At 45.8% G+C, this 243,793-nt stretch overlaps 2 protein-coding genes across 5 annotated transcripts; one reads left to right on the forward strand and one right to left on the reverse strand.

Annotated features, from left to right (window-relative positions):
- Positions 1–27,880: 27,880 nt before the first annotated feature.
- DNAJC5G (DnaJ heat shock protein family (Hsp40) member C5 gamma) lies at positions 27,881–119,068 on the reverse strand. Of its 2 annotated transcripts, XM_029596340.1 has the most exons (6): positions 118,775–119,067; positions 57,829–57,948; positions 56,655–56,868; positions 53,530–53,683; positions 40,730–40,810; positions 27,881–33,021 (listed from the first exon to the last, which is right to left on the reverse strand). In XM_029596340.1, exons 2-5 carry the CDS (start codon positions 57,939–57,941, stop codon positions 40,734–40,736), a joined length of 558 nt encoding a protein of 185 aa, XP_029452200.1. In that variant the 5' UTR covers positions 57,942–57,948; positions 118,775–119,067; the 3' UTR covers positions 27,881–33,021; positions 40,730–40,733. The 2 variants fall into 2 exon arrangements, with proteins under 2 accessions (XP_029452200.1, XP_029452199.1); XM_029596339.1 differs by lacking the exon at positions 40,730–40,810 and having other exon boundaries at positions 118,775–119,068.
- Positions 119,069–119,116: 48 nt separating this feature from the next.
- LOC115088247 (uridine-cytidine kinase-like 1) lies at positions 119,117–237,647 on the forward strand. 3 transcript variants are annotated; one of them, XM_029596336.1, is made up of 15 exons: positions 119,117–119,385; positions 133,922–134,115; positions 153,063–153,169; positions 155,535–155,705; positions 159,018–159,089; positions 172,708–172,897; positions 175,845–175,906; positions 181,446–181,465; positions 190,077–190,175; positions 211,996–212,089; positions 221,414–221,476; positions 222,282–222,404; positions 222,837–222,944; positions 227,757–227,913; positions 229,329–237,647. In XM_029596336.1, exons 1-15 carry the CDS (start codon positions 119,279–119,281, stop codon positions 229,406–229,408), a joined length of 1,647 nt encoding a protein of 548 aa, XP_029452196.1. In that variant the 5' UTR covers positions 119,117–119,278; the 3' UTR covers positions 229,409–237,647. The 3 variants fall into 3 exon arrangements, with proteins under 3 accessions (XP_029452196.1, XP_029452197.1, XP_029452198.1); XM_029596337.1 differs by lacking the exon at positions 181,446–181,465 and adding an exon at positions 178,419–178,435 and having other exon boundaries at positions 119,118–119,385; XM_029596338.1 differs by lacking the exon at positions 119,117–119,385 and adding an exon at positions 132,795–132,920.
- The last annotated feature ends 6,146 nt before the right edge of the window (positions 237,648–243,793 follow it).

A 243,793-nucleotide genomic window follows, 5' to 3' on the forward strand; every position in this document is an offset into this window, starting at 1 on the left:
GACCACCCATGCGGTTGAAAGACGGGACTCATTGTCCACTCCCACCAAGTAGGTGGCCCTGAGGTACATCGAATGGGAGAGAGCTTCCGCCCAAATCTGTGCAGCGTCCTGACACAGAAGGAAAGAGCCCGTGCCTCCCTGCTTGTTGATGTACCACATGGTCACCTGGTTGTCCGTTTGAATCAGGATGACTTGATTTGAGAGGCGATCCTGAAAAGCCCTGAGAGCATATCTGATTGCTCGAAGCTCCAGGAAATTTATTTGGTGTTTGGCTTCCTCTAGAGACCAAGATCCTTGTGTCTGCAGATCGGCCACGTGGGCTCCCCATCCGAGGTTGGAAGCGTTGGTGGTGAGAGTGATTTGAGGGTCTCGAGCCTGGAAGGGCAAGCCCTGGAGATTGATCTGATTTTTCCACCAGGCGAGAGACAGACGGAGTGAGTTGGTGACGTGGACAATGGTCAACAGGGGCTGAATGGATTGAGTCCATTGAGATCTTAGAGTCCAGTGCATGAGTCTCATGGCCAAGCGGGCCATTGGTGTGACATGGGCTGAGGACGCCATGTGTCCCAGGAGGACGAGAAATTGGCATGCAGTCGCAGAGTGCTGAGACTGCAGCTGGTGAGCAAGAGACACAAGAGTTAGTGCTCGTTGTCGAGGCAGGCAGGAAAGCCTTTGCCTGCAAGGTGTCCAACGAGAAATCCTAATGAAATTAGAGTATGTAAGGTTAGATTGAGGGACGACAGAGCAGCTTGCTGAGTGGGAGCCATGATTAAATAATCGTCCAGGTAGGGGTAGACGTGAACACCTTGGGTTCTGAGGAAGGCTGCGAGGACTACGAGGCATTTTGTAAAGACTTGTGGCGCAGACGCTAGGCCGAATGGAAGCACTCGATATTGATAGTGCTTGGGACCTACTAGAAACCTCAGGTATTTGCGATGAGATGGAGTTATCGCAATATGAGTATGCATCCTGGAGGTCCAGAGAGCAGAGCCAGTCTCCTCTTTGTAGAAGAGGTAGCCCAAGGTGACCATCTTGAACTTTTCTCGCTGGAGGTACTTGTTGAGGGCCCGTAGGTCCAGAATAGGACGATCGCCTCCCAATTTTTGGGGGATTAGAAAGTACTGGGAATAGAACCCTAGGCCGTGCTGAGAGTATGGTACGGGTTCTATTGCTTTGGACTGGAGAAGGAGGGAGACCTCTTGAGCCAGAAGAATGGAGTGATCGGATGTTCTCCACATCAGTAGAGGAGGGGAGTCCGGAGGCACGGAGAGAAAGTTCAGATGGTAACTCTGAGCAATTATTGCCAATACCCATTGGTCTGAGGTGATTGAGTGCCATATGTTGTGGAAGTGGCACAATCGACCTCCCGCTGGTATGAAGCAGTGGAATCTGGCTGCTGCTCTCTAGGTGGAAGTCAAAAGACTGAAGCAGGCCCTGGTTGAGGAGCTGCTTGTGGCTTTTGTTTATGTGTGTGACGAGACTGCGGTTTTTGATAAGGTCCCGCGGCACGGATCTGGTCGGTGGCGGGTAGGACTTCTTCGGGCGGAAGAAGGACTTCTTAGAGTCCTTCCTGAAGGGTTGTTTTGAAGAGAAGTCAGAAGGCATTAGAGAGAGCTGTCTTAGGGCCTCATGATGGAGCTTTAGTTCCGCCACCGTCCGTTGAATCTGTTCGCCAAACAGATTATCTCCGACACAAGGCAGGTCGGATAACCTGTCTTGTAATTCTGGGCAAAGGTCAGAAGACTTGAGCCAGGCCCACCTTCTCACCGAAATAGCGGCTGCAGATACTCTAGTAGAAGTATCAAAGATGTCATAAGATGTTTTGATCTCGTTTGCCTGCCTCAAATCCCTTGTTTACTAGGGTTTGTAATTGTTCTTGAAATTGCTGAGGCAGGGAGTACAAGAAATCCTGTATCTGCTTAAAAATGACCCTATTATATTGGGTCATATAAAGCTGATAGGCGGCAATCCTGGAGATGAGCATGGACCCTTGGAAGACTTGGCGACCGATGGCATCTAGGAACTTCTGTTCCTTGCCAGGTGGAACAGAAGAGAGAGGCTTCGACCTTTTTGCTCTCTTCTGTGCATACTCCACCACTACAGAGTGGTGATCTAACTGTGATTTCTGAAAGCCTGGAGCTGACTGCACCAAATAGGTAGGGTCAGCTTTCCTGTGGACTGGAGGAATGGAGCCAGGATGTTCCCAGTTCTTCTTCAGGAGATCCAGAAGAACCTGGTGGATAGGGATAGAGGTGATTACTTTAGGGGCATCCAGGAATTGGAGCAACTCCATCATCTGATGGAGTTGCAGTCTAATATCAAAACCCAACCTTATACCTATCAACTGTCTATCTAGCCTACATTAGGCACCGTAGCTTTTAATTATGTTATTAACCCCATATATCTTAATCCAAGTTATTTCAACCTGTTCATTGTAAGACATTTACTTGTCAATGTTATTGTTTAGAATGTGAACCGAATTGATCAGTAATTTTGTTTACTGGAAAGTCGGTATATAAAAATGCTAAATAAATAAATAAATAAATAAATAAATGCCTATCATCCTGTTCAGTCTGTAATTGGAAGGGAACCAATTCAGACATTTCCTTCACAAAATTTAGAAAGGAGAGGTCCTCTGGAGGAGAACGCTTCCTACTTTCAGTGGGTGAAGGTAAATCATCGTTGTCTGGAGAGGAATCATCAGTCCAGGTATCATAAGGATCAGCACCTGTCCCTCTAAGAACTAGAGGGGGACGGGATGGTGGGATACCTGAAGGTCCTGGTCTAGGCTCCGAAGGAATTATCGGAGGCACTGATGAAGGCATCGAAGGCACCAGCAAGGCATTGAGGGCATTGATGGATGGCTCCATGGCGCTGATGGATGTATCAGCACCGATGGTTGGATCGGTAGTGAGGGATGTATCAGCATCGATGGCTGAGGCAGAACTCCTGATGGAGGGATGCAGAACGGTGTTTCTCCTCCCGATGACACTGTAAGTGGGGAGGGCACCGGAGCCATTGGAGACCCAGGATCCATCGGTGGAAAAGCGGCCATGAGCGCTTCCATCCTGGAGAATCGGGTCAATGATCGGTTCCGCAATTGGTACCGGTGTCGGTGCCGGAGGAACCTGAAGTCGTTGCATCGCCTTGTCGATGGCCTTCTGAACCATCCGGTCCAGTTCTTCTCTGAGACCTGGAGCAAGCAGCCCCAGCTCCGGAACAGAAGAGGGAGGCAGAGTTATAGCTGGAGGGACCACCATTAAAGGTGGAGTCGAGGCTCGCGATCCCGTCAGGTGAGGGTTGCCTCGGTGACCCAGTCGCAGAAACGGTCGGTGCCTTTTCTGGACGGGGTTTCTTCGACAGATGGCGATGGCGAGGTCGATGATTTCGTTCCCTTGATGGTCCGAGACTTACGGTGTCGATAGCGATGTTTGTCCCTGCGATCCCCTCAGTCTTGAGGGGGAGTAGAGGGTATCGATGGCTGAGAAGTCATTGATGCCGGGCAGTCACCGGCCAGTGGTCGATGCTGGCACGAAGTTGACGGTGCCGGCTCTGACTACATTGATGCAATGGACAGAGTCAGGGTTTGAGCATCTTCTCCATTCTGGCCTTGCGACCTTTTGGTGTCATTAGGGCACATTTGGTGCAGGTCAAGACATCGTGCTCGCGTCCTAGACACATTACACAGACTTTATGGGGGTCTGTGATAGACATGGTGTAGGTACAGTCCGGGCACCGACGAAACCCCAACGCCATGGAAAAAAATCGAGCCGCGGTATGGTCGACGGCCAGTAGGCCACAAGGGTCAAACCTGATGGTAATCGACGGAAAACGGGTAAAAACTTACCGGAGTACCGCAGTCTGAAAAAAGTTAGAGGAGGGACCCCTGTGGGGCAAATTAACTTTTAGTAATTCCATGAGGAAAATTCCTGTCAGGAATCTCTGTTATTTATTTATTTTATTTAAACAGTTTTTATATACCGTTGATTAGACAAAGTCCATCTCTACGGTTCACAATTTCTACATTACATTAACATAGAAAGGAAAAATTACAATTTCTCATAAATATAAAATTCACTAAAAGACAGTAAATTAATTAAAACTTCTAAAATGCCATCTAAATATGAAATATAAAACCTAGGAGTATAAAATTATAACTTACAGATATAGTTAAGAGAGGCGGATCCAAGATGGCGCTGATGTGAGAGGAGTGGAGAAAGGAGCTCCTGATCCGTTTGCATTGTAAAATTATTTGTCGTCATTTTTGGGGTCTAGCAGAGTGCGATGCCCCATACGAAACGTAAAGGAAGGGTCAGAGAGGATACCCCGACCCCATCGCGACCCTCTCTTATTCAAACAACGATAGAGGGTTTCTATCCACAAGCAGAATGTCCAACCCTGGAGAGTCCCGCGAGAGCGCTAGGTGAGGAGCAAGCGCCAACGCTCATGGGAGAAGTCACGCTCAGTCCCAGGGCTCCAACTGTGCCTAAACCACCAAGCGCCGAAGAAGCCACTGATCCAGGCCGGTCCCAGCAACGGATGGCGTTGTCTGCGATAAGCCCGATCGGGGAGAGATCAGTGGAAGAGATTTCGGCGGTGAAAACAGCGCGAGGACTGTTAACTTCCTCGCCTTTGATGGAGGGCGAAATCGAGGACGCTCGAAACCGCAGCGGTGAAGAAATGGCCGCTTCGGGTGGGAAGAAAACACAGCCCCGAAAGACTCCAGACCTCCAGGCAGATTCTCCAGTGCAAACGGTAACCATATTACCTTATATTAAGTTTGAGAAACCAAAGGTTGTTACAATGGAGACACTGTGGCAAGCATATCTGCTCTACAAAATAATGTATTAAATCTAACTACATCTATAAAAGAATTACAAACAGCGTTTTATAATGTCAACCCTGTGATATCTCAACATACTGAGACCATAGAGACACTGGATAAAGAGATTAATCAAATTAAACAAGTGCAAGCTGCAATAATAAAAGGAGAAACACTTCTAAGCAAGAAGGTGGAAAACCTGGAAAATCTGCAGAGATATAATAACCTTAGAGTTATAAATTTTCCTAAGTGCAGGTTAGTTTCTCCAAGAGAACAATTGAAGAACTATTTCCAAGATGTATTACAATTATCTACAGAAGCATTACCTAAGATAACATCAGCTTATTTTGTTTCCTGGAAAAATGTTGGAGAAATGGAAAATCAACCAGCGGAAGGAGAATCATTGAATGTAACTGATTTGATTGAATCTTCTTATATATCTCAGATTGAAAGAAGAGGTACTTTATTAGTAAAATTTAAGTCACCCTCTGAGAGGGATGACTTGCTAAAATTGTATTTGCAAAATCGTACCTCCCTTTATCTGGGTCAAAGACTATGGATTTATCCGGACGTCTCTAGGGAAACCCAGATAAGACGTAAAAAATTTTTGGTTTTGGCAAATCAAGCCAGAACATTAGGGATACAAATTATGATCAGATTCCCTTGTAAGTGCGCTATGCACGTAGATGGTGTAAAATATTCTTATTTTGATCCAGAGCAACTGGAGAAATTCCTGGAAACCCGACGTAGTCAAGGAACTGTGCAAGCAACTATAACTTCCCAACAGTTGGTTTAATGTTGTGTTTCTGCTAAATCTCACTATATATATGGTGTATATCCTTATGGTAATAAGTGCTCCTTTGAAATTTTGGATCCCCTACAATTGTTTTGTACACAGGAATACTCTGGTAATTCTAAATATGTAAAGAGAAGTTATATTTTGATTATACTTGCTTTTTGGTTCTTATATTTTTCAGGATAACTAACTGAATGTAAAATTTAATAATTATGTATATCCTGTTTTTCTTTAAACATTATACTTGATAAATGTATTAATGGAAATTTGCAAAATAAAAAATTAAAAAAAAAAAAAAGATAATTAAAAGTAAAATTAAAAGTAGAATAAAATAAAATAAAGGTGCTACCCTTCAAGAGATTCTACTTGCTTTCGTGGGAACCCTGCCATTTATTCCGCATCAAATGCTCACTGGAATGACCATGTTTTCAGATCTTTCCTAAATTTCTTCTGGTCTTCTCCATTCTGGTCTTCTTATCTTCTCCATTCTTATCTTCTCCATCTTCTCCATTCTGGCCTTGCAACCTTTTGGTGTCATTAGGGCACATTTGGTGCAGGTCAAGACATTGTGCTCGCATCCTAGACACAGAGCAGAGCTCCTTTACTGCGAAGGCTACTGCTGCACAGAAAAAAGAAGACTGAAGGGGGACCCCTGCTGGCTGCAGGGTTAGAGCCATGCTGGGCATGCCCAATAGGGGCCAGTCAAAGTTCTGGAAACTTTGACAGAAGTTTTCCATGATTCGGCTCCATCCTGTGATGTCACCCATATGTGAGGACTACCATCCTGCTTGTCCTGTGAGAACCTTTATTACACATTTGAAGGTGGAAGATCTTGGGAGTGTACTTTTTCAAGTGCCAGTAAATGTTCTAGTTCAGCTTGCCTGCAGGAAATTTGTTTTAAAATGCTGTTCGCTGGCATCTTACTCCAGATAAACTACATAGGAAAACTACATAGGAAAACTACATATGATTTTTCCTATGTAGTCTCCATCAGAGACCCCAGGGTCTCTGATGGAGACACTGGGGTCTGACCGGGACCATCTTCCACAGTTGGTGGCAATGTGTTAGAACTGTCCTTTTTTGGAAGTCAGTAACTGATTGGCTTTGTAACATTCTGGGTGTAACTTTCTCCCCTGCAGCTGAATTTGTTTTACTTAACTTACCTATCCCGGAGTTGAATAAGCATCAGCAAAAATTTTGTATATAGGTCTTTACTGCAACCCACAGTGTTGTTGTTACTAGTTGGAAACTTGCGAGCATGCCTTCTTTTTCAGGAGTCTTGGAAAGATTGCACTTTTATTATCACTTAGCCTCCTTAACAGCGGCCAAGAACAACCATCTGACTTCCTTTTATTCAGTATGGAAGCCCTTTCTAACTTACTGTTCATGAGGGGAGGGGACGGGACTGTGAAGCTGAGTCCTTTGTCCTACAGTGTAATTGTTGCAGGAGTTGCCGGATGTTCTTTTGGTGCTAGGGATATTGATAACTGATTACTGACCCGTTCTTATCTAATTTTGCATTGAAAGTGATGTAATGATCCACATTGGTTTGAGAACTCTGTGAAGGGGGGGCGGGGGGGATAGGTTGCAGTGCTTGTTACCTTATTTAGTCATTATATACTGTTAGACATTGTATTTATTGGATGGGGTCCTAGCACAGTGTTATGTACTTCTTGAAAAACACAATAAAATGCTATTTACAAAAAAAAAGTGCACTTTAGACACGGCGATTTTTTGCATCACAGGTAATAGCTAAAGCCCTAATCTACATGGCATTTACATGTGATGAGCACTATTAGCTACACCTTTGGACATGTGTTTTGGAGGCGCTGATCCTCTCGGGGGTTATAGACACATGTCCAAAGCATGCGTCCAACTGCTCGTTAACCTGTGTGCTAGGCTGGGTGCACTTTATTGCATCAGCCTGAAAATCTCTGCTGCATGTCCCTGCCTAACTAGCATTCACCATTATAACTCCAATATGGTTGGTGATGGATCAAGAAGGGGTTAGACATTGCTCTACACACCTTCAGTCCCACTCCCAGACCACTAATTCACTACTATCTTAAAGGCTTTCAACCAAAAATCAAACACAGGTCACCATGTTACCGCAGGTTTATGCGGTTTATTGCATAGGCCTGTAGTGTGCATTTTAGCGCACATATCTGCACAGATATTTTTCTTGGAGATTTTCTGCGTGTATCTCATTTGCATGCAGCCTCCTTCTTACATCCTGCAGACTTACCTGCTTTCGCTGCGTGCACACTAAAACAAATACGCACACAAGTGCCGATTTCACCACAGGTCTTATTACATCTGCTCCATAATTGTCAAAGTTCCATTTCACACAGAGTCCTGAGTGCAAACTCTGACAAATGTATTTAATGATATCAGAAGATTATGAAGAGCTATTGGAAGGTGGAAGAAGAATAGGAGGAAAAATAGAAGAGGAAGTAGGGAGAGCATAGGAACCAACTTTGATAATGCAAGCTGTGGTACTAAGTCATTTAGACAGCAGAGTTGCTTAACTGTAACAGGTGTTCTCCCAGGACAGCAGGATGTTAGTCCTCACATATGGGTGGCATCAGCAGATGGAGCCCTGTCACGGAACACTTTTGTCAAGGTTTCTAGGATTTTGACTGGCACACTGAGCATGCCCAGCATGCCACTAACCCTGTTGCCACCAGGGGTCCCCCTTCAGTCTCGTTTGTAGCAAAAGTACGAGCAAAAAATAAAATAAGAAAACGGTAAGGAAGCCAATTCCGTGCGGTGGAGGGCGGGTTTCGTGAGGAGAAAGCAGAATTGCTTACCTGTAACAGGTGTTCTCCCAGGACAAGCAGGATGGTAGTCATAAGAACATAAGAAATTGCCTTGATGGGTCAGACCAAGGGTCAATCAAGCCCAGCATCCTGTTTCCAACAGAGGCCAAACCAGGCCACAAGAATCTGGCAATTACCCAAACACCAAGAAGATCCCATGCTATTTATGCAATTAATAGCAGTGGCTATTCCCTAAGTAAACTTGATTAATAGCAGTTACTAGACTTCTCCTCCAAGAACTTATACACTAACTGCACTAACAACATCCTCTGGCAACACATTCCAGAGCTTAATAGTGCATTGAGTGAAAAAGAATCTTCTCTGATTAGTCTTAAATGTGCTACTTGCCAACTTCATGGAATGCCCCCTAGTCCTTCTATTATCCGAAAGTGTAAATAACCGATTCACATCTACTCGTTCAAAACCTCTCATGATCTTAAAGACCTCCATCATATCCCCCCTCAGCCATCTCTTCTCCAAGCTGAACAGCCCTAACCTCTTCAGCCTTTCCTCATAGGGGAGCTGTTCCATCCTCTATGTCATTTTGGTTGCCCTTCTCTGTACATTCTCCATCGCGACTATATCTTTTTTGAGATGTGGCGACCAGAACTGCAAACAATATTCAAGGTGCAGACTCACCATGGAGCGATAAAACGGAAAATGTCATTATGCCTCTGTATTAACCATTTCCTTCCTAATAAATCCTAACATTATGTTTGCTTTTTTGACTGCTGCAGCACACTGAGCCAAAGATTTTAAAGTATTATCCACTATGATGCCTAGATTTTTTGCTGGGTGGTAGCTCCTAATATAGAACCTAACATCGTGTAACTACAGCAAGGGTTATTTTTCCCTATATGCAACATCTTGCACTTGTCCACATTAAAATTTCATCTGCCATTTGGATATCCAATCTTCCAGTCTTGCAAGGTCCTCCTGTAATGTATCACAATCCACTTGTGATTTAACTACTCTGAATAATTTTGTATCAACCGCAAATTTGATAACCTCATCCGTCGTAATCCTTTCCAGGTTATTTATAAATATATATTGAAAAGCACCGGTCCAAAGTACAGATCCCTGAGGCACACCACTGTTTACCCTTTTCCACTGAGAAAATTGACCATTCAATCCTACTCTCTGTTTCCTGTCTTTTAACCAGTTTGTAATCCACAAAAGGACATCGCCTCCTATCCCATGACTTATGTTCATTAACCCCTTCAAAAAAATGAAGATTTGTTAGGCAAGACTTCCCTTGGGTAAATCCATGTTGGCTGTGTTCCATTAAACCATGTCTTTCTATATGCTCTACAATTTTGATCTTTAGAATAGTTTACACTATTTTTCCCAGCACTGAAGTCAGGCTCACTGGTCTATAGTTACCTGGATCACCCCTGGAGCCCTTTTTAAATATTGGGGTAACATTGGCCACCCTCCAGTCTTCAGGTACAATGGATGATTTTAATGATATATTACAAATTTTAACTAATAGATCAGAAATTTCATTTTTTAGTTCCTTCAGTACCCTAGGATGCATACCATCCTGTCCAGGTGATTTGCTACTCTTTAGTTTGACAATCTGGTCTACTACATCTTCCAGGTTCACATTGATTTGGTTCAGTTCATCTGACTCATCACTCTTGAAAACCATCTCCGGAACTGGTATCTCCCCCACATCCTCATTAGTAAACACAGAAGCAAAGAATTCATTTAGGCTTTCTGCAATGGCCTTATCTTCCCAAAGAGCCCCCTTTAATCCCTTTGTCATCTAATGGTCCAACAGACTCCCTCACAAATTTCTTGCTTCAGATATATTTTTAAAAGTTTTTATTATGAGTTTTTGCCTCTATGGCCAACTTCATTTCAAATTCTCTCTTCACCTGTCTTTTCAATGTTTTACATTTAACTTGACAGTGCTTATGCTTTATCCTATTTTCTTCAGATAGATCCTTCTTCCAAAATTTGAAGGATTTTTTTGGCGAAAATATCCTCTTTCACCTCACCTTTTAACCATGATAATCATTTTGCCTTCCTTCCACCTTTCTTAATGCGTGGAACACATTTGGGCTGCGGATCCAGGATTGTATTTTTAAACAATGCCCATGGCTGTTCAACACTTTTAACCTTTGCAGCTGCACCTTTCAGTTTTTTTTCTATTTTCCTCATTTTATCAAAGTTTTCCTTTTGAAAGTTTAATGTTAGAACTGTAGATTTACTTATTGTCCCCCTTCCAGTTATTAGTTTAAATTTGACCATGATCACTATTGCCAGGTGGCCCCACCACAGTTACCTCTCTTACCAAATCCTGCATGCCACTAAGAATTAAATCGAAAATAGCTCCCTCGCTCATTGGTTCCTGAACCAATTGCTCTATGAAGCAGTCATTTATTACATCCAGTCCTCACATAAGGGTGAATAGCAAGCTACAGGTTGAGTCATACGTGTGAGGCCAAGCAGCACACAACATGTGTAACAGCACAACAACTGGGGTGCTGTTGGCAAGGATGAGGCAGCCTGAAATTCACAGTGGGTCAAGTTGGGTTCCTATACTGGGAACAAACTCCTTAGGACAGAATGGCCAAAGCCAGAATCCTGTCATCCAGCCTTGTCCAGGCAGTAGTGAGCCACGAAGGTGTGGATAGAGCTCCATGTCGCAGGCCTGCAGATGTCAGCAATCGGTACTGAACGGTAGTGTTCTATAGACGTTGCCATTGTTCTGATGGAGTGTGCCTTCACTCGTCCTTGCAGTGGAAGGCCTGCTTGCTGGTAGCAGAATGCAATGCAGTCTGCTAACCAGTTTGATAGTGTTTGCTTACCCACCGCATCCCCAAGTTTGTTTTTATCAAAAGATATAAAGAGTTGGATGGACTTTCTGTGGGCTGTAGTACAGTCTAAGTACAATGCAAGAGCATGCTTACAGTGCAAGGTGTGCAGAGCTCGCTCACCTGGGTGACCGTGAGGCCTTGGAAAGAAAGTGGGCAAGACTATGGCCTGATTTAAATGGAAATCAATCACTACCTCAGGAAGGAATTTAGGGTGAGTGCGAAAAACCACCCCATCATGGAGGAACCTTGTGTATGGTGAGTAGGTCACAAGGGCCTGTAACTCACTTACCCTGCAAACAGACATGATGGCTACTAGGAAAATTACTTTCCATGTAAGGTATTTGAGTTCGCAGGAGTTCAAGGGCTCAAAAAAGAGTGTGCATGAGCCATGCAAGTACCACATTGAGGTCCAATGCCACGACCGGTGGCCATAGAGGAGGCTTAAGCTACTGTAATAAGCCTCTCATGAAGTGACTCACTAGGGGGTTGAGCCGTTATCGGGGCATCCCCTATTCCTTGGTGGTAAGCAGAAATGGCACTATGGTGAACTCGGATAGATGACGTCTGGAGGCCAGATTCCGAGAGTGCCAGAGATAATCTAACAGACTCGATGTGGGGCAAGAAAAGGGGTCCAAACCCTTTTGTGTGCAGCACAAGGTAAATCTCTTCCATTTAGAGCGGTAGGATTTACATGTGGAAGGCTTCCGAGAAGCTACAAGGACTTGAGAAACGTCACTTGAAAGGTTGAGTGGTTGTAGTATCAACCTTTCAACATCCAGGCTGTCAGACGGGGGCCGGAGGTTTGGGTGGCATAACTTGCCGTGATTCTGTGTTATGGAGGTTGGGCGACATGCCCAGGGCAAATAGGATACTGAACAGAAAGGTCAAGGAGTATGGGAAACCAAATTTTGTGCGGCCAATACGGAGCTATGAGAATCATTAAGCCCCGGTCCTGTCATAGCTTCACGAGAGTCTTGCTTATTAGCGGAATCGGAGGACACGCATAAAGCAGGCCTGTGTTCCAGGGACGGGCAAAGGCATCCATGGTTGATGCTTGTCGGTCCCTGGGTAGGGAGCAGAAGCGTTTCACTTTGCAGTTCTGACTGGACGCAAAGAGGTTGATGGTCAGCTGACCCCACTGGTGGAAGATTCTGCTCGCAACTGAGGGATCTGAGATCACTCCTAGGGCTGGAAGTGTCGGCTGAGGTGGTCCGCCAGTGCATGCTGTGTGCCCGCTAGATAAGTGGCTCGCAGAAGTATGGAATGCGATAGGGCCCAGGCCCAGATCTGCGCCGCCTCTTGGCAGAGCAAGTAAGAGTCCATGCCCCCCTGTTTGCTCAGGTACCACATTGCAACTTGGTTGGAGAGGCAGTCTTGGAATGCATATAGGGTGTACCACATTGCCCGAAGCTCCAGAAAGTTGATTTGATGGGTCGCTTTAGCTGTTGTCCAAGTCCCTTGAGGTTGAAGGCCTTAGACATGGGCGCCCCAACCTAGGTTGGAGGCATCTGTAGTTAAGGTCACTTGAGGAACCAGTTGCTGGAAAGGAATACCCACTTGTAAGTTGGCTTTGTGTGTCCACCAGGCAAGGGACAGACGAAGCTGGCTGGTTGTGTACCGGGGCCGACAGCGGTTGAGTAGCCTGTCACCACTGAGATGTTAAAGTCCATTAGGTCACTCTCAGGGCAAGGCGTGCCATTGGGGTGACATAGACTGTTGATGCCATATGGCCGAGCAACCTGAGTAGCTGGCCAGCAGAGGCTCTTTTCCGATAGTGGATAAAGCTGGCAAGGTTGGACAGCGTAAGCGCACGGTCATTGGATAAGAATGCTCTGAACAGTGTCGTGTCTAGATCTGCTCCTATAAAGGAGATGAGACTGTGTCAACTGGGATTTGGAGTAATTGATTAGAAATCCCAATGAGTGCAGAAGCCTTATGGTGAGACCGAGAGAGTCTAGGGCTCCCTGTTTGGTCTGGCTTTTTATGAGCCAGTCATCCAGGTATGGAAATATGTATACACCTCTGCTGTGTAACTGTGCAGCCACGACTGCCAGCCATGTCATAAAGACTCAAAGCGCTGAGGCTAGGCTGAATGGTAGCACCTTGTATTGATAGTGACTGTGACCCACCACGAATCGCAGATTTTGCGAAGAGGCGGGAAAATCACAATATGGGCGTATGCGTCTTAAAGATCCAGAGAGCAGAGCAAATCCCTTTGTTGAGTAGAGGAAGCATGGGGCCCAGGGATACCATGCTGAACCGTTCCTGGAGAAGAAATGTATTCAAGGCACGGAGATCCAGAATAGGCTGGAGGCCGCCTGTCTTTTTTGGAATTAGGAAATATCTGGAGTAGAACCCCTTTCCTTGCTGATTCGGTGAAACCGGTTCCACAGCTCTGACCAGACAGAAGGATTAAGAGCTCTCACGAGTTTTCCTGTGTGGTCTTCCCAGCTCCAGGATGGATTGGGTGGGAAGTCTGGGGGTATTTTTGAAAAATTTAGACGGTAACCGTGGGCTACGATGGATAGTACCCACTGGTCCGTGGTAATTGGATGCCAATTTGTTGCAAAGTGGCAAAGGCGGCCCCACACTGGAATATGGCTGCTGTTCTCTGGAAGAGTCAAAATCCAGCCGCAGGGCCAGCTTGTGGAGCTGGCTGTGGTCTAGATGTTCGCGCTTGGCGCGCATGTCCCCTCTGAGGTGACCGAGCCGATCGTGTATGGGATGCAGAAGGGCAATATCTGCGTGGCCTGTAGAATTGTTTCTTGGGGTGCCGATGGATGACCCTGCGGGTTACAGAGGGAACAGCTAGGGAGATAGTTGACAACTGGCGCAGGGTCTCATGATGGTCCTTTAATTGGGCCACTGCGTCCTGGATCTTATCCCCGAACAGGTTGTTGCCGGTACAGGGTAGAGCTGCCAGTTTGTCCTGCACTGCTGGGCATAGGTCTGAGGCCTTAAGCCAGGCCAGGGTCTGGCACTGATGCCCGCTGCCATGACTGTGGCTGTTTCAAAAGAATCGTAGGCAACTCTGACTCCATGTGTGCCTGCTTCCATTCCTTTTTGTAGGATGGAGAACAAAGTCTCCTGTTGTTGTTGAGGCAACGTCTCTGCAAATTCCTGGACTTGTTTCCAGAGATTTCTGGTATATTGGGTCATGTATAATTGATATGCTGCAAGTGGCGATATCAACATGGAACCTTAGAAAACTCTTCGTCCCAACGCATCCAATACCTTCTGTTCCTTACCAGGAGGAGCAGAGGAATGTGGACACAATGTGTTAGCTTTTTTCTGAGCTGATTCCACAACTACAGAGTGGTGGAGCAGCTGACTTTTTTGAAAACCTGGGGCTTGTTGGAGCAGGTAGATAGCATCTGACTTTCTATTGACTGGAGGTACCGTAGCTGGATGTTCCCACAGGTGGTGCATGAGGTCTAAAAGAACTTCATGCATGGGTATTGCCATTATTTCTTTTAGAGCATCTACGAATTGTAAGGCCTCCACCATATTATGGTGAGCATCTTCCTCCATTACCAGTGAAAATGGTATAGTCTCAGACATCTCTTTGACAAAACTGGCAAAGGAGAGATCTTGAGATCTTCGCCTTTCTTCCGGTCGTGAAGGCTCTGAGAGCAAGTCCTCGAAGGTTCATGAAGAATCATCTAAGGATGCATCGTCCCATGGATTATAGGGACTTTCCCCTTCTCCTGGTGGATCTCCCACAGGAGGAAGTATGCCAAAGCCGAGAGGGCAGGAAGGCATCGATTGATGTGGCACTGGCATCGAGGGAACCGGGGCAGATGAGGTACATTTGGGTACCGGTATCCCCAATGGCCCTGGCATGGGCTCAGACATCAACAGTTTCCGTGGAGGGATGTGGCTGGGAATCGATTCTTCTTCCTCCGAAGAACCCGGTATTGGAATCGGGACCTAGAGGCCTCTATGGACGACTCGATGCCAGCGTGTCTGGTAGCAGAGGAGTCGATAAGGCACCGATGAGCGTACTGAGGTGCTCGAGGAGCAGTGCAAACATTGAGGGAGACGGTTCCGGGGGTGATTGGAAGCCTCTATGGAAACTCTGGTGATGCCTAGCCTGCCTACCACAGTAGCCATGCCACCCATGCCAGCTACCCGGAGTCCAATTCCTCTGGGAAGCCGGCATGGGTGGCACAGCTACTGTGGTAGGAGGCAGGCTAGGCGTCAGAGTTTCCATGGGGGCCAGTGGAGGCTTGGTGCCTGGCACCAGTATCGGTGGAGAACGCCTAGGGGTCCCAGATCCAGAGGAGGATGGGGGCTCCTCTCCCCAGGCCCTCTTTGCAGGCAGCTCGATGGAAGTCAATGCCGCTGCAGTATCTGTGCTGGCACCGGTTGGAGACATCCGTTGGTGCCAGTGTCAAATTTTCCCTCAGTGCTCGGTTTGGTCTTTCCCCAACACAGAGGATGCCGATGTCCTTGATTGAGTCCGTGACGGACGATCACTTGTCCATGATGCTCCTGGCGAATCGTCTCCGAAGTTGATGGACCCTCCATGGTCAGTGGCGCTTGAACTGGCATCAATGGAGCAGTGTGTTTTGAAAAAAAAAACTGCTCCATTTTGTCTAGGCAAGCGCGAGGGCCTTTGGAGTCATTTGTGCACAACTAGGGCATCGACAAACGTTGTTCGAGGGGCCTAAGCACAAAACACAGACTTCATGCAGGTCTGTTATGGACATTGTCCTCGGATACTCGAGGCATTTTCTAAACCCAGTCGCCATGTCAAAAATTGGTGGGCGCACGGTCAGTGACTGTCAGGCACCGAATTGGTAAGCCACCGGGAATCGACCACAAGTACCTGAAAAAACACTTACCAAGTGTCAGAGGGAATGGAGCGCAATGGGGGAACCCCAGAGAGGGATGTTTAAGAAGATAAAACTTCAAATATTTCCGTGAGTTGTGAGAAATTTCTCACAGAGCTCCTATACTGCGAGGCAACTGCTGCGCAGAAATAAAGAGACTGAAAGGAGACCCCTGGTGGCTACATGGTTAGTGGCATGCTCAGTGTGCCAAAGTTCTAGAAACTTTGACAAATGTGTTCTGTGACAGGGCTCCATTTGATGATGTTACCCATTTGTGAGGACTACGATCCTGCTTGTCCTGGGAGAATATGATGATGCAATTTATGAGGGTCTTATCTTTCTGTTACAGACAATTCAGAATCTGGCTGCTTGAACAGTGACCGGGCGCAATCATTGGGAAAGCATTGTACCATGGTTGGTCTCGTCAGATTGGGTGCTATTAGTCCTCATAACAAATTCTGCTTAATCTTTCATGCCATGATGCAGAGGGGCCCAACCTATTTGAGTGAAAAATCTAACATTCATGCTTTCTTTTTTTCCATTCTACTATGATGACATTTTATGGTGTCGTTTGTCTGTTGCCAGTGTTAAGCTTTCCAACATATAGAAGGTTGAAAAGAACTAGAGGAGAATCACTGCTGCCTGAAAGAGGCTTACCTGTGGGGGTGTTGAAAGGGTTTGAGGACTGTATTTTGACATCACTGCACTGAACCGAGCTTTACGCTGGTCGTAAAAGCCCATGCACACTCAGGCCTGAAACCCCACTCCCCCATATTGAATGCTGCTGCTGGACTCACCCATCTGTGACATCACCATCAGGACTTGAAATTTCTGAGAAGAGCTGTTGCTGGCTGAAAGAGCTTACCCATGGTGGTTTTGAGAGGGTTTAAGAGCTGCATTTTGCCATCGCTGGCCTGTGCTAAGCTTTACTCTGGTTGTGAGAGTCCATAAACACTCAGGCCTGAAATCCCACCCCCACACACTGGCTTGCAGCTGCTGGACCCATCCATCTGTGATATCACCATCAGGACTTGAAATTATTGAGCACCACTTCTGCGGCTCACCCAAGTTGTGAGCCAAAGACTATTGCCTCTTTGGGAGATCTAGGGAAATGGAGACCTTTGCTGTAGCTGAACCTCAGATAAGTATCCCAGTTATACTGGGTAGGGGAAAATATGCTTTAACTCCTAACTATAGAGATAGATCAGCTTATAGACATGTCTAGAAGGGAGGTGGGATGGCTGCTGTTACCTGAGAGATTATCTTATCCAGATAGTGGGAGTGAGTTTTGGGGGAAGGATGTTTAAAATGGGTGCTGATTAATGTGAGTTCTTCATCTAAGAATTGGTTAATGTGTATGATCTTATTGTTGATAGGAATATTGATTTGGTTCTCACAGAAACTTGGTTAAAATGTCTGTGCAAAGTCAAAAATAGCAATAAAGGGTTATTTCATGTATATGTGTAACAGGGCTAGAAAAAAAGGGTTGGGGGAGTAGCTATTTTTAGTTACTTTCTCCCTATGAAAAGGATATTTTAGAACAAGTTCGTACCTGTGAGAGTTTGTTAGGTATGTTAGACTATAGGGCCCAGATTTTTATTTCACTGTGGTATAATCACCCAGGATCTTCTCAAGTCCATCTTCTCAATTTTGGAGTCTATCCTGGAGCAGTCATTGCGATATCTTTTGGTCATGGGGGATTTTAAGTTGTAGGTAGATCAGGCTAATTTAACCCAAGTACATTTTGTCTTTACTTTAGCTACCCATAGTCTCCTTCAAATTGTGAAAGATGAAACAACTGTGAAGGGACATACATTGTAGCCTAGCCTTTTCTGCACCAAAAAGTAAATCCAAAGTGATTTAGTATTTGAAGGGGTAGAAAAGCTGACCTGGTCAGATTCCTCTCTTATTACCAATAGGTTTTGGGAGTTTGGGAAACAAAAACAACCTCTAGAAAATAAATTTCATGGTAAGCTAGGTTTTAAGAGGATAGATGCCACAAAATAGAGGTGGATCAGTGCACAGAAAACACACAATTGAAGGAAATTAAAAAAAATATATATATATACAGTAGTGTGCTAATAGTGGTTGTATACAAATGAAATCTAAAGATCTATGCTTAAGCCATTATTTGAAAATTTTTACATGTGTTATGGACTTTCACTCATTAAAAGGTTATGTGAACTGCTGATGAGCACACTACTGTATATATATTTTTTATATTATATATTTTTATATTATATATATATATATATATATTTTTATTTTTTTTTAAAGAGGATAGATCTATCTAAATTTGTGGAAGAGGTATTGAATCTAATAGGAGATGACTGGGACAAGCCCCTTGCAAATGCAGAGTCTTGGGAAGAGAGGGGAACAGCTTGCTGGAAAGGGGTATGGAGTTGGCAAGCCTCAGGGTCTAAGGAGATGGAAAATGCATGGTGTAAAATATCTACAGCACCTTGGTACTTTATGCAACATCAGAATTTAAAAAATTTGTAACAGTGGTGGAGAAAGACTGGGACAGCTGAGGATAAGAATGTGTGGAAGGAGACAGCTACTGTTACTGGTCTCTGCTAAAAAAAAAGACATTTTATGCAGCTATAATTGAGGCCACCAATAATTCAAGGGTAATTTTTAATTCAGTAGGCTCCATGTTGGGTAATGACAATATACAGCTTAGTTTTTGAGGATATCCATAATTGTGACTGTGTTTTCTTTGAAGAAAAGGTCCAGACTTTGAGGAAATCAGTTTCTGAAAGTTATTCAGATATAAATGGTGAGTTGCTGATGTCCCAGAAATTTAGGGTAGGGGTGATAGAAAGGTTACTTCCTACTGAATTGGAAAACGAAGCCAGATTTGATGAATTTGAATTTCATTTATTGAAATTAAGTCTATGGTAAAGGGGGCCAAAGAAGTCCAAATATAGTATGGACTGATGTCCATCCTTTTTAGTTGATTTGTTACCAGATGTGATTTTGAAGTGGCTTTTCAATATAGTTAATTCCTCACTTATAGAGAGCTTTGTAACAGAGACCTTGAAAAAAAAAAGCAGTTGTTACTCTGATTTTAAAAGGTGATAATGGGGGACCCAACGATCTGTTCTAATTATGGACAGATAGCTAAAAGAAAAGTATTCCTTACCTGCTAATTTTCGTTCCTGTAGTACCACAGATCAGTCCAGATGGTGGGTTATGTCCCCCATCCAGCAGATGGAGTCAGACAAGAAACTTCTGAGGGTGCTACCATATAAGACAGCATACCCACTATCCCTCTTCAGTAAATAGACTATCAAAGCCGTAGAGAAAGAGGAGGGATCAAGCCGAACATGTGTATATAACCGTAAACTGTAACTTGAACCAATTGCAAACTTGCAAAAAGAACTCTGAACAGCGCCAAAGGAGAGCCATAGCTAGGCAGCGAGGCAAAGACAAGAAAATCGAGCAGTAAAGACCCCCAAATGTAAATCTTCACGAGTCAGAGGGAGGGCATCTGGACTGATCCGTGGTACTACAGGAACAAAAATTAGCAGGTAAGGAATAATTCTCTTTTCCCTGTACGTAGCCAGATCAGTCCAGATCGTGAGATGTACCAAAGCTTCCTTACTGAGGGTGGGCCTTAGATAGCCCTGCTCGAATGACCCTGTCACCAAAAGAACCAAAAGTCAACGACTGGATAATGGCAAGCGAAAGTATGCAAGGACTTCCAGGTGGCCGCTCTACATATTTCCTGGGAGGATACGGAATGACTCTCCCCCCAGGATGCCGCTTCAGAGCGGAGAGAGTGGGCTCTGACGCCCATTGGTGGTTGTTTCCCTGCGCTAACATAGGCGGCCGCAATAGCCGCCTTGAGCCAGCAAGCAATCATCATCTTAGAAGCCTTGGACCCCTTTCTGGGACCGGACCAAAAATACAAACAGGTGGTCTGAGAGACGGAACTCATTAGTGACCTCCAGGTAACGTATCAAGCAGCACTTGGCATCGAGCTTACGGAGATCTTGAGAGTCAACAGATGAAAAGTAAGGGAGCTCCACCGTCTGGTTCAGGTGAAAGGCGGAGACCACCTTGGCCAGGAACGAGAGCACCATGCGCAAAGTAACCCCAGAGTTGGTGAATTGTAGATACAGTTCCCTGCAGGACAGCGCCTGCAATTCAGAGACACGGCGGGCCGAGCAAATGGCCACGAGGAAAACAGTCTTAAGAGTGAGGTCCTTGAGAGTAGCGTCACGTAGAGGCTCGAATGGGGGTCTGCCCAGGATCCGGAGTACCAAGTTGAGGCTTCAAGGAGGGCAAGGAGCCTGGTGGTTTCAAATGCTTTACACCCCGGAGGAAGAAGACGACATCCAGGTGAGATGAGAGAATTTCTTCCCCTCAGCGAAGCAAGGCCCCTAGGGCAGCCACCTGTACCCGCAGAGAATTGTAGGCTAAACCCTTCTCCAACCCTGTTTGCAGGAACGAGAGAATCTGAGACATGGAAACGTGCCGTGAATGTTGAGTGGTCTGTGCACCATGATTCAAAAACCTTCCACACCCGGACATAGGCGACAGAGGTGGACGTCTTCTGCGCTAGGAGGAGGGTTGAGATCATGGCCTCCAGGTAACCACGGCGTCTCAGTCTGCGCCTCTCAAAAGCCAGGCCGCAAGACAGAAGCGAACTGCCTCGTTGAGAAATATTGGTCCTTGGCGGAGGAGGTGCAGAAGATGCCCGAGGCTCAGTGGAGAGCTCAAATAGACTGGCTCTCTTCTCTATCTGGGTTTTTTTTTTTTAAATTAGGAAACTTGATCCCTCAGAAAAGAACACTCAAAAGAACAAAGTCAAAGATGAGAAAAAAGATACACTAAGACAGTGTACTGGGGAACCGGTGTTCCCCTGCTCCTATCTTCTGGAGTGGGAAAGATACTGAAGAGGGATATTGGGTATGCTGTCTTATATGGTAGCACCCTCAGAAATTTGTCTGACTCCATCTGCTGGACAGGGGACATAACCCACCATCTGGACTGATCCAGGTACGTACAGGGAACTTGCCTTTTGTAGCAAAGGTATGAGAAAGGGTTATATCATAGGTTTCTGGAGGATACAAAGAAACTGGATCCTGCTCAAGCTGGGTTCAAAAAGGGCTCTAGCACGGAGACCAGTATAGTTGATATGATGAACACGGTGCTACCACACTTGGATAAAAAAGAGACAGTTTTGATAGCTCTCGAACTTGTCAAATGCAGTTGAGTTGGTGGACTATGCAATTCTGGTATCACATTGTCAAACTCTAGGGCTAGAGGGACAAGTTTTTTGCACAATGTAGTGCATTTGATACAGTTTCAAGGGCGTCTCTCTCTCTCTCTCAGGAACGTAGAACAATCTCCAGCATTCCTCAGCAATCTGCACTGGCCCCCATACTATTCAATGAAGATCTGGCTCCTCTGGAGGTATTATCCGGTCTTTTGGTTTTTCCTCATATATACTGTTATCGAAAGCTGAAAAAAATTACAGGAGCAAGATCACCTAGTGCCCAACTCAGAAAAGTAAAATAAAAAGGGAAAGTAGCATAAAAATTATATATATATAAATCTAAAAGAAAACAAAACAAAGAAAAATGTGGAGATTACTTACCTGAATCTCGTTTTCCTTAGTGTAGACAGATGGACTCAGAACAAGTGGGTATAGTGTGCTCAGGCTAGCAGTTGGAGACGGATCTGACGTCAGCACGGGTACATATACCCCCACAGGAAGTGAAGCTCTTCAGTAATCTTCCTTGCAAAAGCTGTTATGGATATATGTGTACTGACGATCAAAGAAAAATAGTGAAAACAGGATTCCCCTGACCGATTGATAGTAGCTGGAGACCGCCAGCATTCCCAACCGGAAGGCGTCGACACCTGGCAGAGTGGACACACTCATGTAAGAAGTGATAAGGCTTACCTTGAATCGGTGAAACCAATGACTACAGGCAGCTGGGCGGGATGCTGAGTCCATCTGTCTACACTAAGGAAACCGAGATTATCAGGTAAGTAATCTCCACATTTCCTGTCGTGTAGCCAGATGGACTCAGAACAAGTGGGATGTACAAAAGCTTTACTCCCGGACTGGGCGGGAGGCTGCCTGAGGACCGTGTAAGACTGCCCTCGCAAATGCTGTGTCCTCCCTGGCCTGGACATCCAGACCGTAAAACCTGGAGAAGGTATGGAGGGAGGACCATGTCGCCGCTTTACATATTTCTGCAGGTGACAGCATCCTAGATTCCGCCCAAGATGCTGCTTGGGCTCTTGTAGAATGGGCTTTGACTTGTAGAGGCGGTGACTTCCCGGCCTCTACGTAGGCCGCTCTGATGACTTCTTTAATCCAGCGGGCGATGGTGGGCCGAGAGGCCGCTTCACCTTTTTTCTTCCCGCTGTGAAGGACGAACAGATGGTCAGTCTTTCGTACTGTTCCTGTCATGTCTAGATAGCTGGGCAGCAATCTGCCAATGTCGAGATGGCGCAGCAAACGCCCTTCTTCTGATTTCTTCAGGCCTGCCATAGTTGGCAAGGATATGGTCTGGTTAAGGTGAAATTGTGAGACTACCTTAGGCAAGAAGGACGGAACCGTGCGAAGATGGATAGCCTCAGGAGTGATTCTGAGAAATGGATCACGGCAGAACAGTGCTTGTAGCTCTGAGATGCAGCGTGCTGAACATACAGCCAGCAAGAACACCATCTTCAAAGTGAGAGAACGGAGACAGGCCCCAAAGGGGTCTGAAGGTGGATCCCGTGAGGAAATCCAAAACTATGTTGAGGTTCCACAAAGGCACTGGCCACTTCAGTGGCGGACGAATGTGCTTGACTCCTTTCAGGAAGCGAGAAACATCTGGATGCATGACAATGGTCTTGCCATCCCTCCTGGGACCATAGCAAGACAGCGCAGCCACCTGAACCTTGATGGAGCTGAGGGAGAGACCCTTCTGAAGTCCATCCTGCAGGAAATCCAAAACAATAGGGATAGTAGTCGCATGTGGATTGGTGCCATGAGTGTCGCACCAGGCTTCAAACACTCTCCAGATCCTTACGTAGGTGAGGGATGTGGAAAACTTGCGAGCTCGGATGAGTGTATCTATCACTGGCTCCAAGTAATCTCTTTTCTTCAGTCTAGCCCTCTCAATGGCCAGACCGTAAGAGAGAATTGAGCCGGATCCTCGTGAAGGATGGGACCTTGACGTAGCAGGTCCCTGAGAGGAGGCAGGGGAAGGGGCTCCCCTGCCAGTAGTCTTCTCATGTCCGCGTACCAGGGTCTTCTTGGCCAGTCTGGTGCCACTAGAAGAACTAGGCCCCGGTACTTCTGAATCTTGTGGATAAGTGTGCCCAGCAGGGGCCATGGAGGAAAGGCATATAGCAGGGCCCCTGGAGGCCATGGCTGAACCAGGGCCGTCAATCCCTTGAGAGAACGGATCTCACTTGCGGCTGAAGTATCTGGGTACTTGAGCATTGGACCTGTCCGCTAGTAGGTCCATGTCCGGAATCCCCCAGTGATCCACAATCATCTGGAAGGCTGTGGGAGACAGCTGCCATTCCCCCCGATTTAGACTCTCTCTGCTGAGGAAGTCTGCCGTGGTGTTGTCCCTTCCGGCAATGTGGACGGCGGAGATGTCCTGAAGATTCGCCTCTGCCCAAGCCATCAGCGGGGCTCTCTCGAGGGACACCTGTTGGCTTCTGGTTCCGCCCTGTCGGTTGATGTATGCCACAGTGGTGGCGTTGTCTGACATCACTCTGACTGCTCTGTTCCTCAGTCTGTGAGCAAATCGCAGGCAGGCTAACCGGACTGCCAGTGCCTCTAGTCGGTTGATGTTCCACCCCGACTCTTCCCTGCTCCACCGCCCTTGTGCGGTGAGTTCTTCGCAGTGTGCTCCCCATCCGCTCAGGCTGGCATCTGTGGTGAGCAAAGTCCACGTGGGGGAGGACATCCTTGACCCCCTGCTCGTGTGGTTGGACTGCAACCACCACCGTAGCTGAGTCCGCACTCTGGCCGGTAGAGGTAGATGCATGGAGTAATGCCGGAAGCGGGGGCTCCATCGAGAGAGCAGGGAGAGTTGTAGAGGTCTCATATGGGCCCTTGCCCAGGGTACCACTTCCAGGGTGGATGCCATGAGACCGAGAACCTGCAGGTAATCCCAAGCCGTGGGCCGACTGGCTCCCATCAAGGACCAAAGACGCGTCTGAAGTTTTAATCTTCTCTTGGTGGTGAGACTGACTGTGTCTGCCTGGGTGTCGAACTGGACTCCCAGATATTCCAGAGATTGGGAAGGCTGTAGGCAACTCTTGTTTAGGTTGACTACCCATCCCAGGCTTTCCAGAAGGGCGATCACTCTGTTGGATGCCCGATGGTTCTCCTCTCACGATTTCGCCCTGATCAGCCAATCGTCTAGGTAGGGATGGACAAGGATTCCTTCCCGTCTGAGCGCTGCTGCTACCACTACGATCACCTTGGTGAAGGTCCGCGGCGATGTGGCCAGCCCGAAGGGTAACGCCCGGAACCGGAAGTGGCGTCCCAGCACCTTGAAGCGTAGGTAGCGCTGATGGTCCGGGTGAATCGGGATATTCAGGTAGGCTTCTGATAAATCTAAGGTCGTGAGGAATTCTCCTGGCTGTACCGCGTTCTTGACTGAGCGCAGAGTTTCCATGCGAAACCTCGGGACCCGTAAGTATCGATTGACTGACTTGAGGTCCAATACGGGCCGGAAAGTGCCCTCTTTCTTTGGTACCATGAAATAAATGGAATAATGCCCAGAATTCATTTCCCGTGCAGGCACTGAGATTATGGCTTTCAAGGACAGGAGCCTCGCCAAGGTAGCTTCCAATGCTGCCTTCTTGTGGATTGGACACGAAGATTCCACAAACCTGTCCGGAGGTAGATGATGGAAGCCCAGAAAGTAACCCTCTTGGATGATGGTGAGGACCCACTGGTCCGACGTAATCTCGACCCATCTGGGGTAGAAGAGGGTTAACCTGCCCCCTATGGCCCCGTCCCCCAGATGGATCGGCTGAATCTCATTGGGAGGCGCGGCCGGGGCCTGAACCCGAGCCGGCTCCCCTCTTCTGCTGCTTGGGCCGAAAGGACTGGCTCCTGGCCTGAGGTCGGGGTGCCTGATAGCGACCCCTATAGGGAATGAAGCGTTGGTAGCTTCTGCCTCTGGAAGGCCTAGGAAAGGCGCGCTGGTTCCTATTGAACCTGTCTTCCGGCAGTTGAGGTATAGGAGAGGCACCCCATGTGCTGATCAGTTTATCAAGGTTGCTGCCGAACAGAAAAGAACCCCTAAAGGGCATTCTGGTGAGGCGTGTCTTCGAAGGAGCATCCGCTGCCCAATTCCGTATCCAGAGCTGCCTCCTGGCAGCCACAGAAGATGAGATCCCCTTGGCTGTTGTACGGACGAGGTCGGATGCAGCATCCGTGAGGAACGAGAGAGCGGACTCCATGTCTGCCGCCGGAACATTGTTCCTGACCTGTGACAAACAGGAATGCGTTACCACTGTGCAGCAGGTTGCAATTCACAAAGACAGGGCTGCCACCTCAAATGTCTGTTTCAGGATGGCGTCCAGTCACCGGTCGTGAGGTTCCTTGAGGGCCGCCCCCCCTCAACTGGAATGGTAGTGCGCTTGACCACCGCGCTAACCAAGGCGTCCACCTGAGGGCACGCCAGCATCTCCTTGGTAGCCGGATCCAGGGGGTACATGCCTATCAGGCCCCGCCCTCCTTTGAATGAGGCCGCTGGTGCAGCCCATTCCAGATCTATCAATTGCTGTGCGGCTTGCAAGAAGGGAAAATGGCGGGCTGTAGGATGAAGACCTTCCAGCAGAGGGTTCTGTGTAGATGGCACCGTGGTGCTGGGGCCTGTAATATCCAACTCCGCCAGGCACTGAGATACTAGGTCGGAGAGATCTTCCTTGGGAAAGAACCGCCTCATGGTTCGATATGGCTCCATTCCAGAGGGAAGTTCCCCCTCCTCGGAGGGTTCTGATTCAGACTCCGAGACATCAGGGTCCGCCTGAACCGGACTGCCCGGAGGCGGGTGTGCTTGCCCACGATAAGGGTGCGAAGGTCCAGGGGCAGGGTCCGCTGGAGCAGCAGGCACGGTAACAGCAGGGCCTGGACGGGAAGCTGATTGCATCTGTACAAAGGCATGGATCCCCTTAAAGAGATCCACCCAGGAAATGGAGGTGGTCTCAAGCCGTCGGGGTACCAGATGCCCCGGGATTCCAGGTTGTTCGAGACTGCCTGCGAGATCCGGGGTGGCCCCTGGGGAACTGTCAACAAACCTCGGTTGAGACTGGTCCTGGCCCGAGGCTCCCACTGCCTCCTCACATTGGGCACAAAGGGAGTCTGGCTCCTCGCTGTGTGTGGCTCTGAGCTGGCATGCTGAGCAGAGGCCGAGAGCTTTCACGCCGGAGTCAGGAGGCGGAGGCGCCGACGACACCGGGGCATTCGATTGTTCCATTGCGCTAAATAATATGCGGCAGCAATAGGCGCTTAATACAACAGGCGCTCAATATAATATGCGCTCAACAATATGCGCTCAATAATAAGCGACAGCTATATACGCTTAATACAATATGCGCTCAATAAGTAAGCAGCAGCTATATACGCTTAATACAATATGCGCTCAATAATATGCGGTCAGCAATATACGCTAAATACAATAAGCGCTCAATAATATGAGGTCAGAAATATACGCTAAACACAATATGCGCTCAATACGATACAGGCGCCTATCATGGGCGCTCAATACCTGAACAGGGCCAACAAAATGGCGACCTCCGCGGCATGCCGCATACAGGCAACGCCGCTGATCCTCGAACTTCGGAGACCAAAGTAAAAGTTGTGCGCCTTACCTGATCCTCGGCGCTTCCCGGCTGAAACCCGGGCGGTCTCCGGCTGCGGGGGGAGAGGGCAAATACCTTCACCGCCGCGAGGAATGCACCCGCTGCCTCCCAAGTCCATGCCGGGACAGAGACGCCTCTTAGCTCAACCCAAGCCTTTCCTGCTCGGGGGCTTGGTCCCTGCTGCGATTCGGCCATCGGACCGAGGCCCAAACCTCCGAGGGATCACGGAAATCACCTCGGGAAACTCAACTGGGGGAGGGACCGAATGGTATCACCGCAGGAGTGCGGAGCTCGATGTTCTGTAGAAGTTTAGTAAGTAGAAGTAGAAAATAGAAAGTAGATTGGAAACATGCTCAGCGAGCGTGCAGGCTCTCCAAACTGCTTTGGAGATGGAAATTACTGAAGAGCTTCACTTCCTGTGGGGGTATATGTACCCGTGCTGACGTCAGATCCATCTCCAACTGCTAGCACGAGCACACTATACCCACTTGTTCTGAGTCCATCTGGCTACACGCCAGGAAATAAAGTTTAAACAAGCAAAATTGCTACAGGTTAAAAACACAAAACAAAACCACTTTCTGATTGATACCTCAGTTTTCTAAATATAGTTCCACTCCTAGGTAACAGAGAAGCTTGAGTGATAGGAGCAAAGGAACCTGCTGGCAAGAGAGGGACATACAGGACTGGAGATGAGGTTAGAGAGGGGGCAGGAGGGAAAGCAGGTGTAGGAAAGCCTCCCTCCCCTTTGTCCATGTTGATCCAGATTCTGAAATCTTCTTCCCGTCTTCCTCAGATTCCAGAACCTCCACTCCACCCATGATCCTCTCCCATCTTTACATCCCTTTTCTCCTTCCTCCCCTTCTCCAGTCACATTCCTCTTTCACCTTCCTCCATTTCCAAGATTCCTTTTCTCCCCAAACAAAAATTATACAGACACAAAGGTGCAAAACTGTTTTATTATGATGTAACATTGAATATTCAAAGTATGCAAATTTTGGGTTTTAATAGCTTTCAGAAAATTGCTCACTGGCTGCTTGAGAGAAAAAAATTACAATGTGGCCCCTCCCACAAAAAGGTTAGATAACAGATGTAGAGGCTGTGTAAGATTGGTAACTATTCCATTTCACAAGCATCTCTCCCCTCTTCCTTCAAGCAGTCTGGCCTAGAGCCAGAAAGGAAAAATGGATATGTACTGTCAATCCTTTTACCTTGTGCAACACTCCTCAGCATACATTCCCCCACTCCCATAAACACAGATCTGAGATTTATTACTGTTCATGTCTGTATATGTATGCAAAGCCCACTCTTCCTTGCTTGCTTTCTAAAAGTCTAAATTTGCAAAGGATATTTTGTGGTAACTGGGCAAATTAGAATACTATTTCAGTTTTTCTCTGTGTCAAGGTGCTGAGGAGAGGGAGAGCTTTTGGAATGGCATGCTTGCCACCATTGTGCAGTCTCTAACTGCATAGACATAACAGTCCTAAGGGTACACAGACACAAACACACACATACACAACTGCACCGTTGAAGCTGCTTTTTCCCATCCCACTTCCAAAAAATAAATAAAACCATACTTCCGCTATAGTTACAACCAACGGAAAGATCATACTAAAGCACAGCATATACCCAATATAACAAATCGTAGAAAGCACTTTAATGTACTATCAAGCTGTGGAATTTGTTGGGAAAGGATGTGATCAAGGCAACTAGCATAACAAGGTTTAGAAGAGTTGGACCAAGTTCCTGAAGGAAAAGTCCATAACAGTATTAGCCAGGTAGATTAAGAAAGCCACTGCTATTCCTGGAAATAACAGGAATTAGATTTACTTTATGGGATCTGCCAGATACTTGCCACCTGGATTGGCAACAGGCAGACAGGATGCTGGGCTCGATGGACCTTGGTGGGACCCATCATAGCAATTCTTATGTAACGTAAAAACCCTATCACTCCGTTCCACAAATAAATGTTGGAAAAGATTCCCCACATCTTGGAGCTGCATGCTTTCTCCACTTGTTTCATTTTTTTCTTCACCGATTACAGAATAGAGCAAAAAACAGTAAAGACAAGTTTACACCACATTCCTCATTGACTCAAAAGTACAACTTCAAATTTACACACACACACCACACAGAGCCACAGTCCCACTCATACACAGACATACAGGCATAGTGTCCCTCACCGAAGAGCTGAATGATGCAGGACTGCTGCAATGTTTGCTGCTTCCCCCAACTATACCTCAGCTTCACAAGGCAACCTGTGATTTCTCTGTATATTCCAGCCACATTATCCTTTGCATCAACTGGATGATTTTGCTTTGATCCCATGAAGGGTGTATAGCTCTTGAAAGCTAGTCAGAAATATAACGTTAAGTCCACTAAAGTATTCATGTACAACCATTGTTGACATTTTTAACTAAGTCCAAAACTTCTCCAAACGTGGGGAGTACAGTGGATTTCACAAAGTGATTTCATTTCAGGCCCTTGAAAGAAGTTTCCTCAAAATGTTATGGGCAAAATATTTGGTCCTGCAACACTCTTCCAGCAGTTTATAGATAAAGCATGGGCAGAGAAAACTAAACATCTAGGACAGGCATGGCCAACTCTGGTCCTTAGCAGCCACAAGTCTGGTTTTTCAAACTGTCCAAAATAAATGTTTGAGATATCTGCATGCACAGCCTCCATTATAAGCAAATCCATGGCTCCTGAGGACCAGAGTTAGCCACCCCAGTCTAGGACAACCTTTTCAAGTTTGATTAATTGTGATTTGAACCTATCAGCCTAAAATGGACGTCAACAGAAAAACTATGCAGCATCCCCTCAATTGTTCAATTTTTATTTTTCCAAAATAAACATCTTGCCCCTTTGCCCACTCAATTCACAGTAAATTTAAACAATTACATTTCTGACAAACAAGTTTTTGCCCCTTGGAAAAAAAAAGTTAGATCAATAAAAGCAAACTTCCTCCTCCTCAAAAAAAAAAAAAAAAAAAAGTTTCCATATGATTTTAAAAACAAGTTTACAGACATTGTTTAGGAATTCTCCAAAGTGCATCAGGCTTTCTTTAGAAAATTAGATGTCTTCCTGTTTGCTAGTGGACAAAAAGCAGTCAGATTTCAAGGAGTTATTAGGACAGGATAGACAGCATTTTAACTGATGAACAGCAGCATGGCAGGAGATATGAAAATCAAAAGATTAAAAAAAAATGGAGGTGGTTCGCTTGGGAGCTCTGTGCAAGGAGTAGTAGGTAACCTGCGTCAAACACACCAGGACGTAATCAGCCAATCAGGATCTCTGTCCACTTGCCAGTATGCATTAATGGAGAGGCCACAATGGGCCTTTAATTTAAGGTTGAGAAGGAGAACTAATCCCAGACCACATTCTTTGCATTATAAAAGCCCACAGGATTTATAAAATAGCTAAATGTAAAACAGACAATTGTTTAGAATAAGTTAATACAGTGCTGAAAGCTATGTTCTTTGGCTGGTCAGGGAAGACCCCCAGCAGCTGCTCAGCGTCCCATCTTCCTGCTTTGTCACTATCACCTGACATCTCATGTGGCATAGAAGACAATATACTTGCAGCACATATTAACTTACAATTGTTTAAACAGCTTTTTTATGAAAACATGGTACAATGACCCCTCTATTGCACCCAAAGTCCACATGCTCTGCAGCTCTCAAAGAGAAAAGCTTGTGGAATTAACACAACTATCAAAAAGGGTTAAAGTGCAATGTCCCTCACTATAGCATCAAGCAGACATACTGACACACATGGGTCTAAAAATTGGGCATCCAAAGCCCATTATCCTAACAGCATGGAGAACATCGCTACTGAGAGTTCTGTAGCCAGCAGCGGCTATGGAGAGACCTGTCAGAGAAAAAGTACTGCTGGATTGTGGCATGAAATCTTAAATCTGAAGGCAGCAATATATATGGCAAATAAGAGAAGACGACAACAAATGGTTCTTAGATCAAGTAAACCATCTTGAGGCATTTCCAAGCCACATGAAGCTCTCTTCCTGGCACATGCCCTCTTCATCCTGAACTGCTCCACACACAGAATGGGCTATTACATTAGATTTGAGAAGAGGGAGAATTAACCCCAAACCTCAATCTGTGCATTACAAAAGTTCAGAGGATTTGTAAAACACCCAAACAGAAAACTGGAAGTGTTTTAGAACAAGTTAGTAAAATGCTGAAAGCTATGTTGTCTCTGGCTGGTCAGGAAAGATCCAGCTTTCAGCGATATGGCCTTCCTGCCTTGCACTATCAGCTGACATCTCATGTGGCATAGAAGACAATATACTTGCAGCACATATTAACTTACAATTTGTTTTCACAACATTTTGACACAAACATGGCACGATGACTATATAAAAAGACTTTTTTTTTATATGTGTAGTAGAATTCTATACATGATTTCAACTATCCAAACTGTACCCAATTCACAAGCTCAGTCCAAAGCATTAAAAATGATTCAGCGGTACAGAGGATGGTAATGCTCTAGAAATGGCCTCCTCTGAACATGCGTTGCCTTATTTATAGGTAACAGACTGCTGGTACCAAACAGTGCCTACTTCTCCAGTAAACCAGAAATTGGAAAGCTGTTCCCCCTAGCCACCCCAACCCAAAACAAATTAAAACCCAGTACAGAATACAAAAAAAAGAGCTATACTACCTGCCAACAGATAGGTCTAGCAGCTTGCACTGGAAGGATTAAATGCTATAATACAAGGGGAGGAAGGGGTACAATGATGCCAACTGCAGAGGCGTTAAGAAAAGAGAATCCAATCAACCTTAATCGGAAGACATATCTAACTCTCCTGGTTCCTGATTCAGATTTCAGAAAGCCTGTGTGTATACATCTAGATCCAACTGGCCAATTCCCACCAGGTAGAGAATGTGAGAGGCTGAGGAAGTCTGAATCAGGCTGCTTACATTTATTTCATATTTTATAAATTCTACCAAGGACCCAGAAGGCCTGCAATATAGGCTTGCAGTTAACTATTGTGACAAGGATTCTGCTGAATTGAAATGAGATATGTTTGGGAGAGAATGCCTATTCCAATGACGTTTAACCATCAAAACAAATATACAATATTTTACCTTTGCATTATTTTAGTGCAGTAATTTCTGGCATGCCATGGTTCATCAATTCATGTCCATGTCTACTTGAGGATTACACCAATTCCATTAATATTTCATGCAATGTGATCAGTTTTTTTTTTCACTTTGTGTGTTTAAATTTCACTTCTGACTGAATTCTTTTAAGCACGGTCTGATAATATTTTGGAAGCAGTACTGTGCAGTTAAATGTAGACACCAAACTAGAAACATTAAAAACAAGATGACCTACGCAGGGAACTCAATACAGTGATAGGCAGCATCATTTTATTCTAGGACTAAATCAGGAGGTGGTGGTGAGGTAGCAGATATGACCAGCTTCTGACCCCAAAATAAGGATTATAACCACAGTGGTAATATGCGGTCTCTGCTGGCTAATCTTCATTCTGCAGTCTCCCTAATGACTCTCTCCCTTACCTATACCACACTCCAGGCAAACAGGATCCAGTTACAGGCTTCCACTTTATAAAAAAAAAAATATATCTCAATCATCCAACTCTTCCCCTTCCCCCCAAACTCTACCTGAGATTCGGCATATTCAAGTTATCAGACAGATGATGGCAAGAATGGAATGCACTTGCTTCCTGCTCTCTATGCTGTACAGCACAGGGCAACAGCAGCTGAATGCTATTAATGCAGTCTGTGGTGCCAAGGCAGGGGTGAGGTGCTTGGGGTGTGACTCACTTTGGCTTTGACTGTTCCCCCTTGGACTATAGAAGGTGCCACATCGTAAACCTGGTGATCGCATTTACAAGAGAAAGCAAGTGATGGCTGCCACTACTGCTGGTGGCTTGGACTGCAAGTGAGTGAATCTGTCGGCACATGCTGGTCTCCTTCCTTTCTGCCCTCACTCGCTGGTCAGTCCAGTAGTCAGTCTTCTGGGTCCAAGGACAGCGGGGTGGAATCTGTTACAGCTGATACAGGCCCAAGCTGAACTACAGTTGGCACAGTGGTGTCTGCAAGAGAAATAGCAAAGCTGTGGGACACAAACTGCACATGTTTATTACTACAAAAGAAAAAAAATCTCTGAAACCAAAATGCCAGGGCCCTTCAAAAAATCCTGGTACAAGTGCATAAAACATTGACAGCATCCAAAGTAAAACCATTATAATGTACATGAAGCGCACAGCTACAGAAACTGCAAGAACTATGAAACTTAATAACTTTACTCTGATCTCTTAAAATTAGAAGCCTTGACACAGTCCTTGATTTACTAAACTTTCTCCCCCCAATCCTAAACACAGAAATTAGTAAAAAGCCTTTGGGGACTCACTATTCTGATAGAGCTTGGATACAGTTTTTATAAAGCTGAAAGTTTATTTCATTTTTTATATGTTAAAAAAAATGTATAGACTGCACTACCCTGTGGCCTAGGTGGCTTACATTTGCTATTTCTAATGTATTGTAAACTGCTTTGGATGAACTTTGGGGCCAATGCAATAAATTTGCATAGAAAGTGGGCGCTGAACAGTCAGCGCCCGCTTTCTGAACGTGCCCCAGGCACTCCCAAGGGAGGTACCATGCAATATTTAAATATATATATTAAATTCCTTGCTAACGAGAACCCGATCGGTTTTCATGATGGCTGTCCACCGGTCAGGAAAAGTGACGCCGAGGGTTCAGGAAGCGAACGCTTGTCAGTCGAGCATCCTTTTCCTGAACCAGACTTTTTTTTTTTTTACTTTTTTTGTTGCTTGAATTTTTCATCCTACTTAATATTTTCATCCTACTTAATATTAAGTAGGATGAAATATTAAAATATCACGATATTAATATCACGATATTAAATAGGCAGTACAGAAAAGCAGTTTTTTCTGCTTTTCTGTACTTGATTTAGGTGCGCTCAGCTATTAACGCCTGCTCCAGCAGGCAATAATAGATGACAGTTAAATGTGCATCCAAAGTGCACATTTTTTTCTTTTTGCATCAGGAATGAATGCCTAGTAGCCTCATTCACATGCATTTGCATGTGATGAGTGCTATTAGATTCACTCCGCGTTGAATATGCGCTAATCCCCTTCCCTGTACGTACCAGGATCAGTCCAGACTGCTGGGTTATGCCTCCCTTCCAGCAGATGGAGTCAGAGAGAAACTGAAAAGCACCTCCCACATAACCTGGGGTGCCACCTGCGATCCCTCAGTATCTTCTCTGACTCCAGCAGATTGAGAGGCATAACCTGCGGTCCTGACCTTAAAATTCTTGGGGCCTTGCCCCGCCAGGTCTGGTTTAATAAATAAATAAATAAATATATAGGAAGAATTAAATTGGTGGAGAACCTTTGACTGAATTTAAAAAAAAAAAAAGCAAAAAAATAAAAAAGGTGCAACAGGTCAATAATTTTGCACTGTTTTTTTCAGAGCAGCCAGGCAGTGGCAGAGCATTGCCCTATAGCCAATACCCGGAGACTTTTGCTGCCCTAGCCCGGGTGAGCAGAGGGGGAGGACTTACCGGTGGGCTGGTCACTCTCCCCCTCCCCTCAGAGAGGTATTCAGTCCTCTGAGCTTTTTTTCCCCCCAGCGCCATCCTCCTGTGGGCTGAGTTAAAAAAAACAAACCAAAAAAACGAAGACAGATTCTTTATTTTAACTTTTTCTTTCCTACCTCAGCCACACCAGCCGTTAGTCTCCCGGGCCTCCGGAGGGGGTGGCCTTCCACCCAGCTGCCAAAACATGCTAGGGGGATGGCTTGTCATTCGTGTGGAGAGCCGGGGCTCTGGCTCTCCCATGAAGGCCTCTGCTCCCGGTGCATTCCCAGGGGCGAGGGGGGGCCTTCGCGACGGTCCGATTCGGCACGGGGGGCGCCCTCTGCAAAATCAAGAAAATCGCGCGGCGCGCACGATGCTGAGGGAAAGAGGCCTTGGCCGCTCCCGATTCGCGCGGGAGCGGTGGCCATTTTGTCGGCATCGGAGTGGGATGCCGAAGATTCTGAGGAGGGAGAGGATCTCCCTCCTCCACTGTCCCCGCCACGTAAGCTGCGTGAATTGCCGGATGGCACAGCTCCTCCTCCACTTCCTCCCCCGGGGGGGGGCTCTTAAAGAGGCGGCAGCCCATTTCCTCGACGTTCATTTTATTAATGCATAAAGCTTTCCTGGAAGCAGAGACTGAGTGGGATAACCAGTCTCCTAGTCCCATTAAGATCCCTAGGGTTCCTAGAGGTCAAGAAGGGGTGGCTCCCAGTTTCCCTCCTTCATCCCCGGGGGAGGGGCTGCCTGACCCATTTGGCCTAGTTGACTGGTGGATCCAGGTTTGACTCCGGATATGGGTGACAAAGGAGACATTTCCACACAGTTGGAAGGGGATGACTCAAGTCCTCCGTATGTTCAGGCGAGAGGAACTGGATCCATTAATTTTGCACGTGCTCCAGGAACTTGAACTTCCGCTGACCCAGGAGTCGTCAGATTTATCTACGGGAGATTTGGCTTTAGCGGGATTACGCGCTCCGCCGCAGACTTTTCCTTTTTACCCAAAGCTTTCTCAGATTGTGTCCCGTGAGTGGGAGTCCCCGGAGGCCTCCTTGAGGGTTACTAGAGCCATGGAAAAATTATATCCTCTCCCTCTCGAGTCGCTTGATCTCCTTAAAGTCCCTAAGGTGGACTCGGCGGTCACGGCCATAGCCAAGCATACTACTATTCCGGTAACTGGCGGCACTGCTCTTAAGGACCTCCAGGATAGGAAACTGGAGGTCTTGCTCAAGCGCATTTTTTGAGGTATCCGCCTTAGGCATTCGGGCGGCAGTATGCAGTAGCATGATGCAGCGGGCCTTGCTGCGTTGGGTGTAACAGATGTTGACAGCCCAGGACCTTCCCTCTGGGGAGGCGGAACAGGCGGCCCGCATGGAATCAGCTGTCGCCTATACGGCAGATGCACTATGTGACCTTTTACGTACTTCAGCACGCACTATGTTCTCAGCAGAGTCCGCACGGCATCTGTTGTGGCTCCGGAACTGGTCTGCGGACGCCTTGAAGTCTCAACTGGGTTCCTTCCCTTTTCGGGGTAAGTTGTTGTTTGGAGATGAGCTGGAGCAGCTCATAAAGGCTTTAGGTGACAACAAGGTTTATAAGTTACCAGAGGATAAGCCTAGGACGGCCTGCTCGGGGCCGTTTTCGGCCTGGTCGGGGCGCGTTGAGCTATACTCATAGACAACCGGCTTCTAAAGCACAGGCCTGGTCTTATTCCTTTCTCGGCAGGCGGCCTCAGCGTGCCGGAACCCATGCATTCGCTCCCTGTGGCAAACCAGCTCAATGAAGGAACGCCGGCCCATCGGCTGTCCCAGTTTCTAGAGGAATGGGCCAAGATTACCTGGGACCAGTGGGTGCTAGACATTATAAGTCATGGTTACGTTTTGGATTTTGCTTGTCCCCTCCGGGATCTTTTTTTTTTTTTTTGGTGTCCCCTTGCGGACCACCCCAGAAGCAGCAGGTGGTTCTGCAGACTCTAGCATGTTTGAGGGCGTTGGGAGCAGTCGTGCCAGTTCCTCCGTCGGAATGTCGGACTGGTCGTTACTCTATATTTCATGGTGCCCAAGAAGGACGATTCCTCCTGGCCAATTTTGGATCTCAAGCAAGTCAACAAGGCCTTACGGATACCTCATTTTTGTATGGAAACGTTAAGATCGGTCATTGCGGTGGTCCACAAAGGAGAGTTTTTGGCTTCTTTGGATCTGACGGAAGCTTATCTTCACATCGGAATCCACGAGCACCACCAGCGTTTTCTGAGGTTCATGATTATGGGCCAACCACACCAGTTTTGTGCTCTTCCATTCGGGCTAGTGACTGCTCCCTGTGTGTTCACCAAGGTGCTGGTGGTGGTCGCAAATTTACGACGAGAGGGGATACTAGTTCATCCCCTCTTGGACGACTGGCTCATCCGGGCGAAGTCGGAAGAACTCTTCAAGGCGGCGGTTTGCACGGTTGTGTCTCGCCTTCATTCCTTGGGTTGGGTGGTCAATTATGCCAAGAGTCAATTGATCCCCTCCCAGGTGATAGAGTTTTTGGGGGCTCGGTTCGATACCTTGTTAGGCAAAGTTTCGCTACCAATCTCCCGCATGGACCGGTTGATGTGTCAAGTGCGGCGGCTGCTGTCGCTTCCCTCCCCGTTGGTGTGGGATTATTTGCAGGTTCTTGGATATATGGCATCCACCCTGGAACTAGTGCCATGGGCCTTCGCACATCTGAGACCTTTGCAGAGAGCATTGCTGTCCCGTTGGGATCCCAAGTTGGAAGAGTACCAGATTCCCTTGCCGCTGCTCGAGCCTGCCAGATCCAGTTTGGACTGGTGGCTCAATCCAATTCACTTGCTGCAGGGGGTGAATCTCGAGAGTCCCCAGTGGGTAGTTGTCACGACAGATGCCAGTCTCTCCGGCTGGGGGGCAGTGTGCCGATCAAGGTCGGCTCAAGGTATTTGGACACCATTACAAGCCAGGTTGTCTAACAATAGACTGGAGACCAGGGCAGTTCGCCTGGCCCTGCAGCGCTTCTTACCAATGTTACGCGGCACAGCGGTGCGGATTCTGTCCGACAATGCGACCATGGTGGCATACATAAACAGACAAGGAGGTACTCGAAGTCGTCTCGTGTCAGACAAGCTGATGCTCTGGGCGGAGCGCCACCTGGACAGGCTTGCAGCGTCTCACATAGCGGGGGTCGACAACGTTCAAGCGGACTTCCTCAGTCGTCAGCAATTGGATCCCGGGGAATGGGAACTGTCAGAGGAAGCGATGCGAATGATAGTGAGATGTTGGGGAGTCCCCCGCCTGGACCTGATGGCAACTCGTCTGAACACAAAGGCAGCTCGTTTCTTTAGTCACCGGCGAGAAAACTGATCCGAAGGGGTGGACGCTCTGGTTCTACCTTGGCCACTGCACATTCTTCTTTATGTGTTCCCTCCATGGCCACTTGTTGGGAAGATACGACGACGCATAGAGTCTCACCCGGGACCAGTGATTCTAGTGGCTCCCAAGTGGCCTCGAAGACCGTGGTTCACTGATCTGGTCAACCTAGCGGTGGACGGCCCGCTACGCTTCAGTCATCTATCCCACCTGCTTCGACAGGGTCCAGTATTTTTAGAGCAGGCCGGTCAATTCTGTCTAGCGGCCTGGCTTATGAAAGGCGACGGTTAAGAAGAAAGGGGTACTCTGAGGCAGTTATTTCTACCCTTCTGCATGCCCGAAAGACTTCTACTTCTCTTACCTACGTTCGGGTATGGAAGGCTTTTGATTCTTGGTGTAGCGAGGTAAACTTATCACCGCGCAGGGCTACTATTCTTCACATACTATCATTTTTGCAGGTCGGTCTACGAAAGGGCCTGTCTTACAGTTCGCTCAGGGTTCAGGTTTCGGCCTTGGGCAGCTTTCGTGGTAAGGTTGATGGTATTTCCATTGCAGCACACCCGGATGTGGTCCGATTTTTGAAAGGGGCCAAACACTTGAAGCCGCCAGTGGGCGCGGTCTGTCCGTCCTGGACTTTGAATTTAGTACTTCGTTGTCTTTGCGGGCCCCCTTCTGAGCCTCTGAAGTGAGCGACAATTAAGGACTTGACGCTCAAGGCTGTTTTTCTCGTGGCTCTCTGTTCAGTTAGGCGGGTTTCGGAACTATAAGCCATGTCATGTCGAGAGCCTTTTTTGCGTATTTCTGACTCGGGTATTTCGCTTCACACAGTTACCTCCTTTCTGCCCAAGGTAGCCTCGGCTTTTCATGTCAACCAGTCTGTCGAGTTGCCGGCCTTTTCAGTTGAGGATAAGGATCTGAAGAGGTTGGATGTATGTAGAGTACTCTTGCGATACTTGGGAGGTTACTAATCCGTTTCATTTGTCCGACCACCTCTTCGTTTTGTGGAGCGGTCCTAGGAAAGGGGCTAAAGCTTCTAAAACTACTATTGCCCGATGGTTAAAGGACGCTATTGCTTCCGCATACATTTGTCATGGTCGCCCAGTGCCGGATGGCCTTAAGACGCATTCTCTTCGATCTCAGGCGGCTTCATGGGCGGAAAGCCAGTGTGTCTCCCCGCAAGAGATTTGTCGGGCGGCCATGTGGAAGTCCTTGCACACGTTTGCTAAACACTACCGGTTGGACATACGGGATCCGAAGGTGGATTCTGTTAATTCGTTTGGCAGTAGTGTGCTTCACGCGGGACTCTCCAGTTCCTACCCCATTTAGGGCAGCTTGGGTACATCCCAGCAGTCTGGACTGATCCTGGTACGTACAGGGAAAGGAAAATTAGGTCTTACCTTCGATAATTTTCGTTCCTGTGGTACCAAGGATCAGTCCAGACACCCGCCCGTAAACAGGAGAGTCCAGTCAACTGTTTTTATATTCTCTTGACAGATTTTGACGTCAGTGTCTTTTTGCAGAGCTTTCTTAAGTACAATTGTTCCTCTTACACGTTTTACCTGGTTATCAGGTTCAGTTTTAACTTGGTCTAGTCATTGTTTGACACAGTGTGTGTTTGCGCATAGTTCAATACATGGAAATTGTAATAAGGACCATTCATTCTGCTTTGATATCAATGATACTGAGGGATCGCAGGTGGCACCCCGGGATATGTGGGAGGTGATTTTCAGTTTCTCTCTGACTCCATCTGCTGGAAGGGAGGCATAACCAGCAGTCTGGACTGATCCTTGGTACTACAGGAACGAAAATTATCGAAGGTAAGACCTAATTTTTCTTTATTGCATTAGGGAATTGATTAGCACCTATTCTACCCGTATCAGACTGTGGGTTAACAGTATGCTCGGCTGAGCACACTGTATTGCATCGGCCCCTTTGTATTTAAAAAGGCAGTATAAGAAATCAAAACAAACAAACAGTCTAATGGCCTGCTTCCTGCAGAAAAATTCTGAAGAGCTGAAGTGCTGGCTCTTTCATCTTATTCTCAACACACAAGCCCACACTGACCCCTTCCAGTCATGCACAGCTCATACTAACTCTCTGACACTTTGAACCAGTGTTCACCCTTCCTCCAGCATGCCATATGCTTTGGCACAACACTGCTCACTAGAAATCTTCAGCTATGCCTATCCGGGCAGAAACTGCTCCAAATTCAACAGAATAAAAAACACCACCTTACAAATAAGCAAAGGAGGAAAGCTAGGGAATGCGTAGCATCAAGGGATTAACAGTGGGGAAAAAAGCAGAGCAGTAAAGGACAAGAGATAAAATAAATGTACAGTGCATACTTTCCACAGTGATCTCAAAAGCCAGACTAGCTCAGTGGTTAAGGGGGCAAAAACAGCAGCTCAATAATATTTTTTGGTACAGCAGTTATTATATAGTGCAAGCAGGCAGGCAAGCTAGCTTGGTGATTAAGGGGCAAATGTAGCAGTTTAATGACCTAGTGCTTTGCAATACCAGAGAATATCAAAGCAAGGAGGGCAAGCTGCTAGCTCAGTACTTGGGGGCAGGCAGAACAAGGAAACAGTTGCTGGGAATCTGTTTTATACATGTCACAAATACAGAACATGTGTGGTAGGTGGAAGGAGAGTGGCTATTAAATCTTTTTTTTTCTATTTAACCATTGTCTCTTTATGAAATGCCCCAAGTCTCTTCTTCTGTATGTCTACCTTATTATTGAGCAGGGAGTGTCTTTTTTGTGTATTTGTACAGTGCTGTATACATCATGTAGTGCTACAGAAATGTTTAGTAGTAATAGAATTAGCCCCAAGTTCTTACAATGTTAGGACTGCTGCTGCTTTCCATCTGTAGTGTGCACAGAAGGACTAGAGGCAGGCTGTGTTCTTTTGGGTCCACCACCTAAAGGAGGAAAGAAAGGTGAGATGAGGAGAGATATGACAGAACACAAAGGAAAAAAAATAAAAATTCTCTTGGTCTATAGAAATCACCAGCAGTGTATTAGGGGAAGGAACCAAGACAGGTAGGCCTAAAAAAGGACAAATAGGAAATAGCAGCCATCACAGCAGTGCAGTGGAGTGGTAGAGGTACACAGAAGCAGGTGCCCCTTCAATATCTAGTCCCATTCCACAAATGTTCCAGTTTACTACACCCCTTGTTCGCCCACCGTTTAGCCGCTCGCTGAGAACAACCAGGAGGAAAATCTTTATTCATGAATACACTGCCAACTAACTCGGCTTTCCATTTGTCCCAGACTTTTAGCGTTAATGCTACCGGGGGAGGAATTGCCTTTTGAACACACCTAGTCTTAACAGGGAGCCATATCAGGGTATCTGGATAACAGTTGTTTAAGAGAGCTGTCTCCAGACTTTCCCATCGTTTCCTTTCACTTCTGCCGTGCCAATAAAAAATAAACTTCATTTCCGCTGTGGCATAGTACCAAGCTAGGCATGGGACTCCCAATCCTAGGTATAGGAAACGACGTCCAACACTCTGAGGTCTTTTTTTTCCAAATAAAGTGTAAAAATTTGCATTGCCATAGGGATATCTGAGTGTCCGGTATCTCAACTGGCAGGGACTGAAATAGGTATGACAATTTAGGGAGGACATTCATTTTATAGCTGCTATTCTGCCCTACAGCCTTTCCCATTGTTCCAAGTCTGCTCTATTTTTTTTTCTCCAAAGACCAGTATAATTAAGATCATAGAGCTTATCGAGATGTTCTGATTTGGACGCATTCAGCTTGTATCCTGAGACCTTACTGAAGTCAGAAATTTCTTGCATCAGAATTGGGAGAGATCTCTCTGGATATGCTACCATAACTAATATTTGCTAGATTGTGCTCAGAATGACCTTTTTGAGTGGGGATCATTGGAAATACACACACTATAATAATGAAGACCAACACAATCCAAAAGTAAGAAGTTGATATGTAAGACGCATAAAATTGTGACTACTAATAAGACTAGAATATGACTATCATACTAGGCTTCATCGTATAGTAGAATACTTTAAAACTCTGCCTTATGCATAAATCGGTCAAAAGTTCTATTTTTTAAAATATTTTCAAATTAATATGCCAAAGTGAATGTCCATCAACAATTTTATATATGATTCTATTTTTCAATAACCAGATGTAGCACTTATCTGATCTTAGTTATTAGTGTTGAAAATTCACACTTCAAGCCCGAATGTCCAAAGTTATTGAAAAACAGAATCTTATATAAAATTGTTGATGGACATTCACTTTGGCATATTAATTTGAAAATATTTAAAAAAGTAGAACTTTTGACCGATGATTATGCATAAGGCAGAGTTTTAAAGTATTCTACTATACGATGAAGCCTAGTACGATAGTCATATTCTAGTCTTATTAGTAGTCACAATTTATGCATCTTACATATCAACGTCTTACTGTTGGATTGTGTTGGTCTTCATTATTATAGTGACCATAAATAATATGTCATCCGCAAACATGGATAATTTATAATCCTGATTCTCTACTATAAATCCTTGAATTCCTGGATTTGCACGAATCCTGATAGCTAAAGGTTCAAGGTAAAGAGCGAAAAGCAGTGGTGATAAGGGACATCCCTAGCGGGTGCCGCAGCCTATCAAAAATACTTTTGAGTATAGTCCGTTTAACTTTTTTGCAGGCACTTGGATTGCTATACAATTTGCTAATCCAGATTGAGAAATTTCCCCGCATACCCATTTTCTCTAGTAGGGCGAACAGATATTCCCAGTGGACCATATTGAATATTTTTTCAGCATCGATCGTAAAAAGAGCCATCGGAACCTGAGTAGTTTGTACTCTCCAGATCAAGTCAAGAACTCGGCGGACTTTGTCTGCAGCTAACTTTCCTGGCATAAATCCGGCTTGATCTGGATGTATTAAAACATCCGCCACTCCTTTTAATCTGTTGGCTAGTATTTTTGCCAGTATTTTTAAATCTATGTTTATTAAAGAAATGGGTCTGTATGAACCACACAAGGTGGCATTCCTTCCCTGTTTTGGAAGAAGTTATCCCTGCCGTGTTTGTATCCTTAGCTATCTGGTTCAAGGCAGCAGACTGTAAAGCGGATGTCAAAGGCCACACAATCATCTCCCCGAGATGCTTGTAAAAGCCTGCCGAGAATCCATCGAGACCTGGCGCCTTCCCATATTTTAACTCTTTAATGGTTTGTGCGACCTGAAACTCTGAAATTTCTTTGTTCAAAATATCCTGTTGATTTTTGTTTAAGGATGGCAAGTAAATATTGTCGAGATATCCAATTACCTGATGATATAGCATATCTGACCGGTTAGCATAAAGCTCCTTATATAGAATTGAGAGAATCTGGACTGAATGGCTTCGGTGTCGGACAGCATTTCCCCATCTTTACTTTTAATTTTAAAGATTTGATTCCGAACATTTTAGCCTTTAATTTCCTGGCTAGTAATTTACTAGCCTTATTTCCTCCCTCAAAAAAGTCTCCTGTTTGACTTTGTCTAATTTATATGCTATTTCTTCCAGGTCTAGAGTTTTCAGTTCTGCTCTCAAGGATTCCAGTTGCCCTCCCAGGGTTTCATCAACATTCCTCTTGTGTTTAAGTTCTAGTTTGGCTAGTTTCTCCAATATATGTAAACGTTTCTCAGCTCTTGATTTCTTTAAATAGGATGCTCTGGCTATAAGTTTGCCCCTGGCTACTATTTTAAAGCATTCCAAGACACTGACCTCTGAGACCTCTCCATTTTCATTATCTGCCAGGTAGTCACCCATGTCTTTGCCTAAGCTCTTGCAGTATTCAGTATCATCCAATAGACTTTCATTTAATCTCCAAACTTTCTTGCCTGGATTGTCCCTCAAACCCTTCAAGGAAATCCAGATCACCGCATGATCTGACCACGTTATAGGATAAAGCCCAGAGTCACCCACTTTAACCACCAAAGCTTTGTCTACTAAAAAGAAATCTATCCTAGAATAAACCTTATGCGCTTTGGAGAAAAACATATAGAAACATAGAAACATAGAAGTGACGGCAGAAGAAGACCAACGGCCCATCCAGTCTGCCCAGCAAGCTACGCAGTTTATCCATTTCCCCCCCCCCCCCCCCTTTTTCTCCCTCCCACCCATCTCTATTGGCTTCCAGCACCCTCCGGCCCCAATTCCCTTCCACCCCTCCACCAATGCAGAGAGCAGCGCCATCCTAGTGAACATCCAGCTCAATCAGGTGTAGTTTCGTTCAGATGGATGGAAATTTCTCCAGACGTCTATTAAGTCCCATTCTGCCATTATTGCTTTAAGACCCCTCCTTTCAGCTTTAGACACTCCTCCCAAACCTCCGCTATTATCTAAGAATGGATAACCGGTAATATTAAAATTGCCCCCGATTACAATGTGCTCCTCTGCCCATTGCCGCAGTATCTTTGAAAGGTTTTCCAGAAACCTCCCCTGACCAACATTTGGGCCGTAGATGTTAGCTACAGTGTAGAGCTCGGAGCCCAATTTGAATTTTATGTTTAGATATCTACCCTCAACATCCCTCAAGACTGATAGTACATCTACCACCACTTTTTGGGAGATAAGAATACATACCCCACATATGGAATTTCTGAGGAAAATGTTTGGAGATAATTAAGCGTTCATATATTTTGTGTAAGTGGGTCTCTTGACAAAGATATCTACTTTCATGCGAACAGCATCTGATAATTTTTTCCTGTTTAGCATAGGTATTGAGACCCTTCATATTCCAAGAAAGAAATTTCAAGCCTTCCATAATCACTGGGACCAACTACCTCCGCCCCTATCAGAAAGACCCTACCATGGTTGCATAGGATACCCCTTAACAACATCAGATTTATCAGTATAGCCTTTCTCAAGTGCCATAGGAACACCATGAACAAAACCCAGAGCAAGGAATTCTTTATCAGACTATTTCATAAAACCCTTCCTTCCCCTCCCTCCCTCCAGCCAGCCCATCCCACCCGTCCCTCCCTTCGTGAACCTGTATTGCCTCCCAATATGAGGAACAGCGCCACTTCAATTTCTAGCGGCATACCTTACCACCCCGGCCCTTTGGTCGATTGAAAACTTCTAAACTTTTAAACAACCTCCCGATGTCAGAAACAGCAGTGAGAGAAAAATGCTAACATTCTATCCCTTTGTTGATCATTTCCAGCAAGTTAAATCTGAGTCCATGACACAATCTTGTGTATACCAAGGAGAACCCACATAGTGGTATTATACACAAAATTGTTAGAACCCGCCTCGAACTGCAGGTCAGGGAGCTAGATCTCACAGTGGAATAGAACCGCCAGAGAGGCGCCGCAACCTTTTTCCTCCATTCTGCACCCTCTGCCATCTTGCAGTAGGATCCTTCCCCGTCGTTGCTGCCGGAGGTCTCGATCTGGCTGCCACACCCAGAAGTAGCCTCACTGCCTGCATAATTTGTTGACCTTCTTCCACCGTTCACACTCACAATGACACTCCGTTTATGGTAAATTGCTGTCCGAATGGAAACAACCACTTGTAGCGATGACCCCCCGCTCGGAGGGTCTGGACTATTTCTCTGAACTCCCTTCTTTTCTTTATTGTCAGAGGAAAGAGGTCTTGGAAGACTTCTATTTTATGACCATGCCATAGAAAGTTTGTCATTTGTCTCGCTTTTGTCATCACTTGTTCTTTAATTGTGAATTTGTGAAAGCAGACCACAATATCCTGGGGGAGATTATTCTGGGCCTTAGTCAATGCTCAGTGGGCCCACGCTAGCTTAACAGACACCAGTTCAGCCTCACTTTCCATGGGGTTCAATATGGAATTACAAATATCCAGGATCACTTTCTGGCAGTCCAAATAAGCTGGCTCTTCAGGGACTCTTCTGAATCTGAAGTTGCTTCTCCTAGAGAGATTCTCCAGATTTTCCACCCACTCTTTCAGTTTTCCATTTTCTTATCTTAGGTCCCGTAATTTCTGCTAAACCTCCCCTGCTGCCATTTCCTACTCCACTGCTTCTAATCGATATCCCAGCTCAGTGCAGTCACTTCGTAGCTCAGCCATTATTGTATGCAGTTCCTGCTTCAGCAGCCTCATGTCTCCTCGCAACTCACCGAACCAGACCTTGAAATCTTCCCTGGAAGGGAGTTGCTCGGGCTGCGACAGTCTGTGGAGTTCCTCCTCCTCCTCCCCCCCCCCCCCCTGCAGTACTCCAGCTGACTCAGCGTCATTTTCCCGCGGGGGGCGACCTCTGAGCTGCTTCAGCGCGGCTTGCTCAAAAGAAAACTGCCTCAGATCAGGTGTTTTCTCTCTCACTGACATCCCGGATCTTTCTGCTGTCCTCGGGTAGATTTTTACTGGCCGCGCTGCCGAAATGAATGCGATTTGGAAGGGTTTATTATCTCTGGCACGGAGAGCTCTGTTTAAGCCATTTCTTGTGGTGACGTCAGTTCCTCCTCTTTTTACATTTTGTTATAGGATTTCCCAAACCTGTTCTGGTCACCATACGGCCACGGTTTTCAGGATATCCACAATGAGTGTGCACAAAATAAATCTGTATACACTGGAAACCATGTATGCAATTTTCTCTCATGGGTGCTCACTGTTGATAACCTTGAAAACCTGTGGGCTGCCCAGGACAGGGCTGGGAAGTGCTTTTCTAGCAGTTATCAATACAAACTCACTCTATGTGAGCAGGAAAATGTAGTGCCAATGCCTGCTGCTGCAGCAGCTTGGGACAGCACACTCCTGCCAAATGAGAAGCCCATGGGCCACTCCAAGGGACTGCGCCACTATGCCTGGTCCAGAGGTTGAAAAACCAACTTAGGTGGAGATAGGAGCATGCCTGGGGGTAGGAAGGAGGACTGGAAAGGAGAAAAGGACAGGGAAGGTTAGGGAGGGATGAGTTGAGGAGATAAGTTGAGAAGGAAAAAATAAAAAGCAAAAAACTTCACAGAAATAAAAAGAATACCCTCCCACCCCAAAAAGTAAATTTTAAGGAAAATCATTCTCTGGCTCCTAAACATTCTGGCTGGTGTTCAAATTCTTAAATAAATGTTTCCACCCCTGCCAATGACTGGCAGATATATGCAAGATGCATAGCAGCTGCCGTGACTCAGTAAATGAAAGAAATGCTGTTATGTAGTGCCAAAATATAGTGCTGTACTTCCAACAATGGAGGAGGACAAATTAAAAATGAGATGTTTTCTCTGCTACGATTTGGGGATTTAGTGCATTCATCTCACCAGCTGTACTACATCACTGTGTGTGTTTTTTGGGGCACTGCAAGGGTAAGTGGGAGTGGCAGCATACTTGGGATGAGGAGAGGCTGCCTACACAGCAGTGCTGGCACTTGTACGCAGTCACTACTGGGTTTTTAGTGGAATTTTTGAGGGTTGATAGTGATGTCTGAAAGCCCTGACCCTTCAGAAGGGACTGTATAAAGCTGCAATCAGTGCCACCATTTAGTTCTATTTTAGCCATGTGTAATTGTTCATTATCAATTGTATTTATACTAGACAATGGAGCCCACTGTTGTAGTAACTATTGACAGATAATTGTCTGAACTGGAATTTAAGTGTTCAGAGTACAGGGCAGCACCTAATGCAAAAAGCATTGTTCTGAAAAGTCCAAAGCAGGCTAACAATGTGATCAAAGCAAGCCTGAAATTATTTTTGTGTTTTTTGTTAAAGATTTTAGAAACAAACCTTTATAATCTGCAGCAGTCATGGCTGCAGATTTTATAAGGACACAATATTCTAGTCAAGGACAACTAGGATGGTGCAATGATCTGTGGTGGGATTTTTTTTTTTGTAATGACAAACACTAAAATCCTATTTGTTTGTAGAGGCTTTTTCACAATGGATTGTTAACTAAATTACCAGTATTTTTTAGATATTTTATTTGAATTTTATCGGTATTTGGTTATTTAAGATTTTTGTAGTTTTTATTACTAATTTTATTTGTACATCACTTTGTTAGCTTTGCCTATTTTATTTGTACATCGCTTTGTTTTCCACTTATAATTATTAAACAAACAAAGCTGATCACACCCCCTGCACACCCCATCCCGAAATGAAGCACATCAGAATCTCCACAAGTTTTGAAAGTATAGTTCCTGATATTGCTGCTATTTAACTTCTATATTTTCTTTTCAAAACTCTCACATTGTCCTCTGAACCCATGGGTCATCTAAGTTTCCTTTTATCACTATATTCTAGACTATGAAAACAGCTAGAGACTATTAGTTATGACATGGTGTGTACACGATCTTATGGGTGTGCTGAGAGTCAAGAGATTGAAGGTAGAGATATCTTAGCACCCAGAAGTGCATCAAAGCCCTTCAATGCACACCCTGGAATGTTACTATATTACCAGAATGGCTGTGATGTGAACTGTTCTTGGTGGGGAGAGTACATTCTTAGGGTGATAGAACCAGAAAACAAAAGTTGACAGGTTCAAACATTTCCTAGGCTGCAGCCAATAAGGGTGTCTCACGGGGTTCCATTAATATATTACAACCCAGAAGAGCCACACAGGAAAATGTATTCCCAATTTTGAGCATTTTCATGGCCAAGATAGATCTACATAAGCATATAGAGATTTGGATTTTAGATTTAAATTACTCTGTTTTCCAAACCTGAACTCACAAGTTACATTTCAGGGCTCACAATCTAAATTCGTACCCGAGGCAATGTAGGGTGAAGTGGCCTGCCCAGGGAAACAAGGGGCGGCAGTACGGAACTGGAGCTCCAGCTTTCCTGGCGCTCAGCCCCGCCGCTCTATCCAACAGCCAAGAAACTGAAGGCAGACATAGATATCTGTGATTTGTATCTAGAGATATTTCTATCTTTTAATTGTTTCTCAGACGTCAATGTCAGGTTTTCCATTTGATGTGCTCCTAATTTGTAAGGCTACTTCAGATGCTAGAAACTAAGTGACCCAATTGGTTTGGGCCCTATTTGAATTTAAACTATAAATTGTTCTTTCTGGCCAATACCATCTTTCTTTTGTCCAATATTCTGTGTCCTCCTGTTAGAAAATCAGTATAGATAGCCCACAGCAATGTTACCAACTGTCAGTAAATTTACTGACAGGGAAAAATGTAATGTGTCCGTAATTACAGTAAAAATGTCATGAGGATGGGGCATGTGTTCCCAGTGATGTGGACTCTGGTTCTGAGGTTGTACTATTAAGATACTGGGCGAGGTCTTTGTGCAAAAACAGGGGTGGAAATTGAATAGTAAGTTCAGTCATGTATAATATTGTGATAAAATATATCAGTAAAAATAAATAAAGGTGAGTAGGAAAACCTGGCTCCCATTCTAAAGCTACAGTCAGAGGGGCTTGTGCTGTTTCCAGCTGTGTCCAGGACCATTCTGTAAGAGTACCTGAAGCACTCTGCTTTACAGCTCTATTATAAGGAGCCAATGCTTCATTATTAGAACAGCTCAGGGGGCAGTCTTACATTCCAGAGGATCTTTGGCATAATCTAAATGGCTGAAGACATCCTGAAATCACAAGATTATCTGATGCCTTTGTAAAGCCCAGACATATGTAAGATTGAGTCTTAGGCCACAAAAGTGATTTATAGCAGCAGTTATGCCCGGAGATGCACAAACATGACAGAGCCAGGCTGCAGTGCTGGCAGCTGGGAAGACCAGAGAATCCAGTGCTTGGGGGGGGGGGGGGGCGGGGGGGGGTGTCGCACAATGTCCAGTTAACCCATTAGAGACCTATAAAAAAGTCAGAAACATTCTCATTTGTTTTGGGCGCTGTTCATCCAAGCTCTCTCTCTGGAACTCAGAGCTTCTTCATTTCAACTAGTTTTTCTGAAAGCACTTTGTCGGGCAGAAAATCAAATCTCTGAGCATTGCATTTCATGAAGGCTGTAACACCTTTTACAGGGCCCGCATAAGAATCAGCCAAAGAACATGTATATAAGCTTTCAATATCACACAGATTGCTTCGTCAGAGACCTATGTGGTCTTGAAAGCTTGTATACCATCATCTTTAAGTGATTTTTAGGCTGGCTCAATAAAAAAGTGATCAGTCTGTTTGCGCCAGGACCAATATTGCCACTAGTGCTCTACAGCTTTGACATTAAAAAGAGTTCGTTCCTAAGTGTTTTTGTAAGGACAGAATATTACTTTGCAGAGCTATCTGCATTTACTACATGTAAAGGACTGTACTAGTGTTGCTTAACAGAAGGTTCCTCCGAGCTGAGCAACATCTCAAACTTGAAAAGATAAGGGCTTCATCTCCCTCTGGTGGTCAATTCAGGATAGGTCATCACCAGCCAGGATGACAAACAGAACCAACCCATGTAAATTAACTGGATTCTTAGAGTAAATTAATGCAAATATAGCTCATGAATAATCATTGTGGATATTCTGATCATGACACCAAAACGTGCGACCCTCAAGAAACAGAGCTAATTACCCCTATTAAAAAGGGAAGGGAGAATTAGCCACAGTATGGTTCTCAGGGTAACCACAATATGCAAACTAATATGCTTAAAACAAATTATGCAAAAATGTCATTAATATTTATTGTGAATCTTTCACAACTGGACTGGTTCTTGGCCCCTGGGTTTACATATTCCTGTACTAGAACCAAATGACTTGTAGCTGAAGAGAGAAAACAAATGAGTATGTCCACTACTGCAACCTTTTATCTCCTTTGGCTTTCCTGATCCTAATAATGCTAATTATAATATTGTAAAATGTACTAAAAAGAATCTGGAAAATATGTAAATTGTATTACATACAAATATATAAACATATCAACAGTAGAGGATCACATGATAAAGTGACAGCAGACCTTTTGCTGTCCTCGGCATTTCTAGTTTTTTTATTCACTAGTTACAAGATAGATGCTTCAGCTGTAAATGGTGGGACAAGCACAAGTTTGTGAATCGAGGCAATTCCTCTATAATTAAGTTATTAAATTTGATTATCCACCTTATCAAGAAACCACAAAGCAGATTACAGGAAGTCCTCGGACAACTGGTTCCTGAAAAATGTCTTAAGTTGAAATGTTGTAAGTCGAAACCAATTGTCCCATAATAAAGTTAAAAATGGGGACTGGTTTAAGTATCAGAGCCCAATACTTTATTTCACCAAAATAAGCTGGAATTTGGTAAAGTGTAGTACTGTAAAAAGCACACATGTTGTAAAGCATTACTTCTTTTGTCTGATGAGGAAAGCACACCTATAGGACACTGCACTGACACTGTTTTGGGAAGAGGAAGCCCCTGATACTCTGCCTACTGACTTCACTTCACCAGGCCTGTTGGGAGACACTCATGTGTCTTAAAGTTGCGTTTTCAGTTGTATGATGGGTGTCAATTTAGAAATGCTGAAACTCTGGATCGTAACTCAAAACGCTTTGAGGACTTTCTGTACAATAAAAAGCTAAAACATTCAACAGGTATGCACATTAATCCAGAAAAAATGCTTCAAGTTTTTTTCTTTAAATAGGTGGTTAATCCTCCCTGCTTTGGCAATGATTGTACATTATCCCGTCCCCAATGCAGTCAAGTGGCAGGGCATAATCCTTCCACGTATTATACAGTTTCTCAACCTCAGTCAAGGCCCTTTTCAGCACATAGCCCAGGCCAATGCTCTAATTTTCCGTGTATGCACGAAAGTCCTTGTGTGCTACACAGTGTACAAATTTGGGCAGAGTGTTCTCTGCAATATTATTCTATTTTCCATTTCTTGTGCACACATTCACAGCTTACATGGATCAATGGCCCAAACACTTCACTTGGATCTTAGCCAAAAAAAAAAGGACAGATTGTACCTTTAGATGATTTCAGTGATGTCAGAGCACACCGCAATATCCATGCTGAACTAAAATCCCTGTATGACCTTTGAACTAGACACTGTAGTCTATTACATAGAAGCAGCAAGTTCAAAAGGTCAGACGGAAACCAGAGCAGTAAGGAATAAAAATTAATACAAAAGCCATGTAAGGGTACATGACACTACCATAAAAAAAGATTGGTCAAAAGCTTCATGGATTAGTGTGCCTTTATTCTTATGTCTGATAGTTATAAGTCCTCACTCAATACCTTTGACAGCTTCATATGGCACTGTGAACACTTATTCTTGGTAAAAAGTGGAATATCAAATGTCTATAAAATGACATACAGAAATTCTCTCTAATTTCCCCCCCCCCAAGAACCTATTTCACTTACAAAACCTTTCCAAATGTAATCCAAACATTGCCTAACTAGCACAGCTGATCATTCCTGCTGCTCAGTTTGGGAGACTAGACCATTCTAGTATGAAATGAGGACCAAAAACATTTTTTGTTAAGATTACTACAGTAAGTAAACACTAAACTAAGAGGTCGTGTTTTTGGAAATGTCAACTGATTAAAAGTCAGTTCTGTCCATTTGTTTTTATCATGGTTCTGCCATCAGTGGTTTCTGATCTCATGTGAGAATTTATATACATTAACATCTAAGCTCCACTACTGTACAATAAAAACAATATATTAAAAATGAAGGATTTGAAAACTGATGCTGTTTCCAAAATCATAGCTGCCTACAGTGTTCGATTACATTAATATACATAAAAAAGGTCTGTGGCAGTCCTCTAATCCTCAGCAGTGGTTACAGCTCAGGAGTCTGAGGGTTTGGTGCAGCGAGACCTGCAATCTGGATTTCATGAAATTATCTGCCTTTGGCCTGATCCCTTCCAGAACAAACATGTGCGCACACATGCACACACTATACACTGCAGTGGCATCCTAGTTCGCAGCAACCATGAATCAGCCAGGAAGGTGTCGCCACCTGCGTCACAGCTGCTCCTGCCTCCAAGGGGTGAGGACACTGTCCATGTGACACTCAAAACGTGCACAATGTGAACAATTTCTCTCTTGCTGTTTCAGGAGGCACACACAGATCCACTGGGTAAAACCTTTTAGCTTTATTAAGATCTAACATTTGCCTAGATCCTTTGATTCAGTCTGAGCAAAATCTGAAATATCACAGCCAGTACAAATCTGAATGTTGCAGGTAAGCAGCAGTTTGACTTTATTTTTAGCTGTGTGTAGTAAGGATTTCAGGGGATGTAGAATGCATCCCTCCTGAATTTATTCTCCCTGCAAAGGCCTTGCTAACTTATTCTTTCCCATTCAGCTCTCATCAGGGAATCAGTGTACATGCACTCAACTGAATTTTCCATGCTTTCTCCCTTAGGACCAACTACTATGCCTTCCCGTGGTCAATACATCTTGTTACATTAGCTATTACTGTACGAGTAGTACATTTCCTCCCCAGGAGCTGTAAGCACTATTTCTGCAATACTCCCAGTCCCAAATTAACTCGAGGAAAAGGAGACAGAGAAGGATGTTTGAACTGTTGAATACTTCTAAATAATAGTGACACACAAGGTTGTCTAGCAATTACTAGCATTCAGCCACCAACACACACACACACACACACACACACACTCCAGGCATTTTCTGGAGCGAACCAGAAGGTAGGACTGTTCCTCCCTGTGTTATCAGAAAAAAATCATGGGACCTTCAGACTTCTAGAGCCTAGAACAAGGGAAATACAAACAGTTCTTGAAATATAAATGGAGTTTTGGCTGGTCCTGTCACAACTCTTGAACCCAAGCCCTTATTTACCTTCATCTTCGGCTCGGATCTGCGCCTCCAAATCCTCAGGATCCACATATTTGTAGGAATCATCCTCATCGGGGTGTTTGCAGCGCCCACAACAGAAACAGCAGCAGCAGCAACAGCAGCAGCACGTGAGGAGGCTGCAGCAGATCACCAGGGCCTGGAACATAGCCACAACATAAATCTCTCAATCACCAAGTCAGAGCATTGAGAACAAAACAAAGGAGGGAAAAGAAAGCATGAGAAAAAAAGGCAGACGGTAAAGAGCGAGCAAGAGATGTTATTCACTGCCAGCAATGACTCTGCTGGCTGCTGACGGCTCAGGAGGAGGGCGAACAGGACGTGGGGGCTGGAGTTATTCGATTTTTACACACTGCTTTAATGTTTTAGAGCTAGATTATCATATACAACTCACTTAAAAGCCAACATCTTCCAAGATGCTTTGTGAGCTGGGGAGCATTCTTTACTCAGCTGTTTGAAAATCAGTATAAACCTAAATTAATGCAAGTGGCAGGGATTAACACTATGATATTCCATTAAAATAAAATAGGAATCTCTCTCATAAGGAGGTGCAATGTCCTGTCAGTATCAGAAGGCATCACTTCACAATCTGACAACTGTGAAGAGCTGTCAGTTTTAAATACAAATGAGTGGCTGATGTAACGTCCCAAAAAAAAAAAAAAAAAAGCTGTGCTCTCACTAACAGGCAGATGCAGAAAACTGCATTCAGCCAAACACACCTTTCTGCCTGCATCTGAACGTGCATGTTCTGTGCATAACTCCTTGCTGCATTGGCAGTAGGTTTTGTGCACGCAGAAAGTGTGTTCTCCTAAGCAGAACTGCTGCTTTTTCGCATGGAAATCAAATGAAAATGAGGACATTAAGCATTACTCCCCAATGCAGAGGTGTGTTAGCCTGGCCAGGATTTCCTTAGTGCTAGAAACTTAACTCCAGGGTCAGCTACTGCACTGGCACTTAAAACCAGTAAGAAACAGAAAAAAAACCCTGAAACACAGTTCACGGATAAAGACTAACTTATTCAGGTACATGCCAGCAGCAGCTGCGATATTCTTGCCCATGGTCAATGCAGTTTGACAGGCCGATGCACTAATCTGGCATTAAGAAACTACACTGGTTTTCAACGCACATTTTTAATGTCCAGATTAAATTTTGTATTTTTTTTTTAAACTCCAGTTGCAGTAAGTTAATGCTATGCTAATGCATCAGGAGATACACACAACTGTGAAAAATGTGCATTAGGCAGAAGCCAAACATTTTAACTCAGGAAAGGAGGGGAGCAGTCCCCGACAGGCAGATCGTGCCCTGGCAGCTGCCACCACTTACTCAGATAAGTAGAAACCTATTCAGCTATCTGGTGAGGTCTGCCACTTAGCCGGATAAATCAGTACTTATCCAGCTATCTGGCGCAGAGTTGTCGCTACTTATCAGGATACGTATGTAGGGTCTGACTTATCCGACTAAGTGGCAAACCTTGGGGCCAGATAGTTGGATAAATCAGTACTCATGTAAGCGGTGGTGGCTGCCACTGCACAATCTGTCTGCCAGGGACAGCCCCCTCTCCCTTGAGTTAGAATGTGCGTTCAGCCTATGCTGAACACGTATTTTACACATAACAATTGTTTATATTATATATATATATTTTTTTTTACTCCATAGCCTTAGCTTACTGCCATGGGAGTTAAAAATTAATATGGCATTAAAAACCTGCACTGAAAACCAATGCAGTTTCTTAATGCCCAGATTATTGCAGCAGCCTGCACTGGCTAGGGTCAAAAACATAGCAGTCCATCAGTCGGTGCTTTGTCAGACCCAGCTACTGTTTCTGGAGAGAGAAAGGTGTGTGTGTACATTAATATAGAACTGATTCTCAACTGGGATTACATATTCTCAGCAAGAGGCAGTGTTGGCCTTTGGGTATTCAAAGCAACAGGTCTTCTCCAGTTAGAAGTTTCCCTGGCAACATCAGGAGGGGGAAAAAGTCACTCCATTGTTTATGGAGAATGTATGAATCTCATGTGAAATATCTAGGGCAGAAGACATGCCAGCAATAAAGAGACATGTATAGTGCTGGCAGGTTAGTTAGTGTGTTAACATCTGCCGAGGGGCAGAAGAACATTAGCCAGAATAATCAATATCTTCCATGAATCTGGAAGAATGGCACACACGGGTACAAGTAATATTTGCTACCACACCGCAACACTATCTACTAACACCATGCTGAGTGGGGGGGGGGGGGGGGGGGGGGGGGGGGAGAAGGAGTTTGCAATGTACGATTCTACCTGTCACTGATTTTGGGGGACATACATCTACTTATGGAGCTGTTACAGTGGAAGGAAAAACTTAAAACCTGTGACCATTGTACACTTTAGAAACTTTTAAAATTAGATTAGTGGCAACTTTACCTTTAATTTAATTGGAGCTAATGTCCACTTAATGAATCTACTATTAAAATCTGAGAAAATAATTAAAGAAAATAAAGAGGCTAGAGTACATGTTGTAAAGATAACAGTCAACAAGGGAAAGATGTCTGAAAATCACAAGGAATATATGGAATCATTCAAAAAACCCAGTAGAGAAGAGAAAAACAAAGGAGAGGGAGCGAAATCTATCCAAGCAGAGAGTAGAAATCAATTCAATAACTCTGGTACAGAAACTGCTATGGCCATAGAGATGGGGAGATTCCAATACTGACCAATTCAGTCCAAACCAGAATAAGCTCTTTGCAAGCAGATTTTGATGAACCCATCAAAAAGCTTCAGATCTTAGACTATGCCTGCTGGTTGAAAAGTCCCACGTGAGAGGCATCTCCTCAGACAAGAGACATACCTAAGGTTTTTGTACAACTGTGCTAGTGAGGTTAAGGTAGATAGACTGAACTCTCACCAAAGGTGGTAACAAGCTACTTTTAGGATCTCCTTTTCACTACAAATATAGGACAAATCTGTGTCAGGAATGGCTACTATGAGGGAAGTGACCTGTACCAATACTGAATTGGTCATAACACTGGGGGCAGTATTATGGGACTGCCACTGCAGTGTGCAATGAATAGGCCTTATTTGGGGGAATCCAAATTTAGAGCCTGGAGGTGATATCCAACACTATATACACACCTTAAACCACCACTTGGACATCAGGAAGTAGTACTTGACACTATCCTCGCCAAACTGCTCAGCCACATACAGCCCCATAGAGCCGTACTCATCGTAAATCTTCCTCTTGTTCTCGTCGTTCAAGGTGGCATGGGCATTGTTGATTTCTTTAAACTTCTCAGCTGCCTCAGGATTGTCTGGGTTTTTGTCTGGGTGATATTTCAGTGCAAGTTTTCTATATATAGGAAATGTGAGCCAGTGGCAAGGGAAAAAAAGGTTTAACACACATAAGTGAGGACAGTTATCCAAAGAGGATCTTTGAAGATGTTCTATGTATCACACAAGTGTCATGAAGAGACTTCTTGACAGATTATAGGCTTAGCTAGATTTTTCTTTTTTTGGCAATTAAATCTTTTACAGAAGAGTCTCTTTCCTTACTTCTCCCATTAAAGCTCTTACTGATGCCACCAAGTAAAATCTCAATGCTCTCCTTAAATTTTGCACCCTCCTAGGTATAGAATGTGAATTGCTCTGACTCATGGCCAATAGCAAGATAGATTTCTTCACAGCCACATCCAGCAATGTTTGCGGATCAACCAGGAACCACCACCTAAGCAATACTTAACTCGGCCTTTCCACAGCTGGCCAGAGGAACACGAGCCTGAACTGAGAATCAAACCCCAGCTTTTTGCCTGCCTAGAGCATTAAAATAGCTCACTAGGGACTGGCTGTCCAGTTACATTTAAAATCATTTTTTTAACCATTTAAATTCATTGAAGAATAGTTAACTTACAATCATTAAAATGTTTTCAATATATGTTTAACTTTATTTTTAAGTTTCTGTATACTACTAAATGTCCCCTTTCAAATTTAAAATGTTTGCAACACATCTCTGTGACCTTCAGGCCATACTCTGTAAGGTCAGATCCTTTGCTAAATTACAACATGACGATCTGCTTATCTCATCAGAGAATAGCTAATGACTGCCTAAGCATATACTACTGGCAGGAGAAACTAAGCCAGAGTGGACACAATCATTTGTCAAAAATAGAAACAGCGATTCTAACATAACACTGATAAAGGGGATTTCAGGAACAACCAACAGTCCCCTTCCAGCATACCACTATGCTTGAAACCAGTCAACCTTCAAGTCCTAATAGTGTTATTTTTAAAGTTCAGGGGTATATGCCCCTACCTGTATGCTTTCTTGATATCATCCTGTGACGCCCCTTTCGCTAGCCCTAGCACTAGGTACAGACTTTCCCCGGTCCGGGACATTTTGCGCTGGGGTCTGTTGAATTCAGCCATCTTGTCTCTATAAAAGGAGGAACAAAAGGACTATTAAAAGGTACAGCTGTTCACAATAAAATTCAGTGCTCCAGAGCATTGTGCACCTCATGGGCTATTGGTTGCCACAAACACAAGGAAGCGAAAATCATGCATATACAGGAATTTTCCAGTGCTTTTCAATTGCATCCTATAGAAAATGGTCTCCATCTCATCAGGGTGAGGTCATTTTTAATAGGGTAAATTCCAGACAGATGACTGGGCTTCAGCCCAAATTTAATCCCGATTAGTCCACTCCAAGGTACATTTGTATCTCTGAGCAGATGGACAAATTCAATTGCATAAGTGCTTTTCTAACAAATTGAAAAGCAGTAAACACAGATGTCGTTGGTAGGAGGCGGCCACTTGATCTACTCAGTCTGCTGTCATAGATCCTCAGTAATCACTTATCTTCCCGCTCCCTGTCTTTTTCTTGTCACTATGTGATTATCTTTGTCTTGTCACTATTGTGATTATCATAAACACGACTGAATTAGATCACTGTTTCACTTGTATAAGCTCTGCTGGAAGTCCATTCTAGGTGTTCACTGGCCCTCTCAATGAAAAAAACACTCATTCCTTTTGGGTTTCACTTCCTTCACCCTCATATGACTCCTTATCCATGAACTTTTATTCTAAGGAAAGCACAATTGCTTACCTATAACAGGTGTCCTCCTAGGACAGCAGGATGTTGTCCTCACATGTGGGTGACATCTGATGGAGCCCAGCACGGAAAACTTTTGTCAAAGTTTCTAGAAGCTTTGACCAGCACACTGAGCATGACCAGCCTGCCACTATCCGCGTGTCCATAACGAGGTCCCCCTTCAGTCTCAAAACATAGAAAAAATACAAGCGAAAAAATAAAAACAAACCAGAAGGAGAACCCAACTCTATGGTTAGGCGGGCGGGATTCCTGAGGACTAACATCCTGCTGTCCTAGGAGAACACTTTAAGCAACTGTGCTTTCTCCTAGGACAAGCAAGATAGTAGTTCTCATATGTGGGTGAATACCAAGCTCCAGGCTGTCCCTGTTAGCAGGAGAGACCAGTTACCAAACAACTGGGGTGCTTGTTGGTCCTGCCTAATACCACAGGGGTATTAGGCAGGAAGTGTTGGGGTTCAGGTCTGGAACATAGTGCACAGGGTGGATTGACCAAAGGCTCTATCCTGATGCCCATCCTTGTTCAGGCAGGAGTGAGCTGCAAACTTTTAAAGAGAACTCCGCGTTGCAGCCCAGCAAATTTCGACGACGGGGACTGCCCTCAGATGAGCCACCAATGTCGCCATGGCCCGCACAGAGTAAGCTTTAACTCTGCCGGCCAGCGGAAGGCCTGCTTGTGCATAGCAGAAGGCGATACAATCCGCCAGCCAGTTGCATAAGGTCTGTTCACCCACTGCCACTCCCAGCCTATTTGTATCGAAGGACACAGAGCCGAGTGGATTGTCTGTGCAGTCTAAATAGAAAGCCAAGGCCCTCTTGCAGTCCAGAGTATGAAGACCCATTCCCCTGGGTGGGACTGAGACCTAGGAAAGAAGGTGGGTAAAACAATGGACTGATTAAGGTGGAAATCAGTCACAACTTTAGGCAGAAACTTAGGGTGCGTATGCAAGATCACACGAGCGTGAAAAAAACCTCGTGTACGGCGGGTACGTAATCAAGGCCACCGGTCACCGCAGGGGTAGGTGTCGGGAATCGACAGCTAGGAACAAAAAACAGCAATTTAACCTAGTATGCCGAGGAGCCACTGATCACGAAGTGGGAATGGACGATGGAAAAATGGGAAAAACAAGAAAAAAAAAAAGTGTGGAGCTCCACAAACCGCAAGGCAACTGCACCGCAGAAAAGAGACTGAAGGAAGAGCTCATGTGGATGCACTTTGACAAAAGTTTTCTGTGCCAGGCTCCATCGGATGATATCATCCACATATGAGGACTACCATCCTGCTTGTCCTAGGAGAACATGATATCCTCTAGTACTTTACTGAACTCGCTAAATATCTGAATGTTTGTATCATATTTCCTTTCCTTCTTCAGAGAGTGGGTGGTTTTCAAATTCCCATCCCCCTTGGAATCCAGTGGAAGACACACAGTTAATCCCCAAACAATATTTTCTGACTTGAAGTTCATAAAATAAAAATGAATGGTGAGCTATAACCGCTTCATAATAATAAAAAATCTTGAACCACCAATAACCAAGACGTTAACCAAAATTGTAAACCTTTCCCTTATGGAAGGAAACTACCCTGAATGCCTAAAATCTGCAATCATAAAACCCATTCTAAAAAAGAATAATCTAGATCCAGAAAACCCACTGAACTACCGACCCATTTCAAACCGCCCATTCATTGCCAAAATCATTGAGAAAGTAGTCCACACTCTGGTTCACCGATCATCTAGATGAAAACAACATCCTCCTACCTGCTCAATTTGGCTTCAGAAAGCAACTAAATACTGAAACCCTTCTTCTTGCAATGAATGACTTCGTACTCAAAGGTTTTGAAAAAGGCCAAAGTTTCCTTTTAATCCTGCTCGACCTATCAGCAGCCTTTGATATAGTAAACCACTCAATCTTGATTAACCTTCTATCTGAAATCGGAGCTAACAAATCAACTCTTCAATGGTTCTCCTCGTACCTATCACAAAGATCCTACCAAGTACTACTTAATGATTCCCTCTCAAAGAAAATCAACCTAAACACCGGAGTTCCCCAAGGATCCGCTCTATCAGCGACGCTCTTTAACATCTACCTGCTCCCATTATGCCACTTCCTTTCAAATATGAATCTAACACACTTCATCTATGCTGATGATATTCAAATACTAATCCCAATAAAAAAATCTCTAGAAGAAACATACAAATTAACATCCAATTACCTAAACAGAATAAAGGAAATACTAGCCAGCCTAAAAACGACAAGACTGAATTAATATTTCTAGGCAGAAAGAACTCCCCTCAAATACCTCCCCTTAACCTCATGAACCAAAACACAATTATTTCTCCAATCAATTCTGCCTGTAACCTCGGAGTAATTATTGACAAAGAACTCTCTTTCAAAAATATTTCAACTAAAATCAAAGATGGTTATCACAAACGACTTACACTCCGACATCTAAAACCTTTTTTGTCCAACAACGACTTCAGATCAGTACTTCAATTACTAATTTTCTCCAACAGACTACTGAAACTCTCTCCTACTCAACTTACCTCTAAACATCATTCACCCACTCCAGATCCTGCAGAACACAGCTGCAAGAATCCTCACAGGATCAAAAAAGCATGACCACATCACTCCAACATTTATTGCACTTCACTGGCTACCAATTAGATACAGGATTGAATAAAAAGTCCTATCCATTTTACATAAAATGATATACGAAAAACAAGAAAATTGGCTAAGTCCCTATATACAGCTACATACACCAAGAAGAAACCTTAGATCAGCAAATAAGGGACTCCTAAAAACACCAACGCACTCAAATCAACTCACCTCAACCCAAAACAGAGCAATCTCCCTTGGTAGCCCAAAACTTTGGAACTCACTACCAACTGAGCTTAGAACTCAAGAAAACCTAAAAACCTTCAAAAAAGATCTAAAAACTTGGTTGTTCAAAGCATACCAACTCACCCAATGAACAACAAAATTACTTCACATTCTAATCCTCCTTCAAGAAATGAAATTCATCACATCTATGTTTCTATAAATTTTCTTTAACATTACATGTTATCCCCTTTGCTTAATAACAGTTTGTATCTTGAAACCCTGTTTAACCCCCTCACCCCTGTAACCTTATTTTGTAAACCATTATGATGGCGTTATTTTGACAATTCCGAATGACGGTATATAAAACTAGTCAAATAAATGTTACAACTAAAATTAGGCACGAATGTTGCTTGTAAACCATATTAAACACAGCATACAAAAAATATGGTTAAAAAAACAAAACAAAAAACCTGTTTCCTTTATGCTGAATATGACAGGTGGGTTTATCTACCCTTGATCCCCTTCCAATTTGTCTCAAAAGATGAAAGTGCTACCCACATTTCAGCTCTGCAGCCATTTTTTTCACATTGCTCTCTCACTACCCCTTCCAGCCACCACTGCTCATTCTCTCAGAGGCACTGATTTTCCACTAGGCAGAGTAGGCAATTGTTCAGGTGCACCAGAATTGTACACAGGATTCAAGGTGCGGTCTCACCATAGAGCGATACAGAGGCATTATGACATTTTCCGTTTTATTCACCATTCCCTTTCTAATAATTTCCAACAATCTGCTTGCTTTTTTGAATGCTGCAGCAGACTGAACCGATTTCAATGTGTTATCCACTATGTCACCTAGATCTCTTTCTTGGGTAGTAGCACCTAATATGGGACCTAACATTGTGTAACTTTAGCATGGGTTATTTTTCCCTATATGCATCACCGTGCACTTATCCACATTAAATTTCATCTGCCATTTTGATGCCCAATTTTCCAGTCTCACAAGGTCTTCCTGCAATTTATCACAATCTGCTCTTGATTTAATTACTCTGAACAGTTTTGTATCATCCGCAAATTTGATTACCTCACTTGTCGACCCATCTCTCAAAGCTCAGTAAGGCTTTACTGAGCCTGTGCAGGAGTTCCTACATGCATGTCAAGGTTTAGTGAAGTAGTCTACTCTCCAGGGAGGCAGGCATTAAAAAATAGCTAATTCATCCTGCCAGCCACAGAGAACTCTGTGCTTTCTCCATTATAAGCATGCATGAATTAGCCATTATGTGTGGGGAGTCCCAAATTAAGGGTTGTACTTAAGACAATCCACCCCCCCAGATGGAACGTGTATTACTGGGATAAAAGGTTGTGCAGAACTGCTTGCCAAAATTACTCGGGACATAACACAAATGTCTTCAATGGAAGCAGCCTTGAGATGAGCCATTGAAGTCACCATAGCTTGCAGTTGATGAGCCTTGACAGTCTGTAATCTGTTGGCCAGCCAGTGCATAAAAAGCTACTGCCATTCTCAAACTATTAGGCTCAAAGGATATAAACAGTTGAAAAGCTTGATGAGGAGGTTGAGACTCAAATATGAGGGCTTTCTTCAAGGTATGAAGAGCTCTTTCTCCTCTGTACACATGCAATCTGAGGAAGAAAGCAGGAAACACAATAGCTTGGTTGATGTGTAATACAGACACCATTTTCAGAAGAAACTTATTGGTAAGTACACAGAAACACCCTGTTGTGAAAGACTGCAGATATGGAAATTAGAAGATGAGAGATTGTAATTCTCTCACTCACTGTTCAAGCAGAAGTGACTGTTATAAGGAATATCATTTTCCTGGTGAAAAGCTTCACGTCCACAAGGAGGTTTCATGAGTTGAACTAGTACTATAGTGAGGTCTCAAGGCACTGAAGGTTTATTGACCAGAGGTCTGGAATCCCACAATTCTTTCATGAATTTAGATACCAAAGGGTGGAGAGAGACTGGAACCCCTTCCACCTGCCAATGATATGCAGCAGTAGCACAGAGATGAATCTTGATTGAAGAGGTACTAAGATCCAAGGACGAATGGAAGAAAATATACTGAAGCAAATCCTTTGGGCCACAGGAGAAGGGATTCAGACAAATGGTCTTACACCAAGCCAAGAACCTCTTCTACTTGAAACTGTAGGCCCTCCTAACTGAAATCAGCACATCTATTTTCTTTGAAATAAGCAAGCAGATAATTTGCATTCAACATGCATGTTGTGAAGGCCAGGGATGTCAGAATCTGATTTTCCTCTTGCATGAGGGTCGGAGATATCCCCAATGGGACTAGAAACTGAACTAATGGATTGATGAGATACCGAAGAATTTTTTGGATTGTCTGTGATTAGCGGAATCAGAGGGTATGCATAAAATAGACGGATAGTATTCTTCGGTAGAGAAACGTCAGAAGCTGATCCTTACTTGCTCGGATGTATGGAGCAAAACCCATCAACCTTTCTGCTGTCTGGTGCAAAAAAATGTCAAACATTGGTGTTTCCCAGCAAATGAACAAATCATTTGAGACACTCTGATCCAAGGACCACTCATGGGGATGTAATACTCTGAGGTGGTCTGCCAGCATATTCTGAATTCCTGGCACATAAGTTGCCTGTAGATGGGTACTATGATGACCAGATTCGGATGGCCTCACCCCATGAATCAATATTTGGTAGGATAAAAGTTGATATCATTGATTTCAAAGGCCCGACTGAAGTTCTTGCAGGTTTAAACGATTTATAGGAATAGCATTGCACAACAGCAGCCATGTATCTGAGTAGATCAACCTTGCTGACTTTCTGTCCTGATAAAAGGAGAGACTTTCTAGACCCCTCAGTACTGTATTTTTTCCTTCCGGGAGTAATGCTTTTTCCTAAAGAGAGTGTATCCAGGCTCCTAGTAACTAAATCCACTGAACCGGAGCTAGGTTAGACTTGGCAAAGTTGACTTGGAACTCCAGGGACTGAAGAAGCTGAATGGTCCTAATGAGTATAAGCCAATCGTCCAGGTATGGGAATATGCAGACACCCTGCCACCACCACCAGGCATTTTGTGAACACCCTTGGGCCCACAGATTTTGTGAATACCCTTGGGCTCACAGGTAGGTGGCATGAACAGGGACGTGTACATAAATGTTTTTCAGATCCAGAGCTTTTATCCAATCCCCTGGTTGAATGAAAGGTTGGACTATCTGAAGTGAGTTCACCTCGAGCCTCTCCGAACCAGCAGTTTGTTCAGTCTTCAACAATCCAGGTCTCAATCCCCTTGACTTCTTGGGGATTAAAAACTACTAGGAACAGAATCCCTAGCCATATGCCTTGAAAGGGAAAGGTTTGACCGCCTTCTGAAGGGGGACTCCACCGTGAGCTGCAGTTAGATTGAGAAGGGTTGGAGTTGAAATCTGAAATCAACTGGGTCAGAGGAGGGTTAGAGAAGTGTAAGCAGTAGCCATACACCAAAATTTTCAAGACCTGGTTTATGGTTATCTAGAGTCATTCTAGAAAGAAGGCCTGGACCCCTTCCCTTCACCAGAGGAGGTGGGTCTCAGCTGTCAAAATCGGGCACTCAGTTTAGGCTGCATTCGTTGCTGAGCTTTGGGATGACACCTTTCCTTCTTGTGACCTTAAATGGGCAGCTGCTGCTGAAGAGTAGGAGTTCAATGACACTGAAAAGAAAAGAAGGGACACCACTGAAAAAACGGATGCTTGTAAGAGAAGTACTGATTCTGGGAAGGAGCTGGTTGGTCACTATTTGTAGCTGATAAATGATTGTATAGTGGATTTATGGAATCAGGGCCATCGTCTGTCACTAAACAAGTTATCCCTTGTACCGGGTCATCTGCAAGGTAATGATGCACATCCTCTCTGATGTCACGTGCCTGTAATCTCACAAGCCTTCAGGCCCCTACAGAAGCAGGCAAAGTCCTGGCCGCAGTATTAAAAGCACAGCAGAAGTCCTCCTTCTCTGCATCTAGTGATTCCATTAAGGGTTTCAGCTTCTGGACACATTTGTGCAAATCAGTGTAAAGCTGGTGATCCAAGCACTCTGCATGTAACCTTGGAAGATCATCTTCCCAAGCACATTCAACACCCCGGGAGTGTGTTAGAATGATTATGAGTACGCTTAGCATGCTTCAACGTCAATTGCAACATTGCAGAGTAGTGTGGAAATTAGGCCATCTCATGGAAGATATGACGTATGCATCAGCCACATCATCCTAGAGAAGGTTTTGAATTGGAATAGCTACAGAATCAGTGGAATGTTGGATGCACTTTAAGAGCCCAAAGACTTATTCTAGGATCCTTTACTTCCCTGATGCTGAGTCTTTGCCAGCTTATCCAAAAATTTGGAATAGCAGAGATCTTCCCGAAGAGGTATGCTGAACCAAGTCTGAAAGGGGTTGTGGTGGAATCCCCATGAACTCGTCCTTGTCCACTGGGAAATGCTGAGCCATGATCCCAATGATGAGGAGGCAAAGCCCTCTGAAGGTCCAGAGAAAAAACTTATAGGAGGAATTTAGAGCAGACAAAGCCCACTTCTTCACCCTTTGTAATGTGAAAGATCTCCCTTGGGGAAGCTCCTACTGTGAGGACCATACTGCTGTGAGACTAGGAGTGTTGTGGGCTATAAATAAACTCTAAATACCAACAGCTAGGACAGAAAAGTCTTTTTATTCAAAAAAGCAAAGTTAATAAGATATCTTATGGAGAGAGCAATATAACAATACACATTACAATGCAAAGATCCCTGAGCAGCACTCAAATTGTTTGCTGATACAAGGGGTTAAATATGTCACTACCTCCAATCTACACGCCAATGATCTAATTATTCAGTTAATAAAAACATGACTAAGCCAGTGATGGCTAACCTGACACGCCGAGACGTTTTTGCTGGCACGCGCAGCGTTTCGTGGACTATCGGGAAAGTTTGTTTGTTTTTTTTTTTTGTTTTTTTTTTTTAATCGGCTGCCCCGACCTTTTAAAATTAGTTTTTTAGTATCCCCCACCCTCCGGACCCCTCCACCCCCCCCCCCCCCAATCCCCCGGGCACAGGGAGGCTCATGCGGCGCAGCGACAGGCAGATAGGCAGGGCCGTGGTGAGGCTCATGTCACCACGGCCTGAAGAAAAAGATCGCATTTAAACGTGCTGATGCTCCTCCTCCTTCCTGCCTGTGCGGTCCCGGAAGTAAACGTTGCCAGAGCCGCGTGGGCAGGAAGGAGGAGAAGCATCAGCGCGTGCAGAAGAGAAGCAGCGCTTGCGGGCCGCCACGAATCCCAAGTCGCAGTGTCCCGAGAAGAGGAAGAGGCTCAGTAGCAGGGCCGCTGCGGCCCGAGAAGATTAGGGCCACTGCAGAGCCCATCCTGTGGCGACCCATGAAGAGGAGGCCCAGAGGTGAGAGAGAGGCTGAGGGTCTGTACAGGGTGTATGTGTGCGTGTATGAGATGAGTTGAGAGATTGTGTGTGAGAGTGAGGACTTGAATGTTTGCAGAGACAGCATGTGCTTGAGCAAGACAGCATGTGGGAGTAAGAGAGAGCCTGTGTGTGAGAGTCAGACAGCATGTGCCAGTGAGAGACTGTGTGTATGAATGGTTGTATGACAGCGAGCATGTGACAGTGAGAGCGTGTGTGTGTGTGTGTGTGAGAGAGAGAGAAATGCATGTGAGAATGAGAACCTGTGTTTGAGGGAAGAAGATGGAGAGAAAAGAAACAGAAAAAAAAGACAATATAAAAGGAATTGGCAAAAAAATAAGAAAGGGAAGGTGGAAAAAAAAAGGCCTGTGACCAACCAATTAGAAAACTAAGATCGGACAGCAAAGGTAAAAAAAAACAAAACACTTTTTAGTGATTAGCACATGTAATCTTTGGGAATGTGCAAGAATAGCAACTTCTTTATGCGTATTTCACAATGTACGAGATCAGCATGGAGAAAGTGGATGCACACGGGGCCTGCACAGAGGAGGCAGCAGAATAGGCTTCAGTGTCAGTAGCAGCAATTGGCACTTCCCCAATAGCCATGTGGCAGCAGTGACAGTGGCAGCAGAGGAATGAGAGAGGTTCCGAGGTTGCTGGCAAAAGAGAGGGGGGTCTGCCTTTAGTGTATGCATGTGTATGAATGGGACTCTGCCTGGGGGTCTGTGTGTGTGAGAATGAATTGATGCCTGCCTGGAGGTTGGAGCGGGAGTGGTGTGAAAATGAATGGGAGCGCGTGTGTGTGTGTGTGTGTGTGGGTGGGGGTGTGTGACTGGGAGCCTGTCTGGGTGTGTGTGTGTGTATGTGAGGGAGCCAGTGAGTGTGAGAGCATGAGTGTGTATGAGAAAATCCAGGGGAGTAAGAGTTTGTGGGGGGGTGGGTGGAGGGGCAGAGTATTTTAATTGAAGATTTAGCCAATGAAATTCAGCAACAAAAAAAAGTCACTAAGCAGGTAAGGTAAAGAATTATTTATTTTTGCTTTATTAATAAATACAGTGCATATTTTAAAATTATTACTTTATTAGAGCTACAAATATCACAAAATTATGGATTTTTCTAGAAGTGACACTACCCGAGTTATGCTCGGCTTTTTAATGAATTTTGACACACTGAGCTCAAAAGGTTGGCCATCACTGCTTTAAGCAATTACTACAGGTAAAACATTTAAGTGGTAGATGCAAATTCTCTTATCTTTAATATGCAAATGTTACCAACCTGAAAGATGAGCCTAGAACTAGAATGGAATGCAGGCATAGCTGCACCCCTGACCTTTTGTTACACTTCTGCATTCTTTTCAGTACTTTTCGCAGTAAGCTTCTAGTACTACAAGGTATACAAACAAAATGGAAGGAAAAACAACTCTCTCAAAATGCGAACTAAAAGCACCATTACTTAATTACTACAAAATGTTAATATAGTTCATAAGTGGATACTTCACATGGCAATCAGATCTTTAATATAGTTCATAAGCAAGAATACCTTTATAAAATATAAATATCAGTAATATTAGCTCTTCTTACTTAACTCACTAAAATCCCACATGAAAAACATGTATTACCACGTAATACAACACTGGGGAACAATTTTTAACATAATTCCTGTTGAGTTCGATTTTTCAGCTATTTTAGACTTAAATAGGCATGTTGATTTCAAAACTGCAGTTAGTTTTCTTCTATCACATCAAGTTTTTTCTCTACAGCCTCAGGCCTGGATTTATCAAAATGCACTAAATATCGCATGCGATAGGAATTACCGCAAACTGCGATAGGAATTACCACAAACTGCGATAACTTTTTTGCGCTTTGCGGTAAGTGCTAGAATTGTTGTAATTCCTACCTACGACCACTGGGGGGGGGGGGGGGGGGAAGATGTTTTCGCAAATAGCAGCTTAAAATACTGAAAACGCTAAGGGAGACAGAGCATAGCCTACCACCATGGGGGGGGGGAAGAGAGAGGGAGAGAGACTAGCTATAAGGCCCTCATACTAGGTAGATATTTATAGGAGGCCCACCTAGTTACTCAAGGTGAGGTTTAGGTATTAGTGTAGGGGTTAGGGGCCACTTTGAAATTCACAGTGTGACGTACAAACAGAACAGTGCACTCTTGTGAAGATTTGATGACCTTCGGAGTGAGGAAATTCACCCAAAGATGAGATTTGTGCAATGTTCTCTCAACCTAGCTTGATGTTACCCATATAGCACTTTGATAAATGACCCCCCTTAATGCTACCACTCTAGGCTGGTTCGAACCTAGATCTAGGGAAGCACTAGTGCTCTCCCATTGGCTGCGAGCAAACCTTCCTCGAGTGGGGAGGGATGGGGGACGACCTTTAGCCTAGACAAGTATGACAGGTTCATACTTGTCTAGGCTATTCAGTTACACATGAGACAGTGTGGTGAGAGGTTGTGTGAAACTCTATATAGTGAATCGTATTCCGAAGTGTAGTCCAAGTTCTTATCTGTATACAAGGAGTTAGAGTTTTGTATTTTGTTTTTTTATTTACATACGTACTTATTTCCTTCAGATCATTTCTGCCTCTGCTATTTCTCGTCGTAACTGCCTAAACAACCCTGATTCGTTTTACTATATCTGCAGCAGTTTCACCATTCCCAAAGGACAAACATCAGCGCATTTGTCAGGCAAGTCTATTTTGCATATTTTAAAGTAAAACTTGGTGATCAAGATAAGTCTTGGGCCCCTCACAAGTGTGCAAGCAGTGTGTTGACAGTATATGGATGTGGACGAAAGGAACACATGATAAATTGCCATTTGCTATACTATGGTTTGGCGAGAATCCAGAGATCATTCAAGTGACTGTTACTTTTGTAAAGTGAAAACGTCAGGATATAACAAGAAAAATAAATGTAAAATAGAGTATCCTAGTCTACCATCAGCTATACGCCCAGTGCCTCATTCAGCTGAAATCCCAATGCCAGTTTTCATTGAACTACCCTCTTTCAAAAAACAGGAGTATGGTGAAGACCTAAGTGACAGCAACGATGAAGATTTTGAAATTGAAGATGACTCAGTTCGTAAGAGATTTGATCAACATGATTTGAATGATTTGGCACGAGATTTGGGACTATCCAAAAAGGCTTCAGAACTCCTAGCATCAAGACTGCATGAGAAAAACTTGCTTGAAAACAGAGCGCAGGTATCCTACATTCGATCAAGAGAAAGTGCATTTCTGCAGTACTTTTGAAGTGACGGTGGCTTTGTCTATTGCCATAACATACATGGTTTAATGGAGGAATTAGGAATTCCAATCTATAATGCAAATGAATGGTGCCTGTTCATCGATAGCTCAAAGCGGAGCTTGAAATGTGTCCTCCTCCACAATGGCAATTTATTTGGTATTCAGTCTGTTTTCTTGAAGACTATGAAGACAAAGAGTCATTGATCTGTTGCAATATCACAAGCACAATTGGATCATCTGTGTTGACCCTAAAATGGTCTGCTTCCTTCTTGAGACACACAAATATAGGGAATCTTATAATAAGCATGAAACTTTAATATATCTCATTAATTCCCGCTTACATCATTTTTTTTAACACATTTACAAGGTACATAATATATTAATGTATGCACAAATACAGAATCACAAATACATATTGATAACATCAATGCAAAACATGTGCAAAATAGCATATTTTACTGCCCCACCATAGCATCAAATAATTAACAATTCAAATTCAAACACTCCCCACCCAATAAAATTAAAACATATCAAACTTCCACCCAAATCTAAAGGCTATACCCACCATTTAATTTATCACAGCATAATCATGCTTAATTCCACGCTGATTATATACCACCACCCCTTTTACTCTAAACCTTTTATGCAAAAAATCCTTTTGATTCTTGACATATATCCACTACATTTTATCATACAAAATCTTATCCTATGTCTATACAGTAACACTCCGCTACACCAAAAAATGTTTTTCATCTGTATTCATACAGGAACACTCTACTACGCCCCAACAAGGATCCTTGTTTCACCACAGCTTCTTCAGGGGACGATTCGATCCCGAATCAGATAGTAAATCAGCGTCTCCTTCCAACCACTTTTGCAAGGAATGGCTTAGAAGATAAGTCAACTCCTTTCCTCCCAAAGACTTCCTCCACAGATTCTAATAAGAGCAGCAGCTATTCACCAATTTGATGGTACCTCAACCTTTCATAAGCTTTTAACATGCTAAGAACATCTTAGCGTAATCACTCCACGTCTTCCTTTACACATTCCAGTTCACGTGTACCTTTTCAATTTTCAGAACCTTCACAAAGCCTCAAAATTACTCAATACAGCAGCACTGCCCACTCCAATGCAGCGAATCAGAACAACAAGGCGATGGTACCAATATGTATTTGTGATTCTGTATTTGTGCATAAATATATTATGTACCTTGCAAATGTGTTATTAAAAAAATGATGTACGCTGGAATTAGAGATATATTAAAGTTTTCATGCTTATTATATAAGATTCCCTATATATTTGTGTGTCTGGTAAAGGATTAGGTGGGTTTGTGCTCTCTCTTTTTGTGATTACCACATCAGGCTGCTTCCTTCTTGGTCAGCAACACGGATATACCAAGTATCCCTGTTTCCTGTGTATGTGGGACAGCAGAGCTCGTAAGCAGCATTGGGTGCAGTCGACTTGGCCTCCAAAATCTGACCTCAAACCTGGTGAGACAAACATTCTAATGAGCCACTTGTTGACAGAAAGAATATTATATTCCCACTTCTGCACATAAAACTGGGTCTCATGAAGCAATTTGTTAAAACTTTGCCAACCAAAGGAGACTGTTTCAAGTATCTCATTTTGGCATTTCCTAGCCTGTCATTTGAAAAGATAAAGGCCGGTGTGTTTGATGGTCCACAGATTCGGCAGCTCTTAAAGATGAACATTTCATTGGGACAATGTCAGAACTCCAAAAGAATGCTTGGTTGTCATTCAAAAACCTTGTCAAGGACTTTCTTGGAAATACATGAGCACAGAATTACGCCGAAATTGTCCAGAAACTCTTGGAGAGCTTCAAAATGCTTCGCTGCAACATGAGCATCAAGGTGCGTTTTCTGCATAGCCTTAAGAACATACCATACTGGGTCAGACCAAGGGTCCATCATGGCCAGCATCCTGTTTCCAACAGTGGCCAATCCAGGCCATAAGAACCTGGCAAGTACCCAAAAACTAAGTGTATTCCATGTTACCGTTGCTAGTAATAGCAGTGGTTATTTTTTAAGTCAACATAATTAATAGCAGGTAATGGACTTCTCCTCCAAGAACTTATCCAATCCTTTAAAACACAGCTATATTAACTGCACTAACCACATCCTCTGGCAACAAATTACAGAGTTTAATTGTGCTTTGAGTAAAAAAGAACTTTCTCTGTTTAGTTTTAAATGTGCCACATGCTAACTTCATGGAGTGCCCCCTAGTCTTTCTATTATCTGAAAGAGTAAATAACTGATTCACATCTACCCGTTCTAGACCTCTCATGATTTTAAACACCTCTATCATATCCCCCCTCAGTCGTCTCTTCTCCAAGCTGAAAAGTCCTAACCTCTTTAGTCTTTCCTCATAGGGGAGCTGTTCCATTCCCCTTATCATTTTGGTCGCCCTTCTCTGTACCTTCTCCATTGCAATTATATCTTTTTTGAGATGTGGCGACCAGAATTGTACACAGTATTCAAGGTGCGGTCTCACCATGGAGCGATACAGAGGCATTATGACATTTTCCGTTTTATTCACCATTCCCTTTCTAATAATTTCCAACATTGTTTGCTTTTTTGACTGCTGCAGCACACTGAACCGATGATTTCAATGTGTTATCCACTATGACGCCTAGATCTCTTTCTTGGGTTGTAGCACCTAATATGGAACCTAACATTGTGTAACTATAGCATGGGTTATTTTTACCTATATGCATCACCTTGCACTTATCCACATTAAATTTCATCTGCCATTTTGATGCCCAATTTTCCAGTCTTACAAGGTCTTCCTGCAATTTATCACAATCTGCTTGTGATTTAACTACTCTGAACAATTTTGTATCTGCAAATTTGATTATCTCACTCGTCTTATTTCTTTCCAGATCATTTATAAATATATTGAAAAGTAAGGGTCCCAATACAGATCCCTGAGGCACTCCACTGCCCACTCCCTTCCACTGAGAAAATTGTCCATTTAATCCTACTCTGTTTCCTGTCTTTTAGCCAGTTTGTAATCCACGAAAGGACATCGCCACCTATCCCATGACTTTTTACTTTTCCTAGAAGCCTCTCATGAGGAACTTTGTCAAACGCCTTCTGAAAATCCAAGTATACTACATCTACTGGTTCACCTTTATCCACATGTTTATTAACTCCTTCAAAAAAGTGAAGCAGATTTGTGAGGCAAGACTTGCCTTGGGTAAAGCCATGCTGACTTTGTTCCATTAACCAATGTCTTTCTATATGTTCTGTGATTCTGATGTTTAGAACACTTTCCACTAATTTTCCTGGCACTGAAGTCAGGCTAACCGGTATGTAGTTTCCCGGATCGCCCCTGGAGCCCTTTTTAAATATTGGGGTTATATTAGCTATCCTCCAGTCTTCAGGTATAATGGACGATTTTAATGATAGGTTACAAATTTTTACTAATAGGTCTGAAATTTCATTTTTTAGTTCCTTCAGAACTCTAGGGTGTATACCATCTGGTCCAGGTGATTTACTACTCCTCAGTTTGTCAATCAGGTCTACCACATCTTCTAGGTTCACCGTGATTTGATTCACTCCATCTGAATCATTGCCCATGAAAACCTTCTCCAGTACGGGTACCTCCCCAACATCCTCTTCAGTAAACACCGAAGCAAAGAAATCATTTAATCTTTTCGCGATGGCCTTATCTTCTCTAAGTGCCCCTTTAACCCCTCGATCATCTAACGGTCCAACTGCTTCCCTCACAGGCTTTCTGCTTCGGATATATTTAAAAATATTTTTACTGTAAGTTTTTGCCTCTATGGCCAACTTCTTTTCAAATTCTCTCTTAGCCTGTCTTATCAATGTCTTAACATTTAACTTGCCAACGTTTATGTATTATCCTATTTTCTTCTGTTGGATCCTTCTTCCAATTTTTGAATGAAGATCTTTTGGCTAAAATAGCTTCTTTCACCTCCCCTTTTAACCATGCTGATAATTGTTTTGCCTTCTTTCCACCTTTCTTAATGTGTGGAATACATCTGGACTGTGCTTCTAGAATGGTTTTTTTTTTTTTTTTTTAAACAATGACCACGCCTCTTGCACATTTTTTACTTTTGTAGCTGCTCCTTTCAGTTTTTTTCTAACAATTTTTCCTTTTTGAAAGTTTAGCACAAGAGCCGTGGATTTGCATACTGTTCCTCTTCCAGTCATTAATTCAAATTTGACCATATTATGATCACTATTGCCAAATGGCCCCACCACAGTTACTTCTCTCACCAAGTCCTGTGCTCCACTGAGAATTAGATCTAAAACTGCTCCCTCTCTCATCGGTTCCTGAACCAATTGCTCCATAAAGCTATCATTTATTCCATCCAGGAACGTTAACTCTCTAGCGTGTCCCGATGATACATTTACCCAGTCAATATTGTGGTAATTGAAGTCTCCCATTATTACCACACTACCAATTTGGTTAGCTTCCCTAATTTCTCTTAGCATTTCACTGTCCGTCTCACCTTCTTGACCAGGTGGACGGTAGTATACTCCTACCACTATAGTCTTCCCCCACACACAAGGGATTTCTACCCATAAAGATTCAATTTTGTATTTAGTCTCATGCAGGATGTTTATCCTGTTGGACTCTATGCTATCCTGGACATAAAGCGCCACACTGCCTCCCGGGTGCTCCTCTCTGTCACTGCGATATAATTTGTACCCCGGTATAGCACTGTCCCATTGGTTATCCTCCTTCCACCATGTCTCTGAGATGCCAATTAAGTCTGTGTCATCATTCACTGCTATACATTCTAATTCTCCCATCTTACTTCTTAGACTTCTGGCATTAGCATACAAACATTTCAAAGTTTTTTTGTTTGTATTTTCATTCTTCTTTTTAATTGATAGGGATAAGTTAGAATTTTTTAGCTCAGGTGAGTTTTTAGTTACAGTCACTTGGACTACTTTTATTATTATTGGAACCTCACTGTTGGGATGCCCTAATTCCAATGCATCATTAGTATCCTTTGAAGATACCTCTCTCCGAACGATGCGCTGCTGAGCGACTGTCTGCTTTCCCCTTTGTTCTAGTTTAAAAGCTGCTCTCTCTCCTTTTTAAAGGTTAGCGCCAGCAGTCTGGTTCCACCCTGGTTAAGGTGGAGCCCATCCCTTCGGAAGAGACTCCCCCCTTCTCCAAAAGGTTCCCCAGTTCCTAACAAAACTGAATCCCTCTTCCTTGCACCATCGTCTCATCCACGCATTGAGACTCCGGAGCTCTGCCTGCCTCTGGTGACCTGCACGTGGAACAGGGAGCATTTCAGAGAATGTTACCCTGGAGGCTCTGGATTTAAGCTTTCTACCTAAGAGCCTAAATTTGGCTTCCAGAACCTCCCTCCCACATTTTCCTATGTCGTTGGTGCCCACATGTACCATGACAGCACTATCTAAAATCCTATCTAGGTGACGCGTGAGGTCTGCCACCTTTGCACCAGGTAGGCATGTTACTAGGCGATCCTCACGTCCACCAGCCACCCAGCTATCTACATTCCTAATAATCGAACCACCAACTATGACGGCCGACCTAACCCTTTCCTCCTGGGCAGTAGGCCTTGGGGAGATATCCTCAGTGCGAAAGGACAATGCATCACCTGGAGAGCAGGTCCTTGCTACAGGATCCTTTCCTGCTGCACCTGGTTGATGCTCTCCAATCCTGAGACCTTCTTCCTCCAAGGCAGCACCAGGGCTGCCAGTCTGAAGTTGGGACTTGGCTACTATGTCCCTGAAGGTCTCATCTATATACCTCTCTGTCTGCCTCAGCTGCTCCAGGTCTGCCACTCTAGCCTCCAGAGATCGGACTCGTTCTCTGAGAGCCAGGAGCTCTTTGCATCGCATGCACATGTACAACTTCTCACCGGTGGGTAAAAAATCATACATGTGACACTCGATGCAAAAGACTGGGAAGCCCCCCTCTTGCTGCCGGACTGCTGCCTTCATCTCAATTTTGATTAGTTCCTAGTTAAGTTTTAGGTTGCTATGGGAGTAGGAGTGTGTCTAACGTCCTTCAAATGTATTAGTGAATTAACTATATGTCTGGTAGTGGCCTACTGGAGTCTGATCAAACTCTCATTAAAATGATTTATTTTTTTTTTGTGAAAGTGGCACCTGCCTATAAATTAAAGGATGAGCTAGGGGTGGGTGGGTTGGGAAATCCAAACAGTCTAACTTCAGTTAGTCAGCCAGAGTGACTCACTGCTCTCTTGAATAACAAATGTTGGTACCTATTCAAACCAAATCACACTACCTCAACACCTTTCCCAAGGTGAGTAACTGAGCTGAACTTTTCAACCTTTTTACTTAGGTATACACTGCTCCTAGCTTATTTCTAGCTTCTGGCTGACTTCCCGAATAACTTTGGTGCAGTGAGTGATGAGCAAGGTGAACGATTCTACCAAGATTTGAAGGTCATGGAGGCACGGTATCAGGGTAGATGGGATGTACATATGGCGGCTGACTATTGTTGGGGCATCAGGTGAGATTATCCACAGATTGAACACTGCCGGAAAAGCTGTAAGTATACATTTTTACCTTAATGTGTATGTTATTAAGGACTATTAAGGACTTAATCAACTGCTCCATCACTGCAGGCAGCGTCCCAGACCCTCTAAAACTGGCCATAGTCAAGCCCCTCCTTAAGAAACCCACCCTCGACCCCACAGACCCTGCCAACTACCGCCCGATTTCCAATCTCCCTTTCTTATCCAAAGTCCTAGAGAGGGTAATCAATAAACAACTGACTGACTTTTTAGAAGACCACAACGTCCTCCACCCGCTACAGTTCGGTTTCCGTAAAGCCCGTAGTACCGAAACCTTACTACTAGCCATGACAGACACCATACTTAAAGGTATGGACCATGGAAACTCGTACCTACTCGCCCTACTAGACATCTCAGCGGCCTATGATACTGTCAACCATCAAATACTAATGACCCGCCTAGCAGAAATAGGTATCGCCGGCACAGCCCTCTCATGGCTCTCCTCCTACCTAACACACAGAGAATACCTAGTAAAAATTGACAAGTACGAATCCTCACGCATACATATCACGCAAGGTGTCCCCCAAGGCTCATCACTATCCTCCACCCTCTTTAATATTTATCTCCTACCACTATGCCACCTCCTCTCAGACCTAGGCCTCAAATTCTTCCTATATGCAGATGACGTGCAGATCCTCATCCCGTTTCAAAGATCCATAAGCGAACCATTGCAACGCTGGGAATCCTGCCTTACCACCATAAGCGCCTTGCTATCTGAGCTCCACCTAGCTCTAAATACCTCAAACACAGAATTACTCGTTATCTCTAATCAGCCTGAACTTTTCACCCTCCCCACGGGACAAAACACTCCCCAGAATACCACCACAGCCCTCTCTCAGCCCCAGTCTGTAAGAGGCCTAGGCGTCTTCATAGATCAGCACCTAAGTTTTAAACCCCACATCAAAGCACTCCTAAAGGGAGGTTTCTATAAGCTAAACATCCTAAAAAAACTCAAACCCCTCCTCCACACACACGATTTCCGCACAGTCATACAGACCACTATGCTCACAAAACTAGATTATTGCAACTCCCTGCTGCTAGGACTCCCTGCCACCACCATCAAACCCCTTCAGATCCTACAAAATTCCATGGCGAGAATCATAACCGGTACGCGTAAAAGGGACCACATCACCCCCATACTAAAAGACCTACATTGGCTGCCCATTTCCTCCCGCTCACAATATAAAACCCTCACCATCCTTCACAACTCCCTACATAAATACAATCACACCTGGCTCGATGAAATGCCACGTTTCCGCACTTCTGACCGCCCTACAAGAACATCCCAGATAGGCACTCTCTACACCCCGTCCCTCAAATCAGCACATTCAACTTATACCAGAGGAAGAGCTTTCTCCGTCGCCGGCCCCACCCTCTGGAACTCCCTCCCCACCTTCCTACGCCAAGAGACATCCCTCCACATTTTCAAGAAAGGAGTCAAGACGTGGCTTTTCCGACAGGCCTACCCCGAATCTAACCAAACTTAATTTCTCCCCTAGATCCACCTGCCCGACCTTTTCTCCACCCGCTCCCACACCTCCCAGCCCCCCCCCTGCCCTGTCACTTACCCCTATCCCCCCTTAGCCCGACCCATCCCCACCCCCCTCCCTCCTCTTAGCCATCCCTTGATCCTTGGGCCTCCAGGCCGCTACCACCTCCCCGAGCACACATCTCTCGCCTTTGCACCTCCAGATTCCCTTTAAATAAACTATATCCTAGTGAATTACTGTCGCCTAATTAATATAGCTGGTATGTACCTGTACATACTTCAACTGTACATAGTCTCCCTCTTCTATTTTTTATTTCATTTTTGTTTCTGTTGTCGTATACTTCATCTAGATACACCTTTCCACCCGCTCCCCATCCCCTCTTTCCCATACCCCCCTCCCCCCACCGCTCCCTCCCCCCTTCCTCCCCCCGCCATCCTTGCCCCTTTTGGTTCTTTTTGTATTCTGATTTTTGTTTCTGTTATTAATGTTATATTGTTATATTGTTATATTGTTACTCTGTTTCATTGTATTTCCCGCCTGAGTTCTTTGTAAACTTTACAAACTGTAAAATTTACAAAGTTTGTAAACTGAGTTCTTTGTAAACCGGCATGATGTGCTTCACGAATGTCGGTAAATAAAAGTTAATAAATAAATAAATAAATAAATGTTTGGTAGCAGAACTTTACTATTTGTACACAATTTGACTTACAGTAATATATGGCCTTTGTATGAATAAAATAACTAAACAAACAGTATATTCAAGTAATTATTTCCTTTGTATGTACATTTTGTATGATTTTTGGGACAAAAGGAGGGAATCCTGTACCTTAAAAAGTTGATGTAACAGAGAAAAACTGTGGTCATTTTTGGATTCAGATGTCAGATCTAACTCAACGAAAATTGTGTTCCCCAGTGTAATATACTAACAGTGACGACGGCAGAAAAAGACCAAATAGTCCATCTAGTCTATCCAGCAATTTGCTCTTCCAGATTACCCTCATGAATTCTGATAAGGTTAGTAACTGCCACTCTGTGCAGGTTACCCCCATGCAGAAATGTTATACCATCCCTTTAAGTCTTTAGGGATCCGCAGTCATTAACCGTTCTTGTCTTTATCACCTCATATGGGAGGGCATTCCAGGCATCCACCACCCTCTCTGTGAAGAAATATTTCCTGAGATAGGTTCTCAGTCATCCCCCCTGGAGTTTCATATCGTGACACCTAGTTTTACCCTTTCCTTTCCAGTGAAAAAGGTTTGAAGTTGTGCATCGTTGATACCTGTCAAGTATCTGAAGGACTGTATCAAATCTCCCCTGCCCCTCCTCTCCACCAGGGTATACATATTTAGATCCATCGGCCTCTCCTCATAGGTTTTCTGAAGCAGATACCACACCATTTTGGTCATCTTTCTCTGGACAGTTTCCATCCTGTCTCAATCCTTTTTGAGATACGGTCTCCAGAACTGAACATAGTACTCCAGGGGAGGCCTCACTAAAGGATCTGTACAAGGGCATTATCACTTCCCTTTTCCTGCTAGTTATACCTCTCTCTATGCAGCCCAGCATCTTTCTGGCTTTAGCTACTGCCTTGCCACACTGCTTTGTAACCTTCAGATTGCCAAACAATCACCACAAGGTCCCTCCCCTGGACCATGCACAATAGTCTTTCACCCTCATCACATACAGCTCCTTTTGGATTTCTGCACTTCTTGGCATTGAATCACAGCTGCCAAATCTTTCAGCACTTTTCAATTTTTCTTAAATCACGTTTCATTCTCTCTACTCCTTCAGGCGCATCTACTGTGTTGCAGATCTTAGTATCATCTGCAAAAAGGCAAACTTTTCCTTCTAAGCCCACCGCAATGTCACTCATGAAGATATTGAACAGAACCGGTCCCAAAACTGAACCTTCAGGCACTCCACTTAACACTATTCTCTCAGAATGGATTCCATTTATCATTACACATTGCTTCCTAATCAACCAGTTAGTAATCCACTCCACCACCTTGGCACTTACACCCAAGCTTCTCATTTTATTCATGAGCCTCCTATGAGGGATATCAAAAACTTTGCTGAAATCCAAGTAAATCACATCGAGCGCTCTTTGTTGACCCATTTCTCTTGTCACCCAATCAAAAAGGTCAATCAGATCTGTCTGGCAGTACCATCCCCTGGGTGAATCCATGCTGCCTGGGGTCCAACAACCCACCAGATTTTAAATAGTTCACTATCCTTTCCTTAAGCAGAGTCTCCATTAATTTTCCTACCACAGAGGTGGCTAACTGGCCTGTAGTTTCCAGCCTCCTCTCTGTTACTACTCTTGTAAAGCAGGACCACCCCTTGCTCTTCTCCAATCACGCAGCACCACTCCTGTTTCCAGGGATCTTCTTGAACAGATCTTTCAGGGGACCCCACCAGCACATATGCAGTGCTGTATAAACAAACAAACAAACCAAAAAAAAGAGACAGTCCCTGCTCTACAGAGCTTACAATCTATGACAACAAACATACAGGATAAGAGACTTGGGGTATTTCATAAAGACAATGGTTATAAAAGAAAGAGAATAAAGTTAATGAGGCTACAAGCAGACAATTAGGCATAAGATTTAAAAGCAGCTTAAAAAATGCCATGATGTACCTACCTAGGCACTCATAAATCCACACATGCATACTCCACATCAACTAAAAACCTTGATAGTATATTATCCTAAAATATATGTGCATATATATTTTCTACAAGTATTTATCTCCTTCACATATGCATTTCCTCTTCTTGTATATCCGCTTCCTATGTCTTTTCACATAAATTTTGTTTGTAGTATATGAAAAGGCAGACAACAGATGGGGAATAAGCCACATTTTTTATATATTTTCTTTTTGCATGCACTACCTCCTGTGTATGCAAATATTTCTTATGCATATTCAGTAGGGATATCCTGAAAACCTGACTGGCTGGGGGGGGGGGGGGGGAAGAGGGGTGCCTTAAGGACTGGATTGAGCACCCCTGCACTACAGCAATAAGGAAACCTCACAGAGCTAATAACTCCAGTACCCAACTTTAGCTCAGTTTAATTAGCTTTGTTCCAACAGCAACCTGGTTAAGCTGTATTAGTTGCACCAAACAAACTTTCTTACTAACACTCACAACTAAACAGCAGTGTCAGTAATTATACCTTCTGTGTACCAGTGCTTAATTATCCAGCCGGGACCTAATCTTTGAAGCATTATTAGGGATTCTCCAGAATTTCTCTTGTATTCGTTTACGCTCTACTTTAAAGCAGAGCTTGGCTGCTGCACTGCTTCTGTAAAGAATTTCCATATACCAGTTTCTCACTTGCAGATCTATCCTTTATTAAAGTTACCAATGGGTAAGACTATATAAAGCCCCCTGTGTTGCTCACACCAGCTTAATTCCCCTGTTGATTTCCATACACATTCTTAAAAAGAAAAGCCAAAACAAAACCTTGCTTCAAAGTTCTGTGCACCATTTCTCAGCTTTCATTTTGCACACAGACTAATATTAATATCATTAACTCATAACACTTTTATAACACTACTCAACATGTTTTCTGTAGAACACTGCATATAACAGACTTTTCCGTAGAGCTTGCAATCTAAACAAGACAAACGAACAGGGCAAAACTGACCTGGGAAATTTCATTAAGATAATAGTTAAAAAATGAATTGGATTATAAGTGGGACAATAAGAGATTAAGATTTAAATGTAGCCTTTAAAGGGTGGGTTTTTAGAATGGATCTGGATAAGGCAAAGAGGGAGCATGAGATCGGCTCAGGAAGTCTATTCCAAGCACATGGTGCAGCCAGGTGGAAAGCAAATTGTAGAGAAGGGCATGGATAAAAGGCGACCTGCCTGATGAGCAGAGTGCACATGGAAAGGGGCAGAGAGAGTTAAGAAAGGAAAGATAGTGAGGAGGTGCAGAATAAAGGTGCTTGTAGACGAGTAAGAGGCACTTGAACTGTATGCAGGAATGGATAGGGAGCCAATGTAGTGACTTGAGAAGAGGGGGTTATATGAGTGCAGTGACTTTGGCAAAAGATAAGTTGCAAAGCTGAATTCTGGATAGACTGTAGTGGAGAGAGATGGCTCAGTGAGAGACCTGTGAGGAGAAGGTTACAATAATCTAAGTGAGAGGTGATTAAAGAAGAATAAAGGTGTGTTCAGAAAGGAGTTGATGAATTTTGGTGATGTTATGGTTAACCAAAGGCCTTTATATTCAGTCCTTATCCTCCTTGAACTATCTGCTGCTTTTGATGTTGTGGATCACCTACTTCTTAATAATCTGTCCTCACTTGGATTTCAGGATTCTGTCCTTTCTTGGTTCTCTTATCTCTCCCATTGCAGTTTTAGAGACCCAGATCGGCTGAGCTTCACTCAAGGCTGCAACAGTGGAATGTGATGTCATGTCATCCCTGGCTGCACAGCCTGTTGGTTCTGAGGTGTTCTATGCCAGCTGTTTCAGCAACTCCTGCCAACTAACTTCCTGTTCCAAAGATGATGCTGGATCCTTCCAAGCCACAGTAGGAACTTTAGGACTCAAACATCCATACTAAAGCTCTCTGCTCAAGTACCACCTTGGTCTACTGTGCCAATGGAATTTAAGGCCCCTTTGAGCTCCATGCCAACACACCAGATGCGAGGTCAATTAGGTGCGTAAATATAGAGGACTGCACCACGGATATCTAATGCATCACAAACGATGGCATCTGCACCTGGGAGGCAAAGTCTCACCTCAACATTGAAGAGGGTCCGTTCCAGCAGGGTTCTGCCCTAACAGCGCCAGCCTCTTCTAAAGCTCCAAGTGGGTGGCCTTGAAGGGGGACCCCCCATGCCACTTCAGTGCTTTCCTCAGCACTTCAGGTATCTATGCCATACTCAACCCCTGACCCGAGAAATATCTGGAGGCTGGTGCCATAGGGATTTGGGGGGGGGGGGGGGGGAAGAACCATCCCATATTTGTGTAATTGAGAGGGGGACACTTCCCACTCAACTTCTTGCATCAGATACCTGCAAATGTTTTGCTCCTCAATAGGGAGCGGCTCTACTACTCAGCCTCATGCTGAGGCTTAGGGTTTTTAACTCATAGATGCCTCCCCTCAGGCCCTCCATTTTCCAGACAGTTCTGCGGCACCCTGGGTGACAAGCAACCACATGTATAGCAGTTTGGATGGTCTCTGTTCCTTTGTTTGGTTTTGAAGCTTGTGAGACTGGACTGGTCCGGATAAACGGTCAGAGTTCATGGCCAATAACAGATAAGTGATGTATTATAATGGTGATCTCTTAGTAACAGTATATTTTCTATATGACAGATATATGAACAGAGATAAAATGAAACGGTGATTGAATTATAAGAAAAATTGTACCCTGATGAAGCAGAGTCCCTGCGAAACATCGGCCGTTTGTGGAGCTGAAAAGGTTTTGCATAACTAGAACATCACCGTGTGAAGAAATAATTATCATACTATTTAAAATTCCATCTCTTATGCTTGGGACCACAGATGATTGTAAGACTGGACGGCCTCCGTTTGAAAACCAGGTAGGTACGTTGTCAGGCTTGATGATGCGGCCATAAGAAAATACAAAAAATTGTGAATGGCTATTGGGAGAAATTGTTGCCTTGATTTCCTTTTTGGAAGTAGCAGTTTGAAGAGCCATGTATACCTGTGATGACTTTCACCCTTAACCTCCTGCAGGAAACTGGGAGAATTTATGTTGTGAGGAAATTCTAGGTCTTTATGACTTGAGTCACTTAAAAGCACAGCAATAATCACAAAATATGAGTTATCTTCGTGTTATGACATCTGCAAGAAATAAATCGAAGAGGTATAGCAAGAAAAATATTATATAGTCTGACAAGTAAATGTAGTTTGTAGTGTTTTATTTAAGGCTGCATGTAGTCTTCAGCTTTAAAGATAGGAATTAGGTGTACAATAGCTGCCAATTTGAGTAAATGGGATAAAAACTCCTGACCCAGACATGAGCTGTGTTTCTCAGCAGCGCTATGTCAAGAAAAGCAACTACTGGTAAAATGTACATCAAGCAAATACAAAGTGTTTTGGGTGTGCCATTGCAGAAAGACTAAATGAATTCTTTGCTTCCGTGTTTACTAATGAGGATGTTGGGGAGATTCCAGTTCAGAGATGGCTTTCAAGGGCGATGAATCAGATGAACTGAACCAAATCACTGTGAACCAGGAAGATGTAGTAGATTAGATTGACAAACTAAGGAGTAGCAAATCACCTGAACTGGATGATATGCACCCCTGGGTTCTGAAGGAACTCGAAAATGAAATTTCAGATCTATTAGTTTAAAATTTGTAAACTATCATTAAAATCATCCATTGTACCTGAAGACTAGAAGGTGGCCAATGTAACCCCAACAGTTAAAGGGCTTCAGGGGTGATTCGGGAAATTACAGAAAAAATAGTGAAAACTATTCTAACAATCAAAATCACAGAGCATATAGAAAGACATGGTTCAATGGAACTCAGTCAACATGGATTTACCCAACGGAAGTCTTGCCTCACAAAACTGCTTCATTTTTTTTTGAAGGGGTTAATAAACATGTGGATAAAGGTGAACCAATAGATGTAGTGTATTTGGATTTTCAGAAGGTGTTTGACGATGTACCTTATGAGAGTCTTCTAAGAAAACTAAAAAGTCATGGGATAGGAAGCAATGTCCTTTTGTGGATTACAAACTGGTTAAAAGACAGGAAACAGTAGGATTAAATGGTCAAGTTTTTCAGTGGAAAAGGGTACATAGTGGAGTGCCTCGGGGATCTGTACTTGAACCAGTGCTTTTCAAAGGATTTATAAATGATCTGGATCGGAATATGATGAGTGAGGTAATCAAATTTGCAGATGCTACAAAATTATTCAGAGCAGTTAAATCACAAGCGGATTGTGATAAGTTGCAGGAGGACCTTGTGAGACTGAAGACTGGGTATCCAAATGGCAGATGAAATTTAAAGCAGACAAGTGCAAGGTGGTATAGGGAAAAATAACCCATGCTGCAGTTACATGATGTTAGTTTCCATATTAGGAGCTACTACTCAGGGAAAAGATCTAGGCGTCATAGTGGATAATACTTTGAAATTGTTGGCTCAGTGTGCTGCAGCAGTTAAAGGAAACAATGTTAGGAATTATTAGGAAGGGAATGTGAATAAAATAGAAAATGCCATAATGTCTCTGTACTGCTCCATAGGAGACCATACCTTGAGTACTGTGTACAATTCTGGTCACCGCATCTCAAAATAGATATAGTTGCACTGGAGAAGGTACAGAGAAGGGCAACCAAAATAATAAAGGGGATAGAACGGCTCCCCTATGAGGAAAGGCTAAAGAGGTTAGGGCTGTTCAGCTTGGAGAAGAGACGGCTGAGGGAGGATATGATAGAGGTCTATAAATTCATGAGAGATCTGGAACAGGTAAATGTGAATTGGATATTTACTCTTTTGGATAATAGATGGACTAGAGGGCACTCCATGAAGTTAGCAAGTAGCTCATTTAAAACAAAAATCAGAGAAAATTCTTTTTTACTCAATGCAAAATTAAGCTCTGGAATTTGCCGCCAGAGGATGTGGTTAGGGCAATTAGTTTAGTGGATTTAAAAAGAGGTTTGGATAATTTCTTGTAGAGGTTTTAACTGCTATTAATCAAGCTGACTTAGGAAATAGCCACTGCTATTACTGGCATCAGTAGCATGGGATCTACTTAGTGTTTGGGTACTTGTAGCCTGGATTGGCCACTGTTGGAAACAGGAAGCTGGGCTTGATTGACCCTTGCTCTGACCCAGTATGGCAACTTCTTATATTCTTATGCTGCTAGCTCCTTTCCTTGTGCAGTTTGATGACATCAGCAATGCCACCAACATAATTCCAAAAGGGTCTTCTCCAAGTCAATTATTTACAATACAACTTCTTGTACTAACAGTTCACCCACTCTCCCTATCATGTATTCTCTGAGAGCTGTTAGATTTCATGGTAATCATGCTTGCCTATATAGAGTCTTCAGTGAAGTCGCGGTACCACTATCAACCAGTCAACGAGGTATGGGAAACAACTGGATTCTTTTCTTCCTGAGGTGGGCCACTGCTAAGCATTTGGTGAAGACTCTTGAGGCAGACGAGAGACCAAAGGGGAGTACCTTGTACTGAAAGTGATGTTTGTTGATCTGAAAACACAGGTAACGCCAGGAGGAAAGGTGCATAGGGATGTGAGAGTATGCATCTTTGAGGTCCAGCGAACATATCCAATCATTGGGCTGCAGAAAAGGAAGGATGGACTTGAGATGATATCTTCAACTTTTCCTTCTTCAGGAACTTGTTGAGAATTCTTAAGTCCAAGATTCGGCAGATTCCTCACAATTTCTTGGGGATGAGGAAGTAGTGGGAATAAAATCCTTGGTCCAGCTGAGAGCTGGAGACCTGCTGGATCGAACGCTGCTGGAGAATTTGGAGACCTCCTCCTGAAGCCAGCGACGATTCTCTAAGGTGAACGATGCAAGCTCACTCTGTGGAGATGTGGTGTGTTCCTGAAATGTAGACAATAGCCCTCTCTGACAATGTTGAGTACCCAACAATTGGAGGTGATCGCTTCCCCAGAGTGGTAGAAACGGGAAATTTTCCCTCCTACACATAGCGGCAAAAGTGGCCCAGGTGCTTCTAAAAACCCTGCTGGGCTTTTGTGCTGCTGTTATTCTGGGATAGGCGTGGTCTTTGAGCTCTGCCTGCCACGACTCTGCTGCACTTGCGATGGCTGAGACTGGGTTTGAGGGTAAGGCAGTGGACGGTACATGGAATACAGCCTATATGGTCATCTTTGGAAGTAGGCCTTCCTGTATGATAGGTAATATTTTTTAGTCGCGGATTGCTCCGTGGGGACGTCAGTGACAACATTGCTATGTTCTGTTCCTTTAACTGGGCCACAGTCTCACGGAGCTTGTCCCCAAAGAGGTTGTCCAGGAGACAGGGGAGGTTAGCCAATTTCTCATGACATCCTCTCAAATGGCGCTGGCCCTAAGCCACGTCATTCGTTGAGTGGCTATGGCGGGGTTTCATCCGGCGAAGCGGTAGCAAAGTGGGGCTTGACCGACTGAAGACATTCGTAAAGATATTGGGTGATATAAAATTGGTGTTGGATTTTCACATTCAGCATCCCCGCCTGGATTGCTCTTCTGCCAAACGTTGTCCAGGTATTTACAGTCGTGCCCTGGAGGGGTGTTTGAACATAGACGTGATTTTGTGATTTTTTTAGCCCTTTTCATGGCAGACTTGACCATTACGGATGCGTGAGGTAGCTAGACCACGCTGTAGAATGGAGATTGAGGCATCCAGAACTTGAGGTCCATCTTCCGAGGGGAATCCCCTTTCTCGGGGCAGGTGACCTAAGTTTTCGTCATGACCGCATCTAGCACCACATGTGAGGGCAAGGCGGTTGGCTCAGCCAGCGCTTCGAAGATCTTCAGAATCCCTAAAACTTCAGCGCAAGGGTCTGGTACCTTTCGAGTCTCAATGTTGAGTCTGGAGCCCACCTGCTCCACAAATTTTGAATAGGAGAGGTCCTCCGGAGAGGCAGCCAGCTCAGGTTGCTCCTCTGGCGAGTCAGATGGATACCCCATTGAGGAACGAGATGTAGGTGGTGAGAGAGAGTGTCCCGGACCTGGGCTGCTGGATCAGGGGTTGGGATTCATGTCTTCTCGCGGAGGCGAAGGTGGCTGCGCCGGGGGGAGTCCTCACATGGAATAGGGTGGGACTTGTTGCTCCTCTGATCCTTCACAGAGGAGAGGAAGTGGGTCAGAATCTTGGAGATTTATGAGCGCCTGTGAAGCCAATGTTCCGCACCCCGGACAATGTGGCGAGCCCTCTGCCGGGGGATTCCCTGGCAGCAGTGCTGCCAGCAGGATGTCTGAGTCAGGGCCTTGGGCCAAATCTTCACCTGTTCTGTTAAAGCCGATCTCGTGCCTTTTTCAAAGGGGCTCCAGCAAACACCCCGCTGCTCTCTGATGTCTGTATACTGACAACAAATCAGAATAAACACAGTCCGAGGAGTGCGAGGAGCCCGTGGACCCATAGTCAGGTGCTGGCTCAGAGAAAACAAGATCAGTTAAGTCAGGGATGATGGCTCCCTGCGGCTCCCCAGCTGGGGGTGGTTCTTCGGAGGTCTTCACCATCAAAAGGGGAGGATCCCGGTCACCTGGAGGTGCCTTGTGTTTAGGTGCGCAACGAAGCATAGGCCTGCATCTGTGTCCATGATGGGCTATCCCCTTGTCAATCCTGATGTTTTTCGGCAATGATGCATCTGTGCATTGTGCGCCGAATCTCCCGTGTTTTGATTTTGATGCATGCATTGACTGTGCATTGACATGGCGAGACGCATCGGATGGCTGCACTGGGGTTTCAGCTCCAGATGATGCAGATCACCTTGGTGGATGTATCTGTGATTCTCCCGACGCTCTCCATGCCTGGCTGGTCTGGGGGTACCAGGATACGGGGCGACTGGCCCACCTTGTCCCGAGATTTGTCTGGCGGTCCCACAGAGGAGGCCCTCAGACTTCTTAGGGCAATCCAGACCCTGGAGAGGAGTGGGCCAGCCAACGGGTGCTCCGAGCTGGAGGCATAAGACCCCCATGTTACCTCACACAACTGGGAAATTTTGGCGGCGCACTGGCGCTGGGCCTTGGGGGACATGCGGCTGCAGTCCTGGCATGCCACCTGGTCATGTTCCAATCCGAGGCACAAACAAACAATAGTTGTGCCCGTCGGTAGCCGACATTATCTTGCCGCACTGGCAGAATTTAAAGCAGACAGACAATCTCGGCGGCATGATTCCTCTTTTTTTTTTTGGTCAAAAACTGTGCTCTCTGAGGAGAGAGAGAAGAGCTCCATGTGCAGTCTGTAGCATGGAAAGAACAGACTGAGAAGATGGCGCCACATGGGAAAGAACATGCAGATGCACACAGAGCAAAGCTCTGTCAGCTTTGTCATGCTCCGCCTAGCCACCCCGGAGGGACATCCCAGACAGTATGGCTAACAGCCTGCTTATCTACAAGAAAATGCATATTAGAAGTACTCCGTGTTCTTTGATTGTATAGTGCTGTAGAATTATAGATGCATTATTTATAATTGCTTTGCTTGAAAGGATTGTGGTTTATTTATTTTCTGAAAAAGCTACAAATCTTGCTTGCCCCCCACCTATACCTTTCCTATCTTGGGCTCTAGTGACTAGTCGATGCAGCAGCATGACCACTAATACAGAATTGTTTTGGTTTTTCCTTTGATAACCACCTGGCACAGGTGCTGGGAGACTCTTCTATGGTTTCATAGATTTAATGAAACCATAGAAGAGTCTCTAGCTTTCTTTTCCCCTTTTGGATTAATTACTTTTCAAATCATTTAGTTTGCAATCTGACATTTTAGCCATACAGTGGCCGAATCCCTCTTAAACCCTTTATCTGCAGAGCCATTCTATGCAGTTTGGAAAAGCATCCTACCCTATGAAAAAAAATCTATTGCTTTCCAAAAAAATGTGACAGTCACACTGATATTTACTCGTTAGATTTTCTTAAAATGCATAATTTTCATGTACTAGAAATACATTTTACCAGAATAATGGATACTCCGACTGACAAGCTTAGAAACAAATTAAATATCAGAAAATGGGCTCTTTGAATTGGAGTCAAACCAAGATTAGATTTAAAAATGGCAGAGTTTGTTCTTTGAACCAATTCCAGCCTTTTCTTTTCCTTTAGATCTGCATTTTGGATTAATCTATATATGGCAAGCTCTTTCTGAACAATTTTTAAAATGTATTTTTGGACTTAGCAATTTTCACCTGCTCTTTCAGCCTTCCAATTCAGTTGAGATGTCACAAGCCCTTCATATACTCAACTATCTGAGTTTTTCCCCTTCTGCTTAATACTGCTACTTGAAATTTTGACTTTCTGGGAAGATGAGTGCAACAATTGAGCCCTGTGTGTTAATTCACATCAGGAAATTCTAGCAGCAGATTCTGGATCCTGAGCACCTGAGAAGCAGCTGCTCTGGAGTGGATAAACTGCTGCAAGCATATGCATTTCCCTCACAGGCATTTTGTACTTTCCTTTCAAATAGACTTACTTGTTCTCTATTGATAAGCAGCCATGAACTAGCCGCTGCTGACACAGACTCATTTCTCAGTGCTGAGTAAATATTTTACCAAGCATGCACAGGAGTTCCTGTGCTTACATGCTGTCTTGGGAACCACTTAATCTTTCTTTGTCTGAGCAACCGCACAGACATGTCCCAGTCTCTCTCCATATTTTTTCTTTTTGGGGTCCAGTGCCTTGTTTTGAATGTTTTTCTACTACTGCCTTAACAGTCTCTCAAACAGAGCTTTTAAGTTCTTTAAAAAAAAAAAAAAATTTAAACGATGTCAAATGATGCCTAAAGCCATGGTCAGGAGGTTCAAGGCTTGCATCTATTGGTGCCAGTTCTGTGGCAAAGTTCCTGAAATGATGTGGAAATTCAGCAGCACATTTACTTGTAAAAATATATATGTTTGTATTTATTACAAATAAATTTATTATAAAATATTCTGAATATTTTGTTCTTTTTTGGGGCAAAAGGAATCTTAGTGATAGGTGCTGGAAAAAGGAGATGTCGAGAGCAACAATAGAGCAGAGATCTTGGTGGGGTGGGGTTGCACAGGCGGAATTTGTGGCAGAGGATAATGAGGGGAGGAAAGTATGCAGCGGGAATAACCTAGATCAGGGAGTAAGAGAGATCAATTATCTCCCTCACTCACTCCCATAATTTCCCAATCCCTTCCCTCTATCCCTCTCAAACACACAGCACTCTGGCCCCATCGTGGAAAGATTAAATGATTTTTTTGCTTCGGTGTTTACTGAAGAGGATGTTGGGGAGGTAACCGTACCGGAGAAGGTTTTCAAGGATAATGATTCAGATGGACTGAACCAAATCACGGTGAACGTAGAAGATGTGGTAGGCCTGACTGACAAACTGAAGAGTAGTAAATCACCTGGACCGGATGGTATACCCCCCAGGGTTCTGAAGGAACTAAAAAATGAAATTTCAGACGTATTAGTAAAAATGTGTAACCTATCATTAAAATCATCCATTATACCTGAAGACTGGAGGGTGGCTAATGTAACCCCCATATTTAAAAAGGGCTCCAGGGGCAATTCGGGAAACTACATACCTGTTAGCCTGACTTCAGTGCCAGGAAAAATAGTGGAAAGTATTCTAAATATCAAAATCACAGAGCATATAGAAAGACATGGTTTAATGGAACAAAGTCAGCATGGCTTTACCCAAGGCAAGTCTTGTCTCACAAATCTGCTTCACTTTTTTGAAGGAGTTAATATACATGTGGATAAAGGTGAATCGGTATATGTAGGGTGCTTGGATTTTCAGAAGGCATTTGACAAAGTTCCTCATGAGAAGCTTCTAGGAAAAGTAAAAAGTCATGGGATAGGTGGCAATGTCCTTTTGTGGATTACAAACTTGCCCTCTCTCGCCCTCCTGCGCCCGGCAACGATCCGCTCTACCTCCCTCCTCCTCTGCTGGGGCTCGCGCGGCCCACTCGGGGCAAGAGCCCGCTCACCCCGATCGGTGAGCCGTGCAGAGGAGGCACCAGCGGCAACGAGAAACAAAAATTTAAAAAGCTCCTATATCGAATAGGAGAGGGCAGGAACAAGAAACCCTGACGCCACGCGGTGAGTGCAGCCGCGCCCCTGGAACGGCAATAGGCCTATCAGAGGGCAGCTAGAAGCCCTTTAAATCTAAAATCCTCCCGGCGGCGTCCCTCTCTCGCCCTCCTGCGCCCGGCAACGATCCGCTCTACCTCCCTCCTCCTCTGCTGGGGCTCGCGCAGCCCACTCGGGGCGTGAGCCGTGCAGAGGAGGCACCAGCGGCAACGAGAAACAAAAATTTAAAAAGCTCCTATATCGAATAGGAGAAGGCAGGAACAAGAAACCCTGACGCCACGCGGTGAGTGCAGCCGCGCCCCCGGAACGGCAATAGGCCTATCAGAGGGCAGCTAGAAGCCCTTTAAATCTAAAATCCTCCCGGCGGCGTCCCTCTCTCGCCCTCCTGCGCCCGGCAACGATCCGCTCTACCTCCCTCCTCCTCTGCTGGGGCTTGCGCGGCCCACTCGGGGCAAGAGCCCGCTCACCCCGATCGGTGAGCCGTGCAGAGGAGGCACCAGCGGCAACAAGAAACAAAAATTTAAAAAGCTCCTATATCGAATAGGAGAGGGCAGGAACAAGAAACCCTGACGCCACGCGGTGAGTGCAGCCGCGCCCCCGGAACGGCAATAGGCCTATCAGAGGGCAGCTAGAAGCCCTTTAAATCTAAAATCCTCCCGGCGGCGTCCCTCTCTCGCCCTCCTGCGCCCGGCAACGATCCGCTCTACCTCCCTCCTCCTCTGCTGGGGCTCGCGCGGCCCACTCGGGGCAAGAGCCCGCTCACCCCGATCGGTGAGCCGTGCAGAGGAGGCACCAGCGGCAACGAGAAACAAAAATTTAAAAAGCTCCTATATCGAATAGGAGAGGGCAGGAACAAGAAACCCTGACGCCACGCGGTGAGTGCAGCCGCGCCCCCGGACGGCAATAGGCCTATCAGAGGGCAGCTAGAAGCCCTTTAAATCTAAAATCCTCACGGCGGCGTCGCACGCCAGGCGTCGCGCGCACGAAGGAGCGCGACCTAAGGGGCCTGCCCCTTAGTGCGCCCCTTGGAGTGCCCCGAGGCCCAGGGCCTACGCATTCACAAGTGACACGACATAGAACCTTTATGCCCAACTGACCTCCGGCTCCCAACTGACCTCCGGCCTCTCACGCGACAATAACACCGAAGGACGACCTGCCGAGAGAAAGAGCCGCAGCCATCCCTAGGAAACGGGGTAAGACTCTCTCCAGAATTCTTTTACACTCTCCCAAACCCAAACCCTCTCCCAAACCCCGACGGACCACGTGGATCGCCCCTTCTACATCTCAAAATACCCACTCCACAACCAACGACGCAGACAATCACAAACCCAGCATCCACCCAACAACGCCCGACTCAGACAGCTTCTCAGACAACCCCACACGCAGACAACGTTTCAGGACTCCAGCATCCACTCAACAACGCCTGACACAGACAGCTTCTCAGACAACCCCACACGCAGACAACGTTTCAGGACTCCAGCATCCACTCAACAACGCCTGACACAGACAGCTTCTCAGACAACACCACACGCAGCCAACGTTTCAGGACTCCAGCATCCACTCAACAACGCCTGACACAGACAGCACCACACGCAGACGTTTCAGGACTCCAGCATCCACTCAACAACGCCTGACACAGACAGCTTCTCAGACAACCCCACACGCAGACAACGTTTCAGGACTCCAGCATCCACTCAACAACGCCTGACACAGACAGCACCACACGCAGACGTTTCAGGACTCCAGCATCCACTCAACAACGCCTGACACAGACAAACAAACTCCTCAGACAACTCCACCATCTTCGCAAATGATGCCAACATTCAATACAAATCAAGCTTCCAATATGCATCCTACCTTCCCAATCCCAATCCTATATCACTGCCTCTCTCAGAAAAGAACACCAACCAGTCAAACATACCATCGTAACCTAAAATCTCTCACACCAATCCTAATCACTCCGATAACCCAGCTCCTAGGACTTACTCTATTTACCCTATCACTATTCAATGCGCAATCCTTAACCAAAAAAATCACTAATCCTCAACGACTACCTCAATGACTCTAAGCCGGACATCTGTGCAATAACGGAAACCTGGCTGAAACCCTCAGACACCGCAATAATAAACCAACTTCCAACGCAAACGTACGACATATTCTCTCTTCTCAGACTGAAAAAGAGGGGAGGAGGAATCCTCCTTGCAACTAAAAAAGACCTCAGGTTCTCACACCATCCGGTCCACTCCGACACCAAGCTTGAAATCGGCTTCTTCACATCACACCAACTTCAAATCCTTCTCATCTATGCCCCCCCAGGACTATTAGAATCTGATGTCTCACCCTTCATCGAAATAACCACTACACTCATCAACCTAGACACTCCAGCAATAATATTAGGAGATTTCAATCTCCATATAGACAACCCTTCTCCCTCACCAAGCTGCCAAACACTGCTCCTAGCCCTCTCAGCGATGGGCTTCACCCAAACGGTCAACAGTCCTACACATAAAGCAGGTCATATGCTGGACCTGATCTTTATCAACAAAGGCATAAAATCGTCCTCCCCGCCAAAAAATCTGAAGGTACCTTGGTCAGATCATTCCATGATCTCCACATCATTTCAGCTGGAAAATTCGAGTGCCCCTAATACCCCATCACCTTCCTTTCTCTACAGGAAAGCTTGCCAATCTGATGAACTCACCAAACAATTAACCAATCACCTCACAGATATAGTCCTCTCAGATCCCAACACGGCCCTACGCTCCTGGAATGCAATCACAGAAAACATAGCCAACAAACTTTGCCCTCTAACAACTAAAAAATCACACCCAAACTCCTCCAAAAAACAACCATGGTTCACTAACGAACTCCGAAGGCTCAAACAAAATTTAAGACAAAAGGAATCCAACTGGAGAAAAACCCCAAACGCCAACACACTCTCAACTTACAAATTCACGCTTCATCAGTACAAGGCCTCCACATACAAATCAAAGAGACTTTTATGCTTCTAAAATCCACAACTTGGTCTTCGACGCCAAAGCCCTATTCAACTATGTATCCACCCTCACCCAAATACCCTCTCCAGAGTGCCCTAGTAACCAAGCTCAATCTAAAGCTGAAGAACTTGCACTATTTTTTCAAAATAAAATCACGAATCTTCTGACTCAACTTCCTTCCAAAATCGCCCCCCTTCCATCATCTCTACTGCCTCCCATCAAAAACAATCACCTCAAATTCTTTGAACCTACCACAGCTGCCGAAATCCAAACTATCCTTAGAAGAATGAAACCTTCTTCGCACCCAGCGGACCATATCCCTACCAAACTTCTTCTTTCAATCCCAGACACTATATCCAAAACACTGGCAGACATCATCAACTGTTCACTCTCTCAAGGTGCCTTCCCTGAAGACCTCAAACAGGCCTCTCTCAAACCACTCTTAAAAAAACCAAACTTGGAACCAAATGACCCTAACAATTACCGACCTATAGCCAATCTTCCTTTCATTGCCAAGATTATGGAAAGGCTGGTGAATTCCCAATTATCAGACTACATTGAAGATAAACTGCTATACGCCTCGCAATATGGATTCCGCAAGAATCTAGGCACAGAATCCCTCCTCACCTCCCTCACAGACCTCCTTACTCTTGGCATAGACAAAGGACAATCCTTCATATTGGTCCTTCTAGATCTTTCAGCAGCCTTTGATACCGTCAATCATTCTATTCTCTTAAACCAATTATCTACAATAGGAATTTCTGGATTGGCGCTCTCCTGGTTCAAATCGTTTCTCACTAACAGAGGTTATAAAGTTAAAATCCAAAATAAAGAATCATCACGTTTCGACTCGACCATTGGAGTCCCTCAAGGCTCCTCTTTATCCCCTACACTCTTTAATATTTACCTCATGCCTCTTTGTCAACTCCTCACCAACCTCAACTTAAATCACTTTCTTTATGCAGACGACATACAAATACTGATCCCCATCAAAGAATCTTACTCAAAAACACTTGATTTCTGGGAGTCCTGTCATCAAGAAATCAAAAACCTCCTCAACAGCCTAAATCTGGTACTTAACTCCAATAAAACAGAACTATTACTCATTTCTCCGGAGAACAACAATCCTTCAACTTGTCTTCCAACCAACCTACAAACTACTCAAGTAAGAGATCTAGGTGTTCTAATTGACAATAAACTAAACTTCAAAGCCCACATAAACAAAACAACCAAAGACTGCTTCTATAAGCTGCATGTTTTAAAAAGGATAAGACCCCTCTTCCACACCAAAGACTTCAGAACCATCCTCCAAGCTCTCATATTCTCCAAATTAGACTATTGTAACTCTACGTTACTTGGCCTCCCCTCCTCCTACACCAAACCGCTCCAAATGGTCCAAAATGCAGCAGCCAGACTACTAACTAACACCAGGAAGAGAGACCATATCTCCCCAGTCCTAAAAGACCTCCACTGGTTACCAATTCATTTCAGAGTAATTTACAAATCTATCACCTTAATATACAAAATCATTCACCATCACACTACAATTGACCTACAAATTCCTTTACGTCCACACATATCCACAAGACCGACCAGAGAAGCTTACAAAGGATGCCTCATTGTTCCACCTACCAAAACCACTAACCACAGTACCTTAAGACACCGAGCCTTCTCCACAGCAGGCCCACAATTATGGAACACTATCCCACCAGATCTCAGAAATGAGCCATGCCTCCTAACTTTTAGGAAAAGACTTAAGACATGGCTGTTTAGGCAAGCCTTCCCGAACTCCACTTAACACGCCAACCATTAAAGACTCCACTCAGCAACTATATATTTCGGATTATGTATATATACTGTACTATTGTATATAATTAACCTCCTCTTTCTCTCTCTATTTTTCCTCCTCCCAGTTTACAGCCCCTGTTAATTGTAACTGCATCTCTTCATCACGTTTAGTTATGTTCTTGGTTTGTTCTTCACACCCCTGTTTCATGTAAACCGGCATGATGTGAACGCTTTCATGAATGCCGGTATAGAAAAACCTTAAATAAATAAATAAATAAATAAATAATAAATAAAAGACAGGAAACAGAGAGTAGGATTAAGTGGCCAATTTTCTCAGTGGGAGTGGGCAGTGGAGTGCCTCAGGGATCTGTATTGTGACCTGTACTTTTCAATATATTTATAAATGATCTGGAAAGAAATATGACAAGTGAGGTAATCAAATTTGCAGATAATACAAAATTGTTCAGAGTAGTTAAATCACAAGCAGATTGTGATAAATTGCAGGAAGACCTTGTGAGGCTGGAAAATTGGGCATTGAATTGGCAGATAAAATTTAATGTGGATAAGTGCAAGGTGATGCATATAGGGAAAAATAACCCACGCTATAGTTACACAATGTTAGGTTCCATATTAGGAGCTATCACCTAAGAAAGAAATCTAGGTATCATAGTGGATAACACATTGAAATCATCAGTCCAGTGTACTGCAGCAGTCAAAAAAGCAAACAGAACGTTGGGAATTATTAGAAAGGGAATGGTGAATAAAACGGAAAGCGTCATAATGCCTCTGTATCGCTCTATGGTGAGACCGCACCTTGAATACTGTGTACAATTCTGGTCACCACATCTAAAAAAAAAAAAAAGATATAGTTGTGATGGAGAAGGTACAGAGAAGAACGACCAAAATGATAAAGGGAATAGAATAGCTCCCCTATGAGGAAAGACTAAAGAGGTTAGCACTTTTCAGCTTGGAGAAGAAACAGCTGAGGAAGGATATGATAGAAGTGTTTAAAATCATGAGAGGTCTAGAATGAGTAAATGTAAATCAATTATTTACTCTTTTGGATAATAGAAAGGTTAGGGGGCACTCCATGAAGTTAGCATATGGCACATTTAAAACTAATCGGAGAAAGTTCTTTCACGCAACGCACAATTAAACTCTGGAATTTGTTGCCAGAGGATGTGGTTAGTGCAATTAGTGTAGCTGAGTTTAAAAATGGATTGGATAAGTTCTTGGAGAAGTCCATTACCTGCTATTAAGTTGATTTAGAAAATAGCCACTGCTATTACTAGCAACAGTAACATGGAATAGAGTTAGTTTTTGGGTACCTGTCAGGTTCTTATGGCCTGGATTGGCCACTGTTGAAAACAGGATGCTGGGCTTGATGGACCCTTGGTCTGACCCAGTATGGCATTTTCTTATTTCTTAAGTTGCAGTCCATGCTGCTGCTACTGTACTCTCGACTTAAGCCTGGGTCGGCACGAGGAAGAGGAGCGAAGATGCGTGAACCGCCATTGCTCATACTTGACCCTACCAGTCTCCCATTGCAAAGCTGCAGAGAGAAAGGAATTCCATGAACAGGCTGGTTTTTGAAACCATTTCCTTTGCATCATGAAAGACCAAAGGCACAGCAAATAGTACATTTGAGACCTCTGTCCTGACATTTCTTTCATGTTCTATGTGAATAGAATACAGTTAGAGCTTGTGATTATAGTTTATTTGCCAGCTAACTAGGGGTTCTTTGAAGGTATTGAAGATTGGTGTTTTAATGGCATGGCACTATTTCTGGATGCCTTTTCTGATTAATTAAAATACTAACCTTGCAATGCTGTGATGTGACATTTTCTGTTATAATATATATAGCAGACTTCTATCTCCTTTCAAGCTTTGTAAATAAGGGATTGGTAAAGCATTCTCTGTGAATCTCTCTTTTAGAGTGAGCTGCGTGAGCTCAGAGACAGGAGGAGATGTCAGCACTTTCTGAAAGTGGCATCAATTCTTAGGCAGTGATGCTGCCACCAATCCACTTGCTACTATCCCCGCCCGCCCGATCTAGAGGAAAAAACACACGAGAGAGATATAAAGACACTAACACAAAAAGGGCACTACACAAAGTCACCCACTTTCTCCTCTCCTTCTTAATTTAGCTTTCGAACCCCGGGCTATTGCTATTCAGCAAAAGTCTCAAATCTCAGGGTTGCATTTTGATGGTTATGATTACAAGCATTTACGCTGATATTTTGCTTTAACTTTAATTTCCAGGAGAATATTCCTAATTAGAATTAATCAACCAGATTGCCAGTCTTTTCGGTTATAACAAACTGGACAGAGTCTGAAGTTATACCTCTAACGTCCATCATTGCTTAAAAAAAAAAAAAAAGTGTTCTTTTTCCTTTCAGTAGAACAATATGGACTTCAAAATATCCATGGGATATGATTTAGCTGTGATTTGAAGTCCTCTCTGGAGGACAATGCTTAATCTTTGTCTTACCTACGAGACACTGGCATTAAATGGTATCCATTGTTTGTGGAGGAGGTCTGAGTCCATCAAAATGTGCATCGTTCCTTTCATTCTATACATCTTAGGTTACCTGTATTTATTTCCTACTCAATTGTACAAAATACTTGAATAACATGGACAGAAATACCCTTCTTATATGGCATTACATAAAATGAAACTCCCTAAAATCTCTTGGGAGGAGCTGAGAGGGGGTACATTTTTCTGAGTGCTTTCTGGAGCATAATGCTTTTATTTTAAGGCAGGAATATCGACAGCTGCTACAGGATAATGAAACAAATCCAATCCCCTGGTTTATACTTGAAAAGTTGACTGCAGCAACTTTGAATCTACTGTATATTTCTGCAGCTCATTTCCCAAGAATATTGCGAGATAATTCGGAGAAAATTATTTTTCACTCAATGCACAATAAAGTTCTGGAATTTGTTGCCAGAGGATGTGGTTAGTGCAGTTAGTGTAGCTGGGTTCAAAAAAGGTTTGGATAGGTTCTTGGAGGAGAAGTCCATTAATGGCTATTAATCAAGTTTACTTAGGGAATAGCCACTGCTATTAATTGCATCAGTAGCATGGGATCTTCTTGGTGTTTGGGTAATTGCCAGGTTCTTGTGGCCTGGTTTGGCTCTGTTGGAAACAGGATGCTGGGCTTGATGGACCCTTGGTCTGACCCAGCATGGCAATTTCTTATAATCCTATTTTATACTTAGGGACCTTAGTTTTCAGTTTTTATTTTGCCTGGGAATTTCAATGTCCTAACTAAAAAAAATATATCAGCGGAAAAAATGACAAAATATTTATTATAACAAAGTCATTTTATTGTAGTACTGAAATTCCCAGGGAAAATAAAATAAAAATTGAAAATGTGGGTTCCTATTACTCTACTTATGCTTTTGACTTACTTGAGAAACATATGTTAATTAAGTGGGAACAGTTAAACTGTATTTCTCTGTGGAATAATCTCATGTTTAAGCTTGATCAGAAATGTCCGATGGCCTCTTTGTATGTCAAAAGGAATTTGGTCTCAAACACTTACTGCACGATGATAAACTTATGCCTTTCCAAGAGTTATACGTTGCATATAACCTCCCACTTTCTTGTTCTTTTCAGTAGTTACAGGTAAAACACTGCATTTTCTCTTGGAATAGATCTGATTTAGTGAAGGCTCCTAGTACTAGCAGCACTTCTGAAAAGGTTGTCTCTGCTGGGCATGTTGCATCTGTTTTCTATAAAATTGTGAAACAAGACCAGAATTTTAAAAAAATGTAGCTTTTGGGGAGGGGGGGGGGGGTGCGCAGAAAAGGCTGTTCCACTGACGTTTGGCTACAGTGAGTATTATTGGTCGAAAGTTGTATGTTTTCTTCACATTCTGCTTCCTTATTCAAATTTTTTGTTTGCCCATTGAGCATTGTGGTCTCCTGTTAGGGTGCATAAAATGTAATTTCTGTTTCAAATTTGGTTTTGCATGTCTGATGTTGGTACAATGAATCATGTTCTTTTCTTTTGCCCCAAAGTTTAGCTTTTTCGCAAGGTCTGTCAGGACTCAAAGACATAATTAATAGGTAAAAATATAATTGTACCTTCCTCTTCATCTTGCAAACCAGTCCAGACAAGTTAGATTACCCAAGCAGTACTTGGGTAATCTAACTTGGGGGTGGGAGTACTCCAAAGCTGCTTCTAGGACCCCTGTAGCAAATGTTGAATCCCTTATTTCCTGAATATTCATCCTGTAATGCTTCAAAATTAAAGCAGTGACACCTAAGTGGCTGCTCTACAGGTATCTGTGGGTGTTACTGCTTTGAACTTGCTATTGCTTCCTGAATCCAGCAAGCAATGCTGCTTTGGATGCCACTTCACCTTTGCGGGCTCCTGCAAACAATGCAAAAAGTCTGTCAGACTTTCTGCACTCATTGGTTACCTCTAAGTACCTAAGAGTATGTTTTGAACATCCAGTAATCTGAGCTCTCTTTTGCTGCCTATACCATCTTGTTTTCTGAAACCTGGTAAAGAAGCTACTTGATTTAGGTGGCAATCTATACTACTTTGTCAGAAAAAGGAGGGTACTGGTCTAATTATGGCCTTCTCTAGATATGGGCTGCTGCATGATAATGCTTACAGCTCTGAGATTCTTCTCGTTGAGATGACTGCTACCAAGAATGCTGTTTTCAGAGTATGTGCTTTAACTGAAGCCCTCGAGAGGTTCAAATAGTGCCTGTACCAGTACTCTTAGGACCAGGTTTAGGTCTCATGGTGGAACCTGCAGTCTAGGTGAAAGCATTTGTTTTGCCCTTCTTAGAAAATGGACTAACGCCCAGGTGTACCAACCAGGGGGAGCCCTTGACCTGCCCCCTCTAGCAGGCTATTGCTACTTTGACTCTTAGGGAGTTCACTGCTCAGCTTTTTTGTAATTCACCCTGTCGAAATTGCAAAAACATGGTCACATCTGCCTTATGTGATCTTATAGTCTGCTCGGTGCACCATCTTGAAAGATCTTCCAGATTCTTATGTAACTGAGTGGAGTGGAGTTTTTCCTGGCTTTTAACATTGTTGTAGTGACTTGTCTTGGATATCCTCTCTTACAGTTTCCTCCCCTCACGAGCCAGGCTATACAAGAATTGATTTGGATTCTCCCTTAGCAGGATCCACCGTTTAGCTTAACTTCAATAATTCCCCTACATTGAGCCCGACTAGGTTTGCATACCATGGGCATCTCAGCCAATCTGATGGAACTAGCACCATTTTTCCGGAATGATTTGTGAGCCTTCATTTGGCCAGGGCAGGAATCCACACAAAAGTGTCTCCTGAGGCCATACTTGCAAAAGTATTTCTCTTATGCTGGACCTTGCAACTTCCCTTCTGCTGAAGAACTGGTTTCTTTTGGTGTTTCTGTGCATCATCAGGTCCCACTAAGGGTAGCCCCCTTCTGGATATTTGATTGAAGGCCCTGTCTGCTAGCTCCCATCCTCTGGGGCAGCATTCGATGGCTTTTAAGATATCTGCTTATAGACTGTGCAAGTCTGCTCTATGCGCTGCGAAGATTCAGTAGATGTTTCTTCAGCCATTCCAGCAACAACTCCAATTCCTTTAGGATTTGTCTGCTCTTTATGTCCCCCTCCCCTGTCTGTGGCATTGACAGGATCCTTACTGGTTTCCCCTCCACTACTTGGTGGAATCTTATCAATGCCAGTCTGATTGCTCATTTCTCCAGAGCATTTATTGAGACTGACTTTTCTCTTTGGGACTAAAGGCACTGCACTGTTTGGAGGATCTCATTAATTTTTTCTAGATTGGTTCTGACCAACCCCAGCTCAAGCTGCATGTGATAAGGTATTCTGATATTCTTGATATTATAGGGACCATCTGGTCAAAAGATTTTCCTGTAAAAGGCATATATGGGCTATTGCCCAAGGAACCACTTCTGTGGTTGCTGCCATCAAGCTGAGGGGCTATAGATATGTTTAAGTTGCAGGAGTCTGTTCTCAATATCACTCTGACTTGCTATAAATATTTTACTCTGGGCTGTATTGAATCAGGCCTCTAGGTGTGTCAACACCTGAGCTGGATATAGACAATTTTTGACTGTTCACCACTCAGTCTAGTCATGCCAATATCTGCAAAAACACCTTCCTGAAAGGAACTGGTCCTGATAAGCCAGTCATCCAGATATGGATGGATTCAAATCTCTTCCTTTTGGAGGAAGGCTGCTGTCACTACTGTGACCTTCATAAAAAGGTACAGAGTGCCTTTGCCAGTTCCAAAGGGCATTTCTTTCAACTGGAAACTTTTTCCTGATGCAATAAAAAGTATTGATGCTCCTGTTTAATGGGGATGTGAAAATACACTTGAGAGATGCAGTGAGAATAGTAACTCTCCTTTCCTTAGTATTCAAGGATTTGTTTTTTTCCTTGAGGTCCAGCACAGGCTAGAATGCCCCTTTTTCATCAGGACTATGAAATCCATAGAACTGGTACTATCACTTCCATTTGGAGCATTCTGTCTACTGTCTCCTGTATGGTCACCCTTTTTTCTGTATTGAGTGGGGAGTTAATAATGGATTCGTTATTGGGAGTTTTCGTCTCCAAGGCAAATCCTAGTCAAATAACCTCTCTCGTGTAATATTGATCCATGCCTCGTACAGTCTCTGTAGTTGCCTACTTATTGGGACACTGAGGTGAAATAAATAGAAATAAAAGAAATAATAAAAAAATATAAAAAATTATTTCTATTTGTGGGTTGTTTGAAGATTTTGATATATAGGTTACCCCCACTTTTTGTGGATAGATAGTGTTAAGTTACTTATTGGCAGGAGCAAGGAGTGGCTCTTGAAATTGTCAATGGGATCCCTTGCTTGAGGTGAGTCCCTGGAAAACAAATCTCAGCTCCCCTTCTACTGCCTCAAAAAAGGCTGTGCCTTTCCTGGTGGTCCAGAACTCTGGCCACCTACCTGATCTATACTACCTCATCTCTTTTAAGCGTGATCTGAAGAGGCTCCCTGTGGCTGTGCTTCTGCCCCTATCTTCAGGCAATCAGAGGCTTTGATTCTCAAAGCTCCTTCTCTGACTTTGCTAATTCTTCCCCAAAAAGAGTTGTTCTCCTCTGAAAGGTAACCTGCTTAATTTTGTTTTAGAGGCCGAGTCTGCAGCCCAGTTCCTTTGCCATGGTATCTCGACATCACTGTTGTGGCTACTTGTTTGGATGAGACTTGAATCAAGTCATACAAGGTATTTGATAAGAATGACATCCTAATTCCAGGAGTGCCTTACTTATCTGGAACTTGCAGATCCTCTGGATCTGTGGTTGCTTGTCCCTATTGTATCCAGTGTATCATGACTCATGTTATATCTGCCGCAAATTGCTGCTTCGGTGATAGTTGCAAGGTGCCCAGCTTGCAATCTGTGGATCCCTTAGGTGTTGATCCACCTTCTCCTGGGATTGTCTTTATCTTTGTCACAGCTGCATCCACCTTAAGTATCTTAAACCATTTCTCATTTTGTTGTACAAGGTACAATCTTAGGGCTGCTGCTGGGAAGTCCCACTCAGCTGCAATCATATCCAAGATAGCGGAGTAAACAGGAAATGCCTTTGCTGGTTTATTTATGCCAAATCTCCCCTGGGCACTTCCTCTTTAGGCTTCCATCAGTTTTAATGACAGCGACTTTGGAAATGAAGGTTCTTAAGTCTTGCTGCCTGAACAATCTGACTGTGGAATTCTCTGCCTGCGAATGCAGATCACCTTACTCCATGCGAGTCTCCCAAGGAGGGGGGGGGGGGGGGGGAAGGAAGAAAGATCATCTTGCTCTGCTGGGGGAGGGGACTCATGGAATTTTTTTTTTTTTTTTAGAATGAGGGCTCCTCCCTCTGTTATTGCTCTAGGCCCTGGGATACCTCTCTGCCCTGTCCCTTCTCCTACCATGCCATGTGCATCAATGTATTCTACAGAGAACTCTGGGCTCTGCGATCCTTCTAGCCTTGGGGAATTATGGGCTTGCCAGTAAAGGCTCCAATGCTGAGGGGGAATGCTGCATGTAGGCTGCCACTGGCATCCCTGCCCTAAAGTGGGGCAAAATGACAACATGGTGAGGCTATGCTGTGAGATCTGCCTCCTCTTGCAGAAAGTGTACCAGCTTCTTTCCATCACCTGCTCTGCAAAGTTAGCCAGCCATACTCACTGCTTCTCTGGCCCCACATCACCCACATTTCCTCCCTCTCTCCATACCTGAGCTCCTCAGATTGGGGAAGATGTGGTCAGAGTCTGCTTCCAACTTGTCACCAGCTCCTGGGTCACACTGCTATTGCAACACTTGTCTTAGAGATTTTGCTGATTCTGAGACATGCTGGAGTCCCCCACTCCTGATTGTTCCAGAGAAGAAAAAGCAGTCCAGACCTGGCTGTCATCCTGCTGAAGCTACCCTAACTTGGCCCAAGCCTACACAGGGTTTAGCAGCCCACAGCTTGGCTTGTTATTCCTGTGGCCTTTCCTTCCTTCTTTCTGCTGGACCAGCCTTCCTACAGTCTGCTGGAAGCAAAGGACTACTGGCACCTTTTCCTGCTGCACAGGTTATATAAAAAGAGAGCTTCAGGACAGATAACTTGCCCTCTTCCTCCATCTGCTGGTAGGAGGGACAAAACTAACTTGCTTGGACTGGTGTGCAGGACAATGAGGAAATCACATTTTGTGTACCTCCAATCGGTGGTTGTGTTCAGCTTCAGGTTAGAAAGCTGTTTCTTTTGTAAGGGCTGAGATTTTTCTGCAAGCCACTGCTTGTGGCCACTTGGAAGCAGTTCACTTGAATATCCTTCTGCAAGGTACCCGTTTCCAAGCTTTTGGCATTTCGACTGATTTATTGGAACATAATTTGACTATTAACATCAGTGTCTTCTGGGCCTCTGTCCCTCCCGACGCAGCCCATGTGGTGAAACATGGCCCGTGTCGGGGGACCGAAACTTCGCTTTAAAGTATCCCTGAATAAAAGGTGGAAACGCATGCCTTAAGTTCTCAGGTTTTGATTAACTCACCCCAAGGATCCAAGATTCTCCAGCACTATACCATTTCTACTTATGGTTAATCACTACTAACATATACTGTTCGTCATCTCCGCTTCCTATTGGCTGTTTCTTGGTTCTAAACCAATAAAAAAAAAATCTGAACTTAAAAAAGATCCCTAGAGAGAGAGAGAGAGAGAGACAGAGACAGACAGGCTTTTGGTATGCAGTGTCATTACATGCTATCAGGCTATGCAGTAGTTTCTCAGCCTTTACAATTTTGCCTATGCAAACCCCCTGCTACAACTTCAACCCTGCACTCAATACCTCTGTAGCTCCTGCTGAGAAGAGTACATAAAAGTCAACAGAACAATTAAGACAGATGAGTGGGAGAGGTCCCAGCTGTAGGGAGAGCCTCAGTTTGAGATGTTTCCCACATGACATCAATGACAGAAATCCATTCCAAATAATGCCATCTCTCACTCTCAGATCTTAGAATATCTCACTTTCTGCAAACACTATTTAAAGAACAAGTTATTCAAGTGCAAATATCAGGACAACACTAATGGACCCATCTAGTGGCTTTTCAATAAATGAAGGCTACTTGCAAGCATCGATACCAAAGATCATTCAAATAGTGAAAGTTATACTACAATGTAAATCATTTTTGATAGGCTAAGCCAGTGGTTCTCAAGCGGTGTGTCGCCACACTTCCCGGTCCCCTGCTGACCCAGCTGCTCCCCCTACCTGAGTGAAATATGTCCTCCGCCCGGGCGGAACGTGACAGGACAGCTGGAATCAGCGGCATCGGCATGCTCTCTTCTTCCCGCTCCCCTCCCTCCCCCGCGGCCCGGAAGAGGAAGTGGTGATCAACGGGGTGTGCGTGGGAAGGAGAGACCATGTTAGTACGGGCAGCATCAGCTTTAAGAAGAGAGGCATGGCCTGAGGAACGAGCAGCGCGGCTCGGAGTAAAACAAGGAACAACGTCAACCCCCGTGGCTGATGGAACTCCTTTCTCCACGGGTCTGAAAGTGAAGGAGGTTGCTGCTGCCGCTAGTTTGGGGGAGGAGAGACTGAGTGAATGAGCAAGCATATGTGTTTGAGATCCTGTTTGTGTGTGTGAGTGAGACAGCATGTATGTGAATGAATGAGAGCCTGTATGTGTAAGTTTGTGATTGAAAACCTGTTTGTGTGAAAGTGTGTATGTGTGTGATTGAGATCCTTTGTGGGTGAGAGATCATGTGTATGTACGATTAAGAGCCTGTGTATCTGTGTGTGATTGAGAGCTGGTTTAGATGAGGAAGCTTGTGAATATGTGATTGAGAGCCTGTGTGTAAATAAGAGGGAGAGCATGTGAATGAGAGTCTGTGTGAGAGAAAAAGACAGACAGCATGTGTGTGATTGAAAGCCTATGTGTATAAGCGTGAAAAGACATACAGTATGTGTGTAAATGTGTAATTAAGAGCCTATATAAGTGAGAGAGAAAATGTATGTGTATATATGAGCAATTGAGAGCCAGTGTGAAAGAGAGAGGAGAAAGTTGCAAGCAAACAATCCCTCCTTCCTGCTATTTCAAAACAATCTCAGGGCACCTGGATATCAAAAACATTCCCAGGTATGCAGAGCAAAACTTTTTTTTGTATCCTTATTTTTCATTATTGGGCCTTTGTGGCTATTTTGAAATATTTTGTTGGTATCTAGACATTTTTTAAATGAGTTTTTATATAGGATGGATATTCCATTCATCAGCTGTTTAGAAATCTGTTCTTTTTGTTAGTACGGTTTTGCTGCTATTTATTTTATATTTGTTTGTTTTATAAGGATGGGTGATGTTTCTTTTTTTCCTTTGTTACACTGCATACAGAGACTCTAGCTGTTGCGGTTTCCAATTCAGTTTTTGTCTGCACGCTTCTAGTTATGCGTTTTGGTCTCTTTATTCTGTTAAGTGAGGGTCAGCACATGTGATTCAGGTGAGGTTTTCTGCTGGCGTGTAGTTTCTGTGTAGGGCTCTATAGTAGCCTGGCTTGTTCCATTTTCCTAATAGGAGGTGTATTGGTGAATTGATAATTCCCATTCTTCTGGATCCAGACTGTCTGCTGAGGAAGCCAGCTCTTACATTGCCTTTTCCTGCAATGTGTGAGGCTGAGATCTCCTGAAGTTGTACTTCTGCCCATTCCATGAGTTGGGCTGTTTCCTGTGACACTTGCTGGTGATTGATATAAGCCACTGTCGTTGCATTGTCTGTCATTATTTGAAAAACTCAATCCTTCAAGCGGTCGACAAACTGCAAGCATGCCAACCGAATGGCATGGGCTTCCAGCCGATTGTTGCTCCAGAGAGAGACTTCTGTGCTCCAGTGCCCCTGTGCTGTTACCTCTTGACAGTAAGCCCCCCAACCTTGGAGGCTCGCATCCATCGAAAGTACTAGCCAGTCTGGTTTTTGAAGGGGAACGCCCTTCCTTAGATTATCCACTTGCAATCACCACTGCAGCGGATGCTGATCTCCACATCGAATAGTCCTGACACTGTGGACTTCAACATGCAAGGAGTGTGCACTGAAGAGTATACATATGCGCCCTTGCTCATGGAACTACCTCTAGGGTGGCTGCCATCAACCTGAGCACCTATAAGTGAGACCATACCGATGGGTGCATTGTTTCTGTCAATAGCTGCACCCGTGTCATCAGTTTCTGAATGCAGCTCTCCGGTAGGAACATCCTGGCTTCCTTCATGTCTAAATGAACACATGAGATACTCCAGTGTCTGAGATGGCTGCAGATTGCTCTTGGCCAAGTTCACCACTTAACCTAGTTCCTTTAACAAGGAGATCACCTTGCGCGAGACCTGAAGGCTCCCTTTCCTACTTTTAGCCCTAATTAGCCAATCGTCTAAGTTCGGGTGGACCAGAATGCCATCCTCTCAACATTGTTGCTACAATCATCATCATATGCCTTGGAGAAGGTTCTGGGTGTGGTGACCAAGTCAAAGGGTAGCGCTCGAAACTGATGTCGCCTCAAAACTGCAAAACGCAGAAACCATTGATGCTCCAGTCAGATGGGAATATGCAGGTATGCCTCCGACAAATCCAGAGATGTAAGAAACTCCCCTGACTGTACTGCCATTATCACCAAGTGTGAGGTTTCTATGTGGAAACTCGCAAATGGCCATTGACTCCCTTGAGATCCAGATTGGGGCAAAAGGAGCCCTCTTTCTTGGGTACAACAAAATAAATGGAATACTGACCCAAATTTACTTGTGACATGGGCACTGGGATAACGGCACGTAGGCTGAGAAGCCTTGACAACATACACTCCACTGCCTGATTGTGTGGAGAGTTGCAGGGAGACACCATGAAAGTGTCCCGAGGAATGCCGAGAAACTCCAGAGCATAGCTGTCTCTTATCGCCTCCAGAACCAATTGGTCTGATGTGATCTCGACCCACCTCCGATAAAGAGAGAGGTGACCCCCTATCTCCTGTTCCCAAGGTGGGTTAGCACACCTTCACTGAGGGGGTCGGGAGGCACCACCGCTGGAGCCTGCACCCCATCTGGGCTGCCTGGGACAAAAGGACCGAGACCTACCCAAAGGTCGAGCCCTCTGAGAAGCCGCTCCTCTGTAGTTGAAAGCATTTGAAACCCCTAGCATGACCTGTTACGCCAAACGAGCACCTGTTTTTTATCCTCTGGTAGACGAGGAACCTGGGACTCACCCACTTATTGGCCATTTTTTCCAACTCATTCCCAAAACAAGAGTGATCCTTTGAAGGGCAATTTCTTAAGATTAGACTTTGAAATTGTAACGGCCGATGAATTCCTCAGCAATAGCTGACACCTTGCTGTTATCAAAGCCACCCCTCCTGCTGAAGTGCGGACCAGGTCACAGCCCGCATCTGTCAAAAAGGCAGCTGCCGGTTCCATCCCTGCCCTGGAATTTAAAACCAGATTCATCGACTTCCTGAGCGAGAAGCAGGGAAGTGTGAGCCACCAGGGGGCAGCAAGAGGCTATCTACAAATTCATTGCTTCAAAGATCTGCTTAAGGATAGCCTCAATTCTCCTATCCTGTGCATCCTTCAATGCCACTCCCCCTTCTACAGGGATGGTTGCCTGCTTGGTGATGGCACACATTAGCGCATTCACTTTCAGAAAGCACAACTCTCTCTCACCGCCAGATCCAGGAGGTACAGAGCTTCCAAGGCTAGTTTCCCCTTTAAAATTAGCATCTGGTCATCCCATTAAAGATCAATCAATTCTTGAATAGCATCCATAATGGGGAAGAAACAGGATGTTTTACGCAAAGAAATTAAAATGGGATTTTTCTTTGGCTCAAACATGGAATCAGCACCCTGCACCCCAAGCATCTTCAATGTCTAGACAGCAGAGCCGGTAACTCAGCTCTATGAAAGGAACAACTTTGTTCTATACAGCTCCAATCCCTGAGCAATTTTCCCATCCTCTAGGGCCCGGCGGGGGTCGAACGATCAAAACACAGGGGTCGCCTAAAGCCATCGGAAAATACATATTTCTGATGGCTTTAGCCGCTGAGAAGTCGCGCTACCGTCTGCAGCAGCGCTATTCAGCTGGAACGCACACCGTTATGGATGCGCGTTCCAAACTGAATGCCTGCGCGCATGCGCAGACGTGATTGCATCATCCGTCCGGGGCCTAAGGGGCGGGGGAAGCGGGGGGAACGCTCCACAGTCCATAGCAGCGCATTACATGTGTCCGGCGCTTGCTGACGTCATCAGTGGGCGGACGCAGCAAGCGCCGGAGGACAGAAGCCTAGGAGGCGGAGAGCCAAGAGAGCCTGCGAGACAGCCTGCTGGTGTAAAAAAGGTTAATAATGTAAAAACAGTACACACACCATACACACAATACTGTGTAAGTGTAAGGTGCTTTGTGTGTAATCATTTCTGAATTGGTAAGCAAGAAGCAACCACAACCATCTCACTGAATTTGGCAGCATACTGTTGCAAAATATTGCACTGTTTACTGTTATATTACTGTTGTTATATTTAAACCCATGCTATGCCATGGTGAAATGTTGTTATATTTAAACCCATGCTATGCCATGGTGAAATGTTATTTATTGGAATTAGTAATAAATATTTCTCAACATATAATTAATATTGTTTTTGTGATTAATCACTATGTTTAAATTATGTTTGATTTGTAGCAATGAGAATACATAATGCATATCAGGTATTTACATTCCAAATCATAACTGTAGCAAAATTACAGTTTTGAAGTAGCCACCAAAATTATTTTTTGGTTTGGGGTCACCGCAACATGAGGAACTGTATTGCGGGGTCACGGCATTAGAAAGGTTGAGAACCACTGCTCTAGGGAGTAAGGATCACCTTCATCATTAGTGTCATCTGGTTCCCTATCAGGGTGACCCACAGCAGGTCTAGACATACTCTGATGCTTGCCCGCGGCACCAGGCATATGGGAATCAAAAGCTTGCAATCGTGAAATTTTAGGTTTGGACGGGACTGCCGACTGCACCTGAAGAAAGGACTGCAGCCGTTGAAAAAAAAATTAAACTCAAGAAAAGGCAGAAGAATCCATATCAAAACCAAGGGGAGGGAGAGGGAGGGTGTTGGTCCTGCACCCACAGAGTTGCCTTCCCCTGCTGACAAATCAGTTAGGGAGCCCCAAAACAATGCGAAGCTTCTGGAATTTCCCCCCCTCTGGTCCTATTCCTGCATCATGCTGAGAAGGACCAGGATCAGCAAAATCAGTAGGAGACAACTTTCCCTGAGCCTCAAAGTAACGCTGACAAGTTAAAGGGGATGCCAGGCTGTGATGCCCGAATATGGAAAGCAGCACAAAGGCTAAGGCACTTAGGCATTTTTGCTACCAGCGCCATGGATAAAATACCCGCTAGCAGCATGCTCCCAAAAGCGTTTGACAATTGTGCCCACACAAACGAGCCTGGACAGAACGCTCAAAAAACAAGCTCTATTCAATAAGCACACACTACGGACACCCAAAACGTAGGGGCCCAATATGCGGTCCAGGCAAGTGCCCACCCAGATGCCCAAATGCGAACTGACGCCAAGCCTTGTTACACGGCAGACTTGTGCATAGAAAAGCGCACAAACGCTGCCATGGCCTACCACACAGCATCTAAGTGAAGCCTGAGAGTGGGACCTAGCCAAAAAGGCTTCTCAACCCAGCAAGCTGCCACGACTACCAGAGACAGAAATGGACGTCAGATCAGCGTGCTGAACTCTGAGACCAGAAGGTGAATGGAATCTCTAAAATGAACTCTCCATTTTATATATTTACTCTTTACCTGAGCTCAGCCTGTCCCAGCTGCGTATAGAGAGAGTGCAAAGTCCTTCATCACCGCCCTTGGCTTCCTGCACCCGCTAGCCTCTCAGTTGTTTGTCTCTCTACAGCCAAGTCCACACCAGAAACCCAGCTACTGAAGCAAGGCACTCTGAGGGAGGGATCTGCAGATATCACCTCAGGAAAACTCGACTGAGGAAGGGACCATAAGACCACAGGAGAGCGGAGCGAAATAGTTTTCTTCTTTCTAATTTTTTTTTTTTTTAAATAAGTAATCCCCAGTAGGGAGATGTACTCCATCATTTGTTGGAGACTGAGAATATTGGTGGGCTGTCAGTGTAGGGGTATACATACTGTGACGGGATTACCTGTCTGAATGCTAAGAAACAGGTTTGTAGGGGATGTAACTGCCTAGGGATAAGTATGATTATAAGGGGGGGAAAAAAAAAGTAACCAAGAATCTGAAATGAGGCTTAAACAAAATAGCAAGATTCTTTCATTGCCACAAATCCTGTAAAAAAAAAAAAAAAAAAAAATTAAAGTGTTTCCAGCCCTCCCCTTTTTAATCTAGCTCAACTTTTTAAAATTGCTACTTTTCGACAAGTCCAGCTAGACAAATCACGAGAAAGAATTTTTTTATGTCCCTGGACATAAAATATGGAATGGAAAATGTGGCTATGGAATTCGTTGCCAGAGGCTATGAGAAGTGAATCTAAGCTACTGAAGTTTTGTAAAAGTCTAAAACCATTTATTCCAACAAGCATATGCTTAATATTTTTCTGTCAGGAAAGCCTATTCATTCTTGCACTTAGTTGAGTATATAATGTAATTTATTTCATTAATTTTGAGATTAATTTTTTTTTATCATTGACTGTACTTGTCTGTTTATTATTTATACCTGATTTTATTACATTATGTATGTTAATCCGTGTACTGCCCAGAATTGTAGATGGGCGGGTTATATGTTTAAAAATAAATCACATCCCAAAACAAATGTTGCTCTACTGATATTTAAATTTCAAAGGAAACTCCTTGAGTTTGTGCCAGAATGCCCTGCCCTGGTTCAAGCATGAAGTGAGTGAACGTAATATGTACTCTTACCTTAGAAAGAATTTTGTATGGTTTTTTTTTTAAAGATAATTATGAACATATATGAAAGACATGCGAACTAGAACTGGGGTTAAAGCCTTAATGATTGATACTACTGCCTACAAGTTTCAAACTTGTGCCACATATCTAGAAACCTCACCCAAGAATTACATAAACTGGGTTTATCAGATCATGATAATCTAATCCAAGAAAACCAGAGGAAAAATAAGTCAGAATTGTGGCATCTTCCCCCCCAGTTTCCTTTGAGCATATTATTGCAATATGGGATTACAATCCCTCAAATTCCAATCTGTTTCACAATACCCAGATTTGGGGCAGAGGTTTGGATTGGAAACCAAAATTGTGTTTTCAGTCCAGTACCATTAAATATACAGAACATTATATACCAAACGCAAATATTAGAGGAGACCATGAACAATTGTCTCCTGTAATTTGTACAAGATATTCTTACAGTATGATGTATCTCTAGAATACATGTGAAATTATACAGCACTTACATATTTTATTTTAAAAAATGTTCCAAAGAGAAAAATATAAAAATTATGTTGGATTTTTGTAATTATAAGACAACTAAGACGACAATATTATTTTACTCAATGCATAGTTAAGCAACAACGTGGAGTCTTTCAGATTCAGGCACAGTTTCTCAGAAAGCAGCAAATCCTATTCAAAATTGTCAAATCACAAGATTGTGAGAAATTGCAAGAGGACATTGCAAAACTGGGAGACTGGGCATGCAAATGGCAAATTAAATTTAATGTGGACAAACATGAAGTGATGCACTTAGGGACGAATAACCCACATTATGGCTACACAATGGCAAGGTTCACATTAGGAAAAGGAGCTAGGTGTCATCGTTGAAAATACATTGAAATCTTCTGCTCAGTGTGCAGCAAAAGCCAAGAAAGCAAACAGAATGCTAAGGATTAAGAAAAATGGAGAATAAAACAGAATATCCTGTCTCTGTATCACTCCATGGTGTGACCTCATCTTAAATATTATGCGACATTCTAGTCACCACATCCCAAAAAAAGATACCAAAATGATAAATGGGATGGAACAATTCCCCTATGGGGAAAAGCTAAAGGACTCTTCAGCTTGGAGAAGAGAGGGCTGAGGGGAAATATGATAAGTCTATAAAAGAACGAGTGGAATGGAAAGAGTAACAATCAGTTTACTCTTTTGAAAAGTATAAAGACTAGGGGACACACAATGAAGTTACTAGGCAAAACTTTTAAAACTAATAAGACAATATTATTTTACTCAATGCATAGTTAAGCTCTGGAAGTCACTGCTGGAGGATGTGGTGAAAGCTACTAGTATAGCTGTGTTTAAATAAATGCTTGGACAAGTTCTTAGAGGAAAAGTCCATTAACCATTATTAAGATGGAGTTGAAGAAATCCACTGCGTATTCTTGGGATAAGCAGCTTTGCACTTCTCTACTCCTTGGGATCCTGCCAGGTACTTGTAACCTGGATTGTCCACTGCTGGAAACAATATTGGGCTTGATGGATCATTGGTCTAAGTGGTAGTATGGCAAGTGATCATTTGTCTACGTGGATATGGCAAGTGGTAGTATTAAATAAAATCAAAATGCATTCTCCTTACGAAGTAGCCATCCTAAAAACAAATCAACACAGGACTAGTATATTGCCCACCTGGCTAGCTTATCAAAGAAAGCTCATCAGTTACAGAACTGTTTGCCAAAGTGTTTCCCACATCTGAAACTACAATAATCTTAGGTGATTTCAATCTACAGGTGGACAAAACACCCAGGTCATCTGCTTGCGATATGTTCCTTGAAGCAATGAAAGCCTTAGGATGGACTCAACATGTCACTAAAGCAACCCACAAAGCAGGTAATACCCTTGATCTAATTTTTGCTAATGCAAATAACTGCCAATTTAAAACTGAACACAAGATACCACAATGGTCAGCTCACCAATTAATCAAAGCAGATCTAACAAGAAGCAAACTAAACAAAAATCTGATACCACCTTTTCATACAGAAAGAAAATTAAAAATGAGATTATCAAATGCACTAGAAAACAATATTAATGACCTTGATCTAACCAACTGCAACAAAGATTTCAACTCTTGGGAAAGAATAATCAATGAAACTGCAGAGGAATACAGTCCACTACAGATAAAAACAAACAAGGGACAAGTTGACAAGAAGAAACCCTGGTATAATGAAGACCTAAGAACAATGAAGAAAGCACCCAACAGATTAATCTACAAAAAGATACAAAGCTTACCTCTATCAATATCGCACCCTTACCAATAAAGCTAAGAAAGAATCCTATGCAAAACAAATCCACAGGGTTATATTCAATTCAAAACAGTGAAAAATCTAATTAGAGATACAAATTCAAGTAAGCCAAAGAAAACTAATCTATCCAAAGAATCATGCAACGAATATGCAGCCACCTTAAAAGAAAAAAACTGAAACAACTCGATACAAACTACCCACAGGACAACCAATGATACAATAAGTATTACAGAAGAAACACATTATAAAATTAAGTGGTAATCCTTTGAAATAGTTACAAAACTGGAGGCAAGTAGAATCATCAAATTAAAACCAATGCATCCAAATGACCCAATTCCAGCCAACTCCCTGAAACAAAAACCAAATTATTACACCAGCAATCACAAACCTAATCAATCTATCACTAACAGAAGGCCAGATACCTAAAGGATTAAAACAAGCAGTCAAAAAAACATTAAAAAAAATAAAGACAGGAGAATTGATGACTGGGATAACTAACAATTGATATCAAATCTGTCATTTCTAGCAAAAATACTAGAAAGAAAAAAAAAACAGTTCTCAGCCAACTAAAGGAGCCATCATGAAATCCTAAATTCAAATCAATTTGGTTTCAGAAAAAAACCTGTCAGAGATCCTTCTATTATAATTAACTGACCTGATACTCGGGCCGATACAGTAAAAATAACGGGAGAGTGGGCGAATGCCCGCACAGGCCACTCTCCTGTGCGCGCGATTCTGTATTCAAAGGAGGGCCCTCGGCAAAAAGAGGCGCTAGGGATACTAGCGTGTCCCTAGCGCCTCTTTTTGGACAGGAGCGGCGGCTGTCAGCGGGTTTGACAGCAGACGCTCAGTTTTGCCGGCGTCGGTTCTCAAACCGCTGACAGCCACGGGTTCGGAAACCAGACACCAACAAAATTGAGCGTCCGATTTTCAACCCGCGAGACGATTTCAAATTTTATTTATTTTTTTAAACTTTTTTTAAACTTTCGGGACCTCCAACTTAATATCGCCATGATATTAAGTCAGAGGGTGCACAGAAAAGCAGTTTTTACTGCTTTTCTGTGCACTTTCCCGGTGCCCGGAGAAATTAACGCCTACCTTTGGGTAGGCGCTAATTTCTGAAAGTAAAATGTGCGGCTTGGCTGCACATTTTGCTTTCTGAATCGCGCGGGAATACCTAATAGGGCCATCAACATGCATTTGCATGTTGCGGGCGCTATTAGGTTCGGGGGGGGGGGGGGGGGGGTTGGACGCTCGTTTGACGCACTATTACCCCTTACTGAATAAGGGGTAAAGCTAGTGCGTCGAAAACGTGTGTCCAATCGCGGGTTAACAGTGCGCTCTGCCGGAGCGCACTGTACTGTATCGGCCTGACTATGAGGATTTGACGCTAGCAAATCATACTGCCTAGTACTCATTGATCTTACAACAGCATTTGACACAGTAGACCATAAACTGCTATGCTGCCAAAATGAAAAACATTGGGATAAATGGAACGGCATTATAATGGTTCACATCCTTGAGAGAACGTACACAAAGTAAAATTCAATGACCAGCTTTCTGACACCTTCCAATGTAACACTGGAGTGCCACAGGGATCATCTCTATCGGTTTCACTATTTAACATCTACATACCACTATGCAAACTTCTCATTGACCTGGAACTAAACGTCTTCCTCTATGCAAATGACCTACAATTCTATATTCTTGACAAAAAATTGATAGAAAACACTGCATCCTTAATCGCAGAATATGGCAATGATAAACAAAAAGCTATCACAACTTAAACTCTCACTAAATACAAAACCCCCCAAAATCAATACCACCCACTATAGATTTGGGAACTTGCCAAATTAATCTATCGAGGCAAGTAAGAGACTTAGTACAACTCGAGGAAAACATATCAGTGAAAGGTCACATCAGTAAATTGATTAAAACCGGCTATAGCCGAGTGGCTTGAAACCTTGATTAATTACCACAGACTTCAGAACTGTTCGACAAACACTAATATTCTCAAATCTTGACTATTGCAATTCCTTGCTCCTTGGTCTTCTGGCTTGTCACATAAAACCGCTACAATGCCTGCAAAATGCAACAGCAAGACTTCTATCCGTCTCAAGAAAATACCATCACATCACTCCTACTTTAAAAGCACTACACTGGCTACCAATACAATCTAGAATACAATATAAAACATTAACGATCATTTTCTATAACAATAACCTATTTGGGTTATCATTAAACACAAACCACAACAAACTCTGAGATCACAAAATAAATATCTCCTCTCTATACCCCCAAAATCCTCTGCACCAGATTCAGTTATTGTATTTTCTGCACACCCTGTTTGAATGTAAACCGGCATGATGTGATTTTAACATGAATGCCGATATATAAAAAACCTAAATAAATAAAAATAAATAAATACCAACATTAGAAACCTCTGGCAGGTCCTGAACTATAGAACTCTCTGCCAGAACTAAGAACTACATTAGACAAAAAGAAATCAAACAAGACCTAAAAACTTGGCTGTTCCAAAATAACCCCCTTCAGAATGACCACCATGAAAACTATTAATCTGATAATTTGCAAAGCTTTTACCATCCCCTTCATTCCTAACCCGAGTACTACTCCTCTATGAACAAGCAATACATGTCTTTGTCTATCACTAATAATTGTGAATGATACTGCTGTAATCAATAGTTTGTGATACGTGGTATACAATTAATGATTGTCAACACTATAAACCGTGGTGACCTAGTGATTTTCACACGAACGACGGTATAAAACCTCTAAATAAAAATTAGAATATAATATTATTAAGTCATTCATTCAAAAACACAGAAAATATGGTAAGCCTCAAGGAAACACCTACAATCCGGGTGAATAAATTACAAGAACAAACCTGTTGAAAAATACATGGCTCAGGTATCTTCTCCAGTTATCAGCTCTCAGTCACCTTTGGTTCAAGCTCACAGGTGTGGTTTGTAGCCCAAGACGCATCTGCCAACTTCGAGAATATTCAGCCTAGGGGGCAAAGCGCTGCACCCCTGGCCCACGGGGCCCATTACCACTCTCTTTATCTAATCTCACCGCTTGCTGCCAGGGGCCTGGCTCCGTTCTGCACGGATTTGGGTTTCGTTTACACACTCTGCCTCTAATCTTGTACGGTGCTCCGTACACTTGTGGCAGGCCACGAACTTTAGGCGAGCTCTCCAAGGCCGCGACCGTCACGGGACGCGAGAAACCAGCAGCACCCCGGGGTATCCGGGATCCAAACCCCATCCTACAGAGCCCTTGGTACAGGCGGGCAGACGGGCGGGGACCGGCCCAAGGCTCCCGGCATGCAGCAAAATTAAGGAAGAAGCGAGGGAGATCCCGTTCCCCTGTGGCCCAGAGACTCACCAACCGCCGACTCCGCTCCACTGCCGGTCTGCCTCCAGCTTCCCCTTCACGACGGCTCAGGGACCGCTGCAGGTCCCAGCCTCCCGCTCTCCTCAGTTACCCAGGAATCAATCGCTCGGTGTTCAGGGCCGCCGCCAGCACAACACCGGTAGCCTGAGCTCAGAAAGTAAAACGACCTCCGCACATGCGCACATAGTCCGCCAGCTCGTCTCCAAGGGAGGGAGAGCACGGAAGAGCGGCTACGCCTCGCGCAGCCATCCTGACGCATGCGCAACGTTACCGCCAGGCTGGGCAATGAGGTGAGTGTGACTGCGTGTTTATTTCCCGCCCGCCGCTCTCAGTCTGCTGCAGCGTAAACACTTCTGGGACTTGTAGTTCTCAGTATTGTTCCCAGCGCACCCTCCTGCCTTGGAGGCCTGTGGCTGAGACTACGAGTCCTGGCGGGCATTGCGCGCCGTTACCGGTGGCGTGGGCAGAGAGAGCGGGAGTCGGGTAGACAGAGTGATGGCCGGGAGCGGAGAAGGAACGGCGGAGATGCGGCAGGAAGATGAAGGGGAAGCGGTGCCGATACAGGATGGAGCAGGGGACGGTTCCGTGTCTCGCTCGGACAGGTAGGCGCGGTGCTATGTGCTAGACCGGAAGTGCAGAGACCTGAGCCGGTGTCAAACCCGATCACCCCATAATGGACAGCGTGTCTCTTAGAAACCCCCAGAAACACCACGTTCAAAAGCTACTCATCCTGTACCCAGCGTCGTCAGAATCACCACGTTCAAAAGCTACGCATCCTGTACCCAGCATCGCCAGAAACACCACGTTCAAAGCTACTCATCCTTTACCCAGCACTGCCAGCGTGTAACACGGCTCGTGTCCAGCATCGCCAGCGTGTAATGCATACAGTCAACCAGAAACACCACCAGTTTGTAACATAACTATTATTAACATAAAATGCAACCAGCGTATAACACAACCAGTGATCAGCAAGGTTTTTTTTTTCTTATCCGCTGTTTCACTACAAATGATACTCCTGGGGGGGATTCTGCACAAAAAAAATTGAAAATTCTGCAACAAAAAAATTGAAAATCTGCGCACACATTTTCTGAATTCTGCAAAATTCTGCACATTTATTTTTCAAAATAACACAATTTTTTGCAAATTCTTCTGCATTTCAGTGCAATCCAGTCCCTGGCAACTTGACACTGCTGGCAGAAGAGCCAATTGCTGCTGCTGGCAGATGAGCCAAGCTGGCAAAGACTGCTGCTAACCTCTCCATCTGAGTTTCCATGCTCACTGTCTCTCTTACATGATATCAGAAATATGCTTTCTCTCGCATGCCATCTGTCACACACATGTTCTGTCTCCCCACATACAACTCACAAACACACACTCCCCTGCCCGCACATACAGACACCCAGGTAGACACCTACCCACTGGCTCACAACAAACACTCACAGGGCCAGGGCCTGGGTCTCTTCTCCATCGCAATTATATCTTTTTTGAGATTCGGTGACCAGAATTGTACACAGTATTCAAAGTGCGGTCTCACCATGGAGTGATACAGAGGCATTGTGACATTTTCCGTTTTATTCACCATTCCCTTTCTAATAATTCCCAACATTCTGTTTGCTTTGTTGACTGCCGCAGCACACTGAACCGACGATTTCAATGTGTTATCCACTATGACGCCTAGATCTCTTTCTTGGGTTGTAGCACCTAATATGGAACCTAACATTCAGATCGATACTCTAAGGCCGCGGTAGAAACAGTGCGGCAGTGCCGGGCGCACCCTCGTTCCCCGCACGCACAGTTCTCTTCACCTACCGCTCGATACTCTCTTCAAATTGCATGCAAATGCATGCCGCAGCTGCGAAGCATTAGGCAAGCGTTAGGTCCGCGCAACCCATTTTACTGTATAGGCGCCTATACAGTATCCTGGGTGCGCTGGTACCTGTCATTTCAAATGACATTTGAAATGACAGGCACCAGGAAGTGAATGGTTCCCCCCTCCCGAAGCAAGGCGCAGGGCGAAAATTAAAACGGGAATAAAGTGTAAAAAATGGGGGTAAAACCAAAGGGAGTAAAGTGTAAAAAACCATAACATTGCAGCGTAAGTTGTTTATATATATGTATAAATACCTGTCACTTTCCGAATCCCCCAGGTGTGCGGTCATCGAGGCGGCGGCGGGAGCCGGCGGGCGGATGGGCGCCCGTTCATCCAGGCGGCAGCGGCAGTGGGAGCGGGCGGGTGGGCGCGCGTTGGATCCAGGCGGGCAGGTGGGCGCCCGTTCATCCAGGCGACGGCGGCGGCGGGAGCCGGCGAGCGGGTGGGCGCGTGTTGGATCTACCAAAGCAAATCTTACTGATCCTCTTCAGCCGCGAGCAGAAGAACCACACTAGCGTGGTGCTGATGCACCCACGGGGTTACTAAAACCTACTCTCGCCCAGATGGAAGAAACAAACCATGGCAGTGACGAAGAATGTACCCAGTGGGCCAGAGGAGGTGAAGGGAGGCAGGCACTGACAATCCCTTCCCTTTTCCATCTCACTCACTCATCTCTCCTTTCCTTCCCTCCCTTGTCAGTGAGAAAAAAAGGGAAGAAACTAAAGGGGACCTGACTGAGGAAATGAGAGGGGAAGGAAGGGAGGAGGAGTGAGTGAAGGAAAGGGAAGGGGGATGAGTTGAGAGGAGAAGAAAATAAAGGAAAGGGAGGAGGAGTGAGTGAGTGAGAGGGGAGGAAGGTAAAGGGAAGGGGATTGAGAGGGGGAGCAGAGGGAATGAAAGAGGGGTAGATAAGTGAGAGGGAAGGAGCAGGAGCAGTGTTGGCCCATATGGCCAGAAGAAAGAAGTAGCATCAGCATACACACCAAGAGAAAAGAGTAGTGCTGTCAGCTGCGTGAGCTGAAGGAGGATGCTGCTGCAAATTGTATGTTCCTGAGGTGGAGAAGAATATGTGTGTTTTTGTATGAATATGTTAGAGAGTGTGAGCGTGTATGTACGAGAGAATGAACGTGTGTGTGTGTGTATTTGGGAGAGAGAGGGCACAATTTGTGTTCCCCCCCCCCCCCCCAACACTACTCCACCTGCATATCAAAAGTTGCCAGATATGGAGAGCAGGGAATTTCTTTTATCCTTATTAGTTTTAACTATTGGGTGTTATATGTGTCAGCTATATTGAAATATTTCATTGATTTTTGTTTGGAATTTTTAAAACATTTTATGTGTTTAATTATTGAATGTTCTATTTCCTAGCGTGTAGCAGATGGACTCAGGACCAATGGGTATAGTGTACTCCTGATAGCAGTTGGAGACGGATCAGATTTCAATCTGACGTCAGCCCCTAGTACATATACCCCTGCAGGAAGTGCAGCTCTCCAGTATTTTCCGTCTCCATAGCAGCTAGGGACTCTGCATGCTAGCATAGCATTAGAGTAAATTTACTTAAGAAAATCAAATTAAGAAGAAATCTTACCTCTACAGACAAGCCCCGCTCTCCTGCGGTGTCACCCGTTGGGTCCCTCCCCCAGTTGAGATTTCCCGAGGTGATTTCCGCGATCCCTTGGAGGTAAGCCTCAGACCGGCGGCCGACCCTCGGCAGGGACCTAGCCCCCGACATCGGGTGAGGCTGAGAGACAGCGGGTGCAACCTCAAGCGTGGCGGTGAAGGTATTTTCCCTCTTCCCCCCGCAGCCGGAGACCGCCCGGAACGAGACCGGGAAGCGCCAAGACAAGGTAAGGTAGAAATCTATTTAAAAGTCTCCGAAGCTCGAGGAGATGGACAGGTCGCCAGCCGGGACCAGTGCCGCCGTGTTGATCATAGCAGGGCTAGACCCCGGTCAGATCCGAGGGCCCTCCCACGTGGAGACCCTCCGAGGTGGTCGCCATATTTTCCGCGTGGTTGCCGTCACCATTTTGGCTCTGTTCGCCACCCTGTCCACCATTTCGATCCGTGCGCACAAATACCTTGTATGCACAATGTCGCACACACAAGTACCGAGTGCACAAGCGACGCGCATAGCCATGCGCTTACTGTGCTGGGCGCATAATTTCGACCTGTGCGCCCAAAAGCGCGCACATCTCCTTGCATGCGCGCACACAACTTCGACGCACACGGGAGCGCACAACTGTATTGTACGCACACACGCCATGGCACCACCTGAAAATAAAAAGCTCAGGGCCTTTGCCCAGCATGCCACATTAGAGCTGAACAGCATGAGGAGGCCACGGCCCTGTGTATACAGTGTGAAGAGGCCCTAGGGGACCCAAATCATGGCCCCCAGCCGATACTGGACCCCAGCCTCTCAAGCAGTACGCCAGACCTAGCATTACACAGCGGGACCCCCCCTCAAACGGGGCTCCCCAGGGACACAGCGCCCCCCTAGTCTAGACCCAGCATCTATCTCCTGAGTGGAATTCTTCAAAGGTCTGCATATCTTCGTCCACATGCAACCGGGGCCTCCTATAATGCGGCCACAGGCTCCACCAGAGGACCTCAGCATGGCGGGACCCTCTATGCCCAGGGAAGTGATCCCACCGCCCAGAAGCCCCACCTTCGGGGACACGGACATCTCAGATGAGGAGTCAGAACCCCTGGAGGAGGGGGAACTCCCTCCGGGGACAGAACCCCATCCAACCATGAGACGCTTCTTCACCAAAGACGAGTTTCCAGACCCGGTCACACACAGCTTAAAAGAGCTTGCCATCCCGGGCACAAGTGCCTCGGGGGAACCTAAGACGAACCCATTATCAGAGGGACTCCGTCAGACCTCCCACCATTTCCCACTATTACAAGCCGTCCAGCAACTAATTGACCTGGAATGGGATGCCCCAGAAACTACATTCAAAGGGGACCGGGCTCTGGCAGCCATGTACCCTCTGGACCCAGCCGCCAAAAATCTCCTGGCATGTCCGAAAGTGGATGCCATGGTTTGCGCGGTCTCGAAGCGCACTACTATCCCAGTGGAGGGAGGAGCAGCACTCAAGGATGCTCAAGACAGACGTCTGGAATCTATCCTCAAATAGTCCTTTGACGTCTCTGCTATCTCTTTACAGATCGTGGCCTGCTGTGGTGACACCAGGAGTGTTGTTCCTGGTCTGCTTAGCACAGACCAGGAACAATACTCTGGGGAGGCCCTGGAACCAGCTGTATCATTCCTCGCGGATGCCGCTTCGGATTTGGTATGCACAGCAGCTAGAGGAGTCTCATCTGCCGTGGCAGCCAGAAGACAAATCTGGCTCCGAAACTGGTCAGCCGACGCATCCTCCAAAATGAGACTCACAAGGATGCCTTTCAAGGGAACACTCCTGTTCGGAAGTGAACTAGAGAAACTAGCCAACAAATGGGGCGAGTGCCTACTGCCGCAGCTACCGGAGGACAGGAGTAAGAGAAACCAGCAATCCTTCCCACGGACTTCCAGGGGCAGAGGATCACAGCGCTTCAACCCATATAGAAGCTCATATCAAGCGGCCCGCCCCGCAGGCCGGAGCCAGTCCTTTTGGAACAAGCACAATAAAAGGGGAGCCAGCTTGGGCCCAGCCGCACCCCACAATGAAAATCAGCCGATCCATCCAAAGGAAGAAGCCATAGGGGGCAGACTTGCCCTATTCTACCAAAGATGGATCGAGATAACTTGGGACAAGTGGGTCCTATCCATCATTCGAGAGGGATATTACCTGGATTTCCATCACCTCCCTCCGGACAAGTTTGTGGAATCTCCCTGCCACGACCCTTCCAAAAGAATGGCAGTGGAAGCTACACTGACCAGAATACTAGCCTTAGAGACTATAACACCAGTGCCTTCACAACAAATAAATACTGGCCATTATTCCATCTATTTTATTGTCCCCAAGAAAGAAGGAACGTTCAGACCTATCCTGGACCTCAAGGTGGTCAACCGTTACCTGAAGATTCCTCGCTTCCGCATGGAAACCCTACGCTTGGTAATAAGGGCGATACAACCGGGAGAGTTTCTTACCTCCTTGGATCTGTCGGAAGCCTACCTACACATTCCGATCCATCAAGAGCATCAGCGTTTTCTACGCTTCTCGATCCTGGATCGTCACTACCAGTTCCAGGCACTACCTTTCGGGTCAGCCACTGCACCCCGGACGTTCACCAAGATCATAGTGGTGGTGGCAGCAACACTGAGGAAGGAAGGAATCCGCGTGCACCCTTATCTAGACGATTGGCTGATCAGAGCGAAATCCCCAGAAGAAAGCCACCAGGCAACCAACAGAGTCAAAACTCAACTGGAGAGCCTCGGGTGGGTGGTCAACATAAACAAGAGCTGCCTGCAGCCTTCCCAATCTCTAGAATACTTGGGAGTCCGGTTCAACACCAAACAAGACAAGGTCATCCTGACCCCGACAAGGAGATCAACACTGATGACCCAGTTACGAATCCTCTTGAGTGAACCTCGCCCCACAGCATGGGATTACCTACACGTTCTCAGCCTCATGGCATCCACAGTGGAAGTAGTCCCATGGGCACGAGCTCACATGAGACCCCCTACAACACTCACTACTATCACGATGGAATCCACTGTCCCAGAACTACACCATACGGCTTCAGCTCCCAGACAGAGTTCGGACCCAACTACGATGGTGGCTACAAGAAGCCCATCTAAGCCAGGGAACGAGACTATCCTCACCAACCTGGACCCTACTCACCATGGATGCCAGCCTACGAGGATGGGGAACACACTGCCAGGAGCTAACCGCCCAAGGGCAATGGAACGAAGAAGAGTCGGGATGGAACATCAATCGCCTGGAAGCCCAGGCAGTCAGACTAGCCTGCCTAAGGTTCGGTCACAGACTCCGAGACAAAGTGGTCAGAGTAATGTCGGACAACGCCACAACAGTGGCCTACATCAACCGTCAGGGAGGAACCAGAAGCCAACGGGTGTCTCTGGAAATAGACCTCCTAATGTCATGGGCAGAAGTGAATCTTCAAGAGATCTTGGCCGTCCACAGTGCCGGGAAAGACAACGTCTTGGCAGACTACCTCAGCAGAGAAAGTCTAGATCCAGGAGAATGGAAACTGTCGACCACAGCATTCCAATTGATAGTAAACCGTTGGGGAACACCAACCATGGACCTCCTGGCAAACCGGTCCAACACCCAAGTACCCAGCTTCTTCAGCCGCAGGCGGGAACCCCAGTCCCAGGGAATTGATTCCCTGTTACAGACGTGGCCACAGGAGACTCTGTTATACACCTTTCCTGGCCCCTCTTGGGCGGGATCATCCACAAGATAGAACACCACAGGGGCCCAGTATTTCTAGTGGCCCTGGACTGGCCAAGAAGACCGTGGTACGCAGACATGCGAAGACTGCTGACAGGGAACCCCCTGCCACTACCTCCACACAGAGATCTGCTCCAATAGAGACCAATCCTCCACGAGGATCCAGCTCGATTCTCTCTCACGTTCTGGCCATTGAGGAGGATACTCGGGGTCAGTAATTGACACCCTACTCTGAGCATGCAAGTTCTCCACATCCCTAACATACATAAGGATTTGGAGAGTATTCGAAGCCTGGTGCGAGGACCACGACATCATACCACGCTCAGTCAAAATTCCTGTGATTTTGGAATTCCTGCAGAACGGCCTACAGAAGGGATTGTCCCTCAACTCCATCAAGGTACAGGTGGCTGCATTGTCGTGCTAAGGAACCAAGAGTGAGAGCGGCAGCATAGCCTCTCACCCGGATATCTCCTGCTTCCTGAAAGGAGTCAAGCACATCCGACCACCCCTAAGGTGACCGGTGCCTCTTTGGAACCTCAACCTGGTCCTAGATTTCCTAGCAGGAACCTTCTTCAGACCTTTCCGCGGCCTGTCTCTCCGACTATTAACATTGAAGACAGCCTTCCTGCTGGCAGTCTGTCCTGCCCGTCGTATATCCGCGCTACAAGCACTGTCCTGTCGAGAGCCGTTCCTCAGACTCACCCTGGGAACCATCCAGTTACGCACAGTTCCATCATTCCTTCCCAAAGTGGTGTCTCACTTCCATCTCAACCAAACCATCTCGCTACCATCGCCAGATGAGCAAAAGAATTCAGAAGAGGCTCGAAGTCTACGCCATCTCAACGTCGGCAGACTCCTAGTCCGATACTTGGAAAGGTCGGAATCCATACGAAAGACGGACCATTTATTCGTCTTTCACAGCGGGAAGAAGCAAGGGGAAGCGGCCTCGTGAGCAACCATAGCCCTCTGATCAAAAAAGTCATCAAGGCGGCCTACGTAGAAGCAGGCAAGCCACCGCCTTTACAAGTCAAGGCCCATTCTACTAGAGCCCAGGCAGTGTCCAGGGCGGAAACCAAGATGCTGTCACCCGCCGAGATCTGCAGAGCGGCGACATGGTCCTCTATCCACACCTTCTCCAGGTTTTACCGCCTGGATGTTCAGGTTCGGGAGGGCACAGCATTTGCAAGTGCAGTACTAAGTGGGTCACGGGCAGCCTCCCACCCAGTTCAGGAGTAGCTTTTATACATCCCATTGGTTCTGAGTCCATCTGCTACACGCTAGGAAATGGAGAAATTACTTACCTGATAATTTCGTTTTCCTTAGTGTAGACAGATGTACTCAGCATTCCACCCACGGCTGCCGTTACTCATGGAATTCTCGGGGGACATCCCCGGGGAGCGAGTGATTCACGGGTAAGCCATGCTTTCCTTCATCTAGGACACCCATCCTACCGGGTGTCGACGTTTCTCGGTTGAGGGCACTGGCAATCTCCAGCTATAACCAATTCAACCAGTTCAAATTAATCAAGTTATTCAAATTATTCAGTCATGCATATATCCACAATGCTTTTCGAGGAGAATACTGAAGAACTGCTCTTCCTGCAGGGGTATATGTACTAGGGCTGACGTCAGATTGAAATCTGATCCGTCTCCAGCTGCTATCAGCAGTACACTATACCCATTGGTCCTGAGTCCATCTGTCTACACTAAGGAAAACGAAATTATCAGGTAAGTAATTTCTCCATTTGTCAGCTATTTTGAAATATTCAATTCTTAGTATGTTTTTACTGATATGATTGATGTTTTATATTTCTTAATTTTGTTGTTTAATGTTTTATGAGGCATGGTGATGTTATTCCATTGCTGCACTGCATACAGAGTTTGGCTTGTTGTGTTTTCCAGTTCACTTTTTGTCTGCACACTTCTGTTTATAATTTTAGCATCTTTATTCTGTATTTGGTGAGTGTCTGTCTCTGTTCTGTATGTGTGACCGAGGGAAGTTGTTCTGCAGCATATATTTTCTGTGTGGGGATCTGTAGCTTGTTCTGTTTTCTTAATAGAAGGTGTATTGGTGTTTTAGGTCCCTGATTAATATTTGCAGTGTTGCCCTTTCATAGGTAGGGTTGTTAGAATTTGAGAGTTGGCAGTTCGTGCTGTTTTAATATCGGAGTTTTACTGTATTGTAATTGAAATTGTTTTTCATGGCTTTCTGAGAGCCAAGCCAACACTCAACATGCAATAGAATAGATTTAATGCCATATTGGGTTCAAGTGTCCTTTTTTTGCTGTTTTTGCAGTACATGCAAATATAATGTACATGCTATGTTAAATGTGTGGTAAATTTAATTTAGAACAACGGCTCACTTCCTCAAATTCTTAGTAATCTAACAAAAAATTGTATAATACCTTTGAGGATAATTGCTAAAAAGCAATCGCTATAATTTTATATTTTAACAAACAAACTCTCAGGGGAAGATATCAGATAGAAGTGCTCACAGTCTCACAGGCTCTTGCCCTATACAGGGCTACAACCCTTCTCATGTAATGGCACTGTTAGATCACGTCATCTACCGTTTCCCCATGAGAATATTCACTTTTTTCTTTTTTGCTTTTCAAATGTAGAATATAACACCCAATAAAATTTATTCTTAAAAATTAACACCCGACCATTAAGTGAAATTGTGTATTAAATTACTTATCTCTTTGTTTGTGCTTTTACTGCTAATTTTCCCAATGCTTTTTATGCGCTCGCTTGCTTGCTGTCAGCTGTCTTCCCGCCCGACATTGACAATGTTTCGGCGCAACAATGTTTCGGCGCAGCATTGGGAAAATTAGCAGTAAAAGCACAAACAAAGAGATAAGTAATTTAATACACAATTTCACTTAATGGTCGGGTGTTAATTTTTAAGAATAAATTTTATTGGGTGTTATATTCTACATTTGAAAAGCAAAAAAGAAAAAAGTGAATATTCTCATGGGGAAACGGTAGATGACGTGATCTAACAGTGCCATTACATGAGAAGGGTTGTAGCCCTGTATAGGGCAAGAGCCTGTGAGACTGTGAGCACTTCTATCTGATACCTTCCCCTGAGAGTTTGTTTGTTAAAATATAAAATTATAGCGCTTGCTTTTTAGCAATTATCCTCAAAGGTATTATACAATTTTTTGTTAAATGTGTGGTAAATGCATAATTTTAATTGTATGTAAAGAGGGCCACTGGGGGGAGGGCGCATTGCTGTAAGGTTCGCCTAATACCCTTGCACTAGCCCTGGTCCGGGCACACATGGAGAGAAAGGGGAGACCTAGCAGCACCCGAAGCCACACACAGGCAGAGAGAGGAAACTTAGATAAAGGGCACTGGGAGGGAGGTCAGTGATAGATCCCCCAAATTGTTCACCACAGCAGAGTCTAATTGAGTTCACTGTCAGGTGACAAAATGCCATTTGTCTCCCATGGTACAGGGAGCAGCCCACAGAGAGCGCAAGAGACCGGGCATACCTTCTGAAAAAGCTCACTCTTTGGGACTGACTACCCCTGGCATCTGCGTACACTAGAGATCGACACTGTGTCAATGTATCACACGACCAGTAAATGGCTGCATGGCCATAGCCAGCATTGGCAGTGTGTAGCGGTAATCAGCACTGTCCACATCTCATAGAATCAAGCAAATAGCACTGTCAGTGTGCCTTACACTCCACACCAATTTGCACGGTATTAGCTGTGTAACACAAGTAGTCCAAACCAGTCCATTACTACTGGTGTGAAATACAAACCGTGCAGGACTACAGTGCTTAGTAATGATAATGTGTAACAGGTAGCTCAAGCAACCTCAGAGCCAATGAACAACACCCTTTATATGATGACCAGCAAGACACTAGTGACGGTGTAACAGCCAGCACTCTAAGGCTGTGTTTCCCAACCTTTTCAAGCCCAAGGCACACCTCCGTTAATAAAAATGTTGCATGGCATACCAGCCTTCATGGAGCAGGCAGTGCGGATATGGAGAGGACTCATATGGCAAAAAGAAGTGCAAGGAAGCTCTGAAACCCCCACTGGTGTCTCTCTGAAATTTGTAAGCAGAGGAAGATAAGGGACAAAGGCACACATGAATCCATCACGATGCACCTGCTCCCACAGGAGAAGGGAGAAGTTGCTGTGATGTGTGCAGCTGGCTCAGTTAATTACGTTGCCTGCTGCGTGTGGCTGCCAGAGCTCCTGCTGCACTCAGCACTCAAAGTGAATCACATCCAAAGCTCTCCCTGTCTCACTTAGCCTGGGGGTAAGACAGAAGCTTGAAGAACTCAGACAGGGAAGATGAGGAGGTGCTGTGTGCACTGCGTGTGCTGTACAAAGCAGGCCCCAGCTATCCGTGCTCTGCATACTGTGCATTAATTGCCATCCTCCATGCTGTGACTAGTAGAGGAGGCATGCATGAATGTACACGTTCTCAGAAAGGACTTTCTACAAGTTGAAAAGCCACCGCTGGTGTCTCTTGTGCTGCCGAGCCCAGGTGGTGGCGTGGATCTGAGCATCAGGCAGTGGTGACTTGTTTTCTACAGTGCACTGAGAGCACACCAGTGTGCCATGACACACCTGTTGGGGAAACTGCAGGATCGCTGCATTATAACTCATTTTTTTGTCAACGTGTTACAATGAACCTGCTTGTAACTCTTCTGGTGTGTAATGCAAGATGTTCAGTAGCCAGCCTGTAATGGCAGTATAACACAATGCAACAGTCTGCGACTTGCAGTGCAACACTGCAGTGGCAGTGTGAAACATGTCCGACAGCGCACTCCTGTGTAACTTAAGCAGCAGGAACACTTAATAGAGCCAGCACAGAACCCAGCAGTTCGAATCCACCCTTCTGCAGTTTCCCATTCCTACCTCTGCTGCTTTAGACCCAGTTAGGATATTTTTCTGTTAGGATACTATTTGCCTCAGCCTGTTTTCAGTGTGTGAAAATAACTTTTATTTTCAATCTTTCCATAGATAATATAGACATTTTTCTCTGTCCCCCCCTGGTAGTACATCGGGTTGCAAACCATATTCTAGCAAGCATTTTTCAGAGCAGTGGTTTATAAGTAAGATATAATAATAATTAAAAAAAAAAAAAAGTCATCAGTTACATCAGGTTATTCAAGAACAGTAACTTTCATTTGCTTTCCTGCCCATTTACTGGGAGTCTTCCTGGGGAAGGTTTCCCCTGGGTACAGGCATTAGCACTGAGAGGACACCCTGCATCAACATCCAGCATCCCTTCTGGCTCTTAAATCCAGGAGAGGCCCTCACTAGCTTCATATAAACCGCGAGGCTGACCGGATCTCCAGCATGGAGGATCCCTAGGAGGAATGGATGCTCCGTCGCGGTGCTGTACACCGCTGTGTGGAAAGTCCCCGATTGGAGTCCAGTCTTCGGTTCCCCAGGTGGGCTGGGGATGGGGATGCCACAGAGGAAGCATTCACAGACCCTGGCTGTTGTGGTCATTACTGAAGGGAGACCCTTGGCAGTCAGATGTAGGACCCATGAGTGCAGGGTTCTGCCCAGGACCGCTATTGCAAGAAACCAGAGGGAGGAGTCGCCTACAGTAGTAGATAAAGCAATGGGCTGAAAACCAGGGACCTCAGGGTTCAAATCCCTTTTCTCCCACTGATGCTCTTCCTGACTATTTTTATTTCCCCTTGACTCGGGTAGCTGGAAGCTGATTGGGGAAAGGCGGCTAACAATCCCAATTATTATTTTTGGGGATGGGGGAAAATAGAAAATAGGGGAAAGAGTTCCCTGGATAGTTGTGAATGAAGGCTCCAGGTGCTGGATCCCAGCCCTGGTTCCGGCAGTTGGCAGGACAAAGGAAACTGCTGGGTCAAAAAAAGAGAAAGGGGAGGGGGAAGCAAACTGAAAATGAAATAAAAATGAACGGCGCAGAAATCCTGACTGCGAACCTGCTGGATGTCTCGGTGAACGGGGATTGCCAGGCAGAGTGGCACCCCCCACCTCCCCCTCGCCTCTTGAGCTGGATGGCTCAGACTTAGCACAGGGTTTCTCTCCAGGACTAGATGGCTCGCTGAAGTCACCCTGGGACACAATGGCTGAGGCTAGATATATTTGAGGTTTGCCATGTCTCCAGTCTGAAGAAAGAACCCATGTGGTCTGTTCACATGCATCCTCACAGCCTGCCACGGATCCAGGGTTAGCCCAGGGGCCTTGGGGCAGAATGTGAAAAAATGGTCTCTTTCTGTGTTTCCAAATCCATAATACCCCCTCTCCCCCCCCCCCCCCCCCACGGTTAGCACTAGCCAGCTCCCCCCCCAGCTTGAAGCCTCAGCAGGGAGGCCAGGATTTGAGTTAACACAGGAGCCGAGCCACAGAGCTGACCCTTCAGAGCCCGCTGGAGGGGTTGGGAAGCTTCCTTGTTACTGACTAGACCTGGATTGACGCAGCAGGCTGGAGGGTCTGGTCTCCTTGCCTAGAAGTAAATTCTGAGACACGAGAAAATAGCCTGGCCCGGTCTTTGTTTCTTGGCAGCTCCCTTCATAGCCTGCCAGGGTAACAATAGCCACCTTTTCCTGCCAGCTCAGGTTCAGACAGAGCCTTTAGCCACACCGGGGCGTTCTCTTTCACTTCTAAATTTAACTCAGGACTAAGCTTGTGAAGTGGCAGCTCTGAATGTCCATGGCTATGTATGGAAGTCTCCCTCCCCCTGCCAGCTGTTCATACAGTCCGGTGAGTCTGGTGAGGGAAGGTGGGGCAGCCCCAGTCAGACGGTGTCTGGCTACTCCTGGAGGATTTTGTCCTTTCTGTGCTGTGTGGACAGACAGCAGAGCTCTTCAGCATGAAACGTAGGAGCCCTGAAGGGAGTGAGTGCTATTATGGAGCAGTGATCTTAGGATGTTCCAGTTTTAGCGCCTCTAGCAGGTAGGAAATAGCTCCAGCTCCTTGCCCCTACACGCACAGTGCTGGCACTGGTAGGCAGGAAAGAGATCCTGGCCCATCCTACCTGGGCACCTTAGAAATCCCAGGAGAAATATGGCTTCGTTTCTGGTGGAACCACCCAGAATGGCAATCTGCCACCTTTTTTTTTCCAGGACCTAAGGGGAACAGAGTAGAGCCAGTGGTAAATCCCTTCCGGCTCTCCCTCCCCCAGAAACGGAGCGGAGCTGGTGGTATAAATCAGTTCCAGCTCCCTGCGGAAATGAGTAAAGCTGCTGGTGTCTGGATCATGTCCGTCCTCTCCCCCACCCCTGGCTCCAGAGAAAGCAGATTAGATCTTTGGAGCCGCTTACCCCAAGATGATAGCCTGTTGGTTTTGAGCAGTGTCCTGGCAGAACCGAAAGGCAGGGTTTATGAGAAGATGAGGGAAAGGGTGGTGAATGCCTGCCATCCCCATTGCTTCTGCTGCTGGATGTGTTCACCTACTGTAGATGCGTGTGAGTGTGCAGGAGAGAGTTCCCCTCCCAACCTCAGCCCTGCTTCCTCCCACGTTGCCTCTTCTCTCCCCAGCTGCTTCACAGTTCCACTTCCTTTTTGTCTACAAATTAAGCCCTGGTCGTACGAGACCTAAAAGATTAGCGCCGCCATGTTGATGCCAAGAGAGGGAACCAAGGAACAGAAAAGATGCAGGTCAGGACTGAGATGCATTGAAAAAGCTGCCCGTAGGCTCTGTAGTGGAGCAATGGGTGTTGCAGGTCTAGATCGAGGCGCGTAGGTAGAATTGTGTGTGGGCTTTTTACTGGACTAGCGGGGATAACGGTGAAGGTGACACATTGGCAATGTTACAGTACACAACTGGCCAGAGTATTTATGTTGTGGAACCACACTGATCTGTTTAGGTGAGGAATAGATGGGTTTTCCTGGAATTGTACGTGCTCTTAACCTATTTTGCTTTTATCTCTTCATCTTACTCCCATCCTCACCAGTGACAGCGGAGAGGACTCCTTGGACACTTTGTTAACCCGCCTGCCACTGACTCCATCTCCCCGGAAACGGACCACTAGCCAGACCAAAACGGAACCTCCACTCCTCAGGACCAGCAAACGTACCATCTACACAGCGGGCCGACCCCCCTGGTACAACGAGTCGGGGACCCCCTTTAAAGAAGCATTCGTGATTGGTGTGTGCTCTCGTAGCTCTGCACGGCATGCTGGGAAGATGGGCATGGTTGCGCTTAGGACTTAAAAGGCTTCAGTGAGGCAGTAGTAAATGTTGCTTCATAGTTCCCTGGTTACATGATAACCACAGCTCCTAGTTTCATGCAGTACACTCTTCACGATTCTGCAGCAAGTGCTAGCAGATTCTGTGGCAGATTTTTCAAAATTCTGTGGTAAATTTTGCATAATTTTGTATGAAGATTCACATCTCTCACTATGCAAAAGTCAATTTTTTATTGAAACCTTTTACACTGGTTTTAAACAACTACATACAAATAGTAAAATTTACCAAGTACAAAAATCCACTATCAAGTAAAGACACATAGAGGTCTATATTCAGACACACTCCGGATAGCAAAATGGAGGAGGCATATTCAACAGTGCAGCCACACTATTGAATATAGCTGGCTATCTTAATTAGTTAGCCGGCTAACTTTAGGACAGCTCTTTGCCTCAACCAGACCTAGCTGGCTAACTCACTCCTCTCAGTTACGCTCCTGGACCGCTTCTAACTTGTCTGGCTAAATTCTAGCCTCCTAACTTATTAGCCAGCTAGAATTTAGCCAGATAAGGGCTGCATATAGCCAGGTAAGCCCTTTAGATAGATAACTATTATGTTATCTGTCTATATGGCTTTTGAATGTGGACCTCATAAGGTACAAACCTTTAACTGAAATATCACTTTTGTTTTGAATTTAAATACAGTGCACCCATCCTTATTTATATTTTCTTGAGAAAGTCCTTGTCTTCGAGTGTATGAGCTGAAATTGCCCTCAGAATCATGTTATGCTATTAATTACACAGAAGGTTACTGTACCTGTGCCTGTATTGGACACACGGTGACAGATACAAAAGGGGGATAAATTAGCACAAGTCGGAAACTTGTCAGCAGTACTACCTGTTCACCCAGCGTCTGCCAGCTGTTGGTCAGTTGCAGACTTCTAAAACACATCCAGGTCTTTGCAGCTGGTGCAATGTTGGCACATATGCAAGTGTAAAAGATGAAATCCTTTTTAAAGGACATCACTCCATCTGGCATTTACATCAATAACATCTTTGCTTGATTTAAGAGATCTTTGAGGGATCAAACATTTTGATTGCTTTTTATATCTACTCCAATGCATCCTTCCTCTCCTGTTCCCTTTGGGACAGGAGGAGGAAACAACAGAAGGGGAGGGGTTGGATTAGGAAGTAGATTGCCTCATCTTTGTCTGCTCCAGCCTCAGCCTCACCCCCCTCTTCTCATGTTCCCTGCAGACTGCTTGCCAGAGAGAGATCTGAGATTGAAGGCAGGCACTCTGTAGCTTTCTTCAGATGATTGATTAGGAAGTGGTGGAGTTTCAGGTTTGTTGATTGTGCAACAGGTTGCAAATTATGTGGCAACAGACTAATTATGCAGGTAGAATCATGGGAGCATGGGAATACAATAACTTATCAACCAAACCAGTTTAGCAATAATAAGCATGATAATTTGAATTTACACCCTGCCTTACTTCCAAAGATGACTTTAGTGCACTTTTTAGTTTAATATTGGGATTGGGTAGGCAGTTCCAGTACTAGCTTGCCACAAACAGGTCTGGTTTCAGGACATCCACCATGAATATGCATGAGATATATTTGCATACAATGGAGGCAGTGCATGCAAATATACGTCATGCTTTCTTAGCATGTAGACAGATGGACTCAGGACCAGTGGGTTATGCACCTTTGCCCTCAGATGGAGAAGGAGCAAACTGACGTCACATATATATATATATATATATACTCCAGCAGTGACATCAGCCTGCCAGTATTTCCGTCTCTAGTAGATGATGGACGTGCATAAGAACATAAGAAATTGCCATACTGGGTCAGACCAAGCATTCAGCATCCTGTTTCCAACAGTGGCCAATCCAGGCTACAAGTACCTGGCAAGTACCCAAAAACTAAGAATATCCCATGCTACTGATGCTGGTAATAAAAGTGGCTATTTTCTAAGTCAACTTGATTAATAGCAAGTAATGGACTTCTCCTCCAAGAACTCCAAATCTTTTTTTAAACCCAGCTACACTAACTGCACTAACCACATCCCCTGGCAACAAATTCCAGAGTTTAATTGTGCATTGAGTGAAAAAGAATTTTCTCTGATTAGTTTTAAATGTGCTACATGCTAACTTTATGGAGTACCCCTTAGTCCGTCTATTATCCGAAAGAGTAAACAACAGATTCATATTTACCCGATCTAGACCTCTTATGATTTTAAAGACCTCTATCATATCCCCCGTCAGCCGTCTCTTCTCCAAGCTGAACAGCCCTAACCTCTTTAGTCTTTCCTCATAGGGGAGCAGGTCCATCCCCTTTATCATTTTGGTCGCCCTTCTCCATCGCAACTGTATCTTTCTTGAGATGCAACGATCAGAATTGTACACAGTACTCAAGGTGCGGTCTCATCATGGAGTGAAATAGAGGCATTATGACATCCTCCATTTTATTCTCCATTCCCTTCCTAATAATTCCTAACATTCTGTTTGCTTTTTTGACTGCCATAGCATACTGAGCCAAAGATTTCAAAGTATTATCCACTATGTCATCTAGATCTCTTTCCTGGGCGGTAGCTCCTATTCCCAGCACGTACAGGATCAGTCCAGAGATGTGGGTTGTGTATCCCTACCAGCAAAGGGAGTCAGAGAACCAAAACTTTGGGCACTGCCATATATACCAGAGTGCCACCTGCAGTTAGCCAGTATTTTTCTGACTCCAGCAGAGGGTAGAGATACACTCCTGCAGTTTTTTGTAGTTAGGTTTTTTCAGTTAGTGTTTTTTTCTTGAACTTGCGGCACTTCCTTAAGTGTTAGGCACCTTCGTGGGCCATCCCTCAGTGGAAGCCGGGCATCCGGGGGATTGGTCCCCAAAAAGGAGGGCACGTTTCGCCCCATCCTCGACCTGCAGAAGGTGAACCGCTGCCTTCGCATACCGCGTTTCCGGATGGAAACCTTGCGCACAGTGATGGTGGCAGTTCGGAAGGGAGAATTTTGGCGTCCTTGGATCTCACAGAGGAGTATCTTCATATACCTATCCGATTGTGTCACCAGAGGTTCTTACGTTTCAAGGTGTTGGGACAACATTTTCAGTTTCGAGCTCTTCCCTTTGGTCTAGCCCCAGCCCTCCGAACGTTCACGAAAGTGATGGTGGTGGTAGTAGCATTCCTTCGGAAGGAAGGCATCTTGGTACATCCGTACCTGGTCGATTGGTTGATTTGCGCAAAGTCACGAGAGGAGTGCGAGAGGTCGGTCCACACGGTGATGACCACGTTGAGATCGTTAGGGTGGGTGGTCAACGACCAGAAAAGTCACTTGGAACCCATTCAGGAGCTGGTTTATCTGGGAGCTCGATTCAATACCTTACAAGGCAAAGTATTTCTATCGGCGGATCGAATAATGAAGTTACAAGACCAGGTCCACTCCCTGTTACGGAGATGGTCTCCCACAGTGTGGCATCATCTTCAGGTCCTGGGCTCCACGGCTTCCACCTTGGGATTGGTTCCCTGGGCATTTGCTCACTTGTGGCCGTTACAACGTGTATTGTTGGCTCGGTGAAGTCCAGTGTCGGAACAATTTCATCTACCAATGCCACTTTGGGAGTCCAGAATCAGTCTATCATGGTGGCTGTCGTGCAGAAATCTGGAGCAGGGGATGGACTTGGACACTCCGAATTGGCTGATCATCTCCACCGATGCTAGCCTCACCGGTTGGGGAGCGGTGTGCGGGAGGAAATCAGCTCAAGGTCTCTGGTCGCAGACGGAAAGTTCATGGTCCATCAATCGCCTCAAAACGAGGGCAGTGCGGCTGGCCTTACAAGCCTTCCTCCCCTGGATTCAGGGCATAATGGTGCGAGTTTTCTCCGACAATGCGACGACAGTGGCGTACATCAACCGACAAGGCGGCACACGCAGTCCCGCGGTGGCACTGGAGGCACGCCTGTTGTTCACCTGGGCGGAACGTCATCCCAAGGGCATCGCCGTGTCCCATGTCGCGGGGGTGGACAACGTTCAGGCGGATTTTCTCAGCAGCTCGACCCAGGGGAATGGGAGCTATCGGCCGACGCGTGGAACCATATTTGCGCCAGATGGGGAGTGCCTCAGTTGGATCTAATGGCGACACAGACAAATGCGAAGACAGAACGTCGTCGTCGAGAGCAGGGATCGGTGGGCATCGACACTCTCGTGTGTCCGTGGCCCATAGGAATCTTTCTGTATGTCTTTCACCCCTGATTTCTCATCGGTCGGCTTCTTTGTTAGATAGAACTGCACCCAGGATGGGTGATACTGGTGGCGCCAGAATGGCTGCGCAGGCCGTGGTTTGCGGATCTCGTGCGTTTAGCTCTCGAAGGACCATTACCGCTGGCCCATCTCCCGCGTCTTCTTCGACAAGGACCCATTTTGTCTCACAAGGTCCTCCTGCAGTTTATCACAATCTGCTTGTGATTTTACTACTCTGAATAATTTTGTATCATCTGCAATGATTACCTCACTCGTTGTATTCCTTTCCAGATCAATTATAAATATATTGAAAAGCATGGGTCCTAGTACAGATCCTTGAAGCACTCCACTGTATACTCTTTTCCATTAAGAAAATTGTCCATTTAATCCTACTCTCTGTTTCCTGTCTTTTAACCAGTTTGTAATCCACGAAAGGACATCGCCACCTATCCCATGACTTTTTACTTTTCTTAGAAGCCTCTCATGAGGAACTTTGTCAAATGCCTTCTGAGAATCCAAATACACTACATCTACCGGTTCTACTTTATCTATTTGTTTATTAACCCCTTCAAAAAAGTGAAGCAGATTTGTGAGGCAAGACTTGCCTTGGGTAAAGCTATGCTGACTTTGTTCCATTCAACCATGTCTTTCTATATGTTCTGTAATTTTGATCTTTAGAACACTTTCCACTATTTTTCCTGGCACTGAGGTCAGGCTAACCGGTCTGTAGTTTCCCCGGATCGCCCCTGGAGCCCTTTTTAAATATTGGGGTTACATTAGCCAGCCTCCAGACTTCAGGTACAATGGACGATTTTAATGATAGGTTACAAATTTTAAATAATAGATCTGAAATTTCATGTTTGTGTTCCTTCAGAACCCTGGGGATTGCTTCAGATTTTAGAAGGTCAATTTTATAAGTAAAAGCCTCGCTTTCCTGCGGAGATACCAAATAGTCCCTCCCCCAGTTGAGAATTCCTGAGGTGTTTTTCGTGGTCCCTCAGATGTGTGCCTTGGTCCGGTAGCTGGTTGTTCAGCCAGCATGGAGTTAACTGTTTGTACAGCTTAAAGGCTGCGGTTGCAGGAAGCCGAGCACAGCGATGACGGCATATACTCTCTACCCTCGTAGCTGGAGACCATCTCTGTACTCAGCTGGGAAGGGCTGAGCTCAGGTAAGTTTAAAAAAAAAAAAAAGGAAAGACAGAGTGGAGGGGTTGTGTAGGACTTCCTCCAGTCTCCGTGCTCACCGCGCCATTCCGACATTCGTTCCTGCTCCCGTTGTGGTTAAGGGAACTGGGCAGCCTGGCGGGTTGAATATCCCGGGTGGGCTAGGCCCCGTTGCTAGGCTTTTTTCTGTGCACCACTTGGTAGGCTGCGGCAGCATTTTCACGTACTTTTCTGCATGTTCATCTGCCCTCTAAAGAGCATCGGTGTGTGCAGTGCGTCCGGCTGTGAGACCAAATTGTGCACCCAGCGCTCCATGTGCACACATTATAACGTATTTGTAGTGAGTTCATGTTTGGCGCGTTGGTTCAGTGCGCTTAGTTTTGCGGGGCATAGACTTGGGGTGCCAAATTTTTTGTGTGCATAAATTTTGTGCACTTAAAAAAACAAATTTTCAGCATGAATTGGCTGAACTCACATCTTCAGTGCCTGTTTAAGCATACTGATGAACTAATGGCACCAGTGACCAAGAAACCTAAGTGCCTTTCTCTCTGTGTTGCCTGGCCTAATAGGGCATCTTAGCCTGGAATGCCCTCTAACATGTGTCAGTGCTGCTTAGAGGCCCAGGGAGAATTATCTTCCTCTGATTTTGCTAAACCTGGTTCTTCCCAGCCTGATGATGGCCTGGTTAAGGACTTGTCCAGAGGAACGCCTGACCTTGGAACTCACTTGACTGGTTCCTCTGCAGGGGATGCAGCTCAGCCCTGCACAAGTGCCTTCTGGTTTTGGCACGGATCCTTCTGCCTTGGGTAGAATTTTTTCAAGGATTGCAATCCTTTTTTCAGGCACAGTCCTCAGCTCTACCCAATCCTGTCAGGTTAGATCCTCAGGCGGTGACCCCTCCCTCTTCCGGTTTAGGTTTAAGCACTGAAGCACTCCTTGGTTAGCTGCGGGTATTCCCGATGGGAATCCGGATGGCTCTGATGTTGAGGTAGATCCTGACTCTCTGGAAGATGGGGAAATTCCTCCGGACTAGAACTGTATAAGACTATGTTATGGTTCTTTCATAGAGATGAGCTGCCGGCCCTGATTTCCCAGACTTTGAAAATGCTGGGAGTACCTGGGGCAGATTCCATGTCTGAGTCAAAGAAAACTATTTTGATTTCCTTGCGTAAAGCCTCTTGTTTTTTTGCTGTTATGGAAGCCATTCAAGAATTGACTGATCTTAAATGGGATGCTCTAGTGGCAAATTTCCCAAGGGGTCGGACATTGGAAGGCCTGTATCCCTTGGATCTGGTGGAGAGAGAGCGTCTGCAATTTCCGAAAGTGGATGCGCTTATCTGTGCCATCTCTAAGCGGATGACTATCCCCATGGAGGGAGGAGCAGCCTTGAAAGATGTGCATGATAGGAGTATTGAGGCCGTCCTTAAGCAAGCAGTGGCAATGTCATTGCAGATAGCTTTCTGTTGTGTCCTGGTGGCTTGCTCTTGTCTTCTTCTCTCTCAGGAAGTTGATGAATCTGGAGTGAGTTGCAGAGCAGTTAGGGATCCCGCCGCTGCCTTTTTAGCAGATGCGGGCTGCGATTTGGTCCGTAACTCGGCTAGAGGAGTGGCTTTGGTAATAGCGGCCAGGCATCAATTATGGCTGTAAAATTGGTCGGCCGACGCAACCTCCAAAGCTAATCTCACGAAATTGCCTTTTAAAGGCTCTCTTTTGTTTGGGAGCAAGTTGGAAAAACTGGCCAGTAAGTGGGTGCAAATCCCCGCTTTCTTGGTTGCCAGAGGATAAGAAGCAGTTGCAGCGCCCCTTTGGTATGAGGGGTCATCTCAGGGATTCCAAGTAGTTTTGTCCCTACAGAGGGTCAACCTTTCAGAGGATTCTGCCTTTCGTCCTAGACAGCCCAAGCGAGGCATGGGCTCAGGTAGTGGATCCTTCTGAGCCTCACAATGAAGGTTTGCTGACCCACCCTCGGGAACAAGAGATAGGGGGATGTCTCTCTTTTATCAGAGGTGGGTCAAGATTACATTGGATCAGTGGGTCCAGGAGGTGATACAAGAAGGATATGCGCTGGAATTTCGCAGAGTTCCTTGGAATGTGTTCATGATGTCTCCTTACCCCTCCCCACAGAAGAAGCAGGCAGTAGAATCTACGTTGTCAAGATGCCTCAGTCTGGTGGTTCCAGTGCCTACGTCTCAAATAAGTATGGGGCGATATTCCATTTATATTATTGTGCCCAAAAAAGAGGGCTCCATTCATCCCATCCTGGATCTCAAAGGAGTCAACCATCATTTGTGGGAGACTCATTGTCGCATGGAAACCTTGCGCTCAGTGATAATGGCCGTGCAGTCGTGGGAATTTTTGACCTCCCTGGATCTGTCTGAGGCCTAGTTCCATATTCCCATCCAGTTGGAGCTTTAAAGTTTTCTACATTTTGTGGTGTTGGGGCTCCATTATCAGTTTCGGACGCTGCCTTTTGGTCTAGCAACCGCTTCTAGAACTTTTGCCAAGGTTATGGTGGTTGTGGCGGCAGAGTTGAGAAAGGATGGGATTCTAGTACATCCGTATTTGGACGTCTGGCTGATTCGGGTCAGGTCTCTGGAAGAGAGCCGCCTGGTGATCCACAAGGTAATCTCCTTGTTGCAGGAGCTTGGCTGGGTAGTGAACCTAGCCAAGAGTCTTTGGAGTATCGGGGTGTTTGTTTCGACATGAGGCAGGGCAGAGTTTTCCTGTCAGAAGTTTGGATTCAGAAGTTGATGTCGCAAGTGCATCTTTTGGTGAACACTTATACGGCTGACAGTGTGGTCCTATCTACAGGTACTTGGCTTGATGGCAGCAACTCTGGAAGCGGTGCCATGGGCAAGAGCACATATGTGTCCTCTTCAGCGCTCTCTGCTGTCTCGTTGGAGCCCACAGCCTCAGGACTATTCGGTTTGACTCCACTTGCTGATGGAAATCTGCTCTCACCTACAGTGGTGGTTGCAGGAGGATCATCTGAGAAAGGTAGTTTCCCTGATTTTGCCGGATTGGTTGATACTCACGACAGATGCAAGTCTCCAGGGTTGGGGAGCTCACTGTCAGGAACTAATGGCACAAGGGTGCTGGAATTCAGAAGAGTCTCTCTGGAGCATCAATCGCCTGGAAGCCTGGGCGGAATGGTTTGCATGCTTGCAGTTCAGCGATAGATTGCAGGGTCAAGTGGTCCGAGTAACTTTGGACAACCCAATGACAGTGGCTTACATCAATCGGCAGGGAGGAACCAAAAGCCAGTAAGTGTCACAGGAAATAGACCAACATATTGAATGGGTGGAAGGGCATCTCTAGGTGATCTCAGCTTCTCACATTGCAGGAAAAGACAATGTGAGAGCAGACTTTCTCAGCAGGGAGAGTTTAGACCCAGGAGAATGGGTTTTGTCGGACCAGGCGTTTCAGCTGATAGTGGATTGCTGGGGCCTTCTGTTCCTAGATCTGCTGGCGACTTCTCGCAATGTGAAGGTTCCTCGATTCTTCAGTTCCAGGAGAGATCCGAGGTCCTTAGGTATCGATACTCTCGTGCAGGTCTGGCCGGAAGAGAAGCTGCTGTGTGCCTTTCCCCCGTGGCCCCTGTTGGGCAGAATAATTCGCAGGATCGAAGCCCACAGAGGAATTGTGCTCCTAGTGTCACTGGATTGGCCCAGGAGACCATGGTATGCAGATCTGCAAAGACTCCTGGTAGAGGAGTCCCCCCCCCCCTTCGTCTTCTGCTGCACAATAATCTGTTGCAGCAGGGTCCTGTCTTTCATGAAGATCCGACTTGGTTTTGGCTTATGGTATGGCCTTTGAGAGGGCTCGCTTGTTGAAGGGTGGATATTCTTCTGTGGTAATTGCCACCTAGCTACGGGCTCGAAAGATCTCCACTTCCTTAGCTTATGTGAGGGTTTGGCAAGTGTTAGGAGCGTGGCGTTTTTCCTTGTTCAGTTAAGATCCTGCTCATTTTGGAATTTTTGCAAAATAAGTTAAAGGGTTGGCCCTTAAGTCCTTCAAGGTACAGGTTGTGGCTCTTGCCTGTTTCAGGGGCCAGGTGAATAGTGGATCCTTATCGTCCCAACCTGTTGTGGGCCATTTCTTGAAGGGAGTAAAACATCTTCAGTCTCCTTTGTGGTTACTGGTTCCCTTGTGGAGTCTTATTCTGATGTTGGATATCTTGGTGGGCCCTACTTTTAAACCGCTGCATACCCTTTCCTTGTGGTTATTGACCTTGAAAGCAGTGTTTCTGGTGGCAATATGTTCTGCGTGTCAAATTTCCGAGTTGCAGGGCTTGTCGTGCCAGGAGCCGTTCCTTCGGGTGACTCCAGAGGTGATACAGCTGCGCACTGTTCCCTCTTTCTTGCCTAAAGTGGTCTCGGATTTTCACTTTAATCAGTTCATTTCCTTGCCATCTTTGGATAAGAGCAGAGATGCAGAAGTGTATCACCTGTTGCATCCCCTGGATGTCAAGAAACACGTGCGGTATCTAGAGGTTTCTCAACCTTTCCGAAAGATGGATCATCTGTTTGGCCTTCATAGGAAAGCAGGGTGAACCAGCTTCGTGGGCTACAATAGCTCGCTGGATTAAAGAGGTAGTCACGGCCACGTATGTGGATGCTGAAAAGTTGTTGCCTACTCAGATTAGGGCTCATTCCACTAGGGCTCAGGCAGTGACATGGGTGAAGGTTAGTTTATCTCCTGTCGACATTTGCCGAGCTGCGATGTGGTCCTCCTTACCCACTTTTTCCAGGTATTATTGTCTGGATGTGCAGGCCCGGGAGGACTCAGCCTTTGCATGTGCAGTGTTGACTGGACCGTGGGTAGCTTCCCACCATAATCAGGAGTAACCTGGGTATATTCCACTGTTCCTGAGTCCATCTGTCTACAAGCTAGCAAAGGAGAAATTACTTCTTATCTGATAATTTTGTTTTCCTTAGTGTAGGCAGTTGGACTCAGCTTCCCGCCCTTGGATGCCGAATGTTTGTGTAATGGTCTTCCTGTTGGGCTATGTGTTCCAAGGCATAACGGGTAAGTGTTCATCAAGTCTCTAGATTGGTGTACATACAATCATTGCATGAGTGTTTCCTGTTGGTTGAGTAGAGTAATGGTTGACTGTTTTTAATCAAGAATTTTGCTAGTCTGTCCATAGTTGCTTTTGAAGAGAATACTGGTAGGTTGATGTTACTGCAGGAGTATATATACTGTGATGTCAGTTTACTCCGTCTCCAACTGCTGGCAGAGGTGCATAACTCACTGGTCCTGAGTCCATCTGTATACACTAAGGAAACCAAAATTATCAGGTAAATAGTAATTTCTCCATATTCATTGTGGATATACTGAAAACCAGAACTGGTTATAGTACTCCAGGACTGACATTACTTACCCCTGGTTTAATACTTCAAGACCAAGCGCACAACTTTTGCTAAGGGCAGATTGGAATAAGGGGTCTTGTATAATTTCAGGCACATCCTGTTAGCAGTAATTTTTTAACCACAAAGTTTAATTTCTTGTTTTAGCAACAATTGTAACATTATCTTCCAAGTGAAGTTGGAGGGTAGAGGACTAACTCTGCCATTTTGTACTGCTTCCCTGTCTCAGCCAAAAGACCTAGAATGAATGGTCCTCAGCTTATTGCCCAGACCCTGCACTTGTATCTTAGCCAGAAGGTCAAGAAGTGATCAAAATCTTATGTTCTTAAGATACATCATAGGCTAGTTCTTTTCTTTATAAAGGAACCTCTTGAGCTTTTCCTGTCGATAAGCAGGCTGAATTAGCTATGATCTGTGGGTGACGTCATCCGGGGGCACTGAATAGATACTTTTCTCCAAGTTTATAGAGCTTTGAGCTCTACGGAACATGTGCAGGAGTTCCCGCAGAAGCTTCCTCGGTCATTTTTTGTCCAAGCACAGCCCAGACATGCACTCAGTCTGACCAGTCATTTTTTTCCAAAATCCGTTAAAATCTTTATTTCTTTTTGCTATGTTCTTCAGTTATCTTATTTTTAGTTGCCTTGTTCCATTGTAGCACCTACAACAGCACTTCTCCATGCTCTGAAGAAAGCCCCCAAATATCTTTTGCCACTTCATAAGGTCGGCAAGAAGGAACCTTAAGAACCTGTGGTGGGGTAATGTCCCTCACTGAATATTATCCTGGCTTTACTCTAGACTATGCCCAGGCAAAGTCTTATGCCTGTGGACAGATGTTCACCATTCTCAAGGGCACACTGCTTAGAGGCACTGCGTAAGTCTCTCAGAAGCTTCAGTCCGTCCTCTCACAGGGCAACATTGACTGCCTTGCTGGGAAATAATTGAGCAGGAGCTCCTCAAGAGCTTCCTCCATCAGCCCAAATTGAAGTCAGGAGATTAAGAAATACATGTCGCCCTGCATCGAACTGGAGCTTGCATCAAAGAAAATCTGTCATCGGCACACTGGACATTTCTGGAGACTACCGGATATAAACTGAATAGTCTGTCTACAGTGCAGCTACTAAAATGGTCAACAATCTTCATCATAAAGATTACGGTGACAGTCTGAAAGATCTAAATATATATATATCCTGAAAGAAAGGTAGGAAAAGGGAGATATGATAGAAACATTTAAATACCTCCAAGGAATACATAAATAGGACATATGGTATGCCAAAGCACTAGACGCATAGTGCATCGATGCACTCCATATATAGGATGCCATGAGATTCCTGCCATCCCTGGAGTGTCGACTATGCGATTAGTTAGCTTTGATAATAGACTTGAGGTTTCTATGGCAACGCCTACACAGGAACTCCTTTACATGCTTAGTAGAGCTCAAAAGCTCTACTAGCTTGGAGAGTTGAGTCCGTTCGGTGCTGCTGGATGACGTTACCCACAGATCATGTCTAATTCATCCTGCTGTGAACGCAAAACACCATTTGTGGTAAGCAAACTGCTTTATCTCTTTGTAACACTTTACCTCTGCTGCTTGTATAAGGTATACACCAATCACCAACTCAACCTCTGTTTCCCTCCACTATCAAACATCAACAACCCACCATCAGGGAAACTCCCCAATGCGTGGTAATGTGCGGTTGCTATCTATGAGGAAACAGGCGGCTTCGACCTCATAGAAGTGCAGGAGTTCGGTCGGAATTGAGAAGTATTCATAAAAGGGAGCGGGAACGCTGCACAAGGTCGAGCTGACCGCCAGGGGGAGGACACTTACTTAAAATTAAATGAAACACATGGTTCATTGATGAACAAGAAGTACATGGTAGAATTATAAAAATAATAACAAAAATAAGGAAAATAAAAATAAGATTTTGAAGAATAAAGACAGTAGCTATTAAAAGGGGATCACAGAGTGGTTTCCTCATAGATAGCAACCGCAGATTACCTTGCATTGGGGAGTTTCCCTGATGGTGGGTTGTTGATGCTTGTATAAGGTAGGCAAGAACTGAACTGGGTATATTGAAAAAAGGCATGAACTTTATTAAGTAAAGGGATTTTTGGGAGGGGTTGGGGGTTCCTAGGCACATAATAGAATAAAATTAGTTCCCTGTACGTACCTGGATCAGTCCAGACCGTGGGTTATGTCCCCAATCCAGCAGATGGAGTCAGCCAAAGCTTTGAGGGGGCATCACCATAAGTAGAACTACCCCCTCTGCAGGAGTTCAGTATTTTCTGACTCCAGCAGATGCGAGTAGGGAATTTGGAGTGCTCCCAATTCAGCATAAGCTCTTGCCTTTACCTTGGTCTTGTTTTGCTTGGGCTTCTGCCTATTTATTTTGAATCAAGTTTGTAAAAAAAAAAAAAAAAAAAAGGATTGATTAAGTTAATTAACTAATTAAGGGGTTCAACTTTGGGGAGGCGTGGCTTACCCTCTGTGTGTGTCCTCTCTTTTCCTATTCTACGGACGGGGTAAGTTTATGTGCCTTTTGCTTTTCAGCTCCCCAAAAACCTCTGGTACCTCGCGGATGCCGGCATCACCGGCCTCTCCGCCCTTGCCACACTGACAGCGGCCATCTTGAGCGCCTCGTGGGCGGCTCGAGAAGGCAGGCAGGCACCTTTTTTTTTTCGGCGGGTAGTGCGGCCAGGAGGGCCCCCCCGCGACTTCTTGCTCATCACATCGGCGGGCAGTGCAGGCCATCGGGCCCCCCCGCGGCGGCGGCGTTTCGGCTCGCGGGACCCCGAGGCTCACTTTTTGACTTTCTCTGTGGCGTTTCGTTTTTCGCGGTTTTTTTTCGGCGATCCGATGCCGCGGCCCACGCGCTGCGCGGCCTGTGGCGAACCGGGGTCCCGCATCTCCCATGAGGGCATCTGTGCCCGGTGCCTTCCCGGGGGGGAAGGCACCGGGCACAGCCCGTCGCCGATTTTTCTTTCCTCGCGCCTCTGCCCGGACGCCGTGGGCGGGCCCCTCCCCCAGTCCTGGCGGGAACGGCGGCCATCTTGAACACCCGGTGCCCTGAGGGACCTCAGGAGAGACCGAACGACAGGGAGTCGGAACCGGATTCGCCCCCGACCTTGCGGCCGGAGCAAGGCCCGCAGGGGCAGGACAGCGCGGATGTGCCCCCCTCCAGAGCCCCCGCGGCGAGACCGGGGTTTTCCCCGGAGTTTGTCCTGCTGATGCACACGGCATACCTGCAGGGTCTGGATGCGCCGGTGGACCCCCCCCCTGCCAAGCTATGCCGGACCTCGCCTTCGGCTCAGGCCCCCCCCGTTGCGGCGGGAGCGGGGGCCCCTCGTCTTCCCGCACGTGCCCGGGTTTCACCAGCGACAGGGGGAGCGACGCCGGACCCAGTGGACCTGGACCCGGACTTCACGGATCTGGGGCAAGGGGACGCCACGACGGAGGGGGACGACCCGCGTACGCTGCGCCTCTTCCAGAGGGAAGAGCTGGACGAGCTCATACCACGCATCATTCAGGAGCTGGATCTGGATCCGCCGCCGGACCCGCCCGCTCCAGTAGCGCCCGCGGTGGTCACATCCTCGAAGAAAGGAGATCCGGTCCTGGCGGCCCTGCGCCCGAGGGCGCAGGCTTTTCCCATTCACGAATCGTTCCTGCAGCTTCTCACGAGGGAATGGGATACCCCTGAAGCGTCTCTGAAGGTGGGTCGTGCCATGGAACGGCTGTACCCGCTACCGCAAGATTTCCTGGATCTCATCAAGGTTCCGAGAGTTGACTCCGCAGTCTTGGCGGTTACGAAGAGGACGACAATACCGGTGACAGGTGGCACGGCCTTGCGGGATACGCAAGATCGCAAATTGGAGATCTTCCTGAAGAGAGTCTTCGAGGTCTCCGAGCTGGGTATGAGAGCAGCGATGTGCAGTTCCCTCGCCCAGCGGGCAAGCCTCCTGTGGGTTCAACAACTTCTCACCTCCCAGGATCTGCCAGCGGCGGAGGCCGCCCAGGCGGATAGGTTAGAAGCTGCAGTGGCGTACGGGGCGGATGCCTCGTATGACCTGTTTCGCGTCCTGGCAAGGTCTATGGTCTCGGTGGTGGCGGCCAGACGGCTGCTGTGGCTTCGCAACTGGGCGGCAGATACGTCTTCCAAATCGAGTCTGGGCTCCCTGCCTTTCAGGGGTAAGTTCCTCTTTGGGGAGGATCTGGATCAGCTCATCAAGTCGCTGGGGGAAAATGCGGTTCACCGCCTCCCGGAGGATAGATATCGCCCTTCCCGGGCGTTCGCTGCGTCCCGGACTAGAGCCAGAGCGCAACGGCGTTACAGGAACTACAGGCCGGGGGGCTCCAGGCCGGCCGCTTCCCGGTCCCAGCCCTGGTCGCGCTCCTTTCGCGGCCGCAGGCCCGCGCGCCCCGCTCTCGGGACAGGTAACCCCTCCCCCAAGTCCTCGCAATGATGCCAGGCTCGCCCACTCCACCGTCCCCAGGATAGGGGGGCGGCTGAAGTTCTTCTACAGGGAGTGGGCGCGGATTACCTCAGACCAGTGGGTCTTGGACACCGTAAAGCAAGGTTACGCATTGGAATTTGTCCGACCACCGAAGAGTCGTTTCGTATTTTCCCCTTGTGGCTCGGCTCTCAAGCGGCAAGCGGTGCAGTCAACGCTGAACAGGCTTCAGGAGATAGGCGCTATTGCGCCCGTGCCCTTCGGAGAGGTGGGCTTGGGCCACTATTCCATCTACTTCGTTGTGCCAAAGAAGGACGGATCGTTTCGGCCCATTCTGGACCTCAAGGAGGTCAACAAGTCCCTCCGAGTGCTCCGCTTTCGCATGGAAACGCTGCGGTCGGTGATTGCAGCGGTGCATCGGGGGGAGTTCCTCGCCTCCTTGGACCTCACGGAGGCTTACTTACACATTCCCATCCGCCCGGATCATCATCGTCTCCTTCGATTCAAGATCCTGGACCAGCACTTCCAGTTCATAGCTCTCCCGTTCGGGTTGGCGACGGCACCACGCACCTTCACCAAGATCATGATAGTCGTGGCTGCGGCTCTCCGGAGGGAGGGTATCCTGGTTCATCCCTATCTAGACGATTGGCTCATTCGCGCGAAGTCGTTCACCCAAGGCCAGGCAGCCGTGTCCAGGGTGGTACAGTTCCTGCATTCCCTGGGATGGGTGGTGAACTTTTCCAAGAGCTCCCTCGTGCCCTCACAGCGCTTGGATTTCTTGGGGGCGACCTTCGACACCCGACTGGGCAAGGTCTTCCTGCGACAGGACAAAGCGTTCTCCTTGCGGGATCACATACGACGATTCTCTGCGTTACCGGAGCCCACCTCCTGGGACTACCTGCAACTCCTGGGGGTGATGGGGTCCACCATCGATATGGTCCCCTGGGCGTTTGCGCATTTCCGGCCCTTACAGTGGGCGCTCCTCTCCCGTTGGAAGCCGGTCTCGCAGGACTACCAGATGATTCTTCCACTCCCTCAGAAGGCCAGGGACAGTCTGGGCTGGTGGTTGGATCCGGTGAACCTAGCCCGAGGCGTGTCCCTCGACCTACCGGATTGGGTGGTGGTAACCACCGATGCCAGTCTAGCGGGCTGGGGCGCGGTCTGCGATCGCAGCGCCACGCAAGGAACGTGGTCGGCGGTGGAGGCGACATGGTCCATCAACCGTCTGGAGACCAGGGCGGTCAGACTCGCCCTGCGGCATTTTCTCCCGCTCCTCCGAAACCGGGAAGTCAGAGTGCTATCGGACAACGCGATCACCGTGGCCTACATCAATCGCCAAGGAGGCACGCGCAGCCCACAGGTCGCGCTGGAAGCAGCGCTGCTCATGCAATGGGCGGAGCGTCATCTCGTCCGGTTAGCAGCGTCACACATCGCCGGAGTGGACAATGTTCAAGCGGACTTCCTCAGTCGCCAACGGCTGGATCCCGGGGAGTGGTCTCTGTCCGACGAGGCGATGCAACTCCTCGTCCATCGGTGGGGGGCCCCCCACCTAGACCTGATGGCATCCGCTCTAAACGCCAAGGCTCCCCGCTTCTTCAGCCGGCGAAGAGAACGCGGGGCGGAGGGGGTGGACGCCCTGGCGCTCCCATGGCCGGCACATCTGCTGCTCTACGCATTTCCACCGTGGCCCCTAGTGGGACGGATGCTCCGCAGAATAGAAGGACATCGGGGGGCTGTGATCTTCGTCGCCCCGGAATGGCCCAGGCGACCCTGGTTCGCGGACCTGCTGCAGCTGGTGGTCGACGGCCCGATCAGGCTGGGGCACCTCCCCTTCCTCTTACACCAGGGCCCGGTATTTTTCGAGCAGGCAGAACTCTTCTGTCTTGCGGCCTGGCTTTTGAGAGGCGATGCCTCCGGCGCAGGGGGTACCCGGAGGCGGTAATATCCACGCTGCTGCGGGCGCGCAAGACGTCCACGTCGGTGGCCTACGTTCGAGTCTGGAAGGTGTTCGAGCTGTGGTGTGCCAGCCAGGACACCAGTCCCACAACGGCTTCGGTCCCTCAGATCCTTCAGTTCCTACAAGCCGGGGTGGACAAGGGACTAGCCTACAACTCGTTGAGGGTCCAAGTGGCCGCTCTTGGTTCGCTGTTGCGTGATGGGGGATCTCTCTTGCAGCACACGGACATTGCCCGTTTCCTCAAGGGTGTCAAGCATCTACGGCCTCCGCTACGGGATCCTTGTCCCTCCTGGAGTCTCAACCTGGTGCTTCGTGCCCTGTCGGGGCCTCCGTTCGAGCCTTTGCGCACCGCGACACTTAAGGATCTCACCCTCAAGGCGGTATTTTTGGTGGCAATCTGTTCCGCTCGGCGTATATCAGAGCTACAGGCTCTGTCGTGCAGGGAGCCCTACCTCCGTTTCTCCGACTCTGGAGTTTCGATCCGGACTGTCCCTTCTTTCCTACCGAAGGTGGTCTCTGCCTTTCATGTGAACCAGACGGTGGAGTTGCCGTCCTTTTCCGCCTCCGAGCCGAAGTCTCTTCGATTCTTGGATGTCCAACGCACGCTGCGTTTCTATCTGGAGGCTACCAACGAGTTCCGGACTTCCGATCATCTGTTTGTCCTTTGGTCCGGTCCGAAGAAAGGCTCCCAGGCCTCCAAGACAACAATTGCAAGATGGCTGAAGGCGGGTATTGCCGCTTCCTATGTTGGGGCGGGGCGGACGCCTCCGCCCGGCATTGTAGCGCATTCTTCAAGGTCTCAGGCGGCCTCCTGGGTGGAGGTTCGCTCGGTCTCACCCCAGGAGATCTGTCGGGCGGCTACCTGGAAGTCGTTGCATACGTTCGCGAGGCATTATCGCCTACACCTCGCCTCTTCAGCCACGGGACATTTTGGTGAACAGGTTCTCCGAGCAGGCCTCGCAGGACCCCACCCGATTTAGGGAAGCTTGGGTACATCCCACGGTCTGGACTGATCCAGGTACGTACAGGGAAAAGAAAATTATTACTTACCTGCTAATTTTCGTTCCTGTAGTACCATGGATCAGTCCAGACGCCCACCACTGTTGGGTTTTCTGATCCTGCTCCACCTTGCTCGTGGGAACGGTAAGGGTATCTGTACTTCACCACTTGTCAGTTTTTCACTGTTGTCCCAGCTCCTCACAAGTTGACTTGTTGTCTCTGCAGCCTCCTACACGTTGTAGGACGCTCACTGTTAGTTTGTTACTGCAGTTACATGGCTGGTTGTTGCCGATTTCTATAAACTTGATTCAATGAGGGGGTTCGGTTTTTCTACTCGGGCTTTGATATACTCGATACTGAACTCCTGCAGAGGGGGTAGTTCTACTTATGGTGACGCCCCCTCAAAGCTTTGGCTGACTCCATCTGCTGGATTGGGGACATAACCCACGGTCTGGACTGATCCATGGTACTACAGGAACGAAAATTAGCAGGTAAGTAATAATTTTCTTTTTTGAATAAGGCCCAATGGGCCTTCAAATTTCACATCTTTGACACTAACCTTTTTTGTTGCTGTTTTAAATGTATTTTTTGGAAGTGAGTCTTGCACCATATTTTATTGTAGAGATTTACAGTTTAGCATGACCACAACTTTCAGCAATCCAGACAAAACCTCTGCTCTCCATGTCAAAGTTTCGGTTGAGAATGCCCATAACATTGTTTGTTTGTTCTCCTTAGGACTCTGTGGGGGGAGTGCATCAGGGAAGACCACTGTAGCTAATAAAATCATTGAAGCTCTGGATGTTCCTTGGGTAGTGCTGCTGTCTATGGATTGCTTTTACAAGGTGATTCTACCATGTGATCCTTCCTTCCAGTCACCACCATCCTTCTCTTCCTCTCACTCATCTCTTCTGGGTCCCTCATTGTCCCTCTTCTGCTCCTCTCATAGAAGCTTAGAACATGATGGCAGATAAAGGCTATGTGGCCCATCCATATCTCACGCTCAGCTTTGTAGTCCCTTCCTCTTCCTTAAGAGATCCTCTGCTTTTCTCCCATGTTTTCTTGAATGATGATACTATCCTTGTTTCTTCCACCTCCACAAGGAGTTTATCCCCTTTTACCCTCATCTCATGACCTCTCATTCCAGAGCCTCCTTTCCATTGAAAAAGGCCCACCGCCTGTTCAGTTATTCCTTGGAGGTATTTAAATGTTTCTATCATAGCTCCTCTTTCCTGCCTTTCTTCCAGGACATACATGTTTAGATCTTGCAGACTGTCACCATATCCTGTATGATGAAGACTGTTGACCATTTAAGTAGCTGCCCTCTGGACAGCTGTTCGGTTTATATCCAGTACAATCTCCAGAACTGTACACAGTACTCCAAAGGAGGTCTCTTCAGAGAGTTTTATATAGAGGCAATACCAGCTCCTTTTTCCTGCTGGCTGTTCCTCTCCCTATACCCCAAAATATCTTCATGCTTTTGCTGCTTGTTTAGCCATGTTAAGATAATCAGATATGATCACCCCAAAATCCTGGTCTTGTTTTGTGCACAGAAGAACTTTACTGTGCTGCTCCATTAGGTTTTTGCAACCCAAATGCAAGATTCTCCCTTTTTTCCCTAATTTGTTCTTCCCAGGCCTATCACCACCAGATGTCGCATTCAGTGTGTCCCTCATTTGCTCCTCATTCTGATCCCCTCCTGGGGCAGGTCCAACAGCTATTCTTCTCATCCCTCCTTCCCCTGCCTCCCCAGCTTTGTTCACTCTGATCACTCTTGGATTTTTTTTTTTTTTTTTTTTTGCTCTGTTCATTTAAGGATATTGGAAAGGCACTTCTCTGCCAATGGCTTTTTCTTTCTGGTCTCTGAATGTTTGTTTCTTTGATCCTTTTTATGGTTCTTAAGGCCAAGCCTTAAACCTTTATAATGAGCTGTTTGTGTCTGTCCATCTGTGTGACACATCCTACCCTCGGTTGACAATGGGCAGCATATGGAAAAGCTGGGAACGGAGTAGAAGTGGTCTGTACTTTTCTCTTACCCTTCTATGACAGTTTTCTCCACTCCCCACAACATCCTAGTGCTGCTTTTCCTCCTTCCCTATCCCTGATGTCAGCATTCTTCCTACTCTTCTCCACCCACAGACTGAATCGGCTTTCTACCTTCCCCTTCTATGCTAACACTCTTCTTCCGCCTTCTCTGTCTTCTCTCAGAGATAGCACTCCTTCTCATTCCATCTTCCTCCTCATCTTTCTCCTTCCTACCCTCCTCCTGAGGTTCTTCCTTCTCCCCCTCCTAGTCATGGTACTCCTCCCACATCTTTCCCAGTCTCAGTACTTTTTTTAATCCTCTGCTCAGTTCCCAACATTCCTTTGCCCTTCATCCTTTTGATATGACTTTTCACCCCACCCCGGATGCCAAGGCTCTTTCTCTCTGCCGTCTTAGAGACCATCTGATTGCTCTTCTGTTTCCCTTTTTTCCTATGCAGAGATTCATCCTCCTCACTGCCCTGCCCCCTCCCAGAGCTGACATCTCTTCTGCCAACTTAGCAAAACGGACCCATCTCCTCTTCCTCTGCCACCTTCAAGCCCACACTCCTGAACTGTTTCCTCCTCCTTATAACAGCATTGCTGTTCCTTCACGGCTGTACCCCTCAACTGGTGTTGATGATCCTCTTTATTCCCTTTCTCCCTCCTGGCAGCAATGCTCCTGCTCCACAAACAAGTGTGTTACATTTTAGGGTTCTTAAGGTAGGAATGTAGTGGAGCTGGGGAAAGTGAGGGCCATTATCACTAGATGGTAGTAGAGGAGGAGTGTGTTGTGGGTGGAAGGAGGGAGCATCATCAGGGTTGAGGAACCAGGGAGCACAAGGGGAATGGGATAGGAGAGCCTTCAGTATAGGGAATGGGGGAAGAAGAGCATCCTGGGAGTGGTTGTGAGGATAAGTGTTTCCTTGGGTAAGGAGGAGGCTGAGAGAGAACACCTCCACCTTCAGAACCCTGAAATGTGCCACATCAGTGATGAGCATTTTTGCTACTTGTTCCTCTCATAATCTGTCCTTTTCTTTTTCACATTTTTTTTTTCACTATCTTTTTTTCATGTAACACTCCCTTGCTTTGTCTTCTTCTGTCCCTCTCTGTCCGCTCCACACTCACTGTATCTCTCTTGTTTCTACTCTGCTGCTAACTATTTCCACTCCCTCTTACTTTTTCTAGGTGCTGACTAAGGAAGATCAAGAACTGGCAGCAAAGAATGAGTACAATTTTGACCACCCTGATGCCTTTGACTTTGACTTGCTGGTTAATGTTTTACGAAAGCTAAAGACAGGAAAGAGTGTGAAAGTGCCTGTGTATGACTTTACCACACACAGCCGCAGAAAGGAATGGGTATGAGCATGCACCAGTCAGGGTTATGGCACAGTTGTAAGACGTAAAGTAGGAACAAATGTTTGCAGCATATGAACCATAGGAAGAAAGGTAGGGATGGGTATAGCCTATGAGGGATGTCTACAGCATTACTTTACCCAACCACTGGAAGGGGTAAGGGCGGCTAAACTGTGAGTGTCATACAGCAAAAGAATAGGTATGAACAGGTGCCCTCTCTGTTTGTGTGTATATATATATATCTGTGTACACTGAAATACTGAGATAATTAACATTAAAAAGCATGAGTGAATTACCTGGGGAGGATTCAGTTCTTGTAGAGGACTGGGTTCCCAAATTCAGTAGACAGACCATGTCTGTCCCAGTCTTTGCTGGCCTTCCTGTGCTCTGACTGCATTTTCTCTGTGAAATGCAAATGTCAGGTATGATACCTTTAGGAGCTGCCATTGTGACGCAGGAGGGTGGTCATTGTCCCATCATACCAGTTTGTTAAAAGCACCTTCTGGAGCTTCCTGATCCATTTGTGTTGCACAAAAACTGAATGTATACAAGGATGACGTGTTAACTAGTAAGATGAAGAGGTGTGACCTAGATGTCCTGGAGCTTCCATGTGGAGGCAGTCCCAGCTGCTTGATAGAAAGCACCCAAGAGTCACTGTAGATCTAGTGACATTGCAGGGAAGATACTGGCAGTTCTGATACTACAGTCCAGTTTCACTTCTGTTTCCTGTATCACGTCTTTCTTCAACTGTTTCCTGTGTTGGGAATAAATGCACATTGGACACAATTGTATAGAAAAACAGTGCAATAATACAGATCAACAAGAAATACTCGCCCCTATCCACCTTAAACTAATGAAGAAAGAGCAGAGAAATGGGAGAAAAAAATAAAGAGAGAGGAAGAGAGAAAAACTCCATTAGTGAGGGAATTGCATCTTCTCCAAGGACAAGAGGATGGTAGTCCTCACACATGGATGACATAATCAGATGGAGCCCAGCACGGAACTTTGATCTCAAAGAATCTAGAACTTTCAAACATGCCGTACTGAGCATGTGCAGCTGTAGTCATTAGCCTCCTCCTGAAGCAGAGTTCCTCAGTCTCATTTTTTTTACTGTGGATCCATGTGCTCATAGTATTCAGCTTTGCTTTCTTCTGCTACAGTCTTTGTAAGTGATTTCTTCTAGGGCTGCAGCTGTTTTCTTTCCTTTACCTTATGGTAGTTTCATGGCAGGCCTTATTCACTGTACAGTTGGCAGAGTCTATTTCTTTTTTTGGTTTTTATAAATATATTTCCTGAACATACCCCAGATCAGTCCAGACAAGTGGGTTTTGCATCCCTACCAGCAGATGGAGGCAGATAATAAAAACTTTTCAGGCACTGCTACTTAAATGAGAGTGCCACCTGCAGTCTCTCAGTATTTCTCTGTTTCCAGCAGATGGTGGAGGTGCAAACCTGCAGTCTTATCTTAGTTTAAAAAAAAGGGATATAGTTTTAGGATAGAATAGATTTAGAGAGGACAGTGCTCCCAGAAGTGTTAGGTTCTTTCGTGGGCCATTCCTCTGGTTGAGCAGGACACATGGGGGGTTGGAAATCCTTGGCTAGGCTCGACCCTTGATTCCAGGGGGAGGGAAAGCCAAATGTCCTGGTTCCCTTGCTCCCCCTGAGGCCCTCTCACTCAGTCTCACTACAGAACTCCTTAACCGAGTGGCTACTGCAGTTTTTTTCTGGGTTGCTCGGGTGGCTGTCCTTGTGGGTCGGTTGCCTCACAGGCAAAAGGGAGACGGGTAATGGTTCTGCAGTGTGCGGTTTCCTGCTTTGTCCTGCTTGGACAGCCTATAGCTAGGGATTCACCCGTGTGTGAGGAATACCATCCTGATTGTCCTCGGAGAAAGCAGAGTTTCTTACCTGTAACAGGTGTTCTCTGAGGACAGCAGGATGTTCCTCATGAACCCTGCCCACCTACCCTAGGAGTTGGTTTCTCTATGTATTAGCAATATCATGTACTGAGGAACTCTTTCTAGGGAGCAGGGTGATGACTACAGCTGCACATGCTCAGTAGGGCATGTTTGAAAGTTCTAGATTCTTTGAGATCAAAGTTCCATGGCAGGCTCCAACTGATGATGTAACCCATATATGAAGACTAACATCCTGCTGTCCTCGGAGAACACCTGTTACAGGTAAGCAACTCTGCATTCTGTAAAATATTAGGATAATATGCCCCAATCCCTTGACCAATATTAACAGGTCTCCAAACCCCAGAGATAGCAGGATAATTACCCCTCCCTTCCTGTGACAGTTTTTCTATGGGATATAAAAATCCAAAGAGGGCTTCATGGGATGATGGTGATCGATAACTGCATGGCTGCAAAAAGGAGCTGTTTTTTGTGGTATCAAGAATCTCTTTCCTTGAGTAAATCAAGACAGATTTCTAAGGGGTTGGCAGGAAATAGAATCCAGTTAATTATAAATCCGGAAAATAACCTCAGATCCAAAGATATTAGAGGACCCTGTCACCAAATACAGAAAAAGGTTCCTTTGCTACCATAGTTACACCAATAAGTGTCAAAATCTGTAATGCTCATTTTATATAAAATCTTTGGCACATACTACTATTTGGAACCATTCTCTTATGCATTTGCATTGACAGGCTTGGCATTCTGTAATCTGAAGATGTTTAAGCATTCCTTTTCTGAGAGCTGACAACTACATCTCTTTCCTGGGCAATTTCTCAAAATGATGTTTGAGGAGTTATTTTTCATAACATTTGGAAATTAATCTTTTACTATGCTTTCAAAGTTTGAAAGGTTTCTACCACAACCTGATCTAAAGGATTCCTTTGTTAATAGACTTTTCAGTTAAAAGAATTATAAATGCAAGAGTTGCATTCATACCAAACTTCTCTTTAATCTCTTGAATTCTAAGAAAGGCTGGGTTACAAAAAAACTGCCCTGCCATGACAGTTCTCACCTTATACCGGCGATCAGTGTATGACTCAGAAATAATCATAGGAAGCACAAGGTTACTGCAGAATGGAGCGAAGGGGACAAGAAAGTTAATGGCACTTTAAAACTCTGCTCCAGCAATTCTTCCAGCTTGCTTCTAGAGGTAGGGAGTAGATGGCAGGAAAAAAGTAAAGAGGAGGATAATCATGCTTTATAAACCTTGCCACATGACCTTCAGGTGAATTCAGAAGGAGATCATTTCATCACAGAGTTTTATGGCTTTGCATAAACCAGCTCTTGTTTATATAGTTAACAGATTCCTCTGTTATTTTCTTTTGTTTTTAACCTAACTTCTTCCTTTTTTTCCCCTCAGAAAACAATCTATGGAGCAAATGTTGTTATATTTGAGGGAATTTTGTCCTTTGCAAACAAAGAGCTACTAAAGGTATTTGGAGTGTGTGTGAGAGTGTATTTATAGATGAACATGTGATATTCCGCCATTTCCCAAAGTTAGTCTCAAGGCGGATTACAATAAATTTAAAGGATAGTATGAGTGACTGTAGCTGTGAGTGTATGATGATGTGTGGATAACTATGTTCTTGTGTGTGTCAAGGTGGGGAGATTGGTATAGCTATGAGGATATGAAGAGGTGGGAGTGACAGGTGTGCAACTGTGAGGGTATGATGGATTATGAGTTACTGAGGTTGTGAGTGACGGGGTGTATAGCTATGAGGTTGTGACGGTTTGTGAATAATTGATGGATGTGAAAGTGTATGCATACCTTTGAGTGTGTATTGTTATGATTGAGTGGTGAATATCAGGGTCAGTGTGATGAGATTTTTTGTAGTCTGTGAGATATGTGTGAGACTGGCTGTGACTATGTGTGAAGGCGTGATGAGTGTGAATATATGTGTGACTATAGATGTGAATCTGTATGAGAATACCTTTGTATGTTCACATAGGGATCAGATACGTATCAGGGTATGAGTATTTTGTCTGTATGTCTCTGAATTTTTCAAGTTCTGTTTGGACACATCCATGGTCTTACAGCACTGTTTGCTTTTTGAGTAATAAGCCTCATCTGAGTCCCACACTGCAACTTGGTCCTGACCTGTGGGATGCCCTGTTCTGGAGGTGAGAGGCTGAATTACTCTTACTCCGAGCACAAGCAGGATGGCAATCCTGCCATCGGATGGAGCCCGGCACGGAAAACTTATGTCAAAGTTTCTAGAACTTTGACTGAACCTCATTGAGCATGCTGATGCATACAATATACCATGCATCCATGGGGGGTCCCCTCAGTCTCTTCTTTTCCATGGAACCTCGTGTCTTGCGGTCAGGTGAGCCTAAAAAATTGTTTTAAAGTTGCAGCTTTAAAGTGCTTTTTTTCTCACGATTCCTTTTTTTGTTTCTCATGCAGTTGACATGGGGTTCCTCTCACCAGTTCTCCAGTTAGAGTCCTAGATAGGTTTCTTGGCATTTTTGGATAAGTTTATTTTCATTGTTAATCCCCTGGCGCGGTAGTGTGTGCAGTGTCTGCTGGCCATCGACGACCGTTACCATAGATTTCTATTTTGCATCCCTTTTGTTTCACGACAGCATGTCCACTTCTGATTTAAGTGATGCCCCAGGTGTACGAGGACTATGTCTATCACGGACAGACATGATAGGTGTGTCCTTTGTCTTGGGGCATCTCACAACATCCAGGGTTGCAGCAAATACGCCAAGATGACCACGAAAGGATGGAATATCCGGCTCGACAAGATGGAGTGCCTCTTTAGGCTGGAGAAGACCGATCCATCACCATCGGTATTGGAGGCATCGAGGGGCCTTGGAGCCACACTGATGGACACTGAGCCATTGACATCGACAGGGACATCAGTTCCATCGAGGTCGTCAGCTGAGAGGGACAACAGAGGCCAGCCATTGTTGGGTTCCTCCAGGTCGAGGATGTCAGATTCGTCGTCCTTGACCTCTGCCCCGGGGAAGGACAGGACCGATCCGAACATCGAGGGAAACCGAAGAAGCAATGGCATCGGTCCCTGATGATGAACAGTGCTGGGAACAGAGATGTACCAGCTTCTACTGCGATGCCCCCGAAACAACTCCATGGCAAGTAGAGCCAGTCCTCTGTCGATGATAGGGATACACCATGGTCTCCATCAGTTCTGATGCCCACCACCGTTCCTCCTCTTAGTTCTGAAGAGGATCTGGTTACACCTCCTGAGTCCCAGCCTATCCTAGCATCGGCAACATTCTAGGAGGAATTGAAGAGGCATGTGCATCTGACTGTGGAGAAAGTGATGCGAGGCTTTGGCATTGGAGTACCGATGGCACCGATACCAGCATTTTGCTCCTTGAATCGCTGCTTGAAACCCTACACGTGCTTATTGGTGTGTTATTGACCCAGTTCCCAGGGCAGCATTGGCACCCTGCAGGGCACCAGCATCGCCACCAGCCAATCCAGTTGTCGTCCCCAGTTCCTTGGAGAAGGAAGCCCCTCCCCCGATACTGGAGGTGGCACTGTGGCCCAGGCCAAAATAGCCAGCGAACTAGTGCCTACACCGCTGGCAGGGGGCCGAGTACCTAGGGCCCTGTCACTAGTCAATCACAGTAGAGACGAGGGCACCTATAACCCCTGGCAGAATGACTCCACCATGGCTTCCGATGACGTAGAACCTCCCAAGGAGACTGTTGCAGTCCCAGTACAGGAGATCCTTGTGGAGTAACTGATGAGGATGTGGGAACACCCCCTCGTAGTGCCTCCTGTGAATAGGAAGGCGGACGCAATTTATCTCATCCAAAAGGCTCTCTGATTCGACAAGTGTTAGCTGCCCTACCAATTGGTGGTCGTCTTATCTGCTCTCGAAGGCCAAGTGCTCTTGGACCCATTCTTTGGTGTCCCCGGGTAAGGACGAGAGAGCGATAGATGCTCTTAGAAACATAGAAACACAGAAAATGACAGCAGAAGAAGACCAATCGGCCCATCCAGTCTGCCCAGCAAGCTTCACACTTCTTTTTTCTCATACTTATCTGTTTCTCTTGGCTCTTAGTAACCTTAGGTTCTATTTCCCTTTCACCCCCACCATTAATGTAGAGAGCAGTGATGGACCTGCTTCCAAGTGAAATATTAAGTTTGATTAGTTGGTTAAGCGGCAGCATAGCTCTCTGCCGTTGAAGCAGAGATATGCGTGAAGTATTAGTTTTACTTCTCCCCTGCCGTTGAAGCAGAGAGCAATGCTGGATATGCATGAAGTATTAGTTTTTATTCTCCCCTGCCGTTGTAGCAGAGAGCTATGCTGGATATGCATTGAAAGTGAAGTATGCCTTGAAGGTCACATTAACTATCATCTAATATTGAAATGTCTAATAATTGGTAATTGAATAAGCCTAATAATTGGTAATACCTATAGCCCATGAACCCATCCCTGTTTTTTTGTTGATTTTTTTTCTTTTTTTAATTTGGAGATGGCAGCCCTCCATCCTTCCGCTTCGTGAAGGTGGAACACCAACCACTGGCCACTGGCATCCCGCTCCGTGAATGCCTCTGTGGCTACTTCCTCTTGGGAGGAAGGTGTTCCAGGGTGCTATGCTTATTGCCTACATGCCGGCCAACCAGCTCTATATGAGCCAGTACATGTGCGACATCCTGAAGCAGATGCAGGAGTTGATAAGCAACTGTCACAGCATCAGCAAGATACCATCCTGTTGCTGGTGCATAAGGGTCTGGAGTGCGAAAAACATGGGGTCTGTTCGACCCATAATTTTTTCGAAATGGCATCGAGGGTCTCTGCAGCGGGTATTGGCACGTACATGGCTGCAGGCCTCAGATTCAGACCAGAAGTGGCAGAAACAACTCTCTGACATGCCTTGTAAAGGAGAGAATCTCTTCGGAGATACAGTGAAGGATGTGGTGGCCCATATCCGGGACCACCATGCTACACTCCAGCAGCTCTCCACTGGCACTTGAGTCCTGTCCTCCTCATCCAGGAGGCCCTCAAAGTTTGGGCCAGGAAGTCCTTCTTCTGCCCAAAGAGGAACTGTCCTCCACCACCTTGCTCCTGTCAACAACACTAGGGCCCTTGTAGTCAACCCAAGCAACAGAGGACCTCAAAGCTCCAGCTGTCACCTCAGTCAACTTCAGGGACTGGGTTTTGACTGGATTGCAGGGAACTTAGCCAAGTCGTCCGTACGTGAAGTGATGGACCTGCTGGTTGGGGTAAGGCTTCGGTTCTTTGCAAACTGGTAGCCCAGTATAACCTCGGACCAGTGGGTTCTTTCCATTTGTTTGCAAGGGGTACAAATGAAACCTATTGGGTATCCTGCCAAATTGCCGCCCCCACCCGAGCCCATTCCAGAGGCCAGTAGTGCATCAGATGATACTAATAGCAGAGCTCTCCTCCCTCCTTATGGCCAGAATGGTCAAATCTGTTCCACCAGGACAAAGAGAGTAGGGATTTTACTCCCGGTACTTCCTGGACCCAAGGGCCTTGAACAAATTCATCAAAAGAGAAAAGTTCAAGATGGTTTCTCTAGGCACCTCTTCTTGCAAAAAGGGGACTAGCTATGTTCTCTGGATGTAAAAGATGCTTACACTCACATCGAGATCATCCCAGGTCACCAGATGTATCTCAGATTTGTGGTGAGAAAATAGCATTTCCAATATTGCGTTCTGTTGTTTGGGTTTGCATCAGCCCCAAGTGTTTTTACAAAATGCCTAGCCGAGGTGGCGGCACACCTCCAAAGACTGGGAGTTCACGTTTTCCTGTATTTGGTGATTGGCTGGTCAAGAGCACCTCTCAGGCGGAGGCAGACGAGTCCATGCTCCCAGCAATTGCGGGTACTGGAGATACTAGGGTTCGTTGTCAACTACCCCTTCTCAGCTCGTCACCACAATTGGAGTTTATTGGATCTCTGCTAGACACAGCTAAAACCAAGGCCTTCCTGCCCTGGCGACGGGCCATCAACTTGATGACCATCACGGCAGGATTCAACAGAACCAGCAGGCATCAGCGTGGCACATGTTGAGGCTATTGGGCCATATGACTGCAACATTACACGCCACTCCCTTAGCACATTTACATGTGCAAAAGTTCCAATGGATCTTGCGATTGCAGTGATGACAAGCCTCTTAGGATCTCCAGGATCACATCTGAGTCACTCCATCTCTCCAGAACTCTTTGACCTGGTGGCAGGAACTTTCAGATCTGCAAAGGCGGGTATTCTTCCAGTGTCCTCCCGCCCAAATTATCCTAACCATGGATGCATCCACCCTGGGCTAGGGAGCTTATGTATATGGACTCAGCACCCAGGGTTTGTGGTCCGCCCAGGAATGTCTTACTCAAATCAATTGCCTGGAGCTTGGGTGATCAGGTACGTGCTGTGGGCTTTCAGAAATTGACTGTCCAACAAAATTGTTCTGATGCAGACCAACAACCAAGTGGCGATGTGGTATGTTAACAAGCAGGGAGGTATGGGATCATATCTCCTGTGTCAGGAAGCGGTCCAAATCTGGTCTTTTGGCTTTTTCCCATGGGATGGGGCTCAGGGCCATGTACTTGGCTGGAACAGAGAATGAAATAGCGGACAGACTGAATCGTGCCTTCAGACCACATGAATGGTCTCTGGACCAAGGAGTCATGAATCGGATTTTCCGCATCTGGGGAAGCCCAGATATGGATCTTTTCCCAGCACCTTGGAACAGGAAGGTTCTTCAGATCTGCTCCCTGTAGAGGACACACGGCAAACTAGCCTCAGATGCCTTTGCTCGCCTTTGGGACGAGTGTCTCTTGTATGCAAATCCTTCAGGTCCACTGGCAGTGAAGACTCTCTGAAGCTTCGCAGGGACAAAGGGACTATGATCCTCATAGCCCCTCATTGGCCAAGACAGATCTGGTTTCCACTCCTCAGAGAGATGTCCATCTGGAAACTGATCAGGCTGGGGACTTCCCCAGATCTCATCACCCAAGATTGAGGCAGATTGCACCATTCCAACCTCCAGGCCCTGTTGCTCACAGCTTGGATGTTGAGAGGTTGATATTGCCACCACTTGATCTTTTGGAAGATGTGTCTCTGGTCCTCGTGACTTCCAGAAAGTCTTCCACTAGAAAGTCCCATAAACTGAGGTGGAGGATGTTTTCCGTGTGGTGTGAGCAGAAGGTATTAGATCCTTTCTCCTGCTCTTCACAAAAACTGCTTGACTACCTTCCATACCTGTTGTAAGCTGGTTTGAAGACTAATTCTGTTAGAGGTCATCTAAGTGCGATTGGCGCTTATCACCATTGTGTAGATGATGCGCCCATCTTTGTACAGCCTATAATTGTACGTTTCATGCGGGGCCTGCTTCAGTTGAAGCCTCCCCTAAGGGAGGTTGTAGATTTTTTTATTTCAGTATTGCATTGATATTTTATTTATCACAGAGTCCTGACATAAATCCTCTGATACAGTTTTGCTAAATAATTTATGTCCCCCTAGTTTTATGTATGTGAGATTGCCTTGGCCTGGTAGCAAAAGTGGAGGAGGCTTGTTAGTGATTTTTAAGTCTTTATTGATAGTTCATAATTTGGTTATGCAACCAGGAGAGTGCTTTGAGCGTTTGTTGGTACAAATTTCTAGTATTACATTCTGTCTTGTTTATATACCACCCAATTCAAAAACTTTGGAGTTTGAAGCTGCTATATCTATTTTTTCTACTCTTCAATTAGTCCATTGAAATGTAATTATATAGGTGATTTTAATATTAATTTTGAAAACAAGTAGTCATCGCATGTTTAGACCTCTTCACATATGGATATTTTGGGTTTCTCTCAATTAGTTTTTTCTTCTACTTATAACTCTGGTCATGTTTTTGATCAGATTTTTATTTGTGATCAGATGGAGCATGTAAGGTGAATTTAGTGAGGAATTTATATATTTCTTGGTCAGATCATCGTGCTTTAATTTTAATTGTGGAATCTGAGTTGGGTTTATGCTGTATTAATAAAGAGTGCAGAATTGTAGAAGGAAATTTGACCCTGAGTTATTTTGTGAGGCATGTAATGGTGTTGATCAGTCTTCGGATTTCACATCTGTGGATAAAGCTGTGGATTTTTGGTGAAATGGGAACTTAGCTAAGATTTATGAAGATTTAACTTGTCCAAAAGTAGTGGAGAAGCAGTTTAAAATTAAATCTGCTCCCTGGTATTCTGAGGCATTGTATGATTGTAAAATGATCCTTAGGAGAGCTGAGAGAAGATGGAGGAAGTTAAAAACCGATGAATCAGAGATATATTATAAAGAAGCCATTCCTGTCTGGACTGATCTGGGGTACGAACGAGTGGGTTTATGCATCCTACCAGCAGATGGAGGCAGAGAACAAAACTTTGAGGCACTGCTACATAACTGAGAGAGCCACCTGCAGTCTCTCAGTATTTCTCTGTCTCCAGCAGATGGTAGAGTTGCAAACCTGAAGTCTGGAATTGTTAGAAGAAAAAGATTTGGATAAGAAGAGGATTCGGCTCCCCGAGGTGTTAGGTTCCTTTGAGGACCATCCTTCGGGTGGAGCAGGGCGAGCAGGGGGTTGGTGATCCCTGTCCGAACTCGGCCCTTCTTGATGGGGGGAGGGAGGGGTAGGTAGCCAGGGGTCCTAGTTCCCTCTCCCCCTCTGGGCCCTTCTCTCCCTCGGTGGGCCTGGCTCCTCAGTGTCTGCTCTCCAGAAGCAGTGGAGTAGATCTTTCACCTTTTCTTGGTGGCCTGTCTCTTTAATTTAAAAAAAAAAAAAAAAAAAAAAACCCAAAAAACTAAGAAGAAAGAGTTGGAACAGGGAGAGCAACTGCAACAGCGGTTCTGTGCAGGGCTGAGGAGTGGGTAAGTGTTTGTTTCCTGCCAGGAGGCAGGCAGGAGGGAGCAGGCTCAATTGCCTGCTTTCGTCTGGACTGGGTGAGTGCTGAATTTCAGCACCAGACAGCGGTGGGAGCAATCGCGTTGGCACAGTTTATTTTTAGGGCTGACCGCGTGTGCAGGCCCGACCACCCCAACACGCTGGCTTCTGCGCAGAGTGACAAACATTGTTGTGGCTGCGGTTTGAGGCATGCTTGCCTTGATGCAGCCTCGTTTTGCCACGAATGTGCCTCGGGGGGGGCAGGACCCCTGGGGGCGTGAGAAGTTGCAGGTGGCTGGGACAGCTCTGGAGGCTGGCGGCCATTTTGACAGCGAATGCTGATGTGCAGGCTGCCATTTCTGAGCCCCGGGACTCTCCTCCCACACTTTTTCCGGTGGGAAAGGACCCTGCTGGTGGGGACTCGAGATGGAGCGGATCAGAACTCTTCCTCCTTGGACCCGGAGGTGTTTTCTATGAGTTTTGTACTTCACCTTCATAAGGCTTATTTAGCCAGGAAGGAGTTAGGGGCAAAGAGACCCTTGCCTAAGAAGTCCCAGACGGTCAAAAGGCTAGTGGAGTCAGGAGGGATCCTGCATAAGATGGAGGAAGCCCGAAGGAGATCGATTCATCATATGGTATGGATGATCCTGATCAGCCTCAGAGGGGTCTGGTGGGACCGGACAAGGACCATGTTGGTGCCCTTGGAGATCCGAAGCAGGATCCAGACTAGGATCCAGTGGACACTTTGGGGGATCAAATGCAGGATCCAGATGCTCAGGATCCAGATGTGGTTCCAATCGCGGAAGGAGATGACCTGTGAGTGGTCTGGCTGTTCCGGAAGGAGGAACTGGGTTTGTTGATTCCCCAGGTGCTGGAGGAGCTCAGGATTAAGGCCGCCCAGGAAGACTCTGACAAAGAAGGGGTGAACCCACACCTGGAGGGAGTGCGGGGAACCCTTACAGCTTTCCCGTTGCCGAAGCAGGTGAAGAAGTTCGTGGATCGGGAGTGGGAATCTCCCGAGGCAGGCCTGAAGGTCGCCATGGCTAAGAGGAAGCTATATTTCTTGCTGGAACAGACTTTGGAGGCATGGAGAATTCCCAAGGTGGATGCAGCCATGTTGGCGGTTACCAAAAAGATGACCATCCTGGGAGCGGTGGCCCTTAAGGTTGTCCAGGATAGGAAGCTGGAGATTCTACTCAAGCGGCTGTTTGAAGTTTCAGCTTTGACCCTTCATGCAGCAGTGTGTGGAAGTCTGTTGCAGAGAGCCTGTTTGTCCTGGGTGCAGAAGGCACATGACAAGCGGTCAGGAGTGACAGCTGAAGCAGAGCAGGTAGCCTTTTTAGAGGTGTGGGTAGCCTATGTGGCTCTGTATGACATGGTTCGGACTTCCGCCAGGAGCATGGTCTCGGCCATGGTGGCACGAAGGCTCCTGTGGCTGCGAAATTGGTCAGTGGACGTGGTCTAAAGCCCAGCTGTCAAACCTCCCCTTCAGGGGGAAGTTTCTCTTCGGGGAGGACTTGGAGCAGTTCGTGAAGCAGTTGGGAGTGTCGAAGGGTCCTAGGAAGTCTTTTCCTCCGCGAGCCCGTTTTAGAGAGGCTAGGAGATTTCGCGCGGGCAGGACCCCTGCGCCAGCATCGCAGAAACAGAGTTCAGGCAGACAGCGGCCCTTTCGGAATCAGCGCAGATTCCTGAGAGACAGTGGGACCCAAGGGGGAAGCAGAAACAAAATTGGGCAATGAAGGTGTGTTGGTCCGTTCTTCCCTGGATTCTATCAGAGGGAGGCTGTCTCTCTTTTATGAAGAGTGGACCAGAATCACGTCAGACCAGTGGGTCCTGGAGGTGATAAGAGATGGTTATGTCTTAGAATTTTCTCGGCTGCTCAGGGACGCCTTTGTAGTCTCTCACTACGTCTCTTGGTGCAAGCAGAAAGCCGTGTGGGAAAGAATACATCAGTTACAACTTCTGCGCGCCATTGTTACGGTGCCTTCGTAGGAGAGGAGGCAGGGCAGGTATTCCATGTCCTTTGTGGTACCAAAGAAAGAGGGGGACCTTTCAGCCCATTGTCGATCTGCAGAAGGTGAATTCTGCTCTCCGGGTGCCGTGTTTTCATACGGAGATGCCGTGCATGGTGATAGCGGCGGTTTCGCAAAGGGGAGTTTCTAGTGTCATTGGTCTTGTCAGAGGTCTATCTTCATATTCCCATTCGACCCAAACAACAGACGTTTCTGAGGTTCATGGTTCTGGGAGAACATTTCCAGTTTCAAGCTCTTCCGTTTGGGTTGGAGACGGCGCCACGCACATTCACAAAGGTGATGATGGTAGTGGCGGCGGCGGTACTCAGGAAGGAAGGTATACTGGTGCACCCGTACCTGGATGATTGGCTGATAACAGGCGAAGTCGGAGGTGGAGTGTGGTTGCTCAGTCCAGTGGGTACCTCTGGAGGAGTTGGGCTGGGTGACGAACCTCGCAAAGAGTCATCTGAGGCCTACCCAATCTTTGGAGTATCTGGGGGCACGCTTCGATACCCAGCTGGGGAAGGTGTTTCTGACTACGAAGAGAGTCCTCAGGCTGCAGAGTCAAGTTCTTTGGTTTTTGCGCCTGTCGCTGCCCAAGGTCTAGGATTACCTGAGGTCCTGTGTTCCATGGTTTCTATGCTGGACTTCATATCATGGGCTTTTGCTCACATGTGCCCTCTGCAGGGGACTCTGTTATCCCGTTGGAATCCACTGTCGGAAGAATTTCAGCTTCCTTTACTATTGCCAGAGGATGCCAGGTCCGGTCTTTCATGGTGGCTGTCTTGGCACAATCTGGAGAAGGGAATGGATCTGGAAATACTGAACTGGGTACTGGTGACCATGGATGCCATGCTCTCTGGATGGGGGGCGATTTGTCAAGGAAAATCAGCCAAAGGGAAGTGGTCACCAGAGGAGGTGGCTTGGTCGATCAATTGGCTGGAAACCAGAGCAGTGCGCAAGGCCTTGTTGGCGTTTCTTCTGCTTGTTCGGAACAAGTCGGACAATGAAACAACAGTGGCATACATCAATTGTCAGGGTGGTACGAAGAGTTGTGTAGTGGTGTTGGAGGCACAAGAGCTGTTCGTGTAGGCGAAGAAACATCTGAAAAGAATAGCTGCTTCTCATGTGGCTGGAGTGGACAATGTGCAGGCGGACTTCCTCAGCAGATAGCATTTGGACCCAGGGGAATGGGAGTTGTCAGCAGAAGCCTTCGCCTTGCTGCAGGCAAGGTGGGGCAGACCAGTGATAGACCTCATGGCGACTCCAGCAAATGCAGAGTTGGATCGGTTTTTCAGTCACAGACGGGAGGTCGGATAAGAGGGCATCGACGTTCTCATTCAGACGTGGCCGACACATCTGTTGCTGTATGTGTTTCCAACCGTGGCCTCTCACAGGTCAAGTGCTGCAGTGCATCGAGCTTCGTCCGGGCAGAGTGATTCTGGTGGCACCCGAGTGGCCATGTCGGCCGTGGTTTGCGAACCTCAGGAAATTCCCCAGCCATATCACTTGGCAAATAAAATTGCACATCATCAGCATAGACTCTATAAATTATAGACAATTCAGATAATTCTAAGACTAGTGGCTGCAAAAATATATTTAAAAGTACTGCTGAAAAGGCAGACCCTTGAGGGACTTAACAATTATTAGAATACCACCTACAATAATCAGTTTTAATATAAATCTGTTTGCCAAGTGATATGCTGGGGAATTTCCTGATGTTACTTTTAAAGATTGTATGGAATATGTAGGTTGTTGGTTCAGGGATAATAATTTGATCTTGAATGTTGCAACGACCACAGTTTTATGGTTGGGGTCTTTGCCTATGCCTCATGATTTAATTTTATCCTCTTCAGACAATAAGTTACAATTATGTGCCGAGGCTAGGAACTTAGGGGTGCAGTTGGATTCGAAGTTAACTTTAAAGGCACAAGTGAAGAAGGTGTTTCGGGTCACATCTTTTAAACTACGATTATTGCATCCCTTGAAGCAATGTCTTTCCTTATCTTAATTTAGATTAGTCAGTCAATTCATAGTTTGTTCCCAGTTGGATTTTTGTAATTCACTATATGGAAGATTACCCAAATTCCTTCTGCATATCTTATAGCGTACTTAGAATGCTGCAGTCAGATTAATTTTTGACTTAAAATATGGTTATAGTATTTCTCCTTATTTAGTAAAATTGCACTGACTTCCAATAAAGCAGAGAGTGAAGTTCAAGATTCTGTCTTTAAAAGCTTCTACTTGTTTTATGTTCAAATATTTATATACTTACCTTTGTTAAATGTATAACGCTTGTATAACCTTGTTAAATGTATAACGCTCCGGCGTAAGTTCTTGTTCACTGTACACTGACGTGATATCTTTGATGAGCGGCGGTATATAAAAAATTATAAATAAATTATAAATAAATAAATAAATCTCTGCATGCTGATTCCTTTTGTTTAAAAAAAAAAAAATTCTAATCCCTTATGTACCTGCTCACCCACTGCAGTCTGTTTTTCAGCATTTGTTAATAGTTCCGTCTTTTCTGACTTGGGTCCGGAAGTGTGGAATACTATTGTTCTCCGAAGCTTTAATTGATGTTTGTTATATTTTGTTTTATTTGACTGTATGTTTTATTGTGTATTTTGGTTGTACCCTGTATTGATGCTCTTCGAACTGCGGACTATAAATCTGTGAAATAAATAAGGCCTCCTGCTGTATCTTAGGACTTCAACCTGGTATTAGCTTAGCTGATGAAAACTCCCTTTGAGCTGCTGCGCTTCTGTGACCTGAAGTACCTGACCTGGAAGATCATATCTGCAGGGTCAGCAAGCTCCACACCTTAGTGATTTAGCCACTTATACTAAGATTTTTCACAACAGGGCGGTCTTTATGTACCCATCCTTAGTTCCTGCTTAAGGTGGTGTCAGACTTCCATCTTAACCAATCCATCATCCTGCCAATGTTTTTTTTCCCAAGCCCCATTTGCACCAAGGTGAACAAGACCTGCACAGTTTGGATTGCAAAAGAACCTTTACCTTTTATCTGGTGCAGACAGAGGTCCATAGACAGTCCACCCAACGTTTTGTTTGCTTTGATAGGAATAAGTTGGGTTCGCCATTGCCAAGCAGATGCTTTCTAACTGGCTAGCAGACTGCATCTCCGCCTGTTATGCCCAGGTAGGACTGCATCTTGGGGATCATGTCAAGGCTCACTCTGTTCCCATGGAAGAGATCTGCAGAGCTGCTATGTGGAATTCTCTCCACGCATTCGCATCACATTATTGTTTGGATAGGGATGGCCGATGAGACAGCAGGTTTGGCTAATCTATCCTTTGGAACTTGTTTGAGGTGTAAAACCCAACTCTGTTCCCGCCTAGGGCCTGTTGTTTTTGTTCAGGCTGCCCCCCCCCCCCCCTCCCCGTTACCAACAAAACTGGTTGTTGTTGTAGATATAGACATGTGTTGTACTTTGTTGGTCCCCTTTTATGTTGGGGCAGCCTGAAGCTAGGGATTCACTCGTGTGAGGACTGCCATCCTTCTTGTCCTCTTAGAAAGCAGAGCTGCTTACCTGTAGCAGGTGTTCTCCGAGGAAAGCAGGATGGCGGTTCTCACAAAACCCACCTGCCACCCTGCGGAGTTGGGTTTCCATGGGGACTTTTTCATTATTTTAATTTATTATTCTTATGAATTGTATGATATAAGACTGAGGGGACCCCTATGGACGCATTATTATATTTCTTGCGTGAGCATGCTCATTGAGGCTCAGTCAAAGTTCTAGAAACTTTGACATAAATTTTCCGTGCTGGGTTCCATTTGATGATGATTATTATTATTATTATTATTATTATTATTATTATTATTATTATTAAAGGCTTTTATATACCGAATTTCTTGATACAAATCAAATCAGCTCAGTTTACATCGAACAAGTAGAAACTGTAACCAACCCAACAGTAAAGACAATTTGAAAGAGAATAAAGTTACATTATAACAAGGATGTGTAACTTGGAGGAGGAAATAAGAAGGGGGACGAAAGATTATAATATACATTGGAGTATGCATTATAATATACATTTGATTATAATATACATTGGAGTCACCCATATGTAAGGACTGACATCCTGCTGTCCTCAGAGAACACCTGTTACAGTTACTCTGCTTTCTCCTGCTCTGGGCTGGGCTGTTGAGTTCTTTCTCTGTTTGCAGCTCTTGGATATGAAGGTTTTTGTGGACACGGATTCCGATATTCGTCTCGTCCGCCGTCTTAAAAGAGACATCACAGAGCGGGGCCGGGACATTGTGGGGGTCATCAAACTCTATAATAAGTATGTGAAGCCGGCCTTCGAGCAGTACATCGAGCCCACTGTGCAGGTGGCTGACATCGTTGTCCCCAGAGGTAAGCTTTTCAGGCCCTTGGAGTATAGGACTGCTTGGAAGCAGAGGGCTGGAGAATGGGGTTGATGCTTTCCAGTGGAGCCCGGTATACTGTAAATAACCTGTAAAACACCAATGTTTTTCTGTGGAAAGAAAGTTCTATTTAACAAGAGGTCATAACATGAGGCTGAAAAGAAGGGAGACCTGGATGTATAATAGGAAAAGATTTCTTCACAGAAAGAGTGGTGAATGCATGGAGGTGGTGGAGGCATAACCAATATCTGAATTCAGTAAATGCTGGGATAGGCTATGAAGTGAAGCCAGAGATCAGCTGGGGTCTATGGCCCTGCACCAGGAAGTAAAGTGGGCAGACAAGGTGGGCCTAGTCATCATCATCGGCTGTTAGATTCTAGGTTTCTGTTCCAACAACTTGAGATTTGTCAAATGGGTCTTGATCCATATTTTAAGATGGAAAAAGGAAGGGCAATTCTGAGTTATTGCAAAGTAGGGTGAGTGCTTTGGCACATGCACTTTGGAACGCATTTTCAAAGGAAGACCAGCTGGGGAGATTCACTTTTGAAAATGAATATTTAGGAGGTGCCACGTGCTAAATGCACCCATGCACTTTGCAGCTGCTATTTGTTTATTGGGGGGGGGGGGGGGGGAGGGTAAAACAACGTGTACTTTTGAAAATGCCAAAGTATGTGCACCTTTTTATTCCCCCAACCTGATCGCCTAATTGAATGCCACCTCTTAGCATGGCTTCTTCCACACATTCCATTTTTTTGGTTACATAAAAGCCCCTCCCAAAAAAAAAATCTCAGTAAGTATAACAATTGAACAAAAATTCATTGTATGGATTTCCTTCTCTTAATAAAAAAAAATTTGAGAAAGTTAAAAAAAAATAAAATCTGTACTTTTGTTAGTAATGAGAATGTTGTTGCAAATTATATCACTATTTTAAACCAAAATGTTGTGAAAAGGGAAAACCTCACAGACTGGATAGACATTTAGAAAAACAAACTGAAATTTTCTGTCATAGGTATAAAGAAAAAAAACCCTTAATGTAATAATGCAAAAATATGTGAAAAAAGTATCATGTTAAGCAATATTGCTTTCAATGTAAGCTTCTTATTACAAAAAAAATGTGAGATTGCTCAGGCACTTATCTTATTCAATGTAATTTCTACTAAAGATGGCATCTTGAAAGGCTGCAAAAAAAAAAAAAAAGCTGTCTCTTAGTTGGAAGAGGAAAGGTAGCATCCTGTATATCCTGTTATACTCATTCTCCTTGTTATGTTCTTGCTCATTATTGTTAATTTTTGATATGTTTAAATTTCAAACATCGTTCAATGTAACACGTTGTTCTGTATGTAAACCGGAGTGAAGGCAACTCTGCTATACCTCGGTATATAAAAAATGCTAAATAAATAAATAAACAAAAAAAAAAAGTCAGCTTGCAAAAAGCCAAACTAGTCTATGTTTTGCTACTAGAACTGCATGGGGGAAAAGAAAGTCCGCAAAATCACACTCACATTTGAAACATTTCTTGTTTCATTCATCACAGCTACCCAGGCTCCTGTAGTCTTAGACAAAAACTCCCAACCTCTCATTCTTAAATAAAACAAATGATGCCAAAAACTGTGACCTAGTAACAGATGGCAAGCCTACTCTGATTGGTCCTCTCTCTCCCCAAGAAATTATTTTAAAAAACTGCACCAAAAACCAAATGAAAAGGATCAGACTGAGAAAGCAAACAATGTAAAAATGGAGCAAAACAAAAGCACTAATAACTTTAGCAAATCTACAGAGCAACATGAACCTGTGGGTGATACAAATTGTCCTCAATGCTTTTCTGTTTTTCAAATGTCAGAAGACAACCTCAGTCTCGTGGATCCAAAGATAGTCTTTCTATCGCAAAACACCATATCTTCTGAAAAGGACATTCTTGTATGACGATGTTCAAGAGAAGGAACTTCAATTTTCTAATTTTTGCAAACAGGTCTTAAATGAAGAATTAAAAAAAAATATCGACAGCAAAAAATAAACCTATCAACACATGACAAGTCTTTTTTGATAGGTCCTCTTTCTCTCCGCAGGCAAGTCAGTCAAGATGTTGCTTTTTAGCCAGATTTTTCAAATGATCAAGACCTAAAATGTGTATGTTATACAGATGTGGTCTTTTGCGAGTCTGTAGACTTTTTCTTTTCCCTGATGCAACTTTTGTAGCGAAATCTTGTCCACACCATTTTTTTTTTTTTTTTTGCAAGGTGGAACTTTTTTAGCCGGACACCACCTTTTCTCTAATGAAGAGGCAGATTAATTTTTTTCCAGCTTATCAAAAGAGCATCTTTCGTGGAATGCACATTCAATAAAATAAGTACTTGAACAATCTTTTTTTTTTTTAATAAGAAGTTTAGTTTGAATGCAATATTGTTTAACATTGTAATTTTTTCCACATATATTTGCATCATTAAAACATTTAAGAAGGGGGTTTTATTTTATGTCTAGGACAGAACATTTCCAACATTTTATGTTTCTAAATGTCAGTTTAGCCTTGGAGGTTTTCCCTTCTTTTCACAAAATTTTGGTTTAAAGTAGTGATAGAATGTACTGCACCATCTTCATTACATGTGATGAACGCTATTAGCTTCGCCCTGGTTTGTACACGTGTTTTGTATGCGCTGATCCCCTTATTGCATCAGGGGTATGGGCGCATGTCCAAAATGTGTGTCCAACTGCAGGTTACACTGTGCACTAGCCTGAGCGCACGATATTGCATCGGGCCTGTATGTGCCTTGCCCTACCTAAGAACTTTGAACTCTCTTTTTGGACTGCCCAGAGCATCCTCTGCTGGCTAATAGGCACAAGCGCCTCCTCACGTTGCTTTATTCCTTTCAACTTGTGACTTTTCCTGAAACCTTCCCTGCTGTCTGGCAGACACTTTCTTGTTTCTCACCGGCCTGCAGGTGGAGAGAACTTTGTGGCTTTGGATCTGATCGTGCAGCATGTGCACAGCCAGTTGGAGAAGGTAACAATAACGGGGCAGAGCTGAGGTGGAGGGAACTAGACAGAAAACACTGGGGAGCAGCTCGCCGTCTATGCCAGCATGATCTCTAATTTGTGTTGCCTGATTTTCTAAGAGTGTTTTGGTTTATGAAAGCATGTTTTTTGTTTTGTTTTTTTAAGTTGGTTGTTGAGGCAACTTGCTTTCAAATGCAGCATCTCCCTCCACCCTCAATGTCCCTGTAATCCTGAGGCACACAGGAGGAGCATTCCTACCCCCCCATTTTGAAGTTGAAGAATCCTTTTACAAAAAAGTGCCATTGCCAGTGTTGTGAGAGAGCATCGTATTTGGGTTGGTTGATCTGCCCGGTAGATGGGGTGTGAGGTGAAGCAGCAACTACCATCTGATGGTAGCATACCACAGCTGGCACAGATGACTGCCTCAGACTCCACTGGATGTGTTTTCCTTGGGCTGGGGACCAGTAGCTTGAGTCATGGGCCCTCCTCCCTTCCACACACACACTGCTGTGGGACTGGCATTCAAGGAGGATCTAGCAGTGGGCCGTGGTCCACTGGCAGATACTCGCTGTTACCGCATTACTGACGGCACAATGCCTGGGTGACGCCTTGCATGGGAACACAGTAGCCGGGTGCTCTGCGTAAGTGTACTCACAGCGCTGGAGAGTTATTCCAGAACTAACACCTTGATAACCTCCCTTCTGAGAGAGCACTGCAAGAGCTCTCTCAGACGTCATGTCTTCTCGGGTCAAAAATGCCTTTAGCGGTGAGCAAGAGATGCAGGAAGGAGAGGATGCACGTTGCAGTTTCCTCCTTAGCAGCCTTCAGCGGTTTTCCTGTTCCTCCCGCCAGCCAGGCCTCTGAGCCTAGAGTAGCCCCCTCAGTCAGTTTCCTTGTACATGTCCTTGGGCCTCAGGAGTGCTGCCTTTGAAGCCTGAGTTGGTGGGTTCTGGCTGTGTCTTGCGGGATCCTTGGGAGATCCTCTATAACCTGCTGTCTTGTGCAGTTCTAGAATAATTTCAGGAGAAAGGCAAGCAGCATGGGAGTGACCTCAAAAAGCAAAGACCAAAATGTGAGGGGAAAAGTCCTAAACACTAAGGGGCCGATGTAATATCAAGTGCGAAACAATGTGTGTCCAAACTGGGCGCTTTTTTCCAACGCGCGCGCGTATTCCCCTCTCCTGGACGCCCGATGCAATATGAAAATGAACTGCCGTGCTAAAACGGACGCACTAGGGATAAATTGTGCACCCCTAGCGGGTTCATGGCATCGGGCGCCCAGGAGGTGTGGCTGTGCCCGGATTAGGAAAACAGTCACTCGTAAATTGAGCGTCTGTTTTCCTAACCTAACTGCTGTCAAGATTTTTATTTTTTTTTTCATGCTGCTTCTTGTGGTTCTTCCTACTTAGTATTGGGATGATGGGTCTTGACGCACATCAAGGGTTCAAAAAAAGCAGAAATTACTGCTAAGTAGGAGGAACCATTGAAAAGCAGTAATTTTTGCTTTTCTTGAACCCTTGACATGCATCAAGACAACAGGTCCGAAGGCTGGTGTTAATTCTTGAGTGTAAAAAGCGTACTGATTTTTTTTTTTGTATCGGTGGCAATAGCTAATAGCCTCATCTACATGGCATTTACATGTGATGAGTGCTATTAGCTATGAGCGTGTTTGGACGCGCTAATTCCCCTTTTGCAACGAGTGTTAACCTAGCACGCCCAAAACACGAGTCCAATCACGGGCTAACCTGTGCACTAGCCTGAGCGTGCAACATTGCATTGGCCCATAAGTTAGCTGCCAGTAGTAGTAATGGGGTAGCGGTTATTCCAGTCACATTTGGGACTCGTGGGATAGCAGCTTTATGTTCTGCTAGCTGGACTAGAGTTGCAGTGCAAAGGGGATGCTGCATTTGTCATTTTTGATGGGGCTTACTTTTCTGCTTCTCTGTGTTTGCTGTGAATCTAATATGTTCAGCTACTTCTAGTCGTGAGCAGCGTAGGCTATACAGTAGCGAGCTGTGCCCGCCCAGCACTTCCAGAAAACCTCCTCCTAGGGAGAGGAATATGTAACTGGTGGTGAGTTTCGGTTCCTAAAGTTGCCAGACTCTACCCAAACACCAGGTCCTGTGTATTGTTGTGCCGCCTTTTGGAAACTGAGGGATGTTGTTGAAGTAGTTCTGGCAGTTATTCACTCAGCATAGGAAGAGAATGATTTCATCCTCCCCAAATCCCCCCGGCCCCATTCACCGTTACAAACTCTAATCCCAGGTATGTGAGCTTTTGGTGCGGGAAATGCTAGAGGCCTTATTCAGGCTCTGCTTTTATCAAGTTTCTTTAAACAGTTTTTTTTGTTGTTGTTGTTTTTTGGATTGACTTGGCCATCGAAGTGATTCCTTATTGTCTGTTTTATTTCTCTCCTTTCCCCCCACCCCAAACCTGGCCCGGCCCCATCCCGCTCCCGTGTGTTGTAATGAATTACATGCCATGACCTAACCTTGACTGACCTTTTTCTTGCCATCTCAGCGTGAAATCACTGTGAGGTAGGATGCCAGCGGGGGTAATGTAACCTGGTCTCATTCTTCTTTATCCGCCTTTCTTTTATCTGCCCTCCTGTGGCTGGAGAGGGGAGAGTGAGCAGAGAGAACGCTGCGGAGCACAGCCCACCCTAGGGGTTGGGGCGGAGGAAGAGAAGAAGCTGTCGGCATAAGGGAAGCCCTACTATTCCCCGCTGCACAATTACTGCACAAACACAGACACACACACACACGTTTTTATACTGCCTGCCCACTCTACAGCAAAAGATAGCTAACTCTTGTTCCTCTAGGGCTGTATATAGAGTAACTGAACCGTGCAAATTAAGTATATTCTTGTTTAGAGTTCGTCCCTCTAAATGCAGATGTGCCTCATGGCATGCAGATGTTCTGTTTCTGCTCCTCAAGGGACCAGGCTTGATCCTCCCTGGTGTATTTAGTATTACTCACTCGTATAGCGGCTAGAGGTGCGAGGACATTCTGTAGTGCATACATGCTGCGCGACCTAGACAGCAAAATCTCAGAACAGAGTGTTTCGTTTCACTAGTGCATGGCATTTGCATAAATCAAAGATGTGGAAAAATGTGTCCTTTGAAGAAGATTAATTTTCTGTTTCACAGGGCTGCTAGACACACCCCCAACGGCTCATACCCAAAACCTGCACGCCAACACCTTAACCCTCCAACACGTCCGATCCACTCGGACACCCACCCACACACACCCTTCCAACATCTCTTCCTCACCGATGGACACCAGTATGTGATTACTCCAATAGAGCATCCCCATATACACCCACCAGCACTAAATATCATACAAGCTCATACCGCATTGAAAGAATTACGTGCACAGAATAAAGGCAGACTTTCATACTTCCTATGGAATTTCCAGACTGAAAAGAAAACGTCTCCTCTTTCCTCATGTGCTCAGTTTTTCCTCCTCGTGGTGGTTTTCATCTTCTCTCTGATCTGATCAGTTTTCTCTTGCTTCTCATTGCCATGGCCTTTCCTTCTGTGTCTCCCCTTCTCTCTATTCCAGCTCTTTCCTCCCATCCTTCTCTTTGAAATCTCATCTTTCTTTCCTATCTCTTTTCTCTCCACATTTTTCATATCTTTTTCATCCATTTCTCCACCCCCATCTGTTTTCTCTTCTATTCTGTTTTGGACTTGATACCACCAACTTTCTAGTCCAAAGAGATTTACAGCAGGTCACACAAAACAAATACAAATTAAATTACAATAGCATACATATAAAAATACAGTACCAGGGATCTAAAATGCAGTATCGACATCTCATTCCTACCAACTATGTGGCTTCCTCAGCCCTGCACCTTCCCTCGTCCCCCTCTTAGTCATGCCTCTCCTTCTCCTCCTTCCATCTCAACATTTGTCTTTTTTCATCCCTTATTTTTGCTTCTTCTCTAACTCCCGCACCCTACAGCGTGTCATCTCCTCCCCCCCACCTATCTTTTCACTTTCTCAGCCTATATTTCCTCTGTTCATTTTGCTTTGTTTCTTCTCCTTTCCTTTCCATCCTCTCTCCCTCCTTCTATATCTCCCATCATCTCTTCTTCCCACTCCCAATGTGATTCCTAGTCATTTCCCTCCCAACTGGCACAGCTTGATCCTGGATCTTCGGTTCTTACCCCCCCCTCCCCCCCTAATATTAACAACGATCTCAAATCTTTGCTTGTTCTCCTTCCTGCAGCCCTGCTGACAGATCTCGGACTGCGGTACCTTTTCACATACTGAGCCCCCCTCTGCTAATGGACAACGTCAGCAAGTCTTGATTTGAACCACTCGGGCCCCTGCAGACCTTTGCTGTGTGGGGGCCCGCGTGGCTCACACATCAGGTTGCTGGAATTGCCCAGCAATTGGGAAGAGGGTTCACCCAAGCACCACACTCTTTAGGTTCTGCAAGCAGGGTGGGGGGGGGGGGGGGGTGTGCGGGAAGGGAATAGCGCGGACCTGGGTTGAGGAGGGAGACATAGGTCTTGTACATGGTGGCAGCCATACATGTCAAAGAGCGGGCAGATGGGGAGAGATTATGGAACTTATACTCAAGTACCCAGTCACCCCAGCACAGTGATGCACTCCACACTGCTTGCAGATAAAACAAAACAAAAACCCCACACCCTAAGCATTACGAGACTCATATAGTCGCCCATATGGATCCTTACACTCACGAGCGGCATTTTAGTGCATGTACTCGCACGTCGCAGGGGTTTCAAGTTGTTGCCATGTGGGCGGGGCAGGCAGACTCCTGGTTTCCTTGAATTTGTGCGGGTGCTCTGCAGAGGATTCTCCCTGCTTGCTTCTCTCTTTCTGTACTATGACAGGTACTCTGGAGGGTAACCTTATGGTCCTGCCAGTGCTGCCAGCCTGGGCACTCGGATGGCATCTTGAATTCTGTCCCTGGCACACATGTCCCTGCTTTTTCAGGCCATTCACTTATTGAGGGAGGGAGCTATTGTTATTTCCATATAGTTATTATAATAATTTTTTATTTTTTTTTTGCATGTCAGCCAGTCTTCCTGCACCCCTTCCGCACACTTTCTTGCCGACATCCTGCACTTGGCGCACTCTCTCTTCTTTCCCATTCTGCCACCACCCATGCACACACCTTCTTGCTCTCCCTGCAAAGGCCCTTGGCTGAGCAAGAACATTTTCCTGGTACAGCAAAATTGAACCCTGAGAAGAGTGCTTGAGCCCGGGAATCAGATTCTGGATGCCACCCGAAGAGCCGGAGCAGAGAAGCTGCCCAGATTCCTAAAAAAAAGAAATAAACCCCTCCCCCCTACTAAATTCACTTTTCAGTCTCTGGTAGTGAGTGAGGGGGGCGGGGGGCTGCGGGGTCCCTCTTGTTTGGGCAGCTCTTCTCTCCCTCCTCCTGGTCTGTAATCCAGGGTGCTGCCCTCACCTCTGTGCCACTGTCTAATGGACTGTCTTCTCTTTTTTTTTTAAATCCATCTGTTGTGACTTGTCCCCCCAATGTTGGAAAAAAAAAATCACAACTCCAACAGAGGAAACTGCGCTGGGATGTGTGAGGATAAACTTGTGTACTTCTCAGTTTTGCTTCTTGTGTCTTTTGCAAGGCTTTCCAGATCACTTAATTGGGAATGGGCTCATTTGTTTTGGGATTTGTTTGGTTTGTTTTTCATTTTCCATTGGGTTTTGGTTTCTTTCTCATCTGTTCACTGCTCTCCATTGCTCCTCCTCTCCTTCCCTCTCCCAACCCTTCCCATAACCCTTCACTGATTTGCTGTCTGCTTTTTTTTTTTTTTTTTAACATTTTACATGTGTGTGAGTGTGATGTTTTTCCTTACTTATTTCCTTACTAACATTTGACGTATTCATTTTTAATAAAGGGGGGGGGGGGGAGAGCTATTAATTGCGCCCTTCTGTTTTGAAAGTCCTGGTGTTTAACTCACCCCAAGGGGACACCTGCTAGTGGATTTTGGGCAGCGTCTGTTCTGCTTGCAGGTTAAGTCTTCTTTCATCCCCCCCCGTTCAATCGCCACAGAGTGAAAATAGAAAAAAGAGTCTAGGTCAAAAAATTGGATCATGTGCTTAGACAATGACTCTCCATTGACTAGAAAGAACACATTCTCTGCTTTACATTCCATTTTCTCAATGCAGTAACTAATATTTTGGAACTTGTAAATTGAGCAGCAGACACCCTGGATGATACAGAGCAGGCTTAAAAAATAAATTTAAAGCACTTTTCTTTCTTAAATAAAGGTTCCTGTTTGTACCCCAGATCAGTCCAGACAAGTGGGTTTTGCATCCCTACCAGCAGATGGAGGCAGAGAACCAAAGACTTTGAGGCACTGTTGCATAACCTAGAGTGCCACCTGCAGTCCCTCAGTATTTCTCTGTCTTCAGCAGATGGAAGAGGTGTAAACCTGCAGTCTGCAATTAGAGGGTATCTAGCCTGGGCGCAAGACCATTCAATCCCAGGGCGCAATGGCTGAGTGTGCAGGGGATTTGAACGGCCTTGCAGTGAAAGGGAACGCGTTGGCAAGAGGTGGGAGGGGGGAGGATCAAGCCAGTCCTGGGTCAGATGAGGAGGACATGGGGTTTTCCACAGAATCTGTTCTCCTTATGCATAAAGCGTTCATGGCCAGGAAGAGTGTGGGGGGGCTAAATGATCTGCAGACCCTCAGGTTCGTACTACTGTGAAGGAGCCACGGATCTTCTCGGCTAGGGGGTCAGGGGTTCTTCTTCACTGCCTGGATCTGGATCATCCGGAAGGTCCTGGTGGTTCGGGGAACTTGGACCTGGATAACCAGGACATTGATCCCGGGGTTGACCAGGGGGTAGATAAGGACATGGCAGATCCGGAGGAGGTTCTGGTAGCGGAAGGTGATGATCTCCATGTGGTGCGACTGTTCCATAAGGAGGAACTGAAGCCACTTATTCCCCATGTTCTGCAGGAGCTGGGGATTAAACTGGTCCAAGAGGAATCAGACAGTGAAGGGGTGGACCCAGTCTTCGATGGTCTCTGGGGTCTGCCTACGGCCTTTCCACTCCCTAAGAAGGTCAAGAAACCGGTAAGCTGGGAGTGGGACCTCCTGGAGGTGGGCCTGAAGGTGACCAGGGCTATGGCAAAGTTGTATCCTCTGAGGAAGTTCTTCAGCTGTTGGAGTTGTTCGAGATGGATGCTTTGGTGTCGGTCACTAAGAAGACGATCCTGGTGGCAGGGTCGGCAGCCTTAAAGGACGTGCAGGATTGTAAGCTGAAGATTTATCTGAAGCGGATGTTCGAGGTCTCAGCTTTGAGTCTGCGAGCTGCGATCTGTAGTAGTCTCATGCAGAGGGTGAGTTTGCGCTGGGTCCAGAAAGCTCAGGAGAAGCCTTCAGCCACGATTGGGACTGATAACCAGGCAGCCCAGGTGGAGGCCGGAATTGCATATGTGGCGGATGCCTTTACGATTTGATCCAGACTTTGGCCAGGAGTATGGTTGCAGTGTCTCAGCACGACGATTGTTATGGCTATGAAATTGGTCAGCTGACTTGTGGTCCAAGTCTCAATTCTATAATCTTCCCTTTAAGGGAAAATTCCTGTTTGGGGAGGACTTGGAGCAGTTGATCAAGGTGCTGGGAGAATCAAAGGGCCATAAGCTTTCAGAGGACAGGAAGTCAGCTCAGAAGACCTTTCTGCCTTGTTGCCTTTTTGGGAAGGTCGCTGTTTTCATTCCCTGAAGAATTCTGCGCCGGTTGGGGTGCAGAGGCAGGGTTCTGGATGGCAGCAGTCCTTTTGAGGAGCACATAGGAATCCCAGAGAGAGCTCTGGCCAGGCAGCTGGGGCCGATAAGACCTCGCAATGAGGCCTGCGGAGTCCACTTTTCTAAGAGGAGTGGACCAGAATTACCTTGGATCAATGGGTCTTAGAGGTAATAAAAGATGGCTATGCATTAGAATTTTCTCGACCCATCAGGGAGGCGTTCGTGATATCTTGCTGCGGGTTGAGAGGAAGGCAGCAATTGATTCAAGCTACTTTGGTGCGCATTCAGGGTCTGGGCACGATAGTCCCGGTGCCGATGGTGGAGCAAGGCTGAGGATGGTACTCAATTTATTTCATCGTCCCAAAGAAAGAGGGGTCCTTTCATCCCATTCTTGATTTGCAGAAGGTGGATGTGTCTTTGGGTTCCCCATTTCTGGATGGAAACGTTGCAGATGGTGATAGCGGCGATTTGTCGAGGAGAATTTCTGGTGTCTCAGGCTTCCTTCAAGTCTAATTTCCACATTCCCATCAGAGCAGAGCATCAATGATTCTTGCATTTTGTGGTCCTGGGGCAACATTTCTAGTTTTGGGCCCTCCCGTTTGGTCTGGCAATAATGCCACGCACGTTCACGAAGGTGATGGTAGTGGTAGCAACTGCTCTCCGCAGGGAGGGGATCCTTGTTCATCCTTACTTTGTCAACTGGTTGAATTGTGGAAAATCGGAAGAAGAGTGTTGACGGTTGTGAGGGTACTGGATCTATTGCAATCCTTGTGCTGGGTGGTCAATTGGGCAAAGAGTCACCTATGCCCCACCCAAACGCTGGATTACCTGGGGGCGAGATTTGATACATGTGTTGGGAAAGTTTTTCTCAGCTCCGAGAGGATTCAGAAGTTGCAAGCTCAGGTGGGACAGTTACTGAGGATATCAGTCCCCAGGGCTTGGGATTATCTTCAAGTGCTGAGGTCGATGGCGTCTACCTTGGATTTGGTGCCTTGGGCATTTGCTCACATTCGTCCGCTTCAGGGGGTGCTGCTCTCGCGATGGAATATGTTATCAGAGGAGTTTCATTTACAGTTGCTGCTACTGGGGGCCTCCAGATCCAGTCTCGTGGTGGCTGTTTTGGCCAGATTTGGAAAAGGGGATGGATCTGGAGATCCTGAGCTGGGTGGTGGTGACCAGAGATGCCAGTCTCAAGGGATGGGGAGCGGTCTGCTGGGGGCGGTCAGCAGCAGAAGTGGCATGGTCAATCAACCGTTTGGAGACGAAGGCGGTACATAGAACGTTTGTGGAGTTCTTCCCGCTGATCCACAGTCAGATGGTCAGAGTGTTTTCAGACAATGCCACTTCAGTGGCATATATAAATCGGCAGGGGGACACAAAGAGTTGCACAGTGGCCTAGGAGGCTCAGGAACTTTTTGTATGGGCAGAGCTTCATTTGAAGGGAATAGCCACTTCTCATGTATTGGGAGTGGACAATGTGCAGGCGGACTATCTCAGCCGACAACAATTGGACCCAGGAGAATGGGAGCTGTCGGTAGAAGCCTTTGATCTTCTCCAGTCCCGTTGGGGCAATCCAGGTCTGGATATGATGGCGTCCAGGAGCAATACCAAGGTGACAAGGTTCTTTAGTTGCAGATAGGAAGTCTGAGCCGAGGGCATAGATGCTCTAGTTCTTCCATGGCCCGCAGGGATCCTTCTGTATGTGTTCCCTCCGTGACCTCTAATAGGCCAGGTATTATGATGCATCAAGAGATATTCAGGTCGAGTGGTGCTGTCACGCTGGAATGACTGCATTGTCCGTTGTTCGCGGACCTGGTTCAGCTCGCAGTGGCCGGGCCCCTAAGGTTGTCTCATCTACAGGGGTTATTAAGACAAGATCCTATTTTCTTGGATCAGGCGGATCCCTTCTGTCTCGCGGCTTGGCATTTGAGAGGAAATGTTTGCGGTTGAAAGGTTACTTGGAACTAGTGATTTCCATGTTGCTTCGGGCTAGGAGGCCAGCCATATCTATGGCATATGTCCAGGTGTGGAGAGTATTCGACAACTGGTGTGTAGAGGAAGGAAATGACCCATTGCGGATGGATATCCCACAGGTGTTGGCCTCTCTGCACATGGCCTTTCCAAGGGCTTGGCTTACAACTCTTTGCAGGTTTAGGTGGCAGCCTTGGGTTGTCTCACAGGCAAGTTCTGAGGGAGGTCCTTGGCCTCGCATCCGGATGTTGTGAGGTTTCTCAAGGGGGTCAAGCATCTGCGTCCACCAGTGCATAAGTTGTGTCAAGCGTGGAGTCTGAACTTAGTCTTGCGGTTGCTTTGTGGACCTCTGTTTGAGCCATTGAGGAAGGCTTTGTTGAAGGAACTTACTCTGAAGGTAGTTTTTCTGGTGGCGATTTTTTCAGCTTGAAGAATTTTGGAGCTGCATGCTTTGTCCTGTAGGGAACGTTTTCTGAGAACCTCGGATGAGGGAGTGTCGCGTACTGACCCTCATTCCTTCATAAGGTTATTTCTTCCTTCCATCTGAGTCATATGGTAAAGCTTCCTGCTTTCCTGAATTGGTTGGCTGAATCGTCGGAGTCCAGGGAACTCCATCTTTTGGATGTTCATCAGGAGCTGTTGCGTTATTTAAAAGCCACCAACAGTTTTCGGCGGTTGGATCATTTGTTTGTTTGTGTTATTTGAAGGTGCAAAAAAGGGTTGCAAGGTCTCCAAGGGCACGATAGTGCGTTGGCTGAAGGAAGCAATTGTCTCGGCCTACATTTGTAAAGGAAGGAAAATTCCGGATGGTTTGCGTACGCACTCTACTAGGGCACAGGCGACTTCTTGGGCTGAGTGTCAGTTGGTGTTGCTGCAGGAGATTTATAGAGTGGCAACGTGGTCATCTTTACACACTTTTTCTCGCCATTATCATTTGGATGTTCAGGCTCCGGGTGCGGCGTCCTTTGGAGAGAGTGTCTTGCGTGGGGGTCTTTTGCAGATCCACCCAGTGTAGGGGTGCTTTGGTACATCCCACTTGTCTAGACTGATCTGTGGTACAAACAGGAAAAGAAAATTGATTCTTACCTGCTAATTTTCATTCCTGAAGTACCCATTTTGTTTCTGAAGTACCCATTTTGTTTCTGAAGTACCCATTTTTTGCTCAAGACCGGGGTGACAAGTCCGTTTTGTGTCATACTTTCCGGGAAGAACTGTCAGGTTGTACTTATTCAGAACCTTCAAAAGATGGCTTGGTTGTTTTGTCTCCCTTGGGCTGTTGGTGGTTATGCTATGTTTATGGGTTTCCTATTGTTCTGGTTAAGTGTTTTCCCCTAATTTACACAATAGTTGGGGTGGTTGATCCCTAATTTGGCTTGGGTTCAGGTCAATACTGAGGGACTGTAGGTTATGTAGCAGTGCCTCAAAGTCTTTGGTTCTCTGCCTCCATCTGCTGGTAGGGATGCAAAACTCACTTATCTTGACTGATTTGTGGTACTTCAGGAACAAAAATTAGCAGGTAAGAACCAATTTTCCTTTACTTTTGTCCCCAGGAAGCCACTTTATAGGGGAACTTTGGGGTCTGGGGGCTCATGAAAAGCTCCTACAGATGAAATGTTGGAATCAAAGGCTGGAGGTAGCAAACTGAAGTGATCTGTGTGCCTATTGATGCAATGGAACTGGTAAAATGTCACTGGGTCACTGTGTTTGTATCCATGTCCAGCTGTGAGCAGCTTCGGGCAAGAGTGCATTCAGAGCAGATTTAACAGTGGAGATTTCCAGACTGCTGCCATCTGCCTGTTCATCTCTGCGGTTCCTCAGCACAAGACAGAGATCATCGGTGCTGTGCTTTAACCAGATTTAGAATCTGATTTTATTTTTTAAAATTAATTATTGTCATTGGTATTTTGGGTGGTGGTTGTGAATTGTTCGTGCCACATTTCATATTGGTGGTTCTCAGGCAGCCTTTATTCCAGAAGACCTCAACAATGAATGTCTGCCAGCTCCATTAACTAAGGGATCCTTCAGAATCCTGGGGACATTTCTCCTCTGAGTTTGGAGAAGGCTGCTTGCTGTTGCTTCCTAGCTTTTCCTGTTTTCACAAGGCATGGAATATACTGCTCCATAACCCAGTGTTTCACAGTCTTTTCAAGCCCAAGGCACACCAGCCTCCACAGGGCAGACAGTGCGGACATGGAGAGGACTCGTATGTTCAGTCTGTCTTCCAAATTTTAAAACAAAGGGAGAGGGAGGGCAAACGCACAGATGAACTCATCACAATGGGACAGTTCCTTGATGTGAAGCAAGCAGCTAGCTCGGTTAGTTGCTTTAGCTACCACATATTGTACTGCTGCTGCTCTCAACATTCAGAATGAGTCACATCCAGTGCTTAGTGCACGCTCTCCCTGTCTCACTCAGCCTGCGGATAAGACAGAAGCTGGAAGGACTCAAAGGAGGAAGGTCAGAAGGGGAAAATGAGGAGGTGCTGTGTGCACTGTGCGTGCCATGTGCGTGCCATACAAAGAAGGGCCTGGCTATCCATGCCTTGCAAGCTGCCCATTACTTATCACATTCTGGGGCTCATACTGTAGCTAGGAAGATAAGGCATGCATGATTGCTCATGTATTCTCAGAAAAAGGAGCTCCTGTGTGTTTAAGAGCCACAGCTGGTGACTCTTCTTCCTGTGAGGTGCTGAGAGCAGTGCATCAGGCAGTGGTGGATTTCTGTGGTACACCTGATCAGCTCTGAAGCCACACTGGTTGGGATACACAGCTATAGCACACGCTTGTAATATACATGATTGCTTCTTGACCTGTTTAGCTAAGATCAAATGTAAGATCTGAACCATGAGCTGAGGTCTGTCCTTTCTTAGCCTTTTGATTGAAAACCAGCATAATATGGGAAGATGGTTAATGCCCTGTTACCTTACCCACTGGGGACACAAAACTGTTTAGACCGTGGCCAAACCGGGGGGGGGGGGGGGTGTTAAACCTACCATTAAAAAAACAAAAAAGGTTGCTCATTTTACTTGTAAATCTGGAATCTGAAGCTCGGGATGTGTTCTGTATTGTTTTGGCATGAGTTCAGTAAACATTTTTCTGCTGAGGCCACATTTTCAACTGACATTCTGAGCATTATATTCTCTTATCATGGAAAGACCGAGTACGAAACAGTCAGCTGGAAACCTAAACATAGACGAATGCTGACGCGCAAACACACACCTGTGCGTACACTAACGATAGCAATACTTGTTATCTTTATTTCACTGCTGGACATCACAGCGCTATACAGTGATAATGAATATTCCGATACGATAAGTCCTTGCCAAAAGAGCTTATAATCTAATGGGGTCATTTACTAAAGAATTTCTCCTATTTTGTGTCTATTGGAAAAATGCCTAAATGGGTTCCGGAGGCACCAGGAGAAAAAGTGACTTTTCCAGGGTGGCAGGAAGCATCAGAGGGAGAAGTGAGATTTGAGCCTTGGTTCCTAGCCCATTGCTGTAACCATTAGTGGGCTCTTCCTATGCACACTGACACACAGACACACACACACAAACTCTTACTTCTTTTTATACAGAGTGACCCATGGAAAAGTAGCCCGCCTCCAATACCAGTGCCATGCAAGCAGGCTACTTTTCCATGGGCCACCCTGTATATATTGACTTTTATCATCCATAGTCATGTTATATTCATCTACTTAAAAGTCAACAGGCCAGCAGTCTCCAGGCTAGTAATTATAATAAACAGAAATTAGCCCCGATATGTTTATATAGCACTTTTAATCTAAACAAGAGCCCAGCATATTGCACAAGTGTAATAGTTCAGAAACATGCATACATTAAAACAACTGTTTAATGATAATAATAATGCACACGCCTATGGGAAATATTATTCAAGTAACATGCTCTCCTGAAATGCACTTGCAATAGCCTTAAGGAGGGATGGGATGCATTTACGAGAGCACTTGGCCCTAGAGTCTTCCAAATTCTTCCTTTCCTCCTCTCTCTTGCCCGCGTGGTCCTCGGCACAAAAGTGAACAAGGAGACTTACGTTCAGTCAGGCTTCTTCCTTCTCCCCTTTCTCAGTGTCCCCAGACTTCCTCCTATAGTTAGAAACAAATTGAGAGCATTGCAGATGCCTGTTGGCTGTATATGTGTTGTGGGGTGGGGGAGAGACTAATGCTTTGCATGCAGAAACAACAAACTGGAGTAATTTTGCTTAGCTGAGAGAGGTGTGTGTGCACTTCACACAAGTATGTTTACACATTTGCATACACTGTAAATATGTGTGCATCTATGTGTACATACATAGGTGTGTGCACGTGTTCACAGGGTACATGCATGTGCATTCACGTGAATGACTGTACATGTGTGTTCTCAGTGAGCGCATCTGAATATGTGTGCTTGGATGGGTTTTTCCCCTGCCTCTTATGCTGATACGCCTTTCATTGCCTGCAGAGCTGCTCTGGCATCAGCCCATCAGGGCCAACCATTACCGAAGACCTTGAGTGTCCTGCAGAGTACCCCCCAGGTCCGAGGCATGCACACCATTATCAGGTAACATGCACACCTGGGTCGAGGTTTACACACCATCATAATGGCACACATGCACGCAGACACGTGCAGGTTTGAGGCGTGCACACCGATAACAGTTAACACACAAACCCAGAACTTGACCAATCTACTTTATGCTCTTATATGATGATGAGTGAAATTCTCATTTTTTAAAACTCTTTGCTTAAAAATCATTTTTTCTACCTGGCCATGAGGAGGAGGAGGAAGAAGAAGTGTAGCTGCAGCTGGGTGGACCCTTCTACTGCTAACAGCAGAGAACCTGCTCTTTTCTGAGGACAAGCAGGATGGTAGTCCTTACACATGGGTGACATCAGAAGGAGATCATTGCGGAAAACTTATGTCAAAGATTCTAGAAACTTTGACTAGGCACATTGAGCAGGGCCAGCATGCCCTATACCATGGGTCCACGCGGGGTCCCTCTTCAGTGTCTCTTTTTCCACGGAGCTGTGAGCCTCGCGGTGTGATTGAGCTCTAAAAAAACTTGGCTTTTGCCTTGTGGAAAACTTCATTTTTTTGCGGTTTTTCGTGTTCATTTGCTTCAGGTCCTTTGCCGGGTCCCTCTCTGTGCCTCCCCATAGTGTCCCCAATCAGGGTTTTCGGCGTTCAGGTAAGTTTTCTTTCATGGTCGGTTCCCCCTGTGGTAGTGGTGCCTCGGGGCCTGCCGCCATTGTTCTGTTCTTCTCTTTTTGTTTTCGATGATGCCCCAATGCCCAAGGATCATGTCAATTACCAATCCATGATTTTATTTATTTATTTATTTAAAATTTTTATATACCGGCATTCATGATACAATCACATCATGCCGGTTTACATAGAACAGGGGTGTACAAAGAACAAATGAGTAACCTATTAGTGAGGAGGAAGCAGTTACAAATAACAAGGTACTAGAACTGGGAGTAGAGAAGAAAGGGAGAGGATAACATTAGATAAAGATATTTACATTAAATTATCTTCTGCCTGGGGGCATCGCATGACGTCTGGGGTTACCGCTTATGCGCCCAGATGACCCCAAAGGGACATTGTCTTCAACTCGATAAGATGGGTTAGCTCTTCGGGTTGAAGATGCCAAGCCATAAGCATCGGCGACACCGGCATCAAAGGACCCCTGAGCTGCACTGATGGACACCATGCCATCGACATCAGTGGGACTGTCCGTTCTGTCGAGGTCGCCGGTGGATAGGGGCGCTGGAGATCAACTGTTGTCAATCTCCTCTGGTCCAAGAAAGCCGGATTCGTCGTCCTTGGCCTTGGTACCGGAGAAGGACAGGGCTAAGCATTGAGGGAAGACTAAGAAGCATCAGCATTGTTCCCCGTTGATGTATGGTGCTGGGTACGGGGATGCATTGGCTTTTGCCGCAATGTTCCTGAAGCGACCCCGTGGCAAGGAGTTCACATCCTCCATCTATGCCAAGGGTCCGTGATGGTCTCTACTAGTCTTGGTGCTAGTTGCCGATCCCCCCTCGCGGGTCCAAGAAAGATCTGGTCACCCCCTCCTTCCTCCCAGTCAGTGTTGGCATAGGCAATGTTCGAGGAGGAGCTGGAGCATCAAGTCTAGCTGGCAGTGGAGCGGAAGCACTGGCTCCTGTGGCACTAGAGCCAGTGCTGCCCATCCTCATACTGCTTCTTGAGAAGCTCAATATGCTTATCGGTGCATTACCGACCCAGCTGGCGTTGGTTCCCGGGACGGCACCAAGGCCTCCCCTACTGATACAGTAGTTGTCTCTGGTTTCTCCGATGAGGAAGCTCCGCCAAGGCTGGTGGAGACGCTGAGACCTATAGTCCCCCTGTCCAGTTCCATCAGTGCCTGCATCTCTGAACGTAGGCTGAGCAGCTAGAGCACCATCCCCTGATATGTAGAATGAGGTTGAGGGTCCCTATGACCCCTGGGGGGATGATCAAATGGAGTCCTCCGACGAGGACTCGGATGGTCTCCTGTCAGACCCTTCTCCTCCAGATGAGCTAAGGAGGTTTCCGCCTGAGGCCCTACCTGTCATAGGTTTTGTGAGGTTGATGGCAGAGGCCATCCCATTCCAGCTTTTAACTGAAGAAGATGCCAAACACAAAATGCCTGAGATCCTTCAATTCATGGAGCCTCCTAAGGAGATTGTGGCAGTCCCAGTACACAAGATCCTTAAGGAGTTGCTGCTGAGGATTTGGGAACACCCCCTCACAGTGCCTCCTGTTAATAAGGCGGGTGAGGTTTACCTTGTCCAGAAGGCTGCCTGATTCAGTAAATGTCAGCTGCCCATTCAGTCAGTGGTGGTTGAGTCCACCCTCAAGAGGGTCACGCAGTCTCAGACTCATTCTTTGGCGAAGGAATGGGGAAGGACAACAGTGAGGGATGCTCTTGGGAGGAAGGTGTTCCAAGATGCCATGCTTATTGACCGCATTGCCTACTAGCTCTATATGAGACAATACTTGTGGACATCTGGAAGCAGGTGACTGAGCAGCTGCCTCAACAGCAGCAAGACACCCTCATGTCGCTGATGAACAAGGGTCTGGAGTGCAGAAAAACATGAGGTCCGTGCAACCTACGATGTTTTCGAGACAGCATCAAGAGTCTCTGCAGCAGGAATCGGCACCTGCAGAATGGCATGGCTGCGGGCCTTGGCTCTCTGACCAGAAGTACAGGAAAGTCTTGCTGATGTGCAGGGTACTGGAGGGAATCTCTTTGAAGATCGGTTGAAGGATGCTGTGGCCCAACTCTGGGACCATCATAAAACTCTCCAACAACTCTCTGTCAGTACTCCAAACCCATCCTCCTCTTCTAGGAGGCTGTCGAGGCTGGGGCCCAGGAAGTCTTTCTTTCACCAAAGGAAGTACTATACTCCGCCTCCTCAATACCGTCCACACCATCAGAGCTCCCGTGGCTGTCCCAGGCAGCAGAGAGCTCCCAAGCCCTAGCCAGTTCCTCAGTCAACTTTGGGGATGGGTGATTGACCAGGCTGTAGGGAATGTAAGCCAGTGGCCTGTACCTGGGACAATGGCCCCTCCGGTCAGGGGCAGGCTGCAGTTCTTTGTGAACCAGTGGCCCAGTGTAACCTCTGACCAGTGGGTTTTATCCATCGTCCACCAGGGATACTAATTAAATCTATTGGGTGTCCTGCCAAATTGCCCTCTGTGCTCATTTTGGGTGCCGGTAGTGCATCAGGAGGTACTATGAACGGAGCTCTCCTCCCTCTTAATGGCCAGATTGGACAAGCCTGTACCACCAGGGCAAAGAGGGCGGGGATTCTATGCCAGCTGCTTTCTGAGTCCAAAGAGAACAGGAGGACACCTTCCCATCCTAGACCTGAGGGCCTTGAATAAACTTCTAAAAAAGAAAGAAAGAAAAATGAAAGATGGTTTCCCTGGGCATCTTGATCCCCCTTTTGCAGAAAGGGGCCTGGCTATGCTCCCTCAACCTAAAGAATTCTTACACCCATATCTAGATCTTCCCAGCTTACAGGAAGTATCTCATATTCATGTTGGGAAATAGCACTTCCAGTACCACGTGTTGCCATTCAGGCTCGCATCCTCCCCACGGGTCTTCACGAAATGCCTGGCAGTGGTGGCAGCATACCTCCGCAGATTGGGAGTGCATGTTTTCCGTATTTGATGATTGGCTGGTCAAGAGCACATCTCAGGCAGGGGCCATCAAGTCCATGCGCTTGACCATTCAGTTGTTACAATCACTAGGATTTGTTCTCAACTACCCAAAGTCCCACCTCAGCCCATCATCTCAATTGGACTTCATAGGAGCCCTGCTAGACACAACTCAGCCAAGGCCTTTCTGCCGCACCAGAGGGCCATTGCCTTGGCGACTATTGCGGCAGACATTCAACAGAGCCAGGGGTATCAGCCTGTCACATGTTGAAGCTGTTGGGCCTCATGACCGCCACCATTCATGTCACTCCCTTGGCACGCTTACACATGCACAGAGCCCAATGGACCCTGAAGTTACAGTGGCCTCAGGCCACTCAGAACCTCCAGGATTGCATCTGAGTCACCTTGACTCTCAGGGACTCCTTGTCCTGGTGGCGGGTACTCTACAATCTGAAATGGGAGATTTCCTTTCAGAGTCTCCCAACTCAAATTGTGTTAACCATGGATGCATCCACCTTGGGGTGGGGAGCTTATGTAGATGGGCTCAGCACCCACGGTATGTGGTCCACTCAGGAACATTCTTAAATCAATTTCCTGGAACTCTGGGTGATCAGGTACGCACTATGGGGTTTCAGAGTTTGGCTATCCAACAAAATTGTCCTGATCCAGACCGACAACCAAGTAGCTATTTGGTATGTCAGCAGGCAGGGGGGCATGGGATCACACCTCATGTTTCAGGTAGTGGTCCAGATCTGGTCATGGGCCCAGTCTCACGGGATGGTGCTCAGGGCTGTGTACCTGGCTGGGTCGAAGAACATGATGGTGAACAGGCTGAGTCGCGTCTTCAGATGCCACGAGTGGTCCCTGGACCAGGGGGTAGGAAATCAGATATTCTGCCTCTAGGGGAGCCAGGATGTAGATCTGTTCGTGTCCCCCTGCAACAGGAAGGTGCCTCGGTCCTGCTCCCTGTCCAGGTCAGACAGCAAACCAGTCTCAGATGCCCTGGGCTGTCATTGGGGCAAGGGTCTTCTGAATGCATATCCTCCGATTCCTTTAGTGGCGAAGGCTCTCTTGAAGCTTCATGAGGACAGAGGAACTATGATCTTCATAGCCCATCTTTGGCCGAGACAGGTCTGGTTTCCACTTCTGCGGAAGTTGTCTATCCGGAAACCGATCAGTCTGGGAACTTCCCCAGATCTCATCACGCAAGATCAAGGCAGGCTGCGGCATCCCAAAATCCAGGCCCTGTAGTTTACAGTCTGGATGTTGAGAGGTTAATCCTGCAGCTGCTTGATCTTTCAGAGAATGTGTCTAGGGTCCTGGTGGATTCTAGAATGCTTTCCACTAGAAAGTCCTACGGACTGAAGTGGAGGAAGTTTTCCATGTGGTGTGAGCAGAACGCCCTAGGTCCGTTCTCCTGCCCCACACAAAAACTACTTGATTATCTTCTACACCTTTCAGAGGCTGGCTTAAAAAACAGCCTCTAAAAGGTGTAAATGGTACTCCCATCTTCATACAGCGCTATAATTGTACACTTCATGTGGGGGCCTACTTCAACTGAAGCCTCCCCTAGGCCTCCCGCTGTGTCTTGGGACCTCAATATGGTGTTAGCTCAGCTGATGAAAGCTCCTTTTGAGCCGCTGCTCACCTGTGACCTGAAGTACCTGATCTGGAAGGTCATATTTTTGGTGGTGGTCACTTCAGCACGCAGGTTCAGTGAACTCCAAGCCATTGTGACTTATCCTTCTTACACTAAGTTTTATCATGACAAGGTGGTCTTGTGTATGCACCCTAAGTTCCTGCCTAAGGTGATGATGGAGTTCCATCTTAATCAGTCAATCGTCCTGCCAGTATTCTTTCCCAAGCCCCATCACACCAAGGTGAACGAGCACTGCACAGTTTGGACTGCAAGCGAGCCTTAGCCTTCTATCTGGAGGGGACAGAAGCCCATAGACAGTCCACTCAAATTTTTGTTCTTTTGATAAGACTAGGTTGGGCGTTTCCGTTGCCAAACATACACTATCCAGTTGGCCAGCAGGTTGTGTCTCCTCCTTTTATGCCCAGGTTGGACTACATCTTGAGGGTCATGTCAAGGCCCATTCTGTCAGAGCCATGGCAGCATCGGTGGCCCACTTGCAAGCAATTCCTGTGGAGAAGAGCTGCAAGGCTGCTACATGGAGTTTTCGCCACACATTCACATCACATTACTGTCTGTTTAGGGTTGGCCAATGCAACAGAAGGTTCGGCTAGTCTGTCCTCCAGAACCTGTTGAGGTGGAGAATCCAACTCAGAGACCGTTGTTTGGGTTCAGACTGTCTCCCCCTCTGTTACTGACAGCACTGGTGTTCTTGTGCCCATTGGTACCTGGTTGGGTGTCTGTCGATCCCCTTTTTGTGTTGGGGAGCAGCCTCCAGCTAGGGATTCATCCATGTGTAAGGGCTACCATCCTGCTTGTCTTCTGAGAAAGCAGAGTTGCTTACATTTAGCAGGTATTCTCCGAAGGCAGCAAGCTGTTAATCCTCACAAAACTCGCCCACCACTCCACGGAGTTGGGTTTCTCCTGTTAATTTATTGTATTGTATTTTATTTTAACAGTAATTCTATTTTACGAAACTGAAGAAGGACCCCCCATATGGACACGTGGTATAGGGCATGCTGGGCACACTTAGTGTGCCTAGTTAAAGTTTCTAAAAACTTTGATATGTTTTCCGCATCAGGCTCCTTCTGATGATGTCGCCCATTTGTGAGGACTAGCATCCTGCTGTCTTCTGAGAATACCTGTTACAGGTAAGCAAGTCTGCTTTCCTCTTCATCCAGTCAGACCAGTCCAGATGAACGAGTTATGCACGCCAACCAGCAGATGGAGAAACAGATCAAAAGACTTGCTGATCGCTCATATCTGCATGCTGGTGCCAGCCTACCAGTTTACTCTGTCTCCAGCAGATGATAAACTAGCATCCCCGGCTATGGACTCAGGCATTGGCCAAAGAGGGAAAGATCGATGGAGCTCCTGAGGTGAAAGACTAGTTCTCACTCCCTCAGTTGAGCAGGGCCCTTGACTATTTCATATTTCAATTAAATACTTCTCTATTTTGGATAGGGAGAAAGACTTCTTCGCATGGTTTAAGCTCTATATTGACAAGCATGAATCATTACCACTCTACATGCGAAACTGGCCCCTAAACCACCACCGACACCTCACCTCGACCTATTAGATGGCCCTCCTATGGAGATATAAATAGGTGCACACAGTGAGGCCCTCTCCAGAGGCTGGCTCTTTCTCTCTCCCTCTCCTCTCTCGCCTAGAAATGGCCAAAATGCAATTTAAAAAATTTATCACGAATTGTGTTATGGCCATTTCGGACATATCGCACAGCCTAATGCCAGGAAAAAAGGTGTAGTTATTTCCGGCATTAAAATCATACGATATTGTTCCTCATTTAACTGAATCCCGCCCAAACTTCTCCCTGATCCCACCCCTCCAAAAATTTGCATTTGTGCCATGCATTATTCATATGTGTGCGTTAACACCATAACGCATTTTGATGAATGACCCTGTTAGCCAAATAAATGGTGCTGCATACCAGTTTCCTTGTTCTTTAGTTTGAACATTATAATGTATGAAGGTCTTTCTCATTTATTAGATGATAATGTTCAGATTATTTATTTATTTATTTGTGTGTTTTTATATACCAAAGTTTGGTACAAGCCTTCACTCTGGTTTACAGATATAACAACTTCTTACATTAAAGGTCATAACATTGATATAAAATCTTAACAGATACACTTTAATATTAATCTATACTAATGGTCGTATGGTAACTTTTAACTTTACTAGTGGAAACAAGGAGACATGATGACATTTAACTTTACTAGTAGTAATGGTAACTCTAAGTTAATGTTATACATTGATAATATATACTTATCTGACATTTAGGTGAAAGTAGTAACTTGTTCAAACTTTAGGTGAAAAAGGGTTCATATCGTGACGTGACAATGTAGATCAGTGAATCCGGAGGGTGCGTGGTTCTAATTTTGGGAGTGGGGACCGGGGTATTTATGAATCCTGTGATTTAATTGATTGTGAAGAGTTAATTAACCAATGCCTTCTTTGTAAGTTTGTTGAAATAGCCACATTTTGAGTTTTTTTTGAATAGTTTAGTGTCATTTTGTAACCTTAGGATTTCAGGTAGTGAGTTCCATAGGTGAGTCCAGCTATTGAAGCTGCTCTTTCTCTAATGCTCTGACTGGGGCAAAATTCCAATTAGTAATTTAATTTTAATAAAATCTGATATACTGCCTTTCTCAATAAATCAAAGCAGTTTCCAATCAGTATAACATGCTTAAAATACAAATAAAATACTGACATAAAATAGTAAAATCATAACATACAAACATCTCCATACAAAACTAACGCACATAAACATACAATTAAACAAATTACATTACAATTAAACAAACATACAATTAAACAAACATACAATTAAACAAATAAAAACATACAATTAAACAAATAAAACATACAATTAAACAAACATACAATTAAACAAATTACATTACAATTAAACAAACATACAATTAAACAACTCAGCTACTGATCTGACATCCAGTCGCTTCATCGCTGACAACTCAGCTAGCTCCTAACAATGCAAAAAATGTGCCACGGTCTCCCAATACCGATTCTCCATCATCGAACGCTACTCACAGGAAAACCAAACATACTCTACAATCAACGCACCTACAAATCCCTTATCCCTATCATGATTACTCCAATCACACAACTTCTAGGATTCACTCTTTTTTCACTGATATTATTTAATGCTCAATCACTATCCAAGAAATCTCTGATTTTAAATGACCTTCTCCTAGATGCAAACCCAGACCTCTGTGCTATAACAGAAACGTGGTTTAAATCTACAGATATAGCTTTAATTAATCAACTACCAACTCAGACCTACGACTTTTTCTCGATCCCACGACAGAAAAAAAGGGGTGGGGGCATTCTCCTAGCAGCAAAGAAAGAACTCAGATTCTCTCATCACCCAATCAAATCTGACTCTAAATTGGAAACAGGTCTTTTCAAATCAGACTCTCTACAAATCCTTCTAGTATATGCCCCCCCAGGACTTCTAGAAGCGGATCCATCACCCTTCCTAGAAATCTTAGCATCTTATCTAAAACCAGACTCCCCAACGATAATACTAGGAGATTTCAACTTGCACGTTGATAACACCACACTCTCTACCAGCTGCAAAACCATTCTTACAGCCATGTCTGCAATGGGATTCAAACAAATAATCAATGAACCTACCCACAAGGCAGGTCACATACTGGACCTTATCTTTGTGAACTCAGGTATAACACATTCAGTACAACCCACTTGCAAAAACGTTCCCTGGTCAGACCACTCTTTAATCTCCACCACCTTCTCAATGACCCAAACGAGCAATAAACCCTCTCCTCAACACTCATTTCTCTACAGAAAAGTATGCGCCTCAGATGAACTCAGCAATCATCTAATCACGGAACTCTCACACATAGACGTCGCATCACCTAATGCAGCCATAAATTCCTGGTCTACTATAACAGAAACTGTGGCAAACAAACTTTGTCCGTGGACAACAAAAAAAGTCAAACAAGGCGAGTCAAAAAGACAGCCATGGTTTACTAACGAACTTAAAAACCTCAAACTTAACCTGCGTCAAAAAGAAAGTAAATGGCGTAAAGCCCCTTCCCCCTTTACACTTTCTACATACAAACTCGCCCTCCAATCATACAAGAGCTCCACTTTAAAAACAAAAAGGGACTTCTACGCACATAAGATTCATGACATCATATTCGACTCCAAAGCGCTATTCACATTTGTCTCCAATCTAACTCAGGCCAACCTTCCTGACATACCACCTAACCAAGCTCAAACAAAAGCTGATGAGCTGGCATTCTTCTTCAGTAAGAAAATCACAAACCTGCTAACACAATTAAAGCCTAATACAGGCACACCAGCCAGCAATTATGCACTCCATAATAAAGACATCTCCCTCCAGTCTCTTGAACTCACCACTTCCTCAGAGATCCAAACACTTCTTAAGAAAATGAAACCCTCATCTCATCCACTAGACCAGATCCCATCTAAACTACTACTGCTAATCCCGGACACCATAACCAAAACCCTAGCGGACATCATAAACTGCTCATTCACCCAGGGTTTCTATCCAGACGACCTCAAACTAGCATCCATTAAACCGCTCCTCAAGAAGCCTAACTTGGACCCCAAAGATCCTAACAACTTCCGTCCAATCTCCAATCTGCCTTTCATTGCCAAGGTGATGGAGAAACTAGTTAACACACAACTATCTGAATACATAGAAGAACACAAAATTCTATTCCCTACTCAATTCGGTTTCAGAAAAGCTTCAAGCACAGAATCCCTTCTAATCTCACTGACTGACTACATTATACTGGGCCTCGACAAAGGACAGGCCTTCCTACTGATTTTATTGGATCTATTGGCAGCTTTCGATACTGTTAACCACGCCATATTACTAAAGCAACTGGCGAACATCGGTATTGCAGGATCAGCACTAACATGGTTCAAGACATTCTTAGAAAACAGAGGTTTCAAAGTTAAAATCCACAACAAAGAATCCCCCAGATACCCATCTTCACAAGGAGTTCCTCAGGGTTCCTCTCTCTCACCAACACTTTTCAACTTATACCTTCTCCCGCTTTGCCAACTGCTAAACAAATTGAACCTAAAACACTTCATATTCGCCGACGATGTCCAGATTGTGATCCCCATCAAAGAATCCATCACTAAAGCTCTAGAACTTTGGGAAAACTGTTTTCAAGAAATTAACGATCTCTTATCCAGCTTAAATCTTATTCTAAACCAATCAAAAGCGAATTCATGCTAATCTCTCTCCAGATAATTGCAAAATCACTACAAACCCGCCAGCCAACTTGCAAATCTCAAAAGTAAGAGATTTAGGAGTTTCTATAGACAACCGGCTAAATTTAAAATCGTTTATCAACCAAACAACCAAAGACTGCTTCCACAAACTGCACGTATTAAAAAGAATAAAACCCCTATTTCATTTCCATGATTATAGAACAGTGCTCCAAGCAATAATATTTGCGAAAATTGATTACTGCAACTCTATCCTTCTAGGCCTCCCATCATCCCACACCAAACCTCTCCAAATGATACAGAACACGGCAGCAAGAATTCTAACAAACAAAAGGAGAAGAGATCACATTACACCAGTCCTCAAAGACCTTCACTGGTTACCAATCCACTACAGAATAATTCATAAGTCCCTCACCACAATCTACAAAAATATCCATGGACTGGCTCCACTCCATCTACAAATAGCTCTCAAAAAACATTCCTCCAACAGACCCATCAGAGAAGCATATAGAGAATATCTACAAGTACCTCACAACAATACCACCCAACATATAACATTGAGAGATCGGGCCTTCTCCACAGCAGGTCCCCCACTATGGAACTCAATCCCCTTAGAATTACGACAGGAACCATGTCTTCCAACCTTCAGGAAGAGACTTAAAACATGGCTGTTCATGAAAGCATTTCCGGACCCTTAATGATTCACTTCCATCAAATGCAGCAACACTGAGCATCTTCTATTAAACTGAAACAGACAATACCAACCAATCACTACAATGTTTTACTTCTTGTTAAACTTTTTATCTCTCCTCTAACTCTAATCCCAGTTAGAATAACCCCTGTTTTATTGTAACTTTTTCTTCTACGCACTTGTTATACTTTTGTAATGTATACTCTTACGTTTTAGCTATGTACGTTATAATGTATTGCTCACCCCTTGTTTTATGTAAACCGACATGATACGAACTGCCGTGAATGCCGGTATAGAAAAACACAAATAAAATAAAAATACAAAATGCCATAACACACAACCAATAACTGAACATTATCATCTAATACTTGCCAGGTACTTGTGACTTGGATTGGCCACTGTTGGAGACAGGATACTGGGCCTGATGGACCATTGGTCTGACCCAGTATGGCATATGTTATGTTCTTATGTAATAAATGGGAAAAGACCTCCATATGCATTATCAATACATTTCTGTCCATTATGGTCCTTCCAGAAGAAGAATAAAAAAAGGAGCACATAAATACACAACAGTGTTATCATCCCCTACTAAAAACGAACATTACCTACTCCCATTATTAAATATTGGAGCTGTCCAAAGTGCAAATATTTCAAAGTTAGACATCAGATTTTAAATATGTTGTCATGGATTTTGGTGGTGTATGTCTGCTGGTTAGAGTCATGATTTTAAGCGGTATCAAAAGATCAGGTAGTCAATTATGCTTTGCAGATAGGGACCACTCTGAATGCTCTGGTTCTTGTTTTTGTTCAATTGCAGTGTTTTAATGAGCAGGATGGCAATTCCTGTTCATACCCAGATCAGTCCAGACTCCTGGGTTTTGCCTACCTTCCAGCAGATGGAGACAGAGAAAGTTTTGCTGATACTGCCACCACAACCTGGTGTGCCTCCTGCAGTCCTTCAGTATTTCTCTGTCTCCAGCAGAATGTAGAGGTGCAAAACCTGCAGCCTGGAAATTAAGTTTTAGATTAAAAAAAAAATAGAGAAGAAAAGATTGTTTGTTTGAATATTTCCTCCCAGGAGGTTGGCAGGTCCTGGTGGTACATCATAGTATAGAGGTGGATCAGCAGGGAGTTGGGGACCCTTATATAGCTCTGTCCTTTCACCGCCAGGAGTAGACAGCTGGTGGGGCCAGTTCCCTCTCCCTCACGAGGACTTGCAGAGCCTGCTGACCACCTTCTCCTTAAAGGAAAGTAGGTTTTGTTTGTTCTTTAAAGTTTAAAAAAAAGAAAATGTTTCTTTTTTTTTGTCGGTCGACCCGGGGAGGAGAACAGAGGTCAGCCTTGCTGGGGCTCGGCTGCAACGGCTCTCGTGGTATTATCTGGAGGCTTCTTGGCGGCTGACTGCATACGTGGTCCTGGCAGTCTGAAATCATGGTAGTGGCAGTAAACGCACCATGTGCAGTGATGTGCGCGTGCGTGACTGTCCCATGCCAGCTTCTGTTTCCACTGCCTTTCTAGGGCAGAGGGCAGCTCGGGAACGACTGCAATGGTGTTGGGGAAGCAGCAAGGGCCTTGGAAGGCTCTTAGGGGCATTGGGTGAAGCAGTGGACCCCTTCCCAGTTAGCACAGGAACGACAGCCATTTTGACTTCAGTTGCAGATGCTACAGGAGGGGGGGAGATCTCCCTCCACCACTGTCCTGGCTGCTCGGACAGCCGGGTTGCCCAGGGGGCACAGTCGGGTGAGGATGAGGACCTCCTGGGGGAGGAATCTTATGATTCTATAACCTTCTCATCCAACTTTGTCCTTTTGATGCACAAGGCTTACCTGGCCAGAAAAGCCGCGGGGCAGCATGTTGCCAGTCAGGAGGGGTCAGTATGTCCACAGCCCAAGAAGATATCCAGGGTTTCGCGGGTGAATGATGCAACAAGGGTTCGGCAGGGCAGGATTTGGAAGAGGAGCTGGGATAAGCCCTGACTTTTGGAGAGGGATGATCTGAAGGTGGTTCATCTTTTGCACAGGGATGAGCTGTGGTCCATGACACCACCAGCTGTCTACTCCTGGCAGTGAAAGGACAGAGCTATATAAGGGTCCTGTGTCCTTAAAGACCTGGGGATTAAAGTTTCCGCAAGAAGAATCTGATCAGGAAGATGTGGATCCAGTCATGGATGGCTTAAGAGGTCCAGCAAAAGCTTTCCCTTCCATAAAGCAGATGATAAGTTAGTGGTCAGGGAGTGGTCAGGGAGTGGGATACTTCAGAGACCGGTTTGAAGATTGGTAGAGCAATGGATAAGTTATATCCATTGCCAGAGGACAGTCTTGAACCGTTGAGACTTCCATAGGTGGATGCCTCAGGGTCTTGCGTCACTAAGAAGACAACCATTCTTGTGGCTGGTTCTGCAGCACTAAAGGATATGCGGGACAGAAAGCTGGAAGTCCATCTCAAAAAGATTTTTGAGATATCTGCCCTAGGCATATGTGCTGTGGTATGCAGCAGCTTTATGCTTCGGGCTGGTCTATGCTGGGTACAGCAGTTGCAGGCTGAAAAAGCGATGTCTGCATTAGAGGCGAAGCAAGTGGAGCGGCTAGAGGCTGTGGTGGCCTATGGAGCAGATGCATTATATGACTTCATCAGAAATTCTTCCAGAACTATGATATCAGTGGTCTTGGCCAGATGACTCCTTTGGTTACAGAACTGGTCGGCTGATATTTGGTCCAAGTCTGTTAGGAACTTTGCCTTTTAAAGGGAAACTGCTCTTTGGGGAGGAGGAGATTATGAAACATCTGGGAGAGAATAAAGGGCATAGATTGCCTGAGGATAAGCCAAAAGGGAGAAAAGGATCTTTTTCTACACATTCTCGCTTTAGAGTGAGTAGGTGTTTTCGGCAGAATAGGTCTTTGGTGGGAGCCCAGAGGCAAGGCACTGAGAGACAGCAATCCTGGAACCAGTTCTTTCGAGGTCGAAAGCTGAACAGAGATGGTTCCGGCCAGGGTGCTGGTGGAGCCAAGTCCACCCAATGAAGCGAGGCCGGTCCATTCCTTGGTTTCAGTTATAGGGGGTCAGTTGACATTTTTATGAGGAGTGAGCCAAGATCACTATGAACCAGTGGGTCTTAAGTAAGATAAGACAAGGTTATGCTTTGGAATTTGCTCATCCGCTAAAAGACTTGTTCATGATCTCCCCTTGCGCTTCCATGGCCAAAAGGCGAGTGGTACAGGAAACCATCAACCATTTACAGATGCTGTGGGCCATTGTTTCCGTCCCCGTAGAGCAGCAAGGGACAGTAGTGTATTCCATTTATTTCGTGGTCCCAAAAAAGGAGGGGACCTTCCACCCAATTTTGGACTTAAAGAAGGTAAATGTGACTCTTGAGTTCCTCATTTTTGGATGGAGACCCTTGGCTCGGTCATTGCAGCGGTGCGCAAAGGAGAGTTCTTGGCTTCCCTGGATTTGACCGAAGTGTACTTGCACATAGCAATCCGACCAGATCATCAGAGCTTCCTGTAGTTCTTGATCCTTGAGACACATTTTCAATTTTGTGCCCTTCTGTTTGGGTTGGCGACTACTCTGAGGACCTTCACCAAGGTGATGGTCGTGGTGGAGTCAGGAAGGGAGGGCATTCTGGTTCACCCATATCTGAATGATTGGCTTATTCGAGCAGAGTCAGAGGTTCTTTGCAGACAGGCATTAGTGGCACTACTACGGTTGAGATCCCTGGGTTGGGTAGTAAATCTGTCAGTCATCTTATCCCTACTCAGGTGTTGGAGTTCCTGGGGGCACGTTTCGACACCAGAATTGGGAAACTGTTTCTCACCAGGAAACACATTTGCAAATTGCAGAGGCAGATTCACAGTTTATTAGAGAGAGCGGTGCCCAGGGTCTGGGATTACCTGCAGGTTCTCGGTTCCATGGCTTCCACTTTGGAGCTGGTTTCTTGGGCGTTAGCTCATATGAGGCCTCTGCAGAAGGCTTGCTTTCCTGGTGGAATCCGTTGCCAGCAGTTTTCATCTTACACTACCTCTTACGGATCTAGCCAGGTCCAGTCTCTCATGGTGGTTTGGTCGGGACCAGTTATATCGCGGGGTATTAGAGGTTCTGAATTGGATAGTAGTTACTACCGATGCCAGTCTCTCCAGATGGGACTCTGGACAGATATGTGGTATCTGTCCAGAATCTGTCCAGGAACGAAAATTAGCAAGAAAGAACCAATTTTTCTTTTCTGTTCATACCCAATCAGTCCAGACTCCAGGGATGTACCCAAGCTTCCCTAAACAGGGTGGGACTGTGAGAGTCCCACTCAAAGCACACTTTCACCAAAGCCCATGGCCTCTGGAGCCTGGTCATCCAAACGATAATGCCTGGCGAAAATGTGCAACGATTCCCAAGTAGCTGCCCTACAAATCTCTTGTGGCGACACCTATTGACATTGGACCCAAGATGCCACTTGTGATCGAATAGAGTGAGCCCTTAAACCCTCAGGAATAGGACAATCTTGGCAGATGCATGCCGAAACTATTGCTTCCTTCAACCACCACGCTATGGTGGATTTTGAAGCCTTATGTCTCTTTTTTGCACCACTCCAGAGCACAATGGATACTGCAACAATGCCCGTTTTACATCCAAAAGCCTCAACTCTCTTGCGTGAGGCGCTGCCATATCCAGGTTTGGGAAGGCTGGAAGCTCTACCAATTGACTCAAGTGGAATGACGATATCACCTTTGGTTTGGAGAGGAGACGGCTGAGGCGGGGATATGATGGAGGTCTTTGGGATCATGAGAGGTCTTGAACGAGTGGATGTGAATCGGTTGTTTACACTTTCAGATGGTGGAAGGACTGGGGGGCATTCCATGGGGTTAACAGGTGGCACATTTGAGACTAGTCGGAGAAAGTTCTTTTTCACTCAGCGAGCTCTGGAGTTTGTTGCCAGAGGATGTGGTTGGTGCAGTTAGTGTAGCTGGGTTCAAAGGGGTTCTTGGAGGAGAGGTCCATTGACTGCTATTGATCGAGTTTACTTGGGGAATTGCCACTGCTGTTGATTGCATCAGCGGCATGGGATCTTCTTGGTGTTTGGGTAATTGCCAGGTTCTTGTGACCTGGTTTGGCCTCTGTTGGAGATGGGATGCTTGGCTTGATGGACCCTTAGTCTGACCCAGCATGGCAATTCCTTATGTTCTTAAGAAAGGAAGGAACCGTACGCAACGAGATTTCATAATCCGTAATCTTCAAAAAAGAATCCCTACATGACAAAGCCTGAAGCTCGGAAATCTTTTGAGCGGAACAAATTGCCCCCAGAAGAACAACCTTTAAGCTGAGATCTTTCATAGTTGCTCTTCTAAGAGGCTCGAATGGAGCCATACACATCCCCTTAAGGGCCAAGTTTTGACTCCAGGAGGGACGCAACTTCCGCATCAGAGGATGCAAATGCTTCGCCCCCTTCCCCCCCCCCCCCCCCCCAGAGAAAACGCAGCACATCAGGTTGTGCAGCCAAAGCCACTCCCTGCACCTTGCCTCAAAGAAAGCCCAATGCTGCCACTTGTACTCTGAGGGTCAAACCCTTTACCAATCCTTGTTGCAAGAAGTTTAAAATGTGAGCCATGGTTGCTCAAGAAGGTTTAACATCCTGTTCTGCACATCAAGACTCGAAAACTCTCCAGATCCTCACATACACTAAGGATGTAGAAGTCTTCCTAGCTTGCAGCAGAGTGGAAATGATATCCTCAGAATAACCTTTCCATCTTAAACACTTCCTCTCAAAAGCCAAGCTGCGAGTCAGAAGCAAGCCACTTAATCCGAAAATATGGGACCTTGGTGAAGAAATTTTGGGAGATGGCTGAGCCACAACAGGCCGTCCACCACTAGATTGACCAGATCTGCAAACCATGGCTGCCATGGCCACTCCGGCGCCACTAGACTCACTTCTCCCGGATGAATCTCTACTCGCCGCAAGACTTTGCCCACCAGTGGCCAGGGCATAAACACATACAGGAGAATATCCCACAGCCATGGAAACACCAAGGCATTGACCCCTTCCGCTCCGCATTCCCTTCTACAATTGAAGAAGCGTGGTGCCTTGGCATTTTGCTGAGATGCCATCAAGTCCATGTGAGGCATGCCCCCATCTGCAACGATAAAATGCATTGCTTCCTCCAACTCCCACTCTCCAGGTTCCATCTGTTATCGACTGAGAAAATCCGCCTGCACATTGTCTATCTTAGCTATGTGAGATACCGCCAGTAACGCCAGATGCTGCTCTGCCCACCAAAGTAACTCCTAGGTTTCCTGAGCCACCGCTCAACTCTTGGTACCACCCTGTCAGTTGATGTAAGCCACCGTTGTCGCAATGTCCGACAAGATCCTTACTGGCCGAGGAGAAAGGCACGAAACGCGAACTGCACCACTCTCGTCTCTAACCGATTGTTAGACCACAATGCCTCCTCTGCTGACCACTGGCCCTGTGCCAACTGATTCTGGTATATAGCCTACTTACAATAATAGATAGAGCAGACTCTCCAAATTCTCCCCACACCAACTGGGCGGGACTCTGGATTGAACTGTGGTATTCCAGGAACGGAAATTAGCAGGTAAGAACCAATTTTCCTATTGCTTTCTTGGCTTGACTGCTGATTTTTTGGGGTATTTTACTTTTTTGGTGAGATATGGGGGGCAATGAAAGGCATGAAGGGCAGTTGGAAGCCATTATAGCGAAATTAGGATGGAGGATGCCGTTTCCTATTTCCTATTACTTGTGATTTTTCTGGGAGCAGGGATTTGGAATATCTGTAATTTGTCTTTTTTGGTAGATGGTGTTGCAGTAATCCAGGTGTGTGAGTATCATTGATTGTTGACTGTTTTAGGGCAGTTTGTTGAAAGAAAGGGTATAATGGTTTATTGTTCGGAAGTACCAGAATGTTTTCTTTGTTACAGCTATCTCTTGGCTCTCCAAGTTCAGTGCAAAGTCCAGGGTGATGCCTACACTTTACTTCATGTTTTTATGCCAGAGTCGCATCATCTTGGATAAGTGGAGGGGCATTTTCTAGTTGTGGTGATTTACTCACCCAGAGGACCTCTGTTTTGTCCCTTTTTATCTGCAGTCAGTTGTTGATTATCCAATTTGTTTCTGCCTCTAGGTAATGGTTGAGGAGTGGTAGTGTTCTTTCCCAGGAATCTGATGTTAGTAGAGGATCTAGATGTCATTGGTGTATGTGTAGATTCTGAGGCCAAATTTTCTTACTATTGCTGCAAGGACTATGTGGTATATTGAATAGGATGGTATAGTGGGGAGTCTTATGGTACACACCATCTCAGGGGGCCATGGTTCAGAGGATATTTCATCCACGCCGGAAGGAGTGGAGAGAATGAGACGGGATTTAAGGAAACTGGAAGAGTGGTCGAAGATATGGCAGCTGAGATTCAATGCCAAGAAGTGCAAAGTAATGCACATGGGGAATGGAAATCCGAATGAACTGTATTCGAATGGGGGGGGGAAAGGCTGATGTGCACGGAGCAGGAGAGAGACCTAGGGGTTATAGTGTCTAATGATATGAAGTCTGCGAAACAATGCGACAAGGCGATAGCAAAAGCCAGAAGAATGCTGGCTGCATAGAGAGAGGAATATCGAGTAAGAAAAGGGAAGTGATTATCCCTTGTACAGGTCCCTTGGTGAGGCCTCACCTGGAAGTACTGTGTTCAGTTCTGGAGACCGTATCTACAAAGAGACAGAGACAAGATGGAAGCGATACAAAGAAGGGCGACCAGAAAGGTGGAGGGTCTTCATCGGATGTCATACGAGGAGAGATTGAAGAATCTGAATATGTACACCCTGGAGGAAAGGAGGAGCAGGGGTGATATGAATTCAGACCTTCAGATACTTGAAAAAACTTTAACGATCCAAAGACAACGACAAACCTTTTCCGCCAGAAAAAAATCAGCAGAACCAGGGTCACGAGCTGAGGCTTCAGGGAGGACGACTAAGAACCAATGTCCAGGAAGTATTTCTTCACGGAGAGAGTGGTGGATGCCTGGAATGCCCTTCCAGAGGAAGTGGTGAAGTCCAAAACTGTGAAGGACTTCAAAGGGGCATGGGATAAACATTGTGGATCCATCAGGTCTAGAGGACGTGTATAAAGAGGAGGCAGCAAAACACTGCACGGAGTGGCAGTAGCCACAGAGGCATTCACGGAGCAGGATGCCAGTGGCCAGTGGTTGGTGTTCCACTTTCACGGAGCAGAAGGATGGAGGGCTGCCATCTCCAAATTAAATTAAAAAAAAAAAAAAACATGGGAGGGGTAAGAGTATGTAAAATTAACGGAGAGTTCATAGGCTATAGGTATTACCAATTATTAGGCTTATTCAATATTTGTTGATAGTTAATGTGGCTTTCAATGCATACTTCACTTTCAATGCATATCCAGCATAGCTCTCTGCTTCAACGGCAAGGGAGAAGAAAAACTAATACTTCACACATATCCAGCATAGCTCTCTGCTTCAACGGCAAGGGAGAAGAAAAACTGATACGTCACGCATATCCAGCATAGTACTCTGCTTCAACGGCAGGGGAGAAGAAAAACTAATACTTCACGCATATCCAGCATAGCTCTCTGCTTCAACGGCAAGGGAGAAGAAAAACTAATACTTCACGCATATCCAGCATAGCACTCTGCTTCAACGACAGGGGAGAAGAAAAACAACCAATAAGGGCTGAATAACATAGTCTGGGTAAACAAATGGGTATGGGTGTAGCTTGCTTGTTGCGGCAGTTACTACCACTAACTAATCAGGCTTGATATTTCACTGGGATGCAGCTCCATCACTGCTCTCTGCATTGATGGTGAGGGTGAAAGGGAAATAGAACCAAGGGTTGCTAAGAGCCAAGAGAAACAGATAAGTATGAAAGGAAAGAAGTGAGAAGCTTGCTGGGCAGACTGGATGGGCCGATTGGTCTTCTTCTGCCATCATTTCTATGTTTCTATCCCATATATGATCAATCATTCTGTTCTTGAGAATAGTTTCTATTGTCAGGCTTGTTGGCAAATAGTTTACCGGATCACCTCTGGAACCCCTTTTAAAAATTGGCATCATACTGGATACTCTTCATTCTTCAGGCACAATGTTTGATTTTAATGATTGGTTACATGGCTCGTTACAAGTCTACAGTTTCATATTTGAGATCTTTTAGAACTCTGGGGTGAATACCATCTGGGCCCTGTGATTTGTTAATCATTTGTTTGTCAGGTTGTTCTGAATTTCTTCCAGTTTCAGTTATTTGCTTCAATTCTTCTGACACATCACTCTCAAATATAATTTGTAGTTTGGGTATCTCCCCAATATTTACTTCTGTAAAGATGGAAACAAAGAATTCCTTTTGTTTTGTGCTATGTCCCTGTGCTTCCTAAGTGTCCCTTTCCCCCACCCCCCTTAGTCATCTGGCTACCTGATAGACTTCTTGTTTTTCATTTACTTGAAAAAGGTTTTATTAGTAGTTTTGGTCTCTATGGCAAATTTCATCTCAAATACTTTCTTAACATTCCTTGTTAAATGTTTTAGATCTTACTTTCCAGTGCTTATGTTCTTTGCTATTCTCCTCAATTAGTTCTGCCTTCCAAAGAGAAAGACAACAACAAATTAGGAAGGTCCAGTCCCAGAGGTACTACATGGAGAGGTGCCAAATGTTGTTTCCTGGTGGGAATTTAGGATGTTACACTAGCTGTGCTGCTCCAGAGAGTGGAAAGCAAGCCAGAACAGTGGGTGCAGTTTAACTATATTCGCTGCTCTGACGTGCTCTCCTCTCCCTATACTAGTGCAGCTATCCTGTCACCGGTATGCTAGCTGCACTGCCCGTGGCTGTTAATACTGGTAATGCAATGAGCATATCTATATTACATTTGCTATTCTGGTTCTTTGTCTTCTTCCCATACTAGCATAGTTAATGAACCCACTGACAGTCCCACCAGACAAGAACACTAGCACCTCTCCATGCAGTACCACTGGGAGAGAATGGGCCTTGCCAACTTTTTGGCTTCTTCTTTGGGCCTCTACTATCTCAGATAGAGAAGGATATGTAATCTATCACCCAAGCCCTCCCCACCTCTGTCTTCATGAGTAAGCCCCATGCTTTGTAATAATCTAAACAGCTACAAAAATGAATGAAGCTGTTGCTGGACCGTACCCAACCACCAACAACCTGCCAGCATTGACCTGGTTGGGTTTTGGATGCTGGTAGCCTGCGGTTTCCACCTGGCTACTCCGAGGCCTGCAGTGTTGCTTTCTTTATCCAGCCCTTGTTTTCTCCTTATTGCCTCTCCCCTTGCCTCTGCTCTTGAGGGAGTGAAAGGCTGTGGTTTAGAAGAAAATTGTATAAATCCACAGAGTAATCTGTAAATTTTGAGCCCAGTGAGTGTTTCCTTTTTGTCTCCAGCTTGATAAATTCTGGTACTTCTGGTCTCGTTTATCATAAAAAAAAAAAAAGACCAGTTCCACAATACAATAGGATTATAAAAATCATCTGCTAATATGGCCAGTCTCAGTGTCATTGAAGTGCGCGCGCACACACACTGCTCCCGGCACTGGACCACTGGAAGGAAACTTATCACTTATTTGCCTCTTATTTCTTCTCTTACCAGGAATAAAGACACCAACCGTGATGAGTTTATTTTCTATTCCAAGCGCCTGATGAGGCTCCTAATAGAACATGCCCTCTCTTTCCTGCCACTCAAGGTGAGGCCCCTCTCATTCCTGATGCCCAGTTTGCATGGGAGCCTTCTTGTCCTTGGCACCATCTCAGTGATTGAGAGCACCAGCAGCTTCTTTGAGAAACATAAATTATTATTTTTGTTGCAGTTCGAGAGTTGATGGTCCTGTCTTTCAGAGGAAGCTTCCTATACTGGGCTCCTAAAGACATGATGAATTTCTGTAAAGATCTACTAAAAGTGTTAGCAGAAGTAGCCCTTGTTTCTAATAAGTTGTTAGCCTTAGGTGATTTAAATATGCATTGAAATGTTAAATCAAACTCAGAAAGCTTTGCTCCCCACTTCCCATGCTAAAAGTAAACAAAAGCTGCATTTGCTTGCCTTCAGGAGGGCATCCTCCCCTGTCACCCCCACTTTAACCCTTCTGCACCATCTGGACCCCTTCAATCCTCTTTACCATACCAGGAGCTCAGAAATAACTTCCTGTGCATCCAGCATTGCAGTCAAAGCAATAATCTGACAGCTACACTGAATTTGGCAGATGCTAGTTCCGAGCTCCTGATCATAGTAAGGGGGTAGGGGGTCCAGGTGAAGAGAGGGTGCCCTCCTGCTGAAGGCCAGAAAATACGGTATTTGTTGATTTTTGGAATGGGAATGCAAGAGGGAAGCTTTTTGGAACTATAGGCCCACAATATTAATTTTTGGGGGGGCAGGGGAGAGAGGGGTTAACAAGCATTGATTCCCCTGGTGTGGGGGTCAGGGTATCGGGCCAACAGGCCCACGAGGCTGCCATTTTTTTTCCCTAGCACTGCTTTACTGGCTATTCTCAGTGGAGGTAATTTTCAAAAGGATTTACATTTGTAAATGTAACTACCATTGTAGCAATTTTCAAAAATCCATTTACTCAAGTAAAATGCATTTGCATGTGTAAAACTCAATTTTAAGCATGTAAATGCTTTTTAAAATCAGGTCCTTTGAGTATTGCTGGTTAAGTTAAAGTTATCCGGAAACATGCTCACAGGTAACTTTAACCCTGCTCTTATACATGTCCAGCGATAACCAAATAACTTATCCGGCTAACTAAATATCGGATAAGATATTCGGTTATCTCAATTCCACCTGGAATGCCCCCTCAAAATGCCTCTCACCCAGTTAAATTTTAGCCAGGTAATGACTTACCTTGATAAAATTTAGCCAGATAAGTGCCAGAGATATTCAAAAGTTATCAGCTAAATATGTTTGAATATTGACCTTGCAGTGAATAAGACCAAAAGAGAATTTTTGGCAGTTAGAATTCATTCAACATAGCTCCATTAAGGAGTTATTCCAAGTAAGAACATAAGAACTGTCATACTGAGTCAGACCAAGGATTCATCAAGCCCAGTATCCTGTTTTCAACAGTGGCCAATACCAAGTCACAAGTACCTGGCAGGATCCCAAACAGTAGATAGATCACATGCTGCTAACGTCCAGGGGTATGCAGCGACTTCCCCAAGTCTACCTGGTTAATAATGATTTATAGGCTTTTCCTCCAGGAACTTGTCCAAATCTTTTTTAAACCAGCTATGCTAACTGCCTTTCCCTGTATGTACCCGGATCAGTCCAGTCTGCTGGGTTTTGCCTCCCTTCCAGCAGATGGAGACAAAGAAAAACTTGAAGAGCACCCCCTCTTAACCTGGTGTGCTACCTGCCTCCCTTCAGTATTTCTCTGTCTCCAGCAGATGGAGGTGGGGCAAAACCTGCAGTCTTGACCGTTTCTGCGGTTTTCAAAGAGAGAGATTTTAAGTTCGTAGATCAAGCAGGACATTACAGGTACAACCTCCCAGGGAGTAGTAGCCTGCTGCTCTAACCTCTAGGCTACTCCTCCAGGAACCCTCTAAATGCACTCCATTACTTGGTGACCCTAGTCAGGGTTACAGTATCGCACTAGTGTTTATACACTAAAAGGAGGGTTGTGGTCAAACAGCCTGCATAAGAAAGTAGGCATAAACATGCCTAAGTACCACCAATTTTCAAAGCGGACTTGCACACAGAAGTCTGCTTTTGAAAATTACCCCTCCAAAACTATCCTGCATAAATTACAGCTGCTGTGTGGGATGCACAGATTTTTCCTGAAAAGCTATGCCTGTACTACCGGATTTTAGAAGGTATATGCACAAGCCCACACCCCGGCCCCAGGATCGCCTCCTCTCAGTCCAGGTAAAAGTATGCACTTACAGGACCTAGCTATGTAAGTTTTCCCATACAGAGGGCGATTTTATAAAAGGTCCCCTCTGCATGCAAAAAAGAAAATTACTTCTTACCTGCTAATTTTCGTTCCTGTAGTACCATGGATCAGTCCAGACGGTGGGTTATGTTCCCCGTCCAGCAGATGGAGTCAGAACAAAACGTCTGAGGGTGCTGCCCTATAAGCCAGTGCACCCTCCGTGTCCTCTCAGTATATAGAGTATCAAAGCCCATAGCCCGATAAACGATGATAATGATGAATCAAGTTACATAAACCCCCTAAGTATGGGTTAAAACACACAACTTATCAAAACTGGAACTGTTATCGAACCAACTTGCAAAAAGAACTGTGGAGCGAAGCCTCTGAACATAGAGGTAAAACAGCTGAATTGCATAGACACAGACAGAAACTTAGTTTGAGCAGTAAACCCCCAATTTTCTGAGGGAGGGCGTCTGGACTGATCCATGGTACTACAGGAAAGAAAATTAGCAGGTAAGAAGTAATTTTCTTTTCCCTGTACGTACCGGGATCAGTCCAGACGGTGGGATGTACCCAAGCGTCCCTAAAGAGGGTGGGCCCCTAAGAGCCCTGCTCGAACTACACTGTCCCCAAAGTAGCCAGAGGACGGCGACTGGAGCTGTAGTTGGTAGTGCCGCGCGAAAGTATGCAGAGACTTCCAGGTCGCTGCTCGACAGATCTCCTGGACGGAAACAGATTGACTTTCCGCCCAGGATGCAGCCTGCGAACGAAGAGTGGGCTTTAACTCCCAGCGGGGGCTCCCTACCCACTCCGATATAGGATGTTACAATGGCTTCCTTGAGCCAGTGAGTGATTGTTGTCTTCGTGGCCTTGTGTCCTTTCCGTGGTCCTGACCAGAGGACAAAGAGATGATCGGAAAGACGGAAATTATTGGTGACCTCCAGGTAGCGAAACAGTGCGCGCTTGACATCAAGTTTTCGGAGGTCCCGTGAGTCCTCCGTAGAGAACGGCAACTCTACCGTCTGATTCAAGTGAAAGGCTGAGACCACCTTCGGGAGAAATGAAGCACCGTGCGTAATGACACACCAGAGTCAGTGAAACTGAGATAAGGTTCTCTGCAAAATAACGCTTGTAGTTCGGAGACTCGACGCGCAGAGCAGATGGCCACGAGGAATACTGTTTTAAGAGTGAGATCCTTGAGGGTAGAGGAACACAGGGGTTCAAAGGGAGGTCCTGCCAGAGAGCGAAGGACCAAATTGAGGCTCCAGGAGGACAAGGAAACTGGACCGGAGGCCTCAAGTGTTTAACTCCACGAAGGAAATGGACTATATCAGGGTGAGATGACAAGGATCTGTGTTCCGGTGAGTGAACGAAGGACCCCAGAGCCACAACTTGAACCCGTAAGGAATTATAGGCTAAGCCTTTATCCAAGCCTTCCTGCAGAAACTGGAGGATCTGAGACACAGAAGCCGCCCTTGGGCGTGTAGAATGCGAGATGCACCAGGACTTGAAAACGTGCCAGACATGCACATAAGTGATGGAGGTGGATGTTTTTCTAGCTTTAAGGAGGGTCGCGACTACAGTATCCGGGTACCCCCGGCGTTGGAGGTGCCGCCTTTTAAAAGCCATGCCGCAAGACAGAAGTGTTCTGCCTGGTCGAAAAATACTGGTCCTTGGTGCAGGAGTCGCGGTAGATGTCCCAGGCATAACAGTCCGTCCACCGCTAGGTTGATCAGGTCCGCGAACCATGGCCGGCGCGGCCACTCCAGAGCTACTAGGATGACCGGACCCTGGTGCCTCTCTATTCTTCTGAGGACCTTGCCCACTAGTGGCCAGGGTGGAAATACATAGAGCAGAAGATGAGGGGGCCAAGGGAGAACCAGCGCGTCCACTCCTTCTGCGCTGTGGTCCTGTCTGCGACTGAAGAATCGGGACGCCTTGGCATTGTGACCTGTGGCCATGAGATCTAGGTGGGGAGTCCCCCAGTGGTGAATGAGAAGCCGCATCGCCTCCTTGGAGAGCTCTCACTCTCCTGGGTCCAAACGTTGCCGACTCAGGAAATCTGCCTGAATATTGTCCACACCCGCAATGTGTGAGGCTGCCAGATGAGAGAGATGTCTCTCTGCCCAAGACATCAGAATATCCGTTTCCAGGGAGACATGTTGACTCCTTGTGCCCCCTTGCCAGTTGATGTACGCCACTGTGGTCGCGTTGTCGGACAATATCCTGACCGCTCAATGCTGGACGAGTGGGAGAAATTGCTCCAGTGCCAGATGCACTGCCCTTGTTTCCAGTCGATTGATGGGCCACGTGGCCTGGTCCTTTCTCAATAGGCCTTGTGCCGATCTCGACTGGCAGACTGCCCCCCAGCCGGTCAGGCTGGAGTCCATGGTAATCACTACCCAGTCCGGAACCTCGAGGGGCATTCCCTGTGCCAGATGGAGCGGGTCCAGCCACTACAGGAAGCTGTCCCTGGCGTACTGGGGGAGTGGAAGGACGAGCTGATAGTCCTGGGACTCCGGTTTCCAGCTGGAGAGTAGTGCCATTTGTAAGGGGCGCAGGTGTGTGAAAGCCCAGGGTACAAGATCGATGGTGGACGCCATGGATCCGAGTAGCTGCAGATAATCCCAGGCCATGGGGGCTGGTAGAGCAGAGAAACGATGTACCTGTTCTCGAATCGATTGCGCCCGATCCAGATGCAGGTAAACCTTGCCCTTGACCATGTCGAAGCATGCCCCCAGGAAATCCAGGATCTGCGACGGGAGGAGGGTGCTCTTGGAGAAGTTGATCACCCAACCCAAGGATTGGAGAAGGTGCACCACGTGAGAGACCGCTGCATATCCCTGTGCGAGAGTCTTGGCACGAATGAGCCAATCGTCTAGATACGGATGAACCAGAATGCCTTCTTGTCGGAGTGCTGCCGCTACTGCCACCATCCCTTGGAAAATGTTCGGGGAGCGGTCACAAGGCCAAACAGGAGCACTTGAAATTGAAAATGTTGTCCCAGGATCTTGAATCGAAGGAACCGCTGATGCTCCGGGAGAATGGGTATATGTAAGTAAGCTTCCGTCAGGTCTAGCGATGCAAGGAATTCCCCTCTGTGGACTACCACTATTACGGACCGTAGAGTCTCCATCCGGAAGTGAAGGACTTTGAGGGACTTGTTGAACAACTTGAGATCCAGAATTGGTCGAAAGGAGCCGTTCCTTTTGGGGACCACAAAGTAGATTGAATAGTGTCCGGAGCCCACCTCCCCTGGGGGGGACTGGTATAATGGCCCCAAGATCTAGAAGTCTGTCGAGGGTCTGGCAGACCGCGAGCTGCTTGTGCGGAGATCCGCAGGGGGAGAAAAGGAACCTATCTCTCGGAGATCTTACAAATTCCAATGCGTAGCCTCGCCTTAAGATGTCCAAAATCCACTGATCCGAGGTGATATGGGCCCACTCCTCGTAGAAAAGCGAAATGCGGATCCCGATCCTGGGGGTCGAGGAGTGGGACACTCTGACATCATTGAGTGGACTTGTTGGCAGCCCCTTGGGCCACCCCGTCCTTGGTTGGTCTGTGGCCTCGAAAGGACCGAGTCCACGACTGAGACCTGGCGGATGGAGTCCGGGGTGTTGTCTGTCTAGTGGCGCGGGGTCTGTGCTGCATCCCGAAAACGACTTCTGGAGGGATAAAAAGACCTGGAGCCGGAAGATCTGGGTCTGTCCTCAGGGAGTCGGTGTACCGCATTTTCCCCCAGAAGCTTGATGATCTGGTCTAGATCCTCCCCGAAAAGGAACTTACCCTTAAACGGCAGAGATCCCAACCGCGCCTTGGATGATGAGTCTGCTGACCAGTTTCGGAGCCACAGGAGACACCTTGCCGAGACTTCCCGATACCATTAATCTAGCCAGCACTCTCACCAGGTCGTAAAGGGCATCCGCTCCGTAGGCAACAACCGCTTCTAGGCGGTCTGCCTGAGAGGCTTCCTCAGGTGGTAGAGCCTGCGAGGTCAACAGCTGCTGAACCCAGCGAAGGCCTGCCCGCTGTGCAAGGGAACTGCAGATAGCTGCCCGGATCCCCAGGGCGGAGACCTCGAATACCCTCTTGAGGTAGACCTCCAGCTTCCGGTCCTGCAGGTCTCGAAGTGCCGTGCCCCCAGTTACCGGATTAGTCATACACTTCGTGACTGCCAAGACTGCCGAGTCCACCATAGGGACCTTGAGGAGGTCCAGAAAATCCTCAAGAAGAGGGTAGAGCTTTTCCATCGCCCTGCTGACTTTCAGAGAAGATTCGAGTGCATCCCATTCCCTGGCTATCAGTTGCATAAATGTGGGATGGGTAGGGAAGGCTCTAGCCAAAGGACGAAGTCCCGCTAGAACTGGATCCCCCTTCTTCCCCGAAGCGGAGGGTCCTGGCACTTCTTGGGGTGCGTCAATGTCTAGTTCCTGAATGATGTGGGGGATGAGGTCATCTAGCTCTTCCCGTTGAAAGATGCGCAAAACCCTGGGGTCGTCACCTTCCAGCTGAGTGGCAAGAAGCGGGTTGTCCAGACCCGGCCGTGGATCAGCGAGAACGGGATCGGGGGCTGAAGGAACTCCCTCCCCCGGGGGGAGCGCCAGGCCTACCCGGGAAGCTCCTGCTGATGCTCCTGACGTCCCAGCCCCAGGGGTATCCACCACCCTAGGGACCTTAAGCGGCGGAGGTGCTGATGCTGGGTCTAGAACATGGCCCATGCTTGCCATGTAAGCGTTGTGCATTAAAACTACAAACTCAGTAGTAAAATGAGAGGGCCCCGAGGGGGGCAATGCAGGAGGGTCCCCAGGCTGCCACCCGGGGGCCAAGAGCTGTACCGGAGTAAGAATCGGAGGTTGATTGTGCAGGAGATCCTCCATCTCCTCTCCCTCAGATGCTGCACACTCTGCCTCCGAAGTCAAAATGGCCGCTGTTCCCGCCATAGACAGGATAGGGGCCAACCCAGCAAGATGCAGGCGCGAAGAAGGCTGTCTCGTCGGCAGCAAGGTGCCCTCCCCATCAGGGAGGCACCTCGAGCACACCCCCTCGCGGGAGAGCCGGGACCCCGGCTCCCCGCAAGCAGCGCAGCACTGAGATCGCAGCATAATGGTCGCGATTGAAGCAACAAAAAGGGGGGGGGGGTGCCACGAGGAAACCGGTGCCACGGGCAGCAGGGAAACGCGTCTGCTGTGCCCCGGCCCTACTGCAGAGCAACTTGCTCTCCTTAGTCGGCAGCCCCGAGGAATGCGCGTCTCGGGGCCACGGGCCGAATCGCGGCAAGGGGGGGGGGGCTGAACCCGTCAGCGAACACCCCCGAGAGAAGGCAGGTCCACCTGACCTAAAAGAAATAAAGAATTTACAAGGTCTTACCCCAGAAGTCACTCACAGTGAGAAAGAAGTAGAGGAAACAGGCAAACCCCAAGGAGCAGAGCTGATTGCAAGTTCTGAAGGGGCAGTGCTTGTGAAATAAACTAAATTGCCTTTTTTTTTTTTTTCTAAACAAACTTGATTCACCAACAAAGAGTAATATAAAATAGAAACAGGGAAAGAAGAACCAATTTCTAAAATACCAGGGGAGCTAAGGCTTCCCAGCTCCTATCTGCTGGAGTCAGAAGAATACCGAGAGGACACTGAGGGTGCACTGGCTTATAGGGCAGCACCCTCAGACGTTTTGTTCTGACTCCATCTGCTGGACGGGGGACATAACCCACCGTCTGGACTGATCCTGGTACGTACAGGGAACAGTGTTTACATGCAGAAGTCCCTTTGAAAATTGCCCCTAAATTCTTCATATTTGTAACATGCTTTGAGCAACTTTGGATGCAGTGGGGCATACAACAAAAATGGAATTATTATTACTACTATTTTTGGTGAATGGACAGTAGTGTGCTATTTCTCTTCCTTTGGTGCCCAGTGCTTGGTTATGTACTTGCAGCCCTCCCAAGTCATGGGAGGAGAAGTCCATTAACTGCTAATAATCAAAATGACTTAGGGAATAGCCACTGCTAATTACCAGCTTTAGTAGCATGGGATCTAGTTAATATTTGGGTACTTGCCAGGTGATTGTAACCTGGATTGGCCACTGTTGGAAACAGAATGCTGGGCATGATGGACCCTCAGTCTGACCAAGAAGGGCAACTTCTTATGTTCTTATGAGATCCTGGTTGGTTCCCAGTTCCATTTCCTTGCATTTGGGGGCAGAACTGAAACTGCTTCTTTATTGCTAGTCTCTTAAAGGAGTATTGTGTAGTACTTCTGAAGTGCGACAGCAAGTAGGAATACTTGCATCTCATTTCAACATTTTTCTGCCTTGCCTTTTGGTTTAGCATTTTTTTTGTGGTGGTTTCCTTGGTAACCTTCCCTAGCAGGGTCTTGCCTTTCTCTGGGCCTGGAGCTGCTGCATCGGCATGAGAGTTATGCGTTACCTCATGAACATCACATCTAGTTGGTCCGTGTTGGTTACGATGCGACATGGCATTACACTTGCTGCAGCTGAATCAATTGGATTCCATGCCATGTGAGGTCATGCGACTCTAGCTGTTTCCGGGGGCTCAGGGGAATAACAGGAGATCCCCTTCAAGAGTTTTTAGAACGAATGACTTGACAGTAAAAAAAAAAAATATATATATATATATATATACATATACTAATCAACACAAAGCTGGGAGCTTTCTCTGGGTACTTCTGAAATATCGAGCAGTACACGGGAAGGTACATTTTGCTTTTAAAGGTGACCATAAAAACTGTGATAAAATTTGTTTTCTGACGTGATTGGTTATGCAGTAGATGTCTCGGGCACAGTACAACTTTCTTGTCCATTTTGAATTTGTTTCCTAGTTTCTGGCTCTCGGCTACAAGTGGAAGTACTAATATCAGTATTCCCTGAACAGAAGCATGTGCTCATTCAGAGGTTGATCTGCAACATTGTGCCTATGTTTGCATCCTGTCAGGAAACCCATTGTCAACCGCTGCAAAACCTAAATACAAATATACTCATTAAAACCAGAAACTAACTGTTGTGTGTGGGATAGCCTCTTTACAATCCAGACAAGAAAAAAATTATTTTCTCTTGTGGGACACAGGCCAAACCATCTGAGGTAGTACCTGCCTTGTACCGTGTGTGATGTAATGTGTGATCTGTTTTTCCAGCCTGTGACGGTGGAGACACCTCAGGGGACCATTTACGAAGGGAAGCGATTCCACCGGCAGCGGGTGAGATGCTGGAGATGCAAACATACGTGTGGGAAGGCAGCTTAGTCCACTGCTTAGTGCTGGTAGCCCTCCGGAACTTAACCGCCCCAGAGAAATTGCTCTACTCCCACACTGCCACAAAACCTTAAGATCTTCCTTTCAAGGGGGCTCATGCCATTAACTATTTAAAAGTATTAAAATTATGAATGAGTATGTAAGTTTGCTAAATACATAAAAATATACTGTTGCAGGGGGAGCTGGGAGGGCTAGATAGATGGTATGGCTAGCCAGGAATTCATTCTTTCACTACTTCAGAATAAAAGTAAAGGTGATCCTCCAACTGTATGGGACCCTGAGGAAGGGGTGAGACCTGGCTCTCTGGGTATCCTGGGGAGGGGATGAGACCTGCCCTGGGGATGAAAGCTGTTTGACTTTGTAACGTGTGGGAGCAAAATGTTACCTCACCCATCCCAACACCCAGGCTTCGTTATTCAGCATATAAAGACTGACATGTCTTTATGTTAATATTCTTCCTTCAATTTCCTTAATATTAATATTAATATTTAATATTCTTCCTTCAATTTCCTCCCCCTTTCAGATCCTAGTTATTTTTCCTTGTTTTTTGTAACTTTCTCACATCCTAAATATTGTTATTATATCTGTTAAGTTTCATTCTATATGTGACGTTGAATTGGAAAATGTTTTACTATGTTACTCTCTGCCTTTACTCACATTGTTAATTGTAAACCGGGTTGATGTGATTCCTATCATGAAACTCGGTATAATAAAAATAATAAATAAATAAATGTCTGAGTTTTACTTTCAGATTACAGGAGTGTCCATTTTGCGGGCAGGAGAGACCATGGAACAGGCACTGACAGCTGTGTGCAAAGATATCCGGCTTGGAAAGATACTGATCCAGACCAACCATGACACTGGAGAGCCTGAAGTAAGCATACACTAACCGAAGGCTACAGAGTTTGTTTTGGCCCACTTTTCCAGCTTGCCCAAACTGGTAATAAAATTCACCAAATACAATAAAAAGCTAACTGTAAAACTATAATAAAACGCAGTACAATCAAGAAAAAAAACCTACAGCTTAAACCAGTACAATAAAAATTTAAACAAATTCACCATCAGTAATCTCAGTGTCTAAGTCTGAGTTCCTGTATATGACGGGAGGTTCAGTGTCTAAGTCTAGCTGAGCTCCTGTATATGACGGGAGGTTCAGTGTCTAAGTCTAGCTGAGCTCCTGTGTTTGGGGGGAGAGTTAGTATCTGAGGTTAGCTCATGCTTCCTGTGAACATCGACAGTCTTCTGCTTCCAGCAGTCCCCCACACATGTTTTCTTTCTTAATGCATTACTGCTCTTCTTTTTGCAGCTGCACTACCTGCGTCTTCCTAAGGAGATCAGTGAGGATTACGTCATCCTCATGGACAGCACTGTGTCCACGGGAGCTGCTGCCATGATGGCCATTCGTGTCTTGCTGGTGAGCATGTGACAGTGGGTGGGAATTCTCTTTTCTTACTCTTCTCCATTTGTGCGTTTCCCTCCTTTTCTGAACTGCTTCCATCCTCTCAGTTTCCTTACAGTGGTATGGCCTTCAGAATTGAACACCGTACTCAAAGTGGGGTCTCACTAGTGACATATGCAGAGGCAGTATTAGTTTTTTCCTGCTGATACCTCTCCTTACGTAACCAAGCATACTGGTAGTTTTCTCAGTGGCTTTACTAAATTTGCCTCTCATATAGCTCACCACTGACATCAGCCAGCCAGTATTTCTCCATCTCCAGCAGGTGGTGGACATGCATTATGGACTTCAGTCTGCCAGGACTGAACAGACTGTCTTGACCTCCTGTGGTGATAACATTTGCTCCCTCCCTCAGTTGAGTGTCTGATATATCAGGACAGGAGTGAGGTGAAAGCTGGTGCCCTGACCCTCCTCCTGACAAAGGGAGAGTGCCTGTAGGGAGCGGTAGAGTAAGGGATACTTGGGCTCAGCCCTGTTGAATTGTCTCTCTGCCTCTCCTGTCTGTTTTGTCCTCCTCTGTCTGATCCGTGCCCCAGTGTTTCTCTGCTATTCCTGTTCATACCTCAGATCAGTCCAGACAAGTGGGTTTTGTATCCCTATCAGTAGCTGGATGCAGAGAACAAAAAGCTTTGAGGCACTGCTACATATCCGAGAGTGCCACCTGCAGTGCCTCAGTATTTCTGTCTCCAGCAGATGGTAGAGGTGTAAACCTGCAGTCTGGTTTACAGTAGTTTAAAAATAAATAAATAATATAAATTAGAGAAGAGACAGAATCTTCTACAGGATCTCCCTGAGGTGCTAGGTACCTTGTGGGTCATCCCTCAGGGTGAGCTAGGCAAGCGGAGGGTTGCTAATCCCGGGGGTCTTGATAGCCAGGGGTCCTGGCTCCTTCATCCGCTCGAAGGGCTCCTTCCCATTGTGGTAGTCAACAACAGGAAAGTATTTTGTTTTTCTTCTCTGGGCGTTTTCCCACCTGAGGCTCGAAGGGCTCCTTCCCATTGTAGTCAACAACAGGAAAATATTTTGTTTTTCTTCTCTGGGCATTTTCCCACCTGAGGCTTCTCCAGAGGGCATTCCTGTCCTGCTGTAGTCCGTTGTCAGAGGAATATCAGCAGGTATTTTTGCTGCAGGGGGAGCCCAGGTCCAGTCTCTTGCTAACTTCATGGAGTGCCCCCTCGTCCTTCTATTATCCGAAAGTGTAAATAACCGATTCACATCTACTCGTTCAAGGCCTCTCATGATTTTAAAGACCTCTATCGTATCCCCCTCAGCCGTCTCTTCTCCAAGCTGAACAGCCATAACCTCTTCAACCTTTCCTCATAGGGGAGCTGTTCCATCCCCTTTATCATTTTGGTTGCCCTTCTCTGTACCTTCTCCATCGCAACTATATCTTTTTTGAGATGCGGCGACCAGAATTGTACATAGTATTCCAGGTGCGGTCTCACCATGGAGCAATACAGAGGCATTATGACATTTTCCGTTTTATTAACCATTCCCTTCCTAATAATTCCTAACATTCTGTTTGCTTTTCTGACTGCCGCAGCACACTGAGCCGACGATTTTAAAGTATTATCCACTATGATGCCTAGATCTTTTTCCTGGGTGGTAGCTCCTAATATGGAACCTAACATCGTGTAACTACAGCAAGGGTTATTTTTCCCTATGTGCAACACCTTGCACTTGTCCACATTAAATTTCATCTGCCATTTGGATGCCCAATCTTCCAGTCTTGCCAGGTCCTCCTGTAATGTATCACAATCTGCTTGTGATTTAACTACCTGAATAATTTTGTAACATCCGCAAATTTGATAACCTCACTTGTCGTATTCCTTTCCAGATCATTTATAAATATATTGAAAAGCACCAGTCTAAGTACAGATCCATGAAGCACTCCACTGTTTACTATTTTCCACTGAGAAAATTGACCTTTTAATCCTACTCTCTGTTACGTTGACGTAAGTTTATAATCTGACTCCATCTGCTGTTAGAGGTGCATAACCCACTAGTGGGTATTGGCCTGCCTTCATTAGAGGAAAGGAAATTATCAGATAAGTAGTAATCTCTCCATCCTTTTCTGCCTGTTTTTTTTGTAATTTTTGAATGCTGTTCTCTTCACTTTTACCATTTGTTGTAACTCCTCTGAGAACCAGATTAGTCTCTTTCTTTTGCACTTGTTAACCTGCTCCCTTTTATTGCTGATTCTGTACCTTTGAGTTCTCAGAATCCCAGTCGGGCCCCTTCCGTTCGACCACTAATCTTGAAATGAGCCCTAAAGAATCCCTGTGCTGGGTCTGGTTCATTTTAGGTCAGAGTTTAATATTGAAGTACACATTACAGTGATAATGAGATCAGTGACACCGTATTCATTTGTTAGCACCAGATCCGGTGTAGCCTCCCCTTGGGTGGGACCTTCCACTAGTTAACTTGAGGAGTGCTCCATGTAGGGCATCCAGATCTTCTCCACTTCTAGTTGGCATGCAGTACATGGTCTCCATTCCACATTCGCTAGAATAAAGTCACCCTCAAACTCCTTTGCACGCCATCCTGGTGATGACTCTTATGTCTAAATCTACCTCCTGTACTGGAGGTCTGTATAATACTCATACGTATATAAACGTTCTCTTGATGTTTTATCAGGGCAATTCACAGTAATTCAGTTTCTCCCTGTTTTCCTTTTATTGCAGTGTTTCTGTTGTAATGAGATACTCACTGCGCACCCCCCCCCCCCCCTTCATTTTCTCTACACTGTCACTTCTGAGGAGATTATAGCCTAGGCTAATTACATCCCAATCCTGGTTTCATTACCCCAAGACTTGGTGATTGCAGCTGTGTGCAGTCCATCTCTGCCATGACAGCCTCCAGGTCTGTCAGTCAGATTCTCTCTGTTATAACCCAGCTTTGATTTCCTCGTCTTCTTGACTTAATTTTCTTCCCTACACAGTAAACCTGCACTTTGAAAGTTGAATGTAAAGCTTTGGATGTGTTCTTGCCACAGTGGATGCAATTAGACAATCTAATGACTTTAGATACAGAAAGGTCACTCCCAGAGCTCTGTGTCCCAAGTAGCCCTGAGCTGACAGTCACCAGACAGCCCCTCACTGCACAGGATCCCTGAAGGACTCATTTTGGAAGAAAAGAGGGACCCTTTGGCTGCATTTCTTTCCATTCATTCTAAGTCCCTTACACATTTCCGTTTTGGAATTTGCATGATGTAGTCGCACTGCAGCACAGTAGGTTAAGGGCAAGGTTAGTGCGCTTCTTGGAAGTAGACACGAGTGATTTGTATTGAAGGGACACATCCAACCTGGAGATAAACTGGGAAGGAGGAAGCCCATCATTCTGTGTCATGTTTATATTTGAAAAATGCAGCATTTCAGGATAATTTTGAAATGAGTGTGCGTGCAACCATACACGCATGTATCAGCGCACAAGCGGAGATACGCTGGAATTTTAAATCATGCGCGTCTGTTTTAAAATACATCAACTGCGTTTAAGTATTCTCCTAATTTTAAAAGGTTACTTGAGCAAGCCTAGCGTGTGAATCTTCCATAGAACTTTGCCAGTTTTTATGCATGTTATTAGTCCACCAGTTTGCCCAGTTAATATCAAGGTCTTCCAGACCCCACTGGCTCTTCTTCTTGCATGCCCCTCGGTTGATCTGGACTCCTCACCCTGTCATGTAAGCTCAAAACTGAGAGATCTACAGACTTGCTTCTCATCAGGATCAGTAATAAAGTTATGAGGAAAGGCTGAAGAGGTTAGGGCTGTTCAGCTTGGAGATGAGACGGCTGAGGGGGGATATGATAGAGGTTTTTAAGATCATGAGAGGTCTTGAACGAGTAGATGTGAATCGGTTACTTACACTTTCGAATAATAGAAGGACTAGGAGGGCATTCCATGAAATTAGCAAGTAGCACATTTAAGACTAATCGGAGAAAATTCTTTTTCACTCAACGCACAATAAAGCTCTGGAATTTGTTGCCAGAGGATGTGATTAGTGCAGTTAGTGTAGCTGGGTTCAAAAAAGGTTTGGATAAGTTCTTGGAGGAGAAGTCCATTAACTGCTATTAATCAAGTTTACTTAGGGAATAGCCACTGCTATTAATTGCATCAGTAGCATGGGATCTTCTTAGTGTTTGGGTAATTGCCAGGTTGTTGTGGCCTGGTTTGGCCTCTGTTGGAAAGAGGATGCTGGGCTTGATGGACCCTTGGTCTGACCCAGCATGGCAATTTCTTATGTTCTTATGCACCTAACAAGCTGACACACACTGTGACCACCTGATTTAAAACACAGAGTTACATGTGTAAGTGTTGGCCCTGCCCCAGAATGTCCAGGCCTAGGCTCTGCCCTCTTTCTGCTACCCTTAACATGGGTATATAAGCGCATAAATAGCGGCTTTTAAAATCCATGCTACTGCCGCTTGACCCACATACGTGTGCATGTGGGCATTTTTGCACGAGCAATGCTTTTAAAATTGACTCGTTTGTGTTATTCCACTGAGGGATAAGACAGAAGGGGAAAATGATAGATTCATCTTCTGGGAGTTTTTATCAACTACAAGCAGTCAAAACCACAAGTGAGTGTCTGTTGAACTGAGCACTTTGGTTTCCCTGTAAATGTCTTGATCTGTGGTGCATAGCAGAACACCGGTGAGCACATGTAGAAACATGCCAAGTTGATACCAGTATACCTTACTGTGGCCAGTGTCACCCCTGCTGTGTGGGCTGAGCTGTAAGAGTGGGTAGAAGTTACTGCTCGTCTCTTTTCAGGATCATGATGTGCAAGAAGAGAAGATTTTCCTGCTGTCCCTTCTGATGGCGGAGATGGGGGTTCATTCTGTGGCTTACGCTTTTCCCCGAGTGCGCATCATCACTACGGCTGTGGACAAGAGAGTGAACGAAGAGTTCCACATCATCCCTGGCATTGGTGAGTTCTTTCCAGGACCAAGTATGCAGTACATGGAGGGGGTGTGATTGTATTTCAGTATATGTGTCTGTGTGTATAACTGAGTATACGTGCAATGTATAAATGGGGTGAGAGGATGCATCAGGATATATTTGGGGGTGGGTGTTTATGGGCATGTAGGAAGCTTAGTGAATGGGATTGCTAGTGTGAGCATATGGAATTTGTAATGGGTGAGAGCTCAGTATATTGGGTTGTATGCATATGGTATATAGTTTGGATATGAGGGGGATGGAACAGCTCCTCTGAGGAAAGGCTAAAGAAGTTACGGCTGTTCAGCTTGGAGAAAAGACGACTGAGGCGGAATATGATAGAGGCCTTTAAAATCATGAGAGGTCAAGAAACGGGTAGATGTGAATCAGTTATTTACTCTTTTGGATAATAGAAGGACTAGGGGGCACTCCATGAAGTTAGCATGGGGCACATTTAAAACTAATCAGAGAAAATTCTTTTTCACTCAACGCACAATAAAGCTCTGGAATGTGTTGCCAGAGGATGTGGTTAGTGCAGTTAGTGCAGCTGGGTGTAAAAAAGGTTTGGATAAGTTCTTGGAGGAGAAGTCCATTACCTGCTATTAATCAAGTTGACTTAGGGAATGGTCTCTGCAGTACTGGCATCAGTAGCATGCGATCATCTTAGTGTTTGGGTACTTGCAGGTACTTGTGACCTGGTTTGGCCACTGTTGGAAACAGGATACTGGACTTGATGGACCCTTGGTCTGACCCAGCATGGCAATTTCTTATGTTCTTATTGTATATGCTTGCATAACTGAATATATGAAGTTATTTGTGTATGCATCCAGTTGATTATATGGATGTGGTTTCTGTATGCATACTGTATCTCTGTGTAATATAAAACAGGCCAATAGAAGTCACATTATGGAAAGAAAATGATTTCAGTGCCAAACATTTGCCAGCACCTGGGGCGAGGGGACATATGGTCTGCGCTCAGAAATGCAGACACTAACCCTTTGCACTATGCAGTTGAGTGTCAGGCTTGCTGCCCCAGAGGCTGGCTCACTAACTCTTCATGCTGATGAGACCTTGCCACTGTGGCGCACACATGCTGATCGCTACCTGGCAGTTGTCCCGAATGCTGCCATACGGACAGCCATACAAAGCAACTGCAGTGTGGGAATAGCACTGACTGGCAGAGCAGCAGGCACAGAGCTGTATGCAATGTACACACACCCAAACCAGCTTTCCTGCTGTGTACCTGCTGCTTGCTGTGTAGATGAGCAGTTTGGCTCAGCAATTTGGGCTGGGTAGCTGCTGACTGCTAATGAGTTGGCCAGTGCCATAAATCAGTGGCTATGGCAGTTGGTGCAGAGTAGAATGGAACATGGCTACAGATTGACTGACTTGGTGACTTTTCTTTAGGTAACTTTGGGGACAGGTTTTTCGGAACAGATGCACCCTCAGACTGGTATGAGAGTGATGAAAGCAGCATGGACTATTAGTCCCTCCATTCGGCATACGTCCAGATTTGCAGGGTGTCCTATAAGTGCCCAAGGCACCATCCCAGGAAGAGAGCAGCTGTCCCATGTTCCTCAACATCTCCAAGACACCATGGACCTCATGTGCTATGCTGTGGCATTTAAAACTCCAAGGAGTCTTTAGCCTCTCATCCTCCTCTGAAGGAACACAGGTGCTTGGCCCAGCTATTGAGCAATTTATTTTAAGTTATTTTATGCATATGTTAATTATTTTTGTAATTTATTACCATTTCGCCATTCCCAGTTTGGTTTCTAACATAACTTTCTTAAGTGCAGTTGCTCTGGTTTGTAATGAAGCTGTCTGTACCATTCTCCCCAGTGCAGGTTGACACAGCAAAGTCCCACAAACAAAAATTGTGATTCTTCGTTCCCTGTACGTACCCGGATCAGTCCAGACCATGGGTTATGTCTCGCTTCCAGCAGGTGGAGACAGAGAAAAACTTGGAAGGCACCCTCACTTAACCTGGTGTGCCTCCTGCATCTCTTCAGTGTTTCTCTGTCTCCAGCGGATGGAGACAGAGAAACACTGAAGAGATGTCTTGCCCTGTTTCTGGGGTTTAGGCTATCCCTTGAAATAACTAAGCGTGAACTAGCTATATAAAGTTTTGAAACAAGCAAGTTTAAAAAAAAAAAAAAAAGTTATTCTGCAGAAGGGAGTGTTTCCCAATCCTCCCAGTGAGTTGTTAGATCCTGAGCGGTCATCCCTTCTGGTGGCAGGTTATTGGAATTGGGGTTGGTAACCCCGCGGGGCTCCAGCCACGTAAGGAGCTGGGGAAGAGATTACTGGTGGTCCGGTTCCTCTTACCTCGTGCCAATCCAAAGTGTTAAAAAAGAAAAAAATCACAATTTTTGAAAATTTTTCTTTTTTGGTGGGCTGCAATCCAGGACCCCTCCCTGACCGAATTACCACGTTTTTGCTGAGTTTTGGGCTGTTTTTCCCCCCTCCATGATGTCGCGGCCATCTTTGTGTGTGGCATGAGGAGAATCGTCTGCGCGGCTTTCCCGGGCCGGTATTTGCTCCTGCTGCTTTCCTGGAGGGGAAGGCAGCTCCTTTTCTGGGTCTGCAGCATTTGCTAAGCACCGAGGGGCTCAAAAACGATCTGCTCCGTGGGCTGACTCGTTTCCCCTCAGTGCAGGGATAGCAGCCATCTTAAACACCTTTCCTGAAGCTCAGCAAGGGCTATGGGGGAGAGGGAGCTTCCCCCAGTGCTGTCGCTGGTCCCCGCCAGTCCTGATGATACTCTTGATCAGGACCAGGATTTTTTCCAGGAGGACCCTGATATCTCAGGGAGATGATGATGTTGATTCTAATTATTTTTCTTTAGATTTTGTCCTCCTTATGCATAAAGCCTTTTTGGCTTCCAGGTCTCTGCAAGGTGGTGCTTTGCCGGTGAGACCTGCGCAGGGACCGTCCCCCAAGGTAGCCAAGCACACGGATGTGCCCACGTCTCTACGGGTCGCAAAGTTAAAAGGCGCTTTTGGCTTCAGGAGGAACAGCCGCTCTGGAGGTTCCAGGCAGTGTGGCTACAGATGCGGGGGCCTCTCCTTTCCTCCCTGCTGGTAGGGGATTGGATGAAGAGCAGGGGAAACAGACCCCCTTGGATGGCGATGACCCTAAGGTGGTCCGTCTGTTCCAGAGAGAGGAATTAGAACCCCTCATTCCTGCAGTTCTTTCTGAACTCTGAGTGGAGCTCCCCCCGCATGCTCTGCCAGAGGACTCTGTGGATCTGATCCTGGCGAGTTTGTGAACGCCGACCCAGGCTTTTCCTTTCCATCCCATGTTTCAGCAGCTGATGACCAGGGAGTGGATGCTCCGGATGCAGGTTTGCAGGTTGGTTGGGCCACGGATAAGACTTATCCATTATTAGATGAATCCCTGGCGCTCCTGTGGTCCCCTAAGGTAGATGCTTCAGTTTCGGCTGTTGTCAAGCTGCAAAGTTGACAACAGCAGGTTCAGCAGCTCTCAAGGATCTTCAGGATCACAAGCTGGAAGTCCTGCTTAAGCGCATCTTTGAAGTGTCTGCCCTGGGTATCCGGGCGGTGGTATGTAGCAGTTATATGCTGCGAGCCAGCCTGCACTGTGTTCAGCAATTATTGACATCTAGAGATCTTCCTCCGGGAGAGTCAGAGCAGGCGGAACGATTGGAGGCTGCGGTGGCATATGGAGCGGATGCACTGTATGACCTGCTTTGCACTTCCTCTCACACCATGTCGTCGGCAGTGTTGGCAAGGCGTCTTTTGTGGCTCCGAAACTGGTCAGCGGATATTTCATCCAAGGCTCAGCTTGGAGCTATTCCCTTTAAAGGTGGTTTTTTGTTCGCTGATGATTTGGAGCAGTTGATAAAGTTCCTGGGAGAGAACAAAGTTCACAGGTGACCAGAGGACAGACTGAAACCCTCCAGAAGGTTCTCTTCCTTCTGCTCTCGTTTTCGGGGTCAACTGAGGTTTTGGCAGAACAGGCTACAAGTGGCTGGGCAGCGACAACCGTTGGCCAGAGGCCAAGCCTGGACCGCGTCCTTTCGTGGCTGCAGAACCTCCCGGGAGGGTGGTTCTTCCTCCTCTCCAAGACTACACAATGAGATGGGGCTGGTCCATTCCTCGGGTTGGGGATCGCCTGTCCCGGTTTTACGAGGCGTGGTCCAGAATTACTTCCGATCAGTGGGTGCTAAGCATAATAGAACGAAAGCTACACTTTGGAATTTGCTTGACCTCTTCGAGATTTCTACTTAATATCTCCATGTGGTCCCAAGGTCAAACGGCAGATTGTTTGTCAGACTCTCGAACATCTCCTGGCTCTCGGAGGTGTAAAACCGGTTCCTCCAGAAGACTGGAGAAAAGGAAGGTACTCCATTTACTTTGTAGTCCCAAAGAAGGGGAGGGCTCCTTCTGACCAATTTTGGACCTCAAGAAGGTAAACAAGTCTCTCAAGGTGCCGCACTTTCGCATGGAGACTCTGCGTTCTGTCATTGCGGCGGTACACAAGGGCGAATTCCTGGCCTCTCTGGATCTGATGGAGGCCTACTTGCACATTCCCATTCATGAGGATCAGCAAAAGTTCTTTCGCTTTATGGTCCTGGGAATGCATTACCAATGCTGCGCTCTACCATTCGGTTTCGCGACCGCCCCCTGTACGTTCACCAAGGTCATGGTGGTTGTGGCGGCGTCCCTCTGGCGACAAGGCCTTCTCATTCATCCCTACCTGGACGATTGGCTCATCAGGGCGAAGTCGAGAGATTGCTATGTGGAGGCCATCCACAAGGTGAACGCTCTCTTGGAATCCCGTGGCTGGGTAATCAATCAGGCCAAGAGCAATTTTGTCCCTTCTCAAACATTGGAATTTCTGGGAGCCCAATTCGACACTGCTGTCAGGAAAGTTTTTCTCCCGACGGATCGAATGCACAAACTGATGGGGCAAGTTCGTCGCTTGTTGGCTCTTCCACTGCCTAAGGCCTGGGACTACCTTCAAGTTCTCAGCTCGAAGGCATCTACTCTGGAGGTCGTTCCCTGGGCTTTTGCTCATTTGAGACCGTTACAACAAGCATTGCTGTCCCGGTGGGATCCCAAGTCGGAGAATTTTCAATTCCCTCTGCCGCTCACCGATCACACCAGGTCCATTCTTGGGTGGTAGCTTTGCTCACACAACCTGTCTCGAGGGGTGGATCTGGAAGTTCCAAACGGGATAGTGGTGACCATGGATGCCAGTTTCTCCAGCTAGGGAGCTGTTTGCCAGTATCTTTCAGTACAGGGCATCTAGTCCCTGGAGGAGTCCGGATGGGCGATCAATTGTCTGGAGACCAGAGCGGTTCGCTTGGCCTTGCAACAATTTCTCCCCCAATTATGCTTTCAGGTGGTTCGTGTCCTCTCCGACAATGCGACGACGGTGGCCTACATCAACCGTCAAGGAGGCACCAGAAGCCACGCCATAGCCGATGAGGCGGAGCTGCTCATGGATTGGGCGGAACAAAATCTTGAGATGCTAACGGCATCTCACATTGCCGGAAAGGACAACATACAAGCGGACTTCCTAAGTCGGCGGCGCAAAGATCCCGGAGAGTGGGAGCTCTCAGACCGAGCAATGGATCTCGTTTCTCGCAGGTGGGGGACTCCCCACCTGGACTTGAAGGCAACGCGGGACAATGCCAAGGCTCCTAGCTTCTTCAGTCGCAGAAGGGATCACGGCGCAGAGGAGGTTGATGCGCTAGTACTTCCCTGGCCCACATCGGTTCTCCTGTACGTGTTCCCTCTTGGCCTCTGGTGGGCAAGGTGCTTCGCAGGATAGAGGTCCACCCAGGGAGTGTAATCCTAGTAGCTCCTGAGTGGCCCCAACGACTGTGGTTTATGGATCTAATCAGTCTGGCGGTGGACGGCCCTCTAAGGCTCGGGCGTCTTCCACATCTTCTTCGTCAAAGTCCTATATATTTCGACCAGGCAGATCGCTTTTGTCTAGCAGCCTGGCTTTTGGAAGGCGGAGATTGAGGAAGAAAGGGTACTCTGAGGAAGTTATCACTACACTGCTACAAGCCAGAAAAATGTCTACCTCTCTCATATATGTTAGGGTGTGGAGAGTTTTGAGACGTGGTGTCATGAGCGAGAGATTCTCCCCAGACATGCTACGATTGCTCAGATGGTTTAGCCAAGAGCTTGTCTTTTAACTCCCTCCGGGTACAGGTAGCGGCCCTAGGCACTCTGGTTGGTAGCTTGGTGGCGTCGCATCCAGACATGGTGCGTTTCCTCAGAGGAGTAAGACATTTGAAGCCTCCTGTTCGTCTGGTATGTCCGTCGTGGAGTCTTAATTTGGGACTTCGCGTATTGTGTGATCCACCATTTGAGCCCCTTAAAACGCTGACGTTGAAAGATCTCACGCTGAAAACGGTCTTTTTGGTGGCTATATGCTCAGCTTGTAGAGTGAGTTACAGGCTCTCTCTTGTAGGGAACCTTTTTTGAGAATTTCTGAGTCGGGGGTTTCCCTTCGAACTGTTCCGTCTTTTTTGCCGAAGGTGGTCACGTCCTTCCATTTAAGTAAGTCAGTTGAGCTCCCGGCATTTCCTAATTTATCGAACAATGTTCCAGAAGCACGAGAGCTTCATGGGCTAGATGTTCGACGTTCTTTGTTACGCTACTTGGAAGTCACAAATTTTTTCAGACTCTCAGATCATTTGTTTGTCCTTTGGAGCAGTCCCAGGAGAGGTCAAAGGCTTCTAAAACATGAATTTGCTACATGAATTTCGGTATATAAAAATGTTAAATAAATAAATAAAACGACGATTGCCCGCTGGTTGAGAGAAGCAATTTCATCTGCATACATTTGTAAGAGGTGACCTGTTCCTGAGGACCTGAAGGCCCATTCTATTCGCTCTCAAGCAGCTTCTACAGGAGTCGAATGCCAGTTGGTATCACCTCAGGAAATTTGCAGAGCTGCTACTGGAAGACGCTCCACACATTTGAACTATGTGAACTGTTAAATATTTATTACCATCCTCCTCGCTTAACTGCCCTTGCTCTTAGAACTTATGTTAACTGTTCATCGTTAATCTATGACCTCCTTTGTCTTTAAATCCTTAACCAAAGTTTTTCCGTTATTGTTCACATGTTATTTTATTAACTGTTCTCTGTTCCATGTAAAAGATACGCCTCTTTTTGGCTTGTCCTTTTTGTTACATGTAAACCGGTACGATGTGTAAACGGCTACCGGTATATAAAAATGTTGAAATAAATAAATAAATAAATTTGCTCACCACTACCGCATGGATGTTCAGGCACCCGGAGATTTTGGCAGTGGTATGCTGCACGTAGGACTCGCGAGGTCCCACCCGGTTTAGGGAAGCTTTGGTACATCCCATGGTCTGGATTGATCCGGGTACGTACAGGGAAAAGAAAATTGGTTCTTACCTGATAATTTTCGTTCCTGTAGTACCTCGGATCAGTCCAGACGCCCGCCCAAGGGGATCTGTAAAGTCCGCGCGCTCATATTCAGGTTATGTTATTGCAGCATACTAAGAAAGAAAGCTACAGGTTACATGTTTATACGTTAGTTATTACAGTTCTGTTCTTGCTTGATTCATTGCTAGTATTATTCTGCTTTGATACTCTATATACTGAAGGGATGTAGGAGGCACACCAGGTTAAGTGAGGGTGCCTTTCAAGTTTTTTCTGTCTCCACCTGCTGGAAGGGAGGCATAACCCATGGTCTGGACTGATCAGTGGTACTACAGGAACAAAAATTATCAGGTAAGAACCAATTTTCTTTTTAATCCAGCAGTTGAACGTATGCAGTTTTGCAGATGGCACTCCTAACTCTCACAGCCTTTGCAGAAATTGAGTTGTGAAAGTACACACACACACACACACCCCTCTTGTGTGTTCAGTGATGTATTTGTGTTTTCATTAGCCCAAGCTGCAGCATGCAGTGACTTGACAGGTGCAGATGGAAGTAAGAAGAAGGCAAGATAAAAAGCAGCTCACACATCTACACTCAATTCCCCCCACCCCAACAAACCTGTTCTTCAGCTGGCGTGGAAATAGTGTGCATCAACTGCCAAATCCTGCAGCATTAGCAGCAATGTGCTGCCAGCTTCTATTGAGCATCTCATTAGCTCCATGAGGCACACTTGTTTCAGAAATATGGGGTTCATCCCTGAGTGTCAGTCATTCTCTCTCACAGAAAAAAAAAAAGCCACTGGCCAGTTCAGCATTTAAACCTCACTCAGGTGCCTGGGAGCGGTTACTTGAAAAACTTTCAGCAGAGAGCAAGGGCCAAGCTAAGGAGCCACATGAAGAATTCAGAGCCTGACTGCCACATTCTCTCTCTTTTACTGTTGTTCTTGGATGGTTTGGGGAGGTGATCTGCATGGAGAGTTTGCACAACTTCTGTCCCTGCCCCTTAATAAATGCCAAAATTTGAATCCTGTTTCTGGTATTAGTAGGACAAACCTGGAGAAAAGATTGCACAGCTATCTGGGAGAGAGCCTGGACTCTAAAATAAGAGAAACCAGTTGGTTTTTATTTATGTGATTTATTTTAAAGACCAAAAAAAGTGAAATGTGAAAGAGACAATGTTAGACCTTCTATACATGTCCTCCTACAAACCTGCCCTTCTCCCCTCACCCTCATTATTTTACCTCTCCCTTGACCCAGTAATCTTATTACGCTTAGGACCATAATAGACTTTGGCGAGACTGGAAATACAGTAATTTTAAAGTTAAGCAGATGTCCAAGAACAAACCATTGTGAAGGGAAAGTTTCACAATAGACATTTTATTACAACATTACATACCATAACTTGTGATAAAATGGGTTGGGGTATGATTTTTCCAGCTCCTCAGTTTCCTCTTTATTCTGAGCTGCTTTTTAGAGTTACTGTGCTTTATTTTGGCTTTGCAGCTCAGCACCATGTTCTGGGAAGGGTTTCTAGGTTGAACCTATCTTATCCACTTTTAACAGTGCAATAGCATTAGAGGAGGGGTAGTGGTTTTTAGGACATAGAAAAGCCCATATTCCAATCACTGACAGTTTTTCAGTTTTGCAGACTTTTTTTCTTTTCTCAGCAGGCACTTGTACCTACCCCACTGCCAAGATCTCAGCCTTTTCGGTCAGCTACTGCCTCCAGTGTTCTCTCCTGTGCCTCACATGTGTATATATTCCTCTTTTAGCATTGTCTCTGTGACTATTGCTTAAAATGCTTCATGGGAGCTTTGAGGCTCATGACATATTTAGAAGCCTGCCCTCTTTTCTGTTCCATTGCTCCTCAAACTATAAGTGTGTTGCCAAATAAGATGTCAGAATACGTGAGATGTTCAAAACTAGAATTTAGTCTTTATGCTTTGTCTGCGGCATTTCCATTGAGCAGGGAAACCATCCTATCCTGTTATGATGTGTGTTCTTCCCCAAGACAAGGTCCAACTGTAGAGAGATGTACTTCCCATAAATCGACTTATGGATGTAGTACATATGTACTAATATTGAAGCACATGCAGGTAAAATGTTGATCCCAAGGGAGGTGAAGTAAGCACAGCAACCAGCATAAGACTAATCTGAATGCAAAGGCTGAGGAAAATGGTGCCTCTGACAGTTGCTACAGTTGTATATTTGTCTGGAAAACCTAGTGTTTCAGGCTATCTTTGTAAATCAGATAGTCCTGAAAGAAAAACAAAACAAAACACAGGAAAAGGAAAGTTACTCTCTTATATGAACCATTGCTGCCTTATAGACCAACAACAAGAGGGAGGCTGGTGACATGAAGGACAATAATTTATTCTGTTTGCAGTCGTATGATTCTCTCTGACCACTCCAAAATCCTGGTAGAGAGATTTCCTGTTGTGTATGTAAAGCTATGTTCTAAGCTTTCACATGTGACCAATGTATTCTGTCCAGGGTTATTTAACGAGAAAATACAACACTGATAGAACGGATAAAAACAACAGCCCTCTGGCCTGGGCATTATAATAATCCAAGAATCTGTTTTCTGCCTTTGGGTTGTAACTTTTTTTTCCTTTTGTTTTTGTTGTTCATTTTATTCACTGGGGCACACTTTGGCAGCAGCTGCTCCTCTCTGGCCAGATTTTGGGTTTTCCACTCCAATTCTGTCAAAGATGTATTCCATTATCTTGAGTACTGTATGGATTTATCAGCTCTGTAAAATTTATAAAAGTTAATAAAGAATCTGAAAGCACAGATTCTCTCACTCACTTCCTCCCTCCCCCCATTACTCCTTGGTATTTATAATTGATGGTTGGTTGGAAGCAGGAAGGTTAGGTTGGCCTTATAACGCATTCCTGTAGATACGGGCAATGCTCAGTGTGCAGTGATGGAGGATAACACTTGTTCACTCACTGCAAGAGTCCTGAAGCAAAATGTACCTTTCCCCTTTCATATATTTTATTTGCTTTTCTCAAACTGGACCCTGTCAAAATTATAACCTAAAGCAGGAATCAGCACACTCAGTCCTCAGGGCAACACAACAATCTGCTTGACAGAATTGTCACAACTATTCACAACTATTGCATGCAGCACCTTCACTATTTGGAAATAGGATTTTCAAAATGAATAGGCATCAGCTCTACCAGTGGGTCAGGGCTGAGGATTAAGTTTAAGAAGCCCTGGCTAAAATCATTTGCCAAAAGAAGCAAGCTGTAAACACTGGGGCAGAAGCACTGCTGGTCTCTTCTCGGAGTAGATTTTATTACCATTTCCTGAAGATACCCAGACCAGTCTAGACAAGTGGGTTTATTCATCCCTACCAGCAGATGGAGGCAGAGGACAAATCTTTGGGCACTGCTACATATTTGAGAGTGCCACCTGCAGTGCCTCAGTATTTCTCTGCCTTCAGCAGATAGTGTTTACCTGCAGTCTAGACTGATCTGGTGTTTGGAAGATTTCTGCTCCCTGAGGTGCCAAGTTCCTGTTGAGGGCCATCCCTGAGGTTGAGCCGGTTGAATACCCCTGGCAGGTTTTAGCTCGGGACCACTCACAGCCAGGGGACTGAGACCCAAAGTCCTCCTCCGCCTGCCCCTTGGAATTCAGAGAAGTATCCCCCTTTAGGGGTCTTTTCCTTTCATGTGTTTTCTAGCTGCTGGGTTTTTTTTTTTAAAGAAGATAGGGAAGTCTTGGAGACTCAGTAGCAGCTCAGAGTGAATGCCTGGGCTGCCTGTCAGGGGCCCTGCTCAGTGGGATCGTTGAAGGTCAACCCCGGAGGATCCAGGCTGTGCAGGGGGGGAGGATCTGCCTTTTCCGCCTCAGTAGGGTGCCTCCTGCTGGGAGAAAGTGCCTCCTGTTTGTGTGCTTAGCAGCAGCGACCGCACACATTTCCCACAGCGTCAGCGCTTGTTCTTTGCGCAGGCGGGAATTTCGCAGCAGTGCGCCCTCTAGCTCCTGCTCCGCATGGTGTGCCCCCCCCCCCCCGAATTCAACGCAGGGGCAACAAGGTGCCGGAGGATAAGAAGGCGGCATGGAAGCCTTTCTCCTCTCTACCCCATTTTCGAGAGGCAAGATGTTTTCACTCTGGCAGGGCCAACGGCTCTTCAATGTCGCAGCAGCCCTCAGGGAAACAGCAGTCCTTTCGAGGTTCCGGAAAGTCTTCTAGAAGCAGGTCCATCCAGGGAACGGGTGGACTCAAGCCTTCCCAATTAAGTCAGGCAGGGCCACTCCTCGGCTTTGGCAATTGGGGGCAGACTGTCCCGTTTTTACAAGGAATGGACCAAGCTCCCCTCCACCCAGTGGGTTCTAGAGGACGTCAGGGAAGGTTACACTTTAGAGTTCTCACCACTCAGGTTGGCCTTTCTGGAGTCACGCTGTCTCCCAAAGCAAAAGAGTGGCCATCGAGGAGACCCGCTAAAGGTTATTATATCTGGAAGCTGTAGTCCCGCTTCCAGAACAAGGGCAAGGAAGGTACTCCATTTATTTCATGGTTCCAAACAAGGAGGGCACCTTTCGACTCATCCTGGACCTCTAGAAGGTCAACTGGAGTTTGAAGGTACCACGTTTTCGGATGGAGACATTGTGTACTGTAAGAGTGGCGGTCCAAAAAAGGAGTTTTTGGCTTCTCTGGATCGCACCGAGGCCTATCTGCATATCCCCATTCAACAGGCCACCAGAGCTTTCTCCATTTCAAGGTGCTGGGCCAGCATTTTCAGTTTCGGGCCCTTCCCTTTGGCCTTACCACAGCTCCTCGTACCTTCATGAAAGTGATGGTGGTCGTCGCGGCATCCCTAAGGAAGGACAGGATTCTGGTGCATCCCTAGCTGGACAATTGGCTCATCAGGGCAAAGTCACAGGAGGAGTGCTCACAGTCAGTGCTCTGGGTGTGTTCCCTACTGGTGTTGCTGGGCTGGATCATCAATCTGACAAAGAGTCACTTGGTGCCTTCTCAGGTCCTGGAGTACTTGGGTGCTCATTTCAACACTCATCAGGGAAGAGTATTCCTCACTGCTGACAGGGTGGTCAAGATCCAAGCTCAGCTAGAGCGCCTGCTTCACCTTCCCAAAGTCTGGGACTATCTACAGGTTCTGGAATCGCTGGCTTTGACGTTGGAGCTGGTGCCTTGGGCGTTTGCTCATATGCACCCCCTGCAGAAGCATTGTTGTCCCGCTGGAGCCTCTATCTGAACAGTATTTTCTGGCATGGTGGATGACAAGGAGCAAGCTGGAGAAAGGAATGCCCCTCGAAGTCCCGGATTGGGTGGTGGTGACCACGGATGCCAATCTCCGGGGCTGGGGAGCGGTGTGCCTGGGCAGGTCAGCACAGGGAATCTGGTCGGTGTCAGAATGGTTGTGGTCCATCAATTGGCTGGAGACACGGGCAGGACGCAGGCCCTTCAAGTGTTTCTGTCCTTGGTCCGTGATTGAATGGTGAGAGTATTTTCGGACAATGGCATACATCAACCGCCAGGGGGGAACTAAGAGTCGCGCCGTGACACGGGAAGCTCAGCTCATGTTCAGGTGGGCAGAACTCCATCTCGAAGGTATTGCTGCCTCACACGTCGCAGAAGTGGACAATGTTCAAGCGGATTATCTCAGTTGGCAGCAGTGGAGCCGGAGGAGTGGGAACTGTCCATGGAAATCTGGAACCACATGTGGACCCCTCAGCTGGATCTCATTGCAACAAGATCCAACTCCAAGACGGAGAGGTTCTTCAGTTGCCGGAGGGAGACCAGGTCGGTGGGCCTTGATGCTGTAGTGTGGCCGTGGCCTGCCTGAATCCTTCTCTGTTTTCCCTCCATGGCCCCTCATAGCGCGGGTGCTCAAGCGGATAGAGATTCATTCAGGAGCGGTGATTCTCATAGTGCCGGAGTGGCCATGATGCCCGTAGTTTGCAGATCTGGTACATCTAGCGTGGACAAGCCACTGCATCTAGCTCACTTACAGGGACTACTGTGGCAAGGTCCCATATTTTAGGATCGGGCGGATCGCTTCTGTCTTGCTGCTTGGCTTTTGAGAGGCGGAGGTTGCGGCTGAAGGGGTATTTGGAACCAGTTATTGCTACCCTCCTTCAGGCTAGGCGGCCAGCTACCTCCGTTGCCTATTCCAGAGTGTGGAAGGTTTTTGACTTCTGGTGTAGGCAACAGGATTTGGACCCGCTGCTGATTTCAGTCCCACACATTTTGTCCTTTTTGCAGCAGGGCTTGTCCAAAGGGTTGGCCTATAGCTCGCTTAGGGTCCAGGTCTCTGCTCTGGGTTGCCTCTGAGGGAAGGTGCAGGGCAAGTCTTTGGCTTCCCATCCTGACGGGCGTTTTCTGAAGGGTGTTAAGCATCTGCGTCCCCCTGTACGGAAAGTGTGAGCAGAGAAGAATCTTAATTTAGTGTTGCAAGTTCTCTGTGAGGATCCCTTTGAACCTTTGGCTCGAGCATTTTTAAAGACTCTCACCTTGAAGACTGTCTTTTTGGTGGCCATTTGCTCGGTTAGACGGATCTCGGAGTTGCAGGCCCTTTCCTGCCGTGATCCTTGCCTGTGGATCTCGGTCGACACTGTTTCTTTACGTACGGTGCCTTCGTTTCTCCCTAAAGTGGTTTCTGCCTTTTATGTGAACCAGACGGTGGAGTAACCGGGATTTCTAGACGGGTCTTGTGATTCCTCTATGGGACAGACTCTCCATCTTTTGGATGTGCGACGCATCCTGTTCTGTTATTTGAAGGTCACCAACTCTTGCCATCGGTCTGATCATCTGTTTGTGCTATTCGGGGGGACCAAAAAAGGGAGAGAAAGTGTCTAAAAAAACTATTTGCTCAGCCTATGTTTCTAAGGGCCGCACAGTGCCGGTGGGGTTTAAAGCTCATTCCATTTGCGCTCAGGTGGCATCATGGGCTGAGTGTCAACTGGTATTTCACTCAACGCACAATAAAGCTCTGGAATTTGTTGCCAGAGGATGTGTTTAGTACAGTTAGTGTAGCTGGGTTCAAAAAAGGTTTGGATAAGTTCTTGGAGGAGAAGTCAATTAACTGCTATTAATCAAGTTTACTTAGGAAACAGCCACTGCTATTGCATCCGTAGCATGGGATTTTCTTAGTGTTTGGGTAATTGCCAGGTTCTTGTGGCCTGGTTTGCCCTCTGTTGGAAAGAGGATGCTGGGCTTGATGGACCCTTGGTCTGACCCAGCATGGCAATTTCTTATGTTCTTACGTAGGGCCACTGTTTGGTCCTCACTTCACTTTCACCAAACATTACAGTTTGGATGTGTGCGCCCCAGAGGTGGCTCCCTTTGATGAAAGTGTGCTGAGAGTGGTGTCTTTTGGGTTTCCGCCCTGTATAGGGGGCTTTGGTACATCCTACTTGTCTGGACTGATCTGGGTATGTTCAGGAAAGGAAAATCGGTTCTTGCCTGCTAATTTTCATTCCTGTAATACCAAGGATCAGTCCAGAGGCCCAACCTTGGGATCCGTGCCAAAAGACTGCTGGTTCTGCTGCTAGGCCTTTGGGCTCATACAAAGATGGTTTCAAGGATCTGTTGAGTTAAACATATTCTAGAGGTTCAATGTTGATTTTGGTTGGTGGCTATCCAGTTCAGGGGTATCCATCCCAGGGGCTTAGTTCACCCTATTGTTAGATTATCTTGGCTTGGGTACAGGTTAATACTGAGATACGTAGCAGTGCCCAAAGTTTTGTCCTCTGCCTCCATCTGCTGGTAGGGATGAATAAACCCACTTGTCTGAACTGATCTGTGGTATTACAGAAATGAAAATTAGCAGGTAAGAACCAATTTTCCTTTCACAGCCTAGCTGTGGAGTGCTTGTGTTTGCTTCTGTGTAAAAGACAGCCCTATTAATTATTTACCACATCTCAAAAGTTCATACATTATTACTATTAAGCCATTGCTTAAAAAGGTTGAAGTAGGCTTCTGGCTTCCAGCCAAAGGGTAACTGGAGTGATTGGTTTAGGTTTAGAAGGTGTTGCTACAACTGTTCTACTTGCTTTCAGCTCCCACTCATGGCCATTGTTGAGTCTCTCGGATCTGTTTGAACAAGCTTCCGTGACAAGCAATGCACTGCCTAGTGCAGGAGTGGCTAATGCCAGTCTTCGAGCCAGAACCAGGTCTGATTTTTAGAATATCCACCATGAAGAAACATGAGAGAAAATTTTCTGCCCTACCTCCATTGTATGTAAATATGTTTCATACATATTCACTATAGTTGTCCTGGAAACCAGAAATGTTTATGTACTCCAGGCCTAGAATTACCTAGCTGTGGCTTATTGCCTTATAGATAAGTACCACAATAAAATGTCATCATTAATTAAACTAAGTCAGATGCACTCTCAGCATTACCCACCACCTCATTTGTAAACTCATCTGGTAGTGGTGTAACTGTTTTAATAGATTTGTATATAGGTAACTATGGTCTTCAAGATATCCACCTTGAATAT

This window comes from Rhinatrema bivittatum, chromosome 3 (assembly GCF_901001135.1).
Source record: "Rhinatrema bivittatum chromosome 3, aRhiBiv1.1, whole genome shotgun sequence".
NCBI classification, from domain to species: Eukaryota; Metazoa; Chordata; class Amphibia; order Gymnophiona; family Rhinatrematidae; genus Rhinatrema; species Rhinatrema bivittatum.

Bases quoted from the DNA above. Each gene is read 5' to 3' on its own strand.
- DNAJC5G (XM_029596339.1), bottom strand. From the start codon at position 57,941: ATGGCTGAATTCAACAGACCCCAGCGCAAAATGTCCCGGACCGGGGAA. The intron at 53,684-56,654 runs GTGTGTATATAG...GCTATGTTCCAG, and splicing joins TGTCCAAGTGGTGGTTTAAG to GCCCTGGTGATCTGCTGCAG. The intron at 33,022-53,529 runs GTAAATAAGGGC...TTTCTCTTGCAG, and splicing joins GATCCGAGCCGAAGATGAAG to ACACCACTGTGCCAACTGTA.
- LOC115088247 (XM_029596336.1), top strand. From the start codon at position 119,279: ATGGCCGGGAGCGGAGAAGGAACGGCGGAGATGCGGCAGGAAGATGAA. The intron at 134,116-153,062 runs GTGTGTGCTCTC...TGTTCTCCTTAG, and splicing joins TAAAGAAGCATTCGTGATTG to GACTCTGTGGGGGGAGTGCA. The intron at 222,405-222,836 runs GTAAGCATACAC...TTCTTTTTGCAG, and splicing joins ATGACACTGGAGAGCCTGAA to CTGCACTACCTGCGTCTTCC.